This window comes from Rhineura floridana, chromosome 11, assembly GCF_030035675.1.
Source record: "Rhineura floridana isolate rRhiFlo1 chromosome 11, rRhiFlo1.hap2, whole genome shotgun sequence".
Classification (NCBI taxonomy): Eukaryota; Metazoa; Chordata; class Lepidosauria; order Squamata; family Rhineuridae; genus Rhineura; species Rhineura floridana.
Genome location: NC_084490.1, coordinates 67,196,003 through 67,439,795, shown reverse-complemented (window position 1 = coordinate 67,439,795; position 243,793 = coordinate 67,196,003). Strand labels below are relative to the sequence as shown.

The following is a 243,793-nucleotide window of genomic DNA, read 5'->3' as shown; positions in this document are numbered from 1 at the left end:
GGGCATGGATGTGATATGTGATTTGTCCATTGTTTGGAGGGATCCCATGAAAGCATCCTGAGGATCCATGAGGATCTGTGCCCTGTTCCCATGATTTTGTGCAATGGTGCCACCATGAAATCCATATTTTTAATGGTTCTGTCTGTGGGCAAGGATCTGATCTATTTGACATTTGCTTTCAGGGATATCCTCTGTAAAAACTTAATGATCCATGAGAAGATCCATGTTTTAATGCCATGATGATGTCTAGAATGACAAGATTTGTGATTTTTATGGTTCAGTCTGTGGAGACAGATGTGAGGCATGCTTTGACAATGGTTTGGGGAGAATCCCTTCATGGCTTGGCTCCATGTTTTGTGCCATGGTAACAATGAAAAGCAGCAGAGACAAACATGGACACATATTTGATCTGTGATTTGATTGTAGTTTTGGGGACATCCTGGGTAAAAATCATGTGGATTCAAGAAGATTGGTTTTCAATTTCCTGGATCTGAATTTTCCTTCCTTCCTTCCAGATGTGGGTTAGTGTATGTGGGAGGGTTTTGTTTGTGGTCAGTAAGTGGTAGTGAGGGAGAGGCACTCTGTACATGTTCAAAGTCCTCTTTTACTGTTGTTCTTTCTCCGGGAAGGAATCCCTGATATTGAAAAGAAGGTCCTGTGGCTAAGCCCCTCTAACTCGGATGAAGCCTTGTAACGAGGGGTGGGGTGGAGGCAGGGGGAGCACAGGAAGCGGAGGCTGAGGCGCCGGCGCACGAAGCCGCCTCGGGTTGGGAGCCGGGGCCGCTGCCGCCGCCATGGCGTCTACCGCCGCCTTGCGCTGGCTCCACTGGGGCGCGTGCCTGCTGCTGCTGGCCGGGCCCGCCGCCTCGTCTTCCTCTTGGGCCAGCCCAGCGGAGAAGAGCGGCGGCGGCGGCGGGGCGAGGGCGGCGGGTGGCCGCGGCAGGGATGCCGACCCCGGCGGGGCCCAACCTGACGAGCAGCACCAGCACGACTCCTCGTACGGCACCTTCGCCAGCGAGTTCTACGACATGCGCTTCCTCTCCGACGAGGGTGAGAGGTGGTAGCTGCGGCGGCGGCGGGCGGGGGTCTTGCTTGCAGCCCGCGCCCAGAGGGCAGCGCAGGCTCTGCCGACCGCCCTTGCGGAAGCTCAGCCCGGCCTCACAGAAGCGCCGCTGCTGTCGGCAGGGCCGGCGGCGGCGGAGCGAGCCGAGGGAAGGGGCTGAAGGCTGCTCGTGCTCAAAAGCACCCGCGGAGGGGATCCTGCTTGTGTGAGGCGGAAACGTGTCTGTGCTTGGTCCATTCGGACAGGCAGGCTGCGGGGGGGCGGGGATGGCTGGAGGAGCGTGTGCGGGTGGACGAGAGCTGCCCCCCTGACAGGATCCTTCTCCCGCCCCCCCCCAGTCACTCCCGGCTCCTCCCGGCTCACTCCCCCCTCCATTCCCTTAACAGCCAGTGGCGCTACCCTGGGAAATGGGCGCAGCTGCGGCTGGCATACGGGCAAATCCTTACGTCATAGAGTTTACGTCCAGCCCCCCCGACACCCCTAAGGAGGACCCCGCTGGATCAGGCCAGAGACCCATCTGGCCCAGCATCCTGCTGTCCTCACAGTGGCCAAAGCGATGCGGATGCGAAGCCCGCAAGCAGCACCCGAGTACGGAAACATTCTCCCCGTTTGTGATTTCCAGCAACTGGGATTGTAGGCTGACTGCAGATCATTAAAAGTAGTCGACCTGCCCTTTTAAATATAGCCTCTTGTCAGTACAATCGGGGCCTCGCTTTCTCCGTGGCAAAAGGCTCTGGGCCCTGGAACTTATGAGCCAATAAAAAGTGCCTCTGAGCTTGTTCAGAGTGTTTCCCCCTCTCACATTTAGCAACTACAACAATATTTAACATAGTGGTCAAAGAAAGACAAAACTGTATGACCACTTGCCAGCTTGTAATTTAGAGAAATTATTTTTATGGGATGGGAATTTGACTATGAATGCTGTTTGGCTTGTTGCTGTGACATTTTAAATTGTACACGCATGGCTTATGACTAGAACAATTTTGAACTGAATGAGAAAAAAATGAGAGAATATTTAGTATTTTTGTAGTGCTTTAGGGTGTTCAAAAGTGCTTTGTATTATCTTACTAGAACCCTATAAAAGTAAGTCATTCTTATTATGTCCATATTGCTGATTGAGGGGCTGAGGTTCCCAGCGCAGTAGTTCCCAATTCCCCTCCCCCATTGACCATTTGAAAATTGCTGAGGGTCTTAGCGGACCACTTAATGATTTTTTCTGTCTGTTGTAGCAATTTAATGCACTGTGCCAGATGCTGTATGATTTTAATTACATTTTTATTGCTTATTATTTTTCATTTCTGGTATTTATTTTATATCTTATATTGTATTTTATAGTATTACAATACACATTCCATAGAATTCAAGTTATAATTAAATAAAATACAATATAAAAATAAAAGTAACAAAATACAATTAACAATCAATATGAATATTTAATGTAGACATGCCACAGAGCACCTGAAGGAAACTTACACCTGACCTAGTGAGTTCACAGTAGAAGATTTGTATAAGGAAATTTCTGGATGATGTCTTGGTCTTGTGAAGCTCAGTCTCATGCATGCTTACTTAGACATCTTGTGGTGTTCAGTGGGGTTCATTTCCAGGAAAGTGCATTTAGGATTGCAGACTTAACAACCTGCACTGCAGTAGTTGTCAAACTTCCTTGTACATCTGCTCTTCCACAACTGGAAGAGCTTTCAGGCCAAAAAGGTGTAGTCTTCATTCAGTTTTGTCTCTCTTTCATTTTACAGAGTTACAGAGTTCCCACCCCCAAGGACATGCCCACAACTTTGCCCATCTCCATACAACAGATATATATGCATAATCACACCACAACCTCCCTAGTGTCCCTTATTTGTAAAATATATATGTCATGAAATTGTAGCATGGCTCTGATGCAGAGAATTATGGGGATTTCATCTTGGGAGGAGATGGGCCTCTGTGTGAGTGGAAAACTTTAAGTTTCGTTTCTCAGCTGCCCCTAATTAAGAGGCTGGAAGAGCAGCACCTGGTTATCTCTGTTATCTGCTGGGAGCCTGGTACTCCAGGTCAAGCAGGCCTGAGAAGAGTTGAGATCAAGGGAGAAGGAGGGGGCCTGCTAGGCGCGAAAACTGAAGAAGCTTCAGGAAGCATCACCTCATTAGAAAGCCCCCAGATTGGCTAAATTACTGTGAACTGTTGCTAGGGATTTTTCTTTAAGGGGGAGAAACCTATAGCTTTTGTTCCCCTGGGTTCCATCTAGATGGGTGGTTACCTGGGTGGGGTTCCACTGCCTTCACTACCCAACTTATGCCTCTCTGGGGAGAGGTGAGATATACAACAACTACCTCTTCAAGTAAGTAGAATAGGCTAGTTAGTTTTGTTATTTTTGCTTGTGTCTGAACTCTCTTATATGTGTTACCTGAACCCCTGTTTGGGTGTAGGTTTTAAGGAACTGTTTTGCTGCTATTAATTGTGCACTTGTATTTTATTCAATAAAGCTACTTCTATTTACCCATGTGTGTTCATTGCTGGAGGGCGTGTTTGGCTCTGAACCTGGTACCTTGGCTACTGACCACAAACTACTGCGCTTTGCCTTTGCCTGGGGCTTCTGGATGAGTGCCTGTCTAGCTCTTGTCCCTAGACAAGAACTACATCTGGGCTCTGGGTTTCCCCTGACTCAGATTGGTTGTTCAGATTGAGGGGTGGTGGCAGCCTATCTTCTACCTTGCAGGGTTGGTGTTGGTTTGCACAGCCTTGGCAAGGGGGATTGGTTGGTCAGGATCAATTACCCAGGGTGGGGAATTGGGTCCTGAACATGCACCTGGCACCTGTGGGGTGGCTTAGGGCATGACAATATTATTTTAGCAACCTGTTTATCCATGACTTTTTAGTCCCTGCTGCTGTGTGAGCATCACTAATGCCCTATTGCTGCAGTGTATATATCATGCTTTCAGATGCCTGCAGGAGAGGATTCTATTGACATTCTAAGGGACCTTGTACACTTTACACTCTTTGAGGCAAACATTCTATCATATGGATATTCTTACAACTAATGGACAACCTTCTTCCTAGTCTGCAACACTTGGAATTGCAAACTCCCTGTCTGCCTTTGCAGCTCTTTAAAAGGGCTCATTCTGCTGCTGCTACCTCCTAAATTAGAGGGTGTCTCACTCACTCCTGTTAGTAATGAATTAATTTGAGATTGAGTGCTTTTTTATTATGTATGAAAAAGTTTTTTAGATGTCTTTTATGGGGAGATGCTATGGCAGTATTGTTGAAGTATTTATATTTGTTGCTTTTTCATGCTTTGGTGTGAACTACATTGAATGTATTTACAAAAGTGGTATACAAATAGAGTGCCAAGGGACGTAAAATGAATTTATATGTAGACTGATCCTATAGACTGAGTATAAAATAAAGTCAGAAGCTATCTCTTACCATAAAAAGCACTAAGTATTGCTTGAAATGTTACAGATCAGTTTCCTTCATAGGTGACATTATGTAACATTTTGAGCACTTCAGAGAGACCATAAATTCCCCTATTTTCATAATCCGTAAGATCATATGTGCCTGCTATGTACCAAGTCTATATGATGAACACATGTAGAAAGACATCCCTGCAGAGCTCACCATCTCTTGTGCATCTTCTTAAAAGCCCTGTATGTGCAGATTTTTAACTAGAAGAACAAGGGCCAATGAAACCTCACCCCACAACAAGAAGAGAAGAGTACTAGTAGTGGGAGACTCCCTACTGCGTGGAATCGAAACCCAAGTATGCAGAGAAGATCTGTGAACTCGCCAGGTATGCTGTCTACCAGAAGGACGGATTAGAGATGTGATGGAAGGGTTGCCATCACTCATCAAGCCCACCAACAGGTATCCCATTCTCCTCATCCATGCAGGAACAAATGATACTGCCAAACGGAGCTATGAAGAAATCACATCAGACTTTGAAGCTCTGGGAAGAAACTCAAGGACTTTGAGGCCCAAATAGTTTTTTCATCCATCCTTCCAGTGCTTAGAAGAGGAGTAGAAAGGGAAAGAAAAATATGCTGTGTGAATGAATGGTGGTGGTGCCGACGTGAGAGATTTGGATTCTGGGACCATGGGCTATGGTTCCTGGAAGATGGACTGCTGGCAAGTGATGGGTTGCATCTCACAAGGACTGGGAAGAATGTGTTTGGTCACAGCATGGAGAAGTTCATCAGGAGGGCTTTAAACTGAATCTTATGGGGGAGGGAGCTGTAAACTTGGTGGTAACGACTGATGAAGCTTGTGCACAGTAACGGGAACAGGGAGATCGGCTGTAATAGGAACCAGTGACAGTCCTCAGAAAAATGTAGTAAGGAAGCCAAGCCATAAATCACATGGTCTTTGATGTCTGTATACTAATGCGCAGAGCATGGGAAACAAGCAGGATGAACTTGAACTCTTAATACAGGAGGGCAATTACGACTTGATAGGTATAACTGAAACTTGGTGGGATGACCCCCATGACAGGAATACAGCAATTGAAGGATATAACTTGTTCAAAAAGAACAGAAGGAATAAAAAGGGAGTTGGAGTCGCACTATATTTAAAAAAAATATATCCCTGCACAGAAATACAGGAAGGTGAGCTTGGTAGCTCCACCGAGAGTATCTGGATTGAAATTAATGGGGCAAGTAATAAAAAGAATGTGGTGCTTGGAGTCTATTACTGACCACTCAATCAAGGGGAAGACGAGAATGTAACTTTTGAAAAGCAAATTGCCAATGTTTTGATGAGGCATGGGGGATTTCAATTATCCCGATACCTGTTGGGAGACAAATTCTGCCAAACACTGCCCCTCCAAGAAATTTCTGACTTGTGTTGGAGATAACTTTCTCCTACAGAAAGTGGGGGAACTACCAGAGGATCAGCTATCCTTGACTTAATTCTAACCAGTAGAGATGATTTGGTGGATGAAGTGGCAGTTATGGGAACTTTGGGGGGAAAGTGATCACACCATACTTGAATTCTTGATTTTAACAGAAGCAAAAACAGAGTAACCATACACACATCCTGGACTTCAGGAAAGCTGATTTTAACAAACTCAGAACAATTGTAAGTACGTTTCCATGGCCAGCCACCTAATGAGAAAAGGAGTCCAATATAGGTGGGAGTTTCTAAAAAAGGAAATTCTAAAAGTGCAATGGCAAGCAATTTCAACAAGGAAAAAAGGGGGAAACAGCAGAAGAAGCCAATGTGGCTTCACAAAAAGCTTAGACAGGACCTGGAAACAAAAAAGGACACATACAGGAAGTGGAAAGAAGGCCAGGCCACAAAGGAAGAGTACAGGCAGGTATCACGGAATTGCAGGGATGGTGTCAGGAAGGCTAAAGCTGAGAATGAGCTGAGGCTAGCGAGGGATGCTAAAAGCAACAAAAAAGCTTTCTTCAGGTATGTCCATAGTAAAAGACAGAGAAAAGAAACGGTGGCACAGCTACTCAATGAGGATGGCAAAATGATAACAGATGACAAAGAAAAGGCAGAAGTGCTCAATTCCTACTTTGGCTCAGTCTTCTTCCAAAAAAGGGTCTGCGACCCTCCTGGGAAACATGAAGTAGAAGGGGCAGGATTGGAGCTTGCGATTGATAGACAAATGGTCAAGGAATACCTAATCACTTTGCATGAGTTCAAATCGGCAGGGCCTGATAAACTGCATCCTAGAGTTTTGAAGAAACTGGCTGAAGAACTCTCAGAACAGCTGTCTGTTATCTTTGCGAAATCATGGAGGACTGGTGAAGTGCCGGATGACTGGAGGAGAGCTGATGTTGTCCCTATCTTCAAAAAGGGCAAGAAGGAGGAACTGGGGAACTACAGACCCAGTCAGCCTAACATAAATCCTTGGAAAAACTCTGGAGCAGATTGTAAAGCGGTCAGTCTATAAGCACCTTGAAAACAATGCAGTGATTACTAGGAGCCAACATGGATTTATGAAGAACAAATCCTGCCAAACTAATCTTGCTTCATTTTTTGACCGGGTAACCTCCCTTGTAGACTGTGGGAATGCTGTGGACATAATATATCTCGACTTCAGCAAAGCTTTTGACAAAGTGCCCCATGATATTCTGATTAGCAAGCTAGCTAAATGTGGGCTGGATGGAACAACTATCAGGTGGTTCCACAGTTGGCTCCAGAATCGTACTCAAAGAGTGCTTATCAATGGTTCCTTCTCAAACTGGGCGGAAGTTACAAGTGGGGTACCACAGGGCTTGGTCCTGGGCCCAGTGCTCTTCAACATTTTTATTAACAACTTGGATGAGGAGGTACAGAGCATGCTTATCAAATCTGCAGATGATACAAAATTGGGGGGGGGCACAGCTAATACCGTGGAAAACAGAAAGAAAATTCAAAGGGACCTTGATAGGCTGGAGCATTGGGCTGAAAACAACAGAATGAAATTCAACAGGGATAAATGCAAAGTTCTACACTTAGGAAAAAGAAACCAAATACACAGTTATAAGATGGAGGATACTTGGCTCAGCAATATGACGTGAGAAGGATCTTGGAATTGTTGTTGATCACAAGCTGAATATGAGCCAACAGTGTGATGTGGCTGCAAAAATGGCCAATACTATATTAGGCTGCATTTACAGAAGTATAGTTTCCAAATTGTGTGAAGTATTAGTTCCCCTCTATTCAGCACTGGTTAGGCTTCATCTTGAATGCTGCATCCAGTTCTGGTCTCTGCACTTCAAGAAGGATGCAGACAAACTGGAACGGGTTCAGAGGAGGGCAACACAGATGATCAAGGGACTGGAAATAAAGCCCTATGAGGAGAGATTGAAAGAACTGGGCACGTTTAGCCTGGAGAAGAGAAGACCGAGGGGAGATATGATAGCACTCTTCAAGTACATGAAAGTTTGTCACATAGAGGAGGGCCGGGATCTCTTCTCGATCGTCCCAAAGTGCAAGACATGGAATAATGGGCTCAAGTTACAGGCAGCCAGATTTCGACTGGACATCAGGAAAAACTTCCTAACTGTTAGAGCCATACGACAATGGAACCAATTACCTAGAGAGGTCGTGGGCTCTCCGACACTGGAGGCATTCAAGAGGCAGCTGGACAGCCATCTGTCGGGAATGCTTTGATTTGGATTCCTGCATTGAGCAGGGGGTTGGACTTGATGGCCTTATAGGCCCCTTCCAACTCTACTATTCTATGATTTTATGATTCTGTGATTTTAATTTTGTTGGATTTTGTATGGTTTTATTTTAAGATGAGATAAATTGCATATTATAGATTTACTAGAGGCTTGCAGCCCGATATTTGACTGGTTATTTGAAGTGAATATATAATTTCTTACCACTTCATCTCCTGGCCTTAACTGCACCGCTCCTATTTTCCAAATCTCTCTCCTAGTTTTCCTTCATCTCCTCAGAGTCTGGCCTCTGACCTCCTCCTTTTTTTCTATGGAGCATCCTCTCTTAAGCCCGTACTTGCTTTGACCCACTGCTTTCTTATTTCCTTGGTTCCTCCTCCTCTCCTAAGCTGTTGTTTCTTTTGTCCCTCTGATATGGTTACCTGCATATCTTCTTCCTCTGGAGAAACAGCAGCTTCAGGGATTATTTTAATTGGGAGAATGACACATAGGGAAAGTGTCAATAGCCACAGCACCAATCTGATTCCCCCCCATGCCTGCTGTTAACTTTTTAAAAGGAGACCTTGATAATCGCACATCTCTCACATCATCTCTAGCTCTGTGATTCTGCCTTCCATCTAGAGGTGCATCTAGCATCTTCACTATACAACTTCATCATAGGCTGAAGACATATCTGTCTTTTCTTGTATTTGACATTTAAGGTATTTTTGTGCGACCTACCTCTCCTGTTCTGTTTAATCTATACCGTACTGCTTTTGCATCAAATTATTTTACTTGTATTTGTAATTGTCTATGAACTGATTTACTTCTTTTACTTTTTTTTTATTTGTATGATTTTATTGCTGTAATCCACCCTGGGACTTTACAGTGAAGGGTGGGTAAGAAATTGTTTAAACAAACAAACCAGGAATGGGGAATCTGTGCCCCTCCAGAAACTGTTGGGTTCCAAAGTTCTATCAGCCCCAACCAGCATGACCAATGGGGTCAAGGATGATGGGAGCTATAGCCCAACACTATTCAAGGGCCAGAGGTTAGGTGCTCTTGTTCTTGACTTCCTTATTGGCTGCATCATGTTTGCATGGGATTTTGCAGGGTGATACCTGACCTTAACCGATGGCTGCTAGATTCTTAAGAATTAGTTTTCTAGCATTATATGAAAGTATATTCTGCCACATCCATTATTTAATTATTTGTTCTGATTCCTCAAGGTTATCCTTTCCCTACTGCTCCTCCAGTGGATCCATTTGCAAAAATTAGAGTGGATGACTGTGGGAAAACAAAAGGATGCTTTAGGTTGGTATGAAACAGCACATTTGCCTGTAAATGTATAAATATTGACAGTCCAGCCAATTACATACTCCCTGTGAATTATTTCAATAAATGTTTGTTACTAGCATATATTTATGTCTGTTACATCGCAGTCATGAGCTCAACTGCATGCAGGTTTACTGCAGATGAAAATTTATTTTCCACTAGAGAACTTACCAAGAACCCATAGAAGTAAAAGAGTCAGTGACCATAGTATTATAGGAATCATCTCCTCCCAAGTGAGCCTGCTCAAGAACTTCATTTAGCTTTTAAAGTTTTTCTTCTCATCTGACGGAAGAGATAATAAAACATTTTAAATTACCCAGATCTTATTCCAACTGACAGCCAGTGTGGTGTAGTGGTTAGAGTGTTGGACTATGACCTGGGAGACCAGGGTTCAAATCCCCACACAGCTATGAAGCTCACTGGATGGCCTTGGGCCAGTCACTGCCTCTCAGCCTCAGAGGAAGGCAATGGTAAACCGCCTCCTCTGATTACTGCTTACCATGAAAACCCCATTCGTAGGGTCGCCATAAGTTGGAATCGACTTGAAGGCAGTCCATTTCCATTTTCTGTTATTCCAACTTGGATTCAAAAAAGACACAGAATTCAAGGAACCTCAGAAGCAGAGCACTGTGTCTTACCCAATAGTGTTTTTTTTAAGAGGATATAATATGGCCCAGTTTCAGGCATGTTTGTAAGAATAACTTGATCAATTTCAGACTCCAGTCATAGTACTGAAATTGGCTTAGGTGCCATGACTGATGACACTTGTCAAGAGGGAGATGGGGGAATGCAGCCCTCTCATTCTCAGCCGCTTGGTGGCTTTTGATACTGTTGACAGTAGTATCCTTTTGTAGTGGCTCAGGGAGCACTGTAATGCTCCAACCTCCAGGGGCATTTATCCAGAAAGTAGTTATGGTGGGCCATGGTTAGGCACCATAGGAGTTGTCCTGTGGTGGCCCACAGGGTTCCATTTTGCTCACCTTGCTGTTTAACATCTGAAATCACTGGGAGTTGTTACCAGGAGATTTGGAGTGAATTTCCATCTGAATCAGAAGATGCAGTTGAGGTGCTAGACCAGTGCTTGGAGGTGGTAAGAGGCTGATGTGGGCCACTAAATCAAAGGTGAATTAATAAAACAAAGGGAGGTGGAGAGACTTTTCGGTTGCACTGCCCAGAAAGGAGTAGGTCCGTGACTTGGGGATACTCCTGGACATATCTTTGTTGTTAGAGGCCCAAGTAACTTCTATGGCTGGGAGTACCTTTTACCAGCATCACTTGGTATGCCAGCAGTGGCCATACCTGGATTGGGATAGCCTGACCACTGTAGTCCACACATTGATAACCTTTAGACTGGATTACTGCAGTGTGCTATATGTGGAGTGTCCTGTTCTGTCAACTTGCATATGTGGTGGGGTTGCTATATGGAGGATTATTAGAAGGTAATAACTATATGCTATTTCACAAATACCAGGAAATACTCTAGGTTTAGAGTCTTTCTTGATCTCACGTAATATAATTAAGGAAAGTACTTCCGGTACTTATTGAAATGTCTAAATTTGGTGGAAATGCCAAATTAACTGAAGCAATTCATAGAGGAGAGGGTCTCTTGCAATGCATTAATGTTACAGATGAGTGGATGAATTTCATAATTTATTAGGATATGCTTTCCATCACATTGATTTAAACCTAATTTTGGTTTTGTAATCTTTCTCACTGATTCTTTATATTTTGGGTTTTTTGTTTATTTTCAGTTATGTATGATCAACGTTTTTGTAAATTTTATGGAATAATAATGATGATGGAAGTTTGCTTGATGAGTGAGGTTAAGAGAATGGCCTTTTTCACCATGGCATGCTGATAATTTCCCCAGAGAGGTTTGGCAGGCCATTCCAACACCCACTTTTAAGTGTGCATTAAAACTTTAATATTTTGATAGGCATTTTTTCTTGTCTTTGTTTTTTTTTGTTCTTCTTTATTGTTTCATTGTTGTTGATTATACCTTCTCTTATTTTATTTTAAGGTTTTGTAAGTTGCCTTGAGTAGGTATTTTGCCTAGAAAAGTGGAATATATGTTTTTAATATAATGAATAGAATAAAATCAGTTTTGTTATGCATACTTCATTGATCACACTACTGCCTTAAATGGGCAGCTTTAGTTAACTGATAACAAATGTACTGTTATGAAGTCTATGTCACAAACCAATTATTAAGTTACTATAAACAGTAATTTTTCATGATTTAGTAAATAATAAAAATCTATACTTGAACATGTTTGGAAAGCTGTATATACTCAGTCAGTGCCCCAAACACCAGAGATCCAGTCTAGAGACAGTTGCGGTTGGGTACACCTCTATGAAGCATACAGGTGTGTGTTTAATGCTGCTATCCTATGCATGCTTGATTATAGGACAGCAGTTCTATGCACCATTTATTTCATTGGAAGCACAGGTAAACATCAACAGGAATATTCTCTGTATATATTTGAATTACAGGAAGTGATGTTTTGTTTTCTGTGTCACATGTAGGTATGGTAAACCAGGATGTAACGCAGAGACTTGCGATTACTTTCTTAGCTATCGCAGAATAGGAGCTGACATAGAGTTTGAGTTGAGTGCTGAGACAGATGGCTGGGTAGCTGTGGGATTTTCCTCTGATAAGAAAATGGTAAGATGGTGTTAATAGTTTGAGTACGCACTGACTCATTTTTGAGAAAGGACCTATGAATAAAAAATACTGCCAATGTAATCATTTGCACATTTTCATATATGGGCTTGGAACGGTAGGTTAGAAAAGTGTTTTTAGTAAAACCTTTTCCTTTTATGTCCAAGGCCCACTTGTTTGTTGTTACTGGGTGCTCAAGCAAAGGAGTAATGAAAACATGAGTAAACATGCATAAACTCTTTTATGCAGTCCCTGAAATGGTACAGCTCTTTTCTCTCTGTCTGACAAACACCCTTCATGTTTCCATAATCATTTACCATCACTGTGTGTCAGGATGCCTAGTAAGCTACTACAGATGGTGTGTGCTCAGGCATCAGGGCCCTCTTTGGACACACATGGGGAGAGAAGTGTGAAGCATCAGAACATGTAACTGGCAAAAAAAGTGTGAAGCCTTTGGCTTGTCCAGCCCAGTCTCAATAAATACTAGGAGCCTAACGTCCTTTGCCTAGTCAACAGAGCAGTGCATTTCAGATTTGAGTTCCTCTGCCTTTAAGCTCAGCTGATGAGGTTGAAAATCTGGAGCTAGAGATCACAGCCTCCAGGTGTGGACTTGCCTTTCATCCTGACATTCTGGATAAATTTGCTGATTCACCCTGTTAGCAGCTGGGGGGAAAAGGTAGTAGAAATTGTACTTGTCTGGTAATAAGGAGACAGAACCTCATTGAAGATAACTAGGATGAAGCTATAAGGCACTAGTGGGGAACCATTTTTAGCACGAGGGACACGTTATCTTCTGGACAATCTTGTGGGGGGTATTTGCTAGCCGAGACAAAGTAGGCAGAACAATGTATCTAAATTTTACTATTGTTCAGTAGGTTACTTTCTACACACACTCACGCATTGCTCTATATCTTCTGTCCAGGCATCATCACAGTTCAAGGACACATTCAAGCTAGGCAAAAAACACACAAGGTGGGTGTGGAGCTGGACTGGTGAAGGGTGTGGCCTGGAAGGTGGAGGTGTGGCCTAGAAGAGCTTTCCTCCTCTCCAGTCCTTTTAGCTCAGCGCAACGTGGCTACTATGCCAAATTTGACTTAAAATGTCATCCGAATGCAGGATCATGGTTAAGTTGTAGTCAAGGTTTGCCCTGTGTTTACAGGTTGTAGTTAAGAAGGAGAGATGTTAACCACACTTCCTAAGCCAAATGTTAACACAGCTGCCATGCTGAGCTAAAAAGGCCGGGTAGGAGTAAAAGTTGGTGCGGGTTCCTCTCCAGGCCTACGATGATGTGCAAACCAGGCCAGTAAATGGCTGGTGAGCTGAAGTGAGCCTGGAGTTTCATAGGCCCTTGTGATGCTTTGGTTTGAGAGGTGGGAATTGACCAATTATTCCAAAAAGGGTTGCTTTACTAATTATTTCACCAAGCAAGTATTAGGACTGTAATAAATGTTGTTTCAGCAAAGCAGCAGTGCATCATCAAATGTTCCAAAATAAAGAATACTGACCCATTTGTTTAGCCATGGGGCTAAACTAGCCATATTCATCCATACAGTGTGGGGGAGGGATGTAATTTTAATATGTAATTTTATTTTAATCTTTGTCTTAACCTTGCTTTTAAAATGTTTTTATAGTTGTATTGTACCCACACTCACCTGTATTTAATGTGGTTTTATTCTGTTGTACACCGCCCTGAGAGCTTTTCGCTAAAGGGCGGTCTAAAAGTACAATAAATAAATAAATAAATAAATGTCAGTCGAGGTTCTTTTCTAACAGCCCACCACTTTTCTAGTATTGAAGATAGCTTGGGAGAAGAGTGCCTGGGGTGATGGACCTTGAAAAGGATTCAGCTTCCCTCACCCATCTGATGTTACAATCAGATCCACCCATCCTGATTTGTACATGAATAGGGTATATGTATGAATAACAAATAGGGCTACTCTTGTCATATCTAGTTTGATTCTTAGAAAAGTCATAAAAAGAGAAATGTCGGAAATGATTGTTTTCAGCCTCATCTCTCAAGTACATCATATATATTGGGAGATAGTGGCAAACAGGATCTAGGCAGGGGGCAGATATCATCTACTTAAATAGTAGACTTGAATTGGTGTATCCATCTCTCTGCACAAGCACTGAGCAGGTAGATATAATTCATAGTTCAAGATGGGAAGCCTGTGCCAGTAGCAAATGCAGATAAATATTTCTCTACCCATGTAAACACATAGTTCTAAAAGACAGGGTACATTTTTTTAAAATAAACAGGTAAACAAACAACATATATGATGATACCTCTTCTAGACAAAGAGATATGTTACTGTTACTAATTTGTCTCATAGCTATTAGTACACCTCTTGTGAACAATGCCTTAGTTTTTCCTGGATACGAATGATATCACAGTGGAATTCTTACTTCATTTTTCCATTTAGGGTGGCGATGATGTCATGGCCTGTGTTCATGATGACAATGGAAGAGTCAGAATACATCATTTCTACAATGTTGGTCAGTGGGCAAAGGAGATCCAGAGGAATCCTGCCAGAGATGAAGAAGGTATTTTTGAAAACAACCGTGTAACATGTCGATTCAAGCGTCCTGTGAAGGTTCCCAGGGATGAAACTATTGTAGATCTTCATCTGAGCTGGTACTATTTATTTGCTTGGGGCCCAGCAATTCAGGGTAAGTTGGTCTTCTTTTGAGTTTTTATGATTAATTAACTTTATTAATTAACTGTAGTGTTTTCAGTAGGGATGTACAAAGTTAGTAATGTCTGTTCCGTCATGTATTCACCATAAGCAGAGCTGATTCCATTCTATTGCAGTTTGATTTCTGCCAAATACAATTATTCTTGCTATCTCCTATGGGTGGAATTTTACATATTTGGGTTGTAATTATTCCACACAATTCTCTGCATCTCACTGCCTTTGAAATGTTTGTTTCCTCTCTGTCTGTCTGTCTCTCTCTCTCTGTGTGTGTGCCATCAGTTAGCCTACAGAGGGATTGGACAGAAGATTTGATCTATGCACATGAGATGAGAGGGAGCAGCAGCTGGCATTGGCTGTCATGGTAGATGCAGCTGGGAGGTGCCAGTTGGGGTTGGGAAGACCCTTAAGAAGTGGGGAGAACTGAGCCAGCTTCTCACATTTTATTTTTAACTGTACAATTACATACAATGCAAATGTATAAATGTCTGCTCAGAAGTAACTGTCATTGAATTCAATGGGACTTACTCCCAGATAAGTACAGGATTGCAGCATTAAATAATATTGTAGCATTAACTATAGAACAGTTTTATTAATAAATCTTATTTAGTATAATAAGGTCAGAATATGCTTTGTTCTTTTTGCTGCCATAGCCAAGAAGGCATCCCCTCTAGATTTCCTATAAAAGTATTCAAAAGAAGTACCCACTTCAAAGTTCACCTAACCCTGTAAACTCTATGACATGAGCAATTATTTCTTTTGTTTTCTGATATCGATAAACACACTTAGTTAACACTGTGCTCAGAAACTTTATCCATCTATAAAGAAGTCTTGGATATTAATTATCCATCATTCTAACCTGAAACTGGCAAGACGGTCTTGTGAATGCACAGGATTGAGGGTTCTTACTTTCTCCCATTTGCTTGACAGCTATTCAGATTCCTTATATGTCAGACATTAAGCCCACCTAAGCTTGCATGTTTCCAACAGTAGTTGTCTGAACAGGCAGGTTTAATGGTAGGAGATCCCACCCCAAGAATTCTGGGTGCTTGGGAGATCTCAGGAAAATAAATGGATGTTCAACAGTGGAGTATCTTTATAATAATAATAATAATAATTTCTTAAACATCTTAACAGCACTGAAACATTTTACATGAGTGCATATGGTTGGCCTTACCCAATAAGTCAGAATCAAACAAGTTACATTGCAATATATCTTCAGGCTTCTATTCTGTTTTTCAGTACCTGTATCTCTTTATCAGTACCTATAATTCTTATCTAGAAAGTAAATCAACATTATCTCACCAAAATGTGGGAGTCAGACCTTGGACTGTCGACAGCAGCCGCTACACTTTCGACCAGGCTGTTAAGTACTGGTAGCTTGCTGTGCAAATTCTCCTTCTTTTATAGGTTTCTTTTTTATCAGTGCCCCAACTCTTATCAGGGCCATCGCCTGGATGTCTCCTCAGTGAGAAGTCAAGAAAAACATCAAGAAAGAACTAGATAACTGACTTTACTAATGTTAACTAACAGGTATTACTAACTCAGTTTCTTAAGCTCCAGATTTGGCAGTTCCTCCTAGCATGGCTTTGTTTACCTAAAAGTGAGCAGGCTGGCACACAACCCACCATCTCTGGAAGGGAGAGGAAGGGGCCCAAGGCTTGAATGGTGAATGAACCCTAGACTGTATTTTTAATAGTTTACTTGATACATAATATATTTTACCTTTACTAAATAGATCTTGTGGTGGTAAAAATCATAAAAACAACAAATATAATGGGGGGATGTCCTGCCCAGAGTGCAAGTCACGAAACGGAGGCGAGACTGGAATTAATTCTTGTTTTATTAGAGTAACATCAAAGGCAATGCGTTTCATTGACTTAGCTAAGCTAACTCACTACAGTCCCTAACTAAGCTACCTAGGCATACTCTGTAGCATGTGAAGAAAGTTGACTCAGCAACTGGGTCAGGGGGGCGCCGCCTTAAGTAGGGAAGGTCTTCGCCCGCAATCTCTGACTCCTTCGAAGTCTCACCTTCTCGCGGCATCTTGTGCGGGGCAAGGGGAAGCGAGCCTCCGCCGGCTCATCTGACAGTACAGGCTTGATAGATGCCTCAGGAGGTGGGAAAGTGTTTGAAGTGCCAGGCGGGGAATCCTGGGGTGTGTGTGGAGCTGGCGCACCCACCTGGTCATCCCCCAACTGCTCTGTTGGGACGTCTGTAGGTGGAGTGAAGTCTGTTTCGGCAGGAGAACTGTCTGTGGGAACTGGCAGGCTGTCAACTACTCCCCCTCCCTCATTGTCTTCTAAAGTCTCATCTACCTCTGATTCCTACCCCTGCTCTATCTGAGGAGGCTGGGGCTCGGCCGACTCGCCTCCCTGATCCCCCTGGGAGAGCTGGGGCTCAACAGGGGATCCCATAACAAAACAAAAGGGATGTTACAATGAGTCTTATTAGCACAGGCTACAATTATAAATGTGTCTATTCAGAGGTAGCCATACTACCCTGGACACACCCGATCTCATCTGATCTCGGAAGCTAAGCAGGGTCAGGCCTGCTTAGTACTTGGATGGGAGACTGCCTGGGAATACCAGGTGCCATAGGCTCAGAGGAAGGCAGTGGTAAACCACCTCTGAATACCTCTTACCATGAAAACCCTATGAATATATTCAAATGATTCATAGGGTCGCCATAAGTCATAATCGACTTGAAGGCATATAACAACAAATTCAGAGATAAGACCCATTGAATTCAGTAGAGCTTACTTCTAGGCAAGGGGTTAGGATTGCAGCTTCAATCCTTTACCACATTTATTCAGAAGTAAGTCCCACTGTTGAATGTGGCTTACTCCGTAGTAAGAGGCTGCAATCTAAGCATAAAATTGACACAAATATTACATTAAGTGGTTTAACTAATCTGCAGTAAGCAATTTTGATTTTGTCCCTGTGATGTTCCTATATTAATGTATATATGGTAAGTGTTGGTTGTTTAGAAGATACATGGTAAGTGGAGTGAAAGAGGAGGGGGAGTGAATGGGCAGTAGAATGCTAGATGATTGGCTGAGTGTTTAAAATGGCTGAACGTATAAAAGGAAGAGTGGAATCTGGGAGGTGGTGGTGGTGGATGAGGTGAAACTGAGTGGGTTGCTTGGTGGGGTTTAGAGAGTTGTTTGCCAGGAGAGAGTGGAGAAGGAGGGGGGTGGAGTTCGGATTAGCATTGAGTAAAACCATATGCTTATGTGCCTTAAGAAGAAATCTTGTTAATCTTGTTAGCTTTGTTATCTGTAATAAATACTTAATTTGGTTTACCAAAGGCCTGATCCTTGGCTGGGGTTTCACAGACCAGAAGAGAGGGTAAGGTAATGACCAAGGCTGAAGGGGAACTGTAACAAATGGTGGCAGCGGTGAAGAGAATAACAATACCAGTATTCAGAGTCTCTGGGAATACTAGTATTAGGACGTGACTGGTGGTTGCCTAGCAGGGGGATCTGTTGAGATCTGTGCTAGAGCGGGGAGAGAAACAATAAAAAAGGACAGTCCGGACTGGTGGAGTCCCTGGTGGTGCCTAGTGACAGGCAGTAGCCACGCGCAGGTAGGAACCTGACAGGGAGAGCCAGGGAAGGGCGTCACAGTCCCCCCAAACCAGAATGTAAAACTTCCCAGACCAAACAGCAGCTCTGGTGTCAGCAAATGCTGCTTAGATTCACATGAAGTAAATGTATTCCTGAAAATGTGTGAATATGTTAACACAGGCAATTTCTATGTCCATTTGCATTGGAATGCTGTGACATCCCTAGTTTTCAGAGTGAGTTTTGAGAAACCCTGGGGTCCCAAAGAAGCTTGTCAGAAGTTCTTGAATCAGTAGTGGTAGACAGGGTACCTGAAATTTTGTCTGTCTACTATTACTAATCTTCCTAATATCTACCAACCAACCTAAGGTTCTTGCCAGGTAATGGTGAGGTCATATAGTCAGGGCGCCATGTGAACTGCATCCTAAAGTACACCTAGAATCCTCCATCAGATACACAGCCATTTGTTTGACAGTCAAATCGAACTGGAATGGGTTCTTTGAGTGTAATAAGTTTCAAAACCAGAGCTACAAAGTAAATCCAGATAGCTTGAAAAAGGTCTTCTGCGCTATTTTTCAAATTGTAAGAGAAAAATAATACATGATAATGTTGCTGTTACCTAGGACTTCAAGTGACTGAAACAATTAAAAACTCTCAGGCAGATTCTTATCAACTTTAGTAACTTTTGCTTGATAGGGTGACTGCATATTGGTCTGGTTGTGAATGGAGGCAGAAAAATCAGAAACATATAATTAGAATTAAAAACTGTTATTCAACAACTAGAAAGTTATTCTTCCTGATTTTAAGAGCTAGGATACCACATTCCAAATATCGAATTTGGTTTCCCTAAAATTTGGGGTGGCTGCATAGTGAGTTGCCTAAATGTGTGTTTGTCAACCTCTCTTCTAGCTTTAAAATTTCTGGGACTATTGATCAGTAGTGGCTGGTGAGTTAGCGCAGGGTGGGGTGGGGTTGCTTAGCTGGCTTCCCAATGCTGGTAACCAAGAGATAAAGGGGGAGAGATGAGATGGTGAGGAGGCTGGTGCAGATGCTCTCGTCACTGCACCAACTTTCCTGCCCCACTCTGGCAGCAACTTCTGCATTGGAAAGCCAGGTAAACAATGCCACTTCACCCTGCCAACCACTTTTGCTATTAATATCACTCAATAAATAAGAGGAAATTATCCAAAATTAGAAATAGGGAAGCTAAAAATCAGTTTTTTTAAAAAATAGCATATTGGTTGATTGGTTGTCTTTGTTAGTTGAGGACAGGGGTAGCTAACCTGTAACCCTTCATATGTCGCTGAACTACCATTTCCATAATTCCTGACCAGCTATGCCAGCTGGGGCTGATGGGAACTGGAGTTCAACAACATCAGCCACAGATGATCTTTCCCCCATTTAGGACCTCACCCTGGGGGGCAGAATGTTACGCATATGAGGGATGATACTTCTCACATTCTTCTTATTTGGCCATTAAAATAAGCTGTTTTTGTAAACCCATTGAAATAGTTTGAGCTACCTCTTACATGCCTATGCACAGATTCAAGGGTTCTTCACTTGCGGCCGCATTTGGAATACTGTGTACAGTTCTGGTCGCCTCATCTCAAAAAGGATATTATAGCGTTGGAAAAGGTTCAGAAAAGGGCAACCAGAATGATCAAGGGGATGGAGCGACTCCCTTACGAGGAAAGGTTGCAGCATTTGGGGCTTTTTAGTTTGGAGAAGAGGCGGGTCAGAGGAGACATGATAGAAGTGTATAAAATTATGCATGGCATTGAGAAAGTGGATAGAGAAAAGTTCTTCTCCCTCTCTCATAATACTAGAACTCGTGGACATTCAAAGAAGCTGAATGTTGGAAGATTCAGGACAGACAAAAGGAAGTACTTCTTTACTCAGCGCATAGTTACACTATGGAATTTGCTCCCACAAGATGCAGTAATGGCCACCAGCTTGGATGGCTTTAAAAGAAGATTAGACAAATTCATGGAGGACAGGGCTATCAATGGCTACTAGCCGTGATGGCTGTGCTGTGCCATCCTAGTCAGAGGCAGCATGCTTCTGAAAACCAGTTGCCGGAAGCCTCAGGAGGGGAGAGTGTTCTTGCACTCGGGTCCTGCTTGCAGGCTTCCCCCAGGCACCTGGTTGGCCACTGTGAGAACAGGATGCTGGACTAGATGGGCCACTGGCCTGATCCAGCAGGCTCTTCTTATGTTCTTATGTTCTTATGTTCCCTTAAGCATAGACCTGTTTAGACTCCTTGTTATGTAGCAACTGCGCTCACCTAGGCTTGTGCCGTAGCCCCAGCAGTATATCTAAACAGGCAGACTTAAAGAGGAAACTCCCACCAGAGACTTATCTCAGGACTGGGAATAAATCAGAGTAAAAAAGGAGTTCCACAGCGGAAGGAGATTATGCTTTTTATTGACTACACATTTCTTTATTATATATGAGCATACATAAATCTGACCATAACCAGTAAAATAGACCCGGGCCTGCCCGAACAGCCACTGTCGCTCTTTGTTTGTGGCGGAGGGTTACAGGGCAGTTGAGTGTGGCCGAGTGCGGGGCGGCTTACCGTTCTTGCGGCCTTCGTCGTTGGGACGCCGTGGCCTTGAGTTGCCTTGCCCCTGCTGCTGTTGTGTTGGGGACCGGGCTGTTGTGCTGCGTTCGGGCGGTCTGGGTGCTGCCGTCGTTGCCGCTTGCTGCCGCTTGCTGCTGCTGCGGGGCGTCTTCGCCGTTGTCGTCGCTGCTCCTTCTTCGGGCCTTTGACTTTTGGTCGCTGTGGCGCTGCTGCTCTTGGGCCGCTGTCGTCGTGGGTGCCGTTGTTGCCGCTTGGGGTCTGCCCTGTTGCTGCTTGTTCTGCTCTCCGCCTTGCTGCGCTGTCGACCGTCGCTGCTGCTTGTTGGTTGTTTGGACGTTGCTTCTGCCATCGCTGTCTTCGCCATTCTGTTTTCGTCGTCATCGGAGGCGGAGCGGGTCGTCGTTTGTCTTGGGGGCGTGAATGCTGCATTTGCTGCTCTGGGATGTTGTTGCGACTTCTTTCCCTTTTGTTTCATCGTTGTCTGGCCATCTTTGTTGCTGTTGCTGCTGCCTCTTTAAGTGCGGCTTTGTTGCCAATATAGTTGCGGCCTTTGAGATTGCAACATCTTGTCTCATTGCTGCCACCTGGATGCAACTAATATGGTTGAATGTGTATTATGTGTGAATGATTGAGTTGGTGGTGTATGTGAGTTTTTATTTGGAAGTTTTGTAGTTATTTTAATATTGTTTGGTTGTATTATATGTATGTTTATTGTAGTGTGTGATTGATTAAGTGCATGTGTGTGTGTGTGAATTTTAGTGTGTATTGGTGTGAATGTGCATTGTGTGGGTGAATGTGACTTGGTGTGTGTGTATATGTGAGTTTTATTTGTTTTAATATGTGCCTGGGAGAGAGTACTATACATCGACCGGGGAGACTTTCGGGGGCCCCAATCAGCGTAGTGACGGGTAATGGGAGGTACGGTGTTGTGAGGAGAACGTGCCAGGTAAGGGGAACTCGTCCCAGACAAGTAGTGTCTGTGACTTGTTCCGGTTCTCCTCACATCCCCAGGACTGCTGGTTGTTCCATCATTCAGCCTTCGGATCTCCATGTGCTGTTGTTAAACGCCAGGTCGGTTCACCATAAAATCTCCCTTGTTCATGATTTAATTGTGGAGGAGGCTGCCAACCTGGCATGTATAACTGAGACCTGGGTGGGCGATCAGGGAGGAGTTGCTCTTTCCCAGCTCTGCCCACCTGGGTATACGGTTCAGCATCATGGTAGAACCGAAGGACGGGGAGGCGTGGTTGCTGTGGTCTATAGGAGTTCTTTCTCACTCACCAAGCACCCTGTCCAGGTGTCGACTGGTTTGGAGTGTCTCCACCTTGTGCTGGGCCAGAGAGACAGACTGGGAATCTTGTTGGTGTACCGCCTGCCCTGCTGCCCAACAAATTCCCTAACTGAGCTGACAGAGGTAGTCTCGGAGGTATTGTTGCGGTCCCCTAGACTATTGGTACTGGGGGACTTCAACGTCCATGCCGAGACTGCTTTATCTGGGGCGGCTCAGGACTTCATGGCCTCCATGACAACCATGGCGCTGTCTCAGGTTGTTACTGGCCCAACGCATGTGTCGGGACATACTCTTGATTTGATCTTCGCCACTGGGCATGGAGATGGTGATCTGGTGGTTGGGGGGTTTTCATCTACCCCATTGTCATGGACAGATCACCGCTTGCTGAAGTTTAGGCTCACAGCGACCCTTTCCCTCTGCAAGGGTGGGGGACCTATTAAATTGGTCCGCCCCCGGAGACTAATGGATCCTGAGGGTTTCCAAAGGGCTTTGGGGGATTTTCTGACTGAGAAGACTGGCGCTCCTGTCGAAGCCCTGGTTGAATTGTGGAATATGGAGATGACCCGGGCAGTTGACACGATCGCTCCCATGCGCCCCCTCCTATGTAGAGCTCATACAGCTCCATGGTATACCTCGGAGCTGAGAGTGATGAAGCAAGAGAGGAGGAGGCTTGAGTGCAGATGGAGGCGAACTCCCGACGAATGCAATTATGCCTTGGTAAGTGCCTGTTCTAAGCGGTATATAGTAGGTGAGGGCAGCAAAAAAGAGATATTTTGCTGCCACAATTAAGGCATCTCTCTCCCGCCCAGCGGAGCTCTTTAAAATTGTACGAGGGCTTTTACATTCTGGCCCTTGGGATATTATAGATTCATCTGTAGCCCGCTGTGATGAGTTCGCGAGGCACTTCCAGGATAAGATCGCATGCATTCGCCGGGACTTAGACTCCAATATTATGGCAGTGGGATCTAATGAAGCATCCAGAACACGGTCTTGTCCTTATTTATTGGATGAGTTTCAGTCTGTACAGCTTGAGGATGTTGACAAGATCCTTGGACTGGTGCGGGCGACCACATCTGTGCTGGACCCTTGCCCCTCTTGGCTGGTGAAAGCTGGCAGGACCGGAACCGCCGGCTGGGCCAAGGAGATAATAAACGCCTCTTTGAGAGAGGGAGTGGTCTCAGACTTCCGGGAAGGATTGCTTAGCTTGTGCCTGCCTCTGAGACGAGCTCTCGTCTCAGAGGAAGCTTTTTCAGTTTTAAAACCAGCCAAAAGGTTTTTTTTGACTGGTAAAAACTTTCTCCCAGGCAAGGGAGAAACGAAGAGATTATCCACAAGCTTCGTTGTGTTTGTTGGGGGACTTGAATTCATTAGGAACGAAGGACCTGCCAGCAACGTCGGACGGAGCCAGGGAATTTCAAGCAAGCTCAAACTGATTAAGCAAGACGTTTTTTTTTCTTTAAAGAAAAACGTATTCTAACAGGCAAGCATTCTTCTATCTACTCTTATCATTTTGTTATCGTTACAGTAAAAGAAATTTGTTAAAGGATCAGCAACAAAGAATCCCTGGGTGAAGTATAACTTTCTCTCATATACACGGAATTAAGGAGGAAGAAAATCAAAATAGCCTATCTTTGTTTTTTATTGCAAAAAGCTGGCATGGAATTGAGCATTTTAAAGATATAAACGGATGAGGGGCAACTAATCTAAAGAGGAAATCTGATTTTATGACATTTGAGACTATTTTCTCTGATCTACTTTTTTTTTTTTTGACGAATCTGCTTACTTTTTATGCCACTAATTTTTTGGATGCTGTGAACAAAATTTGTTTTGCACTTTTGGACACATAAGAGATAAGGCGGTTTGTGCTGTCTAGAGGGTGATGTCAGCAGGCTTGGAGGATTAACTCCTTTGTGACTGGAAAAAGAAATAAACTGTTCTTTGCTTGGGAATAGTTAAGAATGGCAATCAAGAAGGTGGCTGAGACCCTGGATGTACAGGAAGGGGTTCTCTATCTAGATATGTTTCAGAAAATAATGAATGAGATTAAGCGGGTGAGACAGGAGCTGAGACAGAGTAGACAAGAGATGAAAAGTGAATTTGGCAAAATGAGACAGGAGCTGAAGGAAATTCAGGATTCTGTGAGAGAGGAGGTGGATGAGACCAAAGATATGGCTGGACAAATAAAAGAAGATGAAAGAAAAATTAAAGGAAAGGTTCAAGCCCTGGAGATTGGAATAGGTATATCAAATATGGACTTGGAAAAAGATTTGGATTTTATGGCTGTGATGGATCCTGGAGACAAATATCACCGTTTGGAATTCAGCGCTGTCCTTGAAGGAATTGGTGAAGAGATTAGAGATAAAGATATCAACGGTTCAAAAAAATTCCTGGATTGGAAGGATTTGATGGAACTTGAAATGGAGAAAGTTTACAGAATTAATTCCAGATGTGTGACAATGGAAAAACTCTCGGGAGATGTGATGGTGCATTCTGTGGAGAGGAGGAGCAGAGATGCAGCTTTGCAACAACATTTCAGTGGTACATTCGGAATTGATGGCAAGGAAATATTTGTGATGAAAGAAATTCCTATCAGACTTTTATTATATGACTATGACTATGACAGCAAGATTATTATGGGTGCAAGGATGGAGATGGAAGATGGAATTAACACTGAGAATGGCTATTGAAACTACTGGACCTAGCAGACTTGATGAGATGGATTAATTGACATGTTTATTTGGAGAAAAATCGATGGATATATTTCTCAAGGAGTGGAAGCCTCTCTTTGACTTTTTGCAGAAAGAATAAAGTAATGTTAATGAGATTTGATGATTAATTAAGATAACTACTGGAGGAAAGTGATTTTGTAATATATTAAGAGACAGGTTTGTTATATATTATAGATCTATAACTGATCTGCAACAAATCGGAAGTCAACATTTTATTTTATTGTATTAGTTATTAATTTGTTTTGTTGTTGTTTTGTTCTGTTTTGTTTTTTGAAACTTTGAATAAAAATTAATGATAAAAAAAGAGAGAGGGAGTGGTCCCTAACTGCCTAAAAGAGGTGGTAGTGAGACCGCTCCTGAAGAAACCCTATTTGGACCCAGATAACCTGAACAACTATAGATCTGTGGCGAATGTTCCGTTCTTGGGCAAGGTGCTGGAACGGGTGGTTGCCGGCCAGCTCCAGGGGCTCTTGGATGACACTGATTATCTTGATCCATTTCAATCCGGTTTTAGGCCCGGTTTTGGCACTGAAACAGCCTTGGTCGCCCTGTATGATGACCTTTGTCGGGAGAGGGACAGGGGGAGTGTGACTCTGTTGATTCTCCTTGATCTCTCAGCTGCTTTTGATACCATCGACCATGGTATCCTTCTGGGAAGACTCACGGAGTTGGGAGTTGGGGGTACTGCTTGGCAGTGGCTCCGCTCCTACTTGGTGGGTCGCCACCAGAAGGTAGTGCTTGGGGAACATTGCTTGATACCCTGGACCCTCCATTGTGGAGTCCCGCAGGGATCGGTACTGTCCCCCATGCTTTTTAACATCTACATGAAGCCGCTGGGTGCGGTCATCAGGAGTTTTGGGGTGCGTTGTCATCAGTACGCTGATGACACGCAGCTCTATTTCTCCTTTTCATCTTCTTCAGGTGAGGCTGTTAATGTGCTAAACCGTTGCCTGACCGCGATAATGGACTGGATGGGAGCTAACAGACTGAAGCTCAATCCAGACAAGACTGAGACGCTGTTGGTGAGTGCCTTCTCTGCCCAGATGGTGGATGTTCACCCTGTTCTTGATGGGGTTACACTTCCCTTGAAGGAACAGGTTCGTAGCTTGGGAGTTCTTTTCGATCCTTCCTTGTCTCTTGAGGCCCAGGTGGCCTCGGTGGCACAGAATGCTTTTTACCATCTTCGATTGGTAGCCCAGCTACGTCCCTATCTGGACAGTGACAACCTCGCCTCAGTTGTTCATGCTCTGGTTAATTCTAGATTGGACTACTGCAATGCGCTCTACGTTGGGCTGCCCTTGAAGACTGTTTGGAAACTAAAGCTAGTCCAGAATGCAGCGGCCAGATTGCTGACGCGGACCAGAAGGTCCGCTCATATAACACCTGTTCTGGCCCGTCTGCACTGGCTTCCTATTTGTTTCCGGGCTAGATTCAAAGTGCTGGTTTTGACCTATAAAGCCCTACACGGCATGGGACCGCAATACCTGGTGGAGCGCCTCTCCCAATATGAACCTACCCGTACACTGCGCTCAACATCTAAGGCCCTCCTCCGAGTGCCATCCCATCGAGAAGCTCGGAGGGTGGTTACTAGAACTAGGGCCTTTTCAGTGGTGGCCCCTGAACTGTGGAACAGTTTCCCTGATGAGGTGCGCCTGGCGCCGACGCTACTATCTTTTCGGCGCCAGGTGAAAACCTTTTTATACTCCCAGGCATTTTAAAGTGTATTTTAACAGTATTTCACTATTATCTTGTATTTTGGACGTTGTTTGGTTCTTTTATTGTTTGTTTGTTTTTGGTTCTTGATTTATTGTATTTATTGTACTTATACACTGTGCTTGTTTTATCTTTTATGTACACCGCCCAGAGAGCCTTCGGGCTTAGGGCGGTATATAAATTAAATAAAATAAAAATAAAATAAATAAATTAATAAATCAGAATTAATAATACAACACAAAACTAAAGGATATTAAGTAATAAAATATATTCTTATACAGTCTAAATATCTTAACACATAGACAGAAAATAATGACAATTTAAATCTCACCCATGGGGGCTCAGATAAGCCTCGGAATAAGAGTCAGCAATTAGGCAAACTGGCAGCAGCATATGACCAATCCATGAGGACTGATAAAAAACTGCATTTGTGATCTCTCTTTTATAGTCTCTCATCTAGACCATCCAATCTGAAATTGTATCACCGTTCCATTCTCACATACATTTCTCACAGACAGTCACCTTTGTTCTCACAGACATTTCTCACAGATATCTCAAATCTCTATCAAATCTGAGGTAAGGTTACTACTGGACATTTGGAGAAACCTAATAGGGTATTTTCCCTAGTCTCGTCAATGTTTACAATTAAGCTCAGACTTGTTGATTTAAAAGCTACAATCTGGCTGTACGCCCAGACTTCCTGGAGGGGGAGAATGGGTACAGGAATGCTTCTCTTTTTAAAAGTACACTTTATTACAACTCTGAGGGGGGCAAAACACTCTGACTATATAGACTTATATGGTATGTACATTATTTAAAGGGGCTTATCACACCATCATATTCACGTATGGTCAAAGCCCATGAGGTAGCATTAGCGGTCTGTAGGTTTTAGTCTGTATTCCCTTGCATGAGTGGAAAACCACAGCCTGTGTGTAATACCTGCTTCTACAAAGGCATAGAAAATTGGAGTGGGGAAGGAAGTAACATAATGCAAGTGTGAATGAGGCAAAGGACAGCTGGTGAGGTTGGAGAGACAAAAGAAGAACCAGGAGTGAAGAAGAGCAGAAGCTGAGGAGAAGCTGGTTACAGGGACCATACAACTCCCTTTTTACAACAGCTCCACTGGGCTGCCAGTCTGTTTCCGGTCACAATTCAAAGTGCTGGTTTTGACCTCTAAAGCCCTATACGGCCTAGGTCCAGGCTATTTGTCAGACCATATCTCCCTATATGAGCCTGCCCGGGCCCTGAGATCTTCAGGAGAGGCCCTTCTCTCAGTCCCAACACCTTCGCAAGAGCAATTGGTGGGGACGTGAGATAGGGCCTTCTCGGTGGCTGCTTCTAGGTTCTGGAACTTCCTTCCTAGGGAGGCACGAATGCCCCCCCTTGTCATCCTTCCGTCGGCAAGTAAAGACTTTTTTATTCCGACAGGCTTTTGGGATAGAAGGTGTTTAGGATTGGGCTCTACAAGGTTTGTTTTATTGTTTTATGCTATTATTTGTATTATTTTAAATTGTTTTTTAGTATTTTAAGTGCCTGTTTCATGGTTTTAAGGTTGCGTATAGTTTAATTGTATGTTTTTGTATGCTTTTAATTACATGTAGTCTTATTTGTAAGCCACCGAGTTCCAGTTTGGAAAAAGGGCGGGGTAAAAATAAAGTTTCATTCATTCATTCATTCAAAAAGAAGGCAAAGCAATGGAGTACACATATGCTGAGTAGGAAGAGGAAGAAAAGGCAGAGAGGCCAGTGAGGAACATGGAACTGCAGGAACAGAGGCTGGCAAGACTGGGCTGAAGGAACTATGAGACCTACTGTTACTGGTCTAACAACAATAACTAACTGCACTTTGAAATTAACTATTGGTTGTGGTTTGCATAATTTGTATTTAGCTCTTATTGTTGTGTGTTGTTTTTTTTAGTAAATGGTGTTGTTGAAAATCCAAAAGACAAAGAAATAATACAGGGACTCCAGAGTTGTTGCTATTTTGCCGCTTTTTGCCCTAATTAACAGTGTAGCAGTATTAGGGCTCAACTCCCTAATAAGGGTATTTGGGATTGCATTGTCGAGAACTCAGTTAGTTTATGCCTATGTCCTGGCATGTAGACCTTCCTGTCCCCACGAATTGACAGCTGTTACAGCTTTCAGTAAGAAGACAATTCCTTGCATGGAACCAAGCCATACAAGTATATCTTGATGTTGTTTTAACTGTAGGAATGCAAGCTTTTGTTTGCCCATTTCAAGAAAAGCAACTCTCTCAAATCAGACTGACCATTTTGCAAGCTCACTGGTTGGCCAGAAAGATAGAGTAACAGCTTAAGCAATCCCACTTAATTTCTCACTTTTTCTGTTTACCCCTTTTAGGTTCTATAACTCGGCACGACATTGACTCTCCACCTGTCTCAGAGCATGTGGTCAGTATTTACAAGTATGAAGATATTTTTATGCCATCAGCTGCCTATCAGACCTTCTCTTCTCCATTCTGCTTGTTGCTAATCGTTGCATTGACATTTTATTTATTGATGGGAACCCCATGACGGCAGTGAAGAAACCATTTGTTAGCTCAGGACAGGAGCTTTTTCTGTTGGAACTGGTATCACTGGACACTTAGTTATTCAATGACAGCTTGAACTCCTTGGATGACTGAAATAAGTGAACTCGCTGTTGCCTGAGCCATAGATGTGTGCCAAATAATCATAACATTTGAAAATAATCAAGGAACAGTTGTAACTGACTGAACATTTTTAGTAAATATATAGGTTGTTTCATGAGAGATTTAGTCTGTGTTCCTATTTCTTACAAGGGAGTAAATCCAAAGAACACAGTGTTACTTCTAAGTAAATATACAAACGATTGCACTGTTACAACTATGGGTGTGATGGTGGCATATTATGAGAAGCATGTACAATTCCATTTCCTAACTAAATTGCATTTCATTGAAAAAATAAAAATTAGAGATGTATCATATTCTATGAGGTTATTTAGGTAACATGTGGGAATATTTAAACAGTTACACTTTAGGTAACTGATTCCAAAGTCAGAATAATTTTATTTAATAAAGTTTTTAACTTACCAAGCAAAATTGTGTATAGGCTTAAATATTTTCAGGGCTCCAAAACAAGCCATCATTAAAATTATCTTTTTGAAAATGCTATAAAATAATTAACATTCTGTATAAAATGTGACTTTGCTATCTGAAGAAGCCACCAACAGACCAGTTTAAGAAAGTGGCTGCATTTCTACTGGTTTCTTAAGAAACTATGCTCCTGGTAAGGGGGAGTAGTGTCAGTAAGTCAGTGTGATGTAGTGGTTAGAGTGTTGGACTGTGACCTGGGAGACCAGGGTTCAAACCCCCACATAGCCATGAAGCTCACTGGGTGATCTTGGGCCTGTCACTGCCTCTCAGCCTCAAAGGAAGGCAATGGTAAACCCCGTCTGAATACCACTTACCATGAAAACCCTATTCATAGGGTTGCCATAAGTCGGAATCGACTTGAAGGTAGTACATTTACGTTTTTTAAGGGCAGCTGAGAGATTGTTTGGATTCTCTGGAACTTCCTTTCTCTGCAGGCAGAGAAGGAAGCCCACCCACACTGGCTGCCTTGTTGTAGTGATGGAAATCTCTACCACCATTGCTCCTGCACTGTTGTTGCTCTGACAGGGATAGGGGCTGAAAAGGGCATGACAGATTGGAGAAGGCCTTCGGTCAGCAGAAACAAAGGTCCTCTCATTCCCCAATGAGGGAGAAAAACTACACCAGCCCTGTGTTGGCATAAGTAATTTCCTCTCCCATTGAAGTGAAATATTTTAATAAGTCTTGACAGAGAAAAAAAGAAAAGAAAAAAAGGCATTCACCCCCACCTGTGGCCCTGGCTAACACAAGCCCAGTAGGGCCTGGGAAGTGATAGCTCCTCTACCCATAGATCCTTCCCCCGGCCTCCCCCAAATATTCTGCCCATAGACAAAACTGCCATTGGAAAGGTTTTCATACAAGTATACAAGAAAGTGAAAATAATAGCTAAGTTTCCAGTATGAGAGCACATTTTCTGGAAAAAGCACTATACGAGGTAACTTAAAAGATGTTTATATGTGTGTATATTTTGACACAATTTGTGTTCAGTTTCTTACGTATGCATAAATATGAAGTAAGTGAATGAAGAAAAATACCTTCTTATTTTGTATTTTTCCTTAAATTGAAATGATGTCTCCAAGAGTAAGGAAATATAATTTGTTGTAGACATGGAATCAATAGAAAGTAAATGAAGGAGCCACTTGTTCCTCAGAACCATGAATTAACTAAAAAGGAATTCCAATGTGTATTTCTACAAAATTCATGGAAACATAAAAAGAGGTTGGTATTATGTCAGATTTACTATGTGAAATATAAGTGCCAAAAGAGGAATAAATATAGTATTTAATGAAGTTCGCATTTTGACTTTCTTTTATTAGGCTTTATCGTTCACAAACATTATTTGCTTAAGATAACTGCATTATCTCAGTGCATTTCAAGCATAATCTCCTTGGCATATAACCCAAATAATTAGAGTACAAAAATTGATATCTTCAGCACAGCTGTACATTCACAAAACCATGTGAAAATACCAATTATCCTGCAGCAATATTTGAAACTTCCATCTTCATGTTGGCGTTTGATAGAGCTTTTTTTATCATGCTCCAGACATGTCTCTCAGTAGGAGAAATGTCCGGCTATGTTAATTGATTCTGACTTTTTGTCATCCATTAGTATTGTTTTTCTTCCAGTGAAATGTGTACATGAAAAATGCAAATCCCTGCAGTTTGTGTATGGCCTTATGCATGTGCAGCCACTACTAAATTTGTACCAAATGTTTTTGATCTAGTCACACATACATCATGGAAAGGGGGAGGCTGGCCCCATCCATCGGCCAGTGAAGGAACATTGCCCAGTGCTTGCTTTTCTCTCACCTTCTCTTTTCTTTTGCATCGTGTCTATTAGATTGTGAGCAGTTATGGTATTGTTTTTTTTAATGTGTACAGCACTTAGAAAATGTTAAGCGGTTTATAAGTGTTAAATAAGAAAAACATCAGACCAGCATCTTGTTTTCCGCAATGGCCCTCCAGATGCTTATGTGAGGCTCACAAGCAGGACATGAAGGCAAAGCTCTGCCAGCTGCATCACACCTTCAAGTAGTCTGCAGTCAGAGTTCTTTGAGGTGGTCCAGAGGTTGCTGACTCTCTGTGACCAACTGGCTGCACATTTTGAGAATAAATGTGACCTTGACTTTGCAGTTGTTTCTGTTCCAATCAAAGCACCTAGTGCCAGACTCTGTAATATGTTGTGGGATCAATTTCTGCAGGCTGATGATGTGGACAGGGTAGTTTCAGCTATATGTTCTGTTGATTCCTGTCCCTCTTGGCTTATTATCTAGCGGAGAAAGTTTGATTGGTTGGGTCTAGACCACAGTTAACGCTTCATTGTGTGAGGGAGTGGTCTCTGCTGCCTTGAAAGAAGTGGTGGTATGGCTGCTCCTGAAGAAACTGGCCCTGGCCCTTCTGGTTTGGACTAACTACCAACTAATTGCAATAGATCCCCTTCCTAGGGAAGGTGGTGGAGAGAGTCATAGCAAGGCTGCTACAGTACAGACATTCTTGGATGACATAGATTATATAGACCCATTTCCAGTTAGGGTTCAGACCTGGCTGTGGAACTACGAATGCAGCAGAGTGTTCACACAGTGTGACTGGTCGTACACATGTACCACTAATGCTAATGTAACTGCACTGGTTGCCAATTTGCTTCCAAGCCCAATTCATGGTTCTTATGCAGACATATAAAGCCCTAAGTAATTTGGGATTCAAATATCTGCCCATAAACAAACATACGGGCTCCTGCTGGGAGGAAGGGCGGGATGTAAATCAAATAATAATAAATAAATAATAAAATATGGAGGGAAGGCCCTGCTGGTGATTCTGTTGCTAGGAGAAGTTTGGGGGTGGTAGCATGTGGGAGGGGCTTCTCTGTGGTAGCCCTCTGCCTCTGAAATGACCTCTCTTCTCAGATGCATCTATCACTGACACATGATTAACCTATTGACAACTGAAGAGAGACCTTTTTACCCAGGCCTTTGGGGTGAAGTTTTAATCCATGTAGGTATGATGATTTTATTGGCTATTGCCATTGCCTATTTTGATGATGCTATATTATAATAATTTGGTTTTATTATATGATGTTTAATTTCTGTTTTTCTCCCCAGGATAGTTTGGTGACGCTCAAACTATAAATACAGAAGGATAAAACACTGCTCACTTCCAAAGTTTTCAGCTTCTCTGTCTGACTCTTTCCTTAGACTATCTTTTAACGCCTTCCAAAAAATGTCTTTTTCATCCTTGAACACAGACACCTCAGTGACATCACCTCCAGCCAAGAGAAAGAGAAGAAAGGCATGTCCTCTTCTAGAAGCATCTCCAAATATTAGCTGCTATGGCAACAAAACACCTCTATGTGGCCACCCACCTTTCACAACAAAGCCAAACTTGTTTGGTGGGTTTGACTTCTTCAGTGCTCTTTTTTTACAACCAAAGTCACAGGGTTGGAGGGACCCCAACACCCATTCAGTCCAATCCTAATCCAACAGGAAGATATATTTATTTAATTAAATTATAACAGTTTAAGCAAATTGAGACAAACCTCTGTGTGTAACCAACTGGGGCAGTACACAAAGGCAGGTTCATTGGGGGTTATTTTCTTTTTTATATTTCATTCTGGCTTAAGCCCCTTCCCAGTAAAGCCCAAGAGCTCAGTTTGAATGGCTGGGTAGCCTCTGCCCCACACACATGCAAGCTATGGCCAAATAGTATTTATTAATGAATTAACAAACCTCTGTGTTTAACCAACTGGGTCAGCGCACAAAGGCAGGTTCAGTGTCTGGGGGCTATTTTCTTTTTTATATTTGGCTCTGGTTCAAGCCTGTTCCCAGCAAACCCAAGAGCCCAGTTTGGATGGTGGGGTAGCCTCTGTCCCACATGCATGGAAACTATGGCCAAACAGAATTAACGAATTGACAAAAAAGCAGCAAGAAGAAATAAGTGACATAGGCAAAATCACAAAGATAATCTTAAATGCTTAAACTCCACATGTCTAGATGTGCTAATAAAAGGTTTTTTTAAAAAAAGGAAGTTACAGCATTTGTATTCTATCTTATAACAAAGTTCTCTGGACCGCTTATAATAATTCACTAATAGGCAAAAAAAAACAACCCCCAGCCTTGTGGTTTAAGAACGTACCTATAGGCAACATGTATATCAAACTTTTAAAAGCAAGGACATTGGGCAGCTATAGTGAATGCACCAGGGGAGCATGAGACCTGATCTCTCTGAGATATTGTGTTGCCCTATAAATTTGTAAAAATTCAAACAAGTTGGGTTGGTATTTCACAGTCCAATCCACTTCTTGTGTAGTTTGGAAGAATTTGATAATTTGGTGCCTCTGAGCTAGGGTTGCCAGGTCAGAAGCATCCCAAACCCTGAGATTTCAGGGGTGGGCCATAGAGATGTCATTAAGCATGATACATTAAGCAACAACCACAGTTGCTAGGAGCATACCACTCAAACAAAATTATCTGATTGGAAATTAAGATAGCAATCTTAGCTAAATAAGGGTGTTTCCAGGTCCAGTTGAAGTGATGGGATCATTCCTTATCACCTGCTTAGACAGCCTGGGTAAGGAACATTTAATCTAGCCTACTCGCTTCTCGTAAGAAGGGTTTAAGTGCCGCCAGGCCCCAGAAGGCCATTGTAAGAAGAAACCCTAGTGTTCTGGAGATGTTAGATGGGAGCACTCAGGAGTAAAAATGGATGCCCCTGAAGGCTACAATTCTAAACACATTTACTAAGGGACTAAGCCCCATAGAACTCAACAGTACTTCTGAGTAGATATTGTTAGGATTGTGCTGTTGGTAAGGCTTGACTAGGGATCCTCTGCAACGATACTGATATCAAAGCAGGGTTGGAATGCCCCACCTGCTTTTTAACATGGCTGGACCAAACTTCTTTACAGACTTGACCCTTCACTGCAGAAAGAAGTTTGAGAAATGAGTCAGAGTTAAGAAGATTCTCTACTCTTTCCTGCCTACTCTGTGGGCTGCTATAAATTCACTTTGTCCAGCCAACCCAATTCCAGTGAGTAATAATTGACAGAGAGAAAACACACATGGTTTGGTTTACCTTCACAGGCAGTAAACTGGGAACAACAGCAATTGAAGCCATACTTCCCAGCATGTGAATTCTCTTTTACCACTATTGGGCAAGAAACAAACCATCATGCAAATAAAGTGCATCATCAGTGGGTTTAAGGGGGTTGAGCTGACCACATGGAACCGGTGTTGTTGCTTCTATGGATGTAAGGGAGTAAGGTCAGAGGTAAATGAAAGGCAAATAGAAAAAGAAAAAGACAAGATGATTTCCTAAATGCAGTATCATACTAACCACAACAAGATTCCTATGAATAAGACAGAAAACTCAGCATCCCACAACCAGTCAGGGTTCCTAACAAAAATCCTGGTAGCCAGTCAGCCAAGGTCACAGAAATCCCCATGCAGCACAACCTGACCTGGGGGCTGAAGTTAGTGCAGAATGCTGTGGCACAATTGCTGACATAAGTGAGATCTTATCAGCACATGATACCTCTGCTCTGAAATCTGCACTGGTTGCCGATTTGCTACCAGGCCAAGTTCAAGGTATGTTTTTCATGTTATGGGTTCCACATAGTACTTGTTCTGCTCTTGTAAGAAATCTAGTGTGGCAGTACCTACGCTTTGGAACTCCCTGTCTATTGACATTAGGCAGGAGCCTTCATTGTACTCATTTTGGCACCTTCTAAAAACATTTTTGTTTAGGCAAGCCTACCCAGGCCTGTAGAAGCTATTATATTTTTATCTCTTTTTAATTCATTGTTGGTTTTATTATTTTGAATGTTTTTAAATACCTGTCTAACTGTTTTTCCAATAATTTTATTGTTTTAATTCCTTCTATAAACTGCTTTGAGGGAAGATGATTGAGAGGCTTGTGGCGCAGCAATTGCAAGTACTCTTGGATGAAACAGATTATCTTGACCCATCCCAGTCTGGGTTCAGGCCTGGTTATGGGACTGAATCAGCCTTGGTCGCCCTGATGGATGACCTTTATCAGGAGAAGGACAGGGGGAGTGCGACCCTGTTATTCTTACTTGATCTCTCGGCGGCTTTTGATACCATTGACCATGGTATCCTTCTGGGCCGACTTGGTGAGATTGGTATTGTAGGAACTGTTTTACAGTGGTTCTGATCCTATCTTCAAGGTCGCTCTCAGACAATAGCATTGGGCGACTGTCTTTCGGCTCCCTGGCAGTTGTGCTGTGGGGTGCCGCAGGGTACCATCTTGTCCCCCATGCTGTTTAACATCTATATGAAGCCCTTGGGAGCGGTCATCAGGAGATTTGGGGCGAGGTGTCAGCAGTATGCTGATGATACCCAGCTCTATTTCTCCATATAATCTGAATCAGGAGAGGCAGTGCAAGCCCTTGACCACTGCCTGGACTTGGTGGTGGGCTGGATGAGGGCTAATAAACTGAGTCTGAATCCTAGCAAGACAGAGGCGCTGTGGGTTGGTGGTTCCCGAGTTCGGATAATTGGTCAGTTGCCTGCTTTGGATGGGGTCGTACTCCCTCTGAAAGAGCAGGTCCGTAGTCTGGGGGTGCTCCTGGATCCATCTTTGTCGCTAGAGGCCTAGGTGACCTCCGTGGCTAGGAGTGCCTTTTACCAGCTTCAGCAAATAAGACAGCTGCGGCTGTTTCTGGACTGGGATAGCCTGACCACTGTTGTCCACGCACTGGTAACATTCAGGCTGGATTATTATAATGTGCTCTATGTGGGGCTGCCCTTGAGGTTGGTCCAGAAGCTGCAGCTGGTGCAAAATGCAGTGGCGAGACTGCTCACTGGGGCAGGGTATCGCCAACATGTCACCCCGCTGCTGAAAGAATTGCACTGGCTGCCCATTTGCTACTGGGCCAAGTTGAAGGTTCTAGTTTTGGTGTACAAAGCCCTATACAGCTCAGGACCAGGATATCTGAAAGACCGTCTTACCCCTTATATACCCAGCTGATCACTGCGCTCTGAAGGTGAGGGCCTCCTGCAGATACCATCTTATCAGGAGGTTCGTTCTGCACTATATAGGAAACAGACCTTTAGTGTGGCGGCACCTACCCTGTGGAATTCCCTCCCCTTAAATATTAGGTAGGCGCCATCTCTGCTATCTTTTCGGCACCTTTTGAAGACTTTCCTCTTTCAACAAGCCTTTTAAGTTGAGACCTATCCCAATCTGCGTCTGTGTTAGAATTGCTTTTAATATGTTTTCTTTAATAATACGTTTTTAACCTTTTTTTAAAGATGTTTTTAAAGCTTTTTTTTTTTTAATGTTTTTAACATTGTTTTGTTTTAATGTATTTTAAGGTCTTTTTATGATGTTTTAAAGTGTTTTTAGCATTTCTGTTTGCTGCCCTGGGCTCCTTCTGGGAGGAAGGGTGGGATATAAATCAAATAATAAATATATAAATAATAAATATAAATGTTGTAAATAAAATACATAAATAAATTTTGGAGTCACTGTGGTCCATGGGTCTTTTTTCTCTTTTAGGCACAAAGGAATCTGCCTTCTACCGAGTCAGGCCATTTGATACCATCTAGCTCAATACTGATGACATGGACTGGCACTGGCTCTCCAGGATTCCAGGCAATAGTCTCTTCCAGAGATTGAGTTTTGGACCTTTGCTTGCAAAGCATGTGCCCTACCACTGAGCTCCAGCCCTGTTTAAAAAAGTATCTTTTAAAATTGTTCTTTTAAATTCACTAATGAATGCACAGCGTACAAGGGAGATCCACACCATCCATTTAAAGCACATTCAGCATACATTTGAAGCATATGAATCCCAGCATAGAATCATTAACTATTAACTTGGTGCTTGGGATACTCTGAGCATGTTTAGTTCAATGGGATTTACTCCTGTGCAATCATGCTTAGGAACTGACCATGGGAGAGGAGGAGGGAGGTGAGGGCAGGGGGAAACTGGAAGAATAGGGAGGGGAAGGGCAGATCTTATCATTTGCATGATTATTGAATTCAGTGGGATTTACTCCTGTGCAATCATGCTTAGCACAGGTGAAACTGACCTGCCTGGGGGAGGGGGGTAAGAGGAAGCGTAGTGGTAGGAAGGAGTAGGGGGAGATTGGGTGGGTGGGTGGACACTGGGCAGAGAGAAAGCCCCTTTCCTTTTTGCCTAAACTGCTTATCTGATATCCTGTAACTGCAGGATACTTTACTTACATCATTAGTTAATCAGAAGAAGGCTAGGACTGGGGACGGCAGCTATGAGAGAACTAGAAAAGTTCCTCAAATGCAAAGATGTATCACTGACCACCAAAGTCAGGATCATTCAGACCATGGTATTCCCAATCTCTATGTATGGATGTGAAAGTTGGACAGTGAAAAAAGTGCATAAGAGAAAAATCAACTCATTTGAAATGTGTTGGAGGAGAGCTTTGCGCATGAGAAGACATGATTCACTAGAAAAGACAATAATGCTGGAAAAAACAGAAGGGAGTAGAAAAAGAGGAAGGCCCAACAAGCGATGGATTGATTCCATCAAGGAAGCCACAGACCTGAACTTACAAGATCTGAACAGGGTGGTTTATAACAGATGCTCTTGGAGGTTGCTGATTCATAGGGTCGCCATAAGTTGTAATTGACTTGAAGGCACATAACAACAAAAGCCCTTAAATATTAGACAGGCATAATGTCTGTTGTCTTTTCAGTGCCTACTTTCAACAAGTCTTAAATAGAGACCTTATCCCAGTCTGCATTGGAATTGCTTTTCAGGATGTTTTAAAAACTGTTTTCTAAAAGACGTTTTTAAAGATGTTTTAAGTTTGTTTTTAAGACGTTTTAGAGTATTTTTGTGTGCTGCCCTGGGATCCTTCTGGGAGGAAGGGTGGGATATAAATTTAAAAATAAGTTATAACTGCACCACAGATGCAAAAGAGAACCATGCACAGATTCAGGCCAGCTGTGAGGCATCAATACAAATAGGTATGTACATACATACAATGCCAGAAGAAAACCTAAGACTGCTTGTTGTTGTTGTTGTTGTTATGTGCTTTCAAGTCGATTATGACTTATGGTGACCCTATGAATCAGCGACCTCCAAGAGCATCTGTCATGATCTTATAAGTTCAGGTCTGTGGCTTCCTTTATGGAATCAATCCATCTCTTGTTTGGCCTTCCTCTTTTTCTACTCCCTTCTGTTTTTCTCAACATTATTGTCTTGTCTAGTGAATCATGTCTTCTCATGATGTGCCTAAGACTGCTAAACCCTAATAAACCTCCCAGTTGGTGCTGGCCTCCTACTACCATCAGCCCCAGCCATCTTTGCCAATGTTCGGGATTATGGGAGTGAGAGTCCAACAACATTTGGAGGGCCAAAGGTTCTCCACCCGTTTTGAATAAAACGAGGCCAGAAGATGGTCAAGCAACGCTAGAGACAGTAGTAAGCGAACTACAGTCCTATGCAGAGTCCAAAAGAATTCAGAATCCCAACTGACTGCGTTTCCCAGCATCACTCGCTGCTACCAACTCCCACTAGCGACCCTGGAAAACTACATCTCCCAGCATTCCCTGCGGGGCCAGTTTTGTTTTCTTGTGGTATTTGCATTTCTCGGCTTGGCGCGGTTCTTGTCTCTGAGGCGGGTCTCAGGCATCGTTGGTGGTGGCAGGAGCAGCGTCAGTAGTTTCCCTCCGCTGAGATATGGCTGAGAGCGGGGACGGCCGGTCCCCCTCAAGCCCGCTCTCAGAGCCAGAGCCAGAGCCGAGCCCTGGCCCGCCGCCGCCGCCGCCGCCTCTGCCACGCCTGGAGAAGCCGCTGCGCCAGGCCTTCTACAACACGGGGGCTCTGGTGCTGGCGGGGCTGTGTTGTGGGGCGGGCGTGCTGGTCTACTTCATCCTGGAGGCCTTCCTGCGGCCGCTTCTGTGGGCCGTGCTCTGCGGCACTTTCTTGCACCCCTTCAAGAACTCTCTGACGGCGCTGGGCCGGGGCTGGCTGCGCCGGCTGCGCCACTCCAGCACGCCGGTCCTTTTGGCCGCTTTCCTCCTGCCGCTCTCTTTTGCCAACGCCGCCGCCGAGGCATTGGGCAGGCAAGTGTTCCGCCGGCGCCGGCTCCTCATCCTCCTGGGCGCCGGAGGACCCATCTCGTACGGCCTCTGTGTCCTCGGCACCTCTCTCGGAGTGCAGGCCGCCCTGACTCAGGTCGCCTGGCTCATCTGCCATGCGCTGGACTACTTCAGTAGCCTTTGGGTGAGTGTGAATGGGGGCTCAGCCCCTGGAAGGTGTAGTCTCTGGGGCAGTGGCACTTGTCGGCCAGGCACATCCCCGCATCCTGAATACCGCATCCCTGCTGTGGGCTGGCGCGGGGCTTAATCCGAATGAAGGCTGATCCCTTCCCGCCGTGTCCGGAACCTTTCTCGTCAGCTTCAGAACTTTGAAAGATGCCTCGTCAAAGAAAGAGCATCTTGGGCATGGGCAGAATGCATTCATTGCATCCTGAATTTCTAATAGCAGTCACTTAAAGCTCACACATCTTTAGTTAGGTGAGAGGATGCAATTTATAGCGGTGTGGATTGATTTAAATCAGGAAGAAAAAACGCTGATTTAAGTTTCCCCTTGATACTGCTTCATGTATTTCCTAAACTATGGAGCAACTCTGACCACCAAACCAGAATAATTTTCAGCACAATAGAATATTATTGATATGGTTCATTTTTACAACCAGATTTTGCATCTCTTTGTCATACTATATACATTTTGCATGCTTTCCTTGTCTACCTAGAAAGCAAATGTATTTAAAACATTCCCATATCGTTTTTGTTGTTAGTTATATAGGAATACGCACACTGGGTAATTCTGTTGCTGTTTTCTCTTTCACTCTGCTTTGGCCCAGCCCCACCCTCACCCTCACAAAAACAAAGTAAAAGGTGAAAAAGAGAACAGGGCTTCTTCACCTTCAGTAGTGGTGTAGAAGAGGAAATTTCAGCAGGTGCAGCTCGCATGCCCTTATGATAGGTCAGAGCAAGGTTTGATAGTTAACTGGGCAGACTAGAGCATTGTGTTTTGTTCAGATGAAAGTGCACTGGCTTTATGTGGCAGGTAGATGCTTGTATGTGGGAAATGATCAAATTAAACTAATTAACTGTAGGGCTAACCTGCCTATATTTAGGTTATTTAATCTTAAACTTGTTATTTAAGATAAACCTAATGTCTACAATTTAAAAAAAGATCTTTATTCACCCTGGTTTCTAGGAAAGCTTTAACCCTGGCAGTGAGGGGACAACAGAGTTTAATTGGTATCAGGGCTCAGATCAGTGACTTGTCTTCAGTTTCACATCTTGGGAGATAGGTGCCGAAAGAAAGTCTCTCTCTCTGTATAGAATGCATCACCTGTGTCCAGAGTGCTTGAGCATAGTCAGCTTTTTTATCTGAGATAAGGTAAAAAGAGTACAGTTTGTACAACAGGCAAAAGTATGTTGACTTATCTTTATTCCAGAGCCATATACTGTAAGATGTGACAAAAGGTCTCAGGACACATGTGGAGTAAACCGCATCTCAAAAAATGAATTATAGCCACTCAACACATCTAAGATCCTTTCAAGAAGGTGCAGCTGCTAGGAAAGATTGAACCATGGCAGTGTGTAGACACAGGACTTCATTTGAGCTTTGGCTGTGCCCTTGAACCTGTCCAGTTCCAACACTTAGAAGATAAGACATAAGGGGGAGGGGTTCCATTGAGGATATGCAAAGTGCATCACCCACATTTGGGGTAATTAATGAAAGCCACTTGGAAACTAAACCCATAGACAGAGGATGCTGTTTCTTGGAGAGCTTGAATCCTGGTTATGAATGGACATGGGGCTTAATTTGAGCTGGGACTCGACTGTGGAAGTAACATCAGAGCTCAGCTTAGAAAATGTGACCTAATGTGATATGCCTCTAAGTATGTACAGAGTACATTATCTGCATCCTGAGTCGACTACCCTGTTGTTCTTCTCTGATTCTTCCAGGTGTTCCTTTGATACCCTTCCCTCCATCTCCAGGTTGCCATCTTTCCTGCCATTATTATCTCACGGCTCTACCACATAACCAACCCTTCTCTCTCCTCTGGCCTCTTCCCCGTTCTGTTCAAACTTGTTATTGTCTCCACTGTTTTCAAAAAGCCATCTCTTGACCTATCCTCCGTCTCCCGCTCCGTCTCCCTTCTGCTGTCTCTCTCCTGATACATGGTGCTTACTCCCAATGTCTCAGCCTTATCTCTTCTAACTCACCTCTTAACCCATTTCAGTCTGATTTCAACTCCCTGCTTTTTATTGAATATTCCTACACAAAAATCACCGATCACTTCCTTACTACAAAATCTAAAGTTCTTTATTCTGCTGTCATTCTCCTTGATCTCTCTGCTTCCTTTGATACAGTTTATCATTCTGCTTTATTCTTTTTATGCCCCAGGTCTCCATTGTTCTGTCTCATATGATTCTTTTCCAATTAGCTTAGGCTGCAGTTCTAACCCCACTTACCTGAGACTAAGCCCCACTGAATTCAGTGGGACTTACTTCTGAGTAGACATGGTAAGGATTGTGCTATTAATTATTCTTTCAGTGTTTTCATAGTGGGAAACTCTTCCCCTGCTTTCCCTTTCTTCGCTGAAGTTACTCAGGGATCTGATTTAGGTCCTCTGCAGTTCTCTCTTTACATGCCATTCCTGGGTGATCTCACCAAACTTCATGGCTTTCAGTGCTCTGCGTGTGTGTATGTATGACACCCAGCCCTACCTTTCTACCCGTGAACTGTCCCCCTCTCTTCAATCTTGCATCTCCAGTTGCCTCTCTGAATGTTGCACTTGAATGCTTTGTGGTCATCTCAATATGTCCAAGACAAAATTTTAATCGCTCTTCCTATGCCTTCTTCGTATTCTCTGTTTATCCATTGACAATGTTACCATCTACTCTAATGAACAGGCATGTCGTTGACTCCTGTTCTTTGTTTCCCATATTCTGTCTGTTAACAAGTCATGTAGCTTTTCCCTTTTGCTGTTGCAAAAATTTGCTCTTCTTCTGTGGCGACATCCTTGTCATCTTTCTTCGACTACTGGTCTTCTGTTGGTCTCCTCACATTCAGCATATGCACCTCTCTTGACGTTGTGATCTTGTGATGCCTCTCCTTAAATCCCTGCTTCACCTTCCTGTCGACTTCCAGGACCCACACAACCTCCTTGTCTTTAAGAGCTCTTCTTATTTTTCTGCTCTTGCATTCTAATACAACCCTGCCTGTATCCTTCTTTTATTTCTTCCTTCAGCCATCTGGAGGTCTACTCCTAAAAAAACCTCCCTCCCTTTCTGTTCCATACACTTGAAACTGCTGGCATGATTACACTTCTTTTATTTCTTTCAAACTCAAACCCTACTCTTTTGTGAAAGCATTGATTTGGTTCAGCCTCCCAGTTCTTGTGTCCTACTTGTAACATCCTCTAACCAGGCATAACTGATAGTGCAGTCCTATACATGTCTATACAGGAATACCCTGCTGTATGGACCTTCACTTTACGGACACTCGCGAGTACGGACATACTTACAGTAGCATCATTCCCCTGTTTACGTACTTCGCTTCGCAAGAACGGCACTTAACCTTTGGTTGTGGCCTGTTTTTTCGGTGGGGGGTGGAAAGAGAGGCGACCATGAATCAGCTGGGAGGCGCTATTGCGATCAGCTGAGAGGCGCGGCAGCGCAGCAGCAGAGGCTTTAGCTTTGAGGCTCCATGTGAAGGAGAGGTGGCACAGTGGCGGCGCAAGTGAAAAAAGGTAGTGCTTCACTTTAAGTACATTTTCGGTTTACGTACTTGCTCTAGACCCATTGCATACGTTAATGCGGGGTATTCCTGTACAGAAGTTAAATGGGGACTTGCTCCCAGACAAGTGGTGCAGCCTGAAACAATTATATTTTATCCTGAAGTTTAGCCCTACCTTCCCTTTCTTTGATGTTTTCCTTGTGTTGAATTTTAAATTATAAGTTCCTTGGGGCAGGGGCCTGTCTGTAGAATATGATGCACACTGTGGGCACTATAGAAATAATAATACATACATACATACAACTTTATTACGGTCATAGACCCAAACAGTTTGTAAACAAATTTACAGTGAATATATAATTATGTTCATTTAAAATAATTACAGGGATATAAACAATACCGTAGAATGAAAATACAGATAGGCCAAGCTGCAAAGATATGGACACCTTCATTTCTTGGCTTGTTGTAAATAAAAATTAAAATAATTAATGAAATCAGCAATACATATTGTGAACTTGATCTTTCCGTAGTGATTGAGCTACAAAAAGAAATTTAGCAACTGATTCTGTTAAAATTTTGTCTGTATCAGATAGAAGAAAATAAACTATTCTTTCTGGAGAACTATCTGAAAGACTAGAAATAAAAGGTAAAATAAATTTGGGTCTTAGATTATTGTATATCTCACAGTTTAGTAAAACGTGTTCTAGAGTTTCTGGTATATTCAGATTACAGATGCAGTGACGGCTTTCTACGGGAATACCTTGATAGCGACCTGTTAGAAGAGCAGATGGTAAACAATTAAATCTTGCTCGAGAGAACAAGAATCTATAGTGTGTAAAAGTTAGCTCTTCCAAATATTTTGCTGGGGACGGGAAGCAAAAGTTCAATTTAAAATGAAGTGGAGAGCACGATGTTTGTGCCTTGGAGATTAAATACTGGTAGTCTAAATCTTTAATTTGTTGAATTATTACCGATTTAGCCAGGGCAAAGTCCCATGATGAAATAGAAATAATAATATTTGCAGTCACTCAGAAACTGGATCTTGAGATTAGGGCAGAAAATACAGTATAGGAGAACCTGGACCCTTTTCAGAAATGGACCACTGGGCTAACAAACAGGGAGCCTGAGGTTCCCCTCTTCTGCTGCTGCTGGTGTTTAATGGTGAATCAAGGCCAGGATATGGCCCTATTATCACCACCTACTGTCAATCTCGTGTAACACAACTCATTTCATAAAACGTAGTACAGTATCTTTAACAAACTGCCAAATAAAGCTTTCCCTCTTGCTGGAGCCAGTTCATTAAACAGAATGAGATGGAATACTGAAGCGGTATAATTTTGTTATCACTTGAGACCTCAGGTTCAATTTGCACGGAAAAAACTCAGTGCTTGTGGTAAACTAGCATGTGAAGGAGAAGAGTTTGCTAAACCTTACTTTGATGTGTGTGTTTACTACATTCAGGGATCTTTTTACTGAGGGAAACATTCCTTAATGCACCCCCCCCCCCGCAACCTGCATTCTGAACTAGTAAAGTACAAGATTCTTCCACTTCATTCTGTGCATATGTAGAACATACCTTATTGTTGTGTAATACTGGATGAGATAACAGCTCAGTTCGCACAACCCTGAAATAAAGACATGTAGATATGTGGATTATTTTGGTGCATGGGTGTTTTGCACACTTCAATCCCTGTTTCTCATTGGGTATGAACAATTTAGAACAGCATAGAGTTTGCTTTTTATAATATCTGTCTGAGTCTCGTAATTAAAGGTCTTACTGGAAACCCAAGATCAAGAAGCATCTTATATGAGGGTTAAGATAGTGTCTATGGCTAAGAAAATCCTTTAGCACTTGGCTTTCTAACATGAAGGTTGGCGGTATTTTTGTCACTAGTGATATGTAGCGAGCCACTTTAGCATTTTTGTTGGCTATACCAGCAGGTAAGATGTCATAGCATGTGTTGGTGTCATATCACCCTGCTTAGTATTTGCATTTTTTTTAAACAAGGCTTTTGTATTGGTGTACATAAAGTTGAAGTGCTCTGTTGAACTCACTGCTTTTTCTTGGTTACCATTATACACTTTTGTAAATATAACAGGAACTATTGTGAGACTCCCTAAAGACTCAATTGCATTGATTGCACTCATTTATGTTGTCTTGCAATTAATATTGATCTCTGACAAAACATTATTTGGGTTTTGGGTTCTTCAATGTGAAATCTTCAGAGAATAACTATCTAGATTGCTAGGCCCTGGAAGAACAAGAAGAAAATAAGAAATGGAAAAATATATTTCTCTCAGTGGGAACCTCACGCACATTAATAATATTGACACACTGCATCGTATACTTCTTATTCCTATTAAGCTGTAAAACATAGGGAAGTGCAGTAACAAAAAGCTGCATCCAGTATATGTTATAATATATGTAATCTGCTTAGAGGTCTTTACATTCAAGTGGTATTATTTTGTTAAATAAAATAAATAAATATATGCCTATATCAGGGATAGCCAGTTACTTGGTGGCATCACCTTAGAATAAAGCCTTCAGTTATGGAGTCTAAGCATTGAGGAACAAGCAGAATGTTGCATATAAAATGTAAAAGAGAGAAGTAACATTAATGTGTGGAATAGTTTTGTCACTTAAAACTGCAAAACATCATTTCTTTTCCATATGAGTGAAGCTATAGACAAAATTCTTGCTGTACGTTGACAAAAAAATTGGTAAGGCTGCTAGGGACTTAAAAAAACTACTTCGCTTGAATCCAGCCCATGGGCTTATTTTATTTATGTTATTTATATACTGCTTAATTACTAAAGTTACGGTAATTGTCAGCTGGCCATTAAACTTGGCTTTGTTGGGATGAGTACTGATAGTTGTTTCCTCCCCCCCTTTCCTGTTAAGATATGGACCTTGATAGCAGGCTATCTACTGACGGTATTATTCAAGTGGAACCCAAGCACTGAACGTTACTTGAGAACCATCTCTGTTCCTGTCTGGATTCTAATGCTCTTTCATTTGGGTGAGTGACTTTTAACATTATTTATATATTCCAGCTATTTGTTGCTTTTCAGGCCTTAAGCATGAAATATTTCTGTAGATTTCTGAAAGATGTGTCAAACTACCAAGCTTGCACCAGAAATATTTTGTATGTGCATTGATTAAGGACCTGTAGTGAACATATTATTGCCTACAGGTGATGATGAGCATGGTGGAATTGCCATTATCTGTAATCCCTCATTTCTATAAAGGTGTGAAGATTGCTTTCATTGGCAGCAGTTTCTGAAGTAGGGAAGCCAAAACAAGTACATAAGGACTCAGCTGCAGTTTGTGCTCTTTTCTTTGGAAATGAAAAAGTAATTTAATGGTTTCAAACTTCACTGAGTTAATCGGCTAGAATTTAATGGTCCATGGCTTATTTTAAATATAACTACATGTGTGGCTTTACACATATGAATGAGCTCAGAATGAGCCTTGGGTTTGTGCCCTTTGTTATTCCTTTGCGTGCTTCAGATCCCACCCTTCTTTCCTGGTTGCTGGCAGATTATAGTTTGCTGTACATCCAAACTAGTAAACCAAGATGTGTGCTTGCCTTGCAAATTAGGATTCGATAATGGTTTGGCACTATATCTGCATAGGCAGAGCAATCCAACTCCGGGGAAGCCGGTGGAAGAAGAGCCAGCGGGAAGCTGCACATCATCCAGTTGCCATTTGGAAGTCCCTGGGCTGGCTCAGCACCAGCTCAGCCAGGAGCTGCATGCAGGGACCAGAACAGAAAAGTCTGTCCTCACAAATGCCCCTGCTGGGGAGTAAGCATTCTCCATAGACTTACATTGCAATTATTTTCTTAAACCGACCTTTTCCCCGGTGTAACTTTTGCATGGAGCAGGACCTGCAGGAGCACTCCGAACACTAATTAGATGTGGCCTAAGTCCTTCCACTTGGCCCCTCCTCTGACATGACATGTCTCCGGAAAGCCCCATTTTTGGACCTTCCACTGGCTTCCCTTATGCCAGGTCCCTTGTGGACCTCTGGCTGAGCTGGGATTAGGAGCTTCTGCTGGTGGAGCCTGGCAGAGCTGGGACCCAGCCAGCTGGGGATCTGCCATATTCAGCTCCCCTCAGCTCAATGTAAATAGCAGTTGGATTGCGTCCTAAGCCTGGAATTCAGTCAAAATATTACAGGAAACCATGGTTTTCTGCTTTGTGAATGAGTCCACCTCAGCCTTATGTTCGCACACTCGCATCTTTTCTTTTTCATGTGCCAGAGGAGATCAAAAGGATCTACTTTCTCTTGTAAACTAACAACAGTTACCTGTGATATCTGAACTCAGTAAACTGGTTTGTTTAATCTATGATTAGTAAGAATAAGTGAGGATCAAAGTGTGGTTTCAGATCCATGCTTATTCTCAGTAACCCGTAGTTAAATGAATAATAGTTCCTCAAGTTTGGATGGGGAACTGTGCCTAAATTAAAGCAAAAATAGAAGCTTTCTATCTCCTTTGGTATGTAAAAGAGAGCCAGTGGGATGTAGTGGTTAGAGTATCTGACTGGGACCTGGGAGACCAGGGTTCAAATCCCCATGTAGCCATGAAGTGGCTGGGTGACCTTGGGCCAGTCAGTGCCTCGCAGCCTAACCTACCTCTCAGGGTTGTTGTGAGGATTAAATTAGGAGGTGGAGAACCATGTTTGAATGCCACCTTGAGCTCCTTGGAGAAAAGGTGGGGTATAAATGCAATAAATAATAATAAAAGAAGAGGAAAAGGGAAGGAGAGTGTGTTTGCTCAAGGCTCGGGTAGCTATTTTCATTTAGTTCACGGCTATCCAGATGTGGAGGACCTGCAATTGCCATCAGCCACAGCCACCATGACCAGTAGTTAAGGGTAATGGGGATTGTAGCCCAGCAACATCTGGAGGGCCTTGGTTTAGCTATCCCTGATTTAGTGGGAACCCATAGTTTTCCATATACGTTTGAACTGGGCCAGAGTGGTCATTTAGTCACAGTTCTTGTCTCCTTTGGAAATAATACTTTAAATTAAGATTTTTTTTATACTTTTGTTTTCAGAAATAAAGCAGTATTATCAAAGTCTTTAAGCAAGTTGAAATCTTCCTTGTAGGGTACTACAGATACATAGAAGTCTTTTGTAATCTTAAATCCTTTTTTGTTTTGTTTTGTTTTGTTTTAGCATATAAAGAGTTTGTGTGATCATTTAGATTAGGTAGACCTCTAGAAATACACTGTTCCATGATGATTTCAGTTAGCATGCTAGTAGAGATCATCTTGCAGAAGTGAGAAAAGTAAATAGGTGGTTTTCTACAGCTGTGTAATTCTGAATGTATTCTTAGTGGGGCATTGAAAATGTATTCTTTTCCCTTGCTGAATTTTTTTCCTGGAAATCTTCAGTTGCACTGAAAATATGTTCTTTATATGCATTAAATGATCATTTCAAGAAAGTACACTAGAAATTTGTTTTTGTACTGCAAAGAATATCACGATATTTGTCTCCACTAAAAAAAAAGCAAAAACAAAACTATTGCAGAACAAGAAGAAATTTTAGCAAAATTTCTATCTTAAATTTTTGGTCCAAGGTTTTTGCAAATCTGTAGTGAGCAATGGTCCGACCTGACCTATTGATAGTTTCTGCTTTTGTGACTACTTTATACATATTATTTAATAAAAAGAATGTGAATCTTATTAATGGGACACCCTCTATTTTTTCAGCTTCTGCAGCAGGCTCATGGAGGATTCCAGTGTTTTTTGTTATAGTTGTCTTAATGACGGTGGGTATGTTGCATGAGCAACCGAGTGGAAGACAGTCTTCAGGTTAGCAATATTATTTTTCTTGTAGTTCCATTTAAGGTAGGGATAGCTAAGCTGTGTCCCTTCAGATGTGTTGGCACTGCAACTCCCATCAGTCCTAGCCAGCATAACCAGTCAGGGATTATTAAAGCTGTAGACCAAAGCATCTGGAGACTATGGATTTGCCTATCCCTGTTCTAGAGCAACTTAATGTTTTAAGGTCCTTACATGGAATGTTGTCAGGGATGATTCTGGTGTGACTGAAGCTAGTGTCAGTCCATGAATGGGAAGACCAGATAAAGCCCCCAGAGAGGGAAGGGCCAAAGTCTGCACCCTTGATGACATGATAGTTTCACTGGGGAAGTGGGAAGGAAGAAAACCCTGAACTACTTTCAGGCTTTTCATTTATCTATATATCTTTATTGTTTTAGGGGCAGAGCTTCCTGGTCAGATGATTTCTATTGCAGCGTCTACAATAGCCATGGCAATATCAGTGACAGGGTATGAATCAAGTAATGAAGAGCACCCATCACATTTCTCAGGTGATTGAACATTCTGTAAGAATACTAGAGATTTTCCAATATGGTTTGCATGCTTTAGCTTGCTGTTTGAGTTTATCTTAATGAACCTACTCTGAAGTTGGTGTATTCACAGTGCTTATGCTTAAATTAATTATTTGGTTACTGGAAGTTTGTTTTGTAATGTGTATTTCAGCTGAGACTAGTCTTTTTCCCTTCATCAAAATTACTTACTGTATTTCTTTCTGGTGAAATCTTAGCAAAAATGAGAAGTCTTGAGATTCAAGAATGAGGCAGTTTAGAATGAGTACTGTGTGAAGTACAAAATATATAACCTGTATTTTAAACTGTCATGTTCCATTAACAGTTATTTTAGAGAAATATAAGCTGGTGTTGTTATAGATAGCTTCCAGGTAAGTTCAGACCCATTTAAAATACTAAAAACCATATTGAAAGATAACAGTTGAACTAGTTGTCTATCAGGCAAATGGGTGATCATGAATTTTAACAAGGTGCACAAGTAAGCCTTAAGGACCTGTACTGATACGCTGTTCACTGAATTTGAAGCAGGGCAGATTGTGATTCTTACATCAGCACATCAGGTTTTGTCAAGTTACCTTTGTTTTTATACTACAAACAAAAAAGTATTATCTACTCTTCTCAACATTTCATAGAACATAGCTGGAGATTGAGAAAAATCGTGCAGACATCTTTCTTGCTAAATTGTCTAATTTTTAAAATGTTATTTTCATTTAGATTTTTGTATGGTACACAAATTAATTCCTAATTATACAGCCACAAGAGTGGCTGTATACTATAGTCAGCAAGGCTTTTTTGCATTCTGCAATGTTAAATCGAAAATACCCCCATGCCATTCTGATGCTGCCCATAAGCTCATTTCACAACAAAACCTTATAAAACTTATAGTCCTGAACTCAGAAACACTTGCTTAACAACCCTCTAAATTTTCATGGCGATACACAAAACGCTCAGAGAGAATCGAGAGTTCAAAGCGTAAAAAGAGAGAGAGAAAAATCAGACCTCTTTTGAACTTTTTCTGTCAGAGTTCTCATAATCTGTTGAAATTAATTAAAAATCAGCCATGTTCACAGAGGACCTGTAATCCTGTTACTGACCTTGCCCCATACTCTATCCTTCATCTTCTGAAGTTTACAAGTTAAAAAAAATGCCTGGCTGATTTTTAATTAATTTAAGAAATTTAGCATTGAAGTCTATTATAGCACAGGCATGCTCAGTAAGAACCAACTGTCAATGTCCTAAAAGCCAGACTCACAGCTGCTTGGCTTGTCTAATTGGGGCCACACCCACACCAGACCTTTATTTCCCTTTAGACAGTCATGGCTTCCCCCAAAGAATCCTGGGAAGTGTAGTTTGTGAAGGGTGCTGAGAGGAGGCTCCTATTCCCCTGACAGAGCTCCAGTGGCCACAGTGGTTTACAAGTCAGCTGCTCTGATTGAAGCTGTGTGAGGGTAACATGTTATAAAATTCTTCCAAGCTAAACAGGAAGTGGATTGGACTGTGAAACCCCAACCCAAATTGTGTTTGCATTTTGACAAATTTGTAGGGCAGTCCAGTATCTCAGACAGGAGGTCAGGTCTCCCGCTCCCCTGGTGCATTCACTATAGCTGCCCAATTTCCCTGCTTTTTAAAGTTTGATAGAAATATCTGTTGCCTATAGGTACATTCTTAAACCGCAAGGTTTTTTGCCTGTTAGTGAATATATTAGTGACCAGGTGGTAGAGTTTAAAGAAGTTAGTTTCCATTCACTGTTATCTTTTCGGCGCCAGGTCAAGACTTTCTCTTCTCCCAGGCATTTTAGCATGTGTTTTTAAATTGTTTTAAATTGTGTTTTAAATTGTTTTTAGAAGATGTGTTTTAAATTTGTATATTTGTTTTTAATGTTTTTAGTTACTGTAAATCGCCCAGAGAGCTTTGGCTATGGGGCGGTATATAAATACAATAAATAAATAAATAAATTCAGACATAGTCCCAAAACATGGCTTGGCAAACAATAAGACCCTGTTTGTGATTTGTTTTGCCAAACATATTTTTATATACTATTTATATACAAACCATGCAATTGAAGCTAAATAAACATATTAGTAGAATAATTTCTGATATGAAGTAGTACAGTAATTTGTAAACCAAGCTGTTCCAAATGTATTTAATCAACCTCTGTTTAGCATGTTTTGGTACAACATACAGCAGCTATAGTACAATGTACAGGACTTCAGTTCATCATTTTCAGTGTTTATTTGCAAAGGATCATTCATACTTTCTACTCCTGCAGAAGTAAATTTTGATGGAAACTTCAGGCTACAGCATAAGAAATATTATGTGTAAAACACAAAGCTTCCGTATTCTAAGGGTATGTAGATATGCTCTCAGTAAGGTTTTTGCATACTATTTGTAATAATAGTTCTGTGTGGGTTTGTAGCTCTATTTTGTGGTGCGTTTGAGGCCTGCATACAGGCAAAGTGTGATTTAGAAATGCTTGTCAACTTTTACTTCCTGTTTGCTCAGTACCTTGCTCTTTAGGTGCAGTGATCTCCAGAAGGCTATAGCTGGTTCTATAAATTCAGAGACAAGGCAAACCCACGTCAAACTATGTTTCTGATTCTAGTGTTCCAGCTGATTGCAAGCCATGGATGTCAACTCAGACATCATGCTAAACCATAGTTACACTTCTTTAACCATGGTGTGATGTGATGTCTGGGCAGATTACTAGTATATGAGTTTCCCTTAAGACTTCAGTATTCCAGGATGCATTAAGCCTTTGATTAAAACATCATACAACAAAAGTTATTTCTGTTGAATTTAGCTGTACACTTAAAGCTTGAAGCAAATATTTCACTGAAAACTAGAAAGCAATTTTCATTTTTAAATGTTGTTTATTTTTGGAAATACATGGTTAAACTGGTTTAGTTCTGGATATGTAGAACTGGTGGGAAATGGTAGTATGGTGTTAAATGTGTAGTGATTTGTATGGGTTTGCATGAGACTAACAGGTGCAGCTTTCCAGAGCTACACCCATTCTAGAGATGGTTCTGATGAACTGTTATTTGGAAGAACACCAGTCAAGTTAAAGCTTGCTAATCTACCAGAAAATATTTGTTAAATATATAACAGATTACTGCTACTACTTCTAGGAACTCCAGAAAGTAGTGATCCTTCTTCACCTTCTCCATCCACTGTGAGCGGCAGACAGAGACCTGAGATTGGAGCGCTTCTTAAAAAGAAGAAAACAAGTGATATCTACTTTGTTTTGCTGGCATGGGCCATAGTAATAGTCCAAATATGGTTGAATCTCTGGATCATTCAGTTGCTGCCAGTACCTGTAGCAGGTTATTCACTATTTTCTTTTATTGTGAGATAAAACAAGATCATTTAGATTAAGCCAGAGTCTTCCAACTGCTGATCATGTGTGAAGATGAAGAAAATAAGTCTGTCAAACTATTAGGAAATACAAAACTTTCAGTGGGCGGGATCCAGACTTATATGAGCAGAACAATGCCTGTGCAGGGGAGGCTTTCCTACCCCTTCCTCTCTACTGTAGCTCCTTATATCCGTTGAAAAGCCACTCCTGTGCATCAGGGGTCCCTCTGAAACAGAGTGGGATGTGGCACAGAGGAGAAATTGAAGGAAATTGGGTAGAGGCATCTTCTGTGCTTCAGTTGGTTTTACTTCCTAATATATGCCTCAGCTTGCTAAGTCACAAACCATGATTTTGAAGTTGGTTTAAGATCCTGGCTTGTTCTGAAGCTGGTAACCATAGTTTACCAGTTTGGATGAATCAGGAAACAATTCTTAATTGGAGAATTATGCATTTCAATCAGTATTGTGAAGGGTGGAGAGTATAGGCTGCATGTCAGGGCAAAAAGCTTGATCGTATTTCAGCTTATTAAGCTGAGGTACAAGCATGAGAACTTAACCTGTATCTTACTTTTTTTGGGGGAAAGTCTGTGTAATAAAGCACAATAATACTTTGGTATCCAGACATGGCTAAAAATTGGTATTATTTTTACTCCTGAATCCAAACTTAACTACTTCTCATAAACTTGTCATCTCTGAAGGATTTGATTCCCCCTCCCTTTTGTTAAAATTTTTTTGAACAGTTCTTTTTTAAAAGCTGCAGCAGTTCTGTGTTAATTTTGAAGAGCTTTCATACAGAAATACTACATTTCTAACCAATTTTGCAGATTTGTTTTTTAAAAACTGCTTTGTTTTGAATCCTACTTGAAGGGCGTATTTGTCCTTTGTATCAATTATTTGTCTTAATTTATTAATAAATACATCAGTTCAAAGTTTTCTGGAAAATCCATCACTGTTCAGAGTATGACTGTGCCGGACTTGGGTGGTATCTATATTCAACTTTATCGTACAACAGTAGCTTACATACACTTAATTTGGCAGTAATATGCTTCACTACATTATAGTTGGCACTATAGGAATAAATTGCTGGCACAGTTGCACTACTGCTGCTGTAGTGATTGGAAGTGAAAGCATTTCTACCCCCACAGCAAATCTGTTGTGTCTACTGCATGCTGGGAGAATACAATTCAGATATCCTCAACAAAGTGCGAATAGCACTGTGAGAGAATCTGGGCTGCCTTCCAGCAGCAAAGCCTTTCTCTTGGCAGTTGCCTACCCTGCATGTGATCATATGACAGATGATGCCATGAAGATTTTCCAAAATGGTCATTAAAGAAGTTGGAGTACATCTGGACTCCCTTAGGAGGAAGGCTGATATAGAAATGAAAATAATATGTAAAATATAGGGAAAATGAGAAGCTCAGTTGGGGCCCAAGGATCAGGTCGAAGATATTATGACTTGCTCATATATGACTTTCTATTGATAAACCACAGTTTGTTTCACTTTGTGTAAGTGACATGGAGAGCAGGGTTTTCTGTTGCAGTATAATACTTTGAAAGTTGGCAAAGAATTTATTTTATATTTGCCTTGCCTAGGAAGACTTTACTGTGTGCTCATAAATCTTTGTCACTTGTTCTTTGAGAGCACTGCACTCACATAATTAAGCTTTGTAACTATAATACAGCATTTTCCCTGGATGCCAGTCCATCACGTGGCTATTAGTCTGCCATCTGGTGTCCAAGGACAGGACATGCACTGAAACGTGAAGCTTTGAGGAAGTAGCTAGGTATTGCTGGCTTGCTGAGCCCAGTTCATTTCCTGTCCTGGTCCAAGGCAGATGTGTTAGTCCTTGCTCCCACTCTCTTTGATGGTATAAGTTCAACTCTTTTTCTAATTTTCCTTACTCTGATTTTCCTACCTTTGCTTTAGTTGCTTTTTTTTTAAAAAAAAGATTTCCTTCTCGTTTCAATTTCTTCTCTTGCAGAGGGGTTGAGCAGTTTGCTCAATCTCCCCTTCCCAACCCCCTCCGGTTTTCCCTTCCCTTGCTTCTGGGAATCATTGGGACTCCCTCCCATCACCAGAGGACCCCTGGGGTTGTCTACTTTTTAAGGGAACATTCCCCTTTTTCTGGGTCGTTTGCTTTTCCTTCATGTTTGCGGAACGAAACAGGGCACTGTGGTGCAACCACCATTGCAACCCGACTGGGTCGCCTAGCTTCCCTCTGACCCCACAGAAAATACCTAGGGCATGAAGATGAGCTGCCATTTTAACCCGGCTATACTAAGCCGGGCAGCTGAGAGCCATAGCCTTCCCCTTCAGATGGGAGGTTTGCTTCACCCCCATGCTCATTCCTTGGCGAGCCGTGTTCCGTTCCCGCTGCTGGCTGCTGTTTAACTACCCCCCCTTACCGGTGGTTGCCCCTCCCACAGGGGGAAAAAAAGTTTAAACCCTGCAGGGCCCACACAGGAACAGTGGTAATCACGCAGCTCCCATCGGGCCAATAACCAGTCAAAAAAAATTGTTTTGTTTTGTTTTTCCTCTTTTTCCTGCTCGGTCCAGGCAGCAGGTCAGCAAACGCCTCCTTTTGCCCTCCTGTAACCTGAGAGGGAGGATCCTCTCCTGGTACACGGGGCCTCCTCTCAGTCAGCTAGAGGGCCAGAGACTGCAGCACCCTCACCTGGTCCACCCTATATACACATAATTTATTATTATTATTATTATTATTATTATTACTGCTACTAACCTTGTCTCCATTGCTGCTGCTGCTGCTACTACCACTACTATTACCATTGCTGGTACTGGCACTGCTCTCCTCTAGGGGGGATTCTATACTCCCCACAACTTTGCCTTCCTGCCTTTCTCTTTTCCTCCTCCAACTTGGACAGGGTACAGAGAAGACAGAGTCCCCGTAGAAGACAGTTACCTGGCTACAACCCAGATTTAAATGCTCTCCCCCCTCGCCACGCACGGCAGCAGGCAGAGCAGGCTGCCACAGCCAATAACTATGGCAACAAAGCAGGACGCCCCCCAGCAGCCCTGCTTGTCAGTTGGGCAAGCTGCGCATAATAATATGGCCCAGAGTGCCCCCTCAGTCAAACGTGGTGCCTCTCAGACCTTACCAACCAATAAGACATGGGCAGAGCCCCCAAGGCCAAGAAAGCCAGGAAGATATGAGAGAAGGGGCCATTTGCCCAGGCCGGATGTAGGGCCAGGTACATGGGTCTGGAGGAGCAGGTGTAAGGACCCTCGCCTGAGAGGGAACCAATCCAGCCATCTCAGAGGCCTCAGATGGTGAGTACAGCGGAGTATCCCACTCGACACAATCATCAACCTGGTCAACTTCGAGCCAGGGAGCCCCATTGGAATTCTTGGATCAGCTGCTAGAGAGACTCAAGGAGGCTCTGTTTGGGTCATTAGCCAGTGACCTTAGCTTTGCACAGGCGTCAGGTGCCAACCCGTCTAGTAACATGAACACCACTAGGGGGCAAAAGGCCAAGCATAAAACCAAACATACTGAGGACTGCTCACACTCCTTGGACAAAGGTGGGGACTCATCCTTAAGTCCTTTCAACGTGCTCAGAGGCAGACCGCGAGGGGAACTCAACAATGATGAGTATCCCTCCTCGGGTCAGGACCTCTCACAGGAGGAATGGAACACAGAGGCAGAGAGGCCGGGGCCACCTCCACAATGACTGTGGCCTCCCAACTACCTCCCCCTGCTGAAGAGAGTTCATGTCACCTTAGGAGCAGAGAACCCAGCGGCAGACAAAGGTGCCTCAGTGGAAGCAGGTCCCTCGGGACAGGAGCAGCCCCCACCAACACCACAGCACCAGTGCCAGGGCCCAGTTCGAAAGAATGTCCTAGCATAATGGAGCGCGCCTCTCTGCTCTCGTAGTATAAAGGCACAGACCAACAAGTTCTACTCTATTGAGACAGACTTTACGGAACTTCTACAAGTCCCTACTGTGGACAGCCCAGTCCTTAGTGTTGTCTCAAGATCCATCCTCCCTAAGGAGGGCAAAATGCAGCTCAGGGACTCCATGGAATGCTGGCTAGACTGCCCTGCAGAGGTCCCACAAGGCAGATGCCAACTCCTTTAGAGCTTCCAGCACTGCCTCAGCCCTTGCCAGAGCTGCACTGGTCTGGCTGGATGATCTACTAGATAACCCTGACCATGTCCCAGAGCAGGTCAGAAAGTCACTACTAAAGCTCCACAAGACAGCCTCTTTCATCGCAGATGCTACACTAGATACCTCTCAATTCACAGCCAGATCCATGGCTGCTGACATCATAGCATGTAGCACACTCTGGCTAAAACACTGGGATGCAGTCAACACAGCAAAAGCAAACCTCACAACCAAAGCTTTTGCTGAAGGTAAGCTGTTTGGTGACAAGACCCTAAAGGAGGTCTTCATGGACCCAAAGGAAAAAAGCAAGCTGTACCTGGCAACCATAAAGCGGGAAGACAAGCGCCTCTCAAGAAGGTACACTCTGTACAATTCTTATAATTCCTTTTGACTGGGGAGGCCAGCAGCAAGAGGCAGAGATTACAGAACCTCCTCCTGCTACTCCTGGAACAAGCCTCGGTACCAGCCCAGAACACAACATAATCAAGGTGGCAAGCTGGTCAACCCAACTTCCACAACCAAGCGGGGTGGCCATCACCAGCAACACTGATGCCACGGAAATTGGGGGCCGGCTCCCACAGTTTGCCCCCACCTAGAGGGCCATCAGGGTGGATACTTGGGTGCTCAACTCAATCACCAAGGGCTACTCTATAGAATTCTGCAACCCTCCAGTTCACAGGTTCTTACCATTCCTAATACCCAAGGACCAGGCAAAAAGCAGCATCATGGCAACAGCCATTCAGCACCTGAAGGACATCCACACCATAGAAGAGATCAATCCTGTACAGTGTGGCTCAAGTGTCTGCTCAGTCTTGTTTACAATCCGGAAATGAGACCTGTCCTGGAAAGCAATCCTAGGCCTCAAGTACCTGAACAGGTTCATGAATTACTGCAGATTCAAGATGGAATCCCTAAACTCCATCAGGGAAGCACTACAGGGGGGCGACTTCCTAGCCTCCATTGATTTGAAGGAAGCCTATTTTCACATCCCAATCCCAAAGTCCTATTCCTCATTGCCATTACCACAGCCAGGTGTGTTTCGGACCTGGGGGCTCTATCAATTGCACACCGCCTTTTCATCTTTTGCAAGGACAGGGTAACCCTCAGGACAGACCCATTCTTCGTTCCCAAAATTAATATGGACTTCTACCGAGAGCAGGAGCTGGTTCTACCATTGTTCTGCCCAGGACCGGTGCACCCACTGGAGAAGGACCTGCATTGCCTAAACGTCACAAGGACACTGAAGATGCACATAAATAGTACAAAGGACCTAAGGTCCATAGAGGCCATGTTTATATCAGTACAGGCATCAACACCAACCTTAACACGTTGGCTAAGAATGTGCATCCAAATGGTCTACGAGGCCCTCGACTTTACGCCTCCACAGGGCATAATGGCCCACGCTACCGGCCTCCACCATGGCAGCCTTCTCAACCAATGCATCCCTAAGGGACATCTGAAGAGCAGCTAATTGGTTATCTCCCTCGACCTTCATCAGACACTATAAAATAGACCATTGCGCCTTGGCTGAGGCCTCCTTTGGAATAAGAGTAGTGCAGCAGGTAGTACCAACAACTTAGTTGCTGGCACACCCAACTGGGACGGCTTTGGTATGTCCCACGTGATGGACTGGAATCCAGGGAAATTGAACCATTGGTTCTCACCTGAAAGGTGATTTTACTGGATGCCAGTGCATCACGGCCCACATGATTCTGTTTTTCAGGGTGTAGCTGCTAAGTCAGTTTAAGTTTAAGATTCCTTTTGTTCAAAAAAAGGGGGGGACATAACTAAAATGTCTAGTATGCCAATAGGTTAAATATATGTATGTGCATATATATGCATAGGAGCAAAGATATACAATCAATCTAGGACTGAGTTTGGCACTGTATTCTATACTTGCCAAACTCCTAGCTAGCATGGTGAGGAAGTAGCCTCAGGTTGGGCAAAGATGTTGCTTGCTTGCGACATTGTTTTCTGTTGTTGGGCTGTTGTTTTCTTCCTTCTTTTCTCACATGCCTGCATGTTCTCCAGTGACACCTCTCAGAGGACTGTGTCCAAGAATGAACTGGGCTCTGCAAGCCAGCAACACCTAGCTACTTCCTCAAAGTTTCAAGCTTCAGTGCATTTCCTGTCCTTGGACACCAGATGCAGACTAATATCCACGTGATGGACTGGCATCTAGTAAAATCACCTTTCAGATGAGAACCAATGGTTCATTTTGTCACAATAAATAATGTTAGCCCCAAAACACGTGGCCATGGAGTTCATGCTACTTACATAATTGCACCAGGAAACTTCATGTCAGTCTCCACAATTTGGGGGAAAAGTACAGGCTTGAACACAAGTCCTCTCCACTGACTCTGATTAACACCCTGTGTTGAATTGTTATTTGACCATGCCTGTGTGACTTTAGCCCTTGTAACCACTCAGTATGTATTATTGTCAGTATGAAGGTATGAGCTATTCTGTACAAGAAGCACATAATCTTCTGTAAAGTGACCAAAACTGTTTTTTCAACCTATAACAGCAAAATAAATGTACTTGCCATTTTAGCGTAGCTTAAAGCAATATAGTTGTGTTAATTGCTTTTTTTTTTTAATTTTTCTTTTATTATTGCAGTGTGGGTTGTCAAAAAACTTGTGGTCCACTTTGGAGTAGTGAAATTCCTGGTGAGTCATTGCAGCAGCTGGTGGCATTTCCTTGAAGACTTTGTGAGAGAGCGCCAAGAAGCTCTTGCACCACGGCCAATCAAGGGCCTCGGAAGAGTCATTCTAAAACTAGACAGTAAGGTATTTAAAGTTACTTCTAAAACTTGTCTGTGAGTCATATAATTTATTTGAAACATTTTACCCCACTCTTCAGCCAAAATAAAGCTTCCAGCTCTTTTATAATTATGTTCATGCACTGTAGTGAACACACAGGACCTTTTGGTATTGTAGAGCCCTCAAAGTAACTTGCACTGTTTGGGTTCCAGGTTATAAACAGTAATAATTATGCATTTTCTGAGTCATCGTAGTTAATGCCTTAGATCCTATCTTCTTGTGAATAGAACTCAAGATGTAAGATGCTCTGGCAGGTGAAGAGAGTCGGGATTTTTGCTAATTGCCTCTGCAGCCTCCTGTGCTTTGTGAAAATTTTCTCCGGAGGGTTGTGGGACCATCAGTTACATAATTGGAGTTGATGCTGGGGGCTTCAGGGCAATTGGTGAAAATCACCTCTCTCACACACACACTTTTGCCAGTGGGAGTTGTCACTGGATTGGAGAACTTGGGTTCCAAGCTAGTGCCTACTTAGCTGTAATCATGGTGTCAGTCTGAGCCTCAATAGATCAGACTTCTTTTTCCCTCCCCAAAAAAGGCAGGCTGTATGGGTGATGAAGGTCCTAGACTGCAGAGTGCAGCAACCTCCTAGTAATCAAGCTGAGGAGTAAATAGTTCTAGGAGACTACAGTAGGTTAGGGACCAGGCCCCTGCCGTAAAGCGGAACCCATTGACTATAATGGGTTGTGTTGCGCGAAAATGCCACAACATCGGCTTTAAAACGGGGAATTTCCCCTAATTGAAAGCCGCTGCATCAGCGGAGTGCCGGAAAAGGGAACACCGTAAAGCAGGGCCCTAGTGTATAGAGAAGGAATCTGACACAACGGGTGGATGGTGTCTAATTAAGCAACAGAATGGAATAAATAAAAATAATAATAGTATTTGTTTCAGCTTTAATATTTTCCATCATGCTTCATCTTTGAATACTGAGCTGCTTCTTTGAATATCTATCCAAGACCATCAACATTTCCCCCCGTGTTTCTTCTTAATTTCCCTGCCCTGCTCTAACGTCTGGTGCATCTTTCACATTTTCTGTCTAGTCTTATTATCTAGGTAAACATCTAGAACCACCTTATTATATGTAAGAATCATTTTATTGTACCTACCAATGACTGTTGCTGTAGTAGTAATAACAGTAATTTACAACTTTTCCTATGTGAGCTAGAACTGAAATGGTAAGATGTGCCAACAAATTGTGTTGGCCTAAATCAGACAGCTTCTATCACTGGTGAATTAAATCATACATTGTTTTGATTCTCTGTCTTTAATACTATTAACTAACATCTAACCTCTCATATGTTCTGATTATGCTGAGCTAGATATTTTTTCTGTAATATAAACAGGCACTAACTTTGTTGTTCATACTATTCTGGAGTCCATCCTGTGCATAATAATTTAAATGATAATATTTATTTAGGGTTCAGCCTACCTTCCACTGAAGACAAGATAAAACTGCCATAGGTTTTAATCAGGCTGAATTGCACACTTGTCAGCCAGAAAGTATACCCAAAAAAGTGTATATGGGGAGAGATTCATTTGCTAGTTGTCTTGCATGTGTGAACATAAAAGCAGGCAGATACATTGATGAAAATCACCTTGGTAGAGGAATTGTAGTTTTGCATTGAAGCCTTAGACATCTGCACGTGACTGAAGTGATAGAAATAATCTCCAGAGCAACTGTAGGTTGTATCCAGCTGTGTTTTACTTGGAGTAGACCCTGTGAAACTAATGGCTAATTGTTTCTATTAATTTCATTGAGTCTACACTGTGTATGACTAATGTTGGATACAACTCATTATGTGTTTTTGGTGGGATGAAAACATTTTTATTTATTTATTATTAAATTTGTCAGTCGCCCATCTGGCTGGTTGTCCAGCCACTCTGGGCGACGTACAAGATAAAACAGTATATAAAACAATTAAAATTTAAAAACAGTAAAAAAACTAGCCCATCTCAAACGCCCGCCTAAAAAGCCAAGTCTTCAGGGTCCTGCGGAAGCTCATTATAGACGGGGCATGGCATATATCACCTGGGAGAGAGTTCCAGAGGGTGGGGGCCACTATTGAGAAGGCCCTCTCTCAAGTCCTCACCAGCCTAGCTATTTTGACTGGTGGGATCCAGAGAAGGCCCTCTGAGGTCGATCTTGTTGAGCGGCATCCCTGTCGATGCTGGAGGCGCTCCTTCAGATAAGCTGGGCCACAACCGTATAGGGTTGTAAAGGTTAAAACCAACACCTTGAATTGGGTTCGGTACACAACTGGTAACCAATGCAACTCCTTCAACACAGGAGTGATGTGATCTCTACGGCGGCTGCCTGCAGTCAGACGCGCCGCTGCATTCTGTACCACTGTTGGGCTTTTTACTATTATAACCATTCAGTGAAAGAGAACACTGACTTTTCGAACATAAAAACAATCATGATAACTTCTTAGAAAACTCTTGGTGTGTATAGACTAATATCTAACCATAAATAAAAGTGTAAATAAACACTGTAGACTTAAGTAGTCAATCATTAGCCTTTCATTATAGCATTCTATAGAATAGTTTTCTATTATAGTATGATTGGCGCAAAACAAATAGAGTCCATTAGATGTTGATTTATATGCTTGTACTTAAGGTCAAGTTGCATGATCTCAACCTATTTTAAAAGTATGCATAGAAGTATTACTTCCTGAAATAATATTATTAAATGCATTAATTTAAAAACCATGCCCCAAACTCTAGAGACTGTCCTGTTTATGTATATTTGCATCTTATGTATTATATATCTTTATATCTCATGGCCCGGATATAGCTAATGGAAACTGCGGTGGCTATACTGCTCATTGGGGCAGAATATTACCTAAAAGATAGCGTCACCCCTTATATGCCCAGTTGATCACTGTTCTCTGTAGGAGAGGGCCTCCTGCAGATACCGTCTGATGATGGTCGATTCCATACTCTGTAGGAATCACACCTTCATTGTGGTGGCACCTATCCTTTGGAACTCCCTCCCATTACATCAGACAAGTGATGTCTCTGTGGTCTTTTTATTATTTATTCATTTTAGCTATTTATATACAGCTTAATCAATGAAGTCTCTAGGCATTACACATAAAATTACAAAAGCACCTATTGAAGACCATCATTTTTTAACAAGCTTTTAAGTGGTGATTTTTATCCCATCTGTATTGAACTTGAACTTATTTTTCTAGTTGATGCTTTTATCGTCAAATCACTTTGGGATGTTTCATGGGAAACAATTAACAAATAACAAATTTTCTGGAATGATACTTGATTGAGGTTGGGTCCGCTCTTTGTTACTTTCTTGTACTGTTTTTCTACAAGGTATTGCAGTAGTATATGTTTAGGATGTTGTCTTTGGCAAGAGGCAACACATTTTCTCTTCAAATTTGCTCATTTCCCTGAAAAGGTTTTTTTTTAAAATGGAAATGGATTGCCTTCAAGTTGATTCCGACTTATGGCAACCCTATGAATAGGGTTTTCATGGTAAGTGGTATTCAGAGGTCGTTTACCATTGCCTACCTCTGAGGCTGTGACTGGCCCAAGGTCACCCAGTGAGCTTCATGGCTGTGTGGGGATTTGAACCTGCCGAGGCTCATTGGGAAACAAGATAGATACCCCTTTCTCCTCATCCATGTGGGCACAAACGACACGGCCGGAAACACCTTGGAACAGATCACCTCGGACTATGAGGCTCTGGGTAGGAAGGTCAAGCATTTGGGGGTGCAGGTGGTCTTGTCAATTCTTCCCGTGAAGGATAGAGGACTACAAAGGGAAAGGAAGATACTGCAGGTCAACGACTGGTTACGCAGATGGTGTGGACGGGAGAGGTTTGGATTCTGGGACCATGGTCTAAGCTTCTTGGAGGGGGGACTGTTGGCAAGAGATGGGCTGCACCTCATGAGGACTGGGAAGAATCTCTTTGGCAGAAGTATGGCAAAACTCATCAAGAGGACTTTAAACTAAAGCCTCTGGGGGATGGAGATGATAGCTTAAAGACCGATCCAAAGACAGCGGGTTGTAAACGCAGCGATTTGAAGGGTACAGGAGACACTGGGAGAGAGAAAGGGATGCACGGCAAAGCTCATGGTATATTAACGGAGGAATCCAATGGGGAAAAAAGAGACTTCTGGTGTCTATATACCAACGCGCGGAGCTTGGGAAACAAGCAAGGAGAGCTTGAAGTCTTAGTGCATCAAGGCAAATATGACTTCATAGGGATAACAGAAACTTGGTGGGATGACTCCCATGATTGGAATATAGCCATTCAAGGATATAAACTCTACAGAAAGAATAGAAGCAACAGAAAAGGAGGGGGAGTAGCATTATACGTCAAAGACAAATACACCTCTATGGAAATCCAAGAGAGCGAACAAAGTGGTCCGATAGAGACCATTTGGGTAAAAATAAATGGAGAAACAAATAAAACCGACATGGTAGTAGGTGTCTACTACAGACCCTCTGGCCAAGAAGAGGTGGTAGATGAGGCCTTTCTCAAACAAATCTCTGAAATCTCAAGGAGGCAAGAAGTAGTAGTGATGGGGGACTTCAACTACCCGGATATCTGCTGGGAGACAAACTCTGCAAAGCACAAAGCCTCCAACAAATTCCTGATGGGCCTTGCTGATAATTTCCTCTTTCAAAAAGTAGAAGAAGGAACAAGGGGATCGGCAATCCTGGACCTGATCTTAACTAACAGGGACAAATTGTTCATGGGAATTAAAGCGGTCGGTACCTTGGGGGAAAGTGACCACGTAATGCTGGAATTCGGGATTCTGGGGAAAGCCAAAGAAGAATATAGTCAGACATGGACCTTGGATTTCAGGAAAGCCGATTTTAGCAAGCTCAGGGAAATGATGGGTAGGATCCCGTGGCTAGATAGATTAAAGAAAAAAGGAGCCCAAGAAGCGTGGGAGTTCATGAAGAATGTATTACAAAAAGCGCAATCACAAACAATTCCAAAGAGGAAGAAAAATGGAAGACATCGGAAAAAACCAATGTGGCTACACGGAAGACTGGTGGAGGAGGTAAAAGTAAAAAAGAGCATGTATAAAGAATGGAAGGAAGGATGCATCACCAAGGAAGAGTACTGACGAGCGGCTCGCGCTTGCAGGAATAGCGTAAAGAAAGCTAAAACCCAGAATGAGCTGAGGCTGGCGAGGGAAGCGAGGAACAACAAAAAGGGGTTTTTCAGATATGTTTGTAGCAAGAGAAAGACCAAGGAAACGGTGGGACTGCTGCTGAATGAGGATGGCAAAATGTTGACAGATAACGAGGAAAAAGCAGAACTGCTCAACACCTATTTTGCCTCTGTTTTCTCCCAAAAAGGGAACAGTGTGCAACCTTGCATCGGTAGCAATCTCAGTAAGGGGTCGGGACTGCAGTTCGAGATTGATAAGGAGATAGTCAGGAAATACCTAGTTAACCTAAATGAGTTCAAGTCTCCAGGGCCTGATGAACTGCATCCCAGTGTATTGAAGGAACTTGCAGATGTACTCTCGGAACCTCTTGCCATCATCTTTGAGAAATCCTGGAGAACGGGAGAGGTGCCGGAGGATTGGAGACGGGCAAACGTCGTCCCACTCTTTAAAAAGGGTAAAAAAGAAGATCCAGGGAATTACAGGCCGGTCAGTCTGACTTCAATACCGGGAAAGATATTAGAACGGATAATAAAAGAGTCCATTGGCAACTATCTAGATGACAATGCTGTGATTAGAAGGAGCCAGCATGGGTTTGTCAAGAAAAAATCCTGTCAAACTAATCTCATCTCTTTTTTTGATTGGGTCACTAGCTTAGTAGATGGTGGAAATGCTGTAGATGTCATCTATCTATAATAATAATAATAATATAATAATAATAAATTTTATTTTTCAGCCGCCTATCTGTCCGGGTTAGGGACACTCTAGGCGACGAACAACAAGAATAAAAACAATACATATACATCAACATAATCAAATTTTAAGCTAAAAAACCATTCATTAATTCAATTGTAACATAAGTTAATCTGTCCCAATCTTGTAGGCCTGCCTGAACAGCCAGGTCTTCAAGGCTCGGCGATAGCTGGACAGGGAGGGAGCATGTCTGAGATCGAAAGGGAGGGAGTTCCAGAGGGTGGGGGCCACAACAGAGAATGCCCTCTCTCTGGTCCGTACCAGCCTAGCTGTTCTCACCGGTGGGACCGAGAGAAAGTCTTGCGAGGCTGATCTCATCAGGCGGCACAATCGGTGATTCTGTAGGCGTTCCTTCAGATATACTGGGGCGAAACCGTATAGGGTTTTAAAGGTCAACACCAACACCTTGAATTGGGCCCGGTAGACAACTGGTAGCCAGTGAAGATCTAATAACGCTGGGGTGATATGATCCCAGCGACGGCTATGCGTAATCAAGCGTGCCGCCACGTTCTGTACCAGCTGTAATTTCCAGACCGTTTTCAAGGGTAACCCCACGTAGAGCGCATTGCAGTAGTCTAAGCGAGAGGAGACCAGGGCATGTATCACCTGAGGGAGCAGGTGAACAGGAAGATAGGGACGCAGTCTCCGTATCAGATGTAATTGATACCAAGCTGCCTGGCTCACTGCTGTAATCTGAGCCTCCATGGACAGCTGGGAGTCAAATATGACCCCAAGACTGCGGACCTGGTCCTTCAGGGGTAAACTTACCCCATCAAGCATCAGGTCAGTAATTCCTAACTTCCTTTTATCTCCCACAAGTAATACCTCAGTCTTGTCGGGGTTCAGCTTCAGCCTATTCTCTCCCATCCATCCACTTATGGATTCTAGGCACTTGGACATGGTATTCACAGCCAACCCGGTGAGGACTTAAAGGAGAGAGAGAGCTGAGTGTCATCTGCGTACTGATGGCACTGCAACCCAAAACTCCTGATGATTGCTCCCAGCGGTTTCACTTAGATGTTGAATAGCATGGGAAGAGAGGATAGAACCCTGTGGCACTCCACAATGAAGAGGCCAAGGGTCTGAAACCTCATCTCCCAATGCCACCCGTTGCTGCCTATCCGAGAAATAGGAACGAAACCACTGCAAGACAGTGCCTCCTATTCCTAATCCCTCTAGGCGGTTTAAAAGGATACCGTGGTCAACGGTATCAAAAGCCGCTGAGAGGTCCAGGAGGACAAGGAAGGTATATTCACCCCTATCCAATGCCCTCCGCATATCATCTACCAGAGCGACCAAGGCTGTTTCCGTACCATGACCAGTCCTAAAACCCGATTGGTATGGATCTAAATAATCCGTTTCCTCCAAGTGTGTCTGTAATTGCGCAGCCACCACCCTCTCAATCACCTTGCCCAAGAATGGTAAATTAGAGACTGGGCGAAAGTTGTTTAGCTCTTGGGGATCCAAGGATTTTTTTTTAAGATGGGCTTTATTACTGCTTCCTTGAGGGCTGATGGCATTGCACCCTCTTGCAAGGATGCATTCACCACCGCCTTGATCCCTTCGCCCAGTCTCTCTTTACAGCTCATGATGAGCCATGATGGGCAAGGATCAACCAGACAGGTGGTCGGCTTCACAGTAGAGAGCACCTTGTCCACTTCCTCAGAGAGAAGAGGCTGAAACCGATCCCAACAGACCAGAATGCAACTGGCCGACTCTGGCCCACTTCCTGTCTTCACGGCGAGCGGAAACGTGCTCTTCAGATGTTCGATTTTATCGGCAAAGTGTTTAGCAAAAGTATCACAGGAGATTTTAGAATGTTCTATGGGTTCCTGAGCAACTGGACTGACCAGGCTTCGGACCACTTGGAACAATCTCCTGGGACAACACTCTGCCGACGCAATAGAGGCAGCAAAGAAATTTTTCTTTGTTGCCACCTGGTAGGCAGCTATTGCTATTGCTCTGTCCTGGCCCAGCTGCACTGGCTACCAATATGTTTCCGGGCCAGATTCAAAGTGTTGGTTCTTACCTATAAAGCCCTTAACGGCATCGGACCGCAGTACCTGGCGGAACGCCTCTCCCGCTATGTACCTACCCGGTCGCTGCGCTCGACGTCGAAGGCCTTTCTCCGTGTCCCAACGCATAGGGAGGCACGGAGAACGATAACTAGAGCTAGGGCCTTCTCAGTGGTGGCCCCCGAACTATGGAACGCCCTCCCTGATGAGATACGCCTGGCGCCTTCTTTGTTATCTTTTCGGCGCCAGGTAAAGACCTACCTCTTCGCCCAGGCATTTTAAAAATTTTAAAATTTGAATTTAAAATTGGAAATTTTTAATTATGTTTTATTGTGTATTGTATTTACATCCACTTGTATTTTAACCAGTTTTATTATGCTGTACACCGCCCTAGGAGCTTATTGCTATAGGGCGGTCTAAAAATGTAATAAAATAAAATAAATAAATAAAATAATAAATAACCCGTGTCCGATCGTCTTCAGTGTAAGATTTCGGCCACCGGCGCTCAAGTCGTCTCACCTCCTGTCTCAGACCCCACAGCCGTGGTGTATACCAAGGTGCTGTCTGAGTTCTGTTCAGGGGGAGAGGACGTTTCGGAGCCACCCGGTCCACCGCCCTGGCGATCTCCTTATTCCACTCCATCACCAGGGATTCGACCGGGCGACCTTCAGTCAGCTCCATATCCCCCAGCGCATTCAGGAATCCTTTGGGCTCCATCAGGCGTCTGGGGCGGACCATTCTAATAGGTCCTTGTCCCCTGCGGAGGGGGTGCGGCATTGAGAGATCTATATTCACCAGATAGTGATCTGACCATGACACGGGGTTAGAAGAATTCACCCCCATTTTCAGAGCACTATCCTCCCCTCCCGAGACAAACACAAGGTCGAGAGCATGACCGGCTACATGGGTAGATTTCAGCAAGGTGTTTGACAAAGTCCCCCATGACCTTTTGATTAGCAAGCTAGTCAAATGCGGACTACATGGAAATACTGTCAGGTGGATTCACAACTGGTTGGAAAACCGTACTCAAAGAGTGGTCGTCGGTGGCTCTCCTTCGGACTGGAAGGAGGTCTCGAGTGGAGTGCCACAGGGTTCTGTCCTGGGGCCGATACTCTTCAACATTTTTATCAATGACTTAGATGATGGGGTGGAGGGAAGCCTTATGAAGTTTGCGGATGATATGAAACTGGGAGGGATAGCTAACACAATGGAAGACAGGAATAAAATCCAAAGGAACCTGGATAGACTAGAAAATTGGGCTGAAATTAATAAAATGAAATTCAGTAAAGACAAATGCAGGATTCTGCATTTAGGCCACAAAAACATAATGCACGGGTACAGGATGGGAAATACCCGGCTTAGCAGTAGTGCGTGTGAGAAGGACCTTGGAATTGTAGTGGATCGCAAGTTGAACATGACCCAGCAGTGTGATGCTGCGGCAAAAAAAGCAAACTCGGTTTTGGGCTGCATAAACAGCCATAGTTTCCAGGTCGAGGGAAGTAATAGTCCCACTATATTCTGCATTGGTCAGGCCTCATCTGGAATACTGCGTTCAGTTCTGGGTGCCTCATTTTAAGAAAGATATAGACAAGTTAGAGCAGGTTCAGAAGAGGGCGATGAGGATGATAGCCGGTATGGAGAACAAGTCTTATGAGGAAAGGTTGAAGGAACTTGGCATGTTCAGTCTAGTGAAGGCTGAGGGGTGACATGATTGTACTCTTTAAGTACCTGAAGGGCTGTCACATAGAGGAGGGTACAGATTTGTTCTCTGCTGCCCCAGAGGGTAGGACTAGGTCTAATGGTTTTAAGTTGCAGGAGCGTAGATTCAGATTGGATATTAAAAGGAACTTCTTGACAGTAAGGGCAGTTTGGCAATGGAACCGACTGCCTAGGGAGGTGGTGGGATCCCCTTCGCTGGATGTCTTCAAGCAGAGGCTGGACAGCTATCTGCGGGAGATGCTCTAGCTGTGGATTTCCTGCTGTGAGCAGGGGGTTGGACTCGATGGCCTACAAGGCCCCTTCCAACTCTATGATTCTATGAACCCTGGTCTCCCAGGTCATAGTTCAGCACTCTAACCACTACGCCACACTTACCTAATATTTATTTGCAACTGCCATCCATTTAATTGTTATTAAGAAACTTATGAATGCTTTCAAAGAAATGGGGGTGCCACAGTATCTGATTGTCCTGATGTGCAACCTATACTCTGGACAAGAGGCTACTGTAAGGACAGAATATGGAGAAACCGATTGGTTCCCAATAGGAAAGGGGGTGAGACAGGTGTGTATTTTATCACCCTACTTGTTTAATCTATATGCAGAACATATAATTTAAGACATGCAGACAATGCCATACTTTTAGCAGAAACCAGTAATGATTTGAAACGAATGCTGATGAAAGTTGAAGAGGAAAGCATAAAAACAGGACTACAGCTGAATGTCAAGAAGACTAAAGTAATGACAACAGAAGAGTTATGTAACTTTAATGTTGACAACAAGGACATTGAGCTTGTCAAGGATTATCAATACCTTGGCACAGTCATTAACCAAAATGGTGACAATATTCAAGAAATCAGAAGAAGGCTAGGACTGGGGAGGGCAGCTATGAGAGAACTAGAAATGCAAAGATATATCACTGAACACTAAAGTCAGGATCGTTCAGACCATGGTATTCCCAATCTCTGTGTATGGATGTGAAAGTTGGACAGTGAAAAAAGTAAAAAAGAGAAAAATTAACTCATTTGAAATGTGGTGTTGGAGAAGAGCTTTGTGCATACCATGGACTGCGAAAAAGACAAATAATTGGGTGTTAGAACAAATTAAACCAGAACTGTCACTAGAAGCGAAAAGGATGAAACTGAGGTTATCATACTTTGGACACATAATGAGAAGACATGATTCACTAGAAAAGACCATAATGCTGGGAAAAACAGAAAGGAGTAGAAAAAGAGGAAGATCAAACAAGAGATGGATTGATTCCATAAAGGAAGCCACAGACCTGAACTTACAAGATCTGAACAGGGTGGTTCACGACAGATGCTGTTGGAGATTGCTGATTCCTAGGGTCGCCATAAGTCGTAGTTGCCTTGAAGGCACATAACAACAACAACAACAACAAGCAGCCGGAGCTAATCTGTCTCTCTGATTGATATAAATAGAAGTACACTGAATGGTTCAGAGATGGCTACCACATCTGGTCATATGCTGCTGCTGCTGCAGCTCAAACCAAATTTTAATCTTCCAGCTGCTCCCTCTGCTTAAAGTCTGCAAAACACTATTTTAATAAAGGCTCACCAGCAGGAGATACAATGCTTGAAACCTTTGGTGTTCAACCTAGAGTACTACAACAAAATTACAAATTGAGAGCCACATATCTTTGGTATCTATTCCCTTGGCTGCCACTTCTCGTCAAAACATAGTACAACAGGAAGATCATTTAGCATTTAAACCGATCTTAATTACACAACTAAAAGAGACATTATTGGCTGCTATGTCAGCAAAACTATTATTGAATAACATGTCAATGCCAAATTTGAACATTGATCAGCACAGCGTAACATAATGCACAGTTGCTTATAGTGCCACAATGTGTTCCTGCTCAGCTGCAGTTTTCCCCCGTCATTCATACTACCCTTAAGAGTCAGGTGAGGACAAACTCAACAGCTTCTAGACCGATACACCCACTACTGGAGGATAGATCAGTACAGGACGAGTTGTGTAGTAGTATAAGAGAAATGGAAGTTGAAGGGTAGAGTAAGGAAGCTGATGTGGAGGAACACATCTCTGTCACAGATTCCTGGGTCCATCCCTCTCACCCCTGGGCAATTGTCCCTGGGCAGGCACTCCCTATGCCTCTCCTTTCCATGGCTGAATTACACCCGACACCAACCTTGTAAGGTAGGTAGACTGCCACCTCCTGTTAACTTGGTCTCCTACTTTGAGCAAGGGTAACTCAGAGCACCAATGGACTGTTAGAGATTCCCAAGAGCTAGAGCTAAAGTTACATTCACAGCCATGGAGCTTATAACCAAATCCCAAATCAGTAGTTAGTAGCTTTGTGGTCAAAGTACTGGTGTCAGAGCCACAGCCCCAAGTACACACACCAAATATGATGAGGTAGTTTATTAAATATATTAAAAGTGCATATAAAAGAGCAGCATGCAATTTCCTTTAAGCCAGAACACCCTTAAACAGGACTAGGCATAGTTAATAATCATACAAATTAAATGAGAGGGTCACACAGACATAGGAACACTAGCCTAAGCTAATACTCACACCATAAAGTATAAGAGCCTGGTCCCCTTCTGGCTCCTTATACCCCAGGACATCACATAGGTAAGTCAAGGTGGAATGGGAATGAGGACCAGTAACTGAAGAATCATCCCTGTTTTATGGGGATTTGCCTGGCAACAGGAAGAGGGCCAGTTAGCCAATCCTGACACCTCTTGATGATGGAATAGCCTAAAAGTTCACAGTAAAGGCAGGGCTGCTAATTTACCCCAACTCAGGCCTCCTAACCTTGGTACTAGGCAGAGCAGTTAAGGTTCAGCTGCCTCCTTGTTAGAACAACAAGCTGCAGCTGGCTGGTATGAGAAGCCCTAATTTTTCCCAGCTCAGATCATCCCATGAACCTATGCAAAATATTATCCACAATTCTTTCTGGTTAAGCCATCTTACTTTGGCTAACTTTATCTGTTCTTGACAGTCTGCATACACCTATTTCAGGATTTTAACTTTAGGCCATTGCTTCTAAAGCCCATGTTAGTACTAGAATTAAAGAAATCCTGAACCTATACGTATCACCTCATCTAGGTTGGCAACAGTGTTGCTAGATCCCCAGCCATCAGAGAAAGTAATGCAGTGCCCATATTATTAAAGAAACTGATAAGTGGAATGGCAAGCACATTTGCAATGAAAGAAATCACTATCGTACGCCAACAAATATTATATGCTGGATGCAGGAACAATGGAGGAACTCAAAGTCCAGGACATTGATGCACCCATTTCAGCATTAGTGTCAGAACATTTTCTCTCAAAAGATGGGGAAAGTCAACTGTACAACATCATGGAACACAAGTTAGACTTCACACTTAAAAAGGTATATAAAGCTGCAGCCCTGGTAGTACCGACATTCTATACAGTCTCTGTGTTTTCTAGGCCAGCAAAGCTGTGGACAGATGACCTCCTCGCAGACCCTAATCAAGGCCCAGACTGCCTCCAAAAGACCACTCAAGATTGCAAGTGTGACAACCTTTGTGACAGATGCAACTATGGATGCAACACAGTTTGCCTCCTGGGCCGTGGTGGCGGAAGTAGTGGCGAGATGAATTGTATGGCTGTGACACTGGGAGATTCACTGCAGTTCACATCGAATTTTAGCAACTAATACCTTCAACGAGATGAAGCTGGTAAGAGATGAAGCACTAAAAGACATATTAGTAGAAACAAAAAACAAAAAGAAGTCGATGCCAAACACTAATCAGGAAAGAGAGGATAAGCACCCCTTCAGGCACTTTCAACTAAACCAAACTTGTCAGCCCTCATACTTTGTGGGTTGTATGCATGAGGTTTGTGATTTCCAACCTTATAGATCATCTTGAGAACACCTAAGAGTCCAGAACGAAGGATCATACAATCCAAACAACAATTTCATCAACAACTCAACCTCAAGAGGTGGAAAATAACAAAAGAATGTCTGACTCAGGCCCTCAGGTAGGAAGGCCAACGAAATTCCACTTCAGATGGCAATCCACAGTTTTGGACAAATGGATCAAAGATGTGGTACATTCCGGTTCAGAATAGAATTCTAATCCTCACCTCCAGACTGGTTCCTATCATCACTGCTCCCAAACAGTGAGGAGAGAGAACCTGATGTCAGCAGCAATAGAACATCATATCCACATAGCAGCAATAAAACGTGTGCCATCAGATCAGAGATTCTCAAGCACCTATGCACAGCTGTTCATCATTCCATAGAAAGGGGGTGCTTGGAGGTTGGTGTTGGATTTGAAATACCTGAACAGATTTGGAATGTATTAATAATAATAATAAAATTTTATTTATGTCGCCTATCTAGCCGAATTAACGGTCACTCTAGGCGACGTACATTTACATAGTAAAATACAATAAAAACCAATGAAAACCAAAACAGTAATTAATGTACCAATATTAAAAGCAACCTACCCCAGAGATCCCATAGGCCTGCCTGAACAGCCAGGTCTTCAAGGCACGGCGGAAACCTATCAGGGAAGGGGCATGGTGAAGATCAAAAGGAAGGGAATTCCAGAGGGTGGGGGCCACAATCGAAAAAGCCCTCTCTCTGGTCCGTACCAGCCTCGCTATCTTAACTGGTGGGACCGAGAGAAGGTCTTGTGTGGCTGGTGTCGTCAGGTGGCATAATTGGTGATGCTGGAGGCGCTCCTTCAGATAAACTGGGCCGAAACTGTATAGGGCTTTGAAGGTCAACACCAACACCTTGAATTGGGCCCGGCAAACCACTGGTAGCCAATGTAGATCTACTAACACCGGAGTGATATGATCACGGCGACGGTTGTTCTTAATCAGACGTGCCGCCACATTCTGTATCAGTTGTAATTTCCGGACTGTTTTCAGGGGTAACCCCATGTAGAGCGCATTACAGTAGTTTAAGGGGGAGAAGACCAGGGCATGTATCACCCGTGGGAGCAAATGGGCAGGAAGGTAGGGTTGCAGTCTCCTTATCAGATGTAATTGATACCAAGCTGCCCGGCTCACTGCCGAGACCTGAGCCTTCGTGGACAGCTGGGAGTCAAGAATGACCCCAAGGCTGCGGATCTGGTCTTTTAGGGGCAATTTTACCCCATTGAACACCAGGTCTATATCCCCCAACATGCCCCTGTCTCCCACGAGCAACACCTCGGTCTTGTCGGGATTTAGTTTCAGCCTATTCCTTCCCATCCATTCACTTACGGATTCCAGGCACTTGGAAATGGTGTCCACTGCCAACTCTGATGAGGACTTAAACGAGAGATAGAGCTGAGTGTAATCCGCATATTGGTGGCACCGCAGCCCAAATCTCCTGATGATGGCCCCCAGCAGCTTTACATAGATGTTGAATAGCATGGGGGAGAGGATAGAGCCCTGTGGCACTCCACAATTGAGAGGCCAAGGGTCTGAAACCTCATCCCCCAATGCTACCCGTTGGTGCCTGTCTGAGAGATAGGAACGGAGCCACCGTAAAACAGTGTCCCTTATTCCTAATCCCTCCAGGCAATCTAAAAGGATACCATGGTCAACGGTATCGAAAGCCGCTGAGAGATCCAGGAGGACGAGGAAGGTGAATTCTCCCCTATCCAACGCCCTCCTCATATCATCCACCAGGGCGACCAAGGCTGTTTCCGTTCCATGTCCAGTCCTGAAACCCGATTGGAATGGATCTAAATAATCTGCTTCATCCAAGTGTGTCTGTAACTGTTTAGCCACCACTCGCTCAATCACCTTGCCCAGAAATGGTAAATTAGAGACTGGGCGAAAGTTATTCAACTCTTGGGGATCCATGGAGGACTTTTTCAGGATGGGCTTTATGACTGCCTCCTTGAAGGCTAATAGCATTGCACCCTCTTCCAAGGATGCATTTACTATTGCCTTGATCCCTTCGCTCAGTCTCTTTGCAGCTCATAATGAGCCACGAGGGGCAAGGATCCAACAGACAGGTGGTTGGCTTCACAGTAGAGAGCACCTTGTCCACTTCCTCAGAGGGAAGAGGCTGAAACCGATCCCACCGTACCGGAATGCAACTGGCCGGCTCTGGCTCACTTCCTGTATCCACGGCACACGGAATCATGCTCTTCAGGCGCTCGATTTTATCGGCAAAGTGTTTAGCAAATGTGTCACAGGAGGCTTTAGAATGCTCTATGGGTTCCTGAACAACTGGACCGACCAGATTTCGGACCACTTGGAACAACCTCCTGGGACAACACTCTGCAGACGCAATAGAGGCAGCAAAGAATTCCTTCTTTGCTGCCCTTGTTGCCACCTGGTAGGCAGCTATTGCTGCTCTAACCAGTGTCCGATCGTCTTCAGAGCAAGATTTCCGCCACCGGCGCTCTAGTCGTCTCACCTCCTGTCTCAGACCCCGCAACCGTGGTGTATACCAGGGTGCTATCTGAGCTCTATTCAGGGGGAGAGGACGTTTCGGAGCCACCCGGTCTACTGCCCTAGTGATCTCCTTACTGTGATTCACAATTTCAGAATGGAAATTAGGGAGGCGCTTCAACCTCAAGGCTACATGGCTTCCATAGATTTAATGGAAGTATATGTTCACCTGGAGCACTGTTGGTTCCTGTGCTTTGCCTATGTAAATCAACATTACCAGTTGATTACTCAGATTAGCATCAGCCTCAGGAGTTTTCACAAAAATAATTGTGACATTGGTGGCTCATCTACACGAAGAGGGAATTCATTTGTATAGATATCTTATTAATCTGATCACCTTTGCAGGAGTTATGTCAAAATCTAAACATCAGACTGGCAGCCTTGATAGACCATGGATTCCTAATAAATGTAACAAAGAGCCATCTCCTGCCTTCCCAGGGGCCCAAATAGATACCAGAAATGGAACAATCTGTCTTTCACAAGAATGGATAGACAAGATCAAAACAGTGGTGTCCAGTGTGTTGACCAAGCTGTTGAAAGACATAATGATCCTAGCCAAGTACTAGGAATGCTAGTATTGACTGTCCAGGTTACACCACGGGCAAGATTCCATACCAGACCACTACACTGGACACTCTTACGGTTTCAAAAACTTAGGTCATCCAATCAACACTGACACATACAACTGACCCTTCAACTCCATGCAGTACTCAAGTGGTGACTGAAAACAAGAAATCTCTGCAGGGGCACTCCTCTGAAGGAATCTGTTGGAGAAGTTATAACAACAGATGCCAGCCTCATGGGCTGGGAAGCCCACTGCAGAGGAAACACAGTGCCAGGCACCTGAATCAGAACAAAGGCCAGCCAAAGCATAAATTGGCTGGAACTGAGAACATCCCAGCTGGCACTGCAACACTTTGTGCCATCCCTAAGAGCTGTAGCAGGTATTTCATCTAATACTATTATCAGTCCCCCAGACAGGGAGCTGCAGACCTGCCTCTGCCTTCTCCTCTGTCAGCAGGAACAAATCATTATTTAGCTAGTGGAGCTGAGCAAAGGCAAGAGAATTTTGGTAGGATCCATCAGCCCAGTCCTCACAGCAACACAACTGGGTTCACTCAAGCGTCAACTCCTTTAAAAGCAGGCTGGAAGGCCAAGAAGGCTCTCTTCTCCAGGAAAATAGTAAAGGGTGAGTTGTATGAAGAGGCAACAGTCTTGGATGAAGTGGGGAGTGGCTGTTCCCCTCAGCTAGCCTTTGCACCACCCCACTTTTTGCTTGCATGGACTCATGGGAGAGGTAGTGAAGGGCAGCAGAGCAGATATCCAGTCTTTTTGAGGACTGGCAGAAGGCAAAGCGTTACCAACTGAGCAGAGCTCATGGAGGAAGAAACAGGGCCATAGGATAGGCTGAGGATGCTGCCCAGAAGACAACAGGAAGGCATGTAAATGGCTTTTGACTGCCAGACTGGGCTGTAGGGACTTTCTGCCTTAAAGAGTCATAAACCACAGACTCTCTGGGGCTGCTTGTAGGCAGCAGAGATGGGCCCCATGAGGTGAACAGGACTCCAAGGACCTCTAGGGGCTAAACCCCATACTATAATGCACAGCCAATAAAGGAGGACTTGGAGAAGGTGAAGGGAGTTTTGTGTTCTTTGGAGGAAAGCAGTATGGACTCTAGGTGCTTCAATATGCCCCAGACCCAGTCACTGCTATTACACTCGTTTATGGAAGGGTGTGATAAGAGATTAGAAGTGGTTCTTTGAAACAATTTTTAAGCCTCAATAGCAGCCTTTCTAGTCTAACCGGAAAAGCAAACTATTTTGCATGAACTACGTTTGGGTAGATGTGCTAACTACAATAGAAGCTATTGAGGAAAATGAATTGAGGAAGATCTTCGTTACCACAGCATTCCTGGCAGAGGTTTCCTTTGATGGCTATAGCTTGATTAATTTTTTAAATAGAAAGATTTTATTTTTAATGCAATGGAAAAACAATATTTAAGACATGGCCATAATTCTTAAAAATCACATTACCAACAGATTCTCAATAGTTGCATAAATTAATGAGGTTCCATGCAATAGTGTGACATTCAGATAGTAGGGACTGTAAATATACTTCATACCCCTTTATCCCTCCTTAGTGAATTGAGAGCCTTGGCCACCAGTGTCATAGCTAGGAGAAAAAATGGTTAAGGAGGGAAGCAGATCACAGGGCTGTTTCCATCTACTTCTGTTGCTGGGGCAAAGTTGCACGGGGAGCCACTAGATGCTATATTTGTTGAAATTAAAGACAAAAAAGGTCCTGCTCATAACCAAAAAGAACACAAGCCCAAATTACAACAGTTTTGTTCCACTTTTCAAAACAACCAAAATAGTAAAATAACACCTCATCCAGATCCAAGTGGTTGAGACCCAAACACCTTTGCAAAGGAGTGCAGAGATCTTTGTCCAACTCTTCATCAATCTTCTCCAAGCAATACAAGAACCACCTGATGCCAGGCAGAATCCAGGTCAACAAGCCCATAGGTAGTTGTCTGTTCTTGTTTGCTTGCATCTGGGTACAGACAATGGCAGATACCTGGGTCTGAGACATTGTTTCCCAGAGGTATGTGCTAGAATTCACTTTCCAGCCTGGGGACAAGTTTGTTGGGGGCATGGACTTAGGGGTACTAACGAACACTGCCTCATGAAACTCTTTTGGGTGTTCAGGCCTTCAGGAGAGTGCCATGAGACCAGAGATGTTCAGAAGTTTTTTTTTTCTTGGTTCCCAAGAAGAAGAATGAGGTACTTACAGACCAAAGTGGCTGAACAAGTTCCTGTGGAATATACATTTTCTGATGAAGACAGAAGCTGATGGTCACAGCCATCTTCTAACCTCCATCAGTGTCTTAGAGGCATATCTCCTTATTCCAATTGGACTCAGTCCCAGGGAATTCCTTCACTTATCTTACAACAAGCAGCCCTTTCAATACAGTGGACTAATTTTCTGGCTTACCTCTTCTCCCATCTCACCAAGTATTAAATCACCTCAGGCAGCAAGGTGTATAGCAGAGCTTGGAAGTAACTCGTTATTTTTAACGAGTTACTTGTAATTCGTTACAATTTTAAATAACGAGTGGGTAATTCCATTACATTTGGCAAGTAACGGAACGACTAGTAATTTCCCTACTTTTCAGCTGCAACTTTAACGTTTCCACGTTAGGTTGGACGTTACTTGGGGGCGGGAACAAGGGGAAGTCAGCTCCTGGCTGTGATTGGTTAACACAAGACATGTGCCTCATACTGATTGGACCTCTGCGCAGACTCTCTCTTCCCTTGTGATCTGTGTTAGGAGGCACGAGGGAAGAGGTGAATAGGCAGGGCTTGCTAGTGTCTGAGAGGAAAAAATGGACGCCGGAGGAAAAAGCCAGGGCAAGGACAACGGAGGAGAAGGCAGCAGCAGAATGGCGAAGAGCTGTGGAGGTGAGTGACGATGATTTGTGTGTGTGTGTGTGTGTGTGTGTCCCCACGGCCCCTTCTGCCCCCCCGTGGCATTTTTGCCCCCCCGCAGCCCCTTCTGCCCCTCCCACTGCCTCTCCTTGCCTTGCTGCCGCCCCCCCATCAATCACAAGGCACTTCTGAAACTTCGGCCTACCCTACTTCTCTTCCTTCCCCCCCTTTTTGAACTCTCCCCCTTGTTCCTATGCATACCTGTGTGCTGTATTTATCCAGACAGAGCACTCCTGCCTTCTAAAATGCCAGCTAGCTTTTTATTGTATATTTATTTGAACTCTATCTTTCTTTTTATTTGTATTTTTGTCCTGTTTAATCACAAGACTGAATTGTATGTGGGACAAAAACTGTCTCAGTAATAATAATAAAAATAAAAATAAAAATCATTAGGCATATAATAAATGGCTTAAGGCTGATTTTTTTGTTCTTGGCAGAGATGAGGTGAGAAGTAGGGTCCTTGCAGCTCCTCCTCTCAGTCCCCCAGCTCTCAAACTCATGTTCTGTGAGAAAGAGAGAGATTCCCAGTCCCAGAGAGAGATAGACTGTTGACAATCTCTGCTAATATCTATACAAATGTACATAACATGCATCACCTGAACTCACATGATCTAGAGTTACCTTAGATCTTGCAAGATTTGCAAATGAGAAGGAATAGGGTTTTATATTAGTTCTGATTGTCTATTGGGCTATCATAGGTTATATGTTTTTTTCATTTTCTATGGCAAAAACTCCAACTTCAGTGGAATTTATGTGATGTGTTCTAATCATTTGAATTTGGCTAATGAATGCTTTATTCTTTCATCAGAACTTTAGCAGTAGTACTAAAATATTAATAAAAAAGAAAAGGGAAAGAAAAAAATACTTTACATACATCATTCAGCTGTATTGCTAATTATAGATATAGATATAAAAGATAAATAGCATTTTGTCAAAAGTATTTTTGTCTACATTTTATACCTCATCCTTGGTTTTCCAAGCTTGGCATGGAATGCTTCTCATACAGAATTAATTTGAAATGCTGCATATTTATTATCATAATCATCATATTCAAAATAAAAAATATATGTACCGCCTTCAAGTTGATTCCAACTTATGGTGACCCTATGAATAGGGTTTTCATGAGGCTGAGAGGCAGTGACTGGCCCAAGGTCACCCAGTGAGCTTCATGGCTATGTGGGGATTTGAACCCTAGTCTCATTTTGTTCTCACAACAACCCTGTGAGATAGTAGGTTAGACTGGCCCAGGCAGGGTTATTCAGTGAGCAAAAATGATGCAAATAGGATCTGTTTTAATTGTGCTATCGACCTGCTTACTTCCACTCTGACTGGGGCATCTTGTAGCATGGGGAAGAGATGGGGGCACATCACAGCTGAAGTTCACCCATATAGGAGCATTATCTCTTGTTTATTACAGAGACGCCTGTTGCAGGTTTTGCTGCTGGGAGCAGCAGTCAGTTAGTGCGGCCACTTGAGTCACAGCTTGTTGATCCTGAGGAGGCAAAACTAGAAAGTGAGGTTCAGAAAGGAGGCCCTGTGCATGAGGAGGAGGAGGGCATGAAGCAGTGCCAGTTGCCCACAGCCACATCTACAGAACAGCAAGTACCATGGTTTGGCTTTGAGAAAGCTTGTACATTTGTGAGCCAGAGTGGGAAAAATGTTGTTGTACGATGCAATTACTGCCTTCCAAGGATCAAAAATCTGAGATCAGCTGTTTCCTCCTCATCCAATGTGAAGAAACATTTTGAGGTAAGCCTTTGTCATGCTGGTCCTCAAAGAGTGTCCATTGTCTATTTATGTTTAAATTGTGAAGTTCCTCTTCCATTTTTTCTTGGATTCATGCTTTGTTCTTCTTCCTCAGAGGGCACACCCTGAGAAGCTGAGAGCAATTGAAGAAGCAATAAAGGCAAGGAGACGTGGCCTTCCTGAACCAATGCATGACACCCCTCCTCCCAAAATGCTGAAGCAGCAGCAGACAACCCTTGAGAGGTGGGGATCTGGCAGGGAGCCTGTCACCCAGAGCAATCTCGACAGGAGAATCATTGATTTCATTGTAGAGGAGACATTACCACTTCAGACTGTGGACAAACCATCATTCATTAATCTGGTTCACATTGGACTCCCCAAAGATCTCACCATCATATGTGCCAAGACTCTGAGAGACAGAATTGAGAAGAGAGCATGCCACATGAGAGAAACTCTTGCAAACCGAATGGGTGCTGTGGCATATATAGCAACCACTGCAGATTGTTGGACCAATGGCAAGAAGAGTTACTTTGGGGTAACAGCCCACTGGATCAACCCAACTACCCTGAAACGTGAGGTCGGGGCCTTGGCTTGTAAGCGTCTGAAGGGGCGCCATACATACGATGTCCTTTCAAAAGCACTGCATGATGTACATGTGCAGTACAGGATCCACAACAAAGTTATGTGCACTACTACAGACAATGGCTCCAACTTTGTGAAAGCGTTCAGAGTTTTCATGGCCAAAGAACCAGTGGAAGCTGCAGGCACCAGTGACGATAATGGTGATAACCAGGAGGAGGAGGAGGCTGAGGTGGAGTTTGTGCCTATCTGTGAGATCCTGGACACGGGACCTGAGGCAGAGGAAGAAGCTGCAGACTCATGAGAGGATTTTGTTTTACCACCACACCAGAGATGTGCTAGCCACACCCTCAACCTTGTGGCAACACAAGACATAGAGGCCATGCTTTCTGACTCCTCCAAAAGTAGTCTTCTCGGTCCTTTCAAGAAACAGTTTCGTTCCTTGATGGGAAAGTGCAGCAAGTTGCGGTCGAAGCAGAACCAGTCAGCCCAGATTGCTGAGTATATCCGTGCGCAATGTGGTGTGTATCTGAAGGTACCGAATAAGACCAGGTGGAATTCCACCTTTGATGTGTTGAAGCAACTACATGAGCTCCTGTCAACTGTGCCACTAAAAATGCATGCCATAATGGACCGCTGCTCCTTGTCCAGGATCACAGCTGCTGAGATTGAAGTGGTACAGGAATACACAGAGATTATGGAGCCACTAGCCCAGTCCCTAGATATCCTGCAATGGGAGAACGGCATGTTCATGGGGTATTTGCTACCAACGCTCTGCAATCTGGACCGCAAATTAGAAGGACTGGAAAACAAACCTGAGAGGTACACATACTGTTTTCAGCTGCTGAGAGGTGTGCGCGAAGCCCTAAGAAAGCGGTTTGCAGCTATCTGGGAGGACAAGAGGCTTCTTCTGGCAGCCTGCCTACACCCTCGCTTCAAACTAGGTTGGCTGGAATCATGTCAGGCCACCACCCATACCAACAAGTAAGAACATTAGGGAAGCCCTTTGGGTGGATTACTCCAAGGGAAATGTTGTCTCAAGGGAGGCATCAGAGGGCTTAAGGTGGTAGGCAGGGGCTGGGCCTTTTCTTCCTGGGGCTCCTCATCACAACCTTGGGTTGCTGCAGGTAATCCTTAAGGGTCTGCTGTGCTGCCCCATGAGTGTGGTGACTTGGTCACCTTCCTACCTTCCATGTCATCATCCACAGGCTCAGGCTGGACCCTGAACCAGGGGACATGACAAGCATCAGGAAATGAAGAGCAGATGATGGTTTCCTAACATATATGTGTTAACATATCCTCTCTCTTTCTTAGATACACAATGGAAGCCTTGTTGAAAGCTGAAATAAAGATGGGTGTACTTAATGAGGACAGTGATCAGTCTTCAGATAAAGACCAGGAAGGAGATGACCTAGAAGATGACTTCTTTAACTTTCTGCCCCAGGGCAAGAAGTCAGCAGTGGACACTGCTGAGGAGGAACTGGTGAGGTAGCTGAGGTCTCCCAGCAGGGAAGTGTCATCACTCCATGGCTTTCCACGTGTGCTGTGGTGTTTTTTGCAGCACAACACAGGCATGCCTTCAAGCGCCGCAGTAGAACGCCTGTTCAGTACTGGTGGCAACGTAATGACTGTAAAAAGACATTCCTTGTCTGACATGCTCTTTGAACATCTTGTTCTTTTGAGACATAACAGAAACATATTATAAAAGCATTTCAAGTGTAAAAATTGATTTCAAGAGTTGGGGTGTCTTCATTGCTTGGGGGGATGTGAGATTCTGTTATGCCATTATGTTAATCTTATGGATAATATTTTTTATTCTACTACCCCCTGTGTGTGTGTGTTTATTTTTAATATTGTTTTAGGCTTCTTAGATGTGCAGCAGCCAAGGCCAGCACCTTGTAGGAGTTTTTTTAAAAAAGTAACTGAAATGTAATTGTAGTGATTACTTTTGAGAAAAAGTAAAGTAATCAGTTACTTTCAGAGCAATTGCAATTGTAACAGTAATTACTACTTTTTGGGCCAAGTAATTGTAACTGTGATTTATTACTTTTTAAAAGTAAGCTTCCAAGCTCTGGTGTATAGCAATATCACTTCTTGGTTGTTATCCTGATTTGTTCCGTTTCCAAAAACCAATATATAAAGGTTGTTTGGACTGCCTTAAAATGCCTCAAATCACGTTGAAGAGTGTACTAGCTCCATCCATCTCTAGAACACCTTGGAATAACTCTGGACACAGTACAATTCAAAGTGTTCTTGTCTCCAGAAATATAACAGAAGCTTTGGGATTGGTTTCCTGGGTGCAGAGATACACAGAAGCAAGCATTATGATTTTGGTATGACTCCAGGCTGTGATGGCTTCTTGCCAAGTCCTGACAGTGGTCAGAATTCCACTAAAGGCATCTTCAGTGGCTATTGCTACCGTTTTGGTATCCAATCTCCTACATCATTTATACCTCTCCAAAGACTGGTGGCTTTCTCCATAATATGTTTTTGCAGTACTTGAGCCTTGTCATCCCTGACAGTCCTGGTCACCACAAATGTCAACTTGTTCAGGTGAGGGACTCGCCTCAAAGGATCACTGGCTTTTGTTAGAGGCCAAGAGAAGCATCAGTTGGCTGGAACCGGAAACTGTTAAACTGGTGCTCTTTGTCTTTCAGAACCTGTTTCAAAATTGCCATGTCCTGGTTTGAACAACATATCTTGCAAAGGCATAAATGATCAGATAGGGAGGGAGGTGTTTAATGTCACGCTACCTAAAAGCCAGCACAATTATGAAATAGGCACAGTGGCAGCTGCTATTCAATGAACTGGAATAAAGCAGAGTGTCAGGCTGGCAAACTGGCACAGCAAAACATCTCTGGAAAGAGATGGAATAGGTCCTCAGTCCCAAAATATTCCTGAATCTAATTCAGTTATTCAGAAATAGATCTCTTCATCAGTACTGAAAATGCTTGCTTCAAGATTTTTTTCAAGGCATCCTTGTTCCAATGCAGAGGATACAATTTTTTCACATTTTCCACTCTGTGCAGAGGATGCCACTATAGGCTGTGTTAACCTTACATAAGTACAAGATGTGTTTATGTATTTGTACACATAAATAAAGATCAGTTAATCCAGTCCTAACTTTCAGGGTACATTCAGCTTACAGCAAGGAAGTTTCTGTCCAAAAATTCAGTTGAAGGAGTGGGTTGGGAAAAGAGGTGAGTGGGTGGGATCACCTTGTTAAATCACAAGCAAGCCAGAGTCATAAATCAGTCTTGGCAAGTGGAATATGTAAATATTTTCATGTTGCCCATCCAAGCATGTAATTCAGCTATTTTTAGCATTGCTTATTGATGAGAAAGTGTAATTCATAGAACAAAATGTAAATATTTTCTACATGCAAGTACAGATATGAAAGGAAATACTGTGTATTTTAAAATGATGACAGTAAGAAGACTAATCACATCAATTAATTAATAATGAATAAATGGATCACAGTATATGCTTTGTCACAATACAAAATTTGCAAACACTGCAATCCATTTTTATATACTTGTAGCATGCACAGATGATGAGCTCCTTACAGTGGATTGCCATGTCTGGTTATGTCATCCACCTTGGTTGATAGCCTGCCTCGTATGAACTTTTCCACCCTCAGCTGCACAGTGGAAGTGCTGGTCCCATATCCATGTTTGTAGTGCTACATGTTTGTATGTAGCATTAGTGTGTCTGCTGTTGGAGGAATAGACACATCAGCAATAATTGACATTATTGGGTTGTGACATTCAATCAAGATAGGAATAGAATGAATTGCTGAGAGTTTGTCTGAGCGTTTGCTGTATGTAGACAGATGAAAGAATGCATGGTCAACGTCTTGAACTGCCAGCCATATTTCCTATGTTGTATACTTTTCCTATTCCAAAGAAGGAAGAAACTATCATAATCGGTAAAGGAGTGGAAAACCAACAGAGGTCTGTGCATTTCTGCTTGCAGTTGAGAGCAGATCTCATGAATTGGGAATAAACTATTTAAATGTCCCACTGCTGTATTCAGTCCACAATCCAATTAACTGAGTTTAATTTATAAACACACAGACATGCAAACACATTTTTTTATCTATATAGATTTGATACGGCCTATACTGGCCCCCAGATGGAGATGCACATTTGTATCCTGACTGGACGCTGGTTGATACTACCGGAAAATTAGAAAGGCTTGTTGGTTGCCAGAAGCTTAATTTTTTTTGGTTCTTTAACCCACTACATAGGTCTCAGGAGGTTTCCCTTCTGACCTTTTGTCTTAAGCTGGTACACTAGCTGTTTGATGTGGCGCAAACTGGACATTTAGAGGGCTCTTCAATTTTACTTGGGTAAAATGGCAGTCTCACTGAAATCTGAATCTTTCCTTTCAGATTGGTTGTGAAGTTAGGAAAGTCTCAAAATCATTATTTCTAGATAATTAAGGGATTGCAGCAGCCTCCTGAAATAATTTCCTTTTGGAAGAAAATTGTAAAGCAGCAATATGTTCTTCAGTACATACTTTTTCAGGCTTTATAAAATTGACACCTTTTCCTCAGCAGTTATACCATTTGGGAGAAGGATCTTGCAGAAAGTAGTTGCTCATAAAGTCTTGGTCCCTGGACCCCAGTACTCATTTTTCACATCCTGATTTTTTTTTTGAATGCCCTTCAGAATCGGGAGAAAAAGAAATCCTATTCCTGTAATCCATGACTCAAGGAGGGTATTCCATACATCACTGTGTTGTCCTTGGGGTCATTGGTTGCTAAGGCTTCTGATTTTGCAGTGCATATGGGATTGTTAGGCAGGGAATTCTGTGGTCATTCCTGTGGTCCTGTGTTCTCTCAGTTTTTCTGTATAAAGTTTTGGTGGCCTATCAAGTTAATGAGTTTTTGTTATCAGTTTATAGGGTTGAGGGGTTGTTCTGCTCTTCTAGTCCAGTCTGGGAGGGATGAAGGCCCCTCCCCTTGATGGAGCAGCTAAAGTGATTGGACCCTGCCTCTAGATCAAGCGGAGGAGCCTACCCCCAAAGGCTTTTGGAATGCTCTCTGTGAGTCATGGAGAACATGGTAAGTCATTTCCTTTTCTCCATCTTCATTCCTGGGGATCCTTAAACGAATGCAGAATTGTTCTCATCCTGGAAAACTGAACTCTTTTAAAGAGTGATATCCAAACAACCCCCGAGGCAATTTATCATTTGTAAGTAATACTGTGACATATATATTAACTAATGGTATTCCATAAACTCTTGTTCAAGAGGCACCAATAGCAATCAGCAGTGCAGTCCAAAATTTGTTGGTACAGTGTGTATTTAAGTTGTCCAAATACTGTGCATTTTTTTCTGATTGAAAAAAATGTTTCTTTTCTTTGTGATGAACCTCTGTCTCTGGAATGGTTTCATTTAATTCCTTGGATATGCCTGTGTTTTTTGTTTCCTTTTTGCATTACATTTGTATTCTCCAATAATCCTTCACTGTGTTCTTATCTTTTTCTCTTCTTTGTTCTCCCACTTTCCTTCCCCCAAGCTGTGGCATTGGCTTAATAAGAAGGTAAATAAGCAGACAGTTTGTTTACAGTTAATAGATTTTTGTGCCCTCTTTCGGCATGAAGTGTTTGTTTCATTCATTTATTTATTTATTGGTAACATGGCTTGCTGTTGATTTGCATCACAGTTATTTTATTATTCCAGGTCATGATATAAGCTACAGAAAGTCATTCGGTGCAGTCTAGCTTTCTTTAGCATGCTTGATGGTGAAGGGTTACGTATGAGACATTGACATTTAATGATGAATACTCGATTTGGCTCCAGCTAAGAACTGAAATAACTTGGCTTATGTTTGTACACAACAGAGAACTTGAAGTTGAGGAATAGATATCTAAAGTGGTGTGGAATGCTCACACAGCTTTTGATAAAATTTTAAATAATATAGTCTTCATATAAGAATTGCTTCATTTGCTGCCAAAAGTGGAAAGCGGGGTTGCAGGGTAAAAAGAGAAATGACAAGAGGAGTGTGATTGCTTAACTCTTGTCCTTCTGCTACTTTTCCTGTACTCCCATTCCCCCCAGGTGGTTTCTCCCACTTGCCTTGTTCAAGACACATTACAGGCAACCCAGAAATGAGGTTGCAAACAAGAGAAGTGGGGAAAGAGTTCAGCACCCCCTCTCAGCCCTTGTCAGATATCCCCAGCCCCTGCTTTGGAAATCCTGTGTTTTGCTGCCAAACATGTAGTTCCATTCATTATCTCTAATTGGCTTCTGGGAAATAAATGTTTCTAAAAGATCATGAGGGTCAAGCTTTTCAGTGATATGGTAGTAATTGGAGAATGCAGAAGATGGATAAAAATGGATTATCTGGGATTTTAATTTGTAACTGGGAAATGTGAGCAAGCTTTTGAACCTGGGAGGTTGTGGGCAGAGAAGGAAAAGAAAACAGAGTTTCAGTCATTAGAATGTTCATCCGCTCAGGTTCCTTTTGACTATAGTGTTGTTGTCTTTTAAAAAACCTTATGACTTGCAGTGTTTTTAATACTTGAAATTATTTAGGTCTACTTTAGACTGGTGCAACCATAACCTGGAAGCCTGTTTAAGAGATTGAGATGGGCCACAAGCCTATGTGCTGTTTTTCCCCCTGCCATCCTTAATCATAGGCCATGTGTCTACAGTGATACCATTTGGGAATTCAGTCAAATGCAGTTGGCATTTGGCAAATTATAGAAATCTGAAGAAGTACTTTTTTCATGATAATCTCAAAAAAACTATAAAACTTCTCATGAATACATGGTTAGATATCACACAGGGCATTCTAAACTAAGATGAAGCCAGTGCAATAAAAGTAACTAACAGGCAGTTCTGCTGTGGGTAGGTCATAATAGCGCTGTGTCAGTCATTATTAAATTTATTGCCTGCCTTTCACCAGCAGGTTCCAGGATGGGCAGGTTACACCGGTTTAAAATTCAATATTAAAAACGGTTAAAACAAATTACAAATTACGTGAAAACACTCATATCAGGTTTCATCTCTGGGCTGCTGCTGGGAGAAAGGGCAGGATATAAATCTAATAAATAAATAAAATAATAATACAACTCAGGGTAAACACCTCTTAGTATCTTTTAGTAGACTTAATGGGCTTTATCTCTTAGTAGATCTAATGCACTATATCTAAGTCATACTTAGAATAGAGATGGCTAACTTAAGTCTGTTGTATTTAATTGGGCCTACTCTGAGTATGACTTTGTTCAGATACAACCCAGCGACTGCAGATATTGATTTTAAGAGAAAATTTGCATATTTGCTCATATACATACATAACACTCTATGTACAAATATTTCATTGGAAAACAAGATGTATATAGAATATTTGATGCTTGTATGTTAAATTATTTACACATGAAGAGTGTACTTTAGTTCAGAAAAAAACACAGAAGACTTGATTTCTATCATGCATATATTTAAATATAAATTTCATTTGTTATCTCATAGTGAATTCAATATTTAAAATAGTTTGATTTTTTTATATACTGCAGCTTGTGTTCTGTATTTCTAAAAAATCAGAAATGAACTTTTGTCGATTAAAAAATTGTGTAATAAATTTATTTTGTACTCAGGCTGAACATTAGCTATAAATTTCTTTAAAAAAATAATTTCTATTCACAAAAGGCTTCTATTGACTACATGCTTACTATTTTCCTTAAATGAGTGACCTTCTGTGGCTTAATGGCTTGGTTTCTCTAACTTAGGCTGCAGTTCAATACATATCTATTGAGAAGTAAGCTCCATTGGGTTCAATGGGACTTACTCCCAGGGAAGTGTGTATTGGATTGCAGCCTTAGATAATGATTGTGGCAATTGTTTGTAACTGTTAATAACTTCAGTTAGTTGCTTGAATATGAAACTAAATCACTAAGGTCTCAAAATATTTCTGTGTATGAGGAGAGATTGAAAGCATTGATTAAGAATAGCCTGGCTAGCAAGAGAGAATTTGTGTTCAGCAAATTATAACATAGTTTGACTTACATTTTCTTCCAACTCCTGATATATAAATACACAAATTTAAATGCAGATGCAAAGAACATCAGAAATGTAAAGCCTGATCATTGAGGTGCAAGGTGCTCTTTGGTTAAAAATAAAGCCATACATTTAATTCACTCCAGTACACGTTGACTTGCAGTAAGGAACTAGTGCACACATAATGATTCAGATCCTTTAATTGTGGTTAAAGGAGTGAACTGTTGGATTGCATCTCCTTGCACACAAATTTCTACCATGGCTTAACCTTTTCTAAGGCTTACATCAGCACTGATCTTAACTATGATGAATGCTAATTAGAGTTCGTTATTAACTAGTGTTTGAACTAGGGCTGTGGAGTTGGAGTTGTGGAGTTGGAGTCGGAAGCAATTTTGGGTGGAGTCAGTCGGAGTCGGTAGAAATGTACCGACTCCGGCTCCAAAATAAATTTTGATTGACAAATTTTTAAAAATATAAATTCAAAATGTCAAAGAAGCTTCCCATGAAGTCAGCTGTAGTTGAGCATTTCACCATAACTCAAGATGGAAAACATTTTGAGCGTCAGTGTATGACACAGGACCTAGATGAAGACAAATGCTGTGATGCCAAGATCAGCGCATATTCAGGCAGCAATAAAAATGCTCCTATGAAAGCTTCCAATTTAAAAAGACATTTACAGCCCTTTCCAGGGCTGTGGAGTTGGAAGCAATTTTGGGTGGAGTCGGAGTCGGACAATAGAAAAATAGAGGAGTTGGAGTCGGAGTCAAAGGTTTGGCGTACCGACTCCATAGCCCTGGTTTGAAACCAGAGTTTTAAGCTGGTTACTCCTTGGTTTAGGAATCAGGAATATTATGTGTATATCAGCCTTTAGTTTCTTTCTGAAAATATTGGATAACCTTCGGAGTCTTGAGGCTAAATTGGAACAGCCAAGAAAACTGCTTGAGTAATCAGATGATGCAGTCATCTGCTTGTATTGGAGAGGGAGATAAATTATATACACTACCAGCAAACTCTTTCTATGAGTGCCAATCCTTATGTAGCAAAAACAGCACCACATACGAGAAAGAAGTATTGGCAGGCTTGGAGGAATTCTAAGGTTTGCGGAAGTATTACAAAAGTTTGTAAAATAAACCTTAAAGGGGGGACATCTCAAAACACCTCAGTGATAACAGTATTCTCTATGGCCATAAGATGGTAGATGTCTTTTGGGGGTGGGGAATGGAAAACCAGGGGTAGGGTGGAGTGCAGTTGCGTATTCTAGAAACGAGCATGACAAGCTGGCTGGAACACTGAAAGGAGCATTTTGTACTGCAACATTTTGTTCTTGGTCCCACTTGTTATCTCATGAGTGTGAATACATGCTTCAGTAAATATCCCTGTTATACTCGAAAATAAAATATGTTCTAGAATTAAGGAACTTTTCCAACCTGTTCATTTATTGTGGGCCATAGTATTAAGTTGTCAAGATCATTTGGCTGAACAGGCTTATTTATTTCAATATTTGTATCATTTATGCTTACACTTTTTTGTTCTCTTGATGTGACTCAGGTACAGAAGGGCTTATGAGACAGTAGTGTAGTGAGAAGAAAAAAGCTTCAAGTAAGGGTATATAGTAATCAATAATAACAGAGGGGCACACATTGTTCTTTGTAGTCTTGTGCAGAGCATAGCTCAGAACTTTCTAGAATTTAAACCTACAGATGTTTGGGGTAATGCCTAGCATGCATCTTCTCAGGGGTGGACTTTACACCTTCCTGCTCAGTTCTTCAACTGCCACCTAGCAACATCTCATGATTACAATTAAGGTTCCTATAGCTTTAATTGTTAGTTTTGTGTGCTCTCTCTCCTCCCTGTATGTTTAGTAATTTCTTTTGATTTTGCTTGATTCGTCTGCAGTGTTTCTGTTAATAGTTGTGGCCAAGTGTCTGTGGTGCAGTGTCTGTTGTTTGAAAATTGCAAAACGTGCAGAGGACAACTTCAAACCACTGACAAATATGATCATTATCGTCTTTCTGTAGGAGAAGAGCACAGGAATGGCCAACACAGTAATCCCCCTGCCAATGAGTTATGTTCACTGTCAAAATATAATCAAACGGTGTTCCATGATCAGTCTACACACATCTGTGTGATGCTTGAGAAAGGACTGTCTGTCTCCAAGTCAATGGCTTATTCTCCCTTGGCTCTACATAGCCAGTGATGGTGACCCAAGTTGCTTACCTACCTTCTCCAGATGTGCGGGTAATTGTTTCAGTTTCTGAAGTGGAGATTGAGGAGCTTTTATCGCTTTGCTGTCCAACTTGTTTGAGGTCCACACGCAAGTCACTATTCGTACCACTCCTCACTGCACATGAATCTCTGCACGTCCAGCATTCCCACCTTTCCTCTCTGGGATGGGAACATTGCATTTACTCTTATGAGTTCCACCAAGATGAGTGTTGGGACTCCAGACCTTAGGACTGCTCAATTTGGGACAACACACATCCTTTGTTTTCTATCCCACTCTCATTATTACTCACCCACCCAGATGGGACAAGAGAGACTACTTTGCCACCGAGGGACAGGTGCTGCTATGTTGCCTCCTGGATCCCCACAATCACAGTGGCACTATCATCTTCTTACTCTTGGACATTGTTTTCAGGATAATCAGCCACTTTTAAGTCTTCCTCTGGGTTATGAAGATGTGTTTCCTCTAACTCTGAACACAAGCATTTAATATCCTCTCAAATTTCTTTGGTTGCTTCTTGCATTGCCATCAATGGGAATGTCTACTGGCCTGTTGGTCTCCATAGCCTTGTCTGTTCCATGTCTTTATTTCTCTGTCTTCCAGACCAGAATCCCTTCAGGAAGAGTCATTATATTTGCTGGTTCATGTTGGTATCGACACCAATACTAATTGCAAACACAGTTCTACTCTTATTGGTACTTATATTAGTGCCCTTCACCGCACCTCCTACACAGACTATAGAACCATCTCTTCTGGCTCTCAGTTACACTATTGCTCTTGCACAGACTTTTTGAGGTGGCTTTCCCAACCTCAAGTTTTGTTTTGCTCCTAGTTTCATAAGCATTATTGTTGTCTTTTACTACTGAATCCTCGGCACCTGAAACCCCCATTCTGCTGCTAGTATTGTCCCTATAGCTCAGTGATCTTCAACTGTTCCAGACCTGAGACCCACCTCTGACTCCCAATCTGCAACATGGGACCCATTTCACATTTGATTTATACCAAATAGTGCTAGTAATGCACAGTAGTTATCCTAAAATAATAATAAATTATTGGCAATTCAGGGAGCAATATACAGTATTACCTTAGTGTTATTACTAAATAAAACCCAGTGATATTTACACTTAGCTATTGAAAACCAGTGATTCCCTCCCCCTCGCAATTTAAGTGGGACACTTGGGCATATTTGTTCTTCCAGATTTCATTCCAGTGAGGGGCAAAATTTGAAAGGCTAATGTGTAACTCATTTCGTATGGCTAAATTGTTTTTGTTTTTAGAGTCGCCATTGTTGAGAAGTCTTGCTCACATTGATAGGTGGTACCAAATGGCAGCAAATGGATGATAGCTTCACTTGCCAATTCTGGATATTCTAGAAATCCAAAACATTGGATAATGTTTTGTTGTTGTTATGTGCCTCCAAGTCGACTCTGACTTATGGCGACCCTATGAATCAGTGACCTCCAAGAGCATCTGTCATGAACCACCCTGTTCAGATCTTGTAAGTTCAGGTCTGTGGCTTCCTTTATGGAATCCATCCATCTCTTGTTGGGCCTTCCTCTTTTTCTACTCCCTTCTGTTTTCCCCAACATTATTATCTTTTCTAATGAATCATGTCTTCTCATTATGTGCCCAAAGTATGACAACCTCAGTTTCATCATTTTAGCTTCTAGTGATAGTTCTGGTTTAATTTGTTCTAACACCCAGTTATTTGTCTTTTTCGTAGTCCATGGTATGCGCAAAGCTCTTCTCCAACACCACATGTCAAATGAGTTGATTTTTCTCTTATCTGCTTTTTTCACTGTCCAACTTTCACATCCATACATAGAGATCGGAAATACCATGGTCTGAATGATCCTGACTTTAGTGTTCAGTGGTACATCTTTGCATTTGAGGACCTTTTCTAGTTCTCTCACAGCTGCCCCCCCCCCAGTCCTAGCCTTCTTCTAATTTCTTGACTATTGTCTCCATTTTGGTTAATGACTGTGCCAAGGTATTGATAACCTTGACAAGTTCAATGTCCTCATTGTCAACTGTAAAGTTCCATAAATCTTCTGTTGTCATTACTTTAGTCTTCTTGACATTCAGCTGTAGTCCTGCTTTTGTGCTTTCCTCTAACTTTCATCAGCAGGGTTGTGGAGTCGGTATGCCAAACCTTTGACTCCAACTCCAACTCCGACTCCTCTATTTTTCTACTGTCTGACTCCGACTCCACCCAAAATTGCTTCCAACTCCACAGCCCTGGAAAGGGCTGTAAATGTCTTTTTAAATTGGAAGCTCTCATAGGAGCATTTTTATTGCTGCCTGAATATGCGCTGATCTTGGCATCACAGCATTTGTCTTCTTCTGGGTCCTGTCATACACTGACACACAAAATGTTTTCCATCTTGAGTTATGGTGAAATGCTCAACTACAGCTGACTTCATGGGAAGCTTCTTTGACATTTTGAATTTATATTTTTTAAAAAATTGTCAATCAAAATTTATTTTGGAGTTGGAGTCAGTATATTTCTACTGACTCCAACTCCACCCAAAATTGCTTCCGACTCCACAGCCCTGTTCATCAGCATTCGTTTCAAATCATTACTGGTTTCTGCTAGTAATATGGTATCATCTGCATATCTTAAATTATTAATATTTCTCCCTCCAATTTTCACACCTCCTTCATCTTTGTCCAATCCTGCTTTCCGTATGATATGTTCTACGTATAGATTAAATAAATGGGGTGATAAAATACACCCCTGTCTCACACACTTTCCAATGGGGAACCAATCGGTTTCTCCATATTCTGTCTTTACAGTAGCCTCTTGTGCAGAGTATAAGTTGCGCATCAGGACAATCAGATGCTGTGGCACCCCTATTTCTTTTAAAGCATTCCATAGTTTTTCATGATCTACACCAGCCTTTCCCAACCAGTGTGCCTCCAGATGTTGTTGGACCACAACTCCCATCAGCCTCAGCTAGCATTGCCAGTGGTCAGGAAGATGGGAGTTGTAGTCCAACAACATCTGGAGGCACACTGGTTGGGAAAGGCTGATCTACACAGTCAAAGGCTTTGCTGTAATCTATAAAGCACAGGGTGATTTTCTTCTGAAATTCTTTGCTCTGTTCCATTATCCAGCGTATGTTTGTGATATGATCTCTCGTACCTCTTCCCTTTCTAAATCCAGCTTGGACGTCTGGCATTTCTCACTCCATATATGGTAAGAGCCTTAGTTGTAGGATCTTGAGCATTACTTTACTTATATGGGATATTAAGGGAATAGTTGGATAATTACTGCATTCCCTGGGATCCCCTTTCTTTGGAATTGGGAGGTATATGGAATGCTTCCAGTCTGTGGGCCGTTATTTAGTTTTCCATATTTCTTGACAGATTTTTGTCAGAATTAGACAGATTCAGTCTCAGTAGCTTGTAGCAGCTCTATTGGTATGCCATCTATTCCTGGTGATTTGTTTCTTCCAAGTATTTTAAGAGCAGTGTTCATCTAGCATTCTAAAAGTTCCGGTTCTTCATCATACGGTTCCTCCGTGAATGAATCTGTCATCCTGGCATCTCTTTTACAGAGTTCTTCAGTGTATTGCTTCCATCTTCCTTTTATTTCATCTCAGTCAGTCAGTGTGTTCCCCTGTTGATTATTCAACATCCCTACTCTTCGTTTAAATTTGCCTTTCATTTCTCTAATCTTTTGGAACAGGTAATTGTACTTTTAACCCTTGTGACACAATAGAGCTCAAGGAGTTGTTTCTGCAACTCCTACCTTAATTCTAATGACTGGGTCTATAGTGAATAGTGATTGTATTCATTCACACAAATTTTGGGAGAAACAGATACTGAAGCATGCAATTAACTGTATTACTTGTTGCATAAGACTTGCTTTGATAGAAGCAACAGCTTTGATGGCTTCAGATTTTCATTGGCTTCAATACATTTGATACATGTGGACCCATATACAATATACTGTTGGTCAAACTTTCATGCTTTTAGTATTTGCATCCTCTTTCTCTTTTCTGGGGTTTTTCTCCTCAATGAAATCTGTCTTCATCTTTGATGTAGAGCAAGAGGGCAAGTCATCAGCTCCATTATGCTTGTGTTTCTTACCAAAAAAGGATACATGGCATCCAAAAGGATTCAACTCTCCCTCTTATGACTCCTCTCAATTTCTGTTCCTTTTACCACCTCCTTTCTTTCTCCATCACCTGCCAGTGACTTTTTCTCTCCCTGCCCTCTTGAACTTTTTGCCCCATCACCTGTCTTACCTTTATCTCTTTTCATCTCTTGCCTTCTTCTTGCACTTCTTCAGTCCTTTCTCTGTTACCACTCTGTCCCTTGTGTCGCTTTCTTTCACAATCCTCTGTTCTTAGCTGCTTGCCTGTGATCTTTCCTCTCTGCTGACATCTTCTTCCACCTTCTTTTTACCTACCCACACATTACAATCCTTTCTTTTTCTCATCTGCTGTTGTTGCCTTTTCTATAGGCATTCATAGCCATTCTATCACACTTCCATGTATAGAATAGAAACAGCTACAATTCCTTCTCCACCTTCCTCCATGCACTAAAATCTACCCCACCACAGAGAGAGAGAGAGCTCAGCACAGCATTCTTCTCTTGTGGCTCAGTAGAACACGAGCTAAAAAGCAAAGTGCTGCTGGGCACCTGGCTGAAGTGGATATACAGCCTGAACAGATGTCCTGAAATGAGAGGAGGAAATATGTGAAGCAGTGAGGAAAGAAATAGAAACAGGGCCACGTGAGGCATGAGGAACTTGTTCCTGAGGCCTGTAAATGGATTCCCTCCTCTGCCCAGCAGTTTCCCTGACTCTACCCTATTTCAGGTTACAGGGAGTGGGGGTGAGGATGATGTGGCGTCCCTGCTTCCTCCAACTCCTGCCTCCTCCAGCCACCAGATTCCTCCTTTTACTTCCTGGGCCCCCAGTTGCTGCCCAGATGGCAACTGAGCTATCCCACTGCAGCTAACACACATTCTAGTCTCCAGCATACATCCACTCCAGGAGAAGTCTAGAAAGCCACAGAAATAGACTAGAAAGTGAACAGAGTGCCCCTTCTCCATATACAGCTCACCACCTAAAGGTGGGGCATATGTGGCCAGAAATATGCATCTTATTGAAAAAGGTTCCTGCCTTTCTCCTGCCACATTGCAGCATTCATGGAAATTGATAAAATGAGCGTCTCATCAGAAAAATGCATCCTAGCCCAGACACCACATGTAGTGCTTGTTTGGTCTGGTCAACCTTAGCTGGAGTCCAATATGATGGTAACAGCTTTGCTGCAATCCACCTGTGGTTGAAGACCTATGAGTAGGTCATTTCTGTATGGAACTATGAAGAATGTTCTGTGGACAGTCATACAGTTCCTGGACTGCTATAAAATCAAAGCAGTGATTAATGTTTCATGTGTGTAGTCAGAGGACAGTGCTTCATAAGTCAATGGTATAGGTAACAGTATAGGTTACACCCAGTGTTTATTTATCATTTATTTATTAGATTTATATTCCACCCTTCCTCCCAGTAGTATAGAATCCATGTTCAAAGCCCTGTGAGTTTGCGCAAACATACCCTTTAGGCATATGCTAATGTGCATGTATATGTGGAAGCCCTGTAGCTTCTGTTGACTGAAGGGATTTTGAGTGCTTAATACATTTGAAATTTCTTTTGGGTTACAAAGGGACCTGGTTAACAGCTTATCACAAGCCGTACTTTCCATGTACAGATAATGACCATCTGATTATTCAGTGTGAGAAGCTGAGAAATTAACTGAAGTTGCTTTGTGTCTGGTAAATAATGCTAAAACTATTTACTGTTTTTCTGGCTATTATTTATGTTTCTCTTAATATTTTTAATTTCTTGTATTGTACACTCTGCCTATGTGTAGATGCACCTAGATTGGTACCCTTTTTTGCAGTCAGTGAATTGGAACCAGATTTAGTCATGCTTAGAGTAGGCCCTTGAAATCAATAGGACTTAGGTTAGTCATGACTAGCTTGTCCTGTTGATTTCAGTGGGTCTGTTCAAAGCACAACTAAGTCTGAATTCAACCTAATTTTATGCAAATGAAGATCTCACTGAGACAGTGTGAGTACTTTTACACATGATTTTGATTTCTTAATGTGCCATGACTTTTCTTTCTTTTTGTTCTGCACAGATGATCGTGTGGTTGGAGAAGATGCTAGATAAAATCATTAGCATTTTCATCATATTTGTGTTAGTGATAGGCACTCTCCTCCTAGCTCTGCTCCTCACAGCAAAGGTACTGTGCCCAATTAAGCAATGTTACTATTTTATTGGTGAAAGTGATATATTCATGTCTACAGAGATCACTAATGTTTAATGCTTTGTTTCCACTTAAGACTGGAGTAGTTGTAATAACACAAGTTTGCCTTTAGTTTGATACGTGGTGGACTATTGGAAAAAAAATACTGTACTAGTTGTCAAGAATGCCTGGTTTGTAAAGCTGTTAGCTAAAATGGTTCTGTGGCAAGGAATTATGAGGAGAAACATCTTGCCTGAATTAGGGCCTCTGGGAGGCCATGAGACTGTCAGTTCGCACAACTGAACTCAGTTAATTAGGCAGGAGCAAGAACACCTGCTTATCAGCCTGAGACTTCTACCTCAAGGCCACAGGCCTGGGAAGGCTGGTGAAGCACGTGATTGTTAGGCACGAAAGCTCCAGAAGATTTCATCACCAGAAAGCCACCTGATTTGCTAATTAATTCCTGGCTGCTACTGGGCTTTTCCCCATAAAAATAGGACTACCATTTTGGGGTTTTGTTCCCCAATGTTCCTTGGTGCTACCTGATGTTGGGGTTCTATCTTCCATCTGCTATCCAGGCTATACATCTCTGGGAAATGGGGAACCATGATGTTACTCTGGTGTTTTACCTATATTGTGTGAGAATAGATGAGACTAGACAGCTTTGTTATTTTTTACCTGTGATTTGAACTCTTTACCTTTTGTATTTTTCCTAACCCTTGAGGGCATTTGTTTAAGGAATTATTTTGCTGCTCTATTTTTGCACTTATATTTTATTTTAATAAAGCTACCTCTGATTTATCTGTCTGTGTTCATTTCAGGGGGAAATTGGCTCTGAATCCAACATCTTGGCCAGTTAGCCACAGACTACCATATAGTTGGGTATTTTGCCTTAAAGCTCCAAAACTAGGAGTGCATCCTTGGCTCTTGTCTTTTGGAATCCTTGGCAGGTCTATTTCTGGCACTTTGGGTTTCCCCTTGGCCCAGAGTGGGTGACCAGCTTTAAGGGGTGGTGGCAGTGTACCTACCTTGCAGGGTTGTTGTTGGATTAACTCAGCCCTGGTAAAGGAGGCATGGATTGTGCCTGGCTGGGATCAATTGCCCTAGGCTTTGGAGTTGACCCTGGTGGGAACTTGCGAGTTCTTGACACTAGCATACTGTGTTATAAAATTGGTTAGTACTAAACTTTTGCCATAGCTAAACTAATCAAAATAATAAATGGAATAGTTGGGGAGAAGGACTGAAGAAAAACTGTATATATTACTTATTTAGGGCATTTATATACCTCTTTTCAGGTAGACCTCACAAAATGGTTTGCATTACAACATATATAAACACAGAATAAAACTATATAACAATTTAAAATCAGTAATCAATTAACTATTGCAGAAAGATACTGTCTCAATTGCCCGCATAAGCCTAGTGTTATAGAAAAGTTTTCAGCAGGTGTTTAAAAATCAGAATAGAAGATGCCCACTGAATCTGTGTTGGAAGAGCATTCCACAGGACTGGGCCAATGACACTAAAGGCTGAACCTTGCCAACTCAGGGGATGACCAATGATGTTTTGTTCGTGTTTAGGGTGGGGAAATCATTCTGTGATCTCTGACTGTCACGAGGCCTTGTACTGCTGTGTTTATTTATTATTTATTTATTATTTGATTTATATCCCGCCCTTCCTCCCAGCAGGAGCCCAGGACGGCATACAAAAGGACTAAATAAAAACACTTTAAAACATCATAAAACAGACCTTAAAATACATTAAAACAAAACAACTTTAAAAACATTTTTTTAAAAAGCTTTAAAAACATCTTAAATAAAAAGGGTTAAAAAACATATTGTTTAGGGGGGAAAGGGGTTAAAAAACATATTAAAAAGCAATTCCAACACAGACTGTTACAAGCTACTTAGGAGTGGCCTCTTGATAACAGGTTCTGAGAGGAGAGAGACATGACCACTTTGAGAATTTATTATGCAAGCCCTGGATCAGGTAAATTCATTCTGATTGGCTGGAAGTTCTAGTCATTTGGGAGTTAATTGTCAAGGAGAAGAGTTAGGAGAGCTGAGAATTGGGAAGATGAGGGGTTGGTTCATGAGGTCAGTGTGAGGAATAAGATCAGAGAATAGCTGAGGGAAAAACTGAGGCCTCTATATTAATAACCAGTGTGTTATTAATTGTGAATTGGCCTCCACAGTCACTTACGGACCCACTGTTAAAGACCTTACCCTGGAAGACCATCTTACTGGGCCACGAGTGATCGCCAATGAATAGTAATACTTGTCTGGGGAACATCAGGATAAGGGTGCCGGTGACTGAGTTGGTCTGAGAGGCTTCCCTGTGTAAAGATCTTACCAGAAGAAAGTGACCCAAGTAGGTTTTTTACATTGGCTAAATTGTCCAAAAAGCTAGTATGACAACAGAGGAGCTTTGGGGTACAAAGGCACATTGTCCCCAATTGTGTTAGAGGAAGGTGTCAGCAATGGTGTCTCTTGACTCATGAGAAATTGTCAACGAACACCCAATACAAGTATCAGTATTCCCTTTGTAAATAGTATCCCTTTAATAAACCAACAATTTTAGTTTAAGGTTTATCCTGGCTCTAGTGTTGGTGTCCATCTCACGCCTAAAGCCTATTATACAGACTGAAAGTATTCTGGTGAATTGGTGGCAGTGGGAAATTAAGGAAGCCTGTGTTTATATAAAGGGAGGCTGAGGAATCTGGGGATCCCTGACAAAGACCATAGACCAAAACACATAGTTTGCATGCAGAATGTCCCAGGTTCACTTCCCAACGTCTCCAGTGGAAGGATCAGGAAGCAGGATCTGTATAAGGCATGTTCATATGTCTGGTTGTTAAATTAGTAGTGTAGGGAAAACACTGTAGATAAATCAACAAATCTTGTGGCTTATTACGTCTCACTCCTGAAGTGGATTCTAGCCCATGAAAGCTTATGGCCTTTAAGAGGCTACAAGATGCCTTGTTTTTGCTGTGCCACACTACTCCCCCCATTTTTTTATGTAAAATGTTTTGGGTTTTTATGGATGTCAGAAAATATATCTGTACTTGTGCCTCCCATTTTTGCACTTAACTGCTGCCCCAGATTATGGAGCTTTGAAAACAAATTGCCGGTTATTTAAAACATTAGACAGAATTTTTATTTTGTATATTGTTTCACAACTGTTTCAGTACAGTTCTATTTCTGAGCAGTTCATATTTTGTAAAAATGACTAGAATGCAAATGGTGGAACACTCAGGCCAAGTCCAACTGAACATAAGAACTCATTACTCCGTAGTTACTGAATGTGAAAAATGTCAATTTGAAAAGCCTTACTTTTTCAAAAAGATTGGCCCATTTCGCACTTAATGTTAAGCCAAATCATGTCTTAGTGTGTGTGTGGGGTCCTGGAGAGGAGATTGTGGTCATTTTGCTCCTCCTTCTGCAGTTGCTGTGAGTTAAGCCGTGGTTTATCTTCTGAACCTGGGCTTGTGGTTTATCTCCTGAACCTGGGCTTGTGGTTTATCTCCTCCAGGCAAACCATGAGTGGTAAGTCATAGAACAAACCTTGGCTGCAGCTCATGGCTTATCTAGAGCAAGACAAGCCATGAACCCAGGCTCAGATAACATGCTGAGCCAAACCATAGGTTTATTCACAGTAGTGCAGGAGGACCAGAGGAGGAGCAAAGCAGCCGTAGTATCCTCCCTGGGACCTTGCGATAATAGCCGAGCAGGAGTCCTCCTGCGTCGTTCTACTGATGAAAGGCTTTTCTTTCTGCTGACTTTCACTTTTCGCCCTACAGACTGTCACCAAATTAATTTTATTTTCTTACCTACAAGTTGTCTCCCCCAGCGTTGAAATTTGCTTACCGGGGTGGGAGGGTAGATAGCTGTTAAGACTTCAAAGGCTGCTCAGGAAGCCGTGGGGGTAGAGGCCTTGAAGATTGGTGAGGTGAATAAACAAACAAGCGGTCAGGCAAGAAAGCAGTCCCTTTTGAAACAAGACTAGCTTGTGTCGGCCACTTTTAACAAATCTACTGGCATACACTGTTGAGGATATTGAGGTTGGTAAAGCTGTTAATATCTTCCAAGCGACGGAGGAGGAATAAAACAACCAGTGATGCTTGCCGCCATCTTCCTCCCCTCTGGGACCTTGCACATTTGCACTAAGCCATGGTTTGGCTTAGCATTATGCGCAAACAGGGTCTTTGTGTCACCCAGTAATTAGAGGCTGTTAAGAGTTTTAAAATTAGGAATTTTGTAGGAAATATGTACATACAGTGCCTTGCAAAAGATCCCTCACCAATGCTCTCATATTACTGAATTACGAATGGTACATTGTAATTTTGTTCTGTATGATATTTTATTTTGAAACACTGAAACTCAAAATCAATTATTGTAAGGTGACACTGGTTTTATGTTGGGAAAAGTTTGTAAGAAACATAAAAAACTGAAACATGTTGCTTGCATAAGTATTCAATCCCTGTGCTGTAGAAGGTCCCAGTTTACACAGATGAAAGAAACTACCCTATTGAGGACACAGTTACCTTACCATTGGCCTCCACCTGTGAACCATTGAAGTTGCTCTCACATTGACAGGATAAAAATCCCACTGTTGAAGGATTGGTCAGGCTGTGGATCTGAAGGAAAATGAAGACCAAAGAGCATTCTACAGAAGTGAGAGGTAATGTAATAAAAATGCATAGATTAGGAAAAGGGTACACAATAATATTCAAGTGTTTGGATATCCCAGTTGGATCAATAATCAGGAAGTGGAAGCTGCATCGCCCCACCCAGGCACTGCCAAGAAAAGGCCGTCACTCAAAACTCAGCACTCGAACAAGAAGGAGACTTGTGAGAGAAGCCACGGGGACAGACCAACAATCACTTTGAAGGAGCTACAGTTCAGTGGCTGGGAGTGAGGTAATGGTGCACCAGTCAGCCATATTGAGAGCTCTGCATAACACTGGGCTGTATGGGAGGGTGGCAGGAAAGAAGCCGTTACTCAAAAAATACCATCTAAAAGCATGTCTGGAGTTTGCTAGAAAGCATGAGAGTGCCCCAGCTGCAATGTGGGAAAAGATTTTGTGTTCAGATGAGACCAAGATAGAGCTTTTTGGCCAAAACTCAAAGCCCTATGTGTGGCGCAAACCTAACACTGCCCATGCCTCAAGACACACCATCCCTACAGTGAAGTGTGTGATGGCAGCATCATGCTGTGGGGATGCTTCTCATCAGCAGGGACTGGGCATCTTGTTAAAATTGAAGGAAGAATGGATGGAGCAAAATACAGGGAAATACTGCAAGAGAACCTGCCTCAGTCATCTAAAAAACTGAAGCTTGGGAGGAAATTCACTTTTCAGTAGGACAATGATCCCAAGTACAAGGCCAAAGCAACACTGGAATGGCTCAAGAACAAAAAGGTGAATGTCCTATAGTGGCCCAGTCAAAGTCCTGATCTCAATCCCATTGGGAGTCTGTGGTGCTCTTTGAAAATTGCAGTCCACAAGCGACGTCCAACCAACCTGAACGACCTGGTGCAAATCTGCCAAGAAGAATGGGCCAAAATTCCTCCAACACTGTGTGCATATCTACCCCAAAAGACTTAAAGCTGTTATTGCAGCGAAAGGTGGTTCTAACAAATATTAATGTGTGGGGGTTGAATACTTATGCAAGCAACATGTTTCAGTTTTTTATGTCTCTTACAAACATTTCCCAACATAAAACCAGTGTCACCTTACAATAATTCATTTTGAGTTTCAGTGTTTCAAAATAAAATATCATACAGAACAAAATTACAATGTACCATTTGTAATTCAGTAATATGATAGCATTGGTTAGGGGTCTCATTACTTTTGCAAGGCACTGTATATATATATATACATACACACACCTCTTATACTTTATACCTTATACTTTTGCAGTAGTGAAAAAAATGGCTTAGAAGTTGCAAAAGTGCTGGATTGCAAATTGGTTTAGCCAAGCAAAGGGTTGCTGGAAAATGAAAAAGGGAAGCATAACCAGATGTAATTAGGTGAAAGGGCACAACTCTTCTCTGTGGAAAAATATTGAGCTGATGTTTTTCTTAGAATTGTTTTAATAGTCATAGAAGTTGCTTATGAGAAATACAAAAAAATCAGTTCTTAAAATTTGCAAAGGGTAGTGGGATTTCTGTCTTATCTATGGAGTTCTTATAGATGTGATCTAAGATGTGGTTTTTGGCCAGGTCATTGGGTGGCTATTTCAGATGGTCAGAACTGGAAGTGGGGCCTCAATGGATTTTTATTCTAGCATGCCAGGATATAAAGTTGGGAATTAAGAGTAAGTTTCGAGTTCCTCAGTGGAATCAGGGTGTATGTAATCTGACATGAACTCATGGGGGAGTTTCTAATGATATGATAGATGAGGATTGTCCAGTCATGATCCCCAAAAGCATAGATTATGCTTGGAGGCTTGGCCTACGTTATTTTGGAAGGTGTAAAAACAGGTGTTCAGGCTTGGGAAGGTGTCTTCTCTTCAGAATCCAATCCTGAGAATTCCCACCTCCAGAAGCATTAATTGGCTGAAAGTGTCTTCTACTTTATTCTGCTTTAATCTTGTAAGTGTATAAGCTCTGGTTGTGTGAGAGGTGTTTGTCAGTTTTTCTTGTTAATTGATAGTGCCTCAGCCAGCATTTACTTTTCTGTGTGTTGGTTGTGTATTTTGGTCCAGTTGATACGTATGCTGAACCTATCACCTGCAGGTCTAGAGAGTTGTTGGCTGGTTGTGAGCTGTGTCCCTTACAGTCCATGAACAATCAATAACTTTAATCCTAACTAGGCTTATTACATCTTCATAGAATTATAGAGTTGGAAGGGTCCTATGACGCCATCAAGTCCAACCCCTGCTTAATGCAGGAATTAATTAAAGCATACCCAACAGGTGGCTGTGCAGCTGCCTCTTGAAGGCCTCCAGTGTTGGAGAGCCTACCACCTCCCTAGGTAACTGGTTCCTTTGTCGGAGCACTCAAACAGGAAGTTTTTCATAATGTTCAGCTGAAATCTGGCTTCCTGTAACTTGAGCCCATTATTCCGTGTCCTGCACAGTGGGACGATCGAGAAGAGATCCTGGCACTCCTCTGTGTGGTAACCTTCCAAGCACTTGAAGAGTGCTATCTTATCTCTCTTCAGTCTTCTCTTCTCGAGGCTATACATGCCCAGTTCTTTCAGTCTCTCCTTATAGGGCTTTGTTTCCAGTACCCTGATCATCCTTGTTGCCTTCCTCTAAACTTCTATGAACCCGTTCCAGTTTGTCTGCATCCTTCTTAAAGTGCGATGTCTAGAACTGGATGCAGTACTCAAGATGAGGCCTAACCATTGCCAAATAGAGGGGAACTAACACTTCACGCAAATTGGAAACTGACCGAGGGGAAGATGGGTTAGGTATCTCAGAGGCCCCTTATGACTAATTTGCTGGACACTTTATAGTTAGAAACATAGGAAACTGCTTTATATCAAGTCAGAATTCTCCTGCCCCTCCCTCTCCCCTCCAAGAAAAGAGAATACTGATTTCCTAAAATGTAGCAAGGCAGATCTCAGTGCAAAATAAATAAATAATTTTTTTTTTGATGCACTACTGTCTAAAGCTAACAGGGCACAGCTGACAGTGGCAGCAACAGCAGTGTCATTATTTTACAACTCTAGACTTTGTTGTATTTCTATTAATTTAGGATATGATGCATGCTATATTACATTAATTTCATTTATATTTTTCCTCTGAACCTAGGTGCACCAAGAAAGTGTACATATGATTGAAGTCACAAGCAGCTTGATCAATGAAACTGTAGCCAATCACCCAGAATGGGCCAAGTAAGAATACTGAAATAATGTAATAGAATCTGAAAGAACAGTCCTCTAAATGCCATACCCAGCAGTGTACAAACATTATCTTAATCCTGGAAATCCACAGATGTGCTTGGCAGTGGCAAGTGCATATTTTAATTTGTTGAACAAATTACACTGGTGAGTGTGAAGTATGAGACAGACTGGGGCTCATCTTTGATCTTATGCTGTACTTTGGAGGTATCTTGAAGCTGCAGTTCTTGGTTTGGACCAGCATGAATATTGCTGGATGGAGAGCTGTGTTGAGGGCTCTCATTTTCCGTTTAAGAATAATTGATGCAAGCTGTTACTGATTTATTGGTCCTGTTTACACATAACACTAAACCAAACTAGGGCTAAACATGAGTGAGTGAGCGTGCAAGTGCGTGGAATGAAAATTATGGCCAAACCACAAGTGGTAAGTCAAGAAACCCTTAAATCTTTTGAAAAGCCACACTTATCACATTCTAAAGAGTGATTAAGAAATACTTAAGTGTACTGTAATTTAAGATATGCAGACTGTACCATACTACTAGCAGAAACCAGTCATGATTTGAAACGAATGCTGATGAAAGTTAAAGAGGAAAGCACAAAAGCAGGACTACAGCTGAATGTCAAGAAGACTAAAGTAATGACAACAGAAGATTTATGTAACTTTAAAGTTGGCAATGAGGGCATTGAACTTGTCAGGGATTATCAATACCTTGGCACAGTCATTAACCAAAATGGAGACAGTAGTCAAGAAATCAGAAGGAGGCTAGGGCTGGAGAGGGCAGCTATGAGGGAACTAGAAACGGTCCTCAAATGCAAAGATGTATCACTGAACACTAAAGTCAGGATCATTCAGACCATGGTATTCCCGATCTCTATGTATGGATGTGAATGTTGGACAGTGAAAAAAGTGGATAAGAGAAAAATCAACTCATTTGAAATGTGGTGTTGGAGGAGAGCTTTGCGCATACCATGGACTGTGAAAAAGAGAAATAATTGGGTGTTAGAACAAATTAAAGCAGAACTATCACTAGAAGCTAAAATGATGAAACTGATGTTATCATACTTTGGACACAACATTTCCCAGCTTTAAAGGGCAATGATTGATCATAGGTTGCATTCCCTAGGCAAGATTCCACTCCAGGGAGCTGCAATAGGGCCTCCTGCCACATCAGAGGGCAATTGCTGAGTGCAGGTACCTCAGGGCCCACTTGGGAGAACAAGTGAGAAAGTCCTTTGCTTAGTACTAAGCTATCCCCAGCCATCCACAAGGAGATCTCCTTCACAGAGTGGCCTCGGTTCCAGATCACTACAAAAATTGAAGGCCCTAATGGACAAGGTGAGCTTTCTGCTGACCTGGGCAGAGGATTATCTCACATCCCTATCAGCAGAGCACATCTCAGGTGTAGACAACACTCGGGCAGATATCGAGCACTGGAGCCTCCACCAGGAGGTGTTCAAGCAAACAGTAGACAGGTTTGGGAGGCTGGTGGTGGATCTATATTTGCCAGCCCAGCGAACAGAAAGATGAGCCTATTCTTTTCATGGTTCAGGACTTAGGGGGCCATGGGCATGGATGCTGTACCAGCAAGATGGTCACAGAGCCTGCTGCATGCCTTCTCACGCACCATCCTGCTCCAAAGTATTCTAAGGAAAATAAGGGACTCAGAATGGGAGGTAGTAGTTGTGGCTCCTTCTGGCCTCGGAGGGTGTGGTTTGCTGAGCTAGTCTCCATTGCCACAGAGGAACCCTGGCTACTGCCCGGCAAGAGAGGACCTTGTGAGTCAAGGGGGAGTTCTTCATCTCAAGTCAGATTGGCTACAACTCCATGCATGGCTCTTGAGAGGGGACACTTAAGAGATTAGACTTCTGACAAGGTAGCTTCAACCATCCTGGCCTCACACAAAAGCACCACACAGTGCATTTATAAGTTCATGGGGAAAGCCTTTGTCAGATGGCTATGGAGGAAAGGCCAGGACCCTCTATCAGGTAGTATTTCTGGGATTTTGGCCTTCTTGCTGGGGTTCTGGACCAGGGCTCAGACTTAACACACTGTAGACAGGTGGCAGCCCTGCCCTCCATCCTCTCTGATCCTACGGGCCGCCCATTAGGTTCCCATCCCCTCATCAAACATTTCCTTAAGGGAGCGACACTCCTGCACTGTTCACTATTGCACAGGTACCCCACCTGGAACCTTCATGGGGTGCTTCAGGCCTTAGTCAAGGCTTCTTCATGCCTGTCAGGTTTTCTTCTATCAAGCTCTTGAGGTGGAAGACCCTGTTTGTGGTTGCTATCACTTCTGCCAGGAGGGTCTCAGAGATGGCCACTGTTTCAGTTAAGAAAGAAGTTTGTGTATTCCAGATGGACTCAGTTACTCTGTGACTCAACCCCTCCTTCATGCCTAAGGTTATGCTATGTTTCACAGGACACAGGAGGTGGTTTTCCCTTCATTTTGCCCTAGGCCTGTGGCACCCATAGAAAAGGAATAGCATACCTTAGATGTTTGTAGGGCTCTCAGGACATTTATTTATTTAATTGCATTTCTAAACCGCCCTATAGCTAACAGCTCCCAGGGCGGTGTACAACACGATAAAACCACAAAAATACAAGCAAGTGTGTATTGCGCATACAATTATAAAACATATTTAAAAACAGAGTAAAAGAAAATAAACATAAGATTAAATTAAAATAAAAAGCTTAAAATGCCTGGGTGAAGAGGTGGGTTTTTACCTGGCGCCAAAAAGATGACAGAGAAGGCACCAGGCGTATCTCATCTGGGAGGGCATTCCATAATTCAGGGGCCACCACCGAAAAGGCCCTAGATCTTGTTACTGTTCTCCGGGCCTCTGTATGAGTTGGGACCCGGAGAAGGGCCTTAGACGTCGAGCGGAGTGAACGGGTAGGAACATAGCGAGAGAGGCGTTCCATCAGATATTGCAGTCCAGTGCCGTTAAGGGCTTTATAGGTAAGGACCAACACTTTGAATCTGTCCCGGAAACGTATTGGAAGCCAGTGCAGTTGGGCCAGAATAGGTGTTATGTGGTCGAATTTCTTCGTCCCAGTAAGAACTCTGGCCGCGGCATTCTGCACTAGCTGAAGTTTCCGAATCGTTTTCAAAGGTAACCCTACGTAGAGAGCATTACAGTAATCCAATCTAGAGGTTACCGGAGCGTGAATAACTGAGGCTAGGTTCTCCCTGTCCAGATAGGGTCGTAGTTGGGCTACCAGCCGAAGCTGGTAGAACGCATTTCGTGCCACCGAGGCTACTTGGGCCTCGAGTGACATAAGCGGATCTAATAAGATCCCCAAACTACGGACCTGTTCCTTTAGGGGAAGTGTAACCCCATCTAGGGCAGGTCTGACATCAACCATCTGAGCAGAGGGCCCCCCGACCAACAGCATCTCAGTCTTGTCAGGATTGAGTTTCAGTTTGTTAGCTCTCATCCAGTCCATTATCGCGGCCAGGCAGCGGTTCAGTACAGCAACAGCCTCACCTGAAGAAGATGAGAAGGAGAAATAGAGCTGCGTATCATCAGCATATTGCTGGAAGCGCACTCCAAAACTCCTGATGACCTCGCCCAGCGGCTTCATATAGATATTAAAAAGCATGGGGGACAGAACTGAGCCCTGCGGGACCCCATATTGTAGCACCCAGGGACTCGAGTAATGTTCCCCAAGCATCACCCTCTGGAGACGATTCCCAAGATAGGAGCACAGCCACCGCCAAGCAGTGCCTCCAACTCCTAAATCCGCGAGTCGCCCCAGAAGGATACCATGGTCGATGGTATCAAAAGCCGCCGAGAGATCAAGGAGAACCAACAGAGTTACACTCCCTCTGTCTTTCTCCCGACAGAGGTCATCATACAGGGCGACCAAGGCTGTTTCTGTACCAAACCCCGGCCGAAAGCCAGATTGAAATGGATCCAGATAATCAGTTTCATCCAAAAGGGCCTGGAGTTGGCGAGCGACCATGCGCTCTAGAACCTTGCCCAGAAATGGAACATTTGCTACCGGCCTATAGTTGTTAGAATTGTCAGGGTCCAAGGAGAGCTTTTTTAGGAGCGGTCTCACTACCGCCTGTTTCAGGCAAAGTGGGACCACTCCCTCTCGTAAAGAGGCATTAATCACCTCCTTGGCCCAGCCGGCCGTTCCATTTCTGCTAGCTTTTATTAGCCACGAGGTGCAAGGGTCCAGAGCGGAAGTGGTCGCCCGTACCTGTCCAAGCACCTTGTCCACATCCAACATACAGAGTTGAGGGTGTCATAATCCTTCTTTGTCTCTTTCCAGCCCAGTTCCATAGTGCATGGGTTTCCTCATTGACCCTAGGTCGCTGGATTAAGGCCTGCATCGCCAAGTCCTGTGAGGCCATGAACATGTTAATTCTTAGAGGCATCGCTACCTACTCTATCAGATGTGCTTCCATCTCCACCAAACATTACAGGCTGTTTCTGCTGAGCATTTGCTTGACAGAAGGGTCTTGCAGCAGGTGATGGAGCAGAAGGGGGCTTTCTGCAGCAGATCTCACCCAGTTGGGAAATGCTGAGGAGTATATCCCATCCATGAGTCTCCCCTTCCACTGCAGGAAAAACAAACATTGGACTTCCCGTGATAAGTTCCTTTTCTGCAGGGCAAGATTGGAGGCGACTCTCCCATTGGACACTGTTCCACTGCGGGACTCATGAAGACTCCAGACAGGCTGGCTTGGGGTACAGACCACAGGGAGGCCCTTCCCTGGGAGACTTACAGCAGATGTACTTACTCTATTTTTTATGCCCTTCTTCAGTATTCTCTCATTTCTTGCCTATAAGCTGGATACGATAGCTAGGTTGGCTTCAGTCAGACAAACTAGAGTCTGGTTGCCCAGTCCTTTTGAGTAATCCCTCCAAAAGATTAACTTCCTGCCAGTGAGTGGTGACAACCCCCTCCTCCCCTGCAACTTATCATGGTAATGCAACTTATCATGGTAAGTCCAATGTTCACTTTCTAGGAATCAACCCCAAAACTGTATCTACCTTATGATGAAAGTATATGGCACTACTGGGTAATTCCTGTAGAAGCATACTATTTGTCTTTGATCTATATAAGACTGATATCGTTAGAAAACAGATTTTTGTTATTACAAATGTAGTTAAAAAGATAAAACTACGTGTATGTATGTAAGGGCATATTTGACAGGATCCAAAGAATCACAGGACTAGTTTAACGTGCCTGAGGGAACTTCAAGTTCACGTTTCTCCAACCATCGCCCAACATGCCAAATTGTCAAACCACTTTTGAAAACCTGAGGAGACTTCTAAAAGCTAATAAGTAAATGGCATGGGGATCTGCTGTTTGGAGGAAGGAGATCAAAATCCCACTGGGCAAGGCCACTCAGCATTCTGTTTCTCCACCATTTATTTATAATGACATAAATGACTTAATGTGTAATTGGAATGTTTACTTTTTCAAACTAGTTGGCTTCCTGAAGCTCAGGTTATTCAAAAGGCTTTGAATTCAGCTGCCAATAATGTCTATCAATATGGCCGAGAATGGATAACACATAAGGTAAGGATGAAACCAGTCTTTCTGCAACTATATGCTTTAGAAAAACTACTTGTTATTATACACTGTCCATCAAATTTCATAGTAGTTTACAGAATAAAACAATAAAAACATCACCCAATAAAACAAATCAAACCAGTAAAATATAGTTTAATAAATAATGGGTTGGAACCAGAGAAACTTCTTCCTTTGTTGAAGAAAGTGCCTGGCCCAGTGGAGGAAGCTTCTCTAGATTCAACCAATTGACTTGCCCTTATTAAACTAGAAGTTTAAGATTCAAAGTCAATTCATTTTGAGATTTCCCATCCAGATTACATTGTTGAATTTCCTATTTCTGAAGCAAAACACCTATATGCTTAGCAAATTTGGAGTACCTGCAATAGTCGCCATTAAATCACTTCAGTGTCTGTTCTAGCCAATATCATCTGTTGGTTCTGAAACAATGTAATATGCTTGTGGATTTGATGAATGTGTATTCTAAATGCTAATGGTTTTATTTTGCAGTAATTTTTCTATTTTTATACTAAATGTGATAATTAATCATATATGCCAAACGTCGTAACAGTTGAAATAGGTATGGGTTACTGAAACATGACCGCAGACCATTATGGTTTACATGCTAGCCAAACACTGTGCAAATCTTTCATAAAACCAGACCAGTATAGTGGTGGTCTCATTTTTATCTGAACTTTTGGCCACAAAACAGGCCTCCAAGGCAGCTGACCCTCCATAAAACAAAACATTGTCTCTTTGATGCCCTCACTCTGAGGTGATAGATTGCTGTACACAAGGGAGGAATTAAGACTGGAGTGGGGAAGCAATACCCAGGAGCATCCAGTGGTTTCCCCTTGGAAAAACTGGGTCAGGCAGAAACATTGAATGTTGGTTCCCAAAGCTGCTCCGTGCATCTCAGAAAAGACTGAGTGGGGGGAAGCATTGGGCACTGCTTCCAAAAGTGGAACATCTTTGGGAAGCAGCATCCAACAGCATGTACTTGGCTTATCCCTTGGAAGAGGCTGAGCAAGGGGAAGCATTGGTCACAATTTCCCAAAAGGTGCTTTCTCTGCTTATACCTAATTGGAGCAGCAATTGCCTGGCAGGTGCAGAAACAAGCCTCCATCATAGTGGAGGATTGTGGTGATTGGACCTTCATCCAGCAGAGCCCTAGGCAGAGTCTGCTAGCCAGCAGTACAGTAGCTCCATACTTTAATAGTGCTTACAGATGAAAGGGAATATGGATTATTCTCCAAACGGAATATGAACAGCTAAGTCAAACAAGTAGTGGCTGTTGGATATCTACATTTAATTTGCTTGCAGAAGATATGAAGGGAATCCACCAAAGATGGGTTATTTTCTTTAGCTAACAAATTATTAATAAATATAAACAAAACTAAAACGTCTGCCATTGTATTCACTTTTACATGTTGCCTTTCAGTTATTTTGACATAAAACTCCCTTTTGTGTGTTGTAGCTCCATAAGATATTAGGAGAAAAAGTGAACAACACTACTCTGATTGAAAAACAAGTTCTCGAGCTCTGGGACAGGCTATATCATTCTTGGTTTGTGAAAGTAAGTATCCCAGTCTATTGATTCAAGGTAAATTAATACTAATAGTTATAGAACCTGTTATAAAGACAGGTTCACTCTGGCAGGGTTAGGACAATCTCACATTCAAATAAATTCAGTATCATCTAGATCTTCACTTACTTTTATTTGCATGAGGAGAACAGAGTAGGAAGTGCCTGACTCAAGGTTTGTGTGTATATATCCCTTGGATCTACATGAGTTCCCTATAATCCAATTCCAGAAATTCTGTGAGCTGCAGTTAATGCTTCTCTCTTATTTTACAGAATGTAACTCATTCAGGAAGACACAAAGGACACAAACAACATTTAAATCGGCAGAACAGCTGGCCAGGTGACATGCTTGATTGGCAAGATGTTGCCTCCTTTGTTCATGAGAACATTGAGACATTTCTTTCGGTATGTGCCTTTCATAGTAAAACAAGAGAGAAAATTCTTTTTGTTGAGAAATATATCATTGCCTAATTTTATTACTTCACTTTTTCAAAGGGAACTTTTTTCAGATCAGTACCTGAAATTACCTTTGTCTATTCCATTTCTACTAACAACATAATTACCCAGTTCACATGTAACACTAAGACAAACCACAACTTGTGCAGGACTTAGAGCAAAGATTGTGGCCTCTACACTCCTTCCACCCAGTCGTTCTGTCGCCACGCTTCTCAGGGCTAAGCCAGAGTTTGGCTTAGCTTCATATCTGAACCTGGGTTCACAGATTGCCTCACTCCAGACAAACCACGATCTCTAACCGATGTTAGCTGTTGGTTTACTGCACATGGTTTGACTGGGGGGAGATAAACCTTAAACCCAGGTTTGGACATAATATTGAACCAAATCATGGCTTGACTCCACATAGCATTGCAGCAGCAGAGTGGCCACGGTCTCACCAGGAACCCACACATTTGCTCATTGCCACTAAGCTATGGTTTGGCTAAGCAGTGCATGCGTACTGGGTCATAGTCTTTTCTGTCTCTATTTGGCAAGGGTTTTTTCCCCCTCCTCTTTCAGGTGCTATTTTTATAATGCATTTTAAATGTTGTAACCCATCCTGGGATCTTATGGTAAATGGCAGGTAAGAAATCCAATTAATAATTATATTGATCACGAGCCCTTCCCTCAATGTGGCTCAGACCACTTTCTATAGCACTCTGTCTTGTTCCATGAAGGTGGCAGAGAGTGAGGGGCAAAACGGGGAAAGGGAGTGGTAAAGGGAGGGGAAAGGGTGGCAGAAATAAAAAAATAAAAAGGGGGTGCCGTGCCCCACCTACCACTGGTTCCAGCCCCTGAGAGATTACCACTTAAGGAACGTGGCCTTCAATAATAATAAAAAAGATTCCCCATACCTGGGCTACACTGTCATTGTTCCAATAGTCTTCTAGAGCCATTTTCCTTAGGTAGTCCAACATCACGTGGGATATAGCGCCATCTAGCGTCCAAAGGCAAGAATGGATCAAAGTCAAGACCTGGGGCATCGAGCCCCTCCCACTCCAGTTTATTCTTGCCTTCGTTCGTTCGAGGCATTTGGATCTTCTACTGTAGCTAAGTTTGAGCATGTGGGACTGTCAAAATTTCTTCTTGTTTCTTCTCTCCCTCACCCTCTTTTTATATTGTCTGGGACCTTATTTTTGGGGGGGAATTTTTATTTTTACCTCACTCCATTTCCCCCTTTTGGTTCTTTTGCTGAGGAATCCGGCGGCTGCTGTTTTCCCTTTTGGCTCCCGTCTCCCAGAGACGAGCCTTCCTTTCAGCCAGTGTTTTAGTATTTTTTCCTCTTTGACGGAATCCGGCGGCTGCTGTTTTCCCTTTTGGCTCCCATCTCCAAGAGACGAGCCTTGCCTGAGAGCTGCGGCTGCGGCTCTCTTTTTGGCCAGTGTTTTAGTATTTTTTCCTTTCGACATCTCCCCTCTGTAGGTGACATCTGATTTTATTGGGCTCACCTCTCTTTTGGGGCGAGCCCTGAGAGCTGCAGCTGCGGCTCTCTCGTCAGCCCTTGCCCTGCCTTGTCGTCACCTCCCCCAGGCACCGGCCGTTTTTTCTCGCTTTTTACCTCACCGGGAGCCACGCCTGCGGCTCCTTTCATAACTGCTTTTTCGGCGGCGGCTGCTTGGGGCTGCAGCAAAAGGCTCCTGCCTTTTTTGCCTGATTTTTGCCTAGAGCTTTCACTCGTTTCGTCGGGAGCCGCGGCTGCGGCTCCTTTAACTTCTGCTTTTTTGGCGGGGGCTGCTATTGGGCTGAAGTGATAGGTGGCGGCCTCCCTCGGCAAGGGGCGGTTGGAGCTCGCCTTTGCGGCTCCTCTGCTAGCCTCTTTCTGCCTTGAGGCTCTTCAGGTGGCCGTGGGAGGAATCCCCCCCCAGCTTTTTTCACATTTAAAGAGCGTCATTGTTTATATGCTGCGCTTGGAGCTCACCCTTGCTCCTCCTCCCCTATCTGTCTGCCTGACTTCTGCCGCGGCCGTTACAGGCCTTCTAAAGCACCAGGAACCCTTGCCTGCCCGCCATTGTGCCTTCTTCCCGGCTGCCATTTTGATTGAAATTCCCGCCCTTTTTTGCAGGCGCCATTTTGATATGCCCTTTTTTCCCTCCCTTTCTGTTCTCCTTCACTTGTTTGTACAGTTATTTAGTCTGGCTATCCAAGTGCCTGTAGGACTTATTTTTACAACAAGTGCCTCTGCACAGCAACTGCATATTCGGACTGCACCTTGAAATTATCTGCGCCGCAGCTGCATATTGGAACTGTACGCCACACTGCACCCCCCATCTCTGTGCGTGTGTTGGTGATAGTACTCCGCCACACCGCACCCACCACCTCTGTGCGTGTGTTGTATATATATAAATATATATATATAGCATTGCTGGGCACTCAGAATGGCGGATCAACACTCAGATGCACATTCAACAGCGGCTAAGAGACCCTGTAAGTCCTCTCATCATAAGTCTGCAAATCAAAAACTGCCCAGGCTGCACTCCAAGGCCGTGGCTAAAACTAAACACCTGTCTCGCCACAGTGCCACCAAAGACACACGTTACATTTCTGTGCCACATTCTCAAGCTGCTAACCAAGAGCACTTGACAGCACTCTTTCACTCTCCAGCTGGGTCATCTGAGGATGACTTCGAGGGTTTTCCTGACCAGCTCGGGGTCTGCCACTCACAATCTAGCCTGCTGCTCCAGCCCAGTGAGCCCACTGTTGCTGTTCCTCCACAAGCACAACCGCCTGCTGGTCCGCTATCAGGACAACTACCTGCCTCTGTACCAGGACTCCGGTTGTCTCCTGAATTCCTGATGCAGTTGAAAGATATGCTAAGCTTCTTCTCAGATCAGTCGAGAGTCCAGACAGCTCCATTGACTCAGCACAGCGAATAGCACCCTTCCTGTGCCCCAGCCCCATGTGGCTGTTCTGATGTGGTACCGCTCCCCTTGCCCAACCCATTTGACGTTGCTAGAGGCAGGATTGGAGATGACATCCCTGGGTTGGAGGACCCAGATTATTCTCTTCAAGCCAAAGGGGATGAGTGGAGTGACGAGGCAGACTTCGAGGAGGACACCTCATATCGCCTATTTGATGCGGCCGACTTTCTTCCGCTATCTCGCAGAGCTTTGGGCACATTGGGCCTTCAAACTACACAGCCCGAATCTACCACTCTCCCCATGAAAGGGGCTAAAGTCCTTAAGTCTCCAAAATCATTGGATCATTACCTTCCTGTGCCGGATCATCCTCTGCACGCACGCCGCTTTTCCATTATGGCCAAAAGGCTCTATGCACTGGACCCGGACTTTATGAATCGCTTGCTTGTTCCAGGCATCAACGAGCCAGTCTCCAGTTTGGTTTCGCGCTCGCTCCTTCCAAAGCAAGGGGAATCACAACTAAAGGACCCCTTTGAACGCCGCATGGACTACGGCTTGCGTAAAAACCACGAGGCTACTGCCTTTACTATTCAGGCATCTGCTTCAGCTTCCATATTTTCAAGAGCGGCTATGATGTGTCTAGACGAACTCTTGCATGATCCCGAAGCAGACCCTGTCAAGCTCCGCAAGGGCCTGGTAAAATTACACAAGACAGCAGCCTTTGTAGCCGACGCCACACTGAATGCCACCCAGCTGGGAGCACGAGCTCTAGCCTCACAGGTGGTGGCTCGGCGTACCCTTTGGCTCAGGCACTGGGACGCTGATTCTACGGCCAAGGGCAACTTGTCTAGAGCACCCTTTTCTGGGTCTTTACTCTTCGGAGACGAAGCCCTCAAGGCGGTCTTGGTAGACCCTAAAGACAGCCGAAGGCCAGTATTGGCCACTTCTAAGAGAGAGGATCGTAGGGCTTTCAGACATTTCACCCCATATCGCTCCTTTCAGCCCTTTCGAGGAGCGCGGCCTGCAGGGCGAGGCCGCGACTTTCGATCGTCTGGTTTCCACTCCTCCAGGCGATCCTGGAACAGGCAACGTTTCCAAGCCAGAGCACAGAACAGGGGAAGTCAAGGGGCCTCAACTTCAACTTATGGCAGGGGAGCTCATCAGCGAAGACAATACTGACGCTTTCCCTGTGGGGGGCAGATTGCTAATGTTTGCAAGTCACTGGTTATGTCTGACACGGGTCGCTTGGGTCAGAGATCTATTCCTCCATGGTTACGAACTGGAATTTTGGTTGATCCCTCCAGATAGGTTCATTCCATCCACTCTACCCAGAGTTCGAGACAGGTGCCGGATCATGCGGGAAGCCATAACCCATCTTCTCAACATAGCTGCAATAGAACCTGTACCACCGGAGGAGAGAGCACAAGGGGTTTACTCCCTCCTATTTGCAGTTCCCAAGCAAGATCAGTCATGGAGGGCGGTACTAGATCTCAAATTTGTCAACCGTTTCGTGAAATACCGACGGTTCAAGATGGAGTCCCTGGTGTCAATTGTAGAGGCGCTACACGAAGGGGATTTTCTGGCTTCCATAGATCTCAAAGAAGCTTACCTTCATGTGCCCATCTGTCCAACCCACAGACGTTTCCTGCGATTTGCCTTCGGCCCCCATCACTTCCAATATCGAGCAATGCCTTTCGGTCTCTTGTCGGCCCCACGAGTATTCACCAAAGTGCTGCTAACCCTGGTGGCTTATTTCCGCCTCCAGGGAGTCCACATTTATCCTTACTTGGACGATCGGTTGATTCGAGCGAGTTCCAGAGATTTGGCCCTCTTTCATGTTCACTCTGCTCTTACGGCTCTACGCACCCATGGTTGGCTGGTCATCTATGACAAAAGTCAACTACTACCAACTCAGAGATTACAACATTTGGGTGCAATTTTAGACACCATGCAGGCCATGGTCTTTTTGTCACAAGATCGAATTACGGCCATCACAGAGATGGCTGTACACCTTGCATGTCGTTTGAGGGTGGACTTAATGCTTCTGGCAGGGGCTCTGGGAATGTTTGTCTCGACCATTCACATCGTGCCATGGGCTCGGCACCACACTCGACCCTTACAGTGGGCCTTACTCCCTTTCCAACAGGACATTGCCACATCCAACCACCGTACGGTCCACCTGCACCCATCTCTGCGGACCTCTTTCCATTGGTGGGCTACGGCCAAAAATCTCAGACTGGGAACTCTGTTCCGAGAACCAGATAGGACCATACTCACCACAGATGCCAGTCTGTCCGGATGGGGGGCCCATTGCAATTCCCAGTATGTTCAGGGAGTGTGGTCCAACACAGAAGCAAGTCACAATATCAACTGGCTGGAACTAAGAGCGGTCCATCTGGCTCTTCAGCATTTTCAACCCTTGTTCCTTCTGGACCACGTATTGATTCGCATGGACAATACTTGTGTGAAATCACATCTGAACAGACAAGAGGGCACCAAGTCATGGTGCCTCCAGGCGGAAGCGTCTCAACTCTTCCAATGGGCCGAAATACATCTACTTTCACTGAGAACAGAACATCTCCGAGGTGTTTTAAACGTTGCGGCCGACTGGCTCAGCAGGCAATAAGTGATCCCGGGAGAATGGAAGCTACACCCCATGGTGTTCAGCCTTCTCCAACGATGGTTCGGCATCATCTCGGTGGATCTGTTTGCATCCAGTCACAATTACCAGCTACCTCGCTACTTCTCCAGGTATCTGGACAACGACGCGGAATCGACGGATGCACTGTTGACTCAGTGGCCAGCAGGCCTCCTATATGCTTTCCCCCCGATACCGCTATTGGGCAGGACCATCAGGAAGCTGCGACGCGAAAGGGCCCATCTGATCCTGATAGCACCATACTGGCCTCGTCGGCCGTGGTTCTCCGACCTGCTCTCCCTTTCAATGACAGAGTCTTGGAGGTTGCCACTCAGACCAGATCTTCTATCTCAGGGCCCGATTTGGCATCCGGATCCCGAATGGCTCAATCTGACAGCGTGGCATTTGAACGCGGACATTTGATTCATTCGGGACTGTCTAAGGAAGTTGTGGACACAATTCTCGCGTCTCGAAAGCAGTCGACTTCTCGGGTCTACCAGAGCACCTGGTCTACCTTCGCTAGTTGGTGTGACTCTCAAAACGTTCTACCATCTCAGGCCAAGGTTCAACATCTACTGCAATTTTTACATAGAGGCCTGAAGATGGGACTGAAACCTAACACCTTACGCCGCCACGCCGCCACCATTTCATCTATTCTCTCCGTCACATCTCCTACTATTCCTATGGGTTCACACCCACTGGTCAAACGTTTTTTGAAGGGGGCCGTCCCACTGTTGCCAGCAGTTTGTCATCGCTTTCCTTCGTGGAGTTTATCGAAGGTCCTGCAAGCCCTGCAGCACCCTCCTTTTGAGCCCCTTCGATCTGTGCCTTTACGTCTTTTGGCCTTCAAAGTCCTGTTCCTCGTGGTGATCACCTCGGCGAGAAGAATCTCAGTTGGGGGCACTGTCCTCGGCCCGCCATCTCTGTATTTTCCATAAGGACTCAGTGGTACTACGTCTAGATCCTTCCTTCCGTCCCAAGGTCATTTCGGCATTCCACTGTAACCAAGACATTGTTTTGCCTTTGTTCTGTCCGGATCCTGTTCATCCGCTCGAGAAGGCCTGGCACTCGCTAGATGTCCGGAGGGCCCTCAAGACCTACCTGTCTCGCACCCAGGACATACGGTCAACGGATTCCTTATTTGTATCCTTTCACCTGCGTACTCTGGGGCAAAAGGTGTCTAGCTCTACGTTATCTTGTTGGTTGCGTGCCTGTATTGCATTGGCCTATGAGTCCCTTCAGGTGCCAGTGCCTCATAACATAACGGCACATTCCACTAGGTCAGCTGCCACTACGTCTGCCTTCGCAACCAATGCTCCTCTAGCAGAGATTTGCAGAGCGGCTGTATGGTCTACCCCAAATTCTTTCATAAGACATTATAAGATAGACCGTTACGCTTCTGCTGATGCCTCATTCGGGAGGTGTGTTTTACAACAGGTTATTTCTGCTAAGTAGCCAAGAGGCGGTCCCTCCCTATTAGGGGCTGCTTTGGTACATCCCACGTGATGTCGGACTACCTAAGGAAAATGTACCATTGGTATCACCTGAAGGGTGATTTTCTTAGGTAGTCCGACATCACGGCCCTCCCTTTTTGGAGGATTTGGGTTTTTTTGCTACCTTACCACTTATTACTCTTCAGTGTTATAATATTTAAACTTTTTTACCAAGTCAAGACCAATTTGGACCTGTTTAATATGCTTTATTTATTTTATTATTTTATTTATTTATTTCGTTTCATTTCTAGACCGCCCATAGCTAGTAGCTCTCTGGGCGGTGTACAAAACTGGATTAAAATACAATAATATAATAAAATCAATAACACATAGCAGCAAGTTAACTAACAAAATTAAACGTAAAAACATTAAAATGCCTGGGAGTATAGCCAGGTCTTAACCTGGCACCTAAAAGAAAGTACTGTAGGCGCCAGGCGTATCTTCTCAGGTAAGCTGTTCCAGAGTTCGGGGGCCATCACAGAAAAGGCCCTAGATCTAACAACAGTCCTCCGGGCTTCCTGATGAGTTGGTACCCGGAGGAGGGCCTTAGATACTGAACGAAGTGAACGGCTAGGTTCATAGCGGGAGAGGCGTTCCACAAGGTATTGCGGTCCCACATCGTATAAGGCTTTATAGGTCAAAACCAGCACCTTGAATCTAGCTCGGAAACAGATGGGTAGCCAGTGCAAGCGGGCCAGGACAGGTGTTATATGCGCAGACCGATAGGTCCTCGTCAACAACCTGGCTGCTGCATTTTGCACTAGCTGGAGTTTCCGAACAGTCTTCAAGGGCAGCCCTACGTAGAGCGCATTACAGTAGTCCAATCTAGAAGTTACCAGAGTGTGAACAACTGAGGCGAGATCGTCACTGTCCAGATAGGTGCGTAGTTGGGCTACTAGGCGAAGATGGTAAAACGCATTCCTTGCCACCGAGGCCACTTGAGCCTCGAGCGACAAGGAAGGGTCAAAAAGGATCCCCAAACTACGAACCTGTTCCTTCAAGGGGAGTGTAACCCCATCTAGAACAGGATGAACATCCACCATCTGGGCAGGTAAAGGGCTCACCAACAGTGTCTCGGTCTTGTCTGGATTGAGTTTCAGTTTATTAGCTCTCATCCAGTCCATTATCGCGGTCAAGCAACGGTTCAGCACATCAACAGCCTCACCTGAAGAAGGTGAAAAGGAGAAGTAGAGCTGCGTGTCATCAGCGTACTGATGACAATGCACTCCAAAACTCCTGATGACCGCACCCAGAGGCTGCATGTAGATGTTGAAAAGCATGGGGGACAGAACCGACCCCTGAAAGACTCCACAATGGAGAGTCCAGGGTGTCGAGCAGTGTTCCCCAAGCACTACCTTCTGGCGACGATCCGCCAAGTAGGAGCAGAGCCACTGCCAAGCAGTGCCCCCAACTCCGCGAGCCTCCCCAGAAGGATACCATGGTCGATGGTATCAAACGCCGCTGAGAGATCAAGGAGAATCAACAGAGTCACACTCCCCCTGTCCCTCTCCCGACAAAGGTCATCATACAGGGCGACCAAGGCTGTTTCAGTGCCAAAACCAGACCTAAAACTGGATTGAAACGGATCCAGATAATCGGTTTCATCCAAAAGCGCCTGGAGCTGGCCGGCAACCACCCGCTCCAAGACCTTGCCCCAAAAAGGGACATTAGCCACTGGTCTATAGTTGTTCAAAACATCTGGGTCCAAAGAAGGTTTCTTTAAAAGAGGTCTTACTACTGCCTCCTTGAGACTGCCAGGGACTACGCCCTCTCTCAAGGAGGCGTTTATCACCTCTTTGGCCCAGCCGGTGGTCACAGCCCTGCCGGCCTTCACCAGCCAAGTTGGCAAGGGTCCAGAGCAGACGTGGTCGCCCGCACCATTCCAAGCACCTTGTCCACTTCCTCGAGCTGCACCAACTGAAATTCATCCAACAATGAAGGACAAGACCGTGTTCTGGACACTTCAGTGGAATCAACTGTCATAACATCAGAGTCTAAGTCCCGACGGATGCATGCAATCTTGTCCTGGAAATGCTCCGCAAATTCGTTGCAGCAGGCTTCCGATGTTTCCTTGGTATCATGAGGGCCAGAATGTAAAAGCCCTCGTACCACCCTAAAAAGCTCCGCTGGGCGGCAAAGGGATGAACTGATGGTGGCAGCAAAATAAGACTTTTTTGCCGCCCTAACCGCTTTTACATACAACTTAGTGGAAGCACTTACCAAAGAATGATTACATCTGTCAGGAGTTCGCCTCCACCTGCACTCTAGCCTCCTTCTCTCTTGCTTCATCACTCTCAGCTTCGGGGTATACCACGGTGCTGTATGAGCTCTGCACCAAAGGGGGTGCGTGGGAGCGATCATGTCAATGGCCCGGGTCATCTCCGTATTCCACAGATCGACCATGGCCTCGACAGGAGCGCCAGTGCTATCAGCCGGAAAAACTCCCAGAGCGTTCTGGAAAACAACAGGATCCATAAGCCTCCGGGAGCGGACCAACTTAATAGGTCCCCCACCTCTGCAGAGGGAAAGGGCTGTCGTGAGTCTAAAGCTCAGCAAGCGGTGATCTGTCCATGACAACGGAGTAGATGAAAAATACCCCACCCTCAGTTCACCATCTCCATGACCAGTGGCGAAGATCAAATCAAGAGTATGTCCTGATACATGCGTCGGGCCAGAAACAATTTGAGACAGCCCCATGGTTGTCATGACGGCCATGAAGTCCTGAGCCGCCCCAGACAAGACAGCCTCGGCATGAATGTTGATATCCCCCAGTACCACAAGTCTGGGGGACCTCAACAATACCTCCGAGACTATCTCCGTCTGCTCAGCTAGGGAAGCCGTTGAGCAGCAAGGTGGTCGGTACACCAACAGTATTCCCAGTCTGTCTCCTTGGCCCAGCACAAGATGAAGACACTCCAAACCAGTCGCCACCTTTCACTGCTTGCGATCTTTGGGTCATGTTTTGGGACACTGTTTCCTTGCTGTTAGGCCCGTTGGCCTTTTTTGTCTTTTCAGATATGTCTCTCACTTCGGTCTCGTCACAAATGAACTGGAGTGGGAGGGGCTCGATGCCCCAGGTCTTGACTTCAATCCATTCTTGCCTTCGGACCCTAGATGGCGCTATATCCCACATGATGTTGGACTACCTAAGAAAATCACCCTTCAGGTGATACCAATGGTACATTCTCAGGCATTCCAGGTGAACACACGTGGGCTTAAAGCGGGGAGGTGGTGGGGGCCCAAATACAAGCCGTGTCTCCAATGTCCCCAGGTGTGCTAGCTCCAGATTTATCTGTGTCAAGAGAAAGAGAGAGAGAGGTTTGAAGGGCAATTCTCAGCATGTTCCGGTGATGAGGGTTAGGGTTGCAACGACAGGAAGAAGCGCATTCACTTTTAGACCAAATATGTTCAGGCAAATACCTGAATTACCCTCTTTCTGTTTGATTTCTGCATCTTAGCTGCCCTGTTTCTGTTCTCCTCCCTGCCGATGCTGTACACCCCCTCCTATCCCTAATGCTGTGGGAGTTTTTCTCCTCTGCTTCTTCCCCCTCCCCCATGCTTCCTTTTCATCACAGAAGCTGCATATTCTGTCAGTGTTCCTCATAGCAGTATCATGGCAGTGTTTTCAAACGTGCAATTATTGGCACAGTAGCTCATAGAATCAGGCATTTAATTTTTGAAGACACTGAGCGGTGTTATTTCTTTACCTATGTACACTGGTTTATGTATTATGTAAAATGCTGAAATATCTGTGCACTTGAGAGTCAGTCTACTATTTTATTTATTTATTTAACAAAATTTATATACCACTTGATTGTAGAAAACCTCTAAATAGTTTACAAAATTGTAGAAAGCCTCTATGCATTTTAATTTTTTTGTTAGTCCTATAGGAAGTCTCTGATGTATTGCTTTCATATACATTGTAGTGGTCATGAGTAGAGGGAGGTATGGCACTGCGGGCTGGACAGGCCAGGTGAGAGGAGGAGTGATAAGCCATGTATGACTTGTCCCTCTTTTAGTCTCCTCCTCATACAGTGGATTTTGAGTTGCCCTTCAAGTTCCCTTCTGTTCTTTTTGTTCTGTTGTGTAATGCCACGTCAGTCTATAATAAGAAACGAGATGAGGGGGCTGATCTCATATGTACTAGAGACCTGAGAGCATGAACTGAAAAGAGTTGGCCTTTCTCATCTTTGTACTCCTGGGTGTGTTGTGCAGCACAAACCTTGGTGGAGGGGAGGGGTATATTTCTGTCATCTATAGAAATGTTATCTCCCTCTCCAGGAAACATGTTTAGTTAAGTACTTGTTTTATGTGTTTGTACTCAGTGATGGGCCTGAAAGACAGATTGCCCATCACCTGGCAGAAGTGGTATTAAGCATGGAACGGGAAACTCCCAAGATACTTGCCATAGGAAATCTTAACATTCAGATGGAGGCTGCCTTGGTGGGAACGGTTCAGGGTTCCATGGTTGCCATGACAACCATGATGCTGTCTCAATACATCACAGGCCCTGCATGTTCTACAGGACACACTTTGGATCTGGTATATTCACCTGGTTGGGGGATTAGGAGTCTGGAATTTCAGGGGAGTTCTGTCTTGTTGTCATGACCAGACCACTTCCTGGTGAGACTAAGATTGGCAACAACCATTTGCCTCTGTAGGGGTGATGGACCCATTAATTTGGTATGCCCCCAGGGATTTATGTAATCCAGTGGATTTTTGAATGCTCTCAAGGAGTTTCCATTTGATATGAAAGTGCTCCTGCTGAAGACTTAGTCTCATTGTGGTTTTGGTAAGATGGAACAGGCTGTTATCACACCCAAATATCCTCTCATTGCACCCTCGTTTTTTAGGGGAGATGAAAAAAGCAAGAAGACGTGTCTTTCAATAGGTATGATTGAACATGAATAAGAACTCATTATCACACTAGGCATAGTATGAGCCTGTATTGCCCCGGCCATGGGCTTTTCAGGTTTAAGAGAGATACCAAGGAATCAATATGACAGACTCGGGTTTACTAACAAAGGAGAGTTTATTGAGTAATAACAAGCATGCCTACCCAATGGATCAGACTACAAGGCTCTTGCATAGAACGTTGACCAGTCTGTACAATGCACTGGGAAACAAGGGTGACTTATATAGCAAAATCTTTGGCAAGGCACAATAGTGACGAATACATGATTAGCTGCTATCTTACATCAAATCATCACTTCTTGACATAACACTTGATTAATTGTTCTATATCAGGCTAGGCATCAAAGCAATTCTATGGTTAATAGATTATGACTACTATCTTCGAAGCATCACAGCATTTGATCTGAAGCATCATGGCACTTGATTGATTATACATAAGACATTGTGCTAATTAAGACTACTAGCAAGCAGATCATCTTGATCTCTGAAAGCTACTCTCTCTTGGCAGTCTTAGCTCATTAAGCCTTCCTAGATAAGACTTAGAGCTGCTCTTCTTGGCAACACATCAAACAGTCCGACCACTCCCTGGCAAGGGTAGCTCGTTAGCTCCCCAGATAAGGACCAGGTGAGCTATGAGCTAACCATTGACTGTTCCTTGACCTCTCGCTTGCTGCCAAAATGAGCTAATTGGGTACATTGGCCATCCTTTGACCATCTACCACGCTGCCAAGATGCTAAATCATTGCAGATGCTGACAGGTACCAAGACTCAAAGGAGAGGGACACAAGCTTCCATGCCTAAAGCAGCTTTATATTTGCCCTTATATTAGATTATATTGCCCACCAGCCTATACAGAGCCGTAGGCATGGTTTGTTCTATAGCTTACTGCTCATGGTTTGTTTGGGGGAGATAAACTACTAGCCTGGGTTTGAATGTAATTCTAAATCAAACCGTGGCTTAGCTCATAGCAGCATGGCAACAGCAAGACCAGAGGAGAAGCGAAGGAACCAGAATCTCTCCAGGGGCCTGCACATTTACTCATTCATGCTAAGCCATGGTTTGGCTTAGAAATTTGATGTGAACAGGGTCGTTGTTTTTGAACGCTCAGGACTGTGAGATTCTACACAGGAACTTTCTTCAAGTGTCATCAGAAGTAATGTGTTTGCAATTCATGAATCCCGATTCTCTTCCTCATCTCTCCTTGTCAAATTAACTTTCAGTATTCAATTTGTGCTTCCTTTTTATGTTTTGTCTGCCTTCCAAATAACATTGTTTATTTCTAGCCTGTGAAAAAATTCTCAAGCCAGTGCTTTTTGTTCCCAAATATTTGTATGTTATTCCAAGATAGAATCTAATGTACAACATCCTTGATGTGTTCGTATGCAAGTCTAGATTAATGGCCAGGCACACTCAGCTCTTTTATTTATTTATTTTATTTAGAAAAAGAGACACATTAAGAAAATTTACACATTAAAACATATCAAAACAGATCTTATCTGTGATTCAATACAACTGAAAAAAGTTAGAACATGTTAAGAAAGAAGAAATAGGGAAGAGGAAAAAAATAAATAGCTATCAAGAGAAAAGCAGGAGATCAATAAAGCAAAGAATAAAATAACCATATACATTATCTTGAAATTTTAAATTCCAATGCATTATAAATAAACTCAATTTTTTAATGAATTTGTTAGGTGTGCAACACTTTGCTCATTTTTGCAGTAAGCCAGTTTGGTTCTAAGTGCTGTTCCTCAAATCTTTTCATACTCTTGCATTACATCTAAAGGTTTAGAGGATTTCCAGTTAGCAGGTATCAGTTGCTTCACTGGTGTAAGTAGGGAGGTTGTTTCCAGATCTTTGTCAGTAACTATTCTCTTTTAAGTGTCCCATAAGTGTTCTTTCTTGGAGACGGGAATCTGACACCCAGTTATATTTTTGATTATGTCTAGTGATTCTTGAAAGAAAAAAAAGCTGCACTCGGAGGCAAGACCAAAATGTATGGAAGATGCCTGTTGCCATTTTAAAATGGATTCAAATATCTAAATATAAGGTGGTAATTCACAGAAAATGTTTGAGCCCAAGCCCCTACTTGTTTACATTTTGTGTTGAGGAAACATTATACTGTGTATATTAGACCTTTTGGTTTTATATTTTTTAACAGAAATGTTCTTTCAGTATATTTTGGGTTGGTTTGCCATTTTTAATACAGAGAAAATAGTGGGACATTCCAGGCACAAGATCCACTGCTGCAGGTGTTGATGCTAGCAAGAATCCACATATGACCCTGAAGTATTGCGTATGGAGAAAACAGCTTTGCTGGGCTAGTGACTTCAGCATCTGATTCTGCTCTTTTCCAGATCCTGGAATCCCTCTGGATAGTGATGAGCCACAATGTGAGCCTCCTTTTCACCACAGTTACAACTTTAGTAACTATTCTCTTCTACAGTGGCACCGCTCTTCTCAATTTTGTACTTTCACTGGTAAGTGCATTTTTTTTTAAAAAAAATTACATTTCTAAAGGTGGTAACATTCAATTCCTATTTTATCTGTTTTCCAGACCACATGGAAGATTGTGAAATTAATAACCAATGTTTTTCAAAAACCTTACATTTTGTGTGTAAGCTGCTCATTACAGGGTTCCAGAAAGCCTTGTATATCCAGCACATCTGTGGCTGGTTTTCAGGGGGGAAGGATATTTATTTGGAGGCTGCAGTTGGCTTACAAAGGAGGCAGGGAGCAGCAACAGGACTATTGCTGGCTGGCAGGTAGATGTTGTCTTAGCCTCTCTGGTTCTTAGTGCAGCAGAAGGTTTGTTCAGTTAGCCCCACGTGTGAACAGCAAGAACATTAACACAGCTGGGATTGGCTTCTAGGGGGAAGCCTCTTTATTTGGGTTGCTCCTAGCCAGCCCCCTTGTGTCACTTCTTTTGGGTGTGATGAGGGCGAGGGCACTCCCCCATGGGAGATTGGTTATGGATGGGCTTGCAGCTAGGTGAGAGATGGGTGTTATTTTGATTGATTTTTTTAAATTGAACTTTAACTTTATTATGTATTTATATGTTGTTTATGGGTTTTGGGCCAAAAAGCAGTATATAAATAAATCAAAACATAACAAGAACCTATTCCTGCTCTTTAAGGAGATGGCAGCTATGGTAGGGCACAGATAATTTTGGGAGGAAAGCAGAAGTGGTTTCTCACATCTTGCTGGGCTTTTCTGGATGAAGTGCCAGGAGCAGTTCTTTCTGCAAAAGCCGAGCTCAAGTGAGTGTTGCTGGCAATCACCGATGTGTGGGGCACATGCACATCTTAAAGACGTAGTAGATAAAGCTCAGGCTTGAAATAAGATACAGACTAATTATGCATTTCAAAAATTCAAAGAATGAATTTACTGGATATTAATTCAGTCACTCTGTTATGGTTCGGTATTTTATCTATTGAGATTGGCCTAAGATTTGATGTAGATGAACTGAAGGAGATTTTGCATTTCAAGTGAACTAACTGCATCTGTGGAATTTTAAGCAAACTTTTAAAATGCAGCTGTTAAAGTAAGGAAAACTTGGGACCTGTATTGTTAGCACATTGGTGCATGACCTGCACCCTCCTAACTTCTGTGCCACTGTGGTAATGTTTGGAAACTTAAAAACACACAGACAAGACAAACTGTATTGTGCTTCCTGTCCTCTTGGTGACCTCCTTCCCAGTGAAACCTCTATGGCTGGTCTTGCTTCCCTTTTGACTTCCCACACCCAATTGCTTTTTTGGACCTTGAAGTAAGTAATATGGCTTGCATTTCCTCTGCATGCCCCCCTCCCCCAAAACCTGTGGGACAGATGGGCCTCCTGAGTTGGGAGTTGTCTTGTTGCTGAGGTGGCTACAGGAGTGATTGATTCAGACTGTGATTTTCAACTCTCCCCATCCTGGACCAGATAGTTACTCAGCCCTGCAGCACTCCTGAGCCCATACGACAGCTGCAACAGCCTACTAATGTGCCAGCCAGTTGCTTTCTTTACTTGATTGTTGTGGTACTCAATTTTGCTTTCACTTCCTAAAGGAGCATGTGTTTGTTTTCCTATTTTTTCTACAATGATTATCTCAATTTTCAGTCTTCCCCTTAGTTCTTGTAGCTCAACTGGGGATTCAGTTTCTGTGTGTCGATGAAATTGCTTCCCTACCCACCCTTCTCCTCCACCTATTTAGTGCCCAGGGTTCAAGAGACCTAATTTTCTACATTTATTGATTTCTTAGGATAGATATCCTCAGCCTATGTAATGACGAGCCCTTTAGATCCCCAATCCTTCCACTCCTGCACTTACTATCCCTGGAGCTTTCTTTTTACAGTCTCAAGGCATCCAGATGTCTCTGAATATCATGTGGGGTGCAGTTTTACCTCCTCACATGTTTATCTTCAACTGCGGCAACAGTAACGAGGAGTTTGTGGCTACAATTTCCACAGATGACCCCTACTGGTTCTAGAGGTGGATTCCGCCTCCTCTGATGCTGATGAAGCCATCCAACTCTCTCCCAAGCCTGCCAAGTCCAAATGTCTAAAACTAATACCAGCCAAATCCTTATCAAGACAAACAAAGGAGTCCCCATCCTTCACCTCCTTTAGAGGCTAATTTATTGGTTGAGTCAGGAGAACTCCCAGATTCCACTGAGGAGCAAGGTGGAGATGCCCTGAAGCATCTCTTACTTCTCTTGGATTTTCCTAAGTACTTCCCCCAGGTTCTGGAAGGCCGTTGTTCACCTTCTACTGTGTAAGACTCCCAGGTCTTAGATACCTCTAGGTCACTTTTTATGCCTTAGGTGCCCAAATGCAAGACTACCATCCCTCTGGTTCTGGTCTTTAAACAGGTATTTACCAGATTGTGGAACAAACCGGATAAACCAGAGTACTGTGTACAGTTCTGGTCACCTCACCTCAAAAAAGATATTGCAGAGGTGGAAAAGGTTCAGAAAAGAGCAACCAAAATGATGAAGGGGATGGAGCGACCCCCCCTATGAGGAAAGGTTGGAGCACTTGGGGCTTTTTAGTTTAGAGAAAAGTGAGGGGTGGCATGATAGAAATGTATAAAATTATGCATGGCATGGAGAAGGTGGATGGATAAATGTTTTGCTCCCTCATAACACTAGAACTCGTGGACATTTCATGAAGCTAAATGTTGGAAGATTCAGGACACACAAAAGAAAGTACTTCTTATTGCAGTGCATAATTAAACTGGAATTCACTCCTAAAGGAGGTAGTGATGGCCACCAACTTGGATGGTTTTAAAAGAGGATTAGACAAACTCATTGAGGATAAGACTATCAATGGCTACTAACCATGATGGCTATGCTTCTGAATACCAGTTGCTGGAAATCTCAGAAGGGGAGAGTGCTCTCAGGTCCTACTTTTGGGCTTCCCAAAGGCATCTCATTGGCCACTGTGAAAAGAGGATGATGGAATAGATGAGCCATTGGCCTCATCCAGCAGGCTTTTCTTATGTTCTTTGGTACTTCCATCTAGAAAAGCCCTGAAAAACCTCTATTCTTATGTGTCTGACTGCAAGGGATTCACATTCTCAGAGGTAAAGCAGGCAGCAGCTTCTTTCCTTTTTGGGAGGCGATGCTTTGCCCAAAGATGTGTTGGTTTGCAATGTCAAAGTAGCACTGAACAGAGCCATGGAATCTGTGGTCCAATACATTATTTCATTGTTCTCTCTGCTTCTCCTTAGAACCTCCTTAGCTTAGCTGAACATTCTCCATTCTGAGAACCTTTGAGCTATCACAGCTATCTCTTGCCCTGATCCATCCTTAGTTCCGAAAGTTGTTTCTTGGTGATACTGTGAGCAAGAATTTATTTTCCCTTCCTTTTGTCCAAACCTGTGACATTCCAAAGAGAAGGAACAGCATTGGCTAGAAGTTGGCAGATTACTGAAGACTTTTGTTCCCTACTTGCCCTTTCAGATGATGGTCTTGTCTTGTCACCTGTAGGGTGAGGGCAGAGGTAGAACTGCCTCAGAGACCTTTCTCTCATGGCGAATGAATGAAGATGTGCAGTTCTGAAACTTACGAGATTCTGAAGAAGCCTCCACCTTCTTGAGCTGACTCACTTTTCAGCTTACTCAAAGAAGCAACTACCTCTTGGACCATTAAGCCTAGACACTCACTTGAAGAAGTTGCAGGACAGTGATTTGGTCTTCTCTTCACACTCTCAGTAAATGCTACAGACTTGATGTTTTTGTCTCTGCTAATCTTTGGCTGCAGAGTGTTTCAGTCTGTAATTTGGCCATGAATCCAGACAATACACATACATCCCTTAAATGAGTGGGACACAGCTTTATTATGCTCCAGTGTCTGGACCACTGGATGGTGCCACATACAGAGAACAGAGAATTTCCTTACCTGTGAATTCTACTTTTTTGCCAGACAGTAGTCCAGCTTCTGCCCTGTAGGGTAACTGGTCTTTATATGTCATCAAGTGTGTGGGTTAGTCAGTATGAAGATTATTGCTTAGACAGTAATTTCTGGTTAGGGATCAAAATGGGAGGTACCTTCCTAGCTCAGCTTCTTGGTCTCATCATCCTCAATTAAAAATACCCGGCTTCCTACTGGGCAGAGTAGAGAGCACCTCAGTGTCTGAATCACTGTCTGGCAAGCAAGTAGGAGAATTCACAGATAAGGAAATTCTCCATTTACTGGGCTCTGTCAGAATATTAGTATTTTATTTGCGCCCATCTCTCAAAACTGTTTATGACAGGATGTCCTGTATACATTTATATTTTTGTGAGGAAAAAAGTTATAGCAAACTTTATTCTGACTACTGGCATCATGTGTGTTATGTGCCTTGAAGTCAATTATGACTTATGGTGACCCTATGAGTCAGCAACCTCCAGTAGCATCTGTTGTAAACCACCCTGTTCAGATCTTATAAGTTCAGGTCTGTGGCTTCCTTTATGGAATCAATCCATCTCTTGTTTGGTCTTCCTCTTTTTCTACTCCCTTCTGTTTTTCCTAGCATTATTGCCTTTTCTAGTGAATCCTGTCTTTTCATTATAGAGATTGGGAATACCATGGTCTGAATGATCCTGACTTTAGTGTTCAGTGATACATCTTTGCATTTAAGGATCTTTTTTAGTTATCTCATAGCTCCTAGCCTTCTTCTGATTTCTTGACTATGCTCTCACTTTTCGTTAACGACTGCACCAAGGTATTGATAATCCTTGACAAGTTCAATGTCCTCATTATCAGATTTGAAGTTACATAAATCTTCTGTTGTCATTCTGTTGTCATTACTTTAGTCTTCTTGATGTTCAGCTGTAGTCCTGCTTTTGTGCTGTCCTCTTTAACTTTTATCGCCATACAGATCATTGCTGGTTTCTGCTAGTACTGGCATCATACTACTACAATTTTAATTTTCCATTATTTTTGAATCTCATACACATTTTCCACTCCAACGTATGCACATCTATGGTATCTCAAGTAGCTCTGTTTTGGAAAGTATCGAAATATTCCTTTGGCCGCAATATGAAAAACTGTAAAGAATTCTAATTTTAATTATGGGTTCTGTGATGTACTACATGTGCTCATGAAGTAAGTTGAACAATTCTAGTTTTATTTTCTGAAGTATCTTCATAGCAAGACCTTTTAAAACCATGTTAGTATTGTTATTTTTAAATGCAGAGTTTTATTTGGCAAGAGTGGAGAGAGCTTTATGTTAGCATTTGTGGCTCAGTTTTTTAAAAGTCCTTTGATTCTAAATTTGGCAGACACAGCTGTGTGGCATAATTAGTCATGTTAGAGGTGATTTCTTTCCATTTCAACTTTGTGTTATGACAGCTGCTGTGCTTATGAGAAATTTATTGGCAAGAACAGAGCCTCAAGGCTTGTGATCACCTAGATCTTGGATATTGAGCTGGCTTATGTCAAGGGCTCTCGTTTGGAAATGTGTGTTTGTGCGTGCATGCTTTTAAACCACAGGAGCACTGACCTTGGTTGAGAGGCTATAGTAGGTTTTGCTGTACGACTTAAAAACAACCACTGCTTTTTCATAAAAATTACTTGCTAGAAAATAACAGCTTGCTGACAGTGTTATGTCCCTTAGTTGCAAAAGAAGTTGGAAAAGAGTGAAAAGAACATCTGCCCTCTGGGTTAGATAATCAGAATGCAAACTTTAATGCTACTGAATAGAACTTGAAGCTGAAGTTTTAAGTTCTTGCCTGTATTAGAAGAAGAGGGCAACAATGGATTCTTATGAATTTTGGATCACTGGAAGTATTTCCTGTTTATAAATTGAATTGGAAATGGGGAAAGTCAATCCAAATGTTATGTGTGTATATAATTTATGTATTTAAATATATTTTAAACACTTGGGCCCCTACAGCAAGTCAAATTGTTAAAAACAACCTTGATTGCTGATCTGTTTACCCTAAAATAGGCATATATTGGGTGAGATAGAATCTCTGCAGATATCACCATCACAAAGCAAAGCTGGCCCAAGACATTTTGTTGCCCATGTTGGAGCAGCACATGGTCCCCCTGCCCACCTTTCCCACACAAAGTTAAGGTACAGAATTCCCAAGGCCAGCCAGGTTATTTTGGCACTTGAGCAGCAAATTCTACTGGGAGAAAGGGTGGGATATTATTATTAGTATTAGTATTATTAGTATTATTACCACAAGCATCTCTCCCACTGTCTGATGGTACAAAATAAATAAAACAGATTAAACAACTAACAATTTTCTGTCCTCCTGTGACCTCGCTTTATCTACTGGTAGGTATGGTCCTGCCACCATTGTTTAACTTGGTGGCTGCCTTTGTTTATCCTGAAGTTTCTTTGGAGCATCTTTAGCTGCATCATCTGATTGCCATTGCCCTTGGTAAGAAAGTTTCACAAAACAGTAAGAAGCAATTTTAAGCCCTCTAGGTCAGACAAAGAAGCTGGGGGAAACTCCTGTTGCAGGATGAGTGTTTACTGGAAAAATCTACCATGTTGAAAATCATGTCAGGTATAAAGCTGAAAATGTAGACTTTTTACAAGCATGGTCTCCATTATTTTACTAATGAAGTAAGATTTCAAATGATGACACAAGCAGCTTTATCTTTTTCACTTGAAGATTGGCAATTACTTTTAAGAGTATTAAAACCAGTATTAAAATGTGTGCTCTCATTCCTGATGTTTTGCTTCTCTTTTTAAAAAATGGAATAATGCATAATAAAGATTATGCACATACCTGACCATTGCACAAATTTCTTATGCTGGTTCCTCTCTAGCTACTCTTCCCCCTTAGCCTGCAAGCTGCTTTTTAAGGTTAGCAAGTTTAGAATGTGCTCTGGCAATAGGGTTGCCAGGTCTATGGCCTGAGACTGATCCTGTATCTTTAGGAGAAGAGAAAGTCAGCCAAGTGCAGGTGTTATTGCAACTCTGTAATGGGAAAAACCACAAGGTGAAATTCTCCCTTCTCCTTGCACAACTTTTAAAGATACAGAAGACCTTTTGGTTGCCAGGCCCGGCCTCCAAGAGGTCTTCTGTATCTTTAAAAGTTGTGCAGGGGGAAGGGAGAATTCCACCTTGTGGTTTGTCCCATTACAGGGTTGCAAGAACACCTGCACTTGGCTGACTTTCTCTTCTCCTAAAGATACAGGATCAGTCTCAGGCCATGGACCTGGCAACCCTATCTGGCAATGTGGCAGGAGAAGCTGTTGGATAGGAGATAGGCTGATACTTCCTGAAACCTGCATGTATGTATCCTCTCATTGGACTGCAAATGCTGTTGTCTCAAATAGGGCTGTGGAATTGCTGTAGGCTTAAAAAATTGGCATTTCCCCCCTTGATTTACTGGTGTTCCAAAAGATTTGCCAATTCTAGTAGTTTGGAGGAGGGTGAAGTGCTTGGGCACAGCACCCTTGTTAGGACCTCTTAACCTGCAAGATTTCTGCTGCTTTTATTTTTATTTGTGATATCTTATAGTCATGTTTTATTTTGGTTTGGGGATTTAGTTGTTGTTGTTGTTGTTGTTGATGATAATAATAATATCAATATCTTGAGAGCCATGTTAAGTCTTTTGAGTGGAAAAGTGGCCTATGAATAAAAATACTTTGGATATACAACCCAAAACTCTGACACTGCCTCCACCGTTCTTGAATCCCCATGCAAAGTGAGATGTTGTAGTGGTGGCAGTTTTCTGGTCTTGGGCCCCAGCAAATAGGTATTTATTTATTTATTTTACATTTATATAGCTGTCCCCTGTGTCACAGTGTCCCAATTTAAGTCTGCAATTTAGTGTCGCCAGTTCCATGCCGTGGGACACTCTTCCAGCAGAGATTTGGCAGGCATTTTTGCTTTCAAGCGTCTCTTGAAGATTGTTTTATGCCAACAGACCTATGCAGCTATTTAAAACGTCCTTGATTAGCCAGTCACTTTAATTACTATTTTGTACTTTTTTAATGGTGTTTTATGTTTTATCATCGTACACTGCCCTGATGTATGATACGCCAGTATATAAATACTCTTATTAATAAATGAAATATATCCTGCCTCTCTTATCAAACGGTGTGCATGTGGCTGCTAGGTAGTTGCCCATCCAGATACTGTTCAGACCAAACACTACTTAGTTTTAGTAAGATGGTGCTCCCATATGCCTTCAGACTATACCCTACCTTGCCAAACTTTGAAGCTAGCCATGCCCAATATCTCCTTTTAAATGAGGAAAATGATTTATGGCGAGATACATGTAAGATAACTAAGATTTAGGAAACAATTCCTTTGCTGGAGGTATATTTTACAACTTAAAAATAGGATTTGGGTTGCATCTAATATATTAAACAGCATGTTATTCCCTTCTCAGTTAGATTAAAAGGCACAAAGCAGATTTGCACTTTTCTGTGATACTGAGATTCAGCTGCTTTTATTTCTTGTCTGTTTACAGGTGATTTTCCTGACTACATTGTTTTACCTTTTAAGTTCCAGTGATGAATACTATAAGCCAGTGAAGTGGGTGATCAATTTGACTCCATTGTCACAGCCTGGCCCTTCCTCTAATATAGTTGGCCAGTCTGTGGAAGAGGCAATAAGGTATACTGTTGCTTTCTTACAAGTTATATGACTATAGTTTTGTTGTTGTTATTATTCCTTCCGTTAATTCATTCTAAGGCCAGATTCCCTGCAAACAGAAGTTTGGGATTCAGGAGCTTTCTGGCTGAAATAATTCCTAGTCAAGTAGAGGAGATCTTGACATATAGGATTTAACATTTTAGCATGTGTTTTTAATTTTTTTTAAAAAAATTAAAATTGTGTTTTTAAATTGTTTTTTGTGTTCTAAAATTTGTATATTTGTTTTTAATGTTTTTAATTGCTGTAAACCGCCCAGAGAGCTTCGGCTATAGGGCGGTATATAAATGTAATAAATAAATAAATAACCTGAGGGATAACACACCAGTCCCTCAAGAGCCTTGTACTGCTTCAGTTTTGGAGAAGGAACAAATGGTCTGACCCTCGTCTAGCGATAAGTGCTTTCTCAACATTGGTTGTTTGCAGTTAACAGATTTTTTCCCTTTGTTTAACCACTTAGAGGTCTTCTATCAAGTTAGCAGTATATACCTTTTGTTAAATGAAATAACAGCTGCATACATTTCAAGGAACCAAATCTTTACTGAAAAGCCTGAAAGGCGGTATCATAAGTCTTGTAATGTGGAGTCCTCTGGAGGATGCAGAGACTATCTGAAGGGGACTTGATGTTAGGACTGCATAGTACCTTTGTGTAAAACTTGCATAATATGGGAACCTGTTAAATGGAGGGTGGAAAGCAAGTGAGAAGAAGGAATGGGGGACGATTAAAGACAGGGAGAAAAGGCAGAGGAGTAATAGGTGTTGAGAGAGTTAGTTACATGGGACTGAGCTCAGATAGTTAGTTTGAATGACATACTAGCATGTTTGGCTACAATGCAGAAGTATCTAGATGTGTAGTTCGCCATTTCCCAATTGATTAATAATTATATATCGTATTATTTCCTATCCCAAGTCTCGCAATCTAAAATAGACCTAGGACATCAGGAGGCAAGGAAGCAGGGGACAAATGGAGAAGTAATTGTATCAGTTCTCATGTATTACCTAAATCAACCAATGTCCTAACACTCAATCAGTTTACTTCCCTCATTCCTCAGCCCACATTCACTATCTTTGCCTGCCCAATTACATCCCCTCTAAAGATCTTGTTTTCTTTTTTCCTTCCTTCCTTCCTTCCTTCCTTCCTTCCTTCCTTTCTTCCTTTCTTCCTTTCTTCCTTCCTTCCTTTCTTTCTTTCTTTCTTTCTTTCTTTCTTTTCACCTAAGCATTCAACACCAACTTCTTTACTACCTAGGGCAAGTGTATTAACAAATGATTACATGAGAGCTTACCCCACTCACCCTCATTTCTCTCTCATCCCCCCCTGAAGTTGTATTGAAAGGGAAAAAAAGGGGGGGGAGAAATATGTGTAAGTTGAAACTTATTACTTTGTTTGCTGTCAATAAACTGACCAGCCTGTGCATTTGCTTTAACTTGAAACTGACCAGCCTGTGTTTGCTTTGCATTAAAGAGATCTTTTGCGTTCTCCCAGTGCTGAAATTAATTAATTAATTATACTTGTATACCACCCCATAGCCGAAGCACTCTGGGCGGTTTACAGTAACTAAAAACATTAAAACAAAAACAATTTAAAACAGATCTTATAAAAACAATTTAAAACACAATTTAAAAATTTAAACAATCCTTGTCAAACCAACGGGAAGTAGCAGGCCTAACATCAGCATTAGAAAGGTTAGAGTTAGACATTAGAACCTCATATAAGGCGGAGGATAATGACGAATAATCGGCTAAAACAGCGGAGGCATCAAAGGAAGCACCAAAGGTAACATCCAAAATTCGAGATCTAAAAGCAGCGGCAATGGGGGAAGTAAGGAAGCAGGCTACCTTATGTGAGGAAGCAATAGACCAGCGTGTCCTCTTGTACCTGGGGCAAAGGGCCTTAGTTGCAAAATGCGGGTAGGCAGCAAAATGGGTTTGGCCAATGACAATGTAAAGTTTAAGGGAAAATGATCACTATCGAATTTATCTGCTATTGTAAAATCAGAGGTCCAAGAAATCAGGGGGTAAGAAATTAGAATATAATCAATCACACTGCAGCCAAGGGGGGAGGTGAATGTGAATTCTGCACTGTTACCTAATTCTACAAGACCATTTAAAATCAGGAGGTTAAGTCTAGCAACAAACTGAGTCAAACAAATTCCAGCATAATTTACTCTAAGATCTTTAGAGGACCTTTGATTGCTGGGTGTATAATTATAAGAGTCAAGAACGCCCCATAGGGGCGAGCTTAAAAGGGCATTGTTATTTGGACCAATTCTCGCATTAAAATCCCTGAGAATAATGATGTTTGCCCTGGGATGTGCGGAGATAAGATCTAAAATAAATGTCTCCAAAGTATCCCAGGACAGTTCTATGTCCTTCTTAGAGACTGCAGGGGGAATATAAACGTTGATCAATAAGAAGGAAACAGATTGGAATTTCAATAGGCCCGCAAGAGCAAAGTTAGCACAAATGCCCAGCACCATGTAATTTGCACAGAGGGAAGTGGATATAAGAATCGCTAAACCAGCCCTGGGTCTGCCCCTATGAGTCGCAGGCACAGCGAATTTCTCACTTGTGACATATCCGTTCAGGTGGATGCTATTAGTGGACCAAGTTTCCTGAAGACAAATCACCTCGTGCTTCTTGAGGAACTCCAAGAGGTCCAAAGAGAATTTCTTTGAGGCCCATCCAGCGATATTCCACGAAAGGATCTTAAACGAATCCTGGGGAGTATCTACTGTACCTTGAGGGGCCTGTAAAGCATCAGCGCATGGCCCAGGAAGCAAAGCAGGAGGGAGAGTTATGTGAGACGGAGATTGTCATTCCAACACAGTAATCTGATTAAGATCTCCCTCTCTGTCCACAAACACAGAGCCCACTCCCCCAACGAAGCCAGTCAACAAGGGCTGGATAATCTCGGGAGGGGGGGCCTTCACGGGGGTGACCCAATTCCTCTGGGTCAAGATATCTAGCACAGAGCCATTCAGTGCCTGATGTTAGGGCCAACGGGTGAGGCTTAGGATGTTTAGGGAGAATCAGCAGATCACTAGAGCTATTTAATGTATTTTGTTGAGGCGTGGGAAAAGATAAAGGCTGAGCATGAGTAGGGAAAGGAGGCTTAGCAAAGAAATGTTCCTGATTGCAGAGGCCGGCCATCACTTCAGACTTGCCAGGCTTAGAGTTGGTTGTCGGGTGATCGTTAATCAATATTTGAGGCTGAAGTTTGGTTTGACAAGGATTGTTTTGAGGCAAAAAACCAACTCAGATTGATCTATAAGTATTATAGATTAGAGAATCTTCCCACACTTCCACCTCAATATTTTACTACTAAAAGGAAATACAAGCAATTACTTGCCTCTAAGAAGAGATTAGCTCTCTATAACAGCTGGAAGTCCCTAATTAGTGCTTCCCTCAATAATAATACCCAACTATTTTGGTCTTTAGTGACTGATGCTCTCGGTTCCCATTCATTTTCTCACTGCAATATCCCCCCTGCTATTTGGGAACGGCACTTTTCTGCCTTGTTCTCTGACGATGATGGTCCCCTAATGTGTCCCTTGCAATCTGCAGACTTCGCCTCTTTTCCCTCTTGGCCTCCTGTGTCGTCGTCGGAGATTATCTCCTTGATTAACAACCTTAAGACAGGTAAAGCCCCGGGCATTGATGCCTTCCCTTCTGAAATGTGAAAAACGCACATTGATTGGTGGGCTCCCCTATTAGCCAACTTATTTTCTCACATTAACCACTCCGGCCGAATTCCCTCCAAGTGGCTTGAGGCTGTAATTATCCCTGTCTATAAGAAAGGCAACAGGAGCGATCCTGCTAATTATAGGCCTATTAGTCTTTTATCTATTGTGGGTAAATTATATGCTATCTTTCTTAATCTCAGGCTCCTAGCATGGATTGAGGAAGAAAACATATTGGGCAATGAGCAGGCCAGGTTTAGAAAGGGTAAATCTCCGACTGATCACTGTTTAATATTATCACAGACTTCCGGTTCCGGCTGCAGCAGGATTTTCTTCTTACACTCCAGGCTCTGTTCGTATCTATTTATTTATTTATCCATTCCACCTAATTAATTACTCCAGTTCCTAGTTCAGCCCTAGTTCTTGAGCCCTTTTCTAAATAGTAGACAAAGAGGCCAAAAGAAAAGGCACAGTAATTATAAAGTGGACGGGAGATCTCTGTCGAAGAGTGTTTGCCCTCGGCAGTTTGAACTAATCCACCTAATTGTATGTTTCCCTGAGCGAAAACATCTCTGATAAGAATGGTGCTTACAAGGAATGAGAGAAAAGCTTTGGGCTTACCTCCCCCTTCTGAGTGCTTGCCAGGAAAAGATATGCTAAAGACGAAACGAAATGAATTAATCCTGGGTTTATCTTCTCCCTCACAACAACATGAACCATCTCATCCTGTGTTAAAGGGCAGCAAAAAATCACGAACTTTTTCACTCCTGTCCCTCTTTATTCTTCCGAAAAGGACAGCTGGCAAGCTCCTTCTACACCTTCAGACTGGCATATGCCACTTAAAGGAGTGATTTATAACCCCAAGTGCAACCAGTCAATTATGAATCTGGCAGATGAATTAGCGTTGGCAGAAAATCAAACTGCATTTGCTGATTTGGCAATATATAAAAGAACTAATAGCCTTGAAAGGCATCCAGATATCTCTACACAACATAATGTTGGCGACATTCAACAATTTGAAGATACAGCTATTTCGAACTCTCCTCAACTACAACAGAACAACATACCCCCCCTTCCAACTGGGGAGGAAATGCCTTGTAGTAATACAGAGAACCAGTGTGAGGCTCATGCCTTGATCACAGCTTCCAGCCATCTCCTCTCAATAGGTGAAATAAAGAACTCCCCCCTTAAAGGCTTATGCTGACAACGGACTTGGAGTGTTTAAAGGCCTGTATGAATGAATGTAATTCCCTATTAACTACATTAGTTACATCAGTTACCTCCTGTGACACCACACTGAATCTAGATTCACCCCCCCTTACAGAGGATTCAGACAAAGACTGTTACTACCATGAATCGTAATCAACAAAAAACCTCCAAGAAAAAAAAGAGACGCCCGGCTTTTCATAAAAAAAAGTAAAAATATGAAGACTCACAAATCATCCCAGAAACCTGGGATGAATTTCAAGAGACTCTTTAACTTGTTGGAGATTCCAACGGAGACGAGAGTCTCTAAAGTAATTTCACCCCACGCAAAATATCCTAATAAAAAGCATCCAAAGGTGATTACAGAAGCAGAAATAACCGAGGGGGAGAAACTGCCAGATACACTTTCCTCAATACCATCACCTTATATCCCTCAGCAGGACCCTTGGCAAGACGCTTTGCGAGCCTCGCAGAGAAAACAAAAACTAACGGCCTTACCTTCACATCCACTACATCCTCGATGGAATATCGTCCTTATAAGAAACAAGCTAGTCTTTGAAAATTATCCGAAACCGTGGGGCTATATAACCTCATCACAGAGGAAATACCATCTGATAGATCTTCTAGATAAGTCATTAATGCTAATGAAAACATACACTCACGACATTAAGCAAATTGAATATCTATATTTTGATAACATAAGGGCTCGGGCGGTGGTCACTTTTTTCTCTCAAGAAACAGCGAACCTTATTTGGCTCAATAAAGAGTTATTGTCCAGCTTGGACATAAATATTCTTCGTTTTTTTGAAAATTCAGCACCACCGCTGGACTTAAAAAAACACCTTGATAATGTCCTTAGGCGCCGAACAATACATGTTCGACAAGAAGCGATCCCCCTGATTGATCTGGATTTCCATGAGGTGGGAACTATTTCTGATCCTCATATTCAGCTAAATCATCAATTGACCATACCTAATTCACAGGAAGAGTATGTATCTTCGAGAATGTCCCCAATATTGGATGGTATGGTACCCCCGTTGATTGATCTGGGTCTGGGCCTTCAGCAGCAGGAGCCTGAGATGGTGGTGGAGACCGGTGCTAACACTCATTCGTTGTCAAGTGGTTGCCTTTCGCCGGCGGAGTTTGAGCGGCTGGAGGGTCCGCTCGACGGCCCCTGGGAGGAGGAAGAACAGGCTTTATTACAATCATTCGGCCTTTTACCCGGGAACGAACGGAATAAAATATTAGACAGATTAGTCCAACTTTCACTACAACTCTCAGTTATCCATGAACAGGCAGAGGTGCCCTTGACTCCTAACGTAGGGAATATATCGGGAGGAAAAGATGTCTCTAAAAAACAGCTTAAAAAAGGTCATCAGATAAATCACACACATAACTGGCCCCTTACACCCCCAGCGTTGAAGGTCCCTTTGGGGTCAGACTGACAACTTCAAATACTCTCCTGGAACATTAAGGGGTGGAATAACAAAGACAGTAAAGAGGACTTATACTCTTTTTTACATCAGTTCAAGATCATCTTCCTCCAAGAAACCTGGACAACAAATGATACACCGATTTTTTTACCGGGTTTTCGGACTTTTTCTATTCCAGCTGTTAAACAAAATATTTATGGCAGAGGCAGTGGTGGTTTATGTATGTTTATTTCAGATGACCTTCCAGTTGATATTCAAATATTAGTACCTCCCTGCAATCATTTTATGCAAGGCCTGAGGCTTATAAACTCCCTCATGGGTGCTTTCATCATTATAAATGTTTATTTTCCCCCACACAAGGCCAGGACTCTATCACCTAATAATATTTGGGATCAATTATCAGAGTTTTTAGCCCGGTTGGAACATCAATATCCCTCCTCTAGGGTGATCCTCTGTGGGGATTTTAATGCCCGGTTAGGCTCCGGTGGCCTGGCTGGTCCTTCTTCAAATCACGGTCCTATTAGTCCTTCCTCTTTAATGGCCAGGAGCTCCCAAGACCAGATATTAAACAAACAAGGTTTGAGGTTGATGGAATTAATATTGGCACATCAGTTATTCTGTTTACATGGATCACATCTAGACCAAACCAACGGTCCCATTACATACTTTTCTAATCGAGGAGCCAGTGCGATAGACTTTACGCTGATTTCAAACACAGTAATTTCAAGGGTCCATAGATTTCTGGTACTAGACAGAATTGAGAGCGACCATTTTCCTTCACTAACAATCCTAAAATTGGCCTATCCGCTGAATCCTCTGGCTTTACCGCCCTTGGTAGGTCTTCATGTAGCGGACCATAGAAAACGTTGGTCTCTAAATTTACATCTCTCCACTCTACAACTACTTGAGAATCCCAGTTTAACTGAAGTTAGGCAGGCAATAATTGAGTCAAAGATAGACCCTCTCATGGCCTATCTTCAGATAACAGCTCTGCTCAAACCTACATTAACTAAAAAAGCTTTTACCAACAAGGCGTGCACTAGGAGGGAGACTTGGTTTGATCATGAATGCAAAGCAGCTAAACGCCAGCTTGTTAAATTTACTTGCAAAACGATAAGGGCCCCAAACTCCCTTAATCATAACCAACTCATCAAGATGCGTTCTTCATATAAAATACTAATCAGACAACAAAAGGCGATACACATGAGAACTCAATGGCAGCGGCTTTACCAAGCCTGGCTGGAGGGCAACGACCGCCTTTTTTGGGCTATGGTTGCTTCTGGGTCCGAGCCCCATAGCCGATTTACATCTAGCCAAATTTCCACCTCAGAGTGGCAGGAACATTTTACCAGACTATACACCATTACGGGCGAAAGTAATATCTTAAGCCCAACATACATCGAACCTAATGCTCCCCATTGGCCTCCGGTAACACCATCAAATGTTAGAACACTCATTTCCTCTCTAAAAAAGGGAAAAGCCCCGGGAGAAGATATGGTTCCCCCTGAACTCTTTCTTGATTTCCCTGACTGGTGGGTCCCTATTCTGGCTAAACTCTTTACAATGATTAATAACACAGGAATAATGCCAGAAGGCTGGAAACAAAGCATAGTTATCCCCATTTATAAAAAAAGGGAAGAAAGACGATCCAAATAACTATCGGCCCATCAGTCTGTTAGATATAGGGGCAAAGCTATATAGCAAGTACCTTCTCCTAAAACTGGAAGAATGGGAAGCGGACAACTCGATCATTTTTCCAGAACAAGTAGGATTTCGGAAAGGCCAATCGACTATAGACCACTGCGCTACTCTTTATGTCCTGGCCAGACAGTCTGTGATGGGCCCTACAAAACACCTCTATGCTGCTTTTGTAGATTTAGCTGTGGCGTTTGACTCAATTGACAGAGACCGTCTATGGTCTAAGCTAGCTCGATCTAACATCGATAGACGTCTTCTTTATCTAATCAAGGAAATGTATTCTAATAACACTCTCAAAATCAGAGTAGGTAACTACTTGACTGACCCGATAATAGTTAAAAAAAGGAGTTAAACAAGGTTGCCTACTAGCGCCCACGCTTTTTAACCTTTATCTGAATGATATAATACCTGAACAAGGACCAAAATTTTTTCCTTCATCTGCAGGAAATAGGAAGATTTCCACATTACTGTATGCGGATGATATGACCCTCCTCTCCCTCACCCCAATCGGTCTGAGAAAGCTACTGGGAAACTTAAACTCTTTTTGTAAAACCGAGGGCTTACAAATCAACTATAGGAAAACAAAGATAATGGTTTTCGGTAAAAATTTCCGAAAACATAAATGGTCCATCGGAACCCACCCGATAGAGCAATGTCGCACATTTAAATATCTGGGAATTCACTTCCAAGACACTTTAGCTTGGAAGAGCCACATCTCTGCTATCAAATTGACGGCCGCTAGTGCACTAGGGACATTACTCAAATTTCATAGGACGGCGGGGGGATATTTGGTGGCCCCCGCCCTAAAAATTTATCAAAGATCTTACCACAGATCATTTATGGGGCGGCAATTTGGGGATGGTCAAGTTATATACTCTCCTCGTTAGAAGTTATTCAGAATAACTTCTTTAGATGCCTTTTACATCTTCCCCCCGGTACACCCGCAGCATTTTTGAGAGCCGAAACTGGCTCACTCCCGGTTTTGGCTCGAATACATATATTCTTATTATGATACTGGGCAACTTTGGCACACTCGCCTTCAAGAAGCCTGGCAAGGAGCTGCCTTGAAGTGGTATTAACAGACTCCTATTGGATCCAAAAATTCCAGATGGTCTATTCACATTACCATATACTGACATATTCAATTTCTACCCTATATAAGTATAATTTCCAATATCATATAGCGAGACATAGTGAGTGGATAGACAGAATGGCAATCTCAAATTCCAAATTTTCTAGGTGGTATCGCCTTTTCAAGCATGATCATAAAAGGGCAAATTACCTAACATGTCAATTCCCACGACAGTTACGATATGCCTTAACAGCACTAAGATTCCAAACCATGCCCAACGCCATGTTAACTGGCCGTTACCAAAATTCTGTCTATGAACAGCGTCTTTGTATTTGCCGAACTGGAAAAGTGGAGGACCTCCCTCATTATCTTTTTGAATGCCCAATATATAGTCACCCTAGATCTAAGTTTCTTGATATTTTAATTAATCGCTCAGGTTCTGGTTTGGATGACCAGATTATTGCTTTCCTTTTAGCAGATAACGATTACTGGATCTCATACCATATGGCACTTTATGCCACTGCGGCACAAAAATTGAGGGTTAAATACATAAATACATATTTATTGTAGGAGTATAGGTATTTTAGTCATTGTCTGCCAACAATTTTCTGACAGACTTTATATTTAAATTTTATGGTTATAACCTTTGTAATAAATAAAAATTTTAAAAAAGAAAAATTCCTCATCTGTACACTATAATAGATTTTTTTAACATATTAACAATATGATTTTGTATGTATGTATGTTGCGATGGGCTAAGGCCGGCAATAAAGATGATGATGATCCTTTATTATCACATTTAGCCAAGAAGTATTCTTCCTCTTTCAGCAACGGTTTATCAGTCGCCTTTATGGACCTTAAACGACCTTTGATTCTGTTCCTAGAACAAAACTTTGGTCCAAATTATATCATTCCACCATAGATAAGAGTTTGCTCTTTCTTATCAGTTGCCTATATCATCATACCTCTGTCCGCATTCGTTGTGGCGCTGACGGAAGTCTGACTAATCCCATTCTGGCCTCTAGAGGGGTGCGTCAGGGTTGTATCCTGGCTCCAACACTTTTTAACCTCTTTCTTCATGATTTGAGTAATTGTTGTTTGATAATTTTCACCCTCCCAAATTAGCTGGAATTCTATGTCCCTTGCTACTATATGCCAACGATGCCGTTTTAATGTCTTTATCGAATATCGGCTTACAACGGCTTCTACGTGCTTTCATGAGCTACTGCTCCGAAAATTCTTTAACTATCAATTTTCTTAAATCTAAGATCATGGTATTTTCTCGCCGGACCTCTATACACCCTTGGATTATCAAGGGCCATTCTATTGATCAAGTCAGGCAGTTTAAATATCTGGGAATAATATTTCAGGCAACACTTTCTTGGACTGCTCATATTTCCTCTGCGGTTCAAATTGCCTTGAACACCTCCAAGGCTATACTCCATTTTTTTTTTACCACGGATGGGCAGTACATCCCTGCTGCGATTCAAGTTTTTAAATATAAAATCTTTTCTCAACTTTTATACGGAGTTCCAATCTGGGCTCCGGGCTTTAACCCCAAGGTGGAATCAGTTTTATCTCGCTTTCTGAGATCTATTTTTGGTATGCCCTGCTGTGCATCTGTTGTTGCTCTCCGTCTTGAGGCTGGGCTCCACTCCACTGAATGCACGGCATGGCTTATGGCCTTTAGGTATTGGATTAAAGTAATTTATGCTGATCCCTCGAAGGGTTATTTACATCTTCTATGGAAAGACCCTTTTACCAGTTCTTGGTCAAAGAACTTTCAGAATAAATTAAAGATGCTTGGCCTTTCAATAGACTTTCTATCTGTTATGGATCCATCCTTAGCCAAGCACACCATAGAACAACGTATCAAAGATATTGATCTCCAATACTCAAGCTCGAGGGCCAACACCACTTGCTTTCCTTTGTTGTTAGGCTTGAATTTCGCTTTTCCTAACCATGCTGCCTATTTGGCAAGCTTAACTACCTCCACTTATCGTCTGGGATTCTCTAGAGCAAGATTTAATTGTTTTCCCTCTGCTATCCTTGAAGGTTGCTTTCAAGGTATTCCATTGGCAAAGTGCCTTTGTCCTTGTACTTTTACTGAGATTGAATCCCTTGCCCACACTTTGCTCCGTTGTAACTTGTATGACGCAGAACAATCTAGACTTATCTTTCCTATTATTAACTGCTTCCCCGGTAGGTCTTCCAACTGGTATTTGCATTACCTCATGTCAGATGTTGATAAGATATCGACACAATCTGTTGCCAAATTTTTTAATCTAGTGCAGAGGCTAAGAAAATCTTCCCCTTTTTAAAGTGTATATGTGTACTAATGATTTTTAATGTTTTTATAGTTGCTGTATTGCTGGTGAACTTTTATATTTCTTGGGTCTTTGACCGCAATAAACCAATACAAATTTAAACAGTATAAAACACATGCTAAAATGCCTGGGAGAAGAGGAAAGTCTTGACCTGGTGCCGAAAAGCTAACAGTGTTGGCACCAGGCGCACCTCGTCAAAGAAATCATTCAATAATTGGGGGGCCACCACTGAGAAGGCCTTCTCCCTTGTTGCCATCCTCCGAGCTTCCCTTGGAGTAGGCACCCGGAGGAGGGCCTTTGATCTTGAACGTAGTGTACGGGTGGGTTCGTATCGGGAGAGGCGTTCCATCAGGTATTGTGGTCCCAAGCCGTGTAAGGCTTTATAGGTCAAAACCAGCACCTTGAATCGAACTCGGAAACATACAGGCAGCCAGTGCAAGCGGGCCAGAATCGGTTTTATATGTTTGGACCGTCTGGTCCCTGTTACTAATCTGGCCGCTGCATTTTGCACAAGCTGCAGTTTCCGAACCGTCTTCAAAGGCAGCCCCACATAGAGTGCATTGCAGTAATCTAATTTTGAGGTTACCAGAGCATGGACAACTGAAGCCAGGTTATCCCTGTCCAGATAGGGACGTAGTTGGGCCACCAACCAAAGTTGGTAATTTAATTTAATTTAATTTAACTTATTGGATTTCTTAGTCGCCCATCTGGCTGGCCATCCAGTCACTCTGGGTGACGTACAAAATAACACAAAATGACACACCAATACAATAACATTAAAATCTAAAAGTGATAATGATAAAATCTAACCCACCCCAAAGGCCTGCCTGAGGAGCCAGGTCTTTGCAGCCCGGCAGAAACTCATTGTAGAGGGGGCCTGGCGGAGATCATTTGGAAGGGAGTTCCATAGGGTGGGGGCCACAATTGAAAAAGCCCCCTCTCTAGTCCTCACCAGTCTAGCTGGTTTGACTGGTGGGATAGAGAGAAGGTCTTTTGAGGCCGATCTTGTTGGGCGGCATAGCTGATGATGCTGGAGGTTCTCTTTCAGATAGACTGGGCCAAAACCGTGTAGGGATTTCAAGGTCAAAACGAACACCTTGAATTTGGCCCGGCAAGCAGCTGGTAGCCAGTGCAACTCTCTGAGCACTGGAGTTATATGATCTCGCCAGTGGCTGCCTTTAATCAGGCGCGCTGCTGCGTTCTGAACCAGTTGCAGCTTCCGGACCGTTTTCAAGGGTAGCCCCACGTAGAGCGCATTACAGTAGTCTAGGCGAGAGGAGACCAGGGCATGTACCACCAATGGGAGCAGATGATTGGGAAGGTAGGGGCGTAGCCTCCGTATCAGATGGAGTTGATACAGTGCTGCCCGGCTCACAGCCGAAACCTGAGTTTCCATGGACAGTTGGGGGTCAAGAATGACCCCCAGGCTGCGGACCTGGTCTTTTAGGGGCAGTTGTACCCCATTGAGCACCAGGTCCAAATCCCCTAACCTTCCCTTGTCTCCCACAAACAGTACCTCGGTTTTGTCAGGGTTCAGTTTCAGCTTATTCCTTCCCATCCAAGCACTCACCGACTCCAGGCACTTGGACATGGTTTCTATAGCCAACCTCGGTGAAGATTTAAATGAGAGATAGAGCTGTGTGTCATCCGCATATTGGTGACACTGCAGCCCAAATCTGATGATAGCCCTCAGCGGCTTTATATAGATGTTAAATAGCATCAGGGAGAGGATGGAGCCCTGCGGCACCCCACAAGGGAGAGGCCAAGGATCTGAAACCTCATCCCCCAATGCCACTCTCTGGTACCTATCAGAGAGGAAGGAACGGAACCACTGCAGAACAGTGCTCCCTATGCCTTACCCCTCCAATCAGTACAAAAGGATACTGTGGTCAACGGTGTCAAAAGCCGCTGAGAGATCCAGGAGGACGAGGAAGGTGCCTTCACCCCTATCCAACACTCTCCTCATATCATCCACCAAGGCGACCAAGGCTGTTTCAGTCCCATGTCCAGACCTGAAGCTCGACTGAAATGGATCCAGATAATCCGCTTCCTCCAAGTGCGCTTGCAACTGCTTCACCGACACCCGCTCAAACGCCTTGCCCAAGAATGGTAAATTTGAGCTTGGGCGAAAGTTGTTTAAATCTTGGGGATCCAAGGAGGGCTTCTTTAAAATTGGTTTTATTACTGCCTCCTCGAGAGCTGATGGCATCACGCCCTCTTCCAAGGACGCATTTACCACCGCCTTGATCCCCTCGCCCAGTCTATTTTTGCAGTTCATGATGAACCACGATGGGCAGGGATCGAGTAAGGAGGTGGTTGACCTTAAGGTTGCAAGCACCTTGTCCACTTCCATCAGAAGGAAGAAGCTGGAACCGATCCCACATCACCGGAAAACCAGTGGCCGACTCTGGCTCACTCACTGTATCCACAGCGTGCAGAATCGTACTCTTCAGACGATCCATTTTATCTGCAAAGTGCTTTGCAAACTCATCACAGGAGGTTTTAGAATGTCCCATCGGTTCTGAAGCAACTGGACCGACTGGGCTTCAGATCACTTGGAACTGCGTCCTGGGACAGCACTCTGCGGACGCAATAGAGGCAGCATAGAAATCCATCTTTGCTGCCCTTATCGCCACATGGTAGGCCACTGCAGCCGCTCTAACCCATGTCCTATCGTCCTCGGAGCGAGATTTCCGCCACCGGCATTCTAGCCGTCTCATCTCCCGCCTCAAAATTTGCAGCCATGGAGTATACCACGGTGCTGTTTGAGTCCTATTCATGGGGAGAGGGCGTTTCAGAGCCACCCGATCTAATGCCCTGGTGATCGCCTCATTCCACTCCTTCACCAGGGGGTCGACTGAGTGCCCATCTGCAGGCTCCATAAAATCCCCAAGCACATTCAGGAATCCATCTGGATCCATCAACCGCCTGGGGCGGACCATCCTAATGGGTTCTTTGCCCGCATGGAGGGTGTGTGGCATCGAAAGGTCTACTGTCACCAAATAGTGATCTGACCATGACAAGGGGGTAAGAGATGTAGCCCCCATTTTCAGATCATTCCCCTCCTCTTCCGAGGCAAATACAAGGTCAAGTGCATGACCAGCTACATGGGTGGGCCCCATGGAAATAAGGCGCAGTTCCCCAGAAGCCATGGTTTCCATGAAATCCCGAGGTGCCCCTGGGAGGGCGGCCCTAGCATGTACATTGAAATCCCCTAGCACCAGCAAATTCGGGGATTGCGCCCGCACATCCGAGACCACCTCCAGCACCTCGGCCAGGGAGTCCGTCGTGCAGCGGGGTGGACGGTACACGAGCAGAATCCCTAAGCTGCCTTTTGGGCCCAACCTCCAGTACATGCAATCCCCAGCCTTGATCTCATGGAGAGGAGGTCTGGTGAGAACCAAGGACCCCCGATAGATGATCACCACTCCCACTCCCCGTCTCCCGACCCTCGGTTGCTGCGCATATAGGAACCCAGCTGGACACATGGCCTCAAGGATGGGAGCTGCAGCCTTATCCAGCCAGGTTTCCGTAATACATACCAGATCTGCGCCCTCATCCAATATCATATTATGGATGAGAGATGTTTTTGGGCAATGGACCTGGCATTGCACAGCAACAACCAAAGGTCAGAGCATGGAGTCCCGCATCCCCCAGCTATCTTCCGGTGTTGGGCAGGCCCGGAACAAGGGACAGATATTACGTATCTCTCCCTAGTTCCTCTTACCTGATGTGGCCTGCTGCTAGCACCCCACCAGCATCTGCCGTTCAGCCTCATTATATCTTGGCCTCTCCTCCCCCCTCCATCACTCCCCCCTGATATCCACATGCCCCTAACACTAGAGGCCGCAACTCAGGCAGGCCACCCACCCTTAAAACCGCCCCAAATCTGCCCTTAAAACCACCCAAAATACTCTAAAATGAATCATGGATCAAACTCTCCAGTTTCCAATGTCTCTCCACCCCTTGTCCCTAAAGGCAGCAACCAACCGCCTTCATCAGGGTCCAAAAGCCCTCTACCAGTCCTCTAGTTGTTACAGCCGAGGACAACAGCACTTGCTAATAGGAGCTAGGATTGGACGAAGGTAAAATTATCAACAGAAGTCTCATAAGAGGATAGTGTAGTTGTTTAACAGCGACTCTCCTGTAATGATGTTCCTGAAGGGGGAATTCTCTTCACGACTGATGTATTAGGATAACATAATCCTTGTCCAACTCCTGGATCTTTCTGACCTAGCTCCCCACTAGGATTATCATTGTTCTTGGAAATGTTCTTATAGCTGGCAAAACACTGCTCATGAAGAATGTACTGAGACAACTTATGACACAGTCACTGAACGGTTAAACCAGCAGACGAATCAGCACTTGATGGCAAACTCACTGAAGTACAACCAGAGACTTGGGTACGAGTCTGCAAAGAGTAAAACTCTCACTAAGATTCATAGATGGAGTTAATCAACAAGCAACAGCAGCAATAATCTCAGGTAGAGCCGTCTCTCCTGTCAATGCTGTTCTTAATCGACACTTAGCAGATGCAGGCCTCCTCCGAGGGCAGCAGCCGAGTAATTGCTCCAGCTGTCAAGGCCAACTACTCCCGGGAAGAGATCCAACAAAACTATACTCCCCAGTAACACGTTCCGTAACAGAAGATAATATATTATAACGTGTCCGTCTTCTTTCCTGGTTGATAACAGCGTCTGTAAGGAGGGCATCATCTGGAATCCCAACACCTCCCGAAACTCAAGCTCAAGACTCCCAACGCTGACTCCTCGCCAGGTGAAAACTAACACTCCAGAATTAACTGGTTGAATGCTCCCAGAGCAACTTTTATGTAGGAGTGCAGTTGTCTATCAATAAGGTAGAAGGCACTCCATGCCACCGAGGCTACCTGAGCCTCAAGTGACAGAGATGATTCTAGGGGAACCCCCAAGCTACGAATCTGCTCTTTCAGGGGGAGTGCAACCCCATCCAGGACAGGTTGGACATCCACCATCTGGTCAGAAGAACCACCCACTAGCAGCATCTCAGTCTTGTCTGGATTGAGCCTCAGTTTATTAGCCCTCATCCAGTCCATTGTCGCAGCCAGGCACCAGTTCATCACATTGACAGCCTCACCTGAAGATGGAAAGGAGAAGTAGAGCTGCGTGTCATCAGCGTACTGATGGCAACGCACTCCAAAGCTCCGGATGACCGCACCCAATGGTTTCATGTAGATGTTGAACAGGAGGGGGGACAGAACTGACCCCTGTGGAACCCCATACTGGAGAGTCTAGGGTGCCGAGCAATGTTCCCCAAGCACCACCTTCTGGAGGCGACCTGCCAAGTAGGAGCGGAACCACTGCCATGCAGTCCCTCCCACTCCCAACTCAGCCAGTCTCCCCAGAAGGATACCATGGTCGATGGTATCGAAAGCTGCTGAGAGATCAAGGAGAATCAGCAGAGTCACACTCCCCCTGTCTTTCTCCCGACAAAGGTCATCATACAGGGCGACCAAGGCTGTTTCTGTGCCAAAACCAGGCCTGAAACCCGACTGAAATGGATCCAGATAATCGGTCTCATCCAAGAGTGTCTGGATCAATTCAATATGATTCAGAGGAGAAGGAGGGGGTGGGGGTGGGTGCTGAGTAGCCCTGAAGAAGCTGCCCCCACAATCTATGAGCAGGTGTAGGAACTTATGCCTTTCCTTTCCACATTATTCCTACCTCTAGTACCAAAGTTTCTGTTAAAGATGTAATGTCCAGGAATGCATCTACTTTGTTAACTGAGGTATTACAGTACCGGTTTCTTTGGTACTAGTGATCATATTAGGCAAAAGTGAATGGTAATATCTGCAGTTAATATTTGAATGCTGTTTGCTTATTATTTCATGTGTAATAGTTTATTGTTCACCAGTTTCTTAAGCTCATCTTCTTCATATTTTCATTATGATTATCAGCTCATCTGAAAGGGGAAGGAGTGGGTTCATTTGCAGGCATCTCTAGTTAATCTCAGATTGATGGGCTGGGAAAGACTTGCAGTATTGCTCCCAGTCAGATTAGACAGTACTAGGCAGTGGACCAACAATCTGCTTCTGTACAAGATATGCTTTTGCAGACAAAATGGTTTGTTGCCATTTACATTTTCCAGAAGCCAGATTTTGCTGATGTTGGGAAATTAGTAGGTCTTGTGCTGCTTATGTGAAAATGCAGGCTACAGTGTAAAGATTTGATAAATACAGGAAGGGCAAATAATTGAATTTGGGTTTCTCAGGCATTGTTCCAAAAGCTGCATTTTGAGTTCCTGTGCATGTTGCATTTTTAACTACAGTGAGGTAAAGTATGTAGGGTCATTCTTAACATTTTTACGCTGTTTGTTCTATTTGAAGCCCAAGCTGCAAATTGTTTGTTCCATTTGAAGCCCAAGCAAGTTGGAACTTTCCATGTGTGTTAGAAAAATACATCACCTGAAGCCACTGTGTATTTACAGATATTTGTTCATATTTGGGCAAATTAAAAATTTTAATGGTACATTTTGTGGCCAGATGGGGGAGAGAAGGCTTCTGATTCCTAGAACTCCATGGTTTTAGTAATGTGTCTTTCTGCGACACACAGAGGAAATACTTTTCATGCATGTTGATATGAAGTGGGGAAGTGTGCATGATTATAACATGGGCATGTCTGCACAAGAGACTCTGCATGGCCCTCAGGAAATGAAAAGGTTGCCTACACTGGTCAGTTCGACTCATTCATTCTGTGGGCTTGTGGGATATGAGATTATTGCATACTTGGCACCAGAAGATGTATTGAATGCATCTGTTGTGTAAATAAGAGTATGTTTAGGCTCTTGATATAGGCACGATAGAATCCTTACCAGTCAAGAAGAATAATGAAGGCAATGTCTTGAGTTGGAGGACCCAAAAGAAACCAAATTTGTATCCAGATATATTTGCCATTTAATACTTGCTCTCTCTCTTTCTCTTGTATAAGAGAACGTGTGTACTGAAATGAAATGCTAGTGCAGTATTTTGAGAGTTTAGAATGAATTGCCTGAGCAATTGCCTGAGAATTGCCATTATAGCTTAAGACTAAAATTAAAACCCTTAGTTGTGATGGTTCAGATCACAACCACTCATCTTTGTCACTACTTTATTCTGTAACAATGGAGCAGCTTGATAGTGTTATCCTTAAAACTAACTTGGCAGTACCTAACCTATCTTATTTTCTACACAACTAAAGGAGAGATAGTTGAATTCATGTATTTCTGAGTTGCATGCACACCTTTTGCCTGAACCATTGTCTTCCCCCTAAGTGGCATGCTGTTCTCTTCCTGAATGCACCAGACCCTTCTTCCCTGAAGCTCCCATTCTGCTTGCTCTGGTGGGGATATTGCACATTACTAAGTTGCATGTTGTCACGGCCTCAGTGCAATTTAGTGTGTGCGATATTTTCACATGAGTGCATGCACAAGGGTATGGCTGTGGCTTAAAGTTACTGCAGGTTATGTTTCTTTATAGGGATGCATTAGTTCTGGAAGAGCCTACACCTGTATCAGGATTTTGGTTTGAAACATGTTAGCCAGTAGTCAGATTTACATGGGTGTTTTCTGACCAAGCAAGTTTTATTACCTGCTTCATTTTCTTCATCCACTCTAACAGCCATAAATAATTATGCTCAGTGGGCAGAGTTGCCTCCTCATATATATATTTTTTAAAGAAAAGTTTGCAAAACTATCTTGTTCTCAGCCACTCCTTATTTTGCTAAGCCAAAGTGCTAAAGTAGGTTTGATGCAAACTGAACTTAATCTTGATTACAGAAATCATAATTGCATCAGGTCACTGCAGTCAGTAAATAAAAAATGAAACATGATGATGGAAATCATTTGGTGATGCAATCTCCAGAGAAATTTGTCTTCCAGCATATTAAAGTTTAAAACACATAATATGCTAAGGAAAACTAATATGAAAGCTTGACTGCAGTGTCAACATCATTTTAATTGGACAGGTTAAATAATGTGGGTAATCTGCATTCAATGTGATGTTCTTTCAGTGCCCAGAGAGTTGTGTAATTAACAAAAGTAGGACTTAAAGCATTCTTGCATTGGTTCAAGTTATACTGTGTCTTATGCATACCCATATAAATCTGTTAAACCAAAGATTGAAAGATAATAGTTCAAAATAAAAGCTTATGAGATTTTTTGGTTCCCTTGCTAGCTTTCTGAAATCATAATAAAGTATCATTTTCCCTAGCACTAACAATTTGCCTAAATTTAGTCTCTCACAGATTTTAAAATCAATTTTTTAAAAAACCTTTCCTGAAATAATGTTATCAAACATAGCTTTTCAAATTGCACTGCTAAAGATGCTAAAAATCAAACTCAAAAGAGATGGTAAACCTCTTTCTAAGTTGCATCGCTTCAGACTGAAGTTGGTGGCTCATGTGATTTGAATGCACTTGAAGGCACATATTCCATGCACATAGAAAACTAGCATTTAAGGGAGATGGGTTTCTAGTCTCTCTTTTTGAAATGATGCATCATAATAATATGGAGAAATATCACTGTACTTTAAGTACACACGAATATTTTAATAATCAGAGAACTGATGGGTTGGACATGTTTAAAATGTAATTTTAAACACTAGCGTTGCAAGCAATGCTGTCAAGGTTTTCTTTGTTACAGTTTAGCAATACCTTCTATCAAGTTAATTAACATTTTTTAATGTTTGTGTTTCTATAGCACATCACTTGAGTAGCTTCAAACTTTTTACTCACCGTGGCTGCATCTTTTGCAGAAATGGAGAACCACACTATCTTGGCTTAGGGATGAAATATTTTTAATTACATTTGAAAATTCTCTGAATGTTAATGTGATGTATAGAAATAATATATTTGAGGTAGGAAAACGTCATTCTGGACAAGAGTGCTTGCTGGGAAAGGCTGTAGGTACTAAAAGGTAAGTTTAGGAAAGGGATATAGGGGCCAGGAGGGTTTTGTCTGGAGTATTCAGTCACAGATGCTTTCCCCAGCATTTGGATTCAACTTCCTTGTGCAAATAGAGCTGCAAATTAGAAATCCTAGATTCACTTTTCCTCTCAACCATCTTCAGTAATAAATCTCTGGTAATACCTTTTAAAACATACAGTGTTTACACACTTAATAATAATTCTTTATTGTTTCATTAAACAATCTATGTACCTCTTTAAAAAAAGTCTCTAAGCATTTCTATATAGCGTTTGTGCAGTGGTTTTTAAAGTGTTCAAAGTGTTCACATACATTATCTTGTAATCCTTACAACAACCCCATGAACTAGGTCCATATTATAACAGTTTTGCAGGGGGCTGAGGAAGAGTGGTTTGCCAGAGGACGTCTAGTGGCTCCATGGCGTTTGTACCTCAGTCTCTCATTAGCCACCACACAAACTATCTTGTGACATAGAAAGTGTATTTGCTGTATCAGAAGGCTGTAAAATATCTGATTGTGAAAGGCTTAGATTCACAATTGCTAGGACTCTGCAGGAATATTTACATAGAAAGTTGGATATTCAGCAAGGTAAAAGATATATAATCTTAGCATTAGAGAGGGAAGTTCACAATTAAGTGCTGCTATATTTATTGTTTATTGTTATTCCATGGTTAGCCACTTTTAAATGTTTTTGGGATGAAAATAATAAAAACAACACAAAATAAATAGATATTGAATGAGAAAGTATAGAGCATCCTGAACTATGGCAGAAAATAACACTGAATTTTAGACTTCATTTAATGTGCCATTGTACCCATACCACCAGTTCTCTAGTGTATTATCAGCATCAAGTCCTTGAGTCCAGAGGGCAAGTAGAATTATCTTCTGCACTAGAAGAATTTGTAGCAAATACCTTTGATCTTTACAGAACTGATGTGTTTGTTTTAGCACTTTTTCAATACGTATGTACTGCTCAATCGATATGTTTTATATGGATTTCTCTCATCCTCTAGAGGTGTATTTGATGCATCCCTCAAAATGGCTGGGTTCTATGGGCTGTACACCTGGCTGACTCATACCATTTTTGGAATTAACATTGTCTTCATACCTTCAGGTGAGAACGAAAAATAACATTGTTTTTTTGTTTGCAATAGTGAAAAGCGCTATATTCACTTCTGGTCATTTCCTCAAGATCTTAATAAAACTTTATTGATGTATGTTTTATTGATGTTTGGAGCAAAGATACATGTACACACTGATTTTTGAATAAGGCTCAATTTTTCAGGAATATTAGCTGTCTTTCTCATTCCTTTAATTATCGTTTCCTGCCTTCAGTATGATGGATCTTCTTTATGAAGTTGAGAACTGTACTAACTGAATAGCAGGTGTAACTTTAAAAATAAATAAAAGATAATGGGTTAGATCCAGACTAATTCCTCTTGATTTCAATGAGAACTAAGTTCAACTAACTTAACCTGGATCCAACTGAATGCTGCACTTGCACAGTAATGCTTGTGCAACGGGAATTCCTCACTGCCGCCTCCCCTGTGCCTATGAAAAGCCTCTCTTTTGGATTGGAGGATCCTTGGATGTTGGGCTTCTGGGTAAGCAGGGAATTACAGGAAAATTAGGTAAAGGCAACTTGCAGAAGTAGAACTCCTGCTTGCACACACTTCTTCCACCTGATAGTCCTTCCCTCTTCAGCTGTGACCCCCTCCTCCAAACTGACCCCTCATTCATTGACCCCCTGGGTCATTAGAGTTGAAATAATCCTTCTGTTGTAGCCAGAGGAAGGTTTTGATGGAACCTAATTGTGTCATGAGGTGGGGTGTTTTTGGTGTTGGTGGGGGTCACAACTGGAAATGAGTTAATTCTCCCCTCGCTAGCAGTAAGTCTCTTCAACCAAATTGCTCCTGCACCACAGTTAGGTTTGAAAAAAATCTTCCATTGACTACAGCAGAAGGCTTCTTTCAAACCTAATTTCGGTGGGGGGAGGGGGCATCCCTGTGGGTACTATGGGTATTATAAACCCATGGCTGAAGGTGTGATTAGAAACTTTTACATTTCAATAAAACTTATAAATGCTTAAGTTGATCATTTATGCTCCATCCAAATAGTGCTATGGATGTAAATGCAACTATGTGCTATGAAGAGATGTAAGCTTTTTGGAACCTGTTTCTAGTGAAATAATTGTATTTCTAAATTATTGTTCTTAACTGTAGACTTTCTCTACCCTTAGCACTGGCTGCAATTCTTGGAGTTGTTCCATTTCTGGGAACATACTGGGCAGCCATACCTGCAGTTCTAGACCTCTGGCTTGTACAAGGAGAAGGATGTAAAGCTGTGCTTCTCTTGGTTTGCCATCTGTTGCCAACGTATTTTGTAGACACAGCCATCTATTCGGATATATCTGGGTAAATATTTCAAAATAGCTTGTTTACAATTTTGGAAAAATTCCTACTGAAATGCTAATACCTGAAAACCCATTTAAAACTAACTGGAGTATATTTATCAATTACAGCAAGATACTAGACTAGTTTAGATGAGGTTGTATGGGTGTAGAGCCTAAAGATGTAATGAAAGAGTGAAATTTCCCACATGTTACTTAACAGTTGCATAAGACCTGCACACAGGCCCTATGCACACAATGTGTTTAGTGTGTGGATGTCTGGTGGTCCCAGATATGGAAGAGGAGTAACTTGTGTTCAGGTAGGTGTACAATTCTGTTCTCCCACCACTCATATGTTCCACATACTTAGAGCCTTATCCAAACTGGCCTGTTGTCAAGCTTATACAAAATGATTTTAAAATTAGATATGAAAGTTATGACTAACTAATTCTAATTTTTAACATATGAAGTGTGCCAAGAACAAGCATGTTGGGAAAAAACCCTTAATAGATATTCCTGAAAAAGTTCGCTTGGAAATAAATGCTAAACTTTGGTCCCAGGCTATGGTCTGAAGGCACATGAGGCCAGCACCCTGCTGAAGCTAAGCAGGATCAGGTCTGGTCAGTGGGAGACCACCTGGGAACCATATGTCAGCCGCCTTGGGTTTCTATCATGAAAATAAAGTCGGGGTATAAATGTAAGAAATAATAATAATAAATTTTGTTCTCTAAACTGTTAGCAGGAAGGCTAGTGCTCGTGATTAACATGTGATTGTAGTAATTTAAGTAGAAACGTTGTGATTGCAGAGGAGGCCATCCTTACCTGACAGGCCTTGCAGTAGCTGGTGGAGCATATTATCTAGGACTGGAAGGAGCCATTATAGGACCCATACTCCTTTGTGTACTTGTGGTTGCCTCTAATATCTACAGTGCTATGCTTGTGAGCCCAACAAATGCATTGCCCACACCATCACAAATGCCTTGGCCTTTGCAGATATACCGGTAAGCTTCTACAGTAATTGTCATAAATTAGTGCCTTCTTTTTTCAACTAGATACCTCTTAATAAGGTTTTTTATCAGTAGTTTCCCCATTACATTGTATCCTTTTTTACCTATTTAATCTTTGAATTCACAGTCCTCTATCAAGAAAGGGCAAGAGGAGGAAAAGAAAGAGTTGTGTGTCAACTGAGTAAGCAGTCACGAGAGATTAGATCACAAATTGTGGGGCAGCCCCTTGGGAGCCACAAGACACCTGGAGGCAGTTCTGGGGGATGGGGGAGCATCTTTCAGCCGGCAGGGCTAGAGGCACTTTATTCCCAGCAGCAGCAGGAGGTGCAGCCACAGAAACTGCTAAGAGGCATGGAACACATGGGAGGTTCTGACAGCAGCAGCTCCTCTGCCTCATTCCTTGAATGGCTGGTTGTAGAAGAGAGAATGAAATGCCCTGATATTTTACTTCCTATGTCAGTGTTCTATTGGTATCATAATCTTGATGTGCCCATCTGTGTGCAAAGTTTCTATATCTTCCTGATGCTTACTGTAGGATGAGTTTAGAAGGGGGGTAAGTTCCTAAAGTTTGAAAAGCAATGGTTTTACAACATGAGTGTGTTTTAAGAGTGTTGGACTAAGGCCAGGGAGACTTGGGTTCAAATTCCCACTTGTCCGTTAAATTCACTGGGTGATGTTTGGCCATTAATATGTCTCAGCTTAATCTACCTCACAGGATTGTTGTGAGGATAAAATGGAGGCAAAATATAAATGTATGGTGAGATTCAACATTATGCCAGCAGACATAATAGGGCTTCCTCTTCCTCTGTTTCCCCTTGCATCACTACATCTACTTCAGAAGGTCACCTACCCTCCTTAGCAGATTTTGGGCTGCGAGGGTCCTGTTTGAATAAGTGGAAGTGTGTTGTATGAGTGGGATGCCAGAACTGGATATCACTCATAGTAAATACCAGTGACCTAAGGATAATGAAACAGGCTAGATAATAACTAGAGTGCTAGCGGCGAAAAACATGCTGTGAAGCCAACTGAGCATGAGTGAAACAAAATAAGTGTGCCTACCATGTGATTGTGATGGTGGCAAAGAAGGTCCACTTCTCTGCCTTCATCACATCCTCAAGTAGCCTTTCAGTGAAGCTTTTTATGTATTGTCTAGTCTATTAACATCTGCTCCAGGGAACGCAGTTTTAGACCCTTTGGAAGCCCACTGTGAATTGTTTGCAAGGCACTTTGAGGGTAAAGTCAGTCACCATAGCAATCTTGATGCCACATTCACATTCACTGCAGTTTCTAGTGAGGTTTCCAGTGAAATGTATGCTGCAATTTCTTGGGATCAGTTTCAGTTTATGCGGCCTGATGTGGGCAAGGTCCTTGCGACAATACAACCAACAGTGTGTTTCCCTGACCCTTACCCCTTTTGGATTATTAAAAGCTTGCTGAGGGAGTATGACCAAGTGGATCCAGGATGTGGTCAATGCATTCTTGTGGGAGGGAGTGGTCCCAGCCATCCTGAAAGAGGCAGTGACCCAACCGATCCTGGAAAAGTCCACCCTGGGCGCATTGGTTTGTGACACCTGCCACCCAGTCACAAATGCCCCTTTTTTAGGGAAGGAGATTGAGAGGGTTGTGGTGCAACAATTGCAAGTACTCTTGGATGAAACAGATTATTTTGACCCATTTCAATCTGGGTTCAGCCTGCTTGTGGGACTGAATTGGCCTTGATTGCCCTGGTGAATAATCTTTATCGGGAAAAGGACAGAGGAAGTGCAGCCCTGTTATTCCTAACAGGAGGGCTCCTACTGGGAGGAAAGGCAGGATAAAAATCTAATAAGTAAATAATAAAATATTTGATATCTCAGCGGCTTTTGATACCATTGACCATGGTATCCTCCTGAACCAGCTCTATGAGATGGGTATCAGAGGCACTATTTTACAGTGGTTCCAATCTTCATGGTCTGCTTCAGAGAACAGCACTGAGTGATTATCTTTCAGCTCCCTACCGGTTGTATTGTGGGGTGCCATAGGGTACCATCTCTCCCCAATACTGTGTAACATCTATATGAAGCCATTGGGAGTGGTCATTAGAAGATTTAGGATGAGGTGTTGTTAGAATGCTGACGATACCCAGCTTTATTTCTCTGTAACATCTGAATCAGGAGAGGCCACACAAGCCTGGACTAGGTAGTGGGCTAGGTGAGGGCCAACAAACTGACTCTGGATACTGGCAAGATGGAGGTGCTATGGGTAAGTGGTTCCATTGTTCAGATAATTGGTCAATTGCTTGGTTTTGATGTGGTTGTACTCCCCCTGAAAGAGCAGGTTTGTAGTCTGGGGTGCTCCTGGATCCATCTATATCACTAGAGGCCCAGTGGCTAGGTTGGCCCTTTCACCAACTTTGGCTCATAAGACAGCTACTGCCGTTTCTGGACCAGAATGGCTTAACCTCTGTCCATGCGCTGGTAACCTCCAGGCTGGTTTATTGCAATCCACTCTTATGTGGGGCTGCCCTTGAAGTTGATCTGGAAGCTGCAGTTGGTACAAAATGTGGCAGCTCCACTGCTCACTGGGGCATGATATCACCAACAGGTTTCCCCTGAAAGAATTGCACTGGTTGCACTGGTTGGTTAGCTACTGGGCTATGCTCAAGGTGCTGGTTTTGGTATATAAAGCCGTATACAGCCTGGGACTAGGATTCCTGAGCAATCATCTTACCCCTTATATACCCAGCCAATCACTATGCTTTGCAGGTGAGGGCCTCCTGCAGATACTATCTTACCAGGAGGTCTATTCCACACAATATAGGAATCAGGCCTTTAGTGTTGTGGCACCTACCCTGTGGAATTCCCTCCCCTTAAATATTAGACAGACTCCATCTCTGTCGTCTTTTCAGTGCCTGCTGAAGACCTTCCTCTTTCAACAAGCCTTTTAAGTAAAGACCTCTATCCCAGTCTGCATTTGTACTGGAATTGTTTTTAAGATTCTTTTGTTGCTGCTTGTTTGGTGCCCTGGGCTCCTTTGGGAGAAAGGGTGGGATATAAATTTTATAATTAATATAATATAAGCATTTTTAAGGTTTTGTTTTGTTTTGTTTTGTTTTGTTTTGCAATAATGCAAAAATGGTCACACTTAACATGTGCAAAAGAAATCTTGGGGGGACTGGGGTAGCAAAGTAAAATATTAAAATCAGGAAGAGATCTAGACATATGTAAAGTTTTGTGTTTTTTTAAATCCCAGTTGTGTCATGGTCTTCATTTGAGAATCATTGGTCACAGGAAGGACTTCTGATCAGTTTAACCTTTGGAACCCTCCTCATATATTTTTCATTTCTTTGTATCTTTTTGTGGAAGTTGAATATTAGTTTTTCCAACAAAACAATCCAACTCAGGCGATGCCAGGTGGCAGCACAAAGTTCTGCTGTTTCCAGTTGCTGTTCAGGAGCCTCTGGGTTGGCTGAACGTTGGCTCAGCTAGGAGCTGCATGCAGGGACCAGAAACTAAAAGCCTGCTCCCTCAAATACCCCTACCAGGGAGTAAGCTCTCTCCCTTGACTTCTATTATATATATTTTCTTAGACCGATCTTTTGCTTCAATTGAGACCTGCAAGAGCGCTCCAAACATGAGTTGGATGTAGCTTAAGTCCCCTCACTTTGGCCCCACCTGACACACCCCTCTTTTGGGACTTACGCCCCTTCACTTACTCCGGCCTCAGCTGAGCCAGGCTGAGGGACTTACACACGTGTTGTCCAGCTGCTCAGCTGGAGGTCTGCCACATCCAACTTCCCTCAGTCCGGCGTACATGCAAGTTGGATTGCACCCTAAGTATCAATATATCACCCTTGTATTTTTCTGAAGGTTTTGGTATCTCATGGTGACTTTTTTTCTTTATAGGCCCTCTAGAGAAAGTCCTGAGGAACAGAAAGTTGCCACAGAATGACACACAGAATATTTCATCTATTCTTTAGGAAGAACTCCTGTGAGCAGCACTGAGCTCAGGAGAGCAGTGACCTTTTGATCCCTTCTCCAGCTGTGCCTCCTGGCAGCTTTCCTGATGCAGCATTCCCTTTTGAGCATACCTGCGGACACATGTTGCCTTAGGTCATTATGTACATTGCCTTTGCAAGCATCTGCTACCTGTTTTTTGCCTCTTACAGAGATCTAGGACTTGGGTACCTGGTTTGCCAAATAATTTCCCTTAAAGTCTTGAACCAAATTTTGTTCACTTGAGTCTGGATTGTAGCCTGTTATAATTTCCAATTTGATATTTATACTTTTGGTTATCTACATTACTAGATTTTATAAGTTAAAATCCTACAGCTTTTACTCTTAGAATATTCACTTTTGTAAGGATGTATAGATGTTAAGCCATTAAAATCTAGCAGCTGCTACACGTTAAGTATAATTTTGTGCTGCTTTGTAAAAGATGTCTTGTTGCAACTCTGTGGTCACCGTTTTAATCAACTTAGTAAGACAGTAATACTGATCTTGTCAGGATGCTATATTACTAATGACTATGTAACAGACATGTAGATTTATTTTCTGTAAGACTTGGGGAGGATGCTTATTTATAACAGCTTTGTAACTTACCTTTTTCAGCTAACTCAGTTAAATAACTCTGTTGGTATATTTGAAAAACCTTAATCAGTGCACTGAAGTCAAAACAGGCAATGTACGCAAAATAATTTGTGCAAATTTACTAAGGTGCTTAAATATTTTCAAGGTAATGTAGCATTGGATTAATATATCTAGCTCTTACTAGTGGTGAAGAATAGGATGTTTACATTGTATTTTTAAAAGTATTAACAGAGTAATCAGGGTGGAAAGAGAAATCTGTTCTATAGATTCTCTGGGTATGTCGCTTAGGAATGTGACTGTCAGCATCAAGTTAAAAAAAACCTTTGTAGGCTAAAGTGTATAGCACAGGAATTTTCCATGCTGGCTAAAGGTTCTTGACTTGAAATATTGATTTGTTAGCACACCAAAGAAAATGTTGGCAGATTTTGTGGTTTAAAAGTCAAGAGGTGACAAGCTAAGGACACTCAAAAATACTTGTCTAATGAATGGATTAAGGCAAAGCACTTTTAATGGTTATACTTGTGTAAAGCAAAGTAAAATCATAATATCCAAGGGTCTACTTTCAGTTTTATTGTATACCTACTGCATGCATTTCACTCCTATATAGCTTCCAGTCTGTTAAATGTGTCAACATTAGACTACTCAGAAACCAAAGGATTTGATCCTATTCACATTAGAGGTTATAAACAAGTTTGTTATGGCATTGTGTATCTTATGGACTGTTTTAGGACCAGTGGGTTGTTTTATTATTATTATTGTTGTTGTTGTTGTTGTTGTTTATTAGGTATATAAAATAAATATTATATTGTGAGTTAAAGCCAGTCATTGCAGTTCAGTGCTGCATGCAGAAGAAATCCCATAAGATATAAAGAAGTCCTGTTCTGTCCCTCAGTGCCACGCCCAACTCACACAGATGGGTACATGCTCCCACGATCCTGAAGGCTGTTGCGGGGAATGGGAAGCCTAAACACACCAACCATATCCCCATCTCATCTGCCTTCCCCTGCTTAATCAGGGAACTTAGAACTCTCATTCCTTACCTGAGTGGGGGTGGCTATCTGGCTGGAGCTGTGGAGACACAGCACAGGTACCCATTAGCTGTAATGACCTTGTGTGGTTCTGTATATGTGCATACAGAGGGTGAAGGAGGCAGCAGGATTCTTCCACCCTGTGACTATGCCTCTGCACTGCACTCATTGTGGACTGGATCAAAACTTAAATGTACAGAACTTAAAATGAAATAATGTATAAATACCTATGTAGAGGTCTCAAAAGATGAGTTTGGAAAATGGAATCCAGATATTGGAAGAAATGTATATTTTAATGTTCACATTTTACAAGTTGTAAGCAACTATCAAATGCCTGTTTTGAGGCCCCTTTTGAACACTGGAATTTGTATTAATTTCTTGGCTTAGCAAGTTGAATCCTGTAGATTAGAAGGTTCTGAGATCAGCTCTTGCATACATTGAAATAAATGAGCACAATAGATTGTTTCAGCATCCTGGCCAGAGAGTTCTATTTCATTCTATTTGTGAAATTAAACAGTTGACAATATCTATATTTAATTTAACATCAGCAGTTATAAAAGATTAATGAAAATATGACTATGTTCAAACAGCAGTGGAAATGTTGGAATGGTATGTCAGTGTATGTCTTAGTTTCTGAGCAATTATCTGGTTTGCTTTTGGGTAGGGTTGCACCTTAAATAGATTACTTATGAAAACTTCAGGTGACAGATACTGTCTTAGAAGAGGCATTCCCCTTTCATACAGGAGGAAAGACCTCTTCTACAATGATATCTGCTGTGACACATACATACATTAAAAATAAAGGGTTTTCCTTAATACTGGTTTTTATTTATATGCAAGATTGACATAACATTTTAGTATGAACCAGTATGGTGGTGTGTGTGTGTGTTTATGAATGTAATCTATTTTAAGCCATTTTAATACTGTATTATATTGTTGTGACCCACCCTGGGATCTTTTGGTGAAGGCAGGTGGTGGTGATGATGATTATAGGTAATAACAACAGAAAAGATGGTGATGATGTAAAGGAGGTGTTCCTAATACTTTGTTGAGAAATTAGAGGCCCATCCATGTATTACTAGAGTAGAGCAGTATGTGTGGCTTGTGTGGATAAGAACATCTTCCATCAGCAGTGCATCCTTTTATTTATTTTATTGTTAATTGCTTTTCTCACCGAAGTTATCCAAAGCAACTTATATTAAAACCAGTTAAAAACAAACATAATCAATAAAACCTAAAGACCCATCTGTGCATTAAAAACCAGTTAAAAACAAACACAATAAATAAATTTAAAAAAATCAAATACAAATGAAGGACAGGTCTACCAGTCCCACCCCAGTATAAGAGGACAGGAATAGCTGAGTCCCCACACATTAAGGGACAAAAGCTGGATAAAGAGGAAGGTCTTTGACTGGCACCTAAAAATAGATCATGATGGCACCAGGCATGTCTCCCTGGGGAGAGCATCCCACAAGTGGGGAGCTACCACAGAAAAGGCCAGCTCTTGTGTTGCCACCCTCTGAACTTGAAGTGACATTGGAACCAGACATGCAGAAGCAGCTGCCATGCCACTCTTGTAACATGAATTGGCCTTGGGTACACCGTACCTTCAGTTGGCTTTCTTGACTGGAGCACATTCATTGGCAAGATGGGCCTAATTACTTCCCTTAGGAAGTATTTAGCCACAGTTGTATTGTGTGTGTGCTTGTTTTTTTAGGGTAGACCTGTATTAAAAGAGTCTTTCCTCCAAACTTCAGGATTGCCCGTCTGAATGTTCTTTTTTCCTTCTGCCTTTTAAATGCATATTGTTCAGTGTAACTTTCTGAACCTCTTCTATAGATATAGTAATATTGTTACATGGTGATCAGTATACTGGAGAAAGAAAAGTTAGCATTTCCAGTAACTAGAAAACTATCACAGAGGCAACAAAGGTATTTGGGGATTCCATATCTGTATTGTAAATCTGTACATACTCTGTGTATATAACTGTATGTTATATCTTCAGATTCCTTTAAACGGACCATCTTTATTATGTCTCAGTGAAATTTTGAGTGCCGTTTTGTGACCCTGGTTGAGGAAAGGAGCATTTTCTGACGAAAGTAGAAAAAATAATAGACACAACATTTGGCTAACTTGCAATGTAATCCCATGCATATCTGCCCCTAAGTAAGCCTGTTGAGTGCAATGAAGCTTACTCCCAGGTAAGTGTGTTTGGGATTGCAGCCTAAATGAACTGCTCTTATAGAATAGTGGCATAAAACCACATTTTTTCCAAACAAAGTATTTTGGAATATACCCTTCATATTGTAGTATAAGGTGCTGGATAATGTAAGATGCTGGATCATTTCACCATCTTTGCTTTGCTACCAATTCATCCTCTTCTGTGGTACTATCCAATACACCATGATACATTAATGGAATTTATTTGCCACTGAGAAAGTCAGGTTGTCATGTTTGCAAATGTTCTAACAATCCTGAATTTTAGTTAGGAGATAAATTATTACAGCATTGACATCTTCAGTCAGTGAAAAACACCAGGTTATGTCATGTGACTGGCAGATCAACAAGTGTCAACTTACCAGTACCTCTTTTTACAGTGAAACTTTAAAAAAATCTTCATTTGGCACAAGGTCAAAAGCAATCAGTTCTTTTAAAATTATCTTAGTGTCTTACAACTTAAATGTAATTTTAAAGCCAGAATGTGAGCAAATTTACAACCTCATGCTTTGGGGCATTATTGTATTCAGGCTTGAATGCAAGTTAATTTTCATTTAGTATTAGTAATATTTATACTTGTGATCTTTACAGTACCTTTCCACACATACAGCCATTATTATATGCTGGACTTCATATGATCAGGATATTGATGTATTCTCCCACATGTAGTTTTCTGGTAGAAAGAAGTAGTATCACTCTTTCCTAGATTCTTACTGAGGGATGATTCACACAAGGTACTGTACTATTTTCCTGTTGGTAAACTGTGTGTACACTGTAACATACACTATGTTCTAACAATCCTGAATTTTAGTTAGGAGATAAATTATTACAGCATTGACATCTTCAGTCAGTGAAAAACACCAGGTTATGTCATGTGACTGGCAGATCAACAAGTGTCAACTATGCTCACGTGTCTCTTCTAGCAAAGTGTGTGTGAATGTAGTAGGAAACCACAAAGTTCATGCAACATTTATACATGGTCAAATGCACATGTGTATACAGTAAAAAGATAAACATTTTTCATCAATTACGGTGTACCCCAGTTTCTTAAACTCAAAGTATATTTTTTCCAGTTGGTTTATTAAAGACACAGATGTATTCAATCTTCAAAATGTGGGAAGATTTGTAGAAAAACTACTTGGTAGTATGCTAAAAACAATGGTCCTTGGTTTCAGTTCTGGCAGAATGAAATTGAGCTGCTTTTGGGGAGAAATGGTGGAGGTTGGTTGCTAGAATGCCAAATACACTGGACTGCATAATTAAAAATATGCATGACTTTCACTACTGAGAACTTTTAATTTCTTGGAGACTGTTGTAGAGCATTTATGATAAGCTTTTATCACAGCATATTTAATTTTCACACCCTTACAAATTCTTGCTGTTTTTTCCAAATAAAATTCTACAATGAATGTTTGAAACTATTGATAAGTTTGATGTATTCTTGAAAATTTAAATAATTTGGGTCTGACATTCCATCTGCTGAAATGCAGCTTTCTACATAGGTAAACTGTCTCTCAGGCTGTAAAAGGTTCTTCACTCTTCCTTTAAATGTTTAAGTAAATAAGATATTGGCATTTCATTTGGAAACTTTGGGAATGTTTGCCAGAAACATTTTTTCTCTCCCACAACTCCCAGTGGGCATTGCAGAACCTTCAGGGTAGCCCCTCCCACTGGAGCAATAAGCAGGGTCCAATCATGCAGATCGTCTCTCAGGAGAGACGCTACACTGTTGTTTCAGGCCAGTGGCAATGAAGTAGGGTTTCTGGTGAGCTCTGTAGAGCTTCCTCTTATTTTTTTAAAAAGGACTCCCCCCCCCAATGCTTCTCCTACATGGAATGTCAAAGCTTGGAAAGCCCATCTTCAGTGCCCCTCCTGAGGGAGCTCACCATTGGCTTGGACCTCACTGCAGTGAAAGCCTGAAGTAGCAGCCATCCCACCTATGGTCAGATCATCTGCCATCAAATGCAGCAAGGAAACCAGGGGCAGGCCTTCACATTCATCCTACCGTGGTCAGGTTGGAACACCCGTTTCCAGATATGCAGTATCCCTAAACAGCAGAGTTACCCCCACTACTGAACAACATGTGCTCTGGTGTAGCTGCTTCCAACTACTTTGCTTTGGGCGTGACAGAGTGGAGGAAGAGCAGCAGAGATGGAAGCTGTACTACACTTGCAGCTCCAACTATTGAACAGAAAGAGTAGAAGCAGCATAGCTATCTAGGGAGGGCCTCAATGCTCAGAACTTGCTAAGAGGAGAATATCAATGGCTGCTAGCCATGCTGGCTATGTTTTGCTTCAGTTGGAGACGGTACACCTCTGAAGACCAGTTGCTAAGAATCATCAGTGGGAAGAGTGCTATTACACTCATATCATGCAGGCTTTGCATAGGCATCTGATTGGCCACAGTGAGAACAGGATTCTGCACTAGAGGAGCCTTTGGTCTGATCCAGCAGGGCTTTTCTTTAGTTCCTATGTTCTAAGGCATTTTGGTGCCAACAAGAGGCATGGTAGAAGCAACAGATGAGTGATTCTGGGACCCCAATCGCCCTCCTTTCCTCATGGATCTCAGTGGAAATCAGGCCCAACTGGTGGTAGTTGCTTTTAAATGGATATGAGCTCTGTTACCACAAGGCATAAAAGGGGTTCTCACCAAACTTAAGAGGACAGGTCTAATGAGTTGCTCCACATCCCTAGTTAAGTCATCGCACAAGCAGAGAAGGCTTCACTATGGCTCCCCGTTGAGCCCTGCCTGGTTTGTAGGTAACAGATCTCTGACATCACTCATATCCAAACAGTTGCAAAACCATTTCAGTTTACTTCAACAACTTCTTTTGCATTCCAGCCCCAAAGCCTAAATAAAGTTCTTTGGACCTTCATCTATAGACATCGCTTTCTGAACTTGTCTTCCTCCTATACAGAGCAGGAAAGCAGCCAGCATCAAAGTGAACTATGCTGGTGTGCGCTGCTGGCTGCACATCTTTCCTCTCCTCCCTGCCTATAGACCTAAGAGTGAAGCAAAGCTGCTCAGCCACAACGATCCATTCTTCACAATGTTTGGACACAATCCAAAGCATTCTGCAGTGCCTCACAATAGCCATAAAATGGAATCCAGCAGCAACTAGACTGCAGGGATGCTAAGAGAGCGGGGGCGTAATAACCCCCATGTGGTTTTCCTGAAGCGTCTCCAGTTTTCCCACCTGTTACCTTAAAAGCGTTATCAGCAGTGTCTGCTCCAACTTGCATTTTCCCCTCAATAACTCGGTGAGACAGAATGGGCATATATGGATGAAGGAAGGGTGCCCTTAGTCTTCCCTCTCTTGAGCAAGTAGCTTCCTCTTCTACTTATGAGTCTTGAAAGAGCCTAAGAGCCATATTGAGGCCTATGGTAAAAAGTGTGCAAACAGCACTGCTGGGTTGAAAGTTACAGGATGAGCTGTTTCATCCTAATGGAGTATGCGAAGGTGTAATGAGGAATCAAATATTGGGAATTTTCAATCTTTGATTCATCTCAGTGAACCAGAGTTTGGAAAGCCGGCAACAGCAAGGATTCCTGGGAGACAGCCCCTCTGTGACCTCTGAGTACATACCTTGCAAACTTGAAGGTATAGACTTCCTGACTACTATGGAAATTTGGGGAATGTCACCTAAGAAGAATCAGGCGCTCCTTTCAAACAAAGAAACGGTTTTACATAAGGATTAGGATAATTCGTAACCTTTAGGAATCATCAGGAATCTACAGCAGGGAGGTCACACCTATTATCTGGGAACTTATCAGGAAATGGGTTGGTTCACATCCTCCTAGTCACATTTACATTGGAGTCAGTTTAGTGAGAAATAGGTATAAAACATGAGGGGTTGGGAAGGGGTCAGGAGTTCCTCTTCTGGAGGGCTCCAACAGCTGCTTTTCTTACCAACGCACGCTAGCATCTTTGGGACAATTTCAGAGCTAAGGATTTGAGTGAGAACTTTAAAATCTAGCGCTGGTTACACAAGGGCAGAGCTTTTTTGGCTCATTGGGTTAGATACAAAAGTCTCAGCCTTAGTCTTGCAGCAACTCTCCAGGACAGGTATATGCAAATTCTGAGCCTTTTCTTTTTCTTTCCGTGTGGATGAGCTTAATGTGAAAGTGTTCATAGGGTTAGTCTCTTTACTTTAGTCTGTCCAGTGTTGCTGAATGAGTGAATAATAGTTAGAAAGCTGTTCATTGTTAAAATTGTAATTGTACATAGCAAGATTTTTCCTTGTTTCCTCTCTTAATAAAACCACTCTTTATTTTACTTTCTGTTTATGTGTCATTGGGTTAAGGGGAAAATTATACATGCTCTGGGGGTGACGTGCAGGTATCTCCAGCAAAAGATCCTGCTGCTCTCTTTATAGGGGAACTTGCATTTCTAGTGAGCTCTGCTCATGAGGAAGTTCAAGGTCCCTTCGTAACACAGGCTCTTGGCCTCAGCAGTTTTCCATCAAAATAATACAGTTTTTCCCATAAGAAGCTGATGTATCTCTTTTAGCGGAAGCTAGATAACACCTTTGGCTCTTCATTGAAGCATTATTTAGACGAGTCCTGATTCTCCTGTGGAATCAGATACCCCTTCACTTCCCCTCATGAGGCATTGGAATAGAGCAGGGGTGAGGAGCCTCATGCCCAGGACCTCAATGTGCCCCTCCAGACTTCTCAAACAGGCCCTTGGGGCTCTGCCCAGGCCACATGTCTTCCCCAGTCACACCCTCTTTCCTAGGCCAGGGATGTGCATAGAAAGTAGCTTACCATTCAAATGTATATTTTGTATATAATATATTCATTGCTGTGTCCATTTTTGCCTCTGGCTGAAAAAGGTTCCCTGGCCCTGGATTAGACCTGACAAAAACCAAAGGATCGTGCTGAGGCCCAGCAGTTCAAGAAAGCAACATGGAAAGGAAGGCCAGTTTTGACTCCCACTGAGGCTTTGTGTGCAAAAACAGCTTTCAAACAAAATTCAGCAGTACCTTCCCTGAAGATAGACTCTTCTGCTCATTAACGTACTGACAGATAGCTAGAACACAGCTCAGGAGCCTGGAAAGCTTCCCATCTATTAGCATTTTGACTAGAAAAAGGATGGGGAACCTCAGGCATGCAGAGCCTTTCACTGAAACATGTACCCTTCCATCCCTTGGCTCTGCCCCTCCATCAACCTTGCCCCACTGCCAGTCCAACTCTCCCTTCAGCCATTCCACCCGCTTCTAGCTCATCGCTGCTTTCCCTTTACAGCTCTTTTGCAGAGGCCTCTAAAATGGTTCGGAAGGTGATGCTCTCTCTTCAGTTTTCTGTGTGCTTGAGATTTCTCCCTCTGCTTTATTTGTAAATGGGGATGGATGAATGGAGAAGTATGAGTAAGAGTCTGAATGTGTGGATGAGTGTGTAAAGGGGTGTGTGTATGTGGCTGTTCACAGCTCTGCAAAAGTTACTCATATGGGAAGCTGGAAAAAGTTTCCTATTGCTGTCTCAGAAGTAATGCTTCCAAGAGCAAAATCTGTAGAGTGGCCATGTAAGCTTCCCTTCATACCTTTGTGAAGCATTACAAGGATGATGTGTTCTCAGTCACAGGGCAGGAAAGCAAGCATGAAAGGATTAACTCATCCTTCGGTAGGTCTGGAGGAATCCTTGTGTTTGGCAGGGCTGTGTTGGCTGCTGGCTCTGCCAACCAACTCTGAAATTTACCTATTCCATTTTTAACAGGTATATAAGGGCAGGTCTGCCTGGCTTTTTGTCCGTAAAATGCCATTATACTTAGCATTGCACAGTGACCACAGAAATCCATGTTTCTGCCAAATTTCTGCCTTGGGCACACTTTTATTGTGTACATTACATAAGTAGACAGGGTTGTCACAAACTATCAGCCGTACAATGTCCCCAAATTATAGCCAGTAGCCACTTACCATTTTCCTTCTGGAAACAACAACAACAAAAAACTTGCATCCAAATATACCTCAGAAATTGTGTTGTACTCAGTACGCATGGGGAAAGGGCCAGCATATACTGCTCAGAAAAATTCTACCTTCTCTGAATAAGTGTTTTTTGGCTCAAGGTGCTTTGGTATTGTCAAGCACACTTGTGCTGACATCACAGACAAAAATGGTCTCTGGGGGACAAAGTTACCCCCATCCTTCCATTGGAAATATCATTGGGGTACAAATATACCCCCAAGATGGCTAGTGTGATGGGGGGCTAGGTCTGCATGGAGGCTAACTGAATTAGTTAATTCCAAGCACTGAAACCTGAACAGTTAAGGGTATGGACTCTGGCTTGTGGAAGGGAAAAGGAATCACTGTTTTAAAAACGGGGAATAACATAGGAGAAGGAAATAGAAGGCAATTGTAGGATGGCTGTTGAATTTTCCCTGAACAAAATGTTTCACTTTCAAACTATGCTAACTATTATGATCAATGAAGATACCATCAGATTCTGTTGGCACTGTGAATGTTTATTTCTGGAGCTTAGGAGCTGAAAGATCTTTCACACTACATGTTCTTCTCTTTGTACTCTGAACCATGTTTTAAATTTCTTCATGCTATTTTAACTCCACAACAGTTCAGACATTTTTTCAGAAAAGCTCAGTTATCTACTGTCTGATATAGACGATTATGCGGCCCATAGGATTTCTCTTTGAGCCTTGGCAGCCTTGAGAATCGAAGCAAAAACTTTTTTGGAATTCACATTTAACTGCCATAATGATATTTTAAAGATGTTATATTAAGTAAAAATAAATAATTTTATTTACCTATTGATACATCTAGTTATTATGTTGTTCATTGCTTTTAGCTTCTAATGTTCCAAGTTTTTCCGTTCTGCAATTGAATCCCTAGAAGCTTGTATCTCTGAAATGTATTTCTTGGAAAACTGTAATAACTGTTGGCTGAAAGCAATTAAGGTTTAGTATACAATACTTCATGAAATGTTAATGGTGCTGCCTGTGAGAAATCCCTTATTTAAATAGGCCCTGAGCATCTCGGTCCTCCTCCATGCCCAGCACAACCAGCAGGAAAAGGAGCATTCTTTGCATCTGGCAAAAAGATTCCGCTTGGGACCAACTGCAGAGCCTGATGTGGCATGGCCTGAGCAGCTACATATGCCCAGGCTCTGCATCTTCTCTTTTAGCAGTGCTTTCCATTTTGGCAGCAAGGAAGGTGCTTTTGGGAGCAGGAGAAATAGCTTTTGGGAGGGACCACGACTGAGAATCTCAATGACATGTACAAGATTGTGTAAGATTTTATCTGTGAATATGGGTTTGATACCATCTTTTTGGTTAAACTGTTGCATGAATAAGTGTGTGTTTGCACTTGCTATTTTATGTACCTTCTACGCTTCATCCTAAATTCTGTCCATATTAGAGCTATGCTTCTGGTTTTGTTTTGTTTTTGCATGTAAGTGAAATAAAGCAAAAGCTCTTTACTAAGGTACTAACTTTCATATAGTATGTCTTGTGATATCCAGACATCACATTGAAAGCAAGCTGTTTTGAACCTACCAAGCAATGCTCATCCTAGGGAACAGTGGCAACACACCACTTTAATCTCAAGCTAAACTAAATGGACAGGTGAGTCTTGACAAAATGAAGTTTTATCTCTAATATTACTACTGCTGCTGCAGATTCTTGTGCTAGCTTCACATTGTTACATCATTATGCTAGTCACAAGCTCAACATTATGCAATGGGTGATGAAGTCATCTGAATCATCTTTTTGCCATTAAGGGGGAAAGGATATTCCCATATTAGATATGCCTTTTGGTCTGATCCAGTGGGGTTTTTATATTCACTTGCTGAGGAAGGAGGCACACGTGTCTGAAACCCCCATGTTTCATCCATTCATTGTGTAGTATAGACCCAAATATCTTTGTGTGAGCTTTTTTTCTGTTTTCTCTGCCTGAATATACAGCACACAGGATTGCAGAAGCGACAAGGAAGTAAGTTTCATCTGGTATTCATCTGATACTGGAAGTGCTTGGTTAATATATATAGCATTTATTTGAGAAGGACCTGAGACTAAGGGAAATTTCTAGTTTGTTTATTTGAGTTTAATAGTTCAATGCTCAAAGCCCGTAAGCATTGATGCAGAAGGGCAAGGACTATATCTCTCTAGTACTGGAAAGGCAGGTGTTAAGGAAATACTGTTTGACCTCCTGTGTAGAGTTATATAAGTTCTTTTAAAAAATAAACTTGAGATTGGATTGTTTTTGTATAGCGGAATAGAAAACTGCAAGAGAAAAAAAACCCAGTTGTTGGCTGAGTATGTCAGTTGCTTAGAGATATTTTGTATCTGGTGACTAATAATCAAATTAATAATAGTTATCATTATTAGCTAGTGTGGTGTAGTGGTTAAGGTGCTAGACTACGACCTGGGAGACCAGGGATCGAATCCCCACAAGCCATGAAGCTCACTGGGTGACCTTGGGTCAATCACTGCCTCTCAGCCTCAGAGGGAGGCAATGGTAAACCCCCTCTGAATACCGCTTCCCATGAAAACCCTATTCATAGGGTCACCATAAGTCGGAATTGACTTGAAGGCAGTCCATTTCCATTTCATTATCATTATTAACAACAACTGTGGAGGTGATAGAAAGAAAAATTGTAAAAGCTTTCATCATTTTTCAGAAGTCTTCATTTATTTATTTATTTAAAATACTTATACCCCGCCCTTCTTCCGAGGAACTGAGGGCGGCTCACAATTAAAACAATAAACAATCAGAACAACCAATATACATGTTAAAAACATTTAAAATAGATTAAATCAAAATAGATTAAAACTATAACATTTTCAGTTAAAAGCCCGCCTGGGCGCGAAAGGATGATAGCGAGGAAGCCAACCGAACCTCACTAGGGAGAGAATTCCACAATCTAGGGGCAGCCATCGAAAAGGCTAGACATTTTCATCTCTGCCTTTCAGTGGTGGCTGATGCCCATTGGGACTGTAAAGGTAAAAAGTAGAGAGACCATCAGCAGGTAGAGTCAGAGCCAATGATGGACAATTTTGTCCCCAGGAATCTTTTGAAGCACCGGGCAGCCAGAGGATGACTGGCAGAGTGAGGAAGAAGTTGTAAGTCCCTTGCAGGAAGAGCTCAGAAGGGCCCCTCTCAGTCTGACCCCGGTAAGAGTATTCGTCGGAGCCAGCTTTTACTTCCTGATTCCCATGTGCAGCTCCCAACTGATCCGGTATTCAGCTGGCCCAGTAACTCCCAAAAGGCAAGTGGATGCTGTGGAGCTTCCCACCAGCTTCTCCTCCACCGCCTCCACCACCAGCTTCCCATGACTTGGATTGCTCTGTAAGTCACGTGCCATACCCAGTTGAAAGGAACTTGAAGCTGGCAAAGATTTCTGCTTGAGACTTCAGAGGAAACGTAACACCTTTTATATGGAGCAGAAGTATGCAGCTGGTCTGATTTAACACCTAAGAAGTAATCCAAAATCAGTTTAGGAAATCTCCATTATGTTCAGAAATGTTGAAACCTGAGGTCTCTACACTATTATGGCAGATGTTAAGTATTCAAAATGAATTGGCTTACACTACCCATGAGTTTTGGATTTTGTGTGTGTGTGTGTTTTTAACAGAAGGTTGATCTCGATCATCCCAGAGTGCAGGACATGGAATAATGGGCTCAAGTTACAGGAAGTCAGATTTCAACTGAATATCAGGAAAAACTTCCTGTCAGAGCGGTATGACAATGGAACCTATTACCTAGGGAGGTGGTGGGCTGTCCAACACTGTAGGCCATCAAGAGGCATCTGGATAGCCACCTGCTAGGTATGCTTTAATTTGGATTCTTGCATTGAGCAGCAGGTTAGATGATGGCCTTATAGGCCCCTTCTAACTCTATGATTCTATGATTCATTAAGTAGTAATGAAATAAGTGTGAAACTTTAATAGGAAATCATGGTATTTTGCTGGAGGGAGTCAAGCATATACTGATACTTACTTTTTCCACATTTAAATTGGATTAAGGTGCTCTGCCGCCCTAGCACAATCAGTTTAAGGAAACAACAACACCAGACTTTATGTGGTTTGGAAAGTGATGAGGAAATGCACTGAAAAGTGGGATGAGCAGATTACTAACAGGAAGACATATAAACAAATCAGGATAAATGCAGAACCAATGCTCATTGTCGTCTAACCATCTTGCAAACAAATAAAAATGAATGCTCAGTAAAGACCAGATATAAACTAACCACTGCATAAGCTTTGAGGCTGAATAAACATGTCATCTGAAAATGTCCTTTGTTTACAGAAGTAGATGGCTACATCTCATTGTGTTGTTGTACCAACTGGCCATGCCCATGTATCCAGCATCAGTCTGAAAGGGAATCTATGCACAGCTTGGGGGGCGGGGGAGCTGGCAGAGGCATAAAATTGGAGGATATGACTTGTGGGCACAATCCTACTCCTTCAGCTCTGATGAGCATTAAAACAGACAACTAAGCAACAACAGAAAACCCTACTAGAAAGCCCTACCTGTGGCAAGCTGCTTATCTGTATTTGCTGTCTGTTTGTTTAAAACTGATCATCACAAGGCATTTTTTTTACTTAACACTTGCTTAACCTGTCTGCTTATGTGACGATACCGGTGGAGTTATGCTGCTCATGCATTTGTGGAAGATGATATATATTATGTATTGAATTGTCCATAACCCATCGACATAGCCCAAGGCTAAAGTTCTTAGGAGATTTATGGGCAGAGGTTTTTGACAAATTTTGACAAAATCTGTTCCTTACTGTCAGTTCATGACAAATACGTCATGCTTTAAGTACCTCTGTCTATAGTAGCTGCAAACGAGCTAATTTGGAACAGTCTCCTATATTGTGTGGAAGATAAAACTTTTTTAAGGGGGGAATTCCAAAGGGTAGGTGCCGCAACATTAAAGGTCCACAGACCCCTAACAACATGGTATGTGCAGGAGGCCCTTACCGGCAGAAGACAGTGATCAACTAGGTATATGAAGGGTGAGATAATCTTTCAGGTATCCTGGTCCCAAGCTGTATACACAGCAAATCCAGCAGCCTGAAATAATCAAGAAAGAATGCTGTGCCTCCAGGGTGGAATTGGTGGCATTCTGTCTGGACAGTACATGGTCCCTGACAACACAGAAGTTGGCCATCTCTGCCATAGGTCATCCAGAAATTCCTCTAGCCCCTTACTGTCTTCTGCGAAGCAGTAGGGTACTTTCTAATACACCTCTGACCAGATATATACTACCATCCTGTCCTTGAATTGTTCTGTTTTTCTTTCCACCCATATGGCCTTTTCAACAGAAAAAGAGTGATGTTCTGGATGGCCTTTCCCCTTAATTAAAAGGTCATTTTATTTCCTTTTAATTTAGAAAGACTGATACTGTGTGATGGGGGCAGAAATGCTCGTTTAGAAAACCAATAATCGTTGCATGATTTTCCACACAGCAATTACCATAAATGTGAGCCAAGAATCAACCAGGGTGTACGGAAAGAAAATTAAATGCAAAGAATCTGTAAAGTTAGCGGGTTGACAAGCAGGAAGAGGATTTTGCAGATTATGGACTCAGCTGCAAATAAGAATCTCAATGTAGGTTAGGTAAACTTGATTTTTTTAAATAAGGCCAACCTTTCTTGTTGTAGTTGGAAACAAGGCACACTTCATACCTGCATGTACATTGCTTGAGTTTTTTTTAGACTGTGATTACTTTACCCTTCACACCTAGCAGTTAAATGTGTCAATGAAAAGCATGGTGTTTCGGGTGATAAGAATTTATCTCTCTGTGGTTGATTTGCAGTAATTCATTCATGCAGGCAAGTCATCACAGAACACTGTAGCCAGTAAGTGATCAGGATGCATGTGGGAACATTTGTGGAAGACATAACTACTGTTTAACACCCCCTGCCCGTATTAGAGAGGTTTTGCCCAGTCACATTACCTCTGGGCCACAGTTGTGATCCACCTGCATGAGCACATTTTAGATATTTTTTTAACCCATTATCTAATTTTTCCACCCTAAAATCCACTTGCACAGCTAATTAAATTATGTGGTTGTGCCACAGTCAGGCAACAGAAGCCATCCCCTGACAACCTCTTTAAAGTTAAGGGCATGGGCCCCAGTCAGGGAGAGGCAGACCCAGTTCATAAATCTGGGGCCACCATGCAATTGTCTCTGGCTCTGGGAATGCAAGGATTTGTCCCCATAGCTATTGCCATTGTGGTGGCTCAAGGGAGGTTGCTTGAGTCTAATGCTGGACAATAGTCTGTGCTGGCTCGGGGTCTGTGTTATCACTGTTATGTGACTGCTGACTACCACTGGCAGAACTTTCAGGCTTTTCTGGGCTCATGATTGTGTCCTCTGTGTTATAGGTACAATTAGGTAGGCAAGTAATGTTGCAGAGTGAGCTTTGTGTGTTTGAATCCTTGCTAAATACTGCGCCTTCCCTGGAATTAGTCAGACTGAGACTTTAAGCTTCAAAATGAGAAATAACTACTTTATTCTGGAAGTACATACTTGATAGGAAAGAGTTCTACATCTAGCTAACTAGCCAAGTTGGAGATGCAAACACTAAGCCTAGTGTTTGCCCTCATGCTGTGAGGAGAGAGATAAAGAGAAGATGTCTTCCCTCTCTCTCTCTCTCTCTCTCAAGAGAATGAAGGAGGAGCTGGAAGATGTGGTCAGCATCCTAAGAATAACAGTTTACACAGGAAGGGCTAGCAGGAGATCAAAGGATAGGAATCAAGAAGCTCTCCTCTCTATCTACCGACTTTAACCCCATACAGACGCAACCCACCAGTTCTAGTTGAACCACATATTCCCACAAGTAACAGTAGCAGGAGACATATTGCTGGCTGAGAGGTGGATATTCACCTTAGCTTCCCCATCCCTTTTCTGCTGCACCTGGGGAACAGAAGCCTATTAGAGGAGCAAGAAGGTTTGGTCAGCTAGCCCTGCCTCTGCAGAACAAGAACTTTGCCATAGCTTTAGATGGTTTTCAAGTGGGAAGCCTATTTAGTTGGTGGCTGACATTGACAGGCTATGGCAAAGGCACTCCCCATGGACAATTGGTTGGGAATTGGCTTGCTCCTAGGTGAGAGTTTGGAGTGGGGTCAGGATGGGATGTGAGCTAACCTGGCTTCCAAGAGGTAGGGAGCTGCGTCTGTGGCAAGAACAGGAATGTAGTTCACAAACACATATCCAGTGTGATTGGGGGTATTCTGTGATTATGCTATTTTATATTGTTTTGATGTATTTATGGTACTTTTGTTGCAGTTTCCTTTTGTATTAATATGCTGTTCATTGCTTTGTGGGCCTTAGGTCCAAACAGTAAGTATATAAACAAACCATAACATAACATGACCAGCTTTTGCAGCAAATCCTTGTGTCGTCTTCCTTGAGACTCCCGGGTGAACGTGAGCAGCAACACAGGAGAAAACTGTGTTTCATTTAATGTGCTGTTTAAAGTGATTACGTTGTAGAGCTAAGCAGCCTTAATTCAGAGGCACTGTCAACTTGCATTTAACTTAACGTTACAGTTTAGCAAAGCAATCTTGAGGAAAAATTAAAATGATGGCACTCTTTCTTATTTCCTTCCAAAATGGGAACTTTTAAAATAAACACCTACCCATTCCTTGGACAACATTGCTTGAATACAAATATGGAAGATCTGGGCACAACAGTGAAAAAAGTGCAAAGATCAGAAGGATTCCTCCTCTGCCTACAGTTAGGGATGCCACCTCCTAGACAAGGCAATGGTGGTTCTATCTGCCTGTTTCCTCCCTGGTCTTATCAATGGCCTCCCTTACCTTCACCAGCTGTGGTGAGGACTTCAGGTACTACTACAATGACGACAGCATCAAAATCCTACTACTGCTAGTAGTAGTAATAGCATTCTGATTTCTTACCTGCTCTTTACTGTAAGATCCCAGAGCAGATTTTAGCAATTAAAAATACAATATTAAAAACAGCTTAAAACGAATTACAGTCACAAGAATAGGGTGGGTCCTAAAAATATATTAAGTCAGGTATCAAAGGCCAGGATAAAGAGGTGTGCCTTCAGCATATAATGGAAACTATATAATAAAGTTGCCAGAGGCACCTCTGTGTGGAGAGAATTCCACAACTTAGGGGCTGCCACAGAGATAGAAACTCTAAGGCATAAGACACCTCACTTAAACAATCAGACATTAAGTAGTGTTCCCTCTCTATCCCTCTCTGCCACCCTCCCTAACACTTGAGCAGGCAGCAGCCACCTGCATCACCCTGTGCTCCCTCTCTCTTTCTGCCATCCTCCCTTGCACTTGAGCAGGGAACGGAGGAGGAGGAGGACAAGGGGAGCTACTGTTTTGAGTTGACAAGCAGCTCTTGGGGGCAAGCAGGAACTGAGAAAGTGCTGTGCATTGTTCTTGTAAAAGCTAACTTCTTAGCCATTTCTCTGTCCTCCCTTTTCTCTGGAGCATCCGAGGCTTTCCCCCACATGGAAAATACAATTAGGAATGGAGGAGGAGAAGGGTGCAGCAGTTCTTGGAACTTGTCTTCAGCCAAAGGGGGCAGGAGAAAGAGTTGGGCATTGCTCTTGTAAAGGCTGAATCCTTCTCTCTCTTCCCTCACCCCCGTCTTTCCCTCCCATGAGGTAGGTAGCTGAGTTGCTTTCACACATGCACACACACTCATGGAGAGAGGGGAACAGTGACAGAAAGAGGGAGAGGGGTTGGAGCTTCACTGCACTGGGCTGAGTGGGCAGGCAAAGGAAGGATGAATCCATCAGAGGAGGATGAGCAATTAACCACTCTGGTCTCTTTGGTAACTGGCTGCAACCCAGCCAGCCACCCTGTTCTCCCCCCCTCTGGAATCAGGCAAGGAAGATTGATTGACTGTGGCTGCTTTAGATGCCTCTCACACACGGCTGGAATCACACTCCTTGCTGGGTCATGCTGGTGTATCTGCAATACACAGTGCTTCAGGGACATTGGAAGCATAGTTTACTGCAGAAGCGCCAGCAAGGAGCATGATTCCAGCTGCACATAAGATGCAGGCAGCTGTCACCGCAATCCAGCAGGCAAGGAGCTGCATTCTGACCATGTCAGAGTGTGTGCCCCCCTCCAATGCCAAAACGCCTTTGTCGAAAGGAGCTTCGTTCCTGGAGGATTTGTTAACTGAGGTATTACTGTATATCACAAAGAGATGGAGATACCTTTCAGATCTTTCCAGAACCTTGCAATGAATGCCCAAACTGCTACCAATAAGAAGCCAATTAACTGTTTGTCTTTAAGGGCCCGCTTTTCATTCAAAAATAAATTTAATAAAGCCAATTCTGGAGTTTTATAAACCACATGTTTTGTGATTTTTTTCTATTTCTATAAACACAGAGTCCCAGAATTTGGCGACCTTAATGCATGACCACCACATGTGGGGAAAAGAGCCCTTCTCTGAACATCCCCTCCAATACAGAGGGGAGACGTTTTACTCATAGATGATAACAGGGCTGAGGTACCATTTCTGCACAACCTTTAATATTAATTCCTTTATGGCCACAGATACTGAACAATATGGAAATTTGGTCCACATGTCTAATCACTGTTAAAATTGCTTGTTTTCTCAATCTTAAACTCCTTTTAAATGGGACAGACAGACCTTCTGCTTAATCCAAGGTTAATAGCCTACCCTTGGCAGCTAGCAGTTTAGGTTTTCAGCATTCCCTAAATCCAATATATACCAGTTGTATACTAGACATATAAATACAGCAACACCAAGATCCTTGAGCAAAAGGGTTGGCTTCTTAACATAGTGAAAGAGAAGAGGGGGAGAGCTGCAGAAAGTGCAGATGATTCAGGAACAGGAACGTGGATGGTGCCTTGAGGTGAAATTATATGTTAGGAGGATAAATGGAATTGATGCCAAAAATGGCACCCCTTCCTAATTTGTAGTAAACCCTATGTCCCAATGTTATTACTCTGTGTTGTCATGCTGCTAACAATGGCAGCAAATTTTATGGAGTCAGTGCAGGGAAAATAGAGTATCATGATGTCAGGACACAAGATAAGTGGAACTACACACTACAGAGGGGGAGAAATTGATACGGGGCTGCCATGTTTCAGCTGCATACTTCTGCTTTTTGTAATGTGTCTTGCTCTTTGTTTCTCTCCAGGGTCTACCTTGCTGGAAGGTTGATATATGAATGAAGGGGAGGGGAGTTCAGCTGATCTAGAATCAAGCTTGTTGATGGGAACTTTGCCTGCCTTCCTCTCTTCAGCATGGTGAAGTTGAAGGGTTCAGCATTTATTTATTTTCACATTTTAAGTACAATTCAGGGACTATGCAATAAATTTCCCGCTTCACACTGAGAACCTATTTTTAATGAGCCAGAAGTGAAAGCTACCCATAGAAATCAATGGAGAAATCTGAGACTTTAATGTAGCTGGAATCGAGCACTAGTCTCTCTACCTGGGGATGGGGGAGAAATTTGCTCCACCTGAAAGCAAGCATAGATTATGCCACAGTTTGCACATTCACCTTGTGCAAGGACCCGCTGCTTTTTCTTATACCAATAAAAAAAGTCATTGAACCCATAACAAAATTAATTCGATTTTAATGTTGATTTTATTCCATTAACTGTAATATCTTTGTTATTTACTTTGCTTTTCCATCTGATCTGAACTGTACCTGAAACGTGTATTCCTTTGAACTTCTTTGTCATTGGGGTAATGATGGCAGCCATCACCATTTATCGTTCGATATCTTCTTAACATGTCTTTCTGTTGCCTAGAACATTTTATGTATCGATCATATCTATCCTGCAGAGGCAGGACGCAGTGTGGTGTTGCGCTGTGTCTGTGACTCACCATTTTTCATTACATGGGGGTGGGGTGGAAAGCTCATTTGCCTCTCACACTGGCCTACTTTATTGGGCTGTTGTGCTGTGTTGCTTTGCCAAAACATACGGGGTGTGTGTGTGTGTTCCAATAAAGATATGTACTAAATATTAAAGACTCCACAAGTTTTTATAGGGAGTCATTGTCTAATGCTGGAGGTGCAGTGCTGGAAATGCCTCATTGAGGCATATCATTTCCAATGATATTTTTGTTTTGCTCTGAAGACTGCATTACATTTTTAAACAGCTTCTGGTTCATGGTAAGCTTGTGATCAGCTAAGACACCTCTATCCTTTTCATATGTATGGCTGCAAAGCCAAATCTCCCCCATCCTATATATGTTCATTTGATGGTGGTGGTGGTTCGGTACCTATCTTAATTTCATCTTGTTTTGTTCAGGACTGAAGATAATTTTCTGTGAATTATGGCATTAGCTATTCCTTGCAGCTTTTTGTCATTTACAAATTTGATGAGTGTTGGCTATATGTTTTATTGGTATCATAATTCTGTCAGATAATAAAAATATGTACATATTTGTGTGACATAGTTCAACATTTGTGTTAGTAACCTGGGCATGTTTTATGCCAGACGTTCTCAAGTTATATTCCACAGACCACTGGTGTCCAGAAACTCCATTAGGACTGGTCCACAGAAAGGCTGCAGTGCAGTCAAGAATATCTATTGTTGGCCTTGCACTTGCTCTATTTTTTTCTGACAACAGAGGTCGAGACCATTTTGACCAGGGTCAGATTTACTGAACACACAAATAAGGTACTACCCTAAGGCTTGTGATTTTTTAAATGGGGTGCTAGCACAGTCTAGTAATTTCCCCCTAGAAATTTACCAGTTAAAGGGGCCTTTTCCAGTGACTTGGCCTTGGGCCTGTAACTTTCACAGTATGGTGCTGGTTTTGTCAATGATGCCAGTGCTGAAGACAAAAAAGCATATTAAGGGATCCCCAGAGACCCACAACTTTTTCAGTTGTCCCCCCCCCAAATAAAGTGTGACAATCATTGTTCTCCTTTTCTTAATCAACATTTCTCAATATTGCTAAAAGAAATGTTATTGTGGATTGTCAAGTGAAGAGAGAACCACCTCTGGGCTTTTGTTTAGCTAACAGTAAAAGTGCCTCTTTAATGGGCATAAATGACTAGAAGGTTATTTTTCAATGGATTTTGATAGGTAAGTGTTACTAACTGCATAGCTGGGATGTGTGTGAAAATAGTGTTCTGTTGTCCTGGAGCAGGGTGACCGTGGATGCCAGCATGATGGATTTCTCTCCTTTTGGAAAACTACCAAAAATTGACATTATTGACCTTCTAAAGGGAAGCGAAGACTGTTTTCTTCAGACTGGCTTTCAGTGATTTGAATTCAGTTTGAGAATCTGGTTCTCTGTGAAATCTTATTCTAATTTTTTTAATTTTATTTCTCACATTTCTGTGACTTTTAGACTGTTTTACATTTTGTTGCTTGTATTTTATTTTACCTTGATTTTATTTTGAGAAAACTGTAGTTAAAAACAGCTTTAAATCAATAAAATATAAAATGATCTGCTATTATAATTGGCATGCCTCTAGGGTCAGCTCTTACTTCATTGTTTCTATAAGACAGTGAGAGATGTTCTACATCCTTTAAAAAAATTAATTAGAAAAAAGTGTGAAGCCTGCTGGGAACCATTTGTGACCCAAATTATCCAAAGCTATTGAGCTAATGAAAGAAATACTGAAGCTATGGGCTAAAACAGCAAGGTCATTGCAAACCTGTGTTAATGAACCAGTTACTGTTGCATATCCTGATGGAAGTGGCTTAAAAGGATTGCAGTAATCCCAAACAGAAAATTCAGCATTCTGAAAGTTAAACACTCATTTCATTCTGAAAGTTAAACAAGACAAAAGATCCCATCTATCACTGTCTAGCAACAACACAGCTGGCAAATAAAAGCCTGTATTGAACAACATCCAGGATGGAGTGGATTCTGAAAAGGAAGCACAAGTGTGTAGGGCTGCCAACCAGTCCCTCAGTAGGGCTTTGTGTGCCTTAGACAGTGGCTCAGTGGACAGCATGGTAGCTGGTTCTGTGTTTCTTGTGGCACCAGCTTCATGGTGGGACCAGCTTCACCTGTTCCATAGCTCACAGTGCAGGCAATGGTCCAGAAGCCTGCCTGAAGCAAGCAGGTCACCAAACCCACCGAAGAACAACAATCACTGCTGTTGGTCAGGAAATGGGTTTCTTTTCTGGACAACATGGAATGGAACTTGACCTGGAACGTGTACCTGTATCTGTGGGAGAGGGCCTGTGGAGACTAAAGGAAGTCACAGAGAGCAACAAGGAACAAGCAGCAGCTGGAGCACATACTACCTGGACCTGCATGCCCAGTAAGTGTTTGGGAGTGGTGCCGCTTGAGTGCTCAGCCAGTGCCAGGCTTCAACAAATCAGCTGACCATGGTGAATGTGGTGAGCAGCTAGACCTCTTCACAGTTTTGAAGCTAGGTAGGAGGTAGAGGTCATCCGGACCGTATCTCCCTATACGAGCCTGTCCGGGCCCTGAGATCTTCAGGAGAGGCTCTTCTCTCAGTCCCAACACCCTCACAAGTGCGATTGGTGGGGACGCGAGATAGGGCCTTCTCGGTGGCTGCTCCTAGGTTCTGGAACTCCCTTCCTAGGGAGGCACGAATGGCCCCCTCCTTGCCATCCTTCTGTCGGCAAGTAAATACTTTTTTATTCCGACAGGCTTTTGGGATAGAAGGTGTTTAAGATTGGGCTTTACAAGGCTTGTTTTATTGTTTTATATTATTATCTGTATTATTTTAAATTGTTTTTAGATTTTTAAGTGCCTTTTACGGTTTTAAGGTTGTGCATAGTTTAATTGTATTTTAATTGTATGTTTTTCTATGTTTTTAACTACATGTAGTTTTATTTGTAAGCCACCCTGAGTTCCAGTTTGGAAAAAGGGCGGGGTAAAAATAAAGTTTCAATTCAATTCAATTTCAATCCAAGCACATGCGTGATAGTACCTGCTACCTCCCCAACTCCAAAAACTGGAGAAAAGCTGGGGATTGCGGAACAGCTGCATGGTGAAAGCAACCTGAAGAATTTTAGCTACACAGCACCAAACCAACAACCCCTCCTTTCTGCTCTTGGAGCAGGAAAGGCAGATGCAGGAGGGTGATGAGTGTTGGCTGTCGCGGTCTGAAGACACCTGTTGGCAGCAGCGTCCAATGGCACACACTCCTGCTCCGCTTGGTCTTTCTCTCAGAAAAGACCGGGTAGGTTGGAGCATTGGGTGCCACTACCCAAAGGTGCTCCATGTGCCTTGGAAAGCAGTGGCAGACAGCACATCCTTTCCCCATACACACTCAGCCTTATATTTGAGAAATGGGGGGGGACTACAATTTTTGCCTGAGCCAGACCACCAGAGGCTTGCTGGAGAGGAAGCAGCCGCTGGAGCCACTCAGCTGGGCAGGTGAGCTGTTTGCTCAGCCCTGCCTGCACGCAGTTGCTCTCCTGGAATCCTCCCTCCCTGCCAGCCCTTACACTAGCCTCTACACCAAGGGAGGAGAGAAAACATTTTGCTTCTGGTTTGAAGAAATCTGCTTACTGTGTCCAGTGTTTGGCATTTTTGAAGAACTGGCTGCCGCTTATATTTTTGTTACTATTTCGGTGTACTGGGATTTTTTCCATGTCTGACTCTGGTTCATATGTTCTGACAGCTTATTTTATAACATGTATTAAAAGTTACAACATTAATCAAAATGAACTTTTTGTTTTGATAATTGTTATATTGGAATGGATGTTGGACTGATACACATTTTTTCTTTTGTGTTGTGAGCCACTTTGGGCACATTTGTGTGGGAAAGCGGCATAGAAATCTAATAAATTGAATACATGATAACAGCACCAGCTAAAACTGGTAAACCTCTGGCTGCTCTTCATGCCTTACCCTCCTCATTGCTGTCATTAGGGGAGCGTGAAGTGCGCTGTGACTGTGGGCATACTTGACCCTTGGGGGGGGTTGTAGTGGTATTCTGTGGGTGGAGTGTCAGCTTGTTCTCCTTCATGCATCTGGCTGTGATTCTGGAAGACAAAGGTGCTCATGCGTGTTTGGGCAGCAGAGTCATTGGTTGGAGTGGAGCGCCTAGCATTGGCCACCAGAGAGCCGACCTGCATACAGGGATGAGTGCCTCCCCACTGGAGGGGTATATTGGAGCGTTTTAGAGCAATACACCTCAGACAAGACATACTATTCGCATGTGGCAAAGGGGGCAAAAGGAGACGCTTGCAGTCATTATGGATAATGAGTCCTCCCTTCCTTTGCTTTCCTGTGTGGAGGATGCTTTGTCCAGACACCCCTAGTTCTTGGAGTGCTGATTGCTGTTGGGTGTTTATTCCTGGAATCCTAAGGTAAGGAATGTTAGGGTTCGAGGAGAAGAAGTGTTAGCACAAATTGTCATATATGCTCAGAAAGCACACTTTTTGCAAAGTGTCCTGTCTCTATGTTTTCCCATCACCAGAATTCTCCCTTGTGAGCTCTGAATGTGCACCACAGGCAGCCAGAGAGAGAGCTAGCCACAGGGTCTCTGCCCTATCATCTGACATAACTTGGATTCTCCCTGTGTGGGGGTTCATGTACTACTTGAGGTATGCTGTGATTAAGTGTAGAGTTACATTACCTGCTCTGTCATTCTGATGTAGTCAGGGCAGCAGGTGGAGGGACTTATTTCATTTTCCACCTCTCTCTGAAGTCAATGAGAGAAAATGCTTGCACCAGCCCCAGGTCTGGTGTAAAGTTATGCTCTCACTGTGGGTGTGTTAGTGAAATGAAGGGACTTAGTATATGACACAACTATGCTATGTCCATGACATGCACAGTGCCCTGCCTCATTTTCACTCACTCTACCTGCAGATTTCCTGCCAGGGGATATATGTCAATAAATTTTTCAACTACTGTACTGACATGGTTCTGTCAATCTGATGTTCCCCTGGCAGCATATAATGCCATCTCTGATGGCGGAGTGGCACTGATGCCACTTCATAAAGCCACTCAGGTGATTTACGGTAACTGTGGTACAGGACTGTGCCCTTAAATCAGTTTTTTCAAAATTAATTGGTTAACAGCTTTAATTCTTTACATAGTCTACAGAGTACTGAGACCCAATTAACCGAGGGCACCTTTTTATTGATGTCAAGATTTTTCATAAATTGCTTTCACCAATTAATTGGCTTAGAACTGAACACAGTGGGTCTCTTTGAGTAAGCCTGCACAGCCAGGCTTCACACACTGCAGTGCTGTTAAAAGCAATTGTCTCCAGCCTACATAGCATAAACTCACTATTCCAAACCAGAAGTAAATTCTGAGCCTTGTGGCATTCTAACTATATACTGAGGAGAAGTTGAGGTCTCTCGCCTTTGGCCTTCTCACATATATCAGGAGTGCCATTACCTCCCTGAGATATATCCCATATTCTAGCTTGGTTGTTTTCATCAGAAAATGGATTCTGAACTGAAATGAAGATGCAAGGAAAGATCATTTCCTCCAGTGACCTCTCTTCCTTCAAGGGTCACTGGGGATTTCTGTAGAGTTATGCCAGCAAAGTAATATTTCACTGAAGAGCACAGTAACCAGTAGCAACTACAGTTTTAGCAGCAGAATATTAAATATCTCCTAAAAACTGAGTGAATCTATGCTACTGATAGATGTGAGTTAACATGTATTCCTTAACAGAGAGAAGTGGCTGTGAATTATCCCATCAGCCTCTGCTTGCATGTACTTTATCTCTTATCTCATACTCTGTGTTATCTTCGAACTAATAGCTTCCTGAGGAGCTTCTCCTCCCAGTAAATGTTAACTAATTGGGGAAATAAGAATCAGCTGGCTCAAAGCAATCCTCTGCTACTGTATTTTAGAACTGAAGTGTGGCTGGACCATAAACAACTTAGTATAACACTTTTTCAGCTCCTGTTGCCAAAAGGGAGGGTGTGGAGATGTTCCACACTTGTAGGTTCAAATGCTGTATGGGTATGCATTATGTTATATATGGTGAGTTACTATATTAGAATGGATAAGGTAAGTGGTGCATGTCGGGAGGGGGGAATGATTGAGACAGATTGTTGAGGTAGGCTAGTTTGTGGTTGGCTGAGTGAGTGTGGGCTGAGAGTTCTGTTTTTGAGAGTTTGGCAGTTAAACAGCAGATAGTGAAGAGTTTGTGAAGAGGTAGGGTTCAGTATCCCCCTTTAGGATGCACACCTTAATGTGGTGAGGGAGTTTGAGTGTGTTGAAGAAGCTGAGAGCAATGCTGTCAGGAGTCTAGACCAAGAGGCCATGGAATGGTCAAAGCTGAGACACCAGACTAAGATGCATCCAAACTCAGAGGAAGGCAATGGTAAACCACCTCTGAATACCTCTTACCATGAAAACCCTATGAACAGTATCCAAAATGCAACACAAGATAGTGCTGGAAGATGAGACCCCCAGGTCAGAAGACACTCACCGAGCTACTGGGGAAGAACAACGGACAAGTACAAGTAGCGCTGTGACTAATGATGCAGCTGGGTCAAAGCCGAAAGGAAGCCCAGAGGCTGATGTGCACAGATGCGAAAGGAGAGTCCGGACTTGTACAACGCACACAATAGGAACATGGAATGTGAGAAGCATGAACCAGGGAAAGTGAGAAATTTTCAAGCAAGAAATGAAGCGTATCAACATTACAATACTTGGTGTGAGTGAATTAAAGTGGACAGGAATGGGACATTTTCAATCAGACAACTACAAAATATTTTATGCAGGAAATGAGAAATCAAAAAGAAACGGGGTTGCTTTAATAGTGAGAAGTGATGTAGCAAAAGCAATTAGGAGCTACAACGCAAGGTCTGAGCGAATGATATCAATGAGATTAAACGGGAAACCTATTAACACAACCATCATCCAAGTCTACGGTCCAACATCAAACGCAGAAGAAGAAGAATTGGAGAGATTTTATGCAGAAGTACAGGAAGAAATTGATCACACACCAAAACAAGATATGATGATAATCATGGGGGACTGGAATGCAAAAGTAGGGAACAGAGAAGAACTAGGAATTGTGGGGAAATGGGGCTTAGGAGACAGAAATGAAGTAGGAGACTTAATGAATTCTGTGAAGCCAATGATTTGTTTCTTGACAACACATTTTTTGAGCAACCAAAAAGATGACTGTACACGTGGACATCACCAGATGGCCAATATAGGAATCAAATTGATTATATAATTGGAAACAGAAGGTGGAGAAGTTCCATACTGTCTGCAAAAACAAGACCAGGAGCAGACTGCGGTACAGATCATGAACTGATCGTATCGAACATCAGAAGAAAATCAGAGTTCCTTCCTCTATAGCCCCCTTCCCTTATATGATGGGGCAAAGCATGCTGAAAGGGATTGCAGGGTCACAACTTGAGCCCCGCGCAGTTCCTTCCACAGTAACTTTTAAACTTAGGATTGCCATATTCCAGTCCCACAAATCTCGGCAGGCTAATTTGCATATTATGCAAATTATTTGCTAATTTGCAAATTAAGCATATTAATAGTTGCATTATCCAGTTGTTTTGTTTTTGTACGTAGTAATTACCAACAAAAACTGAAGGAAGATGTGAGAAAAAAATATAATGTACATTTGCAGCCTTAAATGCCTAGGCTCTAGTTTCCAACACTATGGAATATTTATTTATGTATTAAAAAGTTTTATATCCTGCCCTTCCATTGGTAAAAACAAAGCTCATTGGCAGCTTACAAATGTAATAAAAACAATTAAAAGTGTAACTTTTCAAGAAAAGTTTGGGATCCCCTGGTGTAAGGCATCTGCCTATGTTCCTATGCTGCCTTCACCCCTCATTTAGGTGCCTGGGATACACACATAGGGGAGTGAAAAGAGGGGGAGAGGAAGGAGGGGTGAAGGAAGGGGAGGGGTGAAGGAAGGGAGAAGGAAGAGGCAAAAGGTGATGGGAGGGTGGAGCAGGGGAGGGCATGTTTGATCATTTGCTTGCTTATTGAGTTCAATGGGATTTACTCCTGCGCAATCATGCTTAAGCTAGGTAAAACCGACCATGGGGGGAGGGGGAGGAGGAGGGGATTGGAAGGGGTGGGGCAAAGGAATGGGCAAGGAAAGGGGCAAGACGGAGGGGATAGGAGGGAGGAGGAGGGGAGGGCAAGTTTAATCATTTGCATGCTTTTTGAGTTCAATGGGATTTACTTCTGTGCAATCATGCTTAGGATAGGTGAAACTGACCTGGGGGAGAGGCAGGGAGGGGAGGAGGAGGGCAGGGAGGGGAAGGGGAGGGGAGGGGAGGAGATTGGGTGGGTGGGCACTGGAGAGAGGGGAAGCCCCTTTCCTTTCCAAAAGGAAAACATTATTATTGTTGTTGTTGTTGTTATTATTATTTGATTTATATCCCGCCCTTCCAGCAAGAGCCCAGGACAGCATTCACAACATTGTGAACAGTATCATTGTTTTTCAGAGTTTCCCCCACCTTTTTATTCTACAGCAGACATGTGTAGTCTCCCATCCAAATTTTAATATCCACACCAGACCTTTATTTCATTTTAGACAGTCATGGCTTCTTCCAGAGAATCCTGGGAAGTGTAGCTAGTGAAGGATACTGAGAGTGATGGGGAATTTAGCGGTCCGATGAATCGGGAGTCCTGAAGAAATTGAGGACACAGGCTTGTAGCAAAAAAGTAGGCCTTTATTTAGTAAGGAAACATACAGGAAGTCAGTTTCCCATAATGTTTGATGGAGCTCTGCCACGTGGCACTGATGTCTACATTTTTATACCCTCCAAGACAAAGAAATTAGCATCTTCCAATCCAAAAGTTACACGTAAGTATTACCTAGACATTATGCTGCTTACATTAAAATCTAGCCAACCAGATAATAGTCAGAAATTCTAATACCAAGCCATCCCTTCTATGACCTAATACATTCCAAAGCTGACCCTTCCTGACCCTTTGGAGACACTAAGGCTGCTGTGCCAGGGTTTTACTCCCTATATCTTATCTCCTGGCCTTCCTGGCCCAGCATACTGAACATTCCAAGAAGGGACCCCAAAGAAACAGCACAAGCAGAGACAAAGAGAGTTTTAGCTTTGATTTACCTATTAATATATTATAACCTCATTATTCCTAAAGAATATATAGTTTATTTGTTTATTATAAGAATTCCATATAATAATAATAATAATATTTTATTTTTGAGTCGCCTATCTGGCCGAATTAATGGCCACTCAAGGCGACGTACATTGACATAATAAAATAAAATACAATATAAAACCAGTACAAACCACACTCAATAATCAACTAATCACCCCTCTTCCATTAATCAACAACATTAAAAAACTAACCCACCCCGGAGACCCCATAGGCCTGCCTGAACAGCCAGGTCTTCAAGGCTCAGCGGAAACCTATCAAGGACGGGGTATGGCAAAGGTCGAAAGGAAGGGAATTCCAGAGGGTGGGGGCCACAATCGAAAATGCCCTCTCTCTAGTCCGCACCAGTCTAGATGTTTTAACTGGTGGGACCGAGAGAAGGTCTTGTGAGGCTGATCTTGTCAGGCAGCATAATTGGTGATGCTGGAGGCGCTCCTTCAGATAAACTGGGCTGAAATCGTATAGGGCTTTAATGGTCAACACCAGCACCTTGAATTGGGCCCGGTAAACAACTGGTATCAAGACTTGCTAGGAGATGCCCTGTTCCCCTCACAGAGCTTCAGCCAGAGTGGCTGACTATTAAACCACTCTGGCAACTGGAGCTCTGTCAAGGGAATAGGAGTCTCCTCTCAGCACCCTTCACGAACTACACTTGCCAGGATTCTTTGGGGGAAGCCATGGCTATCTAAAGTGAAATAAAGGTCTGGTGTGGGTGGGGCCCCCTGATTAGCCAAGCCCAACAGCTGTGAGTCTGACTTTTAGAACACTGACAGTTGGTTCTTACTGAGGATGCCTGGGCTTATTGTTGGCTCCAATGCTAAATTTCTTATATTAATTAAAAATCGGCCAGGCATTTTTTTTAACTTTTAAACTGCAGAAGATGAAAGTCAGAGTATCGGGCAAGGTCAGTAATAGGATTACAGGTACTCTGTGAACATGGCTGATTTTTAATTTCAACAAATTATGAGAACACTGACAGAAGAAATCCAACAGGGGTCTGTTTCCCCCCCCCCTCTTTTTACATCTTGAACTCTCTATTCTTTCTGACTTTTTTGTGTATCACCATGAAAATTTAGAGGGTTGTTAAGCAAACATTTCTGAGTTCAGGTCTATAAGTTTTGTAAGGTTTTGTTTTGAAAGGAGCTTATGGGAAGCATCAGAATGGCATGGAGGGTATTTTCAATTTAACATTGTGGAATGCGAAGAATCCATGCTGGCTGTTGTGGCTGTATAATACTGCCTCTTGGTTGATGGAATGCTTTCAGAGTGGCACCGGCCAATGGATCCCATCTGGGCGATAGTTGTTTAACACTTCCAGGACTGTACCTCCCCCTCATCCAATGAAACATAAATCACTCCCTGGATCCCACCCAGTCAATCCCATAGAGTTAGCTCTAAGAAGCCAAAATGAGCAGGACCCAAGGGGGCAGATGGGAGGGCTCACTTCTTTTAGCAGCTTGTCTACATCTTCAGGCTGCAATAACTGAAACTGAACAACAAAAGGAACAGAAATTGGACTTGCTCTAGCTGTGTCATCCAACTCTGAATCTGAGGGATTTTTTCCTTAAAGTACTGCACAAAATTGTTACAACAGGCTGCTGAGGGTATCATGGCAACAGTTTCTTGGCCAGATGACAAAAGCCCATTCACAGCTTAGAAAAGTTCTGCTGTACGGTGACTTGTGGATGCAGTGGTAGTGAAGTAAGCTTTCTTTGTTGCCACCATGTGGTAGGTGTGTTAATGCAGCCTCACCTGTCTTCAGTCAGGTTCAGACCTAGGTTTATGCCACCTGTGCTCTAGCCATCAAACTTCCTGTTTCATATGCAGGTCATTAGAATACCAAGGCATCCTAAGTGCTCCACAGCAATGGTGAGGGCACTTAGGAACAATATCAATGGATCTATGCATCTCACCAGAGACCTGGGCAAAGTTTTTTCCACAATGTGCTATTCTATGTGCAGGGGTTTTCTGTGTGGGTATCTAAGTAAATTCAGTCATGTGAACCCAGAGATGTCCTTACCACCTCAGTCAAAAAGTGTCCAGGCTTCAGAAATAAGTGGATAAAGTTTGGGCAATCTGGAAAATTAGAGGTCCTTAGTGCTTCAGGGAGATTTATTTATTTATTTTGTCTTCTCTGGGCTATGTCGCTGTGATGCAATGCAATGACTTGCATCAACATTTCCAGTGAAGGTTAATTCTGGTACCAATATATTGAGCTCCTTTGGGGAGTAAGGGCAGGATATAAGTGTAATAATATTATTAATAACAATTTTCTCTTTCTCTCTGTCTTACATTAATTGTTTTAATGTTGTTCATAGGATTGTATTTTGTATGTTATGGTTTTAAAATTGTCTTTATTGTGTGCTGAATGCTGCCCAAAGAACTTTAGTTATTGGACATTTAATACATTCACAGTAAGTAAATAAATATATATATAGGTTCCAGCAACATAATTGTTTACTGACCAGTTCAATGTAAAATAGCATGAGCACCAACAGAGGGCACTCCTGTACTAAAACATGGAAGGCCAGCCGTTAACACTGCTACATGACAAAGATATTTTTGCTTAATGCAACATGGTTTGAACTTTTCAGATGGAAGGACCTGAAGAGCAAGACATGAAGCTGGGGGTTTCTCATACTGCCTGCCTTTTTTCCTGACACAACAGCAGAGAATATCATATTCCGTATCTTATCTTAAGGGGATGCAGAGCAGTGATCAGATTCTCTTCGCTACTTGGCAGGACAACCCTATGGAAGATGAGCTCTTCGTAAATGATTTTCTGTCTTCACAGGTGATGTCACAACTCTTTATAGAACAGATTCTATGTAAACTACAACCACAGTTGGTTCTACTTTGACAGTTATCCGCTGTAGAAGTAATAATGAACTTGTCAGCTCTTCACTGAGACAGCAGTGTCGGTGGGGGTGCAGGCAGGGCTGGAGATTCCTTGGTAATTGCCAGGCCGTAAGTCCTCAGCCGGCAGCTTGGCTATAAATCTGCCAGGCTAGCAAGGAGGAAGCAAGATAAGGGCAGAGGCCGTTCAAAGCTTATGTGCCAAGCCAGAAATCCAGAAGAAACGTCAGTGAAGGTCTGGGTCTAGTTTGCCGAGAGATCAGTCCAAGTCAAGGTTCAGGGGACAGGAAGACACACAGTGGTCATGCCTGACGTAGTCAGCAACAAGCTGAAGCCAAGGTTTGACTTTTAAGGAGCAGGTTTGTTAGCAGGTGTGAGCCACCAGCGTTTTGGCCTTAAGTGGACAGGCCTGCCCCTCTTCTGCCTGACCTTCTGTTGTCTACGTTCTGCAGGTGAGGGGGGGTATTCTGTTCACTGCCTGCATCTGGCTGAAGGGCTTCAGCTGTGTCTGGGGTGCTCTGCAGCTTAGGGGGAGAAGGAGCTGGGTTCTCAGGGGTTTCCTCCGTTTCTCCTTCTGGGTCTGCTGCTGTTACTCCTGAGTCATCCTCATCTGATGAGTCCTCTGACGGGGCCATGACAGAACTCAGGTCTCAAACTCCTTATTTCCAAATTGATTCAGAACTGAAAACAAATCCACAGTATCTAATTATTATTTTCTCATAAGTACAAGTCAACACACTGTCTGTAATTTACTGAGTCAATATTTTTCTTATTACAACAACCAAATACCAACTCTGAAGTAAATACTTTAGAATTTCTTAATTTGCATTTGTTTGTCTTTTTTTACAGAACAGATAACAACTAGGTACAGGCATGCCCCGCTTAACGTCGCTTCACTTAACGTCGCCTCGCTATAACGTACATACTCTATACGCCACCATACCCCGCTTAACATACGTGTGCTTCGTAATTACGGACACTTAATGGCATGACGCCTCTGCCATCTAGTGGCGATTGCATGCAGTACATGCATAGATAATTGCTTCACTTTAAGTACATTTTCACTTTACATACACGCTCTGGTCCCATTGCGTATGTTTATTTTATTTATTTATTTATTTTTAAAACTTATATACCGCCCGACTAGCAATAGCTCTCTGGGCGGTGAACATAGATACAATAAAATACAATATAATACAAAAACATCAGTCTAAAATCAAATTTCACAATCTAAAAACAGCAAAGGCTAAAATCAAATTACAAACATTACAATCATTAACAAAAAATTAAAATGCCTCGGAGTAGAGAAAGGTTTTAACCTGGCGCCGAAAGGATGATAGTGTCGGCGCCAGGCGAACCTCCTCGGGGAGACTATTCCATAGTTCGGGGGCCACCACTGAGAAGGCCCTTGATCTTGTCATTGCCCTCCGGGCCTCCCTATGAGTCGGGACCCGGAGGAGGGCCTTCGTAGCAGACCGTAGTGTACGAGCCGGTTCATAGCGGGAGAGGCATTCCGACAGATATTGAGGTCCCATGCCGTATAAGGCTTTATAGGTTAATACCAACACTTTGAATTTGGCCCGGAAGCGTATTGGAAGCCAGTGCAAGTGGGCCAAAACAGGTGTTATATGGTCAGACCGCTTCGTTCTTGTTAGCAGTCTGGCCGCCGCATTTTGCACCAGCTGTAGCTTCCGAACCGTCTTCAGAGGTAGCCCTATGTAGAGCGCATTACAGTAATCCAAACGTGAGGTTACCAGAGCATGTACTACTGATGTAAGATCCTCCTTACTCAGGTAGGGACGTAGCTGGGCTACCAATCGAAGTTGGTAGAACACATTCCGTGCCAACGAGGCTACATGAGCCTCAAGTGACAGGGAAGAGTCTAGAACGACTCCCAGACTACGAACCTGTTCCTTTAGGGGGAGTGTAACCCCATCCAGGACAGGATATGTATCCACCATCTGATTGGAAAAACCATCCACCAACAGCATCTCAGTCTTATCAGGATTGAGTCTCAGTTTGTTAGTTCTCATCCAGTCCATTGTCGCGTCCAGGCAACGGTTCAGCACATTGACCGCCTCACCTGAGGAAGATGAAAAGGAGAAGTAGAGCTGCGTGTCATCAGCATACTGGTGACAACTCACTCCAAAACTCCTGATGACCGCACCCAACGGCTTCATATAGATGTTAAAAAGCATGGGAGACAAAACCGAACCCTGCGGGACCCCACATTGGAGTACCCACGGTGTCGAGCAATGTTCCCCAAGCACTATCTTCTGGAGACGGCCTGCCAAGTAGGAGCAGAACCACTGCCACGCAGTGCCTCCAACTCCCAACTCCACAAGCCTCTCCAGAAGGATACCATGGTCGATGGTATCAAAAGCCGCTGAGAGATCAAGGAGAATCAACAGAGTTACACTCCCTCTGTCTCTCTCCCGACATAGATAATCAAACAGGGCGACCAAGGCCGTCTCAGTGCCGAAACCGGGCCTGAAACGGATCTAGATAATCGGTTTCATCCAATAGCACCTGGAGCTGGTCAGCAACCACTTGTTCCAAGATCTTGCCGAGATATGGAACATTTGCCACTGGTCTGTAGCTGCTGAAATCCTCTGGGTCCAGGGAAGGCTTTTTCAGGAGTGGTCTCACTGCTGCCTCCTTCAGACAGCCAGGGACCACTCCCTCTCGCAAGGAGGCATTTATCACTTCCCTGGCCCAGCCAACTGTTCCCTCCTTGCCAGTTTTTATTAGCCAAGAGGGGCAAGGATCTAGTACCGAAGTGGTTGCACGTACCTGTCCAAGCACCTTGTCCACGTCCTCGAACTGAACCGACTGTTAAAGTGGGGTATGCCTGTACAGATCAAATATAAAATTCCAGATGCTCCCCAGTCTTTAATTGCCACTCATTAGGGCTCATAATTTTTCACAGAGTAGGATCTTGTCTCAAAGAACCTGACAGTATTCATCATAAGGGTCTCATTGCTTCTCTCTTAAACTTTTGGCAAATCATCCATCCCCCCTGGCACTGGGCATGTTGTACAGAAAGTGAAGAGTGCCTGTTGTAAACAGAGGGTTTGAGGTAACCAGTGAAACAAGCAGTTTGTCTTCTCCTTGAATAAAATGGCCCTTAACTTGCACCTTTTGAAAACTGAACATAGACACTAACTAGGGATGAAATCCTTGGCCAGTGATGATTCAAAATCACTCTGTTGACTAAGAAGGCTCAATTTTGAGTTTGTTCTTTGTCTGCAAGTCACTGCTTTTACCAAACCATTTTTGCCCCCAGAAAAAAATATTGATATTAATATTGATATTTTGAAAGTAGATGCTGATAAATTAAAGGAAATATCAACAAACTGAAAGAAATATAGATAGAAATATTGATATTAACATCAACTTTTTAGTCATGGATTGTACTTTTAAAAAAACCAGTTTCCAAAAATAGCTGAGGAAAATTACATAAAAATTTGATCTGCACCTACAGGGATAGCTATCCCTGTTCCTTAGAGATTTGCTATAATTTCACCCAAATTTTCCATTAATTCACTTATTCAAGGCTACCAAAGCTAGAATACACACACCACATCTGAGAATATGGTTGCCACCCTGGTATCTTGAGATGGACTGGAACTTGAAGGCGAGGTTGTCAGCTAGCCTAGAGCTGAGGCAATAATTTGAATAAAAATCTAAATTTGATAATGTAAGTTTTGAAATTTGATACCAAAGTTTTTGAATCAAAATTTGAAATGTTTGGATGTTTTAATTTATTTCAACCATTTATATACCACTTAAGGTAGTTTCTGACTGGTGAATAATGAAGTTACAAAAGAGATACAAAGCTTTTAACAGTATGACTCCTGGTTAAATGAATTAATGTAATTAGCAAAAATAATTTACCTAGGCCTGTTATAGTTGGTTGTCAGGAGGCTGTCAACTGTTGACTGCTATAGCAGTTGTAAGATACTGTTATATAGTTTTCTCTGCTGCTACATTTTTGGTTTTATTTATTTATTTGATTTATATCCCGCCTTCCCCCTAGTAGGAGCCCACAGTATACCAAGATGCCACTGCAGCTCCACAATGCCAGAGAGGATGCTTGGGAGCAAAGGTGTCAACTGCCCATTTCATCTCACCATTCCGTTGTGAGACCAGGGCTTCAACAGGATTGTCAGCATTTCCATCAGTCTCTGAGAATTTGTACAAATACAGTGATTGTATACTTGTAAATTCCCTTCCTTGATTGGTGTTTTGCCCATTCTACAGTATAACCTTGATTCTGCCCTGAATCGTTCTAACTATGGGTCTCCCCACCACCATTCCTGGAAAATCCCACCTCATCACTATGTAACATTTTATTACTATAAATAATTTTGTTAAATGAATTTATACTGTGTCGTCACGGCTTTTTTATTCCAACAGGAATGTGTTTGGAACAAGTAACTACTTGGGCACATATAATAATTTAACTTCCGCTGTTTTTCCTCTCATGTCATTTGTCTCTACAACATGTTGTAATTCACTTTATTTCCCCAGTCATTTTACAAGCTTCTGTGCTCTTCTAAATTTTATGTGCTTCTGTGTTCTGCTAAAGCTGTTTCTTCAAAATAACCAGATCACAAATTTCCATACTGCTAAATAACTCAGAATCTATCCACTGTTGGATTAAACTGCATTCTACCACAACTACCTTTTCTAAAACAAACAACATTGTTGTAAAGGAACTGAGCTATTTATTGGCTCAAGTTAATTGCTTAGGGTATTCCAACTATTCAGAGGTCTTTGAAGGTGAGCATGTACATTCCATCTCATGACTCTCGTTAGCATTGATTTAAAAGTAAATGTACTGCTTCAAGTTGATTCTGACTTATGGTGACCCTATGAATAGGGTTTTCATGAGGCTCAAAGGCAGTGACTGGCCCAAGGTCACCCAGTGTGCTTCATGGCTGTGTGGGGATTCGTAGTCCAACACCTTAACCACTACACCACACTGCCTCTCATAGCATTGATTTACTACAATCTTTGTTAGCTGCTGTGTTACAGTACTGAGATAATTACTTGGGGAAATGGCAGGCCTCTGGACCTCATTGTGGAATTATGCTACACAAACTAGGTGGAGTGAATTACCAAGTTTTGTTCAGATAGCCTAGCTATCCAGTCTTTAATTGGTAGCTGTAAAGAGCAAGGCATAACTTTGAAGCTATAATATACATTGGAACTAACTTTGGGACACATAAAGCTAAAAAAAAGTATGCACACATTGCATCCAGCAAAAACACCTTTTTCCTCCTCTTCAAAGCTCTCTGTGGTCATTCCCTCTTATCCTGTGCATATTTTCCTGTCAGCAGTCTTTATTACAACAACTCTATCAGCTCTACCACCTTAACTTTCCTAACCTTTTAAATCACTTTGTCCTTTCTGCCTGGTATTCTCTTGCATCTAGACAGCAACACCTCTGTTTCATCCCTCCTTCAAATCCCAACTTTTTTCATGAAGCTTTGACTCCATCCCTCATTCCCCCAGCATAAGGTGAAAAATTACAAAATTGCAGTCAATTCAGATTTGTTCTGGATAACAATGCAAAATCTGTAAAATGTATGTTAGGACACCCAGTGTGTTCATCACAGAGCATTAAGTGATGTATAGTTGGGTGTGTATTCCAGTTTTCAGTGATATCATTATGGTGAGAAAATGGAAATTTAGAAATCCAAATGGCTACCAAAATCATTACATCGCAAAACTGCAAAATAAGGCATGTATTTCTTTTTTTTTTTTTTTTTCAATAATTTTTATTCAGATTTTCATAAAACATACAAGACAAAATCATAAAACATTCAAAGACAAAAAACAAAATCAAAAATAGTTAAACAAAAAGAAAAAAAGAAAAAAAAAACAAAAATAAAAAATAAAGAGTAAAATATTGACTTCCCATTTGTCAAAGATCAAATCAGTTATAAGTCTATAATATATAACAATCCTGTCTCTTAAGTCATATTATAAAATCACTTTCCTCCAGTAGTTATCTTACTTAATCATCAAATCTCATAAACATTACTTTATTCTTTCCACAAAAAGTCAAAGAGAGGTTTCAATTCTTTAAGAAATATATCTATCAATTTTTTTTTCCAGATAAGCATATCGATTAATCCATCTCATTACTAATTATGATAATCTTATTGTCATAACCATAGTCAAAATAAACATTTCAATTAATCCATCACATCAGAATCTGTTAGGTTCAGTAATTTCAGTAGCCATTGTTCTATTATCCCTATTAGTTCCATTTTCCATCTTCCATCTTCAGTAGTCTTGTTAAGTCCAGTAATTTCAGTATCCAATCTTCCATTATCAGTATTCCATAATAATCTTGCTGTCAAAGCCATAGTCATATAGTAAGAGTCTGATGGGAATTACCTCTATCCCAAATATTTTCTTGCCATCCATTCTGAATAGGTTGCTGAAATACTGCTGTAAAATCATATCTCTGTTCTTTTTTTCAAAATACACTGGGTCATCTCTTGAAAGTTTTTCCATTGTCACATGGCTGCAGTTAATTCCATAGATTTTCTCTATATTGGGCTCCATCACATCATTCCAGTCCAGAAGATTATCCATGCCATTGATAACTTTATCTCTAGAATCTTCATTAATTTCTTCAGAGATAACATTGAGTTCCAAACAATAGATTTTATTTCTAAAGTCCATAGACTCCAAATCTTGTTCCTGTTCCACGTTTGTTCCAATCTCCGGGATCTCCTCTCTCACAGGGACCCCTGTTCCAGTCTCCAGGGTCTCCTCTCTCACAGGGACCCCTGTTCCAGTCTCCAGGGTCTCCTCTCTCACAAGGACCCCTATGTCTTTAATCTCCTGTGTCTCCAAACAATAGATTTTGTTTCTAAAGTCCATAGACTCCAAATCTTTTTCCTGTTCCACGTTTGTTCCAATCTCCGGGGTCTCCTCTCTCACAGGGACCCCTTCCAGGGTCACCTCTCTCACAGGGACCCCTATATCTTTAATCTCCTGCTTCATTTTACTCAATTCAATTTTCAGCTCCTTACAACCCTGTCGCAGGTTTTGTTTCGTTATCTCAATCTCATCCATTATTTTCTGAAACATAGTTATTTCCAGCTTCTCAGCCACTTTCTTAATTGCCATTTTAAAAGAAAAATATAGGAAAACCACTTCTTATTTCAGCAACAATTGGGTTAATACTCCAAACTTGGTGACATCACAGTATAAACAGAGCAGACAGCCTTATCTCTCCATGCTTAAGTAAACAAAATGCAGTTCCCAGGATCGAAACAATTAATGGCGGTCGTCAGGAAACAGATTCGTCAAAATAAAATAGACCAAAAAGAGAGTAGTCTCAGACAATATAATATTCTTCAAAATAAAAATCTGGAATAGAAATCCCTCTTCTGTGTATATCTTTAGAATGCAAATCCAGGACAGCTTTTTGCAACAAAAACAGAGATAAGCTATTAATTAGTGAGTAGCAGAGAGAAGTTATGGCTCCCCAGTGAGATGTCAAAAACCGATCAATCTGGCAAATCTCTTTTAAACAGCAACAATTTAAGTCAAGTAAAAGAAAAATATAGAAAGAAGGGTGCTTGCCTGTTAGTGCGTTCTCTCTTAGAAGATAAGATGAACGTTCGCTTTATCAGATAGAGCTTGTTGTTGAAAATCCGTCCCACCTTCGTCGGCTGGACCTCGTCCCATAAATTAATGAGATCTGGTCGTCCCAACAAAAATAGGCTTTGAGGTTAATCTCTTCGTTTCTCCCTACCCGGGAGAAGTTTAATCAGTCAAAAAAAAAAAAATCTGACTGATATATCTGAATAAGCTTCTTTTGAGGCAGGAGCCCGTCTCAAAAGCAGGCACAGGCTAAGTCACCCTTCCCGGAAGTCCAAAATAAGGCATGTATTTCAAGAAAAAAAATGAAAGGTTTTGGAACTAAAAATAACATCTGATAATACCTTAGAAGAACTCTTACACTGGCGGAATTGTGTACATTGTCTGTTTATTCATTCTCAGATGTGTCTTGTAGATTATGCATTTTACCCAGAGAATTTACAAAACAATGTTAATATCACACAATCCCCAAGGCTTGTTAGAGCAGGAGTCACCAACCATTTTGGGCCAGTGGGCACATTTTGAATTTTGAGAATGTGCTGTGGGTACCAGTCAAAAAATGGCTGCCATGAGGGCATGTCAGAACACAAAATAGCTACTGTGAGAGTGTGGCAGAACACAAAATATCCGCCATCTCTGAAAGACAGAAAAAGAGACAGGAATACAATATCGTGTAGATATGCTCCCCGCTCCTCCATCAGCCCCTCATCAATGAAGATACATCCCCCTTGGTAGGCAGCCCATTTGATATGGAGGTAAAGTACATCCTTTGTAGGGGAAATTCCCTCTAGCTGCTGCCTTCGTAGGTCAACTTTTGGCTCTTAACCACCACACTAACAGGCTGTTACAACCTTACAAAATCCCAGGGACAGACAAAAAAGTACTCCAATTATAAATAAGATAAAATAAAATTAGGACAAAATAATACCAGCAATATGTTTGTGTGTATGTTTGTGTATTTTCCATGGTTAAACAAATAAATTTACATACTTTTCTCTATTGTACAAGTATATATGTAAATAATTACAGTGTTCTCAACACTGTATATGGTTGCACATTGTCTAGCATCTCATTGCACCAGTACACAATAAAGATACTCTATTTTTCAGTGGCACTTATTTGTCTTCCTTCCCTTACTACTTCCCATACCCTTGGTATCCAGTCCTTCACCGATGGTGCACTGATTCCCCACCCCCACCCCATTGTAGTTGATTGCCATTTGGGCAGCTATTAGTAGGTATATAACCATTTCTCTGTCCTCTAACCAAACAAGATCCTCAACATAACCAACAGGTATAATAATCTACTAGTAAATCACATTCAGTAATATTCTTGATTTCTCTTATTACAGGTGTTCAGAAAGTTCTTATCTTTGGGCAAGACCCAAAAATATGCTGCATATCACCATTAATTACTTTACACCCCCAGCATACATGATTTGATCCCCTGTGGGTACAGTTAAGTCTGAGAGAGTTAAGTACAAGTGTAAGATCAAAAGAAAAAATATTTTGAAGAAATGCTGATAGTTTGCTTCTTCAAGAGGGGGACAGGGCAACCCTGTTGATTCCAGATGTCTCAGTGGCTTGTGATATGACTGACCACGGTATCCTCCTGAACTACCTCTGTAAAATTGGTGGCACTATTTTATGGTGATTTTGCTCCTACTTACAGGGTCAGTTCCAGTATTGGGTGATGGTACTTTGGCTCCCTTGCAGTTGATCTGTGGAGTTTTGTCCCCAAAGTTATTTAATACCTATATGAAGCTGTTGGGGTGTTATTTAGGAGATGTGGGGCTGGGTGTCACTAGCGAGCTGAGGATCATCAGCATTATTTCTCTGTAACATCTGAATCAGGAGAGACCTCTAGGATGCACACCTTAACATGGTGAGGGGGGTTGAGAGTGTTGAAGAAGCTGAGAGCAATGCCGTCAGGAGTCTGACCAAGAGGCTAGGCTCCTAGCAGGGGCACCCAAGGACGAATGGTCAAAGCTGAGACACCAGAAATAAGATGCATCCAAACTCAGAGGATGGCAATAGTAAACCACCTCTGAATAACTTTTACCACAAAAACCCTATGAACAGAGTATCCAAAATACAGCACGAGATAGTGCTGGAAGATGGGACCCCAGGTCAGAAGGCACTCAAGAGCTACTGGGGAAGAACAAAGGACAAGTACGAGTAGCGCTGTGACTAATGACACAGCTGGGTCAAAGCCAAAAAGGAAGCCCAGAGGCTGATGCGCACAGATGCGAAAGGAGAGTCCGGACTTGTACGATGCACACAATAGGAACATGGAACATGAGAAGCATGAACCAGGGAAAGTGAGAAATTGTCAAGCAAGAAATGGAACGTAGCAACATTACAATACTTGGCGTGAGTGAATTAAAACGGACAGGAATGGGACATTTTCAATCAGACAACTACAAAATATTTTATGCAGGAAATGAGAAATGAAGAAGAAACGGGGTTGCTTTAATAGTGAGAAGTGATGTAGCAAAAGCAATTAGGAGCTACAATGCAAGGTCTGAATGAGTGATATCAATGAGATTAAACAGGAAACCTATTAACATAACCATTATCCAAGTCTACGCTCCAACGGCAAATGCAGAAGAGGAATTGGAGTCATTTTATGCAGACGTACAGGAAGAAATTGATCACACACCAAAACAAGATATGATGATAATCATGGGGGACTGGAATGCAAATGTAGGGAACAGAGAAGAACTAGGAATTGTGGGGAAATGGGGCTTAGGAGACAGAAATGAAGCAGGAGAAAGACTGATTGTATTCTGTGAAGCCAATTATTTGTTTCTTGTGAACACATTTTTTGAGCAACCAAAAAGATGACTGTACACGTGGACATCACCAAATGGTCAATATAGGAATCAAATTGATTATATAATTGGTAGCAGAAGATGGAGAAGTTCCATACGTTCCACGAAAAAAAGTCCAGGAGCAGACTGCGGTACAGATCATGAACTGGTCGTATCGAAAATCAGAGTAAAGCTAAAGAAACAATCATAATGCCAAAATACAATTTATATAACATCCCAGAAGAATATAAAGATCAAATAAGGAACAGGTTTGAGGCTTTCAACTTAGTTGACAGAGAACCAGAAGAACTATGGACTGAAGTCAGAGACATGATCAGGGAAGAATGCAAAAAGACAATACCTCTCGTTAAAAAGAGAGAAAGACCTCAATGGATGACTGAAGAAACTCTTAAAATGGTTAAAGAGAGAAGGAAAACAAAAGGAGATAGAAACAGGGTCAGAATCCTAAATGCAACAATACAGCGACTAGTACACAGGGACAAAGAGAATTGCTACAATAGTTACTGTATAGAAATAGAAGAGGACAACAAAAAGGGTAGAACAAGAGCCCTATTTCAAAAGATTAGAGAAATGAAAGGGAAATTTAAACCACAACTAGGGATGTTGAATAATCCAGAGGGGAACACACTGACTGACCGAGATGAAATAAAAGGAAGATGGAAGCAATACACTGAAGAACTCTATAAAAGAGATGACAGGATGACAGATTCATTCATGGAGGAACCGCATGATGAAGAACCAGAAATGTTAGAATGTGAGGTAAAAGCTGCTCCTAAAATACTTGGAAGAAACAAATCACCAGGAACAGATGGCATACCAATAGAGTTGCTACAAGCTACTGAGACTGAATCTGTCCAAAGTTTGACAAAAATTTGTCAAGAAATATGCAGAACTAAACAATGGCTCACAGACTGGAAGTGTTCAATATGCATCCCAATTCCAAAGAACGGGGATCCCAGGGAATGCAGCAATTATCGAACTATTGCCTTAATATCCCATGCAAGTAAAGTAATGCTCAAGATTCTACAACAAAGGCTCTTACCATATATGGAGTGAGAAATGCCAGATGTCCAAGCTGGATTTAGAAAGGGAAGAGGCATCAGAGATCATATCGCAAAAATGAGTTGAATAATGAAACAGACCAAGGAATTTCAGAAGAAAATCACCCTGTGCCTTATAGATTACAGCAAAGCCTTTGACTGTGTAGATCATGGGAAACTATGGAATATTTTAAAAGAAATGGGGGTGCCACAGCATCTGATTGTCCTGATGCACAACCTATACTCTGGACAAGTGGCTACTGTAAGGACAGAATACAGAGAAACCAATTGGTTCCCCATCGGAAAGGGTGTGAGACGGGTGTATTTTATCACCCTATTTGTTTAATCTATACGCAGAGCATATCATAAGGAAAGCAGGATTGGATCAAGATGAAGGAGGTGTGAAAATTGGAGGGAGAAATATCAATAATTTAAGATATGCAGACAATACCATACTACTAGCAGAAACTGGTAACAATTTGAAATGAATGCTGATGAAAGTTAAAGAGGAAAGCACAAAAGCAGGACTACAGCTCAACGTCAAAAAGACAGAAGTAATAACAGAAGATTTATGTAGCTTTAAAGTTGACAATGAGGACATTGAACTTGTCAAGGATTATCAATACCTTGGCACAGTCATTAACCAAAATGGAGACAATAGTCAAGAAATCAGAAGGCTAGGACTGGCGAGGGCAGCTATGAGAGAACTATAAAAGGTCCTCAAATTCAAAGATGTATCACTGAACACTAAAGTCACGTTAATTCAGACCATGGTATTCCCGATCTCTATGTATGTATGTGAAAGCTGGACAGTGAAAAAAGCAGATAAGAGAAAAATCAACTCCTTTGAAATGTGGTGTTGGAGAAGAGCTTTGTGCATACCATGGACCACAAAGAAGACAAATAATTGGGTGTTAGAACAAATTAAACAGAACTATCACTAGAAGCTAAAATGATGAAACTGAGGTTGCGCACCTCCCCCAATCTCTGAGCGGTGAGATTTCGGGGCTCCCTGTGCTTCTCCAAGGTTTGGTTTCCTTTGGGGAAGAAGGTCAGTGGAGACTGTGGTGTCTTTATAAAATATGGTTTATTTATTTACACACATTCCAACCTGAGCTCAAGGATGGAGGGGTTCAAGGCATCAGCAGTCCAATATCCAGCTTTTCCATCTGGGTTGCAGGAGGCACCCCAAAGGCCATGGTACAGAGAGCGAGTGTCTCTCTGCCCTGCCTTCCAGTTCCCAGCAATTCTCTAGACACACTAAAAACACAAAAAACTCTCCTGGGCTCCAGGAGGGGGGGGAAGGAGGCTCTCCTGAAGAGTTTCAATGACAAAAAGGATCTCCCTGGCCCATTCATCATTGCTAGGCAACTGACCAGCCCATTATCTTACCTGGCCAATCTATTTGGTTAACAAAAGACTCATTTGACCAGCAGAGAGTTCCTCATTCCAAGCCACAGGATTCCAAATCAGAGGCTGGAAAGGTGACCCACAGGAATCATCCATCTCAACCCCCATGCTCGTAACATTATCATACTTTGGACACATAATGAGAAGACATGATTCTCTAGAAAAGACAGTAATGCTGGGAAAAACAGGAGTAGAAAAAGAGGAAGGCCAAACAAGAGATGGATTGATTCCATAAAGGAAGCCACAGACCTGAACTTACAAGATCTGAACAGGGTGGTTCATGACAGATGCTCTTGGAGGTCGCTGATTCATAGGGTCGCCATAAGTCGTAATCGACTTGAAGGCACATAACAACAACAACAACATGCATGTCCTGAACCAGCACCTGGATGCAGCTAAAAAACTATGATTGAATCTTGACAAGCTGGAGACCCTATGGAGAGTCTCCCAGTCCGGGAACTGGGTTGTGTTCCAGCTTTGGATGGGGTTGTCTTTAAAACCTTCCAAGTAGATCCTGCTAGTCATTCTCCAACCAGTAGATTGTCACTTGGGAATAACACAGAAGCAGACCTTTTTGATGATAGCACCCACCCTCTGGAATGCCCTCCCTTCGGTAATTTGTGAGGCAGAGTAAGTAATGGCCTGTTTAAAATGTATATGTTTACCCAAGGTTTCCTGGACCCCAAATTAATTTTTTTACATGTTTTGTACACTGCTAAGTTTTACTTATGAAAGTTGTGTTTTGATCTTATCTTTTAAATCTACTGTTAAGGAAATTTTATTGAAATCAGTCTTTTTATGTTTGCTTTTATGCATTTATTTTTATGTAAACCACTGAAAAGTTTTTTTATTTAGCAGAGTATTTTTTTTTATAAATAAGTCACATCTCAAATGCAGCAAGTTGGAAGATTGAAGCCAACTTGAAAGTAGGGATTGAAGGCCCCTTAATGTGTTATTTGCATGAAGTGGTAATGTGTTTAATGTATGGCTGTCCTTGGCCACACTCACAACTACCATTCCTGGAGTAGCATGGGCATCTGAGGCCGCAAAGCTCTCACCCATACACCCCTGTGCAATCAGGATCCAAGGATCTGGGGAAGTCTGTATATATAGAGGTATATGCACAGAGGTCTCCCTGCCTCAGATGCCTACAGTACAGAGGTGAGAGGGAGCCACACATCTGGGACAGGGACCCAGCTTCTTTCTACAAACTTTAACCCTCTATGCAAGTAACATGTGAAGGCAGTCTAATGCATGACATTCTGATTCTGTGCTTTTTTATGAAGAAAATTTAATTATAAACATTGCCTGGACTTAACTCAGTTCTATATTTCTTTCTACAAACCTGCTGAAAATGTAAATTGGCCCTTAAGGCTAAGGTGGTTTGCCCTATGTTTTTATGGGGGAAAACTTTATTGTAGAAAGAACTGTATTTCACAAAATAGCTGACAATCCTGTGGCAGTCTGTGGGTGAAACATAGTACTGAAATACTTGAACCTCCTAGGCATTCCAAATTGTGAGTAATCTGATGACCCAATACAAAGTGATAAATTGGAAAGAGTAATATTTGTTGTATGGCTAGCCATAGAGCAGCCACAAGTAAAAATATATGGGATTGTTTATTTTAATGATCAAAGACTACATTCTTCCCTCAGTTACAGTTATGAAGCTTATGCCTATTTAAATGAATGGGTTTGTGGTGTTCTGAGAGTGTTTCCCTGCTACAGAATCCTAACCACAGCACCAATAGTAATGTCATGCAATTGTAGAGTTCAGTAAAGGGGTAATTCTAAAAATATCTTAAATGTGCTAGTTTTCTTTATTTGATCATTGCAAGAAAGAGATATTCTATCCTCTCAGCAGAAAGTACCCTACGAAGCCATAATTGCATTTAATAGTTTGAAACAGAATTAGGAGCATGATTGAGTTGCTATTCCACTGAGTAGTGAATGCTATGCTAGGGATCATAAAGAAAGGAACTGAAAATAAAACTGCTGATATCATAATGCTATTGTACAAATCTATAGTGAAACCACACTTGAACTGCTAAGTACAGTTCTGGTTGCTGCACCTGAAAAAGGATATTGTAGAGCTGGAAAAGGTTCAGTGAACAAAATGATCAAGAGGCTGCAGCAAGTCTCCTGTCAGGAAAGGTTATATTTGGCACTTTTTAGTTCAGAGAAAGAGGCAACATGACAGAAGTGTATAAAATTATTTGTATGGAGAACGTGGTTAGATAAGACTGTCTCCCGCTCTCATAATACTGGAACATGTGGCCATCCAATCAAGCTGAATGTTGGAAGATTCAGGACAGACAAAAGAAAGTACTTCTACATATCACATTTAAACTATGGAATTTGCACCCTCAAGAGGCAATGATGGCCACCTATTTAGATGGCCTTAAGAGAGAATTAGATAAATTCATGGAGGACAGGCTAGCAACAGCTACTAATCCTGATGGAAATGTTCTGCCTCCGTCGTTGGAGGCAGTATGCTTCTGAATACCAGTTGCTGGAAACCGCCTTCTTGCAGGCTTCCCATAGGCATCTGGTTGGCCACTCTGAGAACAGGATGGGCCTCTGTCTCATCCGGCAGCTCTTCTTTTGGTCTTAGAGCCCACACTCTGCAGCTTCAGACCTCAAACACACAGAGCCCCCAACCACTGCTGCTGCCTTTCTTCTCTTACACCATCCCCCAACCCACCTGGCTACTTCTCCCAGCACCTTGCAGCTACCTGGCTGCAATCCTATGAATTCTTACTCTGGAAAAAGATGCATTGAACACAGTGGGACTTACCTCTAGATAGACAAGCATAGGGTTGTGGTCGGTTAACTTTCAAAGTCCCCACGCTGGCTGCTGAAACCTCTTCCCAGGCTCTGGAACAGCCTTTCCCAACCAGTGTGCCTCCAGATGCTGTTGGACCACAACTCCCATCAGCCTCAGCCAGCATTGCCAATGGTCAGGAAAGATGGGAATTGTGGTCCAACAACATCTGGAGGCACACTGGTTGGGAAAGGCTGCTCTGGAAAGTGGAACAGCTATTCTCTAATCAAACAGGAAGTGGAAACAGGACACTTCCTCTTTGATTGGAGCATGCTTCCTTCCCTATTTAGGCATTGACTTTTAGTATGTTTTCTTATGCTAGTCTGATTGTTGTCTCAAAAAATATTTGTTTACAATTATTTAAAAGTTTGTATTATTTTTTCACTGACTGGACTATAGATTTGTATCCTTGAAGGTGTCTTGCAATAGACATGGCTTCCATATTTATGGAATTGTGCTTCAGAAATATTCTGATTACTGAACTCTGTCTGTCCCAGGTGGACTGCAAATGAATTTGCTCTACTACTGTGTTGCATCCCAGCCAAAGTGCTTGTTTTTCCTCCCCACTCTTATCTCTCTTGTGCATTTGCATATCTGCACACGCATGCACAGATGCGCTACTTAGCCACAGCTGAACTCCACAGTAGAACTACATGCCTGACCAGACTGACAGATGTGACATTTTCTGTTGCCTGCCATATACACTGTGCTAATTATTAAATTAAATTATTAAATATTTTCCATGACTTGTGTTGAGTTATTGAGAATCTGAACTGAGAACTTATGAGCATGTGTGGCTTTTTTAACAGAGACAAGATTTACCATAAAACAATGTAAAGGCACCTGTGTGACACTGAAGATCTTGAATAATGTAGGCTTGAAAGCTAAATATTTTAAAGGCAGACCTTGTTTAAGAAAGAAATCTGATGGGGAACTACACAACTAAGCCTGAGAACGGAACATAAGCTCTGACTTGAATAGATTGTCAAGGGACAGCTCTTTTTGAGTTGTAAGTGGACAGTGTTTAAGTCAGAGAGCCCCACTGCTCACTAAGGACCAAAGTAGACATGACATTCTTCAGTTCCTGACAGCACAGCAGGGGGTGAGTTAAATTGGGACCACGGCATAGAGAAAGAGGGGCTTCAACTCTTTGCCCCCCAGTCCTGATCTACATTGGAATACCCCTCCCCCTGGCTATTTCTAATGAAAAAAAATTCCCTATGCGCCAGGGAGCTGTCTTCCTATTGCAAACAGGTGATGTGGGAGGGGGCAATTTGAGTCAGCACTTGGCATAAAGGATTAAAGCCTCCTTTCCTCCCCTCCCCCATATTGCAGTCCTGATTTGGTTTGTTTCCCACTCCTCAGACACAGTGCCGTATGGATGGAGACGATCTCATAATGGTGGGTTAGGGATGACTGGAAAGCAACTGCTCATTTTAAAAAATTCATTAATTTTTTCCTCCTGTCTCTTGAACCTTGAGAAGTGCTAGTAGAAGAAAGGCATCAAACATGCACATCCCAGTCTGACAGCACATGCACAGAACCCCTTCATAAAGGCTAAAATCTGCTGTTTGGCAGGGAAGAGGGAACTGGGAGGCTGTCAAGATGCCTGTGGATAGCTGATGGGCAGAATTATTAACCCATTGTACTTGTGCAACATCAGAAAAGATCATCAGCTCATACCATCTGCACATCTGACTTCCCATCTAGCTGAGAATACCCTAGCACAGCACCCCTATGGGCAGTGTGTTGCAGTTCTAGGCCACCAAAGGGGGAGGCAGGGGTGGCATGACTGAGGGGAAAATGTGAAAATATGGAAGTAGTACAGGGGGAATATAGGAGAACAATGATTTGAGATGTTATGTTGTAGATACACCACAAAAAAGTGAATGAAAAGTATGGCTGATCACCTAAGGGCAATGGTAGCTTTACAATACCAACATATTTTTCTGAGTTATCACCTATGCTGTCACTTCAGATAAGCTGTTCTCTGTCTACCATACACACACCACCTGAAGAGATATGCACACTCTTAAGATTGTCTTGTGCTTCTCATGTAACTTACTACTTGTTTGTAATGTGCAAAATGATCCACAGTAAGAACCCAACTCACATGCTGTAGTGTTCCACTTACTTTAAGTGTCTTTAAAAATAAAGAAGAGAGAGAGCTATCTTTTTCACATAATTCCTTTACACATTTCCTATAAACAGTAGCTGAACACACCAAGAATAGCAATTTGTTTTTGTTATAACTCATAACTCTCTAACAAACTATTCCCCGTCTTTTACTATGGCCACTCTATTGCCCCAAATTTGTTTGTATTACATTTGCAGGATCTTTTGAGCGTGTATGTGTGTATATATATATCTCCATCATACTGAGGTGTCAAAGAGCAGAGAGCAACGGATTCCATTTGTGGTAGATTTCCATCCAGCATCTCCTAACTATCACCGAGCAATCAGGGAGAGCTACCCATTGCTGGCAAGCTCTGAACATCTTACTAGAGCCATCAGCAGGCCTCCTGTTATAGCATTTCGCCAACCTCCTAATTTGCACAGACTGTTGGTGAGAGCTGTGCTTAAGCCACCTATCACCAAATCCAGGGTCTTGTCACTCCAAACGCTGCATCACCTGTGTGTACCTCAGGGAGACAGCCACTTTTACAAGCACTAGGACAGGCAGGACATATTACATCAAACAGAACATCACCTGCAGATCTCAAAACTGTCTATATATATATTACGTTCATATATATATATATATATATATATATATATATATATATATATATATATATATATATATATATATATAAAGACAGTTTTGAAAGCAACAAACAGAACTTCACTCAAGCTTGCTCTAGATCCCTATAAGGATTCCGTTAATCACCTAAAATATATATAAACGTAATTGTGATTAACCAAACAGAGGTTTTTATTATATTAACAAAACGTTTTCAGCTTCCGCCTTCATCAGCTGCTAACATACAAATGCTGTTACCAAGGTGGCAGTTATGGAGCTTGGAGGATGGACTGCTCAGAGGGGCTTCATTTGCAGAAGCTAAGTGGTGGTGGTACTGTCCTCCAGGTTCAGGCCATGTGGTGCCAATGTGTCCAGGGAGTAAATCTAAAAGTTCTCCCTTTTAGTCAATGCTGCTGGATCTGCTGGCATCTCTATCGCTGTAATGGAAAAGTCCAACAGGCTGTGACCCTCGATTTTTATATATATATATAAATGTCTGTATTTAAGCTGTGCCACTCTTACCATTGCTACATGAATATCTTTATGTTTCAAAAATGTAAGGAGGACAACTTACCTTCTCCTGTAGATCATATCTGTTGAATGGCAGTATCCAGCTATTTGCATATCTTCTACTCACGTTTCTATGTAAGGAGATCTTTTACATTCCCAGTGCTTTAAAGTTCTCTTTTGCAACTAAGGAACCTTTGCTTATCCAGTCTATCTGTGGGTAGTGGTTGTGCCCAAAGAGCTTATAAACATCCAAAAAATTGGTGACTTGTGAAGGATAGTTTTGTGAAAAGGATAATGAGAACAGCATTGTCTCATATCTCTTGTAGCTTTTTGGGATGGTTGATGCATGGATAGCTCTTTCACAGGCACAAATGTGAATTAGATATTACAGATGCTTGATGTTATTAATGACCTCTGCAAAAGTGTACTGTTAAATTACCATCTGTTAGGCTATCACTGCCAAATCCATGCAAGGCTTGCAGAATACAAAGAAGCAGAAATGCTAGTTTTTACAGATCACTGGAAAGGCTGATGTTGGAAGCAGAGAAATATTGCTGAGAATCTGCTCTTAATTCCTCTGGTAAAATCATAGTTTTTGCTTTCTTTAATAGCTGGGTGTTTAATGACCATATAATAATTTGGTATTTAATTTCCTGAGCTGTAAACTTTTTTATTGATTTAACTGAGCATTGCAGTATTTCAGCACTTGTCCAACATAACAAATATATATTTATACTAGGGAGTGCAAAGGATTTGGTCAAATCCTGAATTAAGAACCAAAGCAGGGCTGCTTCCCACATTCAGTGTTTGTCTAAGCCAAAGCAGGATCTTTCTGAAACTAAAGAACCCCAAAACACTTCAGGGCACTTCAGAGATTCAGATGACCCAAAATAAAAATAAATGCTGCAGATACTGTTTCTTCAAAAATTGAAACATTTCTCCCCAAACTTGCCAAATAAGGAAAATAGGGTGGAGGCAGGAAGAGCTCTTTTGTGACTAACAAGTCTAGCTTTTAATCAGATGAATGATCTTACCAATGTGCTCCTATTGCAGTGCTTTCCAAAAGGGACGCTGAAACAATGCAACACCTTGTTCTTATCTGTTCTGTGCTTTACTAGTTCTGCTAGTGGTTCTTGCATGGAAAATGCAAGACATCGAAGTCATTCTGCCTTTGTGGCCACACATCCACTCTTGTCAAATCAGACTTCCACTTAGTTTCTGCAGCATTTGGTGCCAACTGAGCTGAACACAAGCCTGAATCTGTTTTTTCTAATTCACCATAACTCTAGCCCTGAACCCACTCTTCTGAAATTTTGCAGCTTACTTTCCTAGGGGCACCTCTATGATGCATGACATTTTCATAATAAAATCACTTCCCACAAAACCTCAGGAAGTGAAGCTAATCTATTTTAGTTCTCCCCATCCCCAAAACCAACATTCTAGATGCCTATGACAAAAACCTGTGGAGGAATTCACTCAGGGGCAGTTTGAGCTGAAGCAGATTGGAAATTTATTTCAAGCATACAGCACTGGAGAGCCAAGCAAAAACTGCACCTGACTCTGTTTTTCTAGAAAATGGCACAGACCTTTATAGTCTTCAAGGAACAGAAACTTCAAGAGATGAAACTCTCACATTTGGAGCATGCATAATACACAGGAAATTCCTTTAGTCTGTCTACATCCTGATTATCTATCTGCTAGGACATTTGCTAGGGAGTACTTGCTAACTAGTGATGTAACACTTTGAAGCTGCTATACTGTTGTAAATAAGACAACTTCAAGGACATACAAAATACTTCAAAGATATGCTTGCTTAGCCAACTGTTCTATCATTTGTTTTCCCACACTCTGTAGTTTTTACCTTCTCCAAACATTTACAGGCAGAACCAATTCTTTCAGATACCCAGAATCCTATATCCTGGTTACTTACTTCCTCAGTCCCCCGAGAATATAAATTCTCATTCCAATCCAATTTGCATAATCTGTTTTATTTCCACCTTTCTTTGCTTCCTACTCTCCTCCATGTCCAAATACATTTGTCTTCCTTCATCCTTTGTCATTACCTGTGTCATTTGTCTTGCTTGCTTACCTACCAATCTTAAGCAAAATAAAATAAGCTAAATACATACATAAAGGATTACTATAATTCCTACCAGTATAGTACCATACTTTAAAATTGATTTGAAAATATTGGTAAACCACCCATCTATATCTGGCAACCAACCCCACCAATCAAAATTTGACATTAATAATCCATCTTCAGCTATTTGGTAACACAGGTTCTGCCTTCAGAAATTGATTGATATTGGTTTCTACTTGTGAGAATTGTTAAACCAAGTTTGGTTTAACAATTGGCACACACACCCTTGAGAGGCTAAAAGCAAATCTAATGCTTCACAGTTCTGGAGGCTTACTTCTGCAACTTGATTCAGCTGTTTCTATAACAAGGATAATGCTTGAGCAGTGGAATTAGCAAAAAGTTCTAATTCTGCAGACAGATTTGCAATAGTTGTATCATGCTGTAAGAATCCCCATCATGAGGCCAAGGTTCTTATGATGCCTTGCAAAATCTGAGTCTCCACCTCTCGTCCCACATACTGTCTTGTTCTCTTGATGGGGGTATGATTATAAATACTCCATCCAGGGATGATCTGTCCAATTTTATAGGTGCCTGTCCAATTGTGTGGTAATGTTTTATATGTATGTTTTCTACATGACCAATAATATCCTGGGCGGCCCCAAGTAGTATATGCAATCTGAGTTCCATTACCACATGATTCTCGGTATATTCTTGAACCTTGTCCTTGAGTTGGATTCAATCCATGCATATTACTAAGCCACAATTGATAGCCAGGGGACCTTTCTGTTAGCCAGTAGGTGTGATTTATATTTCTAGTCAGGGCTGGACCTCCATCCAGTACGGTAAGGTTATATTTTATGTTTGTGTAATGCACTTCCCACCCGTTCTTATGTGAACAATTTGTAGCCTTCCATTCTTTGGTGAGATTCTTGATCTCACCCCAGAAGTGGTTCTGCTTGATGTCCAGTGTTACCTGACATAAGAGATAATTCCCTATAAAATATGAATTAGGTGTTTGTGGTTAGCTGTAGTTCTAATGTGGAGAAGGGCAAGTGGCAGGGCAACTGGCCACTTGAAGCTAGTTTCATGACAAATCTTAGACAACTTACTCTTCAAATCTGAGTTCTTACATTCTACCCCCCACTCAGCTGCAGATGATAAGCACAATGAAGATGTTGTTGGATCCCTAACATCTTACACTCAGTTTTCAACACTTGTTTAAAACACATGGGATCCACAGTCACTGTCTAGTAGAAGGGGTGGTCTTGTACCAACTTTTTTTGCCACTGTGATTGCATCTGTATGTCTTACAGGGTATGCCTCAACCCATCCAGAGAACATATCAATCAGAACCAACACATACTTAAATCCTGCACTTTGAGGCATTTCTATAAAATCCATCTGAACATTTACAAAAGGACCAAAGGGCTTTTTGATGTGGGGAGAGAATGGATTTTTCAGCTTTACCAATATTGTGTTGCAAACAAAACTGAACATTGAGAGCAAAAATCATGTGCTGCAGAAGAAAACCTGGGGGCAAACTATTCCTGATTAATTGCTGCAATCATCCCTCCTTTGCCCATGTGTGCCTGGCCATGGGACATGTGAGCAAGAAGATGCAACAATTCACGAGGCACCACCATCCAGCCATCTTAAGAGCACCAATAGGAATCAGGAGACAGGGAGCAGCCAGCTTGTTGCCACATGTGGATCCCTGATTATGGAGCAATATTCTGTGCCACTTGTGGATCTCTGATTGTGGAGCAGAATTCTGCAAGATTGCCAACTGATGGAGCAAGTCAGCACCTGCAGCAGGAAGGAGTTAACCTTGGAAGACATCAGCAGGGACTGGGGGGGGCGAACAAGTGCAGCTTGGCGTGCAGCACAATCTGCTCAGTCATTCCCTTGGGCGACTTCAGATGTGGAACCAGTGTGGACTTCACATATAACAACAGCAACAGCAGAAGGAAGCTGAACAGCATCCAAAAGAGCGGCTAGTAATGAGGCATGGCTCACCTGGGAGGCTGAGGAGATCAAAAAGCCTCTGTTTTTCCAGATTTGGCCAAAATGATGGCATGCTCCAAAGGCAGAGCTTGGAAACGTTCTTTTTTTGAACTACAACTCCCATAAGCCCAATCCAGTGGCCATGCTGGCTGGGGCTGATGGGAGTTGTAGTTCAAAAAAGTAACTTTTCCAAGCTCTGTCCAAAGGCATACCTAGAATCAGTGTAAATACTAAGAGTTTGTTTGGACCCCAAGAGGCACACTTGTGTGAGTGCTATAAGTTCAGCAACCTGGGCTGTTTTAACAGTGGGGAGAGAATGTAGTTCAAGAACAGTATGGAGTAGGCACATAGCATAACCCCCTACTAAAGAACCAGAACCATCCCAGAGGCAGGAACCATCTGTGAATAAAATTAGATCAGAGTTAGCAATGGGTTGATCAACCATATCAGGTCTAGGGGTAGTGAGAGTGCCCACTATTTGCTCACAATTGTCGACTATTTGATCACAATCATGGGGTTCACAATTTTCCTGCAGGGCTAAAAAAGAGGCAGCATTAAGAGGGCCACAATGAGTTAAAGACAAATTTGCTGGGGCAAGTAAAATGGTCTCATATTTAGTCAGACGTGAAGCCGAGAGGTGCTGGGTCTTTCCTCACAACAGAAGAGATAAGACAGCATATGGTTCAGCAACAGTCAATTGGTGCCCCAGTACTAAAGGCACAGTCTTTTCCACTAAGAGGAGCAGCTGCCGCAACTGACCGGAGACAGCGAGGGAGGCCAGCTGCCACAGCATCCAGGGAGAAACTGTAACAAGCCACAGGGTGAGCCTTATTCCCATGAGTCTGTGTAAGAACACCTTGAGCAAAGCTGGAGCACTCATGACACTATAAAAAAAGGGGGCTTCATATAATCAGGCAGTCCTAGAGCTGGGGCAGCAGACAGAGCTTGTTTGAGCTGAATGAATGCATCTTCTTTGTCCTTTGTCCAAGGTAAAGGCTCAGGAACAGAGTCTTTAGTGAGAGCCTGCAAAGGAGATATAATGCTAGCATAATTCAGAATCCATTGTCTACAATAACTTGTGGCACCAAGGAAGCCTCGCACTTCTTTCCTCATAGTTGGCCATGGAAGCTGGAGGATGCTCTGAACACATTCAGGACAAATAAGAAATCAAATGGCCTAAATAACTAACCTGGGGTAGTCAAAACTGCAATTTGGTGTGAGACACCTTATGGCCACATGAAGCCAAATACTGAAGTAGATGTATAGTATCAGTGTGACAGTCCAACACAGAAAGGGAACACAAAAGAAGGTCATCGATGTATTGGATTAACACAGATTTGCAGGGGAAAGTGATAGAATCTAGATCAATTTTCATAATTCAAGAAAATAAAGTGGGTGACTCTGTGTACCCCTGAGACAATCTTGTCCATGTTAGCTGTGCCCCCTGGTGACAGAAAGCAAACAAATATTGTGAAACAAGGTGAATAGGAATAGAGAAAAAAGCAGAACAGAGATCTACCACTGAAACATGAGTTGCATCAGGTGGAATGGAAGAAAGAATCGCAGCAGGACTGGGCACCACCGGCCAAACTGGCTAGACAGATGAATTAATGGCGCAGAGGTCTTGGACAAATCTGAATTGAGGCTTACCGTCAGGTCCAGGTTTGACACTGTATGCTTGTATGTAAACTTGTAAACTGCTTCAGTTCAAATTGCCTCTGAGTGAATTCCTCCACAGAATTTGGTGTCACAAATGGGCTGTCTCCACATGGCCTGGACCATCATCGCAGCACCAGCAGAGCATCTGCCCTTCCCTAAAGTGTGCAAACCATGGTAAGAGATCCATTTAAAATCTCATTTTGGGAAGTCACGGCAGTTCCCCGGGGTGGATGGGACAGGACATGGTAAGAGATATCCATTCGTTATTTAAGCAGATTTCACCCTTGTTTCTATTCTGACCTGACAAGTTTTTTTGATCTGAAGGATTTCTGATCCTCCTGAGATTTAGAATGTATGTATGTGCGTATGTATGTATGAAAGAGTGTGAAAGAGCAGTGGTGCACATATGTTGCCAAAACAAGTTAACACACACATTGTATGTATGTGGGCATGCTTTACAGGCTTGAGGACCTCTGAGGGTCCAGCCAAGAGCGCCCATCAGCCATCTGGCTGCCCAGCATGAAGGGACTTCAGTCCTAGCACAAAAGCTCTTGGGTGGTGAATGGTAAAATGTTGTGTGTTAGCCCTTTGTCTTTTCAATATACCCTCTGTCCCAGTAAGTCTTGCTGTTTCGCAAGTACTGAAAGGATTCCCTTACTGTGTTTCCCTATTGGTGTGCCCCAACGAGTTGTTCTCCTGATCATTGATAAGGAAAACAAACGCCTTCAATAAGCCAATCCTTGTCTCCCCATGCGAATGATATCCATTCAGATGGCACGTAATGTTTGATCTCACTGTCTCTCTGATGCGTGACTGAGGATGTCAGCAGAGACCTTGATCTCAGGCTGCCCTTGTTGAAAGACCATGTCTGTATTGTCTTCCCAATTTTATTTTGTCTGAAAAGACCTGTTGGTTGGAATTGAATATTCCAACTTGAATTCCCTCTGTTGTTAGGACGGAAAATGGGTTCTGGCCAATCAGTGATGCTGCCTCCCAAAGGGACTCTGGCTGCATATAATTATTATGGACCTGGGTCATGTCGGTATTCAGACTGGTGGGAAGGCTACACCTCCACCAACCCTGATTTTAATTTTCCCCAGGAAGGCACTTTGATCTAAATTGCCTAAATTATTTATGCAGGCAATTGGAAAACAACCACCCATGTCAAATAGATGCATGGTACCAATAGGACCAGGAACCCCTCAAGCAACACAAAGAGACACTTGCACGCTCCCACCAAGAGTCCCAGAATAAATTAAAACAGCAATTGAAAGAAGTAAAGCAGAAATTGGCTGCAAAAGAAAAGCCTCAGCCCAATACCCAGATCTCCAATCCCTGTGCCAGCTCCAGACTCCACTACTGATCTTATTACATCTCCTGAACATCAAAAATGGACTGTTACACCCCAACAGGAGCTAAACAAGGTAACTGCCCGTTGTTTAATTAGCTGAAGCATGAGCTTAAATTGTAAATAAAGGCACAGCAAAGGCATTGTGTGCTAGGAGCTAAATCCTGTAAAAAGATGTAGCTCCGAAGCTAAACCCTAGGGACGATAAGCCTGTAGAAACCTAGTTTTCAGCTCTACCCTACCAGGAAAGCAGATAACCTTGAGGAGCCACACTAAACCAGAAACCTGGATTAAATCCCATTTATGGAGAGGGGTAAAAATAACAATATAGCATTAATATATAGGTCCACATAGCACAGACCTAGCTAGTGAAAAAGTCAGCTAAAATACAATATAGGCCTAGGTTTTAGCTCAAGCTGAGTATAAGCTTCAGCCTTTTAAGTTTAAAAGCGAATGTCACAACTTAAAACTAGTGGATAACTTACACTTTAAAGAAACCTCAGTTCAAGCACAGTGTCAGCCTTGTTTAAGGTTAAATGCAGCATATAAAGTAAAGTGAAAGAGTAGGCCTCAGTCTAAGCCAAATGTTCTAGCTTTCAGTTCAATATAAAACTAGTTAAAACTAGTTTCATGATTATTTAAAAAAAAATGCACAGGGAGTCCCTTGAATTCCCAGAATGGCTTCAACACTCCATCTTCTCCTTTTAGTAACTAAGGTCACTCCCCTGACCAAATTTCCTATTCTTAGGGGCTAATTCCCCCTACACATTCCTATTTACTGGAATTGGGTGAACTCAGTAGTTAAGGTAACCCTTCTTGTATTTTTTTTAAATGAGGATTGACTTCATCAGCACTGGGAAACCTGTACATTTTCTATACATTTAGAACAACCTAGCAAGGGAGCCCCAGCTGACAAAGTGTCATGGCCCAGTGACGTGCCATCAAGCCAAGATAATAGTTAAGCAGCTGAGTGAGTTTGGCAACAAAGCAAGGAGGCCATGGCAGACTGCTCTGCTTCTTCCCTTTGTGACCCCAAGCTCCCAAGTAATCTAACTCAATCAAAAGCAAAATGCTGGGAGAAAGCCAGCCAGGGTACGGGGAATATCCAGTGTATTGTACAGAATGTGCCATGTATGACTATCTGCCTGCTCAACAGAAGCAGGCATGTGCTTGATGCAATGAGCCCCTGGCCTTCAGAAAACAAGATGGTTGACCTGATAAAGCTAAGAGATGGGATTCACTTGAATTAGGTTTGAACCAGACTGTTGACACTTCAAATAAGAAAGGTGGCATAACAGATTTTAAATTGTTAGTTGCATGAAAGAAGCTATAAGAGGCAAGAAGGCTTCCTTCAGAAAATGGAAGTCATGTCCAAATTAAAGCAAAAAGAAACATAAACTTTGGCAAAGGAAATGTAAGCAGATAGGACATAGAAAAAATGCAAGGAGCAAATTCCTAAAAACATTTAGACCAACAGCAACAAAAAAAAAATCTTTGAATACATTAACAGCAGGGCACTGGCTAGGGAGGTTGTTGCATCTTTTAACAACAAAAGAGTCAACGATGTGATAAAGGAGAAAAAGGGGATTGCAAAGAAGCGAAATACGTTATCTGCATCTGTGTTCACAGCAGATAGGACATTTCCCTGGGCCTGAAATACGTTTCTCAGGAAGCGAGTCTGAAGAACTCAGGGAAATAGTGGTGACAAGAGATGAAATTCTTGGACTTATTGACAGATTAAAAATAGATAAATCAGCAGGTCCAGATGGCATCCATCAGAGAGTTCTTAAAGAACATGAAATTGCTGGTCCTCTAACAAAAATATATAACATCCCTAAGATCAGCCTCCATACCTGAGGACTAGAAAGTGGCCAGTGTAACACTATGTTTTCTAAAGGGGGAATCTAGAGGGGATTCAGGAAATTACAGGCTCATTAGCTTAACATCTGTTCTTGGAAAACTAGTGGAAAGCATTATTAATGACAAAATTTGTAAGTATATAGAAGAATAAGTCTTGCTGAAGCAGAACCAGCATGGAATCTGCAAGGGTAAATCCTGTCTAACTAACCTTCTCTTTGAAAGTGTCAACAAGCATATAAATAAAGGTGATCTAGTTGATATAGTGTTCTTAGACTTTCAAAAAGCTTAGCAGTCATGGGATAAGAGGACATGGATCAGTACTGAGACCTGTGCTTTTAAACTTGTTTATAAATGATCTAGAGTAAGTAGTAAGGTAGCTGACGATACTAAATTATTCAGGGTGGTTAAAACAATAAGAAATTGTGAGGAGCTCCTAAAAGATCTCTCCAAATTGGACAAATGGGAAGAAAAATGGCAAATAAGAGTCAATGTGAGCAAAGTGTAAAGCAATGCCCACTGGGATGAAAAGTCTTAATTTCATATATGTGCTAATGGGATCTGAACTGGTGGTGACTGACAAGGAATGAGACCTTGGAGTCATATAGATACTACATAATGGCTCAATATCAATGAAGATGTTGACCCAGGGTGTGATAGCTCTGAAAATGGCCAATTTAATGTTAGGAATTATTAGGGAAATGATTGAAAATAAAACTGGCAATATCGTAATATTGTTATATAAATCTATGGTGTATCCACACTTGGAATATTGTGTGCAGTTCCGGTAACCTCATTTGAGAAAGGATATTGTAGAACTGGAAACACTTCAGAAAAGGGCAACCAAAATGATCAAGAGGCTGGAGCAACTCCCCTATGAGGCAAGACTACAACATTTGTTTTTAGTTTAGAAAAAAAGGAGAGTAAGGAGAGACATGCAAAGGTATAAGATTATGCATGATCATAATGCTAGATCTTGGGGCCATCCAATGAAGCTGAATGTTGGAAGATTGAGGTCAGACCAAAGAAAGCATTTCTTCACACAGTGTATAGTGCATAGTAAATAAATAGCCTTCATTAAATTGTTTTCAGTGCATGCTAAAAACTTGTTTATTTCACCAAGCATACCCAGGCACATACTTTTAACATGTAACTTTATTGTGTTTTAAATTACAGGGTTTTTAAAATGTTAACTTGATTAATTTTTTTTTTTTGCTTTTATCTGGTTTTTTTTAAAAGAATGTTTTTGATTTTTCTAATTGATTTCACGTAGAGGTCATCTGTCCAGTAAGTGGTATATAAATTAGATTAAATAAAATAAATAAAAATAATTGAGCTGTGGAATTAAGTTGGATGGCTTTAAAAGAGAATTCGACAAATTCATGGAGAGTAAGGCTATCAAAATCTAGTGGTCATAATGGCTAAGTGCTACTTCTGCTATTGCAAGCAGTATGTCTCTTTATACCAGTTGCTGGGAATCACAAGTGAAGAGAGCGCTGTTTCATTCAAGTCCTGCTTGTGGACTTCCCACAGGCACCTGACTGGCCACTGTGAGAACTGGATGCTGGACTGGATGAGTCTTTACCCTGATCCAGCAGGGCTCTTCTGATGTTCTAACACTGGCCTGCCTTACAGTTTTGTTTGTTTGTGGAAACTAGAAGATAATGTGAAGCACTGTGAATACCACAGAAGAGCCTTAGACACACTATTTGCACCCAACAGGTGATGTTGTCAGAGACTACCTTCTCTAATCACCTTTCCAAATGCACTGTAGGCAGGAGTGAAGAGCATTATCTGGTTGATATGTAGCACACTGCCTGTTCTCTAGGAAAGAGACTTAACATCCACACCTCTGTAGCTGTAGATGACATTGGAACAGGTGGATAATGAAACATGTGATAAGTCCCACAGGCATCAGGAGGAGGAATATACAAAAGAAAGATATGTAGCCACAAATGCAACTGTGACAGTATCAATATGAAGTTGTGAGGTCTACTCAGAACAATTTTTTGGAAGAGAAGCATCCATAGAGGAGGTAGATTAGAGATTTTCTTGAGATTCCATCCTGCAGAATATTGAGGTGTGATTTAAATACATGTCTCTCAGTAACAGAAAGCTACACCCAGTTCTCTTCAGCATTTTTTAGTAATGCTAAATAAAAACTACATCAGATACATTTGAATACATTCTTTATTAAGAGAAACTGAATTTGGCAAGAAGGGAAAGAAGTAAGAGAAAGGAATTGAGCTTCTCCCATTCATGATCCAGCTAAGGGTATTAAGACATGGTACATCAGAAGTTGTTAGGTAGTCAGTGGTGAACCAGCAGTACTGGTAGCTCCACTTTGCAGACCAGATGACCAGAAATTAATCCTTACACATAAAACTGCTCCAAGAAATTAACACATTTTATTCCATATGTAATGCCTGATCTATTGTTTATAATATTAACTAGAGACTTCTCTCTCTCTAAGCATAAGGTTTGCCCTTATTTCTTTAAAAATATTTTTATTAGAATAGACATTGATGGATCATGGCCATAATTTGTAGTTTTTGCCACATTAATGGCTTGTATCCGAAGAGCACCTTGCATGAGCAGAAGGCATCAATCCATGCACAATATCGTAAACTTCCATGAATTGGAGAGGGGTGAAACTAGCATGTTTGTCCCACTGCCCCCCCCATGTGTTTTCTGCTTACTTAATGATAACACCTGAACAGGGCTTGAAACACACAGTGGTAGGAGGGGATCATGGGCTGGTATCATTCTGTTGTTTTAATAATTAATTCCCCCCTCTGTTTTAAATGCCACCTTGCTCCCTATTCATGAAATAACGTAATTCTGTACATCAGAAGTAAGCCCCACTGAGATCAAGTGAGTATGGGATACCATGAAGATGACAGAACTGGATCACTGGATCAGTAACTATTTTCTTTTTTGTGACATGCTATGAAGTTTAGGACAGAGCTGCAATTTGCTCTGCAGGCACTGCCGTAGTACTTGTTGCTATTTCAAAGGAGGCTTGGGAAGTACATAATCAAAAGTGTGGGTTTATGGCTTTAGTTAGCACACACCCTGGATGGCAGAGTGAACATCATAGCGGAGACCACATGGCTGAATGTTTCCCATGGCAAAAAACCAAACCCCTGAATGCAGGATGCTTGCATATCAGGGAGAAGCCTAGAATCAAATTCTTTCCCTCAACATCTGGGTTTGTTTGTTTGTTTAAACTATGGAGGAATATTCAGTCATGTGATTTTCCACACCTGCAGTCGAGAACATTATACTCCAGGAACAGGTTTAGCCTCTCACCTGCTGTTTGAATGTTGAGCTATGTTACCTGAACTCTGCCCTTTGAAAGTATTGAGCTTGAGCCAAAGAAAAGGGAAACTTGTGAACTGGCAGAAAGGAAAAATCATCACAGAACTTGAGCGTAAGGAAAATACAACACTTGCAAAATTTGCAAAGAGGTAAATGCGGGTTGACCTATTGGGGGCTGTGCATGGAAGAAGTACTTTCTGAATAGATAGTGGAAAGCTACAGAATGGAATATCAGATTATGGTGATAAGTAAAGAGTAAAGTACATAGTGTGGCTGTATTGTTAAAGTATGTCAGCTGGTTCTAATTAAAGGAAGGAGGAATAATAAAAGGACCAGGGTGGGGTAGGGGGAGAGTGCCCAGATGATTAGGAGTGTTTGGGTCTCTGCCTATCATATGGTATAAAAAGTAACCATAACAAATACTCTTTTTGCAATTTAATCTTGAATATTAACCCAAGCAGGCCTTGGAACCTGTGAGTCGTATTCTATCTCTCCCTTATTGTCCAAAATCTGAAATGATAGCCACAAGAATAATACAAAGAAAGATATTAATGCCATCAGAGTGTATCCTGAGGAGAGTATGAAAGTGACCTATTAGGAAATGCCAAATTCAATATTTGCTTCCCAGGGTTATTCATTCATTGGCGATCACTTGTGGCCGAGTAAGATTGTCTTCCAGGGTAAGGTCTTTAACACTGGGTCAGTAAGTGACTGTGGATGCCAATTCTGGATCCACACAGCCTCCCACAGTGAGGACATAGGCTTCCAGATGGAAGATGGTCATGATGAGGATTTATTTGACGTCCCTTCCGCTTGGCTCATTTGTCCCATTCGCCCTGTACTTGTGCTTCTTCAAAGTCCATAGCACCTTTGATAATAGCCAACCTCCAATTGGGACACTCATGGGCCAAAGCATCCCAGTTCTCGATGCTCATGTTACATTTTTCAAGATTAGCTTTAAGAACATCTTTAAACCTCTTTTGCTGTCCACCGATATTCCGTTTTCCATCCTTAAGTTGGGAGTAAACTGGTTGCTTTGGAAGAGGGTGATCAGGCATTTGAACAACATGGCTGGTCCAGCGCAGTTGATGTTGGAGGATCATTGTTTCAACACTGGTAGTCTTTGCTTCTTCCAATACACTAACATTAGTCCATGTATCTTCCCAAGTAATTTGCAGAATTTTCCAGAGGCAGCATTGGTGGAATCTTTCAAGAAGTTGGGAATGGCCTTTATAGATGGTCCATGTTTCACATGCGTACAGTAAGGTCGGCAGAACAATGGCGTTGTAAATAAGCATTTTGGTCTCCCTGCAAATATCCCGATCCTCGAACACTCTACGTTTCATTCGGGAGAGTGCAGCACTCGCAGAGCTCAGACGATGCTGAATTTCAGCATCGGTCAGCTTTTACAGAGAGATGGCTGCCAAGATAAGAAAAGTGATCAACATTCTCCATCGTCGCACCATTAAGCTGGATTGATGGTGCTACAGAGGGATTGGTTTGCACCTGATGATGAAGCACTTTGGTTTTTTTGATGTTAAGTGAGAGGCCAAGCTTTTCATATGCTTCTGCAAAGACATTTAGGATAGTTTGAAGATCTTCCTCTGAATGTGTGGAGACTACATTATCATCGGCATATTGAAGTTCTACAACAGAGGTTGTAATTACCTTACTTTTTGCTTTCAGCCTACAGAGATTAAAAAGCTTTCCATCTGTTCGATATGTGATTTCCACACCAGGGTTATAGCATGTTTGGCTGTCCCATTTCAAGTACGCTTTCCACACATTTTCTCTCATGTTTACAAATTCATTATTCCACATGATGTGTAATCATCTTCTTTGTTTCCACATGGGATTACCCTTTCCACATATTCTCTCTGATGGTGGTGCTATTGCTTAATGCTAGGTCAGTGCTTTAAAAAATAAAAATTTAAATAAACAATTCCACAAAGAAGAAGGAAAAAGGAAAAACAGACTGCATAACAAAATTACACTCATCCATTATTTGGTTGTGGATTAGGGCTCCAACCTGGCATGCATCACCGAGATCTGGTGGGAGAGCAGGATGGGGTTGGAGGAACTCAGGACTATTGTTCTGGGGGATTTTAATATTCATACCAAGGTTGCCTCTACTTTGCCAGGTTGGGACTTCATTGCCTCCATGACAATTGTAGGTCTGTCTCAAGTTGTGATCAGTCTCACCCACATAGCAGCACATACCCTCAGTTTGGTTTTTGTCCCGGGCCTGGAGATGGGTGAACTGGATAGGAAGAGTTTGTGTTATCCCCTTGTCATGGACAGACCATTTCCTGGGAAGGTTTGGGCTTATGGTGACTGTTATTGTCTGTAGGAGTGGGAGATCTGTTGGTATGGTCCACCCCCAGAGGCTGTGGGGAATTTCCCACTGGGTAGAGCTGATGATCCTTTCAAGCTCCTAGTCTCACTATGGAATGGTGAAATGTGTAGGGCCATTGGCACAATCACTCCCAAGCACCCTCTCTGACTCTGTGAAGCTCACTCTGCTCCTTGGTGTTCCGGGAATCTGTGAGCAATGAAAAAGGCTAGATTGCTAGGGTGAGGATGGCGTAAATCTCATGAGGCCAACTAAACATGGAGGGCCTTCTGTGTGGTGGTGAAGGCAACAAAAACCTTTGTCACCTCCACTACATCCTCAAGAAGCCATCTGGCAGGGCTCCTCAAAGTTGTTCAAAGCCTATTGGCTGTTAATTCAGCTGATGATACCCTAGACCAGCCTTTCCCAACCGGTGTGCCTCCAGATGTTGTTGGACCACAACTCCCATCAGCCTCAGCCATTGGCAATGCTGGCTGAAGCTGATGGGAGTTGTGGTCCAACAACATCTGGAGGCACACTGGTTGGGAAAGGCTGCCCTAGACCATATGATATGCTGGCTAGGCACTTGGCTCCATGGAAAGTTTGATGTTGCAGAGCTTGGAAAAGTTACTTTTTTGAATTACAACACCCATCAGCCCAATCCAGTGGCCATGCTGGCTGGGGCTGATGGGAGTTGTAGTCCAAAAAAGTAACTTTTCCAAGCTCTGTTAATAGCAGTATCAAGTGAGACATCTGACACAACCTCTCATGAGCACCTAAATCTCTGGGCAACTCATTGGTTCCAAACACCAAGTCACTTTTTGTTATAAAACAAACAGACCTATAAATTTTGTATGCATGCCAAAGACACAAATCCATTTGCTTAAAACAGAAGTGTGAAAGGTTGGCTTGTGTTGATAAAAAAGCACTTTTGTTATTGTGAGATATACATGTAACCACAACTATTTACCTTAAATACACCAATATTTTGCAGTTTAACCTTGAACAGATTTAAAAGTGGGCCTTTGGACCTTTCTAAATCTTGTCCCCTTCAGGACCACTGACAGGCAAATATGGTCCATTTTTCCCAGGCTCAGGGCCACCAGAGACCCCAGACTCTTAGAAACTTACCTATTTAAAAAATGAAAGCTAAGTGCTCTGGATCAAAAGATATACACCAAAATGTCAGCCCCCCAATTTCTGTTAAATTAGCTAGCTGGGTGATCCAGGGTTTTAGACATTAAGTGAAGACAGAGTTGTGATTGACAAGGGATTTGTTGAACTCCAGGCAATAGCTAGAATCCCTTGCAAATTCTGGAAAACAGCTGCCTTTTCCTGCTTGTCTCTGCGAATTTGTTAATGGTGTGCATCTGCACATCACAGGAGTTGAGTAAGCATATAACTTTCAGTAGCAGCATGTGTGCCTGCTTGCCCACTTTTCTCTCTGTGTGCACATCCAGCAGCATGAGGTCCAGAACAGAAGATCACAGCAGGAACTTGGTAAGCATATACCATAAACAATTTCAGTGATTATAATAAAAAATGTACATGAAGGGGTTTTTTTATTACTTGCAAAGCAGCATATTATACAATTTGTCAAATAATTTTTGAACAGAAATAATGCAACTTAGGATGCCATCACAATGTGTTATCATTTTCTAAATATAAGGAGTCTAACAAGTTTAAATTTTCCTGGGCTGCTGATCCAGGCAGTTTATTTGTCTCATTCATAGCCTGTTTTTTAAACCTCCCCAATATGAAGCTTTAGTCCTCTACTCTTCTAGGAGTAAAGCTGCAATGCTAATCCCACATACATGGGAGTAAACCCCATTTAATTCAATAGGGCTTACTTTTGAGTAGACATGGTTAGGATCGTGCTGTAAATCAGTGGGACTTTTGAGTAGGCCTAGGAAAGGATTATACTGTAAATCTTTCTCTCCCCTTCCAATCCCCCCATTTTCAAGCAATTAGGCAGGGCTTACTTAGGTGACGCTGCTGTTATTTGGCCGGAAACTAATACTGTTTTTTTCTAAAGTTCTCCAGTGACCAGCTGATTTTGACAATAAGCAAATATATGGGGTATGGGTATTTTTAAATCTCCAGTGTGTGTGTGCACATGGAATCTTTCCAATAACCCTTTGAGGTAGGTTAGGCTGAGAGTTGGCTCAGTCAAGCTACACAAGTTTTTTTTAGCTGCTCCTAACTTTTGAATGCTATTTTAATGTTTAAATGTTATTCAATAATTATATGATTATGGTTTTTGAACTATTTATAACTGTTGTAAAATGCCTTGTGAGGACAGGAGGTCTGACTCTGAATCCTAGTAAGATGGATGTGCTATGGGTAGGTGGTTCCTGAGTCCAGATAATGGATTAATTGCTTGCTTTGAATGGGGTCATAATCCCTCTGAAAGAGCAAGTTGGTAGTCTGGGGGTATTCCTGGATCAATTTTTGTCAGTAAAGGCCCAGGTGACTTCATTGGCTAGGAGACACAGCAAATGTGAGATCAGTGACTGTGTATTAAATTAAACATAGGAAACATCCCATAAAATAAATTGCTGTTAACTGCTTTCACCATTCTTTTCACTTGGGATTTAGCTTTCACTCTTTCAATAATTTCAGTGATTAATATAAGCATGTGTGAGCAGATGGTCTACTAAAATGTTTTGTTGGCAAGTAACTTTCAGTAGAATTATCTACAAAGGCAGAAATATACTCATTTCATTGAGTTAGAACATCAAGTCATGAATAGCTTTGCTGGTTAGTGCAATTTAAGGGAAAATTATATAAAGAGAGGGCGGAAGACTTGCCATTCAGGAGACATTCTTCTCTCAGCCTCAAGAGGGATAAAAGGAGTCCTCTTTCTCACAAACAATGTTTGCTAGTATTTGCTAAGAGATGTATCTAAAAAACTTAGAGTAAACCCATTGAAATCAATGGACAAGATAGATGAGTGATTTAAATCCATTGATTTCAATGGGTCTACTCTGCATATGACTGAGTCAGGGACAACTCTATTTGCATGAGGGGTTGTCGCTATTCAGGAGGAGCACGTTCTTATTTCTGCATGCCTGAAGCCCTTATTGCTAAATTAAAGAGGTGTTTGCCAAAATTCTTGTAGCTGAGGCACTCTTTCTTTTCCTGTATGAAAACTGGGGACATAATTCACTCTTGTCTACAATAAGATTTTTTAAAGTGTGTAAGAGTAAGCATTAACTGCCCATAGAAAGGTTCACTCCCACCTAGGAACGGAACAATATGTCAGTTTTGCTTCTCTCAGTTTCTCATTTTTTCAGTCTAAAATTCAGTTTTCCACATTTCTGCAGCAATTTGTGATTAAAAAAAAAAATTTAGCATTTTAGTGTGAATTTCTCCTAATAAACACATTTTGAATGCAGTTTTGACTAACGTACACTTTCTCCTGATGTAATGCATTTGAAATGTGGTGCTGGAGGAGAGCTTTGCGCATACGATGGACTGCGAAAAAGACAAATAATTGGGTGTTAGAACAAATTAAACCAGAACTGTCACTAGAAGCTAAAATGATGTAACTGGGGTTATCATACTGTGGACACATCATGAGAAGCCATGATTCACTAGAAAAGACAATAATGGTGGGAAAAACAGAAGGGAGTACAAAAAGAGGAAGGCCAAACAAGAGATGGATTGATTCCATAAAGGAAGCCACAGACCTGAACTTACAAGCTCTGAACAGGGTGGTTCATGACAGATGCTACTGAAGGTTGCTCATTCATAGAGTTGCCATAAGTCGTAGTCGACTTGAAGGCACATAACAAGAAGTTATCTTCATTAATATTTTCATTTTTATGCACATTCTCCCCTAATATATGCATTTCTCTAAACATTGGTTGGAAAACTGCATAAAAAAATTGGATAAGAGCACATTTTGAAGGTTAGTTGCGTTTCAGTTCTCATATTGTTTCAGAAAGTGTGAACTGATACATTTGGCTTTAAATGCAAACTGAATCAAATTTCTTCCTCATCCCTATTCCCACCCCACAGTCCCTGATATTTCTGTAGGAGACACTGTTTTGGCTATGCTTCCTTTGAGGGCAGGTAGTTTTGCTGCATCTTTGCACTGGGACTGAGAGGATGATCCAGCCACAAAGCAAAATTAGCCACCACCACCAGCCCTATGAAGGTTTGATTTATAGCCAGGGCAATGAATCATGCAGACATACAGCAGCCAGCCTTCTCTGGGAGTGGGTACTTTGGACTCACAAGAGCCCTTGATTACTGGATTTCTCACAGCACACAAGAGGTTCAATACTTGTAGGAAGACTCAACACTCTCACACTGTTCCTGCTAGGGGTTAAAATAAGAACTTGCTTTTAATAAGTCTGGCTGTAGTGATTTGTGTTGTGAGGGAATGACCTCAGAAAAATAAGTGTTCAGCAAGCTAAGGAGAATGATTACAGAAGAGAAATCATAGGGTACATCATGAGAAAATATTTTTTTATTACCCAGTAGACAAGATGAAGCCAACAGTCAGTTCTATGGGACGGCTACTTTGTAAAAGAGACTTTAGCTAGCAGTGGTTGTTTGATTTCCAGTTTCTGCTCTTGAGTACTTGGGTTGGATATATGTCTGGGTAGACATGGTTAGGATTGAATTATGAGCCAGCACACAAAATCTCTCCACCCCTTCTCTCCCTTCAGTTGCTGTGCCTTTCCCTCAAACCATTTCCTAAACCTGCTTACCTGGGAGTAAGTCCCATTAAACTGAGTGGGACTTATTTCAGAGTAGAAATGGTTAGGATTGGGATGTGAGCCCTCAAATGCTGTGCTTCCGGTTCCCAGTTTCCTTTTCTCCCTGCCTCCGCCTGCAATGCCTCCAGAATGACACTTCTCGCTCTTCTGAGCCCACAGGAGCCGCTTCAGACTCTTATCCTCCCCCCACCTCCGCTTTCTCTTTTTCTCTTCCTCTCTACTACTTCTCTCACCTCCTCCACACCTTTCCTCAAGCTGACGCTTCAGCTCTGAAGCTCCGTATGCTAGCCACTCCTGTGAACACACCTGCACACACGTGCCAATGATGGGAGCATGATAACAATATCATGGGTGGAACGGGGGTGGGTAATGAATGTCACTGGGGTAAGACGCTCTGCCTACTTGTGATATTCGCCCACCCACTAGTGAACACATGGAGTCACTATGATACTATACGAATCAAACAGTAAAGATGTGTACAACTGTGTGCAGATTTGTTTCACAACGGAGCCAGACAAAACAGCCCCACTGCTTTTCAAGCAAGTAGTGTGCACTAGAGATGGAAAGATCTGTCAATTTCAGTTGTCTCTGTTTCTCATTTTTCCAATCCTAAATTTAGTTCTCCACATTTCTGCAGCAATTTGTGATTTCTTGTTATCCTCATGAAAATTCTCCAGCATTTTGGTATGAATTTCTCATAATAAAACACATTTTAGGCAGTTTTGACTTTTGCAAGCAATTTCTTGTCATATAATGCATTGGTCTATGTTATTTTCACTCATATATTCATTTTAATGCAGTTTACCCTAACATATGAATTTTTGTAAACACTGGTTGGCGAACTGCAAAATGGATAGATTTGGCTTGAAATGCAAACTAAATAGAATTTTTCTCCCACCCCTAGCGTGCACGTACTCAAAGGAACACTTCCATGTAAACCATTGCAATTTGATAATGTGAATTACCCTGACTGAATGTGGAGACACTCCATGCAGTTGGAGAAATTCATGTCAGGGTAGCTTTCAAAAAATATGTCCCTTCATGGAGTGGTCAACCTGGGATGCTATAAAATTATGAAGCAAACCTTAGTTTCTGTTAAGCCTGGATAGAAATTAACTTTCTTGATCCTCAGTGGAGCTCTTTTGCTAAAAGATGTCATTTTGCTGCAAGACAGCAAAAAGTTGGCCTATTTTGACTGCTTTTCCCCCCAGCAGGCTGCGTGTCACTAGTACATCTTTCACCAATAAGAGACTGGCAGTAGTTCTGAAAGCCCTTAATTCTGCTCTTTGGCACTGGCCTTTAATTTACCATGCACACAACTCAGCACTTGTCTCTTCACATTTATGTCCACTGTGACAAAGGCAGTGAATAACCAGATGGAAATTCAGAAGAAATATTTTTGAGTATGTAGTCTATTTTATTTTTTAAATTAAGAATGCTTAAATCTGATCTGATAGCATCTTGATGACTGAACATGAGTTGAATATTCCATTATACAGTAAATATTGATTTGAATCACCAAATCTGATGCCCCTGCCGCCATCTTGGTTGATGGCACTCATGCGTGCCATCAACCAAGATGGCAGCAGAGGCTTCAGCCCCTTAGGGAAACCTCGGCCGCCATCTTGGTTAATGGCAGCCCTGTGCACACAGCCTCAAAAGACAGGAGAGACAGGTAGGTGGAGCGAGCGAACAGGCAGGCGACTTGGAAGCTCCCTCCCTGCAATCTGCTGCAGCTACCCTGCCGCGGATTGCGGGAGCGCTACTCTCCCACCTTGGTTGATGGCAGGCTAGGTAGGTAGGTTGGACGTGCATGTGTGTGCTGGTGTCTGGGGCAGGCTGGTGCCAGCCCTGGGGGGCATGGAATTCCCCCCCAAAGGAAATGTAGCTTGTGGCAAGCAAGTGCTGTCTGGCTCCTAAATTATAACAAATGATTTGAATAACAGAAACTCTTAAGGAACAGTGAAAATTTACCAGGCTGATGTGTTGGGAAGCCACACAGAAATGTGTATGAGAGCAGAGGGGACCACACATAACTTTTCATACCATCAGGCCCGAAAACACTTTTGGTTTTTGTTTAATAGGAAGGCCTAATAGAAGCAAGTAATGAGCATTTGGGAGCTGGATTTTCCTTGAAGCCAATGCTTTGCTACATTCTTGAATGTGCTTTCCAAGCACTTTATCTTCTCTCTTTTACTATCCCCCCAAGCCTTTGCCAAAACTCCCGTTTTACACATAAACATGTTTTTAAGACATTAATAATAAAAAGCCACTAGCCTTTTGCTAGTGTGCCATATTGCCAAAGCAAATGCTTATTTTTTTAAAAAAAAAAGTACAGTCAAGAATGCTGCCGGTCTCAAATTATTAAAGTAGCTCCTTGCCACAGAATACTGATGTGATTCTTCAGTTGTTGGATTTGGAGTAGTGAGTACCATCAAAGGACTTTGAAATGAAAGGGGGAGGGAACCCACAGTATAAGTAAGGCTTTGTCGCCCAACTTCTGGAGCTCATCAGCTGTAAAGTTGGAGCTTATATTTAGAAGTGGTTGGGCTCTGGGTATTTTTTACATCCCTCCGTTACTTTGTCTGCCCCCAGTCCCACACCAAACCATCTTCCTTTGGTGTAGATCGTTTACAGATGGTAACCAGTAATGGTGGTATACTATCAAATAGTCTTCCTCCAGAGCAAAACCCTCAGCGACTCACCATCATGACACATATATTTCTTTTATAGCACATGCTCTGTTAACAGATATGTCTGAGGTTGGCCCTTAAAATTCACGGCCAACAATATCCATGCTTTTGTTATCGCATATATATGTCTACCCATATATATTGTTACACGCATTCGGTCAAAGGATAGGTATTAGGGTCTTTGACCTAAAGAATTACAAAGAAATTAAGGCTCTCAGAATGGGGGAATGTAGCATAGAAAGAAGTGAGACTGATAAGAGAAGATGAGTTAGTTTAAATAAAGGATCCAAAATGTCAGCAACACCTCACTGGAGGGGTTGCGAAATGTTTGAAAGAAGGGTGAAGAGAGAACATAGATAATACCTGTTCGAAGGGGAAGTGGGGGGGAGTGGACTTTCCCTCAAAGGTTCACTGGGAGGCAAGCTGCTGCCCTCCTTATCAAAACTAAGGGATGGTGGTGTGTGTTTCCTCGTGTTTGATTGTGATCCACTCAGTGATCACAATCTGAATGGAATGTAAGACCCGCCTTATGCGTAGCATGGGACCTACCTTGGGCAACTCAATGAAATGGAAGCATATTGACATCCATTAGTTGTCTAAAATGCTAGGCGCTTGAGTTCTTCTGGAGCCCCATATGGTATGGAACTCTCTGGATGAAGGGAGACTAGGACCCTGTTCACATGTTACATTCAATGAGTGTACCTGCGTACCTGGTACTTCCAGTAGGAAGTTTCCCTTCAATAAGATGTAGAATCATAGCAATGAAGATAGCAAATAAGGTAGGAGCAATGATGCATCCCTGTTTTACGCCTGATCTGACTCTGAATGGATCACTCTGAAAGCCATTGTTATCCAATACTGTCGCTCTCATGTTGTCACGAAGGAGTTGCATATTCACAAATTTATCAGGGCATCCAGTTTTCAGAAGGATGGTCCAGAGAGCAGTTCGATTCACAGTATCAAAGGCCTTAGTCAGATCAACAAACGCCATATATAAAGGTTGATTCTGCTCCTGGCATTTTTCTTGAAGCTGTCATGCAGTGAAGATCATGTCCACTGTCCCCCTGGAAGAGTGGAAACCATTTTGAGATTCTGGGAGGACATCCTCTGAGATCAGTAAGAGACTATTTGCAAGGATCCTTGCAAGGATTTTACCTGTGGTAGCAAGACGAGAGATACCTCAATAGTTCCCACAGTCTGTTCTATCACCCTTCTTAAAAAGAGTTATAATTATGGCATCCCTAAAGTCTTCTGGGATTTCCTTCCTCATCCAGATCTTTTCAATGAGCTTATGAAGTTGTTGTGTAAGTTCAGGCCCACCTTCTTTCAAGACTTCAGCAGGAATCCCATCAGGTCCACTAGCTTTGTTATTCTTCATTTGATTGATAGCTTTACTGACTTCATCCAAATTAGGGGATACTGCAAGCATGTATCTAATAGTTTGTTCCCATGCTGCAATAATAGATGTCTTCAGTTTGATCCAGTGTTCCTCAACATTTTCAGGGAGTTCCGTCGGTAGATGTTTCTTGAGAGTTGTTTGAAAGCAGGCTCACTTAATAGAATCTTGAAGGGCGTGGGTGTTCATTTTACACCTTGGTTTTCTTCCTTGGAGCCTACGTTGGGGAACAATATTAATGGCCATAGTGGATTGAATTAATCGGTGATCTGTCTGGCAGTCATCAGCACTCATCATGGCCCTAGTGAGGAGTACATCACGATGATCTTTGGCAGGGACAATTACATAATCCAGGAGATGCCAGTGTTTTGACCGAGGGTGCTTCCATGATGTTTTAAATTTATTTTTCTGGTGAAAGAGTGTGTTTGTAATAACAAGATTATGCTCTGCACATTTAGTCAGAAGTAGAATGCCATTCGGGTTGCTATTGCCAACTCCTTCTTTTCCATTGGTTTCTGGCCATAAATTGAAATCACGCCCTACTCTTGTATTGAAATCGCCCAAGAGGATAATGTTATCCTCCTTAGGTATCTCTGATAAGATGGTGTCCAGCTGGTTGTAAAAAATTTTCCTTGATGTCCTCATCAGCATCTAATGTTGGTGCATAAGCACTTAGACTAGTTGCCTGCTGGTTTTCTGCAAGTTTTAACTGGAGAGTTGAGAGTTGTTCATTAATGCCAATAGGAACTTCTGACAAGAGCTTCACAAGATTATTTTTAATAGCAAAGCCTACTCTATTTATTCATCATTCTTGTTCAGGCAGTCCTTTCCAGAAGAAGGTATAACCTCCTTTTTCTTCCTTCAGTTGTCCTTCTTCTGCTCTTCGAGTTTCTTGGAGTGCTGCTATGTCAATATTAAAACGTCTCAACTCCCTCGTGATGATGGCAGTCCTGCGTTCAGGACATTCACTATCTGTATTGTCCAGCAATGTCCGTATATTCCATGTTCCAAAGTTCAATTGTCTTTTGCGACTGCTAAGTGGTGACCCCCCTGGACACAGTAATCCAATCAGGGAGAGAGATGAGGCAGACTATGTTTAGGGCACCTTTTCTAGCCCCCTCCCCATACGGGGTGAGCAGAGTGGATCCTGAATAGCACTGCTCAGTCGTGGATATAGCTGCCAAACTACTCAACTGCCTCAGTCCTTGAGTCAGGACGACTGAGTCTGTATCAACCGCCCATGTGCTGGTCCATGACTAGGGGCTTCCAGATTTCACAGTCCTGCCATTCGCCGGTCACCATGGGACTTTTAGTTTGGTTTGGTTTAGCTGGAAGACGCCTGTGAGTGAATTTGTTATGTGGGGAGATCAGCACACGACGATCAACACACAATCTTGACAGAAAAAGGCTTTGATCCAGTGGCATGGATACCACGACGATCAGAATTCTTTTATCTGCTGCAGCCTTCATCCACCTTCACAGCCGTTGTAACGTACAAATTGTTATCCTCCGCCTGTTCTGCCATTGAGGACTTTCGTGGATCATTCTTTGTGTGGTTCCTCTCCCTTGACCTTACCGCCATGGGTGACCCTGCTGGGAGTACATGACAGGTACACAGGGTTCATTGGAACACGCAAGGCCACTCACCACTACAAGGTGATGATCCAGCAAGGGAGACATAGCTAGGACTGTACTGTGAGCAGACACATAAACAAACTCTCTCCCCTCCCTTTCTCTGCCCCCCCGCAACTATTTCTTCTATGGGGCTGGAATCCTAATCCTTCTTACCTGGGTGTAAGTCCCACTGAACTGAATGGGATTTACTTTAGAGTAGGCATTGATAGGATTGCACCGTGAATGCAAACCAAACTTAATTTTTTTAAAAAAATTAACAATTTAGACAGCCCATGCTTAACTCTAGCTTCCCTGACAGGGATCACTCTTTTCTTACTCCCCTTACCTGTTAGTAAGTCCCATTGAAGTAGGGAGACTTACTTCTGAGTAGACATTTTTAGAATTACAGTATGAGCCCTCAGAAGTTGCCCTCCCTTATCTCCCCTCACTAGGTTTCTGCTTCTCTGCCTCCTTTTGCCTTCTTTCAGGACAACAATTTGCACTTGACTTATGGCCTGTCCATACAACTGTATAATCTGCAATGTAATTGCTTTGTGTACTCATTAATTCTCTCTTGTCCATATGTCATTGCACGGTGTTACGGATTTTCGCACTCACAAATCCGCTTTTGAGATTCCATAAAAAAACCAATATGCTTTCCTAGAGCGGAAATCAATCAGATTAACTTCCATGAGCTTGGATGCAATGCCATGGACTTTACTGTAATAGGCGGTCCTGGGGTGGTCCATGGGCATTTCTCTGTCATATTCCAAGCCCCTTGTCTTCTTCCCACCCAATAGTGCATCCACAAACCTGCACACGTATGTGAATTTCCAAGAAAGAGTGCAAAAAGTAAATGACCGTTCTTGACCAATCACTGAAAGGTCTTAAGGGAGCAGCCAACACTTTTGCGCAGATACAAAAATGTGTAGGTGTGAATCAATGTTTCTGTGCAGATATGAAAACTGCATTTGCACAGAAGCAAACTTTGCTGCTCCCTTTTTTTTACCATAACAGTCTGCCATTTTGAGTTGCTGGTTTGCGAGGAGTGGAGTAAAAGATGGCACAGGGCTAGGTTGTCTCTTCTGGTTTTAATGGTCAGGGACATTCTGGTGGGGCCAGAGGTCCAACTCGCCATTCCTGCAAGGTATTAGATTTATTGGAAATTTGGGGGGATTCTAAAATACAAGGTCAATTTAGAAGTAGCCACAGAAATATTGACACCTTTGAACACATTGCAAAGCACATGGCAAGCAGAGGACACATCTGCACAGGAACTCAGAGGAGAGTATTGATGGGTCCTAGCCCACAATGCCAAATCTAGAAACAACAGAACCACTTGTCCATACTATGATCAATTACGCAGAATTCTTAGAGGGGATGCTAGGGTCATGCCAATTCAAGTGTCCAGGAATATGAATGTTCATAACCATGAAGCTGTTGAGCAACGTCCATCTTCAATTATGAATGCGCCTGGTTCTACATTGGCAAGTCCTGCTACACCAGTCCCGGCAGAGGCTTCCCAGCACAATAATCTCAGAACTCTAAATGTATGTGACATCAATGAATGTAATTTCTCAGGTAAGTGTTTTTCCCATTAAGTTCTATTTCCAATTTTAAATGAAGGTCATGTCACAGTCTTTATGCTTGGTAGTAGGGGCTGTGCCACTTGGTTTCCCCCTCCAAACAAGGAGCTTAGAAACCCATTTGCATTTAACAATGTAATTAAACATTTCCTTTATGTGCCAACCTATAATTTTTTTTAATGCACTACCACCTACGCCTGGGGGACGTGAACGTTTTCCTTGCTACATATATTGTTTAAAAATGTTGTTTTTATGACTTCTTAATTCCAGGTAGAGAACACATTTCCTCAGAAACAGATTGTAATGAAGAGGCTGAAGATCTGCATGCCGATGACGAGTTGTGCACACAGCAAGAGGGTAAGTAATCATAACTCCTGTTCCTGCTCATAAACATTGAATAGCTGTTTCCCTAATTCTAATCAGAAATTAGATGACCAGGATTTTCATGGGCTATGGATAGTAACTGACCATGATTTTATGCCATAATGTTATAGGCAGGGATGCAGTGCTTTGCTGCAATGCTGACTCATCTGGTCAAGGCTTTTAATGTTGTTGAATGGTACATTCTCTTCTCTGCATGCATAGGGCAACATTTGTCCCCATAACAGAATATTCCCTCCTTGACTATTTATGAAAATACTCAGCACTTGGGATTTCTGTCTATTCTATATGGTTTATTTTTAAA

General features: G+C 42.5%; 3 protein-coding genes and 1 pseudogene across 4 annotated transcripts; all 4 read left to right on the top strand.

Moving 5' to 3' along the window:
* The first annotated feature begins 735 nt into the window (after positions 1-735).
* FRRS1L (ferric chelate reductase 1 like) lies at positions 736-31,113 on the top strand. The gene is made up of 5 exons (XM_061590260.1): positions 736-1,050; positions 9,381-9,465; positions 12,012-12,150; positions 14,571-14,817; positions 29,083-31,113. Exons 1-5 carry the CDS (start codon positions 795-797, stop codon positions 29,253-29,255), a joined length of 900 nt encoding a protein of 299 aa, XP_061446244.1. The 5' UTR covers positions 736-794; the 3' UTR covers positions 29,256-31,113.
* LOC133368156 (5S ribosomal RNA) lies at positions 17,325-17,443 on the top strand (annotated as a pseudogene).
* An 8,279-nt stretch (positions 31,114-39,392) lies between the features above and the next one.
* TMEM245 (transmembrane protein 245) lies at positions 39,393-169,996 on the top strand. 2 transcript variants are annotated; one of them, XM_061588990.1, is made up of 18 exons: positions 39,393-40,075; positions 46,515-46,632; positions 49,332-49,433; positions 49,841-49,951; positions 53,098-53,292; positions 60,068-60,237; positions 87,647-87,670; positions 98,506-98,610; positions 106,374-106,456; positions 111,913-112,003; positions 113,472-113,570; positions 113,852-113,983; positions 128,328-128,450; positions 136,877-137,022; positions 158,427-158,527; positions 159,653-159,827; positions 160,609-160,803; positions 164,694-169,996. In XM_061588990.1, exons 1-18 carry the CDS (start codon positions 39,530-39,532, stop codon positions 164,737-164,739), a joined length of 2,562 nt encoding a protein of 853 aa, XP_061444974.1. In that variant the 5' UTR covers positions 39,393-39,529; the 3' UTR covers positions 164,740-169,996. The 2 variants fall into 2 exon arrangements, with proteins under 2 accessions (XP_061444974.1, XP_061444975.1); XM_061588991.1 differs by lacking the exon at positions 87,647-87,670 and having other exon boundaries at positions 39,394-40,075.
* Positions 82,505-84,115, top strand: LOC133366423 (uncharacterized). Its single transcript, XM_061589493.1, has 2 exons — positions 82,505-83,106; positions 83,437-84,115. The coding sequence occupies exons 1-2, from the start codon at positions 82,505-82,507 to the stop codon at positions 83,612-83,614; spliced, it is 780 nt and encodes a 259-aa protein (XP_061445477.1). The 3' UTR covers positions 83,615-84,115.
* Positions 169,997-243,793: the final 73,797 nt, after the last annotated feature.

Coding starts and splice junctions, on each gene's coding strand:
- FRRS1L (XM_061590260.1), top strand. CDS start 795: ATGGCGTCTACCGCCGCCTTGCGCTGGCTCCACTGGGGCGCGTGCCTG. Junction 1,051..9,380: donor GCGCTTCCTCTCCGACGAGG/GTGAGAGGTGGT, acceptor TGATTCCTCAAG/GTTATCCTTTCCCTACTGCT. Junction 12,151..14,570: donor TTTCCTCTGATAAGAAAATG/GTAAGATGGTGT, acceptor TTTTCCATTTAG/GGTGGCGATGATGTCATGGC.
- LOC133366423 (XM_061589493.1), top strand. CDS start 82,505: ATGCTTTCTGACTCCTCCAAAAGTAGTCTTCTCGGTCCTTTCAAGAAA. Junction 83,107..83,436: donor GCCACCACCCATACCAACAA/GTAAGAACATTA, acceptor TCTCTTTCTTAG/ATACACAATGGAAGCCTTGT.
- TMEM245 (XM_061588990.1), top strand. CDS start 39,530: ATGGCTGAGAGCGGGGACGGCCGGTCCCCCTCAAGCCCGCTCTCAGAG. Junction 112,004..113,471: donor GAGAATGGATAACACATAAG/GTAAGGATGAAA, acceptor TGTGTGTTGTAG/CTCCATAAGATATTAGGAGA. Junction 137,023..158,426: donor TCTGTGGAAGAGGCAATAAG/GTATACTGTTGC, acceptor CTCATCCTCTAG/AGGTGTATTTGATGCATCCC.